Here is a 280,174-nt window from a genome sequence, read left to right on the forward strand (position 1 = left end):
ATCTCCCGCTTGATGCTGCGCCGGCGCCTAGCATTCAGAAACTGCTGTTGCGTCTCCCTCTCCCCGCCAAAGTCACTATCACTCTCAGGAATGTGTACCAGGAGGTGCTATCCCCCTGGCTGCTCCTCTGAACAGCGCACATCTGAACTCCCGCAGTTTCTATCTCTTCCTCAGAATCAGAAATGCTTTGGGGCTCTCTGGGGTCCGATCCAACCCTGACAAATTCCTCTCTGTAGCCAGAAGAATCACCAAGAAGGCTGAAAGCCAGGCAGCAAGGACAGTGTTGAGGTGGGTCAACTGGGGCAAGCTGAAGACCAGTGGAGGCTGCTGGCTCCAATGTCAGTGGGGCAGTAAATCCGCTCCAGGTTTCAGTCAGAACTAGTCCGAACCCTAAAGGAGGTGCTCCACACCTTGGATGGCTCCGTTAGAGTTCGTGCTGAAACCTGGAGCGGATTCAAAGGCCCACTGACATCGGAGCCACCAGCCTCCACAGCTTAACGCAGCATGTCATCCCAGGCCTGAGGGCTCTCCCAGCTGACCTTCCGCAGCATCACATTCAGGCTGTACCTCTAGACTCAGCCACAGCATCTGCCTGGAGATAGCCAGGGAAGGTCCATCCTGCCTTGAGCCCTGAGGTGAGAATCATCAGGTACTCAGCTCCACAGTGGCAGATGGGATGCTTCGGCGTGGCTGTGAGAGTTGGGCCTCAGCAGGGGCAACTGCCACCCCAAACAAAATCTCCCAGAAAGCGTTCTGGAATCCCTTGGATCCCATCGTCTTCAGGGGCGGAGCGTCCTGATAGGTCCTCCGCCTCTGCAGGATGTTACAACTGCAGGCAGAGCAATCATTTCATTTGCCAAGGCCTTACTGCCCAGCCCAGCACTGCTGCCGTCAGGTGCCAGCCCCTCCATTTCCCCCTCCATCCATCTAGGCTAGCGAACTAAGCCTGGGCTCCATCTTGGATTTCGGTGCTTAAATTTACACAGGGCAAAGGGCAGAACCTGACAACTCAAGGCAAGTCTAACTGGCCCACGAAGAAGCAAAGAGTGATGACAGCCTGTTTCTCTCCTTCCAAGGTGCAAAGGGAGCCCAGCACTCTGAGGCTGTGGTTCTCTCTCTAACCGGGGATTAGCAAAATGACAGTAATTCTGGAAGAATCCCCTGTGGATTTCTATCCAGCAAGTCAATAACAAAGAAATCCCGGAGAAAGCATGCTTAATATAAACGCATCCTGAGCCTAAGGTGGATGGGGGCCGGTGCGGTACCTGACCACTTGGTGTCTGTTCATTTCTTACTGACATCCGATTCCCATGCTGGGGCTTGTCAGGTCCGTTTTCCTTCAGGTTCTGTTTGGTCGCTGACTTACGAACCAATTTCTCTCTATGGCGGCGATGTTTGTGCTGCTGCTTCTGTTTTGGCTCCTGCCTCAGGCCACGCAGAGGATGCTGAGGACCACGTGCCGCAAGGCCAGGACTTTTGTCCAGCAAAGAGACTATTACAGACCGGGAGACCTCATTGTTGGTGGGAATTTACCATTCGGCAGTTATTTTTATACAAATACAACCAACTTTCGTGGTTCAGCCCCATTAGAAATGGCTACTGTTGCGTCGTAAGTTTCCAGAAGAGGGATATGGAGTAGATGCGGGCTTGCTTTGCTTTCAGGTTAGAGGGCCCCTTCCAGGGATGTGCTTCATGATGGTGCCGATGTTTAAACTTTCCTGATTTGTTATAGGAGCCTGAGAGGCTTGTCGGGAGTGGCTTCAACCCAGAATGACAGTTGGAGACTTGCGAGTTATTCAGTGGCTTCATTCTGGGGGGTTTTCTGCAAGGAGCAGAGGCAGAGCTGACCGAAATTTGGTTTCATGTAGACAATCTGCTAACGTCTAAGAAATGTCCTTCTGCCTCTGCCCAAGCAGACTCCTTCTAAGACAGGGGTGGGAAGGAAGTCTGGTTCTGCTGGAAGATCTCTGGGTGATCTGCGGTGGATCAATCAGCATTTGTGACTCCCAAGTGTGTAACAACCGCAGCAACAAATGACACCTTCCTGCACTACATTAAACGGAATAAAGAAAACTTGGGGGGAACCATAAGTGGGGTTGTGTCCAAGGCCTGTGTCCAAGGCTCCATTCAGTTCTACTACTCCAAAAAACCCGGAAAAACCTCCTGAGCTCAGAATACATTAATTCCATCTATGTGTTTGTCGTTTTCGCACCATGCTCCAGTTGGGGGATCTCTGGGTGCTAGTAAAAAAAAAGGAGATAGATCCTGCAAGCTTGAAGTCTGCCCACTCCTGCTCTGGTTCCCACCCTTGAATTCCTGGATGTTGTTTGGAGCACAACTCCTAATATTCATGGCCAAATGCCGGGGAAACTAAGGCTGGAAAGCACGGAACGCGTCCCTATGGCTGTTTGCTTTGGGCCTTTCTCAGATTCCGGATGAGATTCTGTAGTAAGCAATAGTTGTGTGGTTTCTGTAGCCCAGAAATAAGGACTCCAATAATCAAAGGCTGAAATCAGTCATAGTCAGTCAGTCGTATCTTGAGTGCAAAGAATAAGCCTTTGGCTAAAACAAAAGTTACAGGACTCCAGATTCCGGCTGAACATCAGGAAAAACTGCCTGACTGTGAGAGCCATACGGCAATGGGACTGATGACCTAGGGAGGAGGTGGGCTCTGCCACCATGGAGGTGTCCAAGAGGAGGCTGGACAGCCACCTGTCAGGGATGTCTCGACTGGGATTACCGCATTGAGCATGGGGTAGGACTCGATGGTCGTGTAGGCCCCTTCCAAGCCTACTGTTCTATGATTCTATGACTCAAGATGCCGGATCGTGAATGAAGGGCTGCTTTAAACAGACACACGGGAACTGCCTCATACTGAGTCAGACCTCTCTGCCTCAGTATCTAGCAGAGGCTCTCCAGGGTGCGTGAGACAGAGTCTGTCTCTCCCGGGCTTGTCTGTGTATGCCAAGGGTTGGTCCTGTGACCAGCTGCGTTCAAGGGATGCTCCCTATCACTGAACTATGGTCCTTCCTGTAAAATACAGCAGTTTCCCAGTCCTCGTGCTTCTGAATGAAGGGCTGATTTAAGTTATAAGCTGCTTTCCACCATGTAAGAGCTTTTGTGCAACGAGGACATTGCTGCCTGCACTGAGCGGGATCAGCCCCCAGGGTTTCAAAGAGGCTCTACCCGGAGCTGCTGGGGATTGAACCTGGGACCTCGTGTGCAAAGCAGGGGCTCTGCCGCTGAGCGACGGCCCTTCCCCTCAGCAGTTCTGAACCGCATGTGCAAAACGCTGCTTCACCATGGAGAGATTTTTGGAGATGTGGGGATGTCTACTGGGTTGCATTTGCTCTGAAAAGGATCAGGCAGATTCCTGGAGGACCGGTCTCTTGGCAGCTCTGCACCATGATAGCTGAACAGAGATCCCCTTATGAGAGGAAGTCTACCCTGAGTTGTTATGGATGAGGTTATTTAGTGACTAGCTGAAGTACCTGGCATTGCCCGGATTAATTTAATTAGAACATCCAGTTTGCAGTGGACACAACTCAGGCATCATGGCGGGACTGGGGTGGGGCGGGGGAGCAGGCAATTCAAATGCTCCGTTTCTTCCTGGAATTGTGCACCAAATGGTGAATTTGGTTTTAATGGAGATGGGCGTGGAATATCAAATATAAATATATTTTAAAAAGGATTATAACTTGAAGTGTGAGAGATGTTAGCTGTGTATTGTATTTATATTACTTTTCAGCCAATTTCATTTTTTGTTTACAAATTGCTATTGATTTGATAGTGCTTTTCTGTATGACCAGGCAATGCCACATATTCAGTCTATTGTAATCGATTACATTTAAGAATCTATTCCCTTTTTTGGATCCTGTAGCTTGCAGACGAGGTGGCAGTATTCCCAACAGTTATGTGAAGGAGAAGAGGAAAGGAGGCCTGTTGCCTTCATCTCCTTCTTGTGGGGCTCCCAGGAAGACTCTTGGCTGACCACTGCTGGAAACAGGATGCTGAGCTAGGAAGAACCAGCTTGGTCTGATCCAACAGGGTTCATCTGACGTTCTTCAGTTCTAAATATTTTCCTCTCTGAGAAATTAATGGGGGAGGCTGGTTCAATCAAAAGCTTCAGCCATTCTTAAGTCTTATACAGCTGCCCTGTGGGAAGGATCCTGGCATTTTTTAAAATGTCTTATTTTGATTTTCATATCGCACTTTGGTTCTACTTGTAACCCACATTGGGAACATTTCTATCCAAAAGGTGGAATTTTTAAAAAATGGAAATAGTAAAGTAATAAATTATAAATGTGCTGAATTAGATCGCTGATCTTCAGATGTCCTTATAAGATGCAGGACTTGGTCTCTCTGTGTGACAATGGGACATCTCAATTTCACTCTCCTTTGTGAAGATGTCTTTGGTCCAGAAGGTTCAAAGAGCCTCGAACCAGACTGACTGTTTAACCCTCCACTGCTCCTCAGTTCCATTGGGATCCTCAGCCACTTCCCCTTGTCTCTCTCATACTTTCAGGACATTACTGAACAACTACCAGCTCTTCCTGGCCTTGGTGTTCGCCATCACTGGACTCAACAAGGACCAAACTCTCCTTCCCAACACAACACTCGGCTTCCGCATCTATGAGCACAAGGACATTGTCCATTTCATGCATCTGAGCAGCCTGTCTCTGCTTTCCACCCGGGGGCAAAGTGTCGCCAACTATAAATGTGACAGGCAGGATAAACTGCTCTCCGTTATTGGGGGTCTCGACTCCAAATCCTCATGGGTGATCGCATCCTTAATGGGCCTCTACAAGATCCCACAGGTAAGCGGCTTCACGTGGGGATGGATGTGGGGGACCCGCTGAGCTCAGGAATGCTAAGAGGGAAAGGCCGATCTCTGAAGACGGAGTTGTCCATGCCACTTCATTGGTCACTCCTGGCTCACTAAACTAGGCTACACATCAGTGTGCGGGTGCCCTCCCTGATCACCTCCACCCGGTGCAGCACAACTTTGGGTAGGTGAGGCAGCTTGGCCCAAAAGGTAAACCATATCCTGTCTCGAGAGCCTCGAGAGCCTCACAGCCCCACAGCACAGGCTCCGGTCTTACCCATCACCAAGACGTCCATCTTATCCAGTGGCAGGTGGCTACATTGCCAAATCCAATCCGATACCAAGGCATGTCAGTGTGGGTAATGGGCCTTCAGGTTTTTCAGATGCGAGTTTAACCCCTGACTCCTTTGCTAAAGGCTCAAATGTCTCGTGAACTGGCCACACATAGATCGCAGATCACGAGCTATCGAATTACCCCGTGGTGTTCTGCTTGAGTTCCCTTCGTGAAAAGAGAAAACGCGGCAAGCAGAGGAGCAAGATCAATGACAGATAATGGAGGACTCAGATGCGGGGAGAAGGGGGGGAAGGGAGGGGGGAAGCGAAGCGGGTGGAAAAGGGAGCCGTCGTGATCCTGCATTTAGAACGGAAGCAGAAAGCCCCGTTTTAAATGCAGGATTTTAGGCTGGTGTAGCGATGCCCAGTGTCTAAATACGTGGTCAAGACTGCCCCTTTCTCTGGATGTTTTTGCTCGGTCAAACGCCTTGCCAATCTGCTGGTCCAGGTTTGTTCCACTTTTTCCCTCCCGATCTTTTCAGGCCCTCCGTCTCCCTCCTTCCCCTTCCCCCTCTGCTCTGGCTCTCCAAGGGGCACGGGAAACCTATCCACCTACTGCCCCTTCCCTATCTCCTCCTTCGCAGCTGGGACAGGGGGGCCCGATGGGCTGGCACTGCGCCACAGGGAATGGCGGCGTCCGTCGCAGATGCGTGAGGGTCGGGCGCGGGAACTGGCACTTCGGACAATGGAGTGGGCAGAATTGGTTGGGTGGAGACCACCGCCGGGACCTGGGTGGTCGCAGGTGTACCTACTGAAGGAGTAGCCGACCCAGGCGTGGCTGTAGCCCCCTTGCCCCTGAAGTGCCCACAGTTGGCTGACAGGCAGACAGGCTGGCCGGCAGATGCCGGGGATGCCTGTGGCAGCAAGCCCTCTCCTCTGAGTCCTCAGGACCCGCAGCTTGCGAAAATGGCCAGACGTGAGCCAGTCCCCAGGTTGCCAGGCTCCGAGGGGTGAAAGGAGGCCGGGTCGACCCGGGCTGCCTCTACCTGCTGCCTTGATTTGGCGTTAACATTTTCCTGCTCCGCCAAGCACCTCATGACCTGGCCCAGGTCAGGTCCCTCCTCGTCCAAGGCGGATGAGGGCTGTGGATGGAGGTGCCTGGCAGATAGGGGAGGCGCTTGGCTGATAGTGGAGGCGCTTTACCTTTCCCTTTCTTTCCCCCACACCCTTCTTTGGAGGCATACTGACTCCTAAACCCAGACTGGCGAGGAAGAAGAAGTCACTTTCAGGGTGCAGGAGCACAGCCCACCCCATAAATGGAGTTCTACCTCTGCACCAGATCACAGGCCTGGGCCCACCTTTAGGAAGCTAGGCAATGGGCCAGGCTGATGAGCCCGCAACATTAACACGTCCTACACACACACACACTCACCCCGCAACACAGAGTAAACCCTGTGGGGAAGGCAGCCCAGGCACAAAACACACTAGAATCACGGCCGCTGAAGGTAAAATGGGGCCCACTTGCCATGGTCCACCCTGCTTCCCCACTCTGGGATACAACACCCCCCCCCCGCCACCACACAGCTGGACGAATGCACACCAGCTGCTCCAATCAGCGGCCAGGAACGGGGCACATGCCTCGAGAGGCACGCACTGGCTCAGCTGTGCCACAGCCACAGGGGAAAGCAGGGGCCAGTTCAGGGCTGGGCCTGCTCAGCCTCACGCTCTGGCAAGGCCAGGCGCCTCCTCCCCCGTCGCACCAGCAAACGTGTCCGCTCAGCTCAGCAGCCTGGAAGAAGAGGCCGGGCTTGGGGCAGGGCAGGCGTTTCAGCCCTCCGCTTGCCCCTGCAAGGAACACGGCACGGCAGTGCCCACGCAGGCATGCTGGGCCCTCCTCCTGCCTGCCTGCAAGATCCACTCCCCGCCCAGCCAGCTGGCAGTGTGGGGATTGGGGCATGGCAGACCTGACTTTTGGGGAGATAACCACACTGGGGGGAGGGGGGAAGAAAAGTACTAAAGACATCACAGAGCATCACTTTATATTTAAATATCTATTTTTAAAATGGACATCTTCCTCCTGGAGAACACTTCATGCATCTAAAGTCAGGCGTAGGAGTCCATGGAAGCAGATGCCTTAAAAACAGGCTAGTCTTTAAAATGCCACAAAATCCTTGTGCAGCAGTCTAACAGGACATTCCTTCCTTCAGCTCGGTTACAGCTTTTTCAACCATGCTGAGGGAGAGAACAGGGAATTTCCTTCATTCTACCGGATTGATCCCAATGAGATTGCTCAGTATGTGGGCTTAGTCCGGCTGCTCCTGCATTTCCACTGGAACTGGATTGGGCTGATTGTTCACAGTGATGACAGCGGTGAACATTTCATCCAGACACTGACACCAATGCTCAAGCAGAAGGACATCTGTGTGGCCTTCACCGACACGTTCAAGACTATGGACTCAGGCTTTCATCTTCAAATACTGTCTGGCTCTATTCCTAGTTCTTGGTTTGAGCCGCAAGTGATTATCATCTTTGCAGACTACACTGCTATACGACAACTAACAATGTCGTTTTATATCCATGAAGAAAAGGACAAGACCCCATTTAGTAAGGTTTGGATCATGACATCCCTTTCGGATATCGCTGCGGCAGGATTCCCCTCCAGCATCATACATGGAAAACCCATCCACGGTGCTTTGCACTTCCGAGTCCACAGAAGGGATGTGCCAGGATTCAAGCATTTTCTCTGGGCCTTAGATCCACGCCGACCACAAGGAGACGTCTTTCTCCATAAATGGTGGGAAAGTGCGTTTCACTGTGAGTTTCTGAAATCAGGCCAAAACTCTCCAAGAGAAATGAGAAACTGTACCGGGAAGGAGAAGGTACAGGACCTAACAGAGACCAGATTCCCAGTGAGAATGTCCAGTCAAAGCTACAGCATCTACAACAGTGTTTTTTCTGTGGCACACGCTTTACATGCTGTATCTGGATCCAAACGTGGAGTGAGGGGGGAAGACAAGAGGCTTCTGAATATTCAGCCGTGGCAGGTAACGTCCTCCTTCAGATCTGGCAATCTTATAGAAGGTGCCTTGGTGATTTCTCAGTGGACTGATCCTGGAAGCAAAGAGGGAGAATGGGAGGAGTGTTAGAGCCGTTCTACGTGAGGCATGTATTGTGCGCTCATGGTTGCTCACTCCTGGTAGTTTGTGGGTACGTTACAGGTCATGGTCATCCTCCAAGGCCTCTCATGTTCCTTGCAACCATTATAGCATTTTCTCTAGTGAGGAAAATCTGGTATTTCTGTGACTGTTGGCATTAAACCCTGGTGTATTTGCACAATTCCGCTTTATCACAGTGCTACCTAGTGGTTGTGTAATAGAACATATGGAAAGGCCGAGAAAGCCCTGAAAAAACCTTGTGTAAAGCAGCTGTTCTTAATCCCACAAAGAATCCAGCAGCAGAAGCCTAGGTAAAGAGGAGGGTTAAAAGCCTCATGTAGAAAAGCCCTTAATCCATTCTAAGGCTGTTACGAAAGATATTCCCCATGGATCGTCTTTCATGGCCACCTTTCGCCTTAAAGAGAGTTAAGAAGTGAGTAAGAAGTAGTGCATTTCTGTAGTAGTTCTTAAAAAACAACAACACACATATGTGTCTACAGCTCTGGATATGGATTAGGGAGGAATCTGGCAAGTCTCTACCCCAGCCCAAGAGTTCGAGGATAGAAAGCAGTCTTGCTCCCTCCCAGCCCTGGAGGACACCACAGGCGGCTCCCTTCCACCACTGATCTCTTTGCTGCCATTGACAAACTCCCTGCAGCGCCACCTCCAAGTGGGTTGGCACACGTAGACACCAGCCCCCAAAGCCCAAGCCAGTGAGAAGGCAGAATCGAGCAGGTAGCGCCCACAGGTGGTGCATTTTATGCACTAAACTAGACAACAGAGGGGTGGTGGTGGTGAGGTGCTGTCTCCTGATGGCAGTCACAATATGTTAGAAGACACCAGGAGCCTTTCTACATGATGCCTTTATTGTGTGCTCATCTTTGTGGTTGCGAAAAGAAAACTCTCTGGAAAAGACCCTGATGCTGGGAAAGACTGAAGGCAAAAGGAGAAGGGGACGGCAGAGGATGAGATGGCTAGATAGCATCACCGATGCAATGAATATGGACTTGAGCATGCTCCGGGAGAGAGCGCAGGACAGGAGGGCCTGGCATGCTATGGTCCATGGGGTCACGAAGAGTCGGACACAACTGAACGACTGAACAACATCTTTGTGGTGCTGTGCGCTCATTTATTGCGTGGTATATCAGCCTAGGCTAAACCCTTATCTGGACGGAGAGAGCCCAGCTACAGTTGTCCATGCTCTGATAACCTCTCGTCTGGATTGCTGCAATGCGTTATATGTGGGCTGCCCTTGAAAACGGTCTGGAAACTGCAGCTAGTCCAAAATAGGGCAGCAAGACTGTTAACAGGGACTGGCCAACGAGATCACATTACGCCCGTACTTTCCTGCTGTACTGGCTGCCAGTCCGTTTCCAGGCCCGATTCAAAGTGCTGCTATTAACATTTAAAGGCCTACACGGCTTGGGGCCAGGTTATCTGAAGGATCGCCTCCTCCCATATGTGCCTTAATTTTTTTGAACTGCCCAGAGAGCTTCAGCTATTGGGCAGTATAGGAATGAAATCAATCAAACAATCATTCCCTATTTATTTCTTTTTATTTTTGTATTGATTATATATCTATACTGCCCAATAGACAAAAGTCTCTACTCACAGTTATTTGTAACTTCCTTAGAAAACATTGTTACCCTCCAGTTTGGCTTCTGGTTTTGAACAGCACTTTTTGGTGAGGGGTTTTTTTCAGAGCAGGGAAAATGCAGTATTATTATACAAAGCAAAATGAAATGTTATCGACTTCAGTATTTCCGTTATTCTGCTATACTGCAGTGCCACCTAGAGGTTATGTAGCAGAAAAGCAGAAAAGGAAAACTGCTTGTGTAGAGTTCGGATCTCAGTTCTGCAATGAAACTGAAAGTAGATAGACAACAGCCTCGTGCAGAAAAGCTCCAGAACTCGCTCACATTTACCCCCATTTCATTAGTGTCTCCTTCATTTCAGATTCTTGCCTCTTTGAGAAATGTGCGATTTAACAACAGTGCTGGAGATGAAGTCTCTCTCACTGAAAACAGGAAGCGATATGACATCCTGAACTGGATCTTCTTCCCAAATAAGTCCTTTTCTCCTGTGAAAGTTGGAGGGGTCGATCCTGGGGTTCCCCCAGGCCAAGACTTCACCATTCACTCGGATTCAATCATCTGGGCTACAGAGGTTGGTTCGAAGGGAATGGTCTGGGGGTCATGGGAAAATGAAAGAATGTTTCTGTTCTGTCTCTTGGGAACAGGAGTTGTCTTTCTAGATGAGGCCAAAGGCCTATTGAGTCCGGGGGGGGGGGGGGTGCTGTCCAGTGCTAAAGAACCATCATTGTGTTGAAATGACTCTGTTTTGGTTCCTGCCTGGCATCTCTAGGTAGGGCTGGAAAAGGCCCCTGCCTGAAACCCTGAAGAGCTGCTGCCAGTCCGTGCAAACAAGACTGGGCGAAATAGGCTGCCAGGTTTCCCGATCCCCCCAGTGTACACGCTCAGGCAATCTGACACTGGACACCCAAATCAGTGAGATTGCTTTATTGCAGGGAATCCCATGGCAAAAGCTTAATGGTTACAACTCTTCAGGAATCATATAGCGGAGGGTCAGTAGCTATAGGCTTGATGTAATTCCAAAACAGTCCAAAGCTAAACACTACTCCCGTGACTGAGATCCTCAGCGTGGTTTCCCCGTTGCCATTTCCATGGTTCTGAACACAAGGAAGGGACACTGGATTCCTGGGTACCTAACCCAGACAATCCTTTCATGGGGCTCTAACCCCGGTCATGGAAAGGGAATGATCCCTGGAATGAACCCATCAGGCAATCAGGGGATAACTTCTTGAAAGGCCTAACAACCCACACCCATAGAGAGCCCAACTTTGAATCTTTTGTCGATAACTCCAGGCTACATGGTCAAGGCCCACCAAGATCAAGGGAAGGGCTGACCCACACACGCAAGGAGTTCCAAGCCACCGCTTTCGCATCGGCAACTCCACACTGCAGGAGTTCTGGGAGAGGGAAGTCCAAAAGTCGTAGATCAAACCCAGCCTGCCGTACGCTGAGCTGACTACAAACACAGACACACAATCCACAGCAATGAGAGTTCAAGTCTATGAAAAGCCTCACAGTACTTTTCATGGCAAGTCCTTCACAATCCAATGTTCCAGTCCATGCGCAGAGTGCCTCCAAAAGCCCAGCCAATGATGGATCCAAACAGAGAAGACTTCAGGCAATGAAGATGAGATGTTCTTAGCAGAGGCTCTTTGCCTTTGCATCAGCTTAAAAGGGAAGGCGTGACTGTAGGACGCCCCCTCCGGATCCCTTGACAGACAAGGGCCTTTAGCCTTTCAGCAAGGCCCCTGTCTAAACAGGGCGGCACTGCTCAGCCCACCAGCAGTGACGCTACAACCTGGGCGACCCTGCTGCAAACCCCACCCCACCTCTGTCAGGTTCTCACGGACAGCTTCCAGCCTCCTTGCCTGCCAAGGCCAGACCAGCAGGCGGACAAGGAGTTGCGAGACTCCCCCTGGCTCTGCTCTGGGAACACTGACCGAGAGAAGCTCACACAGACTCTGACATTCCAGAAACTGGATAGGCCCAAGCCCTTCCAGGCTACTTCTAAGCAAATCCTGGCTATAACTTACATGGCCCACTGCAGTACCGAAGCTGCGCCCTGACATAAAAGGTGTCCCCAACCAGTCATGTCCGACTCTAGGGTGCGGTGGTCATCCCCGTTTCTAAGCCGAAGTGCCAGCGCTGTCCGAAGACGCTTCCGTGGCTGGCATGACTGTACACCGAGGTGCACGGAATGCTGTTGCCTTTCCCGCCGAAGCGGTACCTATTTATCTACTTGCAATTTCTTGCTTTCAAACTGCTAGGTTGGCAGGAGCTGGGACTGAAGACGGGAGCTCACTCCGTCACACGGCACTCGGGTCTCGAACTGCTGTCCTGCCGACCTTCCGGTCTGCAGTTCAGCGTCTTAACCAGAATCATAGAATAGTAGGGCAGGAAGGGGCCTACAACACCATCGAGTCCAACCCCCTGCTCAATGCAGGAATCCAAGTCGGAGCATCCCTGACAGATGGCTGTCCAGCCTCGTCTTGAATGACTCCAGTGTGGGAGAGCCCACCACCTCCCTGGGTCATTGGTTCCGTCGTCTATTACTCTAACAGTCACGACATTTTTCCTGATGTTCAGCCGGAATCTGGCTTCCTGTAACTTGAGCCCATTATTCCGTGTCCTGCATTCTGGGATGATCTAGAAGAGATCCTGGCCTTCCTCTCTGTGCCCTTTCAAGTATGTGAAGAGCACTATCATATCCCTCCTCAGTCTTCTCTTCTCAAGGCTAAACATGCCCAGTTCTTTCAGTCTCTCTTCACAGGGCTTTGTTTCCAGTCCCCTGATCATCTTTGTTGCCCTCCTCTGAACCCTCTCCAGTTTGTCTACATCCTTCTTACTTAAAGTGTGGTGCCCAGAACTGGACACAGTACTCCAGATGAGGCCTATGATCCACTCTAGTACCCCTCACTGTTCCTCAAACACATCAGCTTCTTCTGTTGTTTTCCACCATTTCATCTTGTTGGCATTGTTTGTAATTGTGCCTTGAGAATTTCCTTTTTTAAAAACTCCCATCTATTTTGGACCCCTTTTCTCGTTAGAGTCACTTGCCATGGGACCTTACTGATCACTGTTCTCAGTTTATTAAAACCAGCTTTCCTAAAATCCAGGGTACACGTTTGGCTACACTTGGCTTTTGCTTCCTTTAGAAACAAGAACTCAAGTACAACATGGTTGCTTTCCTCCAGAGTTCCTGTAACTGCTACTTGATCCAATAAGTCATCTCTGTTGGTTAGGATCAAGTCAAGGACAGCCGATCCTCTAGTTCCTTCCTCTACTTTCTGTAGGAGGAAGTTATCCGCCACACAAGTCAGGAATTTCCTGGAGGGGCCATGTTTTGCAGAATTTGTCTCCCAACAAATATCAGGGAAATTGAAGTCCCCCATTACTACTGCATCATGCTTCCTTGAAACAATGGCAATTTGCTTTTCAAAAGTTTCATCCTCGTCTTCTCCTTGATTGGGTGGCCGGTAGTAGACTCCGACCACCATGTTCCTTTTACTCTTTCCTCCATTTATTTTGATCCAGATGCTCTCGATGGGGCTGACTCAGAAGAAGGCAGCTTCCAAAGTTCGTGTTTCTCATCAGAATATATTTTACATCAGCCTCACAACCCAATTGGGACATGAGTGTGGCAGGAAGGAGGTACTCATGTGGGGGGGCGGTGTTGCAGGACCAGGTCAATTTCTCTGTGCAGAGAGAGGTAAGGAGCTCCATGCCCCTCTCTGCATGGAGTGGCGGGGGTGGGGGAGCTCCCTGATGTAATGGGAGGGGATTTGCAAGGGGAGGGTGGTCAGTCCCACTGACATCATCAGGATACAGCAGCTTTCAGTGTTACATTTTCTGTCTCCCATATGAGCCTCCTTTGTGACAGTTCAAAGAGACGTGTAGACATCCGGAATATATTTGGCCCTCCTAAGCTGGAGAACCCATCCATCATGTAGTGGGAAACTCTGTCGTGTAACTTTTTTTCATGTGACCGCTGTCCCTGGACATCCTCAGCTGTTTGTCTTTTCCCCTTTAGAAGGCGCCCTTTGCCAGGTGTGTGGAGAAGTGCTCTCCAGGGCACTGGAGAAAAGTTCCTGAGGGAAAGCCGGTTTGCTGCTACAGGTGTGATCGTTGTCCAGAAGGGACAATATCTAACTCAACAGGTACCTCAAACTTTCAGAGACATATAAAAGTGCAGAGCATAGTGGGGGCAGAGTGCCACAGGGACAAAGGGAAGATCATGGACAAGGAGAAGACTCTGCTGTTTCCCCCAGTAATATATTTTTTGTCATTTCTAGTTCGGATTGCATACCTGATACCTTTGTGGTTTCCAGAGTATTCAAAATTACTTGAACAAAACTTCTATTGAAATAATAAAATAATGGTTCCCAGTAAGTACAAGCAAATAATCTGCTGGGCTTTCTCCCGTATACATATTGGATAACATTCCCCTGCACAATTTCTCAAGGACCATGTTTCCAACCTCAGTTGTTTTGGCATCGGACCTGAAGCCATTTGGGCAAAACACTGGTCAGGGCAGGTGGTCGCTCGTCCTTGTGGAACCTGAAGCACGCATGGTACTCCAAGGCCAAAGAGGCTGCCCTTTTGTCTGTAGTGGTTTCTGTGACCTGCAACACAGCCTCCCCACCAACATATCTCCTCAGAGGACACTGCGTAATCTTTGGGAAATGACAGAATATAGATAGGATAGATAGACAGATAGTGTGTGTGTGTGATTGTGTATGTGTACGTGTGTATAGAGGCACAATAGCAAAGTAACCAGAAGACTCTTGTTCCGCAATGGATGCTGACAATCTGAAGTTAAAATATATAAGAGAGATAGGTTGACTCACAACAGTGTATTTTCAAAACAAATTTAGAGCTAGACGTTTTGCCTTCCACCTTCATCAGTAGCTGTGATGTGAAATGGATACCAAGAGTGGCAGTGTGGAATGCTGGGAAATGTCCATTCCCAAGGAGACCAAAATAGCTACCCTGCTTTATCTTATTGTTCTTGTGTAATGGAAGCCATTAATTCTCCACCATGTATCGCATTCAAAAACTACCCCATTTGGGTAAATTCTTAATTAAATCAGCAGTCAAACAAGATATTTGCAGCCCAGGAGCACACTAATGTCCCCTTCACGGATCACTGCCCTGGTGTGGCGAAGGGGCTTGCGTAACTCAGGGAAGCCATAAGCTATGCCGTGCAGGGCCACCCAAGACAGACAGGTCATGGCAGAGAGTTCCGACAAAATGCAGTCTACTGGAGAAGGAAATGGCAACCCACCCCAGTATTCTTGCCAAGAAAACCCCATGGAACGTATCACAAGGCTAAAAGAGATGACGCTGGAAGATGAGTCCCTCAGGACGGAAGGTGTCCAATATACTACTGGGGAAGAGCAGAGGGTATTTCCAAGCAGCGCCAGAAAGAGTGAAGTGGCTGGGCCAAAGCCGAAAGGACACTCAGCTGTGGATGTGTCTGGTGGTGAAAAGAAAATGTGATGCTGTAAAGAACAATATTGTTTAGGAACCTGGAATGTAAGGTCAATGAATCAAGGTAAGCTGGAGGTGGTCAAACATGAGATGGCAAGATTGAACATTGACATCTTGGGAATCAGCGAACTAAAATGGACAGGCATGGGCAAATTTAATCCAGGTGACCATCATATCTACTACTATGAGCAAGAATCCCTTAGAAGAAATGGAGTAGCACTCATAGTCAACAAAAGGGTGGGAAAAGCAGTACTGGGGTACAATCTCAAAAACGATAGAATGTTCTCAGTACGAATCCAAGGCAAACCATTCAACATCACAGTAATTCAAGTCTATGCCCCAACCACTGAGGCCGAAGAAGCTGAGGTTGATCAGTTCTATGAAGACCTGCAACACCTTCTAAAACTAACACCAAAACAAGATGTCCTCTTCATCATAAGGAATTAGAATGCCAAAGTAGGAAGTCAAGAAATCACCGGGATAACAGGCAAGCATGGCCTTGGTGTACAAAATGAAGCAGGACAAAGGCTAATAGAGTTTTGCCAAGAGAACACTCTGATCATAGCAAACACTCTTTTCCAACAGCACAAGAGGCGACTCAACACATGGACATCACCAGATGGTCAATATCGAAATCAGATTGATTATGTACGTTGCAGCCAAAGATGGAGAAGCTCTATACAGTCAGTAAAAACAAGACCTGGAGCTGACTGTGGCTCAGATCATGAGCTGCTTCTTGCAAAATTTCGGCTTAAATTGGCGAATGTAGGGAAAACCACTAAACCATTCAGGTATGACCTAAATCATACCCCTTGTGAATATACAGTGGAGGTGAGGAATAGATTTAAGGGTTTAGACCTGATAGACAAAGTGCCTGAGGAACTACAGACGGAGGTCCGTAACGTTGTTCAGGAGGCAGCAACGAAATCCATCCCAAAGAAAAAGAAATGCAAGAAAGCCAAGGGGCTGTCTGATGAGGCTTTACAAGTCGCTGAGGAAAGAGGGGAAGCGAAAAGCAAGGGAGGAAGGGGAAGATAGATCCAACTGAATGCAGAGTTCCAGAGAATAGCAAGGAGAGACAAGAAGGCCTTCTTAAATGAACAATGCCAAGAAATCGGGAAAACAATAGAATGGGAAAGACTAGAGATCTCTTCAAGAAAATCGGAGATCTCAAGGGAACGTTTTGTGCAAAGACGGGCATGATAAAGGACAAAGAAGGCAGGGACCTAACAGAAGCAGATGAGATCAAGAAGAGGTGGAAAGAATATACAGAAGACCTATACAGGAAAGATCTTAATGTCCCCGATAGCCATGATAGTGCGCTCACTGAACTTGAGCCGGACATCCTAGAGAGTGAAGTCAAGTGGGCCTTAGGAAGCATTACTAACCACAAAGCTAGCGGAGATGACAGTCTTCCAGCTGAGCTATTTAAAATCCTAAAAGATGATGCTGTTAAAGTGCTGCACTCAATATGCCAACAACTTTGGAACACTCAACAGTGGCCACAAGACTGGAAAAGGTCAGTTTACATTCCAATCCCAAAGAAGGGCAATGCCAAAGAGTGTTCAAACTACCGTAGAATTGCGCTCATTTCACATGCCAGCAAGGTGATGCTCAAAATCCTACAAGCTAGGCTTCAGCAGTATGTGAACCGAGAACTACCAGAAGTACAAGCAGGGTTTGAAGAGGCAGAGGAACTAGATATCAAATCGCCAACTTTCACTGGATCATGGATAAAGCAAGAGAATTCCAGAAAAACGTCTATTTCTGCTTCATTGACTACGCTAAAGCCTTTGATTGTGTGGATCACAACAAACTGTGGCAAATTCTTAAAGAGATGGGAGTACCAGACCACCTTACCTGTCTCCTGAGAAACCTGTATGAGGGTCAAGAAGCAACAGTAAGAACTGGACATGGAACAACCAATTGGTTCAAAATTGGTAAAGGAGTACGACAAGGCTGCATATTGTCGCCCTGCTTATTTAACTTATATGCAGAGTACATCATGAGAAACACCGGGTTGGATGAATCACAGGTCGGAATTAAGATTGCCGGGAGAATTATCAACAACCTCCGATATGCAGACGATACCACCCTAATGGCAGAAAGCGAAGAGGATCTCAAGAGCCTCTTGTTGAGGGTGAAAGAGGAGAGTGCAAAAGCTGGTCTGAAACTCAACATTAAAAAAACGAAGATCATGGCATCTGGCCCCATCACTTCCTGGAGTATAGAAGGGGAAGAAATGGAAGCAGTGACAGATTTTATTTTCTTGGGCTCCAAGATCACGGCAGACGGTGACTGTAGCCATGAAATTAAAAGACGCTTGATCCTGGGGAGGAAAGCTATGGCAAACCTAGACAGCATAGTAAGAAGCAGAGACATCACCTTGCCGACAAAGGTTCGTATAATCAAAGCTATGGTTTTCCCAGTAGTAACGTATGGCTGTGAGAGCTGGACTATAAGGCAGGCTGAGCGCTGAAGAATTGATGCTTTCGAACTGTGGTGCTGGAGAAGACTCTTACGAGTCCCCTGGACTGCAAGGAGGTCAAATCAGTCCATCCTAAAGGAAATCAACCCTGACTGCTCATTGGAAGGACAGATACTGAAGCTGAAGCTCAAATATTTTAGACACCTAATGCGAAGAGAAAAGTCACTGGAAAAGACCCTGATGCTGGGAAAGATTGAAGGCAAAAGGGGAAGGGGACGGCAGAGGATGAGATGGCTAGATAGCATCACCAATGCAATGAATATGGTCTTAAGCACACTCCAGGAGAGAGCGGAGGACAAGAAGGCCTGGCGTGCTGTGGTCCATGGGGTCACAAAGAGTCGGACACGACTTAACGACTGAACAACAAGAACAAGCACACTGATGTAAAGCAGCTTGTTGCATTCCATGCAGTTACCTCCAAGAAGCCACATCTTTCAGAAGCGCCGTTATTAATCAAACTTACTGCATTAGACAATCAGTAACTTGCACTTCCACTAATGTGCTTTATTTAATTGAATGTAAAAGACAGGGTGTCGTATTCAATCTGTAGGAAAAACTACAGTGGACCTAAGAATAAGATTCTGAAACTACAAATCTGTGATTCTTACCAAAAAACTAGAGCAGGCTGTTGCAAGACATGTTAACTCACCTGCACCTAGTCTCTCTGATTGACAATTACTTCCAATAAAACAAACACAGGACAGTGCCCTGCTTGACAGAAAGCAAAACCTCTGGAACATCACAGCTACTGATGAGGGCTGAAGCTGAAACACTTAGCTCTAAATACATTTTGAAATTACTCTGTGGTTAGTCTACTTATCTTTCTCATGTAGTTTAACTTAAGACTGACTGCATCCTTAGCGGATCCAGACTCCCCTTGTTGCTCTGTTGTAGTGGCACTTGACACCTCTCTCTCTCTCTCTCTCTCTCCTTCCCTCTCTCTCTCTCTCTCTCTATATATATATATATATATATATATATGCTAATTCAGAGGGCACTGCAGGTGATAGACTGTGATTTGGTTATTACAGTTCCCTGATTTTCATGTCTGGGTGCGGAATGTTCTTCCTTGCAGAATATTGAACCCGGGTCTTGTACAGGGGGCCTTAATATTAGGAGAGAAGCATTTGGTACTTTTCTGACTCAGGTCTTACGATTGCTGAGGCTTACACAGAAAATAAGCAAAGGTGTGAAATAAGCTTCAGAACGGATATTTCCATCACCTTCTGTGATGTCTGAACTGGCACTACAAAAAGAGCATCTATGTCCTATTTGAGATACTTCAGTAGTTGTTGCTCATTCCAGATGCAGATAGCTGTGCCCCATGCCCAGAAGATCATCACCCAAACATGAACCATGACCAGTGTATTCCCAAGAAGATCCATTTCCTTTCCTATCAAGAGACATTGGGCTGCTTGCTAGCTTCTTTAGCTCTTTTGCTGTCTCTGGTCACATCTTTCGTGCTGGCAATCTTCATTAAACACCGGGACACACCCATTGTGAAAGCCAACAACCGAGACCTCACCTACATCCTCCTCCTCTCCCTCCTGCTCTGCTTCCTCTGCTCCTTTCTGTTCCTTGGCCGACCGAAGAAAGTCATTTGTCTTCTCCGACAAGCTGCTTTTGGCATTACCTTCTCTGTTGCTGTTTCTTCTGTGCTGGCCAAAACTGTCACAGTGGTTCTGGCCTTCGTGGCCACCAAGCCAGGAAACATGGCCAGAAGACTCTTGGGGAGACAACTGACAAACTCCGTTGTCCTGGCTTGCCCCTTCATCCAAGCTGTAATCTGTGCTGTCTGGCTGGTGACCTCTTCGCCATTCCCAGACTTGGACTTCCATTCCTTGCCTGGAGAGATCATAGTGCAATGTAATGAAGGCTCAGTCACCATGTTTTACACTGTCTTGGGTTACATGGGTTTCCTGGCATTCCTCAGCTTCACGGTGGCTTTCCTAGCAAGGAGATTACCTGACAGCTTTAATGAAGCCAAGTTCATTACCTTCAGCATGCTGGTGTTTTGCAGTGTTTGGGTCTCTTTTATACCAACCTACTTGAGCACCAAGGGGAAATCCATGGTGGCTGTGGAGATCTTCTCCATATTGACCTCTGGTGCTGGTCTCCTGGGTTGCATCTTCCTCCCCAAAGGCTACATCATTGTGCTGAGGCCAGATCTCAACTGCAGAGATCACCTCATGAGGAAAACAAATTAAGGAGTCTCTCATTTTGGAACATGCCTCCTAGGCTGCTTCTCTGTCAAGTATGTCTCTTTAGGAACACTGATAGAATTACTCAAAAATCAATGTGATGAACTATTTGATAAACAATGGGGTCCTTTCCAAATCAGGGCCTTTGTCCATTGCTGAGGCATTTGATGACTTCACAGCATCTGTCTCCTTTTCTTCACAGTATGAAAAACTTGTCAGGGTCCAAAAGAGTTGGTTTACCTTAAATCATAATTTAAGCAAGTACCTATACTGTGTGAGACCCTTGGTCCACCTTGCTCAGTATCATCTCCTCCACCTTTCCCCAATCTTGTTCCGCTCAGGTGTTTTAGAGTGAAACTCCCATCAGCCACCGCTAACAAGGCCAAAGGTCAGGAATGCTGGGAGCAGAACCATGGCAGAACGAAGCCCCCCGCCCCCCACCCCATGAAATGGGCCCGGAACGGAGCACCTACCTGCTGCTGTCCGTGCTGCATTGCGAACGCGGCTGCCATTCGCTTCTTCCATATAGCCGTGATAGGCTACGTAAATACTTACGTAGCCTATCACGGCTAATGCAGGGATGCCATTTGCATCCCTGCCATTTGCGTTTCTGTGCAGGCTGCCCAGCGGCCAGATGTCCAGCTGCGGGCGGCTCCAGCTGGTGGCTCCGCAGAATCTCCGTGGAGCGGAGCCAGCTGGAGAGAATTTTGGGGGGAGGGACGGAGCGAATGTCCCCCACCGCAAATGTCACCCTTCAAAAAAGTAAGTGACTTTCGTACATCCCTAGAGAATAGGAGGGTTGGAAGGGACCTACAAGACCATCGATTCCACCCCCATGCTCAATGCAGGAATCCAAGTCAGAGTATCCCTGACAGATGGCTGTCCAGCACTCTTTGAGTCCGATTCTGTAGCCAACTGTGGATCGACCGGATCGTTGTTTCCTCTAGCCCACTTTGAGCTAGTTTGCTCATCAGGATAAAATGGGGTACTTTGTCGAAAGCTTTGCTGAAGTCGAGGTACATTATGTCCACAGCATTCCCACAGTCCACAAGGGAGGTGGCTTGATCCAAAAATGAGATCAGATTTGTCTGGCAGGATTTGTTCTTGACAAATCCAGTTGGCTTCGAGTCAGCAGTGCATTGTTTTCAAGGTGCTTACAGATGGATTGCTTGATCATCTGCTCCAGAATTTTCCCAGGGATTGGTGTCGGACTGACTGGTCTGTAGTTCTCAGGTTCCTCCTTTTTTACCCTTTTTGAAGATAGGGACAACATTAGCTCTCCTCCAGTCATCTGGTACTTCACCCGTCCTCCATGATTTCTCAAAGATAACAGACAGTGGTTCTGAGAGTTCTTCTGCCAGTTCCTTTATTACTCTAGGGTGCAGTTCATCTGGCCCTGGAGATGTGAACTCATTCAAAGTAGTGAGGTGTTCCTTGATCTCAAGGCTATCGAACTCAAGGCTCCAACCATGTTGGGGAAAGCATGTCCACGCTGATGGCAGGGGTTCGCCAGGGTTTCAGACAGACGTCTTTCCCATTCCTACCTGCTGATGCAGACCCAGGACCTTCCGCAGGCAAAGCGTGTGCTCCGCCACAGAGTTACATCCCTTCCAAGCCCAACTGCCTCCCTGTCCTCCTAACTCCTCTGTCCTCTCCTCCTAGGATATGCACAGGTTCGTATCAGAGTAAATGAGGAGGGATAATAAAGGTCTGTTGGAGGAGTGTGTTCAGGTGGACCATGTAGGGTACGTAGGTGTGCTGGGAGACCATTCAGGGCCACAGCCACTCCCTCTCCCATCCCTTGGCTTTGCTCTCTGTAGCCTGAGGATCTCCAAGGAGACTGGCTCCCAGGTGTCATTGATGGCGTAGACGTGGGTCATCTGAGACAGCGTTAGGGGTCCAAGCATGGAGGATAAGATGCCACCTGGGTTTGCACCTTAGACAGGGGCAGCTGAGATCCATGGAACTGATGCCACGCGCTCTCTATGGATGAAGGGGGTGGAGTTGCAACCTAGGCTAGGACTGGATATCTTGTAATTCACAAGGCATCCCATGCTGTGCTTGGGGGAAACAGGATCCCTGCCGGATCCTTTGCAGAGATTTTGTACGAGATGGTAGCAAGATAAGGACCTCATCTCCTGGGGAGAAGCCATGCTCGTGAGCTTCCCGGATGTACTGGGCAGTCTTTTGGAGCTGTGCACTGTACGCGTGTATTCTGATAACATCGGGGTTGGTCTCGATGGTCTTGTAGGCCCCTTCCAACCCTACCATTCTATGATATAGATCATTGCTTATGGAAGTGAAGCAGGGCTACACTTGCATGAAGGCAGGTCGTGAAAGATCAGAGATCAACTCATTAAATTTGGATTAAACATATATATTTGCAAGTGTCTTTCTGAAGTGTCCATTATAAGGTCTGATCCAGTTCTGATTAGAGGCTGGCATGTTGGGAGAGGTCCCTTTTGGTTAAAATCCTATTCGGGAAATCTTGAGAGCTAAAGGCAGCCACAGGTTTTCACTAATCCATGAAGGCCTTTGGTTGTGCTGCCACCGGCTAAATCGTTCATCCGAATACCAGCTATAGATGCTGAACTCAGCCTCAGTTGTACAAATCTGGAATTTTCATCCAATTTATGTTAGATTCAATTCAACTTTAAAGGAATGACCTCCTAGTGGTGCCCCGAATTACTGGATATTTACAGTTTTGGGGGATGTGGAAAATTTCTTGCTAGTGAAACATCAGTGTAGCCAATGGGTCAAACAATTAAGCATAGATTAAACATTGGAAAGTGCATTTTCAAATTGATTGCTACAAATGAGGATCCCGCTCTGACGAGAGTGTGGCATGTTCTGAGGGTCTCGCTTGCAGGGCCGGCCACCTCATGAAGCGGGGGGCTCTGGAGGTGGATCGGGAAGGGCAGCGGATCCCACGAGCCTGCCTCCGGGAGTCCCAGTGCCACCACCCCGTCTGCCTCTCCAAGTGAGGCCCAGGAAGGCGGGAGCAAGGGGGAGCCCCGCTGGTCTCCATCCAGAGAGTGGCTGTTGTGGCTGTCTGGAGGAGCAGCTGCCCCCACCGGCACTCCGTTGCAAAGCACTCTGGGTAAGGCATAGGTGGGCGGCTGTCCTGTAGGAGGAGAGTATCCAGCACGATTCCCCAGAGCCCACCCAGCCCACATTCCGCGCTCTGTGGGGTCCATGAAGGTGGTGCTGGCATCTCCCTATGAGGGAAGGTTACAACATTTGGGATTGTTTAGCTTGGGAAGAAGGAGGCTAAGGGGAGACAGGATAGAGGTGTACCAAATTATGCTTGGTGTGGGGAATGTGTGGGGAATGAAAGGGAGACATTTTTCTCCCTCCCTCAAAATACTAGCACGTCGGGTCATCCTATGAAACTGATTGGTGGGAGATTCAGGACAGATCCAAGGCAGGACTTCTTCACTCAGCGCAGAGTCAAACTATGGAATTCGCTACCACAGGATGTAGTGATGGCCGCCAATTAGGACGGCCTTAAAAGGAGGTTGAACAAATTTGTGGGGGAAAAGGCTATCAATGGCTACTAGTTCTGGCCACTGTGTGAACAGAATGCTGGGCTCGGTGGACCCTTGGTCTGACCCAGCCGGGCTCCCCTTAGGTTCTTAAGTTCTAATGCCCAGCCCTGCCACAGGAGAGGCGCTGCAATCCAGCGCCTCAGGAACCGCCTGGTTGGGGATGGATGCCCTGGAGTGCCCCGGTGGCCGAACCCTGCACTGGGGACTGGCGTACAAGCCTGTCTCCCGTCCACCCCTCTCTCGCCTTGCTCACCCACAAGTACATTCTGTCCTTGTCCACATTAACCTGCTATATTTTAAAAGAAGTCAATAGTGACGTTCACAAGGGATCCGTAGTCCAGCACTGAACTACTGGTTCAAGTCCCCCTGCTTGCTATCATCGGAAGACCTGAGTGGGATTTGATGGATGGATCGCTATTTTGTAATAACGTTATAGCATCACCCAGTTTGCCTTCTGTTTACAGATCCAAGAGTTAAGTGTAGCAAACATATAGAACAACTCCTTTGGGTATTTTAAATATTTTAAGAAATGTATTGAATCTTTTCATAAATCAGCAGGAACTTTCATGGGTTACAACAACCCACTTCATCAGAGGCCATAAGTGGAGCTCGAAGCTTTGAGTCGGGAAAAAGCAGTTAAGCAGGTAGCAGGGAATGTCTGTCTCGTACCAGAAAGGTTGTGGCCGTCCAGAAGACCCCGACGGCAAAGGAGACAGCAAGGACTATGGGCAGCTCCAAGGGCATTTCACCCCACATCGTGTCCATCAGCAACAGGAAAGGGGGCTGGCTGTTGACCCAGAGTGCCAACTGCCAACTGCCCTGGCAGTTCCTGGGCCCAGGCTGGACGCCCCTCCTGACGTCACTCCCACATCACAAAGGCCTTTGGCAACCGGGAGGCGGGGGGGGGGGAGCTGCCTGGACCTCACAGTGGGGCAGATGAGGGCTAATACACAGACGCTCAATCCAGACAGGACCAAGATGGTGTTAGTGGAAGGGGCCTCTGACTGGGTGGGGGGCGTTCAACCTGTCTGGATGGGGTTGCCCTGACCCTGATGGAGCAGGTCCAGTGCTTGGGGGGTTTTCCTGGAGCCATCATTGTCACTTGGGGCTCAGGAGCCCCAATGGCAGAGTGCCTTCTACCAACCTCAGGTGGCGGGCCAGCTATGCCCCTATCTGGACAGAGATACCCCGGTTTCCCCAGTCTATGATGAAGTAAGCTCCAGGTTAGATTACCGCAACACACTCTTCATGGGGCTGCCTTGAAGATGGTTGGGAAGCTGCAGCTTGTGCGAAATGCGGCAGACGGATCGATAGACGGGATCGTAAGGTCTTAACATATAACATCAATTCTGGCCCAATTGCACTGGCTGCCTGTACATTTCTCAGCCCGATTCAAGGTGCTGGTTTGGACCCATAGAGCTTTGCCACATATAAAGCCCCTAATCATAAAAACACCGCCATGCAAAGAAATTGAAAGCTGAAACCTGGGCTTCCGTTATAATCGGTTCAAACGGTCTGGCACAATGGCAAAAACGATTTGTACTTTTCATTCATCAAGACTTGCAGAAAAAAACAACTTTTAGATCAAGGGAAATGGGGTGAGCCAAATATTCAGAACTATTATGAGGCAAATCAATCAAGCACAATGGTTTTAAGCTTTCATCTTTTATATTGTTTTATGTTGTACTTTGTGGTTTTAATTTTGGGGAGCTGCCCAAAGAGCTTTAGCTGTAGGGCGGTATAGAAACAAACAAACAAATATAGATCTCTTGGGTGCAGAGACTGTGTTCTGGGCCATGATCCACTCTAGCACCCCTCACTGTTCTTCAAACTGCGGGAAACTCATGACCACCAAAAGTCAATCAGACTGAGGTGGGGGGTTAATTTCTGTACTAGGGATGTACGAAAGTCACCTTTTGCGGATTATGTTGATGGTGGGGGGAGGCCCTCCCCCCGGAATCCTCCACGGCCAGCTGTGCTCCGCGGCAGCCATAGCCACCGCCATTTGCGTACGCCTTTTTTTTTTTTTTTTTACCCAGACGTTTTAGACTATGTAAAAACTTACGTAGCCTATCACGTCTCTGTAAAAAAAAAAAAAAAAACTGCAAATGGCGGCGGTGGCAGCCAGTCGGAAGAGCAGCCGCCGCAGCCGCCACGGGAGCTGCTGCCGCCCAGAAGATCCGCCCCAGGTAAGTCTCGTCCCGGGGGGGGATCCGTGGGGGGGTGGCAGGCCGTTTCGCCACAGATTTCGGGGGCCCGAATGCACTGGCATTCGGCCTCACCCAGATCCGTGGCAGAATTCTCTGCCATCCCTATTCTGTACATGCCTGAAAAAACAGTGCAAACACGGCGAGTTCCAGCTTGTCCCTGCAACATTCAAGATGGCAGTGATAGAAACAGTTCAGACACAGAATGATAGCCACAGATTGGATACACTTAGGGGCAAACTTAGAAGCCGCCATGTTAGGGAAAGATGTCACAAGATTCTGGAATGTGTTAGCGCACAGGACTGATACATGTTCTGAAGGATTAGAGGCCCAAATTATGAGAGTTAGGTGTGAAGTACATTTCACACCTGCTTTCACTATAAAGAAGGCCTGGAGCCCAAAATTTTTCCAGAGCGAACAGTCCCTCAGCTAGATGAAACGGACACTTAGGCAGCTGCTCCCGCTGAGATAAAAAGGAAGCTGCCTCGCACCGAGTTAGACCACTGGTATGTCAAGTTCAGTCCTGTCTATACCAGGAATAGGCAAAGTATTTGGGCCCGTGAAGAACATCTGGCAGGACATCTATCCAGCGGTGCCAGGGGAAGGTCCGTGCTGCCTCGACTGCTGGGCTGTGAAACTTGGATGTAGGTGCTCAGCTTCACACAGGCCCAAGGGCAGATCCTGGCACCTGAAGTCTAATCCATCTACCCGAGGGGGCAACGGTGCCCAAGATGTGGGCCTCACTCGCTGCCACAACCGCCACGTGGTGGGCATGGCATTGTGCTCTCGACTGCGTTCAGTCATGTTTGTTCTGATCCTGGCGCCACTGATGCTGCAGCCGTTGCCTGGCCTGCTTCGTAGCCCAAAGCTCCCCTGAAATCCAGGGAGCCATCTGAGCTCCGGAACACCGGGGAGGATCTTGGACATGGCAGTGAGACTCGGGCCTCAGCGGAGATGACTGCCAGGCCAGTCAGAAACTCCCTCAAAGCAGCCAGGAATCCCCCGTGAGGGAGTTTCCCCATTCACACACACACGTGCGACGCGACCAGTAGACCTGAATCCTGCCAGGTCGGACTTGCTGTGCCGATATTTGCAGTATTTGCCCATACCGTCGCTTCTGCCTAACCAGGGATGTTGTTGCGAAGGTGCCAAGGGCGCTGGCTGTAAAAGCCCCCACGCACGCTCGCATTTGGCAGCGTTTAACCCATCGGGTTCTTATGCATCACCCCCTCCTCCTTGTTGAGTCATACCTACCTGTCAGTATAAACGATGTTCAGGCCTGTTGTTCGAGGTCCAGTCTAGCGCCGTTCTGACGGTACCCCGCCTTGGTGTTCTGCGGGGGCTGCGCCACAGTGAACAGACATCCGTTCGAACCCTGCTCGCCTCTGAGGGAGAAAGCATTTTCTGCAACCGTAGCTATACACTCCTTTTAATCCCCCCACACCGCCACCGCTCCCTCCCTTTTCTCTAAACGTTTGGCCCATACTGCTATAAAGCTGAAAGCGTCGAACGCAGCATTGAACTAGTTTGGGCCGGTGGATGTTTAAGTCGAGCCAGAGAACAATTCAAAGTGCTGCTGGGCCTGCTTGGGCCTACGAACATTGTTTTGGGCCCACGAACACTGGGCCCACTGACACTGCTTTTTTAATGGGCAGGAGTTAAACTGTAGAGCATTCTGCAGAGTGTACACATGCGTTTGCTTTTTAATCACGGCATGTTTCACATTTTACTTCTGTTAGAAAAAGACTGTCCTCTTATTCTTTGGCTGTCAGCTCTTTGCTAGACCTTTGAGCTATTAGTCATAATTAGGAGCCCACCGGACACATGTCCAGTGGCAGTGTACATCTGTTAAAAAGGGGAAGTCTGGTGAGACAGTCACATAAGCATAATCAGAAATAAACATGTTGACCCAGTCATGCTCTAAGGAGTCAGCTAACGGCTCAGTCAGTTGACATGTCTTGTGGCTAACAGAAAATTGTAAAGGGGAGGGGGTATAAAAAGACTTATGCTTGCTTAGCTCGGGGTCCAGACTGCTGGCTGCTCTGCACCCGTTTTGCAAAACGTTCAATAAAATAGTGTTGGATCCACTGCTGCCTGTCTGGCATCCTTTCTTTCAACCAGAAGCAAGAACTTTTTATCTAACAATTTGGTGCCGTGACTTGGATCCTGCTTTGGGGCGCGTCCCCTTTGCGCTGAACCGAGGGGCCGCGGAGGAGAAGTGGCCACAGGCGGTTGTTTACACTGCCTTCTCCTCACGATGGCGGCGGCGAAAGCGCTTGGGGACCAACGCCAGAGGAAGAGGGAGACGTGATCACTCCTTTTAGGCACCAGCAGTGGATCAATAAAGCAGCTGGACGCAGCTGCGGGCAGGACAGAAAAGGCTTTTGGGGTAAGTGAAACAGCTTACATTAGGGGCTAAACGCGGGACGGTGGTGTGTTTGTGATTGTGTGAGACACCTACGGGCGAAGCGAGTGAGGAGCCCCGATCTGCATTTCCCTACCCCGGAGACGGGCTGGGTCAGAGGAGGGCGAAGCGCGAGAATTGTTGATTGAAATCCCCACCGTCATGGGCGGGTCCCAATCCAGGCCTACAGGAGAGTCCCATATGCCCTTGGAGTGTTGTTTGTGCAACTGGTCACATTTTAAGCAAGATTATAGAACTAAGATGACAAAGGATCGCCTTGTCCTTCTTTGTGCCCGGGAATGGCCGGTAGTAGAACCCAAATGGCCACCCGAGGGGTCTTTTGACCCAACCCTGGTATCTGCTGTGCGTATAATAGTAACACAGAGGGGAAGTTGAGACCAGTTCCCCTATATCGATTCATGGGCGACCTGCGTACCCCTTGGCGGCAAGACCGCTCCGTGGGTTGTCAAATGCATGTCTCTGGCCCCTCCTGTGATGGTCAATAAGAAACCAACCATCCTTGCGGGGGCACGGGCCAGGTTTAGAGGGGAACACCCCCAGGCAACTGAGGATGAGACAGCAGCAGCTCTGCCCACAGGACAGCCCAATTGGGGGGTAGCCATGGCAGCACAGAGACAGCTACATGCTGAGTATTTTCGGTTCATTTTAGCGGGCATGAAGCAAGCCACGCGGGGGGCCCCCAATTTGCAAAAAGTCCTGACTTTAAAACAAGACAAAAATGAACCTCCTGCCGTGTTCCTCCAAAGGCTAAGGGAAGCCTTCGCCAAGTATACTGATATTGACTTGAAGGACCCATGTCATCATCCATGTGGGAACAAATGATACCGCCAAGCGGAGCTACGAAGAGATCACGTCAGACTTTGAAGCTTTGGGAAGGAAACTCAAGAACTTTGGGGCCCAGATAGTTTTCTCATCCATCCTTCCAGTAGTTAGAAGAGGGATAGAAAGGGAACGAAAAATACTCCGGGTGAATGACTGGCTACGAAGGTGGTGCCGACGAGAGAGATTTGGATTCTGGGACCACGGGCTATACTTCCTGGAAGATGGGCTGTTGGCTAGGGATGGGTTGCACCTCACAAAGGCTGGGAAGAATGTGTTTGGCCACAGCATGAAGAACTTCATCAGGAGGGCTTTAAACTGAATCCTACGGGGAAGGGAGATGTAATGTTGGGGGTAACAATGGACGTAGGCGCATGCACTGCAATGGAGAGAACAGCTCTGATAGCGCCCAATAATAGTCTTCAGACACATGTAGGAAGAAAGCCAGACTATGAAGCACATGGTCTTCGATGTCTATATACTAATGCCCAGAGTATGGGAAACAAACAGAACGAACTTGAACTCTTAATACAGGAGGGAAATTATGACTTGATAGGTATAACTGAGACTTGGTGGGATGACTCTCATGACTGGAATACAGCAGTTGAAGGATATAACTTGTTCAAAAAGAACAGGAGGAACAGAAAGGGAGGCGGGGTTGCACTGTATGTGAAAAATACATATCTCTGCACAGAAATACAGGAGGAGGAGCTTGGTAGCCCCATCGAGAGCATCTGGGTTGAAATAAATGGAGCAAAGAATAAAAGGAACCTGGTGGTCGGAGTCTACTACCGGCCACCCAATCAAGGAGAAGACAAGGATGAAACTTTTGAAAAGCAAATAGCCAATGTTTTAAGGAAGCATGATGTAGTAGTAATGGGGGACTTCAATTTCCCCGATATTTGTTGGGAGACAAATTCTGCAAAACATGGCCCCTCCAGGAAATTCCTGACTTGTGTGGCGGATAACTTCCTCCTACAGAAAGTAGAGGAAGGAACTAGAGGATCGGCTATCCTTGACTTGATCCTAATCAACAGAGATGACTTAGTGGATAAAGTAGCAGTTACAGGAACTCTGGGGGAAAGCGACCATGTTGTACTTGAGTTCTTGGTTCTAAGGGAAGCAAAAGCCGAGTGTACTCAAACGCGTACCCTGGATTTTCGGAAAGCTGATTTTAATAAACTCAGAACAATGATCAGTAAGGTCCCATGGCAAGCAATGCTAGCGAGAAAAGGAGTCCAAGATGGGTGGGAACTTTTAAAAAAGGAAATTCTCAAGGCACAATCACAAACAATTCCAACAAGAAGAAAAGGAGGAAGACAACAGAAGAAGCCAATGTGGCTTCACAAAAAGCTTAGGGATGACCTGAAAACAAAAAGGGACACATATAGGAAGTGGAAAGAAGGCCAAGTAACAAAGGAAGAGTACAGGCAGGTAGCACAGAATTGCAGGGATGGCGTCAGGAAGGCTAAAGCGGAGAACGAGGTGAGGTTAGCGAGGGATGCTAAAAACAACAAAAAGGCTTTCTTCAGCTACGTGCATAGTAAAAGGCAGAGGAAAGAAATGGTTGTTCAGCTATTAAATAAGGATGGCAAAATGATAACAGATGACAAAGAAAAGGCAGAGGTGCTCAATTCCTACTTTGGCTCAGTCTTCTCCCAAAAGAGGGTCTATGACCCCCCTGGCAAAGGCGAAGTACAGGCTGAAGGGGCAGGATTGCAGCTTGAGATCAACAGGCATATGGTCAAGGAACACCTCATTACTTTGAATGAGTTCAAATCTCCAGGGCCAGATGAACTGCATCCTAGAGTCATAAAGGAACTGGCAGAAGAACTCTCAGAACCGCTGTCTATTCTCTTTGAGAAATCATGGAGGACCGGGGAAGTGCCAGATGACTGGAGGAGGGCTAACGTTGTCCCTATCTTCAAAAAGGGTAAAAAGGAGGAACCTGGGAACTACAGACCAGTCAGTCTGACATCAATCCCTGGGAACATTCTGGAGCAGATGATAAAGCAATCCATCTGGAAGCACCTTGACAACAATGCCGTGATTACTCGAAGCCAACATGGATTTGTCAAAAACAAGTCCTGCCAGACAAATCTGATCTCATTTTTTGATCAAGTCACCTCCCTTGTAGACCGTGGGAATGCTGTAGACATCATATACCTCGACTTCAGCAAAGCTTTCGACAAAGTGCCCCATAATATCCTGATGAGCAAACTAGCTCAAAGTGGGCTGGATGAAACAACGATCCGGTGGATCCACAGTTGGCTACAGAATTGGACTCAAAGAGTGCTTCTCAATGGGACCTTCTCAAGCTGGGGAGAGGTAACGAGTGGGGTACCGCAGGGCTCAGTCCTGGGCCCAGTGCTCTTCAATATTTTTATTAATGACTTGGAGGAGGAGGTGCAGGGAATGCTAATCAAATTTGCAGATGACACAAAATTGGGAGGGATAGCTAATACTTTGGAAGACAGAAACAAAATTCAAAGTGATCTGGATAGACTGGAGTGCTGGGCAGAAAACAACAGAATGGCATTTAATAGGGACAAATGCCAAGTTCTGCACCTAGGAAAAAGAAACCAAATGCACAGTTACAAGATGGGGGATACGTGGCTCAACCACACTACGAGTGAGAAGGATCTTGGAATTGTTGTCGATCACAAGCTGAATATGAGCCAACAATGTGATATGGCTGCAAAAAAGGCAAATGCTATTTTGGGCTGCATTCATAGAAGCATCGCTTCCAAATCCCGGGAAGTACTAGTTCCCCTCTACTCAGCACTGGTTAGGCCTCATCTGGAGTACTGTGTCCAGTTCTGGGCACCACACTTTAAGAAGGATGCAGACAAGCTGGAGAGGGTTCAAAGGAGGGCAACAAAGATGATCAGGGGACTGGAAACAAAGCCCTATGAAGAGAGACTGAAAGAACTGGGCATGTTTAGCCTTGAGAAGAGAAGACTGAGGGGAGATATGATAGCACTCTTCAAGTACTTGAAAGGTTGTCACAGAGAAGAAGGCCAGGATCTCTTCTTGATCATCCCAGAGTGCAGGACACGGAATAATGGGCTCAAGTTACAGGAAGCCAGATTCCGGCTGAACATCAGGAAAAACTTCCTGAGTGTCAGAGCAATACGGCAATGGAACCAATTACCTGGGGAGGTGGTGGGCTCTCCCACACTGGAGGCCTTCAAGACGAGGCTGGACAGCCATTTGTCAGGGATGCTCTGACTTGGATTCCTGCATTGAGCAGGGGGTTGGACTCGATGGCCTTGTAGGCCCCTTCCAACCCTACTATTCTATGATTCTATGATTCTAGAACATCAAGTTTACAGTGGACACAACTCAGGCATCATGGCAGGACTAGGGTGGGGCGGGGGAGCAGGCGATTCAAATGCTCCGTTTCTTCCTGGAATTGTGCACCAAATGGTGAATTTGGTTTTGATGGGGATGGGGATGGGTGTGGAATATAAAATATATATTTAAAAAAGGATTAAAACTTGAAGTGAGAGAAGTTAGCTGTGTTTATATTACTTTTCAGCCAATTTCATTTTTTGTTTACAAATTGCTATTGAATTTATAGTTCTTTTCTGTATGACCAGGCAATGCCACATATTTAGCCCACTGTAATTGATTACATTTAAGAATCTATTCCCTTTTTTGGATCCTGTAGCTTGCAGACGAGGTGGCAGTATTCCCAACAGTTATGTGAAGGAGGAGAAGGAAGGAGGCCTGCTGCCATCATCTCCTTCTTGTGGGGCTCCCAGGAAGACTCTTGGCTGACCACTGCTGGAAACAGGATGCTGAGCTAGAAAGAACCAGCTTGGTCTGATCCAACAGGTTTCATCTGACGTTCTTCAGTTCCAAATATTTTCCTCTCTGAGAAATTAATGGGAGAGGCTGGTTCAATCAAAAGCTTCAGCCATTCTTAAGTCGTAAGATCAGTTGGATCAGGGATTGAACCCTGATCCAACAGGGTTCATCTGACGTTCTTCAGTTCTAAATATTTTCCTCTCTGAGAAATTAATGGGAGAGGCTGGTTCAATCAAAAGCTTCAGCCATTCTTAAGTCTTATACAGCTGCCCTGTGGGAAGGATCCTGGCACTTTTTTAAATGTCTTATTTTCATTTTCGTATTGCACTTTAGTTTTACTTGTAACCCACATTGGGAACATTTCTATCCAAAAGGTGGAACTTAAAAAAATGGAAATAGTTAGTAAAGTAATAAATTATAAATGTGCTGAATTAGATCGCTGATCTAGCCGGACTCTTCAGATGCTCTGACTTGGATTCCTGCATTGAGCAGGGGGTTGGACTCGATGGCCTTGTAGGCCCCTTCCAACCCTACTATTCTATGATTCTATGACCCAAATAATTTAAGGATTCTCACGACTCAGTTTGTGGGAAATAGTTGCCAAGACATCAGAAAGAAGTTGCAGAAAGTTAAGAGAAGATTGGTGGCTGACCTAAGTGTTTTAGTAGAGCTCAGAAAGTTTATGAAAGACAAGAGGCAAGCGAAGCTCCTCGCTGCGGTTCTCAGACCCAACAAAGGAGGAGCTAAGAAGAGAGGAAAAGGAGGGAGGAAGGGGTCCTCCCTGAGAAGAGACCAGTGTGCCTTCTGTAAGAAAATTAGGCACTGGAAGTGTGACTGTGAAGCCTTGAAGCAAAAAGAGAGAGAGGAGGGTGTGGAGGGGGGGGGAGAAAGGATTTTGCATGAACAAGAAAGAGACTAAGACAGACCGGGGCCCAGCCCCCTCTGAGCCGTCTCTGAGGCAAGACGGGACCCCATAGTCAAAATTAAAGCTGGGGGCTGCTCCTACGATGCCCTTGTAGATACAGGGGCCGCCCAGTCCATCCTCCCCCCTTAGCCAACCACCAACGGGAAGTGGGGGATCTACCACCATAATGGGGGTCGAGGGAAGGGCAACCCGAGTGCCCCTTTCTCGTCCCTTGCTCACCAAGGTTGGGAAAACTCACCTAGCACATGCATTTGTCTGTACCCCCTCCTGTCCGGTGGCATTGTTAAGAAGGGACTTATTGACTAAGCTCCAAATTGAGATTGCTTTCACTTCTGACGGAAGGATAGAAGTACAGCTCCCCAAGCAAGAGAGCAGTAACTATCAAATGGCCCTTTCAAAGGTCGCAGAGGAGCCCGCCCCAGAGGCAGATGAGGACTGGTGCTTAATAGAATACAGAGTCAATCCCCTAGTTTGGGCCGGGGTCGGAAGGGCCTCTCATGCCAAGTTGGCAACACTGTCAGCTGAAGTCCCTACAAGATAAGGTCTCCACGAAGGAGTTCATCCGCTTGGCACAGACCCTCAAGTATTACAGCTATCTCAAATTTGACCCCTGCATCACAGACTTCCCCGAGAAGGGCTGCCACGTCATTGTGGGGGCTGAGAATAGTAAGCTGAACTTCCAGGTCAATCTGCCCAATGACCAGATCAAGGAGGGAAGTTTCAAGGTGACCCAAATGCGCTGCTGGCGGGTCACTTCCTCGGTCCCTGTGCACAACGAGACATCAGGCCCTACCGCTGGCAAGTCAGAGGTGAAGCTAGAACTTGCCTTTAAGTACCTGATAAATAAAGACTGCCTACAGTGGGTCACAATCACCAGCCTGCAGGCCATAATGCTGAGCATCTGCCTGCAGTCTATGGTGGATAAACTGATGATGAAAAAAATCAAGAGGCAGCATTCGCAAGATGTTCCGCAGGCGAGTCAATGGAGCCCTGCAGCAGCCAGGCAGCCAGCAAGCAGTAAAGGCTCCCCCTCTTTTGGATTCTCCTGATGCAAGCAGGGAGTCTATTGCAAAAGTCTCAAGCAAGTTGGGCTCCGTCAGTCTGCGTGCCATTAGCCGTTCCAGCTCTTCTGCTGACATTGGGGCCAACTACACCTTTAAAAGCATTGGTGATAGAGACCTCTAGGGGCCCTGCCCTGACGCAACTCTGTGGGATATAAAATCTCCTCCTGGGTAGATCTCCAAGTGCCTCAACCCCAGCCAGCTGCCCACCCTCTTGTCTACATGGATGGGGAGACGGTGCGACCGCTGTATGAGGCACTGCAAAAAGATAAATTAGATAAATGGAAATGGACTAAAAAGATAAACAAGTCTTTCCTCAGTCTCAAAGCTGCCCTTGTGTCGCCACCTGCCCTAGCCATACCAAATCCCAGTCGACCATTTAGACTCTATGTGCATAAAAATAAAGGCGTAGCCTGGAGAGTACTTTGCCAGCAAAAGGGCCCCTCCTGGAGGCCGGTGGGATATTACTCCAAGGTCCTTGATGTCGTGGCAAGAGGCTGGCCGAGTTGCTTAAGGACAAATGAGGCCGCAAAGAGGGCAGCCAAGGAAAGAATCCAAGAGACATTTCTCGTCTTACCCAGAAGAGAGCAGCCCCCACATACTCCCCTTCCGAGTTACAGATGGCGCAAGAACACAGAGTAAGTCCCCGTGGCGACGGATGGATCCAGATGACAGATGGGAGACTGCTCCTACCGCAGACCCTGCAGGGAGCTATCTTAGAACAAGTGCATCACTCTCTTGGACATCCTGGGGCATCAGCTATGATTGACTATTGCAAGAGGCTGTTCGTCTCTCCTGGCCTAACTGTACGCGCCCATCGATTAGCAGCAACATGTGAGGTTTGCCAGAAAATTAATTCCCCCAGGGCACCCCCTCCACCAAAGGGAGGGCGACCATGGGCGTATTATCCCTTCCAGAGGGTGCAGATTGATTTTGCTGAAATGCCACCGTGTAGGGGTTGCAGATACTTGCTTGTAATAGTGTGTCAAGTGACAGGGTGAGTAAAAGCATTCCCATGCAGAAACTGTCAAGCAAAAACTGTAGTTGCTAAGTTGTTACAGGAGGTGATGCCCCGGTTCTCCCTGCCTGAGGTTGTAGAGTCCGACCAGGGCTCACATTTCACCTCAGCTGTTACGCAAGGGTTGGCGCGAGCTCTGGGGGTAGAGTGGCACTCGCACTGCCCTTAGAGACCCCAGGCGAGTAGGCAGGTTGAAAGAACCAATCGGAGTCTCAAGGAGACCCTAACCAAGCTCCAGCAAGGGGTAAAGCTTACTTGGATTGAGGCTTTGCCAATAGCTCTAACAAAGCTTCAAAGAATGCCAAGAAAAGACATAAAGCTGTCCCCCTTTGAGCTAATGTTTAGGTTCCCGCCTCGGGTACACTGCAGAAGGAGGAAGTCAAGTGGGAGATGGGTGATCAGATGCTAAGAGATCAGTTGACTTCTCTACAGTCTGTTCTTTCACAGCTACGAGCTTATTCCGTTCCATTCTAGAGACTGCCGTTAGATGCACCTATCCATCTCTTCCAGACAGGAGACGAGGTGTTGCTGAAAAAGTGGAATAAAGAAGCTTTAAAGGAAGGGTGGGAGGGGCCTTATTTGGTGGGACCAACCAGCCACTCGTGTGTAAAGCTTGTGGGTTCTAGCAAATGGACACATTGCAGCCGGATAAAGCCATTTAGGCGACCCTTGCTTCCTTCTGTCACCCAGAAAGAACAGGAGGACACGGGCAACGGTCCTCTGCTCCTTGGCACCCCACCGGAAGCTGCCAGGGACACAGGCGAAGAAACCATCCAAGAGCCACAATCGCCTCTTGTTTATAAATCCCAGCAGTTAATTGAAACTGCTCTGTCAAAACAGATGCTCTTGCTTTATTGTGCTGATAGAGAAACCCCGTTTTAAAACGCTTTAAGACATGAGTAAAGACTTAAAGGAGGGAATTGTTAGAAAAAGACTGTCCTCTTATTCTTTGGCTGTCAGCTCTTTGCTAGACCTTTGAGCTATTAGTCATAATTAGGAGCCCACCGGACACATGTCCAGTGGCAGTGTACATCTGTTAAAAAGGGGAAGTCTGGTAAGACAGTCACATAAGCATAATCAGAAATAAACATGTTGACCCAGTCGTGCTCTAAGGAGTCAGCTAACGGCTCAGTCAGTTGACATGTCTTGTGGCTAACAGAAAATTGTAAAGGGGAGGGGGTATAAAAAGACTTATGCTTGCTTAGCTCGGGGTCCAGACTGCTGACTGCTCTGCACCCGTTTTGCAAAACGTTCAATAAAATAGTGTTGGATCCACTGCTGCCTGTCTGGCATCCTTTCTTTCAACCAGAAGCAAGAACTTTTTATCTAACACTTCTGTAGGTGATGTTCTTTTGCATTTACTTTTCTTTATCAAGCATTCATATGATAGGACCTCCTGTGTGGCGTGTTTTGATTTGTTTGCCAAGTTAACAGGGTGTTCACTGTTTTCCTGCTTAAGGTTTAAGATATATTTTCAAACATACTGAACGTTTAGATAGCTCAAGTCAGCTCTAGTGACCCTCTCGCCCAGTGGGCAAAGCAAGAACCTCCCGCACAGTATAGGTGTGCTCCGGGCAGCCTCTAACTTTTCTTAAGTAGTAAAGCATTAAATTGAAATAGCACTTTTGCCCAGCAATACCTACACCGCCATCTCACTATCCACTATTGCACGATAGTTTTCCTCTAAGGAACTCAAGGCGGCGTACGTAATTCTCCTCGTCTCCATTTTATGCTTACAACAACAACCCTGTGAGGTAGGTTGGGCTGAGAGTCTGTGACTGGCCCAAAGTCACCCAGTGAGCTTCCATGGCCGAGTGGGGACTAGAACCCGGATCCCCCAGCTGCCAGCCCAGCGCTCTAGCCACTATGCCACACGGCTCTCTCTCCAGTTCTGCTTGCCTTTGACCAAGGAGGTATTGCACAAGGGGCAGTTCGGCTTCCCTTGGAGGCAGTCAATTTCCCCAAGAAAACGAGTCACGCTCAGGCTGGGTCCAACACAGTTTCATTGTTTGCAAACAGTCCAGCAAACCTAATGCCGAAAACAAAGCTGGCCCCGGGCACCGCCCGAGGCAATATATTTAGAACCTATAGAGACAAAGCCCCTTCCTCTGATTGGCTAATGCACTTCATGGTATATTGCTTCTCTTATGTACAAATCAGGCAATAGGTGACTCACTCAAAACTTTGCTCCTTCCCCTTAGCAACCAAATGTAAGCATGTGCTAGAATGAGTAAAAGCAGTTCCTTGTGACCAAGGGTCTAAGAATATGCTAGGATAAACAAAAGCGATTCTTGCTGTCTAGAACTGTGCTAGCAAAACAATCTTTGCTGACCAACTCAGTTGATATATTTAATTCCCAGCTCAGCTAATGCACCAGTTCCCCCTTCAAGATGCTTTCTTGCTCAACCTCCTCAGTATCCTTCACCTGCTCCAACAACTGATACTGGGCACGCATCTCGCGGTGCACCACCCCCTCTGTTACATTTCTTATCAAGGCCATAAGGCAAGGAAGTAAGCATGGAAGCAGACAAAGAATCAAGATTACAAGACATAAAATCATAAAACCCCTTTCAGCCAGCAGAAGTTAGGCGGCCAGGAAGTAAGCCAGTTACCCACATCTCACCCTGACCATTTTTGCACCGGAACATGGGCTATTTTTACCATGTGATCTGCCAGGTCGACAATCGCCTGGCTGTTATCGTCGATTTCTATGCAGCAATCTGTCCAATTAAATTTTTGACAAACCCCTTCTCCTGCTCCCAAGAGGTAATCTAAAGCTGCTCCATTTTGCAAGACCTTTTGGCAAAGTTGCTTTAACTGACCTGCTCCCAGTTTCACGGCGTTGGAGGTGCCGTTTGCCATTATTTCTACTACTGCCTGCAATTGAATTAAACGATTTGTAAGATAAGTGGGCTCACGGCCCACGACATTGGGCTCTCAGGTAGCCGGGCCATAATACTGGATTATGCGTTAGGCTGGCCATTCCTCTCCTCCCCATTTTTGAGTAGATAGCAGGTCTTTTGCAGACAAGCTACGTTTCTCTCTCTGCTTTACATTCAATGGGCGGGTGTCTCTTGCTTGTTGGCCTCTTCCTCTGAGGGAAGGTCAGCTTCTGGGGCGACCTTCTCCTGGGAGCTGTTGAACTTCTTTACTCGGGAGCAATGTATCCACTTCTCGATTTTAGCGACCTTAACAGCAGTGTGGATAGTTAACAGTGTATTAAATGGGCCACTCCACTTTTTCGTTAGTGGGGCCTTTTTCCACTTTTGGATCAACACTCGGTCTCCTGGTTGGAAGTCGTGGATCGGAGCATCCAATCATATGGCAGGCTCTGGAAGGAGGCAGCAGATCTGTGGAGGGACGACAGAACGGACTGCAGGGCAATAATGTGCTCTTTAATTTGCGTTTTTCCTAATTCTACAGTGACGTGTTCTCTCCACCCAGCTGGAAGGACTCTCGGAGGCATGCCAAACATCAGCTCAAAGGGTGTCAATTTTAATCCCTTGCGTGGTGTATTTTTGACTCAAGTTAGGACCAGGGGAAGTGTCTGAGGCCATTTCAAATGAGTCTCTGCACAAATTTGAGTCAGGGATTCCTTTAGAGTCCTATTCATTTGCTCCACCTGGCCCGAACTTTGAGGGCACCATGCAGGCACCACTTTGTATTTAGAGCTTTTGACACCTCTTCGGTGACTTTTCCCACAAGGTGACTCCCCTGATCCGATGCTATAGTCTCAGGTAAACAAAACTGTGGGATTATTTTTTTGAAGCAAAACCCGAGCCATGGTAGAAGCTGTGGCGGCCTTAGCCGGGAAGGCCTCTACCCAGCCTGTCAGTTGGTCTACCAGCACCAGAAGATATTTATATCTTGCACTCTTTGGTAACTCAGCAAAGTCGATCTGCCATGCCTGGCCAGGGAACTGGGCCCATGGTCTCTTTGTGATATCTCATACCCCAAGAAAGTCACCTTGGCCTGACAAATCTGAGCCTTTTCGCGCGACACCTTATATCCCTTTGCGCCCAACACGTTCAGAAGGGATATTGTGGTGCGTTTTTCAGCCTCAAGGTTAGGGCTGGCCACAAGTAAATTATCCACATATTGCAAGAAGGCAACTTCAGGGTTGGCTCCCCTCCACTCGTCTAAGTCCTTTTGAAGGGCAGACCCAAAAATATGGGGAGTGGAGACGAACCCCTGGGGCAAGACAGTCCAAAGGAGCTGGGTCTTGTAGTGGGTATCAGGGTCTTCCCCCTCGAAGGCAAACAACTTTTGACTATCCTCATGCAGGGGAATTGAGAAGAAAGCATCTTTTAAATCTAGCACCGTAAATATAGCAGCTTCCCCAGGTACTTGTGTGAGGATTGTGTGCGGATTTGGCACTGTAGGATGTTCAGTTAGGACCTTTTGGTTTATGGCCCGTAAGTCTTGGACCAGACAAAAAGAGGTCCCAGTTGCCTTCAGAATTTCGATTATGGGGGTGTTGAAGGGGGATGATCCTTCTATTAGCCAGCCATACGCCTTAAATTTCTCAATCAAAGGCTTCGAACCTCGGCGGGTGGAGAGTTTGAGGGGATATTGCCGAACACGCACGGGTATCTCGCCTTCTTTCAACTTGATCTGCACAGGTTCCACTTCCTTTGCTCTGGCAGGCGTCCCGTTTGCCCAAACTACTGAATCCACGCCTTCTAGGCACAGCTGGGTCTTGTTGGGGTGACTCTTTTCCCCCTGTAATGCCATTTGATAGTTGGACCCTTGCTTCGCTGGCAATTTCACAACAATCGGATCTCTTTGAAAATGAATTTTAGCTTGGAGCTTGGTTAACAAGTCATGTCCAATCAAGGCAATGGGGCAAGATGGCGAGGCAACAAAGGGGTGTTCCAAATAATTTCCTTCAACCTTTGTGAGGAGAGGCTTACACACTGGCAGTTTGACCTCTTTTCCCTCTATTCCTTCTATAGTCACATGCTTTCCGCTACTTGTAACAGAAGGAGATGTTTTGGGGGTCATGGAAAATGTAGCTCTAGTGTCCACCAGAGCTTCATAGTCCCTGCCACCAACTCTTATTTTAACCACAGGATCCTTCTGGGCGTTTACCCATAGGGCAGTGGCCTTAGATCTCGGTCTCCTTTAGCTAGAATCTTCTCTAGAGGTTTTCGCCCTCATCTGGCGTCCTCTTGAGCTTTCCTTTAGCTTGGGGCAATCCTTCTTCTAATGTCCTTTTTCTCTGCAATAGGCACATTCATCTATTTGGGGCCGCCCCTTCTTCCTTCTCTCATCTTTCTTTTGATCAAGTCTTCTTCCCTCTAAGGCAGCTGCCAAGAGAGCCATTTGTTTCGCCCCCCTCTTTTCTTCCCTTTTCTCTAGGCGCTTCTCCTGGGCTCTTTTTCGACTGTTGTAGACCTTGTAAGCATTCTCAACCAGCTCAGACAGGGGGTTTCTCTGGACGCCATCAATCTTCTGGAGCTTGCGATGGAGATCCTCACTTGATTGGCCAATAAACATCACATTCACCATTGGATGATTCTCTACCGCCTCAGGATTCATATCGCTAAACTCCTTAAAGGCTTCAAACAATCTTTCCAAAAACGCAGAGGGGCTTTATTCCTTCTCTTGCTTCACATCATACAATTTGGACAGATTATGGGTACGAGGTACTGCCTTACCCTTGGCTTCTTTGATGATATTTAAATACTCTCTGTGTCGGTCTCTTCTTGGGTCTGACTGGGGGTCCCACAATCTTGATGGCCTCACTGGATCTTCCCTTGGACCAGATCTTCCGCCCCTTGTCTCTGCCCAACCCACTCCTCTGCAATCGTACTGGCCGCTCCAACTACCAGGCGTCTTTCTTCGGCTGTCAAAAAGGTGTGTAGCATCATCTGGACATCTGCCCAAGTGCGGCGGTGGGTCTGGCCAATGGTTCTAAAAAGATTCTGCATCTTTTCAAGGCCATCTCTAAAGGAGGGATTCTGGTTCTTCCAATTAAACATATCTGAAGTGGTGAAGGGGCATATACAAACATAGTTCCTCCTTCAGAATTGGGAGCCTCTCTCATGGGGCACTGATAATTCGGATCTGGGTTTCTGGTGGTCCAAGGTGCCATCCTCACGGGCTCCTTTTATGCAAAGACGGGAGGCTCTAAGTCTGAGCCAGGTCGTAGTGGGGCATATGGCGGTGGACCCACTTGGGGGCTAAGTTGGGGAGGTGACGACGGGACTGAGGCAGTGGACTCCATCTTGGATTTTGGTGCTTAAATTTACACAGGGCAAAGGGCAGAACCTGACAACTCAAGGCAAGTTTAACTGGCCCATGAAGAAGCAAAGAGTGACGCCAGCCTGTTTCTCTCCTTCCAAGGTGCAAAGGGAGCCCAGCACTCCGGGGCTGTGGTTCTTTCTCTAACCAGGAATTAGCAAAATGACAGTAATTCTGGAAGAATCCCCTGTGGATTTCCATCCAGCAAGTCAATAACAAAGACATCCTGGAGAAAACATGCTTAATATAAACACATCCTGAGCCTAAGGTGGATGGCGGCCGGTGTGGTATCTGACCACTTGGTGTCTGTTCATTTCTTACTGACATCCGATTCCCATGCTGGGGCTTGTCAGGTCAGTTTTCCTTGAGGTTCTGTTTGGTCGCTGACTTACGAACCAATTTCTCTCCATGGCAGTAATGTTTGTGCTGCTGCTTCTGGCTTGGCTCCTGCCTCAGGCCACGCAGAGGATGCTGAAGACCACGTGCCCCAAGGCCAGGACTTTTGTCCAGCAAAGAGACTATTACAGGCCGGGAGACCTCATTGTTGGTGGGAATTTACCATTCGGCAGTTATTTTTATACAAATACAACCGACTTTCGTAGTTCAGCCCCATTAGAGATGGCCACTGTTGCGTCGTAAGTTTCCAGAAGAGGGATATGGAGTAGATGCATGCCTGCTTTGCTCTCAGGTTAGAGGGGTCCTTCCAGGGATGTGCTTTGTGATGGTGCCGATGTTCAAACATTCCTGATTTGTTATAGGAGCCTGAGAGGCTTGTCAGGATCGGCTTCAACCCAGAATGACGGTTGGAGACTTGTGGGTTATTCAGTGGCTTCATTCTGAGAGCTTTTCTGGAAGGAAGGAGCAGAGGCAGAGCTGATCGAAATTTGGTTTCATGTTGACAATCTGCTAAAGTCTAAGAAATGTCCTCCTGCCTCTGCCCAAGCAGACTCCTTCTAATTCAGGGGTGGGAAAGAAGTCTGGTTCTACTGGAAGATCTCTGGTTGATCTAAGATCTCTGGGTGATCTACTGGAAGATCTCTGGGTGATCTTCTAAGATGGGTGGGAAGGAAGTCTTGCTCTACTGGAAAATCTCTCGTTGATCTAAGATCTCTGGGGGACCTACTGGAAGACCTCTGGGTAATCTTCTAAGACAGGGTGGAAAGGAAGACTGATTCTACTGGAAGATCTCTGGGTGATCTGCAGTGGATCCATAAGCATTTGTGACTCCCAAGTGTGTAACAACAGCAGCAACAAATGACACCTTCCCGCGCTACATTAAACGAAATAAAGAAAACTTGGGGGGAACCAGGAGTGGGGTTGTGTCCAAGGCCTGTGAGCTCCATTTAGTTCTAGTACTCCAAAAAACCGGGGAAAACCTCCTGAGCTCAGAATACATTTATTCCATCTATGTGTTTGTCGTTTTCGCACCAGGCTCCAGTTGGGGGATCTCTGGGTGCTAGTAAAAAAAAGGCAGTAGATCCTGCAAGTTTGAAGTCTGCCCACTCCTGCTCTGGTTCCCCCCTTGAATTCCTGGATGTTGTTGGGAGCACAACTCCTAATATTCATGGCCAAATTCCGGGGTAAAGAAGAGCAGTGGTGGGGAAACTAAGGCTGGAACGCACGGAACACATCCCTATGGCTGTTTGCTTCGGGCCTTTCTCAGGGTCCGGATGAGATTCTGTAGTAAGCAATAGTTGTGTGGTTTCTATAGCTCAGAAATAAGGACTCCAATAATCAAAGGCTGAAATCAGTCATGGTCAGTCAGTCGTATCTTGAGTGCAAAGAATAAGCTTCTGGCTAAAACTGAAGTTACAGGACACCAGATTCCGGCTGAACATCAGGAAAAACTGCCTGACTGTGAGAGCAATACGGCAATGGGACCGATGACCTAGGGAGGAGGTGGGCTCTCCTCTCCCAACCTGGAGAGGAGATCTGATCCCGCTCAGATCCAAGAGGAGGCTGGACAGCCACCTGTCAGGGATGTCTCGACTGAGATTCCCCCATTGCGCAGGGGGTAGGACTCGATGCTCGTGTAGGCCCCTTCCAAGCCTACTGTTCTATGATTCCATGAGTCAAGATGCCGGATCTTGAATGAAGGGCTGCTTTAAACAGACACACGGGAACTGCCTCATACTGAGTCACCACTGATCCTCTCTGCCTCAGTATCTAGCAGGGGCTCTCCAGGGTGCGTGAGACAGAGTCTGTCTCTCCCGGGCTTGTCTGTGTAGGCCAAGGGTGGGTCTGTGACCAGCTGCGTTCAAAGGATGCTCCCTATCACTGAACTACGGTCCTTCCTGTAAAGTACAGCAATTTCCCAGTCCTCGTGCTTCTGAATGAAGGGCTGATTTAAGTTATAAGCTGCTTTCCACCATGTAAGGGCTTTTGTGCAATGAGGACATTACTGCCTGCCCTGAGCGGGATCAGCCCCCAGGGATTCAAAGAGGCTCTACCCGGAGCTGCTGGGGATTGAACCTGGGACCTTGTGTGCAAAGCAGGGGCTCTGCCACTGAGCGACGGCCCTTCCCCTCAGCGGTTCCGAACCGCTTGTGCAAAACGCTGCTTCACCATGGAGAGACTTTTGAAGATGTGGGGTGTCTACTGGGTGACGTGTGCTCTGAGAAGGGTCAGGCAGATTCCCAGAGGACCGGTCTCTTGGCAGCTCTGCACCATGATAGCTGAACACACATTCCCTTATGAGAGGCAGTCTACCCTGGGTTGTTATGGATGAGGTCATTTGGTGACTAGCTGAAGTACCTGGCGTTGCCCGGATTAATTTAATTAGAGCATCCAGTTTGCAGTGGACACAACTCAGGCATCATGGTGGGACTGGGGTGGGGCAGGGGAGCAGGCGATTCAAATGCTTATTATTATAACTTTATAATAATAAGGATTATAACTTGAAGTAAGATAATTTAGCTGTGTATTGTATTTATATTACTTTTCTTTTACTACTTTTATTACTTTATAAGACTCTTGGCTGACCACTGCTGGAAACAGGATGCTGAGCTAGAAAGAACCAGCTTGGTCTGATCCAGCAGGGTTCATCTGACGTTCTTCAGTACTTAATATTTTCCTCAATCAGAAATTAATGGGGGAGGCTGGTTCAATCAAAAGCTTCAGCCATTCTTAAGTCTTATACAGCTGCCCTGTGGGAAGGATCCTGGCACTTTTAAAAAATGTCTTATTTTGATTTTCATATCGCACTTTGGTTCTACTTGTAACCCACATTGGGAACATTTCTATCCAAAAGGTGGAATTTTTAAAAAATGGATATAGTAAAGTAATAAATTATAAATGTGCTGAATTAGATCGCTGATCTTCAGATGTCCTTATAAGATGCAGGACTTGGTCTCTCTGTGTGACAATGGGACATCTCAATTTCACTCTCCTTTGTGAAGATGTCTTTGGTCCAGAAGGTTCAAAGAGCCTCGAACCAGACTGACTGTTTAACCCTCCACTGCTCCTCAGTTCCATTGGGATCCTCAGCCACTTCCCCTTGTCTCTCTCATACTTTCAGGACATTACTGAACAACTACCAGCTCTTCCTGGCCTTGGTGTTCGCCATCACTGGACTCAACAAGGACCAAACTCTCCTTCCCAACACAACACTCGGCTTCCGCATCTATGAGCACAAGGACATTGTCCATTTCATGCATCTGAGCAGCCTCTCTCTGCTTTCCACCCGGGGGCAAAGTGTCGCCAACTATAAATGTGACAGGCAGGATAAACTGCTCTCCGTTATTGGGGGTCTCGACTCCAAATCCTCATGGGTGATCGCATCCTTAATGGGCCTCTACAAGATCCCACAGGTAAGCGGCTTCACGTGGGGATGGATGTGGGGGACCCGCTGAGCTCAGGAATGCTAAGAGGGAAAGGCCGATCTCTGAAGACGGAGTTGTCCATTGCACTTCACTGGCCACTCCTGGCTCCAGATCATTAATGAAGGAAGTGAGGAACAAACAGACAGACACCATAGCTTGGGTTAAACTTGGGTCTCTTTATTAAACATGGGAAATAACATCTCCCCCCTCAGGATCTGCACATATGACGTGCGGGAATCTAACGTAATTTTCCTATGCAGGCATCTACCCCTGCATTGTGGGCGAGCCACTGTGCCCAAGTCAAGAGGTGGATTCCTTGCCTAGGCTACACATTAGTGTACGGGCGCCCTCCCTGATCACCTCCACCCGGTGCTGCACAACTCCGGGTAGGTGAGGCAGCTTGGCCCCAAAGGTAAACCATATCCCGTCCCGAGAGCCTCACAGCCCCCAGGGCACAGGCCTCCGGTCTTACCCATCACCAAGACGTCCATCTTATCCAGGGGCAGGTGCCTACACTGAAGAGCCAAATCCAATCCAATACCAAGGCATGTCAGTGTGGGTAATGGGCCCTCAGGTTTCTCAGATGCGAGTTTAACCCCTGACTCCTTTGCTAAAGGCTCAAATGCCTCGTGAACTGGCCACACATAGATCGCAGATCACGAGCTATCGAATTACCCTGTGGTGTTCCGCTTGAGTTCCCTCCATGAGAAGAGAAAACGCTGCAAGCAGAGGAGCAAGATCAATGACAGATAATGGAGGACTCAGATGTGGGGAGAAGGAGGGGGAAGGGGAGGGGGGAAGCGAAGCGGGTGGAAAAGGGAGCCGTTGTGATCCTGCGTTTAGAACGGAAGCAGAAAGCCCCGTTTTAAATGTAGGATTTTAGGCTGGTGTAGCGATGCCCAATGTCTAAATACGTGGTCAAGACTGCCCCTTTCTCTGGATGTTTTTGCTCGGTCAAACGCCTTGCCAATCTGCTGGTCCAGGTTCGTTCCACTTTTTCCCTCCCGATCTTTTCAGACCCTCCGTCTCCCTCCTTCCCCTTCCCCCTCTGCTCTGGCTCTCCAAGGGGCACGGGAAACCTATCCACCTACTGCCCCTTCCCTATCTCCTCCTTCGCAGCTGGGACAGGGGGGCCCGATGGGCTGACACTGCGCCACAGGGAATGGCAGCGTCCGTCGCAGATGCGTGAGGGTCGGGCGTGGGAACTGGCACTTCGGACAATGGAGTGGGCAGAATTGGTTGGGTGGAGACCACCGCCGGGACCTGGGTGGTCGCAGGTGTACCTACCGAAGGAGTAGCTGACCCAGGCGTGGCTGTAGCCCCCTTGCCCCTGAAGTGCCCACAGTTGGCTGACAGGCAGACAGGCTGGCCGGCAGATGCCGGGGATGACTGTGGTGGCAAGCCCTCTCCTCTGAGTCCTAGGACCCGCAGCTTGCGAAAATCCCCAGGTTGCCAGGCTCCGAGGGGTGAAAGGAGGCCGGGTCATCCCTGCCATGGTCCATGGTCTGCACTTATCATGGTCCACCCTGCTCCCCCACTCTGGGATACAACACACACACCCTGCCACCACACAGCTGGACGAATCCGCACCAGCTGCTCCAATCAGCGGCCAGGAACGGGGCACATGCCTCGAGAGACAGCCGCTGGCTCAGCTGCGCCGCAGCCACAGGGGAAAGCAGGGGCCAGTTCAGGGCTGGGCCTGCTCAGCCTCACGCTCTGGCAAGGCTAGGCGCCTCCTCCCCCGTCGCACCAGCAAACGCGTCCGCTCAGCTCAGCAGCTGGGAAGAAGAGGCCGAGTTTGGGGCAGGGCAGGCATTTCAGCCCTCTGCTTGCCCCTGCACGGAACACGGCACGGCAGTGCCCACAGAGGCATGCTGGGCCCTCCTCCTTCCTGTCTGCAAGATCCGCTCCCCGCCCAGCTAGCCGGCAGTGTGGGGATCGGGGCATGGCAGACCTGACTTTTGGGGAGATATCCACACTGGGGCGGGGGGTGGAAGAAAAGTACTAAAGACATCACAGAGCATCACTTTATATTTAAATATCTATTTTTAAAATGGACATCTTCCTCCTGGAGAACACTTCATGCATCTAAAGTCAGGCGTAGGAGTCCATGGAAGCAGATGCCTTAAAAACAGGCCAGTCTTTAAAATGCCACAAAATCCTTGTGCAGCAGTCTAACAGGACGTTCCTTCCTTCAGCTCGGTTACAGCTTTTTCAACCATGCTGAGGGAGAGAACAGGGAATTTCCTTCATTCTACCGGATTGATCCCAATGAGATTGCTCAGTATGTGGGCTTAGTCCGGCTGCTCCTGCATTTCCACTGGAACTGGATTGGGCTGGTTGTTCACAGTGATGACAGCGGTGAACATTTCATCCAGACACTGACACCAATGCTCAAGCAGAAGGACATCTGTGTGGCCTTCACCGACACGTTCAAGGCTATGGACTCAGGCTTTCATCTTCAAATACTGTCTGGCTCTATTCCTAGTTCTTGGTTTGAGCCGCAAGTGATTATCGTCTTTGCAGACTACAGCGCTATAGGACAACTAGCGCTGTTGTTTTATATCCATGAAGAAAAGGGCAAGACCCCGTTTAGGAAGGTTTGGATCATGACATCCCTTTCGGATATCGCTGCGGCAGGATTCCCCTCCAGCATCATACATGGAAAACCCATCCACGGTGCTTTGCACTTCCGAGTCCACAGAAGGGATGTGCCAGGATTCAAGCATTTTCTCTGGGCCTTAGATCCACGCCGACCACAAGGAGACGTCTTTCTCCATAAATGGTGGGAAACTGTGTTTCACTGTGAGTTTCTGAAATCAGAACAAAACTCTCCAAGAGAAATGAGAAACTGTACCGGGAAGGAGAAGGTACAGGACCTAACAGAGACCAGATTCCCAGTGAGAATGTCCAGTCAAAGCTACAGCATCTACAACAGTGTTTTTTCTGTGGCACACGCTTTACATGCTGTATCTGGATCCAAACGTGGAGTGAGGGGGGAAGACAAGAGGCTTCTGAATATTCAGCCGTGGCAGGTAACGTCCTCCTTCAGATCTGGCAATCTTATAGAAGGTGCCTTGGTGATTTCTCAGTGGACTGATCCTGGAAGCAAAGAGGGAGAATGGGAGGAGTGTTAGAGCCGTTCTACGTGAGGCATGTATTGTGCGCTCATGGTTGCTCACTCCTGGTAGTTTGTGGGTACGTTACAGGTCATGATCATCCTCCAAGGCCTCTCACGTTCCTTGCAACCATTATAGCATTTTTTTCTCTCTAATGAGGAAAATCTGGTATTTCTGTGACTGTTGGCATTAAACCTTGGTGTATTTGCACAATTCCGCTTTATCACAGTGCTACCTAGTGGTTGTGTAATAGAACATATGGAAAGGCCGAGAAAGCCCTGAAAAAACCTTGTGTAAAGCAGCTGTTCTTAATCCCACAAAGAATCCAGCAGCAGAAGCCTAGGTAAAGAGGAGGGTTAAAAGCCTCATGTAGAAGAGCCCTTAATCCATTCTAAGGCTGTTACGAAAGATATTCCCCATGGATCGTCTTTCATGGCCACCTTTCACCTTAAAGAGCATTAAGAAGTGAGTAAGGAGTAGTGCATTTCTGTAGTAGTTCTTAAAAAACAACACACGTAAGTGTCTACAGCTCTGGATATGGATTAGGGAGGAATCAGGCAAGTCTCTACCCCAACCCAAGAGTTTGAGGATAGAAAGCAGTCATGCTCCCTCCCAGCCCTGGAGGACACCGCAGGCGGCTCCCTTCCACCACTGATCTCTTTGCTGCCGTGGACAATCTCCCTGCAGCGCCTCCTGCAAGGTATGAGGCTGGGTTGGCGCAAGTAGACACCAGCCCCCAAAGCCCAAGCCAGTCAGAAGGCAGAATCGAGCAGGTAGCGCCCACAGGTGGTGCATTTTAAGCACTAAACTAAACAACAGAGCGGGGGGGGGTGAGGTGCTGTCTCCTGAACTGATGGCAGTCGCAGTATGTTAGAAGACACCAGGAGCCTTTCTACATGACGCCTTTATTGTGTGCTCATCTTTGTGCTACTGTGTGCTCATTTATTGCATGGTATATCAGCCTAGGCTACACCCTTATCTGGACGGAGAGAGCCTAGCTACAGTTGTCCATGCTCTGATCACCTCTCATCTGGATTGCTGTGGGCTGCCTTTGAAAACGGTCCAGAAACTTCAGCTAGTCCAAAATAGGGCAGCAAGACTGTTAACAGGGACTGGCCAACGAGATCACATTACGCCCGTACTTTCCAGCTGTACTGGCTGCCAGTCCGTTTCCAGGCCCGATTCAAAGTGCTGCTATTAACATTTAAAGGCCTACACGGCTTGGGGCCAGGTTATCTGAAGGATCGCCTCCTCCCATATGTGCCTTAATTTTTTTGAACTGCCCAGAGAGCTTCGGCTATTGGGCAGTATAGGAATGAAATCAATCAATCAATCAATCACTCCCTATTTATTTCTTTTTATTTATGTATTGATTACATATCTATACTGCCCAATAGACAAAAGTCTCTACTCACAGTTATTTGTAACTTCCTTAGAAAACATTGTTACCCTCCAGTTTGGCTTCTGGTTTTGAACAGCACTTTTGGTAAGGTTTTTTTTTCTTTCAGAGGAGGGAAAATGCAGTATTGCTTAAAGGATGCAAAAGAAAATGCTTTTGACTTCAGTATTTCCATTATTCTGCTATACTGCAGTGCCACCTAGAGGTTATGTAGCAGAAAAGCAGAAAAGGAAAACTGCTTGTGTAGAGTTCGGATCTCAGTTCTGCGATGAAACTCAAAGTAGATAGACAACAGCCTTGTGCAGAAAAGCTCCAGAGCTCACTCACGTTTACCCCATTTTATTGGTGTCTCTTTCATTTCAGATTCTTGCCTCTTTGAGAAACGTGCGATTTAACAACAGTGCTGGAGATGAAGTCTCTCTCACTGAAAACAGGAAGCGATATGACATCCTGAACTGGATCTTCTTCCCAAATGAGTCCTTTTCTCCTGTGAAAGTTGGAGGGGTCGATCCTGGGGTTCCCCCAGGCCAAGACTTCACCATTCACTCGGATTCAATCATCTGGGCTACAGAGGTTGGTTCGAAGGGAATGGTCTGGGGGTCATGGGAAAATGAAAGAATGTTTCTGTTCTGTCTCTTGGGAACAGGAGTTGTCTTTCTAGATGAGGCCAAAGGCCTATTGAGTCCGGGGGGGGGGGGGGGTTGCTGTCCAGTGCTAAAGAACCATCATTGTGTTGAAATGACTCCATTTTGGTTCCTGCCTGGCATCTCTAGGTAGGGCTGGAAAAGGCCCCTGCCTGAAACCCTGAAGAGCTGCTGCCAGTCCGTGCAAACAAGACTGGGTGAAGTAGGCTGCCAGGTTTCCCGATCCCCCCAGTGTACACGCTCAGGCAATCTGACACTGGACACCCAAATTAGTGAGATTGCTTTATTGCAGGGAATCCCACGGCAAAAGCTTAATGGTTACACTCTTCAGGAATCATATAGCGGAGGGTCAGTAGCTATAGGCCCTATGTAATTCCAGAACAGTCCAAAGCTAAACACTACTCCCGTGACTGAGATCCTCAGCGTGGTTTCTCCATTGCCATCTCCACGGTTCTGAACACAAGGAGGGGACACTGGATTCCTGGGTACCTAACCCAGACAATCCTTTCACGGGGCTCCAACCCCGGTCATGGAAAGGGAATGATCGCTGGAATGAACCCATCAGGCAATCAGGGGATAACTTCTTGAAAGGCCTAACAACCCACACCCATAGAGAGGCCAACTTTGAATCTTTTGTCGATAACTCCAGGCTACATGGTCAAGGCCCACCAAGATCAAGGGAAGGGCTGACCCACACACGCAAGGAGTTCCAGGCCAGTGTTTTCACACTGGCAACTCCACGCTGCAGGAGTTCTGGCACAGGGAAGTCCAAAAGTTGTAGATCAAACCCAGCCTGCTGTACACTGAGCTGACTACAAACACAGACACACAATCCACAGCAACAACAGTTCAAGTCTATGAAAAGCCTCACAGTACTTTTCATGGCAAGTCCTTCACAATCCAATGTTCCAGTCCATGCGCAGAGTGCCTCCAAAAGCCCAGCCGATGATGGAGCCAAACAGAGAAGACTTCGGGCAATGAAGACGAGATGTTCCTAGCAAAGGCTCTTTGCCTTTGCATCAGCTTAAAAGGGAAGGCGGGACTGTAGGACACCCCCTCTGAATCCCTTGACAGACAAGGGCCTCTAGCCTTTCAGCAAGGCCCCTGTCTAAACAGGGCGGCACTGCTCAGCCCACCAGCAGTGACGCTACAACCTGGGCGACCCTTCTGCAAACCCCACCCCACCTCTGTCAGGTTCTCACGGACAGCTTCCAGGCTCCTTGCCTGCAAAGGCCAGACCAGCAGGCGGACCAGGAGTTGGGGGACTCCCCCTGGCTCTGCTGTGGGAACACTGACAGAGAGAAGCTCACACAGACTTTGACATTCCAGAAACTGGATAGGCCCAAGCCCTTCCAGGTTACTTCTAAGCAAATCCTGGCTATAACTTATATGGCCCACTGCAGTACCGAAGCTGGGCCCTGACATAGAATCATAGAATAGTAGGGCTGGAAGGGGCCTACAAGACCATCGAGTCCAACGCCTGCTCAATGCAGGAATCTACGTCACAGCATCCCTGACAGGTGGCTGTCCAGCCTCGTCTTGAATGCCTCCAGTGTGGGAAAACCCACCACCTCCCTGAGTCATGGGTTCCGTCGTCATATTGCTCTAACAGTCAGGACGTTTTTCCTGATGTTCAGCCGGAATCTGGCTTCCTGTAACTTGAGCCCATTATTCCGTGTCCTGCATTCTGGGATGATCGAGAAGAGATCCTGGCCTTCCTCTCTGTGCCCTTTCAAGTATGTGAAGAGCACTATCATATCCCTCCTCAGTCTTCTCTTCTCAAGGCTAAACATGCCCAGTTCTTTCAATCTATCTTCACAGGGCTTTGTTTCCAGTCCCCTGATCATCTTCGCTGCCTTCCTCTGAACTCTCTCCAGCTTGTCTGCATCCTTCTTAAAGTGCGGTGCCCAGAACTGGACACAGTACTCCAGATGAGGCCTCACCAGTGCTGAGTAGAGGGGAACTAGTACTTCCCAGGATTTGGAAGCTATGCTTCTATTAATGCAGCCCAAAAGAGCATTTGCCTTTTTTGCAGCCACATCACATTGTTGGCTCATATTCAGCTTGTGATGGACAACAATTCCAAGATCCTTGTCGCTTGTAGTGTTGTTGAGCCATGTATCCCCCATCTTGTAACTGTGCATTTGGTTTCTTTTTCCTAGGTGCCATGATCAACTCTAGTACCTCTCACTGTTCCTCAAACACATCAGCTTCTTCTGTTGTCTTCCACCTTTTCTTCTTGTTGGCATTGTTTGTAATTGTGCCTTGAGAATTTCCTTTTTTAAAAACTCCCACCTATCTTGGGCCCCTTTTCTCGTTAGAGTCACTTGCCATGGGACCTTACAGATCACTGTTCTGAGTTTATTAAAACCAGCTTTCCTAAAATCCAGGGTACACGTTTGGCTATACTCAGCTTTTGCTTCCTTTAGAACCAAGAACTTAAGTATAACATGGTCGCTTTCCCCCAGAGTTCCTGTAACTGCTACTTGATCCACTAAGTCATTTCTGTTGGTTAGGATCAAGTCAAGGACAGCCGATCCTCTAGTTCCTTCCTCTACTTTCTGTAGGAAGAAGTTATCCACCACACAAGTCAGGAACTTCCTGGAGGGGCCATGTTTTGCAGAATTTGTCTCCCAACAAATATCAGGGAAATTGAAGTCCCCCATTACTACTGCATCATGCTTCCTTGAAACAATGGCTATTTGCTTTTCAAAAGTTTCATCCTCGTCTTCTCCTTGATTGGGTGGCCAGTAGTAGACTCCGACCACCATGTTCCTTTTACTCTTTGCTCCATTTATTTTGATCCAGATGCTCTCGATGGGGCTGACTCAGAAGAAGGCAGCTTCCAAAGTTCATGTTTCTCATCAGAATATATTTTAGATTAGCCTCATGACCCAATTGGGACATGGGTGTGGCAGGAAGGAGGTACCTCACGCTGGGGGGGGGGGGTGTTGCAAGACCAGGTCAATTTCTCTGTGCAGAGAGAGGTAAGGAGCTCCATGCCCCTCTCTGCATGGAGTGGCGGGCGGGCGGGGGAGCTCCCTGATGTAATGGGAGGGGATTTGCAAGGGGAGGGTGGTCAGTCCCACTGACATCATCAGGATACAGCAGCTTTCAGTGTTACATTTTCTGTCTCCCATATGAGCCTCCTTTGTGACAGTTCAAAGTGACGTGTAGACATCCAGAATATATTTGGCCCTCCTAAGCTGGAGAACCCATCCATCGTGTAGTGGGAAACTCTGTCGTGTAACTTTTTTTCATGTGACCGCTGTCCCTGGACATCCTCAGCTGTTTGTCTTTTCCCCTTTAGAAGGCGCCCTTTGCCAGGTGTGTGGAGAGGTGCTCTCCAGGGCACCGGAGAAAAGTTCCTGAGGGAAAGCCGGTTTGCTGCTACAGGTGTGATCGTTGTCCAGAAGGGACAATATCTAACTCAACAGGTACCTCAAACTTTGAGAGACATATAAAAGTGCAGAGCACAGTGAGGGCAGAGTGCTGCAGGGACAAAGGGAAGATCACAGACAAGGAGAAGACTCTGCTGTTTCCCCCAGGAATATATTTTTTGTCATTTCCAGTTCGGATTGCATACCTCTGCGGTTTCCAGAGTATTCAAAATTACTTGAACAAAACTTCTATTGAAATAATAAAATAATGACTCCCAGTAAGTACAAGCAAATAATCTGCTGGGTTTTCTCCCGTATACATATTGGATAACATTCCCCTGCACAATTTCTCAAGGACCGTGTTTCCAACCTCAGTTGTTTTGGCATCAGACCTGAAGCCATTTGGACAAAACACTGGTCAGGGCAGGTGGTCGCTCATCCTTGTGGAACCTGAAGCACATATGGTACTCCAAGGCCAAAGAGGCTGCCCTTTCGTCTGTAGTGGTTTCTGTGACATGTACCACAGCCTCCCCACCAACATATCTCCTCAGAGGACACTGCGTAATCTTTGGGAAATGACGGAATATATATAGGATAGATAGACAGATAGATTGTGTGTGTGTGTGTGTGTGTGTGTGTGTGAGATTGTGTATGTGTACGTGTGTATAGAGGCACAATAGCAAAGTAACAAGAAGACTCTTGTTCCGCAATGGATGCTGACAATCTGAAGTTAAAATATATAAGAGAGATAGGTTGACTCACAACAGTGTATTTTCAAAACAAATTTAGAGCTAGACGTTTTGCCTCCCACCTTCATCAGTAGCTGTGATGTGAAATGGATACCAAGAGTGGCAGTTTGGAATGCTGGGAAATGACCATTCCCAAGGAGACCAAAATAGCTACCCTGCTTTATCTTATTGTTCTTGTTTAATGGAAGCCATTAATTCTCCACCATGCATCGCATTCAAAAACTACCACATTTGGGTAAATTCTTAATTAAATCAGTAGTCAAACAAGATATTTGCAGCCCAGGAGCACACTAATGTCCCCTTCATGGATCACTGCCTTGTTGTGGCAAAGGGGCTTGCGTAACTCAGTGAAGCCATAAGCTATGCCGTGCAGGGCCACCCAAGACGGACAGGTCATGGCAGAGAGTTCTGACAAAATGTGGTCCACTGGAGAAGGAAATGGCAACCCACTCCAGTATTCTTGCCAAGAAAACCCCATGGAACGTATCACAAGGCTAAAAGAGATGACGCTGGAAGATGAGCCCCTCAGGTCGGAAGGTGTCCAATATACTCCTGGGGAAGAGCAGAGGGTATTTCCAAGTAGCGCCAGAAAGAGTGAAGCAGCTGGGCCAAAGCCGAAAGGCCACTCAGCTGTGGATGTGTGTGGTCGTGAAAAGAAAATCCGATGCTGTAAAGAACAATATTGTTTAGGAACCTGGAATGTAAGGTCAATGAATCAAGGTAAGCTGGAGGTGGTCAAACATGAGATGGCAAGACTGAACATCGACATCTTGGGAATCAGCGAACTAAAATGGACAAGCATGGGTAAATTTAATTCAGGTGACCATCATATCTACTACTGTGGGCAAGAATCCCTTAGAAGAAATGGAGTAGCACTCATAGTCAACAAAAAGGTGGGAAAAGCAGTACTGGGGTACAATCTCAAAAATGATAGAATGATCTCAGTATGAATCCAAGGCAAACCATTCAACATCACAGTAATTCAAGTCTATGCCCCAACCACTGAGGCCAAAGAAGCTGAGGTTGATCGGTTCTATGAAGATCTACAACGCCTTCTAAAACTAACACCAAAACAAGATGTCCTCTTCATCATAGGGAATTGGAACACCAAAGTAGAAAGTCAAGAAATCACCGGGATAACAGGCAAGCATGGCCTTGGTGTACAAAATGAAGCAGGACAAAGGCTAATAGAGTTTTGCCAATCATAGCAAACACTCTTTTCCAACAGCACAAGAGGCAACTCTACACATGGACATCACCAGATGGTCAATATCGAAATCAGATGGATTATGTCCTTTGCAGCCAAAGATGGAGAAGCTCTATACAGTCAGTAAAAACAAGACCTGGAGCTGACTGTGGCTCAGATCATGAGCTTCTTGTTGCAAAATTTCGGCTGAAATTGAAGAACGTAGGGAAAACCACTAAACCATTCAGGTATGACCAAAATCATATTCCTTATGAATATACAGTGGAGGTGAGGAATAGATTTAAGGGATTAGACCTGATAGACAGAGTGCCTGAGGAACTATGGACGGAGGTCCGTAACATTGTTCAGGAGGCAGCAACAAAATCCATCCCAAAGAAAAAGAAATGCAAGAAAGCCAAGTGGCTGTCTGATAAGGCTTTACAAGTCGCTGAGGAAAGAGGGGAAGCAAAAAGCAAGGGAGGAAGGGGAAGATAGATCCAACTGAATGCAGAGTTCCAGAGAATAGCAAGGAGAGACAAGAAGGCCTTCTTAAATGAACAATGCCAAGACATCGAGGAAAACAATAGAATGGGAAAGACTAGAGATCTCTTCAAGAAAATCGGAGATCTCAAGGGAACGTTTTGTGCAAAGACGGGCATGATAAAGGACAAAGAAGGCAGGGACCTAACAGAAGCAGATGAGATCAAGAAGAGGTGGAAAGAATACACAGAAGAGCTATACAGGAAAGATCTTAATGTCCCTGATAGCCATGATAGTGCAGTCACTGAACTTGAGCCGGACATCCTAGAGAGTGAAGTGGGCCTTAGGAAGCATTACTAACCACAAAGCTAGCAGAGATGACAGTATTCCAGCTGAGCTATTTAAAATCCTAAAGCTATGGTTTTCCCAGTAGTAATGTATGGCTGTGAGAGCTGGACTATAAGGAAGGCTGAGCGCTGAAGAATTGATGCTTTCAAACTGTGGTGCTGGAGAAGACTCTTACAAGTCCCCTGGACTGCAAGGAGGTCAAATCAGTCCATCCTAAAGGAAATCAACCCTGACTGCTCATTGGAAGGACAGATACTGAAGCTGGCCACCTAGCTGCGAAGAGAAAAGTCACTGGAAAAGACCCTGATGCTGGGAAACATTGAAGGCAAAAGGAGAAGGGGACGGCAGAGGATGAGATGGCTAGATAGCATCACCGATGCAATGAATATGGTCTTGAGCACACTCCAGGAGAGAGCGGAGGACAAGAAGGCCTGGTGTGCTATGGTCCATGGGGTCACGAAGAGCCGGACACGACTTAACGACTGAACAACAAGAACAAGCACACTAATGTAAAGCAGCATGTTGCATTCCATGCAGTTACCTCCAAGAAACCACATCTTTTAGGAGTGCCGTTATTAACCAAACGTACTGCATTAGACAATCAGTAACTTGCACTTCCACTAATGTGCTTTATTTAATTGAATGTAAAAGACAGGGTGTCATCTTTGATCTGTAGGAAAAACTACAGTGGACCTAAGAACAAGATTCTGAAACTACAAATCTGTGATTCTTACCAAAAAAACTAGAGCAGGCTGTTGCAAGACATGTTAACTCACCTGCACCTAGTCTCTCTGATTGACAATTACTTCCAATAAAACAAACACAGGACAGTGCCCTGCTTGACAGAAAGCAAAACCTCTGGAACATCACAGCTACTGATGAGGGTTGAAGCTGAAACACATAGCTCTAAATACATTTTGAAATTGCTCTGTGGTTAGTCTACTTATCTTTCTCATGTAGTTTAACTTAAGACTGACTGCATCCTTAGCGGATCCAGACTCCCCTTGTTGCTCTGTTGTAGTGGCACTTGACACCTCTCTCTCTCTCTCTCTCTCTCTCTCTCTATATATATATATATATATATATATATATATGCTAATTCAGAGGGCACTGCAGGTGATAGACTGTGATTTGGTTATTACAGTTCCCTGATTTTCATGTCTGGGTACGGAATGTTCTTCCTTGCAGAATATTGAACCCGGGTCTTGTACAGGGGGCCTTAATATTAGGAGAGAAGCATTTGGTACTTTTCTGACTCAGGTCTTACGATTGCTGAAGCTTACACAGAAAATAAGCAAAGGTGTGAAATAAGCTTCAGAACGGATATTTCCATCACCTTTATGTGATGTCTGAACTGGCACTACAAAAAGAGCATCTGTGTCCTATTTGAGATACTTCAGTAGTTGTTGCTCATTCCAGATGCAGATAGCTGTGCCCCGTGCCCAGAAGATCATCACCCAAACACGAACCATGACCAGTGTATTCCCAAGAAGATCCATTTCCTTTCCTATCAAGAGACATTGGGCTGCTTGCTAGCTTCTTTAGCTCTTTTGCTGTCTCTGGTCACATCTTTCGTGCTGGCAATCTTCATTAAATACCGGGACACACCCATTGTGAAAGCCAACAACCGAGACCTCACCTACATCCTCCTCCTCTCCCTCCTGCTCTGCTTCCTCTGCTCCTTTCTGTTCCTTGGCCGACCGAAGAAAGTCATTTGTCTTCTCCGACAAGCTGCTTTTGGCATTACCTTCTCTGTTGCTGTTTCTTCTGTGCTGGCCAAAACTGTCACAGTGGTTCTGGCCTTCGTGGCCACCAAGCCAGGAAACATGGCCAGAAGACTCTTGGGGAGACAACTGACAAACTCCGTTGTCCTGGCTTGCCCCTTCATCCAAGCTGTAATCTGTGCTGTCTGGCTGGTGACCTCTCCGCCATTCCCAGACTTGGACTTCCATTCCTTGCCTGGAGAGATCATAGTGCAATGTAATGAAGGCTCAGTCACCATGTTTTACACTGTCTTGGGTTACATGGGTTTCCTGGCATTCCTCAGCTTCACGGTGGCTTTCCTAGCAAGGAGATTACCTGACAGCTTTAATGAAGCCAAGTTCATTACCTTCAGCATGCTGGTGTTTTGCAGTGTTTGGGTCTCTTTTATACCAACCTACTTGAGCACCAAGGGGAAATCCATGGTGGCTGTGGAGATCTTCTCCATATTGACCTCTGGTGCTGGTCTCCTGGGTTGCATCTTCCTCCCCAAAGGCTACATCATTGTGCTGAGGCCAGATCTCAACTGCAGAGATCACCTCATGAGGAAAACAAATTAAGGAGTCTCTCATTTTGGAACATGCCTCCTAGGCTGCTTCTCTGTCAAGTATGTGCCTTTAGGAATACTGATAGAATTACTCAAAAATCAATGTGATGAACTATTTGATAAACAATGGGGTCCTTTCCAAATCAGGGCCTTTGTCCACTGCTGAGGCATTTGATGACTTCACAGCATCTGTCTCCTTTTCTTTACTCACAGTCTGAAAAACTCGTCAGGGTCCAAAAGGATTGAAATACCTTAAATCGGAATTTATGTAACTACCTATATTGTGTCAGACCCTTGGTCCACCTTGCTCAGTATCATCTCCTCCACCTTTCCCCAACCTTGTTCCCCTCAGGTGTTTTAGAGTGAAACTCCCATCAGCCACTGCTAACAAGGCCAAAGGTCAGGAATGGTGGGAGCTGACATCTGGAGGGCACCAGAGAATCAGAGAATCAGAGAATAGTTGGGTTGGAAGGGACCTACAAGACCATCGATTCCACTCCCCTGCTCAATGCAGGAATCCAAGTCAGAGCATCCCTGACAGATGGCTGTCCAGCCTCAAATATTTGCATAGCCTATCACGTCAAAAAACAGGGACACAAATGGCGTAGTGGACGCCATTTGCACCCGTAAAGCTGGTAGATTAGCCCAAATGCAGGAGTAAATGGCTGCATTTAGCCTAATCTAACACCTTTACAGCCACGAATGACGCCCACTACACCATTTGTGTCCGGAGACTTAGCGCAGCAATACGGCACAGCAATGGCTGCTGGCCATATTGCCAGCGATGCGGAGCAGGCAGCTGGCTCCACAGGATCAACGCACAGAGGGAGTCGACCCGGACGAATTCCACAGGGAGGCGGAGGTGAGTGCTTCATTCCACCATGGGCCCCAGTGGGGCTGGATTCTTGGAATCCACCTCATTGGGGTCCGTGGCGGAATTCTCCCCCATACCTACTTGTGATTGACAACAATTCCAAGATCCTTTTCGCTTGTAGTGTTGTTGAGCCACGTATCCCCCATCTTGTAACTGGGCATTTGGTTTCTTTTTCCTAGGTGCAGAACTTGGCATTTATCCCTATTAAATTCCATTCTGTTGTTTTCTGCCCAGTGTGCCAGTCTATCAAGATCACTTTGAATTTTGTTTCTGTCTTCCAGGGTATTAGCTATCCTGCCCAATTTTGTTTCAACTGCAAATTTGATCAGCATTCCCTGCACCTCCTCCTCCAAGTCATTAATACAAATGTTGAAGGGCACTGGGCCCAGGACTGAGTCCTGTGGTACCCTGCTCATTACCTCTCCCCAGTTTGAGAAGATCCCATTGAGAAGCCCTCTTTGAGTACGATTCTGTAGCCAACTGTGGATCGACCGGATCGTTGTTTCCTCTAGCCCACTTTGAGCTAGTTTGCTCATCAGGATAAAATAGGGCGCTTTGTCGAAAGCTTTGCTGAAGTCAAGGTATATTATGTCCACAGAATTCCCACAGTCCACAAGGAGGGTTACTTGATCCAAAAATGAGATCAGATTTGTCTTGCAGGATTTGTTCTTGACAAATCCAGTTGGCTTTGAGTCATCCCTGCATTGTTTTCAAGGTGCTTACAGATGGATTGCTTGATCATCTGCTCCAGAATTTTCCCAGGGATTGGTGTCAGACTGACTGGTCTGTAGTTCCCAGGTTCCTCCTTTTTACCCTTTTTGAAGATAGGGACAACATTAGCTGTCCTCCAGTCATCTGGTACTTCACCAGTCCTCCATGATTTCTCAAAGATAACAGACAGTGGTTCTGAGAGTTCTTCTGCCAGTTCCTTTATTACTCTAGGGTGCACTTCATCTGGCCCTGGAGATGTGAACTCATTCAAGGTAATGAGCTGTTTCTTGACCATATGCCTATTGAACTCAAGGCTCCAACCAGGGTGGGGAGAGCATGTCCACGCTGATGGCAGGGGTTCGCCAGGGTTTCCCATCCCTACCGGCAGATGCGGACCCAGGACCTTCCGCAGGCAAAGCGTGTGCTCCGCCATGGAGCTACATCCCTTCCCAGCCCACCTGCCTCCCCGTCCTCCTAACTCCTCTGTCCTCCCATCCTAGGATATGCACAGATTCGTATCAGAGTAAATGAGGAGGGATAATAAAGGTCTGTTGGTGGAGTGTGTTCAGGGGGACCATGTAGGGCACATAGGTGTGCTGGTAGACCATTCAGGGCCACAGCCACTCCCTCTCCCATCCCTGCCCTGCCCACTGAATACACAGGCCGCTCTGTGCCAGGCTTTGGCACCTGCTGAATTGGATTTCTCCATTTCCTTTCTGAAGACTCAATAATCTCCAGTCATCTCACGTCTTGCACCTCTTCTTGCACAGGGCCCTGGACCTTTCGGCAGAGGGCAGAAAACACAGTGGTACTTGGCCCCGAGGTGGGGTCCATCTCTCCAGCGTGAGTGGTGTTGGCTTTGCTCTCTGTAGCCTGAGGATCTCCAAGGAGACTGGCTCCCAGGTGTCACTGATGGCGTAGAAGTGGGTCATCTGAGACAGCGTTAGGGGTCCAAGCATGGAGGATAAGATGCCACCTGGGCTTGCAGCTTAGGCAGGGGAAGCTGAGATCCATGGAACTGATGCCACGCACTCTCTATGGATGAAGGGGGTGGAGTTGCAACCTAGGCTAGGACCGGATATCTTGTAATTCACAAGGCATCCCATGCTGTGCTTGGGTGAAACAGGATCCCTGCCGGATCCTTTGCAGAGATTTTGCACGGGATGGTAGCAAGATAAGGACCTCATCTCCTGGGGAGAAGCCATGCTCATGAGCTTCCCGGATGTACTGGGCAGTCTTTTGGAGCTGTGCACTGTACGCGTGTATTCTGATAACATCAGGGTTGGACTCGATGGTCTTGTAGGCCTCTTCCAACCCTACTATTCTATGGTGTAGATCATTGCTTATGGAAGTGAAGCAGGGCTACACTTGCATGAAGGCAGGTCATGAAAGATCAGAGATCAACTCATTAAACTTGGGCCTTAGGAAGCATTAGTAACAACAAAGCTAGCGGAGATGACAGTATTCCAGCCGAGCTATTTAAAATCCTAAAAGATGATGCTGTTAAAGTGCTGCATTCAATATGTCAACAAATCTGGAACACTCAACAGTGGCCACAAGACTGGAAAAGGTCAGTTTACATTCCAATTCCAAAGAAGGGCAACGCCAAAGAGTGTTCAAACTACCGCACAATTGCGCTCATTTCACATGCCAGCAAGGTGATGCTCAAAATCCTACAAGCTAGGCTTCAGCAGTATGCGAACCGAGAACTACCGGAAGTACAAGCTGGGTTTCGAAGAGGCAGAGGAACTAGAGATCAAATCGCCAACATTCGCTGCATCATGGAGAAAGCAAGAGAATTCCAGAAAAACGTCTATTTCTGCTTCATTGACTACGCTAAAGCCTTTGATTGTGTGGATCACAACAAACTGTGGCAAATTCTTAAAGTGATGGGAGTACCAGACCACCTTACCTGTCTCCTGAGAAACCTGTACGAGGGTCAAGAAGCAACAGTAAGAACCAGACATGGAACAACCGATTGGTTCAAAATTGGGAAAGGAGTACGACAAGGCTGCATATTGTCACCCTGCTTATTTAACTTATATGCAGAGTACATCATGAGAAATGCCGGGTTGGATGAATCAGAGGTCGGAATTAAGATTGCCGGGAGAATTATCAACAACCTCCGATATGCAGACGATACCACCCTAATGGCAGAAAGCGAAGAGGATCTAAAGAGCCTCTTGTTGAGGGTGAAAGAGGAGAGTGCAAAAGCTGGTTTGAAACTCAACATTAAAAAAACGAAGATCATGGCATCTGGCCCCATCACTTCCTGGCATATAGAAGGGGAAGAAATGGAAGCAGTGACAGATTTTACTTTCTTGGGCTCCAAGATCACCGCAGACGGTGACTGTAGCCCTGAAATTAAAAGACGCTTGCTCCTTGGGAGGAAAGCTGTGGCAAACCTAGACAGCATAGTAAGAAGCAGAGACATCACTTTGCCGACAAAGGTCCACATAATCAAAGCTATGGTTTTCCCAGTAGTAATGTATGGCTGTGAGAGCTGGACTATAAGGAAGGCTGAGTGCTGAAGAATTGATGCTTTCGAACTGTGGTGCTGGAGAAGACTCTTACGAGTCCCCTGGACTGCAAGGAGGTCAAATCAGTCCATCCTAAAGGAAATCAACCCTGAGTGCTCATTGGAAGGACAGATAATGAAGCTGAAGCTCCAATATTTTGGCCACCTAATGCGAAGAGAAAACTCCCTGGAAAAGACCCTGATGCTGGGAAAGACTGAAGGCAAAAGGAGAAGGGGACGGCAGAGGATGAGATGGCTAGATAGCATCACGGATGCAATGAATATGAACTTGAGCACGCTCCGGGAGAGAGCGCAGGACAGGAAGGCCTGGCGTGCTATGGTCCATGGGGTCACGAAGAGTCGGACACGACTGAACGACTGAACAATTTGCAAGTGTCTTTCTAAAGTGCCCATTATAAGGTCTCATCCAGTTCTGATTGTTGGCTGGCATGCTGGGAGAGGTCCCTTTGGGCTAAAATCCTATTCGGGAAATCTTGAGAGCCGAAGGCAGCCACAGGTTTTAATTCAACTTTAAAGGCATGACCTCTGCGTGGTGCCCCAAAATACTGGATATTTATTGGATATTTACATTGTTGGGGGATGTGGAACATTTCTTGCTAGTGAAACATCAGTGTAGCCAATGGGTCAAACAATTAAGCATAGATTAAACATTGGAAAGTGCATTTTCAAATTGATTGCCACAAATGAGGATCCCGCTCTGACGAGAGTGTGGCATGTTCCGAGGGTCTCGCTTGCAGGGCCGGCCACCTCATGAAGCGGGGGGCTCTGGAGGTGGGTCGGGAAGGGCAGCGGACCCCACGAGCCTGCCTCCGGGAGTCCCAGTGCCACCACCCCGTCTGCCTCTCCAAGTGAGGCCCAGGGAGGCGGGAGCAAGGAGAGCCCCGCTGGTCTCCATCCAGAGAGTGGCTGTTCTGGCTGTCTGGAGGAGCAGCTGCCCCCCATTCTATAGGAGGAGAGTATCCAGCACAATTCCCCAGCACCCGCCCAGCCCACATTCCATGCCCTGAGGGTCCGTGGATGTGACCCTGGTATCTCCCCTACGAGGGAAGGTTACAACAGCTGGGGTTTAGCATGGGAAAAAGGAGGGTAAGGGGAGACAGGATAGAGGCGTACCAATGGGAGTTGGACTCGATGGCCTTGTAGGCCCCTTCCAACCCTACTATTCTATGATTTTATGAAATTATGCTTGGTGTGGGGAATGTGGGTAGCGAGACATTTTTCTCCCTCCCTCAAAATACTAGAACCTCGGGTGATCCTACGAAACTGATTGGTGGGAGATTCTGGACAGATCCAAGGCAGGACTTCTTCACTCAGCGCGGAGTCAAACTATGGAATTTGCTACCACAGGATGTAGTGATGGCCGCCAATTTGGATGGCTTTAAAAGGAGGTTGAACAAATTCGTGGGGGAAAAGGCTATCGATGGCTACTAGTCCTGATGGCTCTACGCCACCTCCAGAAGTTGCTGGGGAACATGGGAGGGAGCGTGCTGTTGCGCTCATGCCCTGCTCGTGGGCTCCCGGTCGACAGCTGGTTGGCCGCTGTGTGAACAGAATGCTGGGCTCGGTGGACCCTTGGTCTGACCCAGCAGGGCTCCCCTTAGGTTCTTACGTTCTAATGCCCAGCGCTGCCACAGGAGAGGCGCTGCAGTCCAGGACCTCAGGCCCCGCCAGGTTGAGGATGGATGCCCTGGAGTGCCCTGGCGGCCAAACCCTGCACTGGGGACTGGTGTACAAGCCTGTCTCCCGTCCACCCCTCTCTCGCCTTGCTCACCCACAAGTACATTCTGTCCTTGTCCACATTAACCTGCTATATTTTAAAAGAAGCCAATAGCACAAACATTTGCCTTTACATGTGTGTTTAAATACATGCTTTGGGATCTATGTTCTCTCAACCTTTGGATTTCTCGGTGTCTTTTGAGATGCTTAAAGGGCCAAGAACCGCATCACAAATGTGCAGAATCTGGCGGGGAGTTGTTCTGTTCTGATCCGCAGAATGGCCTGTGGGGTGGAGATCGGATCCGTTTGTCTCAGCATTGGCAACCAGCCAACGCCCAAGCATCCCGAGATGGCACAGAGCCTCAGATACAACTCATTTATTTCTATGGTTCTAACCAGCAATCTCGGCATATATTACCCCTTGCTCTGCGACAAGCACGTGAGCTCTAGGGGGTCGTCTGATGCATGCCAGCAAAGGGGTGGATTGATGAGGAACAACCGCTTACTTGCTGGTGAGAAAGCCCACTCTCCTAGGGGCCTCTGAAGAAGAGGTTTAGGCTAATGATAAGTTCTGGCTTTGAAGGGCCACGAGAGGCGGAGTTGGGGGGCAGCTAGGCAGAGGTGAGGGGACACGCCAAGGCCCACAGCTGGGTGGGCTGGGGGCCGGAACAGAGTCGTTTGGAGCACCGACCCCCGTTAGAACTGGCAATCCCGCAAGATGGAATTTCTGGACGCTTTGGTCCAGACAGGCTGTTGCGACGTTCAGGAGGGATCTGTGGTCCAGCGCTGAGCTACTGGTTCAAGTCCCCCTGCTTGCTATCATCCCTGAGTGGGATTTGTTCAATGGATCGCTATTTTGTAATAACGTTATAGCATCACCTAGTTTGCCTTCCATTTACAGATCCAAGAGTTAAGTGTAGCAAACATATAGAACAACTCCTTTGGGTATTTTAAATATTTTAAGAAATGTATTGAATCTTTTCATAAATCAGCAGGAACTTTCATGGGTTACAACAACCCACTTCATCAGAGGCCATAAGTGGAGCTCGAAGCTTTGAGTCGGGAAAAAGCAGTTAAGCAGGTAGCAGGGAATGTCTGTCTCGTACCAGAAAGGTTGTGGCCGTCCAGAAGACCCTGACGGCAAAGGAGACAGCAAGGACTATGGGCAGCTCCAAGGGCATTTCACCCCACATCGTGTCCATCAGCAACAGGAAAGGGGGCTGGCTGTTGACCCAGAGTGCCAACTGCCAACTGCCCTGGCAGTTCCTGGGCCCAGGCTGGACGCCCCTCCTGACGTCACTCCCACATCACAAAGGCCTTTGGCAACCGGGAGGCGGGGGGGGGGGGGAGCTGCCTGGACCTCACAGTGGGGCAGATGAGGGCTAATACACAGACGCTCAATCCAGACAGGACCAAGATGGTGTGAGTGGAAGGGGCCTCTGACTGGGTGGGGGGTGTTCAACCTGCCTGGATGGGGTTGCCCTGACCTTGATGGAGCAGGTCCAGCGCTTGGGGGGTTTCCTGGAGCCATCATTGTCACTTGGGGCTCAGGAGCCCCAAGGCACAGAGTGCCTTCTACAAACCTCAGGTGGTGGGCCAGCTATGCCCCTATCTGGACAGAGATACCCCGGTTTCCCCAGTCTATGCTGAAGTAACCTCCAGGTTAGATTACTACAACACACTCTTCATGAGGCTGCCTTTGAAGATGGTTGGGAAGCTGCAGCTTGTGCGAAATGCGGCAGACGGATCGATAGACGGGATCAGAAGGTCTTAACATATAACATCAATTCTGGCCCAATTGCACTGGCTGCCTGTACATTTCTCAGCCCGATTCAAGGTGCTGGTTTGGACCCATAGAGCTTTGCCACATTTGTTGTTGTTTTTCAGTCGTTAAGTCGTGTCCAACTCTCCGTGACCCCGTGGACCATAGAACGCCAGGCTTTCCCGGCCTCCACTGTCTCCCGGAGCATGCTCAAGTTCATATTCATTGCATTGGTGATGCTATCCAGCCATCTCATCCTCTGCCGTCCCCTTCTCCTTTTGCCTTCAATCTTTCCAAGCATCAGGGTCTTTTCCAGTGACTTTTCGCATTAGATGGCCAGAATATTTGAGCTTCAGCTTCAGTATCTGTCCTTCCAAAGAGCAGTCAGGGTTGATTGCCACATATAAAGGCTTTAATCATAAAAACACCGCCACGCAAAAAAAGTGAAAGCTGAAACCTGGGCTTCTGTTTTAATCGGTTCAAATGATCTGGCACAATGGCAGAAACGATTTGTACTTTTCATTCATCAAGACTTCCAGAAAAAAACAACTTTTAGATCAAGGGAAATGGGGTCAGCCACATATTCAGAACTATTATGAGGCAAATCAATCAAGCACAATGGTTTTAAGCTTTCTCCTTTTATATTGTTTTATGTTGTACTTTGTGGTTTTAATTTTGGGGAGCTGCCCAGAGAGCTTTAGCTTTCAGGCAGTATAGAAACAAACAAACAAATATAGATCTCTTGGGTGCAGAGGCTGTGTTCTGGGCCATGATCCACTCTAGCACCCCTCGCTGTTCTTCAAACTGGGGGAAACTCATGGCCACCAAAAGTCAATCACACTGAGGTAGAGGGTTAATTTCTGTACACGCCTGAAAAAACAGTACAAACACAGCGGGTTCCAGCTTGTCCCTGCAACATTCAAGATGGCAGTGATAGAAACAGTTCAGACACAGAATGATAGCCACAGATTGGATACACTTAGGGGCAAACTTAGAAGCCGCCATGTTAGAGAAAGATGTTACAAGATTCTGGAATGTGTTAGCGCACAGGACTAATACATGTTCTGAAGGATTAGAGGCCCAAATTATGAGAGTTAGGTGTGAAGTACATTTCACACCTGCTTTCATTTTAAAAAAGGACTGGAGCCCAAAATATTTCCAGAGCGAACAGTCCCTCAGCTAGATGAAACGGACACTTAGGCAGTTGCTCCCTCTGAGATAAAAAGGAAGCTGCCTCGCACCAAGTTAGACCACTGGTATGTCAAGTTCCCCCTTCATGGATCACTGCCTTGTTGTGGCAAAGGGGCTTGCGTAACTCAGTGAAGCCATAAGCTATGCCGTGCAGGGCCACCCAAGACGGACAGGTCATGGCAGAGAGTTCTGACAAAATGTGGTCCACTGGAGAAGGAAATGGCAACCCACTCCAGTATTCCTGCCAAGAAAACCCCATGGAACGTATCACAAGGCTAAAAGAGATGACGCCGGAAGATGAGCCCCTCAGGTCAGAAGGTGTCCAATATACTACTGGGGAAGAGCAGAGGGTATTTCCAAGTAGCGCCAGAAAGAGTGAAGCGGCTGGGCCAAAGCCAAAAGGACACTCAGCTGTGGATGTGTCTGGTGGTGAAAAGAAAATCCGATGCTGTAAAGAACAATATTGTTTAGGAACCTGGAATGTCAGATAAGTGAATCAAGGTAAGCTGGAGGTGGTCAAACATGAGATGGCAAGATTGAACATCGACAGCTTGGGAATCAGCGAACTAAAATGGACAAGCATGGGTGAATTTAATCCAGGTGACCATCATATCTACTACTGTGGGCAAGAATCCCTTAGAAGAAATGGAGTAGCACTCATAGTCAACAAAAGGGTGGAAAAAGCAGTACTGGGGTACAATCTCAAAAACGATAGAATGATCTCAGTACGAATCCAAGGCAAACCATTCAGCATCACAGTAATTCAAGTCTATGCCCCAACCACTGATGCCGAAGAAGCTGAGGTTGATCGGTTCTATGAAGACCTACAACACCTTCTAGAACTAACACCAAAAAAAGATGTCCTTTTCATCATAGGGGATTGGAATGCCAAAGTAGAAAGTCAAGAAATAACGGGGATAACAGGCAAGCATGGCCTTGGTGTACAAAATGAAGCAGGACAAAGGCTAATAGAGTTTTGCCAAGAGAACACGCTGATCATAGCAAACACTCTTTTCCAACAGCACAAGAGGCGACTCTACACATGGACATCACCAGATGGTCAATATCGAAATCAGATTGATTATGTACTTTGCAGCCAAAGATGGAGAAGCTCTATACAGTCAGTAAAAACAAGACCTGGAGCTGACTGTGGCTCAGATCATGAGCTTCTTGTTGCAAAATTTCGGCTGAAATTGAAGAACGTAGGGAAAACCACTAAACCATTCAGGTATGACCTAAATCATATCCCTGATGAATATACAGTGGAGGTGAGGAATAGATTTAAGGGATTAGACCTGATAGACAGAGTGCCTGAGGAACTATGGATGGAGGTCCGTAACATTGTTCAGGAGGCAGCAACGAAATCCATCCCAAAGAAAAAGAAATGCAAGAAACCCAAGTGGCTGTCTGATGAGGCTTTACAAGTCGCTGAGGAAAGAAGGGAAGTGAAAAGCAAGGGAGAAAGGGGAAGATATACCCAACTGAATGCAGAGTTCCAGAGAATAGCAAGGAGAGACAAGAAGGCCTTCTTAAATGAACAGTGCCAAGAAATCGAGGAAAACAATAGAATGGGAAAGACTAGAGATCTTTTCACGAAAATCGGAGATATCAAGGGAACGTTTTGTGCAAAGACGGGCAAGGTAAAGGACAAAGAAGGCAGGGACCTAACAGAAGCAGATGAGATTAAGAAGTGGTGGAAAGAATACACAGAAGAGCTATACAGGAAAGATCTTAATGTCCCTGATAGCCATGATAGTGCTTAAGTCACTGAACTTAAGCCGGACATCCTAGAGAGTGAAGTCAAGTGGACCTTAGGAAGCATTACTAACCACAAAGCTAGCAGAGATGACAGAATTCAAGCTGAGCTATTTAAAATCCTAAAAGATGATGCTGCTGCACTCAATATGCCAACACATTTGGAACACTCAACAGTGGCCACAAGACTGGAAAAGGTCAGTTTATATTCCAGTTCCAAAGAAGGGCAATGCCAAAGGGTGTTCCAACTACTGTATAATTGCGCTCATTTCACATGCCAGCAAGGTGATGCTCAAAATCCTACAAGCTAGGCTTCAGCAGCATGTGAACCGAGAACTACCAGAAGTACAAGCTGGGTTTCGAAGAGGCAGAGGAACTAGAGATCAGATCGCCAACATTCGCTGCATCATGGAGAAAGCAAGAGAATTCCAGAAAAACGTCTATTTCTGCTTCATTGACTACGCTAAAGCCTTTGATTATGTGGATCGCAACAAACTGTGGCAAATTCTTAAAGAGATGGGAGTACCAGACCACCTTACTGTCTCCTGAGAAACCTGTACGAGGGTCAAGAAGCAATAGTAAGAACCAGACATGGAACAACCGATTGGTTCAAAATTGGGAAAGGAGTACGACAAGGCTGCATATTGTCGCCCTGCTTATTTAACTGATATGCAGAGTATATCATGAGAAACGCTGGGTTGGATGAATCACAGGTCGGAATTAAGATTGCTGGGAGAATTATCAACAACCTCAGATACGCAGACGATACCACCCTAATGGCAGTAAGCGAAGAGGATCTAAAGAGCCTCTTGTTGAGGGTGAAAGAGGAGAGTGCAAAAGCTGGTCTGAAACTCAACATTAAAAAAACGAAGATCATGGCATCTGGCCCCATCACTTCCTGGCATATAGAAGGGGAAGAAATGGAAGCAGTGACAGATTTTATTTTCTTGGGCTCCAAGATCACGGCAGACGGTGACTGTAGCCATGAAATTAAAAGACGCTTGCTCCTTGGGAGGAAAGCTATGGCAAACCTAGACAGCATAGTAAGAAGCAGAGACATCACTTTGCCGACAAAGGTCCGTTTAATCAAAGCTATGGTTTTCTCAGTAGCAACATATGGCTGTGAGAGCTGGACTATAAGGAAGGCTGAGCGCCAAAGAATTGATGCGTTCAAACTGTGGTGCTGGAGAAGACTCTTACGAGACCCCTGGACTGCAAGGAGGTCAAATCAGTCCATACTAAAGGAAATCAACCCTGACTGCTCATTGGAAGGACAGAGACTGAAACAGAAGCTCAAATATTTTGGCCACCTAATGCAAAGAGAAAAGTCACTGGAAAAGACCCTGATGCTGGGAAAGACTGAAAGCAAAAGGAGAAGGGGATGGCACAGGATGAGATGGCTAGATAGTATTACCGATGCAATGAATATGAACTTGAGCACACTCGGGGAGAGAGCAGAGGACAGGAAGGCCTGGCGTGTTATGGTCCATGGGGTCACGAAGAGTCGGACACGACTGAACGACTGAACAACAAATGTCAAGTTCAGTCCTGTCTACACCAGGAGTAGGCAAAGTATTTGGGCCCGTGAAGAACATCTGGCAGGACATCTATCCAGCGGTGCCAGGGGAAGGTCTGTGCTGCCTCGACTGCTGGGCTGTGAAACTTGGATGTAGGTGCTCAGCTTCACACAGGCCCAAGGGCAGATCCTGGCACCTGAAGTCTAATCCATCTACCCGAGGGGCCTTACTCGCTTCCACAACCGCCACGTGGTGGGCATGGCGTTGTGCTCTCGACTGCGTTCAGTCATGTTTGTTCTGATCCTGGCGCCACTGATGCTGCAGCCGTTGCCTGGCCTGCTTCGTAGCCCAAAGCTCCCCTGAAATCCAGGGAGCCATCTGAGCTCCGGAGCACCGGGGAGGATCTTGGACATGGCAGTGAGACTCGGGCCTCAGCGGAGGTGACTGCCAGGCCAGTCAGAAACTCCCTCAAAGCAGCCAGGAATCCCCCGTGAGGGAGTTTCCCCATTCACACACACACGTGCGACGCGACCAGTAGACCTGAATCCTGCCGGGTCGGACTTGCTGTGCCGATATTTGCAGTATTTGCCCATACCGTCGCTTCTGCCTAACCAGGGATGTTGTTGCGAAGGTGCCAAGGGCGCTGGCTGTAAAAGCCCCCACGCACGCTCGCATTTGGCAGCGTTTAACCCATCGGGTTCTTATGCATCACCCCCTCCTCCTTGTTGAGTCATACCTACCTGTCAGTATAAACGATGTTCAGGCCTGTTGTTCGAGGTCCAGTCTAGCGCCGTTCTGACGGTACCACGCCTTGGTGTTCTGCGGGGGCTGCGCCACAGTGAACAGACATCCGTTCGAACCCTGCTCGCCTCTGAGGGAGAAAGCATTTTCTGCAACCATAGCTATACACTCCTTTTAATCCCCCCACACCGCCACCGCTCCCTCCTGATAGAACCAAAGAGGCACCATCTTAAAGTATTGGCAGACATCTGAGGCAGCCTCCTACAGTGGAAAGTCCCAGGGGAAGATAGTCCTATCAACTGCCTTGCTGACACCAACAGCCACGGTCTGTTTCATATCAGGTACAGCCAGAGGAGCCCCCCCCACCCCACCCCTCGAGTAGCCGCCACTCCTGCCGCTGGTTAGGACCAGTTCCAGCTGGATCGCTTCCTGCCCAGCTTGCAAGGACAGGTCAGCTGCAGAGACACGTCAACTACGCATGCTTAATGAAGTTCATGAATATTATGTGCCCCTCCCCCGCACAGCTAATGAGGTCATTATACTGAATGCATATAAGCTGTACCAAAAGCATCTAGGGTGTGGTTCTCCTTTGTGGCGTTAGCCCTGAGAATCCACCCAAGCAGCGGTTTGTCTCCTGCCAGATAAAACGGCGTTGGACTGAATCTCAGAGTTCTGTGTGTCTCTCAGGGGATATTGGCATACCCCTCCTAGAGGGAACGAACTTAAGCATAATTTGTGCAACACTCCCTTTTCTCTGTGCAACGTTTGGCCCATACTGCTATAAAGCTGAAAGCATCGAACGCAGCATTTAACTAGTTTGGGCTGGTGGACGTTTAAGTCGAGCCAGATAACAATTCAAATTGCTGCTGGGCCCTCTTGGGCCTACCAACATTGTTTTGGGCCCATGAACACTGGGCCCACTGACACTGCTTTTTTAATGGGCCTTAGCAGGGGTTAAACTGTAGAGCATTCTGCAGAGTGTACACATGCGTTTGCTTTTTAATCACGGCATGTTTCACATTTTACTTCTGTAGGTAATGTTCTTTTGCATTTACTTTTCTTTATCAAGCATTCATATGGTAGGACCTCCTGTGTGGTGTGTTTTCATTTGTTTGCCAAATTAACAGGGTGTTCACTGTTTTCCTGCTTAAGGTTTAAGATATATTTTCAAACATATTGAACTTTCAGATAGCTCAAGTCAGCTCTTGTGACCCACTCGCCCAGTGGGGCAAAGCGAGAACCGCCCGCACAGTATAGGTGTGCTCCGGGCAGCCTCTAACTTTTCTTAAGTAGTAAAGCATTAAGTCGAAATAGCGCTTTTGCCCAGCAATACCTATACCCCCTAGGAGCCTCGTGTGGCGCAGAGTGGTAGGTGGCAGTATTGCAACCGAAACTCTCCCCATGTCCTGAGTTCAATCCCAGCAGAAGCCGGGTCTCGGGTAGCCGGCTGAGGTCGACTCAGCCCTCCATCCTTCCGAGGTCGGTAAAATGAGTACCCAGCTTGCTGGGGGAAAGGTAGTCACGCCCGGGGAAGGCAATGGCAAACCACCCCGCTACAGTCTGCCATGAAAACGCCAGTGCAAAGCGGCGTCCCTCTAGGGGTCAGTAATGACCCGGTGCTTGCACAGGAGGAACCTTTCCTTTCTACCTATACCCCCTATCCTACTATCGCCCATTTGCTGAGCCTATCTCACTATTCACTATTGCACGATAGTGAGAAAGGAGGTTTAAGTATTGCTGGACAAATGTGAGATAGTGAGATGGGGGTAGTGCTTGCCAATGCGGTTTCAGAGGGAAAGATTTTTTTTTTAAATGGCAGAATCGGGCATAGGTTGGGGAAGCAGGTGTCTCCTCAGAAGTAACTCCCATTGTGGTCAATGAGGCTTGTTCCCCAAATGCTGTGTTTCTTTATTGCATTTCTTTATAATGCCTCACATTAATGCATTATGGGAGCTTTGCATTATGGGAGCTTTAGGGGAAGGAGGGGGGGAGAGCCTGGATGTGGGGGGCAGCCTCTCTTAATGGTTGGGTACCCCCTGCCAGTCTCATGATGTTTACTTCAACCCCCCCACCCCACTCGGAAGTATGTTCCTGTGAAGCGACTTAGTGGTGCAGTGCGCTCATTCGTGGAGCCCTGCGTGGGCCAAAGCTGATTCCTTGAAAAATCCGGGTAAGCCACCCTTCGCTTCTCCTTCCGTTGTTGTGGAGACACACACACACACCCCCCGAAGGGAAGGCCTCTCTGTGCCGCTGCCGCTTTGGTGGCTGCTGCTGCTTCGGCTCCTACCTTCGGCCGCCCAGAGGATGCTGGGAGCCAAGCACCCATGTGAACAGGTCAGAAGGCCTTTAGCTACAGAGAAGAACTGGAGCCTGCAATATTGCCCCAGATAACACTCTGTGAACCAGGTGAAACTGTGAAACTCAGGCGGTTGATCCCTCTGAGAGGTAAAGACTTTGGAAGATGTTGCCTCAAAACAAGACGGACCATTGGTCTCTCAAGCTCTGTGTTCTCTGCACCAGGGGTAGATGACGTTCTGGGGCTCAAGAACATATTTGACCAATTGAGAAGCTATCCTGGGCACCACCACAACATGGGCGCCCTGCAGACAGAGGCATCGGCCCGCAGCCACCCGCCGTCTCCACCTTCCAGGAATGTCTCTGAGCCCCACGTCTGGGGCATGGGGAGCAGACAGAGGCCCCACGTTACTTTGAAGGGATCCCAGTGGTCACTAAGAGGTTTTGCAATTAGAATAAACAAAAGAAGTAGGAGGACTACGACACCGGGGGGGGGGGCGGGGGCAGAAAGGTGTCCAACGGCACAGAAGGGGCTCAGGGTGCTACATTTCCTGCCTGACCCTGGTTTGCCCAGATTGGCAGTCCTCCCATGTGGGGCTGGGGCAGTGTCTGATGGCTTGGTGGCTGTCCGTTTCTGGCTAAGATCCGATTCCCTGCCAGGGCCTGTCAAGCCCACTCTCTTCACTATTTATTTATTTATTACATTTATATCCTGCCGTTTTTCCTCCAAGGAACTCAAGGCGGCGTACGTAATCCTCCTCTCCTCCGTTTTATCCTCACAACAACAACCCTGTGAGGTGGGTCGGGCTGAGAGTCTGTGACTGGCCCAAAGTCACCCAGTGAGCTTCCATGGCCGAGTGGGGACCAGAACCCGGATCCCCCGGCTGCCAGCCCAGCGCTCTAGCCACTACGCCACACCGGCTCCCTCTCCGGTTCTGCTTGCCTTTGACCGAGGAGGGAAGGTCTGTCTGCGCCACGGATGATTTCGCTGCGGCTGCTTTGGCCCCTCCCTCAGGCCCCCCGGGGGATGCTGAAGCCCCAAGTGCCTCTGGGTCAAGAATTGCGAACGGAAAGAAGATGATTACAGGGTGGTTTTTTCCAGGTGCACAGATGCCAGAAGAGTCAGATCCGGTCACAGGTATGGGAGAGCCAGTGTAGCTACACATCAGGAAGTCCCTAGTTCAAATCTCGCCTCTGCCAGGAACTCACCTAGTGGCCTTCGGCAAGTGCCCCATTCCCCCCCCCACCAATCTCTCAACCTCAGTTTCCCCACCCCGCCCCACCCCATCTGCAATATGGGTGAGAATAATACTGACTTTACAGGGTTGTAATTTATTCATTGTATTATTATTATTATTATTATTATTATTATTATTGCATTCATATCCCGCCATTTATTTCCTCTTGCTAGGAACGCAAGGCGGCTCACACGATCTTTCTCCTCTCCATTTTATCTTCACAACAACCCTGTGAGGTCGCTTAGGCTGAGAGTCGGTGACTGGCCCAAAGTCACCCAGTGAGCTTCATGCCAAGTGAGGACTAGAACCTGGATTTCCTGACTCTCAGGCCATGACTCTACCCACTGCACCACACCAGCTCTCTTATGCTTGTGAAACACTTTGAAGACCAGAACGATAATTATCACTATCCCCAGAATCCATTTAAAATCTAGCAGGAAGCCATCTGAGGGAATGCTTTCCATAAACTGTTGCTACTACCAAAAAGGCCCTGTCCCATCTTACCGAATGGCGGAGTGAGGCGGCTGCCTCAGGCTGCTAATTTGGGGTGTCAGGAAAGGGCAGCAAATGGTTCCTTTCCAGTGTATTGTTACTCTTGTGTTGTTACTCCCAGGAAGAGGCATTTGTGGGATTTTCTGCCACAGGTGCCCAAATAAATTGGAACGGACTGTTCTGCGCACGTGTGTTGGGGTGTGAGTTTGCGTGTGCCCTTTGGTGATCTCTCTCAGGCAGCAAATCTTCTTGGGACGACTCTGTGTCACTCAACTAACAGGGCTTCAGAAGGCAAAGCGATGCGGAGCCCCCAGTGCCCTGAAGCTGCGATTAGAGTCACTGCTGGTGGTGCGGCACGGAAAACACATTAACGGTGCCTTCGTTTGATTTTCCAGCTGGGCTAATAACAACTCTTGGGGTGGGAATTTAGATCATTAGAACGGCAGCCGGGAAAAGGCTTAAAACACCTTTACTCACAATGCCTCTGCACTGTTCACAACTGGAGCTCCTCCCTCGCCATTCCGGGGCTGCTTTAAAGGTCCCCCGCCAAGAACACATTCCTCTGAAGTCAGAAGGTCACAGATCTTCTGCATCAGGACAGGAGCCTGATCTGAATGCAAGGAGTTCCTAGCCCAAGGGACTGACTGGCCAAAGCCTGGTATCTAGTGGCCGCTTGGTGTAATTACTGGGATGAAAACCCCATTTGTCCAGTAGGGCCAGGTTGATTTGTCTCCGGGTCTAGTTCTAGGTGTTGGACATACTTTTAAAGTCCGAAATGTTTCAGGCCCCAAACACCTGAAGGATGCAGATCGTTTAGACAGATAAATGAATCGCCAAAGATGCTCTTGGGCAGGGCCAGCCCTAGGATAAGTAGCGCCCTGGGTGAGACGTGCCGTCGGTCCCCCAGCCCCGCAGCCAGCTTTGCAGAGCCACCCAGATGGCTTACAGGACCTGGGGCAGGCGCGATGTTGGGGGCCCTGCTGCTGCCCCCCACGAGGACCCAAGCACGTCTACGCAAAGCTGGGGGATGCATGCAAGAAGTCTTGCACTCACGGACTGCACCGGGGCCTTCTCTCCTCCAGCGCCTTCTTGCCCTGGGAAGGAGCGGAAGGAGCGACGTGCTTCTTCTGAGTGCCTCCTCCAAATTCTGGCACAGCTTCTTTCTGCTTCCAGGTCTCCGTCTCACAGGTCTTCTGCTGCCCTTCCCCACTCCTCCCTTGGGAAGGATTCCTCCTTTGCGGCCTGGCCTCTCGCCACTCCTAGGCCTTTCCCTGTGCTAACAGCCACAGAAAATGACTCTCCAGGGGCACCTGCCTGGAAAGCTTCGGTGGCCTTCGCTCCCTCCCTCCTTGAACTTTTTTCCCACTGGGCCTGGAGTTCTGCCTGGGACCAGAATAGGCCTCCTGCTCTGCCACAGAATCCTACTGAAAGCCTTCCTGGTTCCTCCTCTCCTGGCACCTAACTTTGCAACGGGGCTACTTGGCCTGCCTGGCCAAGGTTATCCCTCTTGCTGCCCTGGCCTAAAGAAAGGTTTTCCTGTGCCGTGAAGGCTTTAAACCCCCTTACAGCTTGGCTGCAGGCCGTGCTAATGAGCAACCCCCTCCCTCCCAGCCTCCCAAGGATACGTTTCGCAGCCAGCTTCAGCCTCAAAGGAGCATCTATCCCATCTCATACATGTGAAATGTTTCCTTCCTCATGGCCGAGGAGGGGTCCCATGATGTCACAACAACAGGCAGAGATTCAGTGCCCTCTTATGTTCCAATAGACCATTTCCTCTTTTTAGGAAAACTTGAACCCAAAGACCAAGAATTCCGGTGTGCAATGTGGCTGGGTCAGGGCAGGGGCCTGTGGTACGCCCAGGAGCTGAGGGGCCGGGGGGGTCACTTTGGGCTCCTTCACACCGGGCTTTTATGCTGCTATGGAGATTGCTTACTCACAGAAGTTTGTGGGTCCTGTACACGACGCGGCCCTCCTCCAGGGAACCTCCCACTCTTTCTGAGGTCTACTGCGTTGTTTTCCATGACGATGAAGTCCGGCATTATCCCTCCCCCCACCATGGAGTCGATATAAATGAGGGTGTACAGTTTAAAGTCGCTTTTCTTGCAAATAAAACAACTGCACCACCTAGTGGCTTTGTAATGAAACACATAGAAGTTTAGTCTTTTTTTCAGCCACGTGGAAAGGACCTGATCTAATCCCACAAAGATTCCGGAAGCAGAAGCCCCAGTGAGTTGCAGGGTTTTTAGCCTCCTGTGATGAAGCCCCTTGTCGGGGCCTTGGGCAAATTGTCCCGGTCTCCCACCCCCACCCCCACCCCAGCTCGGAAGCCCTCCAGCTTTGCAGTGTTACCAAGTTGTATGGCTTCTGCAGACTTCTAAAGCACAGCAGTGTAACAGAGTACCCATCATTTTTCTCGTTAGAAGAAAGAAAAGTTATAAATAAAAAGGGTATGGCCAGCTCCACTTACAGCCTACAGCTTCTTTTCATTATTATTTATATAGTGCTTATGCTGTCTGCAGTACTGGAAGCGCTGAGGGGCGGGCGACGTTGCCTCCAAGTCACGCTGCCTTCCACCGGTTGGTGTTTGGTGGTTTCCTGGCTCTGGTGCAGTTTTTTTCCCCAGCCAAAAAGGTTGTGATGCCTCTCCTGACCTTGGTTTCTGGCAGTAAGCATTTCGAGCTTCAATATGCTGGTATTGTTTGCCCTCCCCTCCCCTCCCCTCCCACCCCCCACACACGCACACACCGCCAGCACCTCCGGAATGTGGCCCCAAGAGCTGATCTGAAACTGAATTGCATCCTGGGCCGAAAGAGGCTTTCGTCAGCTTCCAAAGGATCACTTCTGGGGTGCGGTTCTAATCCTCCACCCATCTGTGGGTGGAAAGGGGGCATTTTGTACCCACAGCAGGAGGACGGTGCGGCTGTGATGTCAAGGCCATTCATGGGGAAAACTCCTCAGGCAGAAAGCTGGGGGAGCTTTAAAGAATGGCTGCTGTGACTCACTGGGGGGGGGGCCCCCTCACGATTTCTTGTGGCATCATTTCCCCCACTGAATGGTAGGTTGTATAGTTCTGGGACAAGGCAGGGATGGGTCCCACGGGATGTCCAAACCTAGTCCCCGCCAAAGGTGACTATCTCCCCCCCACCACCCAATATCAGGGTGGAAGCGACCAGTTCATCCTGGGGGCAGGACCGGCCTGAAGAAGCTGGGGCCATATAACACCCTCCTGGTCCACTTGATGTCTTCTCCCTGCCGAGGGGCCCAGCCCAGCAGCGGCCGCCTCCAAGATGGTGCCTTGGTAACTCGCAGGTTCAGGGATTCCATTCCGGGGGCTGGGCCATGGTCCACACCAGCACCCCCCCCGCTCCTCCAGTGGGGGAATCCTTGTGGCCCACCATTAGTAGGGATGTACGAAAGTGACTTACCTTTCGCGGATTATGTTGATGGGGGGGGAGGCGTTCCGTCCCTCCCGCCGGAATCCTGGCCGGAGGGGGAGGCGCTCCGTCCTTCCCCCGGAATCCTCGAACGGCCGGCTGTGCTCCGCGGCAGGTCCGCGGAGCAGCCAGCCAGGCCCAGCCCGGCCAGGCCAGAGCCGTCCGCAGCCGGATTTCCGGTCGCAGAGGGCTCTGGGTAAAAAAACACCAAAAAAACAACAATGCGTACGCAAATGGCGGCAGCTACGGTGAAAGATTTACGTAGGCTAAAACGGTGAATGAAAAAAGGACGCAAATAGCGCCTGCTATGCTATTTACGTTCCCCTTGATTTTCGCTGTCATAGTCTATGTAAATATTTACGTGGATTAAGACGGCCAAAAAGAAGGAACGCAAATGGCGGCGGCCGTAGCTGCCGCCATTTGCGTACGCGTTTTTTTTTTTTTAAACCCACCCCCAACCATGATAGGCTAAGTAAAGATTTACATAGCCTATCACGTCTTTTTTTTCTTTTCTTTTTTTAAACCTAGCCATGATAGGTTACGTAAATCTTTTTTTTTTTTCCCCACAAGCCTGGAAATGGCGGTGGTGGCAGCCGGCCGGAAGCCGGCCGGAAGATCCGCCCCAGGTAAGTCTCGTCCCGGGGGGGATCCACGGGGGGGCAGGGGGGTGGCAGGCCGTTCCGCCACAGATTTCGGGGGGCCAAATGCACTGGCATTCGGCCTCACCGAGATCCGTGGCGGAATTCTCTGACATCCCTAATCCATTAGCACCCTGGCAGCACATCAGAGTGAGATGGATGATGGTTAATCGCCGCTGGCAGGAGACGATCCCTGTTGCAACGGCCTTGGTGGTGATCAAGACAAGCCGGATCAGCTGGAAGGAGGAAGCCACGGCCTTCCCTGAGATCTACTGCAAGACTCTTGCCTGGTCAAGGAGCAACCAAAAAAGGATCCTTGCGGCTGTCTTTGTCCCTGGACAGCCCCCCACTCCCCGCCCCCAGCGATCAAGCACTTTGGTTCCCGGAAACGAACCTCAGGAAAGGGCAATAACAGCAAAGTCAGGGCAAGAATAAGCCCTGCGCGACAAGGGACAGAAGTGCAAACAGACCAGGGATGCGCTCATTGTTCTGCACGATCATAACCAATCATGCCTCTGCCGCAGACACGTCCTCCTCCCTAACTCCATAACTTCCGGAGGCACCAGGTTGAGGAAGGCTGGAACAGAAACTCCTCTCTGTAGCCGGAAGAATCACCATGAAGGCTGAATGCCAGGCAGCAAGGACAGTGTTGAGGTGGGACAACTGAGACAAGCTGAAGACCAGTGGAGGCTGCTGGCTCCGATGTTAGTGGGGCGGTGAATCCGCTTCAGGTTTCAGTCAGAACTAGTCCTTACTCTAAAGGAGCTATCTAAGGTGCTTCACACCTTGGATTGCTCCTTTAGAGTTTGTGCTGAAACCTGGAGCGGATTCAAAAGCCCACTGACATCGGAGCCACCAGCCTCCACAGCTTAACGCAGCATGTCATCCCAGGCCTGAGGGCTCTCCCAGCTGACCTTCCGCAGGTTAACCTTCCACTTCGGCGTGGCTGTGAGAGTTGGGCCTCAGCAGGGGTGACCGCCACCCCAAACAAAATCTCCCAGAAAGCGTTCTGGAATCCCTTGGATCCCATCGTCTTCGGGGGCGGAGCATCCTGATAGGTCCTCCGCCCCTGCAGGATGTTACAACTGCAGACAGAGCAGTCATTTCATCTGGCAAGGCCTTACTGCCCAGCCCATCACTGCTGCCATCAGTGGCCAGCCCCTCCATTTCCCCCTCCATCCATCTAGGCTAGCGAACTAAGCCTGGGCTCCATCTTGGATTTCGGTGCTTAAATTTACACAGGGCAAAGGGCAGAACCTGACAACTCAAGGCAAGTCTAACTGGCCCACGAAGAAGCAAAGAGTGACGCCAGCCTGTTTCTCTCCTTCCAAAGTGCAAAGGGAGCCCAGCACTCTGACCGGGAATTAGCAAAATGACAGTAATTCTGGAAGAATCCCCCCTGGATTTCCATCCAGCAAGTCAATAACAAAGAAATCCTGGAGAAAACATGCTTAATATAAACGCATCCTGAGCCTAAGGTGGATGGGGGCTGGTGCGGTACCTGACCACTTGGTGTCCGTTCATTTCTTACTGACATCCGATTCCCATGCTGGGGCTTGTCAGGTCAGTTTTCCCTCAGGTTCTGTTTGGTCGTTGACTTACGAAGCAATTTCTCTCTACGGCGGCGATGTTTGTGCTGCTGCTGCTGCTTGGGCTCCTGCCTCAGGCCACGCAGAGGATGCTGAGGACCACGTGCCCCAAGGCCAGGCCTTTTGTCCAGCAAAGAGACTATTACAGGCCGGGAGACCTCATTGTTGGTGGGAATTTACCACTCGGCAGTTATTCTTATACAAATACAACCGACTTTCGTAGTTCAGCCCCATTAGAGATGGCCGCTGTTCCGTCGTAAGTTTCCAGAAGAGGGATGGAGACTTGTGGATTATTCAGTGGCTTCATTCTGAGAGGTTTTCTGCAAGGAGCAGAGGCAGAGCTGACCGAAATTTGGTTTCATGTTGACAGTCTGCTAATGACTAAAAAATGTCCTGCCTCTGCCCAAGCAGACTCCTTCTAAGATGGGTGGGAAGGAAGTCTGGTTCTGCTGGAAGATCTCTGGTTGATCTAAGATCTCTGGGTGACCTACTGGAAGATCTCTGGGTGATCTTCTAAGATGGGTGGGAAGGAAGTCTGGTTCTACTGGAAGATCTCTGGGTAATCTGCGGTGGATCCATAAGCATTTGTGACTCCCAAGTGTGTAACAACAGCAGCAACAAATGACACCTTCCTGCGCTACTTTAAACGGAATAAAGAAAACTTGGGGGGAACCAGGAGTGGGGTTATGTCCAAGGCCTGTGAGCTCCATTCAGTTCTACTACTCCAAAAAACCCAGAAAAACCTCCTGAGCTCAGAATACATTAATTCAATCTATGTGTTTGTCATTTTCGCACCATGCTCCATTTGGGGGATCTCTGGGTGCTAGTAAAAAAAAGGTGGTAGATCCTGCAAGCTTGAAGTCTGCCCACTCCTGCTCTGGTTCCCACCCTTGAATTCCTGGATGTTGTTGGGAGCACAACTCCTAATATTCATGGCCAAATGCCGGGGAAACTAAGGCTGGAAAGCACAGAACGCATCCCTATGGCTGTTTGCTTCAGGCCTTTCTCAGGGTCCGGATGAGATTCTGTAGTAAGCAATAGTTGTGTGGTTTCTGTAGCCCAGAAATAAGGACTCCAATAATCAAAGGCTGAAATCATTCATGGTCAGTCAGTCGTATCTTGAGTGCAAAGAATAAGCCTTTGGCTAAAACGAAAGTTACAGGACTCCAGATTCTGGCTGAACATCAGGATAAACTGCCTGACTGTCAGAGCAATACGGCAGTGGGACCGATGGCCTAGGGAGGAGGTGGGCTCTCCTCTCCCACCCTGGAGGCATCCAAGAGGAGGCTGGACAGCCACCTGTCAGGGATGTCTCGACTGGGATTCCCTCATTGAGCAGGGGGTAGGACTCGATGGTCATGTAGGCCCCTTCCAAGCCTACTGTTCTATGATTCTATGACTCAAAATGCCAGACTTCATGGCTCTGCATGAAGGGCTGCTTAAAAAAGACACACGGGAACTGTCTCTTACTGAGTCAAACCATTGATCCTCTCTGCCTCAGTATCTAGCAGAGGCTCTCCAGGGTGTGTGAGACAGAGTCTGTCTCTCCCGGGTTTGTCTGTGTGTGCCACTGGTTGGTCCTGTGACCAGTTGCATTCAAAGGATGCGCTCTATCCCTGAATTATGATCCTTCCTGTAAAAATAAAACAATTTTCCAGTCCTCATGCTTCTGAATGAAGGGCTGATTTAAGTCAGAAGCTGCTTTCTACCATATAAGAGCTTTTGTGCAATTAGGTCATTACTGTCAGGGTGGAAACTGAGCCCATAGAGCCCCAGAGCAGTTCTGATTCTGAGGAGGAACAGCAATCCGTGGGAGAGGAGCGCGCTCATCCCTCACAGACACAGCAGCTGGCAGAGATTCCTCCTGCCAGCATTCCTGGGATAGATAGTGACCCTGGCTGCGAGACAGCGCTGGAGGGGGGCTTGCTGGAGTCTCGACGCAGACGCAGGGAGCGACGACAGATGGAGGGCCCTGAAAGGAGGTGCTCCGCTCGTTTGGCGCTCAAGCAATCCTGAGGACCCAAGGGAAAGAGGGAGGATCTCTCCCTAGCCCATAAGTTCAGGGTCTTCCTGTGGTTCCCCTTCAAACGGGGACCAACTGCCTTGCCTGGAGCTTAGGCTACTCTGATATCTTTCCCCAGTGCTGTTCCTTGCTTTGTTGCTAGTGATTAGTATATGAAAGAGTCATAAAGGAATAAAACCTTGGAAAGAATCCTCGTCGTCTGAGTCCTGAGTTGGCTATTGGAGGGGACTGCAAGAGGCAGCTAGGGCACTCCTGACAATTACTGCCTGCACTGAGCGGGATCAGCCCTCCAGGGTTTCAAAGAGGGCTCTACCTGGAGCTGCTGGGGATTGAACCTGGGACCTTGTGTGCAAAGCAGGGGCTCTGCCACTGAGCGATGGCCCTTCCCCTCAGCAGTTCTGAACCGCTTGTGCAAAACGCTGCTTCACCATGGAGAGACTTTTGAAGATTTGGGGTGTCTACTGGGTGACGTGTGCTCTGAGAAGGGTCAGGCAGATTCCTGGAGGGCCAGTCTCTTGGCAGCTCTGCACCATGATAGCTGAACACAGATTCCCTTATGAGAGGCAGTCTACCCTGGGTTGTTATGGATGAGGTCATTTAGTGACTAGCTGAAGTACCTGGCGTTGCCCAGATTAATTTAATTAGAACATCCAGTTTACAATGGACACAACTCAGGCATCATGGCGGGACTGGGGTGGGGCGGGGGAGTAGGCAATTCAAATGCTCCGTTTCTTCCTGGAATTGTGCACCAAATGGTAAACTTGGTTTTGATGGAGATAGGTGTGGAATATAAAATATAAATAAATTTTTAAAAGGATTAAAATTTGAAGTGAGAGAAGTTACCTGTGGATTGTATTTATATTACTTTTCAGCCAATTTCATTTTTTGTTTTGATAGTGCTTTTCTGTATGATCAGCCAATGCCACATATTTAGTCCATTGTAATCAGTTACATTTAACAATCTATTCCTTTTTTTGGATCCCTACAAGCAAAAGCTTCTTTGTACACTATGTTGTCTATTCTTCCATTGGGTGCTAAAAGAAACAAATGGTGAGGTGAACTTACACGGGAGCATGCAGTGTAAAACTCCATGAGAAAAGCACTCAGTCCGCAAGTCTAAACTGGCAAATGTCCATGTCTGTCCCTGTGATTTGTTAATAGTCATGGCAAAGCAGGGTTTCACTGGAAACTGTATTTGTTTGAAATCAAATGGATAATCTGAAGGCATCAGCATGCCAGGCATGAATGCAGCTTCACTCACAGCACCCCCAGTTGAAACAGTGGTTGCAGTCACATAGGGCCTTGGGCTCTTTCCCTGAAGGAACGTCCCAGTGCACAACGATGGGGGACTTAAACTGTGCAAAAGCATTATCGATGTTCCCACCTTTAAACGTAATTTGTGCTGAGGCCACGCAGGCGGATTCTGGGAGAATAGGAACTCTACAGGATAGCAGGCAGTTTCGTCCGTATCCATTACCGCATCTACAGAGTAATAAATTATTTTGTCAGCATCGAGCTTGTCCAGGACGAGCTCATTAACCATTGCAGCCATATCATTTTGGAAACTAAAATAGCTCTTTCCCATAACCACAACATGGGTTCAGTTGCCGATTGCTCGATTCCAGGGTAAACATTGGACACTAACTCTTCAACGGAGTTAAGTAAAATCCCCCAGTTTTCAGTGACTGTAATTTCCCCTCTTTTCTGTTAAATTCCCTTTGCCAATCTGAAGTAGCCAATGAGCAAAGTCACCTGAATTAAGGTCAGCCCTGAGATGCACTCGCATATTTGTTGACAGACACAGAATATTACTGGAAGGCGACAAACCTGATGATTTAAGACATATGTTTACTCCATCCGGCCGAGTGCCTCTGGAAATCATGGCCCATGTCTGTGGAAAATCTCTAGCTAGTACGACGGTCGCTCCAACCATAAAGGCCTTGTTCCCTTGGATGCCTTTCAATGTGAGGTCAAGCGCTTCGATGGATAGTTTGGTCACCATTGTACATTCACCCAGCTATCCATTCACACCTCTGCAAAAGCTTCGCCAGAGAGCTCCATTTATGTTGCACAGTGAAGACACTGACATTGAGTGGAAACGTAAACACAGAGTGTGCGGTTTTCCCACCTTGCACCAACGTAGGAGCAATGCCACAGCAAGTGCTATTTTCCTCTGAGACCTCCCTTTTGATCATAAGAAATGGATTAAATAGTTTTGCCTCCAGGGGTGCCCCCTCAAAATAATTTACCTAAATTGAAGTGTATGCTCTTCATAATTTCGTGAAATGCAGCCTTCTGATGGTTAATCCATTGTGTTAATCCATGGGTGCTAATGAGTTGTAATAACTGGTTTATATCATACCTTGTTTCCCTGACATATTCCCTGTCTATACATAGCTGAGGATTGCGAACGGGTGACAGTGAACCATAATCTTTAAGATGTTTCTCATCGATCAGAGGTAATATATCCTCTATTAATATTAAAGCCACATTATACATTTCCTTCTTATAGTCTATCTCATTATCTGGCATCCCTCTTTGAAGATGTTGAGGGACGTCCTCAGAAAGGCTTTTCCTGTGGTTGTGCCACAGTGTCAGCGGTTCAGAAATCTGACAGATTGTCGGCAGGACTGGAAACAAATGTCTTAATTTTGCTGGCGCATCGGTCAATGCTGCTTCTCTTAGAGTGGTCTCCCAGTGGCCATCGCCATGTACTAAGCCAAGAGCTCTGCAGGCTGACTGGTGGGTCTCGTGAACCATCCGCCTATCCTTTTGAGGCTGGCAAATGCTGTAGAACCCGGACGGTGTGGAAGAGAAGATGGAGGAAGCAGTACTCAGAGTTATCAGGATGGACCATGTACCCTCTACCAAGCACAGTGTCCTTTCGAACACCCAGATAGCCGTCAACTAATTTACCCTGTTTTCATCGGGAAAATTTCTCTCCATTCCAGGTGTAGTAGGCAGAGACTTCCTTGTAAAGCAAAGTTTTAGCTATGGGATTCTTCGCACGGAGCTTTTACCCTGCGATTGAGATGGCTCTCCCTCTTGGAAGTTTGCGGGCTCTTCACATGACGCCATGAACCTCCAAGGCATCACCTGCACTAAATGCTCTTTGTTCCGTTTTTAAATAGATCGCAGATCGTGAGCTCTCAAATTACCCTGTTGTGTTCCGCTTGAGTTCCCTCCATGAGAAGAGGAAAAGTCACAAGAAGAAGAGGGAGATAAATGACAGATAACGGAAGACTCAGATATGGGGAGAAGGAGGGGGAAAGGGGTGGGGGGAAAGGAAGCGTGTGAAAAAGGGTGTTGTGATCCTGCATTTAAAACGGAAGCAGAAAGCCCCATTTATCATTATCTGTGATCTATTTAAAAACAGAACACAGGCCATTTAGTGCAGGAGACACCTCGGAGGTTCCCGGCGTCATGAAAAGAGCCCGCAAACTTCCATGAAGGCGCAATCTCAATCGCAGGATAAAAACTCTGCGTGAAGAAAGCCAGAGTCCTCTGTCAGCATGTGCTTTCAAAACACATGGCTTCCTCTAACTGGGAGTCCTGCCAGCACAGATGCTTCAAAGTTGCTGGTAGTGATGAACAGTGATTAGGTGCGGAGCCAAGAAGCAGCTCGTGAGGCAGTTCAAAAAATCCAAGCAACAGGGATGCAGAGGCAAAGTCAGAATCAGTCGGAAGTCATTCATGACGTCCAGTTCAGGTGAGGAGTTCAGGATACACAAAGCATGCATGGATAGCGACAGCAGGTAAAGAGCGACCGGCCTTGCTGCATTTTACAGAGGCCCTAGCCTGGAGACGTCCGGCTCTGAGCTGCAACTCATCAGCAAGCTTTCCAGCAAAGCTGGCTAAATAAAGAAGGACTCACGGAGTCAAACTCCTTGCCTGCAATCTGGCACTTTTCCTAAGAGGCTGGGGCGGTTCTCTGCTTTTCATACATCGTTGTTCATGAGGTTTGGGTGGCCTCTGGCTCGGAATCCAGTCTGTCTTGGGAAGGAGGCGGCAAAGGAGGGAGGCCCCCCTGGACATTCCAGAGGGGGCTGCCGCTCTTCAGCTGCCTGTCCAAGACCCTCCTGAGACACTGCCCCAGATCACTCTCGAGGAAAGAGGAGGCCTTGAGCACGATAGGCAGTGCGTTGTTGAAAGTTTGATTGGCTGCCATTTTGTTTCAAGATGGCGGATGCAATTCTTTGTGTGGTTAGAATTTGCTCGCTGCAGTGCTGAATCATGATGTGAAGTTTGGCTGAATTAATCAAATGGTTTTGAAGCCGTAAATCTGTAAAAATTTCAATTGGCCACCATTTTGTTTCAAGTTGGCAGTCGAAATGTTCACTGTGCCTAAAACAATCCCAGATAGAGGCATAATATCTCCTGAAAGTGTCATAACAATCAGACGTATGGTTTTCGAGTCCACAGAGAACATTCAAACAAACACTTCCATTTATGTATATAGATATATATAAGATATAAGAAGACGTGCCTCCTCTTAGGGAATTCGTAGAGAAAAAACAACGCAAAACCGAATGTGTTTATCAGTCCCACATGCACACAGGCTATATTAGGACAATAAAGGAAACGACACCCTTCTTCAGAGAAAGAAAGGAAGAAAGAAAGAAAGTTTAACTCACAAATATTCTTACATATGCAATATGCAGGTACAGCGTGCAGAGTTTCAGAAGAGTCTGTTCAATCCATTTTGTGTTCTGTTACACTGGCAGGAATGAGAGAGCAAACACATTTGCTCCCAGCAATGGTGGCAGACAGAGGGAGAGAGAGAGAAGGGAGGGGAGGGGAGGAGCAAAAGGAAGAAATCACAGGAAAAGGCTAGTTGTGGTCAGATTTCCTATGAATTACCTACGTAACTGTGACACAGCCCCCTTCCAGTAACTTGCAGACGAGGTGGCAGAATTCCCAACAGTTATGTGAAGGAGGAGAAGAAAGGAGGCCTGCTGCCTTCATCTCCTTCTTGCGGGGCTCCCAGGAAGACTCTTGGCTGATTACTGCTGGAAACAGGATGCTGAGCTAGAAAGAACCAGCTTGGTCTGATCCAACAGGGTTCATCTGACGTTCTTCAGTTCTAAATATTTTCCTCTCTGAGAAATTAATGGGAGAGGCTGGTTCAATCAAAAGCTTCAGCCATTCTTAAGTTTTATACAGCTGCCCTGTGGGAAGGATCCTGGCATTTTTTAAAATGTCTTATTTTGATTTTCGTATTGCACTTTGGTTTTACTTGTAACCCACGCTGGAAACATTTCTATCCAAAAGGTGGAACTTAAAAAAATGGAAATAGTTAATAAATTATGATGCACTGAATTAGATCGCTGATCTACCAGACTCTTCAGATGTCCTTATAAAATGCAGCTAACAGGACTTGGTCTCTCTGTGTGACAATGGGACAATCTCAATTTCACTCTGAATCCTTTGTGAAGATGTCTTTGGTCCAGAAGGTTCAAAGAGCCTTGAACCAGACTGACAGTTTAACCCTCCACTGCTCCTCTGTTCCGTTGGGATCCTCAGCCACTTCCCCATGTCTCTCTCATTCAGGACATTACTGAACAACTACCAGCCCTTCCTGGCCTTGGCGTTCGCCATCATTGAGCTCAACAAGGACCCAGCTCTCCTTCCCAACACAACACTTGGCTTCCGCATCTATGAGCACAAGGACATTGTCCATTTCATGCATCTGAGCAGCCTCTCTCTGCTTTCCACCCGGGGGCAAAGTGTCGCCAACTATAAATGTGACAGGCAGGATAAACTGCTCTCCGTTATTGGGGGTCTCGACTCCAAATCCTCATGGGTGATCGCATCCTTAATGGGCCTCTACAAGATCCCACAGGTAAGGGGCTTCACGTGGGGATGGATGTGGGGGACCCGCTGAGCTCAGGAATGCTAAGAGGGAAAGGCCGATCTCTGAAGATGGAGCTGTCCATGCCTCAGTTCTGGGTGGCAGGTGTGTCGCCTCGATTCTGGGTGGCAGGAAAATGGGGCCTCCTGACACTGGCTACACTAACCTGCCACAGGATAACCTTGGTGGGAGCGAGGAATCTCACGTGGCCATTGTGTGACTAATCCCAGCCAACAATGGGTCTGTTATGTAGCGAAACGACTGACATTCGGAGAAATAACACGGAGACTTCTGACCACTTCAAGACTCAGAAATGAATGAGTTGCCGCGAGACCCCTTGTTGATCCTGCTGCTATCAAGCAACGCATTTGCCCTCTGGAGGCTGGGGGAAGCCCTCCCCATTTGTCAGTCTTTCATGTATTGGGCTTTCAATATTGCCTTGGGGAGGAGCCCTATAGCTAGAAAGCCCCCAATATGCACAAAAGGAATCATCGATGTTGAATGTAGACACACGGGTCTATTCACTGCGATAGTTAGAAACTATGTCAAGGTTACCTCTTTGCGGACGGAGAAGGAACATAAGAACATGAGAACAGCCCTGCTGGATCAGACCAAGGGTCCATCTAGCCCAGCATTCTGTTCACGCAGTGGCCGACCAGCTGTTGACTGGGAACTCTACCTCACAGGGTTGTTGTGGGGATAAAATAGAGACGAGGAGGGCTGTGTAAGCCCCCTTGGGTGCCTTGCAAGAGGAAAAAAGGGTGGAATATAAATGTAATAATAAATGAACTAACTAAATAAAAACCCTCAAGGAGGACAGAAGTGCAATAGCACCCTCCTGCCCATTTTCCCCAGCAACTGGTGTACACAGGCACACTGCCTCTGGTACTGGAGGGAGCACATGGCCATCAGGACTAGCAGCCATTGACAGCTTTCTTCTCCAGGAATTTGTCCAGCCCCCTTCTAAAACGATCCGAATTGGTGGCCATCGCTATGTCTTGTGGTAGCGAATTCCATATTTCACTCTGCGATGTGTGAAGATGTCCTTGGATCTTCCACCAATCAGCTTCATGGGCTGACCCCAGGTTCCAGTATTATGAGAGAGGGAGAAAAATGTCTCCCTATCCACATTCTCCGCATCATTCATAGTTTTGTACACCTCTGTCCTGCCTCCCCTTACTTGCCTCTTTTCTAAGCTAAATAGTCTCAGCTGTTGCAACCTTCCCGCATAGGGGAGATGTTCCAGCCCCTTGATCATTTTAGATTCCCTTTTCTGCACTTTTCCCAGCTCTACAATATCTTTTTTTAGGTGTGGTGACGAGAACGGTACACAATATTCTATGTGTGGTCGCACCATAAATTTGTATAAAGGCAGCATGATATTGGCAGTTTTATTCTCAATTCCTTTTCTAAGTATGTCTAACATGGTGTTTGCCCCTCGCCTAGGCTACACATCAGTGTATGGGCGACCTCCCTGGTCACCTCCACCCAGTACTGCACAACTCCAGGTAGGTGAGGCAGGTTGGCCCCAAAGGTAAACCATATCCCGTCTCGAGAGCCTCACAGCCCCCAGGGCACAGGCCTCCGGTCTTACCCATCACCAAGACGTCCATCTTATCCAGGGGCAGGTGGCTACACTGAAGAGCCAAATCCAATGCGATACCAAGGCATGTCAGTGTGGGTAATGGGCCCTCAGGTTTTTCGGATACAAGTTTAACCCCTAACTCCTTTGCTAAAGGCTCAAATGTCTCGTGAACGTGGCCATACTGGCTCAACTGGGCTTTTCCCACCAAAAGCAAGTCGCCCAAGGAATGTAGTGTTGCTGGAACCTGCCCTCTGCCTCCATGCCCCCCCCCCCGAATGTGATGAAGCACTCGAATACAGAGAGAGAAACTGAGCAACCCATTGGAAGAGACCTGTCGACACAGAAGCGTCCTGGAAATGAAAACCCCAGGAGGTCAAAGTCCTCTGTGTTCACTGGTAATAAGCAAAAAACAGACTGGATGTTGCATTTCCCCACCAATGCCCCTTCCCCACAGCGCCGGATAACGTCCACGGCGCTGTCAAGGACGCATAATGAGCTCAGGTGGAACGGCCTCATTCACAGATCCCCCCTGAGGAGAAGACAAATTGTGAATCAGCCTAACTTGCCCCGGTGTCTTCTTGGCAACTATACTCAAGAGGGGAAACCCACAAGGGTGGCAATGGGGGGGGGGCTGGAAAAGGGGTCCTGGACGCAGCCAGCCCTCACTTCCTTCTTGATCGTATCAAGAACCACCTGCTCCATTCTGAGAAGCCTGATGCTTTGCGAAATGAGGCAGGCAGGGACCAAGATAAGGACTACAAAAAACTCCTTTTTGTCAAACAAAGAGGAGGCATCCTGTCTGTTGGGGTATCCTTGTCAGAGACATGCCAGCGTGTCTGATCTAACTGTACTGGGGCCTTTTTGCCGCAGGCCCTGCTGTGTTAGGCTTCCTGCCTGCCTGCCTCCTGAAGCCCTGGTGCTAGGCCAGATAGAGAATGGATGGGTGCCCGCTGATGGAGCACTCAGGGCTGAGCTTATGTGGGCTCTGGGGCACTGTCCCCGGGAGGTGAACTCCCAGCACAGCAGGCGGAGTTGAACCCCCGACCTGTGACACCACGGGATGCTGTCGGAGCCACCGGACAGGAGAGAATATGTCCCCTATCAGCTCTGTCCCCTTGGACTGGCCAAGCAGGAGTCATGACCTGGAGCCATAATTCTGGCTCCTTAACGTCCCATTCAAATTGGCATTAAAGGCGGCTTTTAATCTAAAAGCTTCACCCTATCCCAGGCAGGCCGACCCAAGGTACTCAGTATAGCATCAGCATATAATGGCTTTCTTCACCGGAGCTTTTATCCTGCGACTCAGATTACTCCTTCACAGACATTTGCAGGCTCTTCACATGACGCTGTGATCCTCCAAGGCGTCTCCTGAACTAAATGCCCTGTGTTCCATTTTTAAATAGATCGCAGATCACGAGCTATCGAATTACCCAGTGGTGTTCTGCTTGAGTTCCCTCCGTGAAAAGAGGAAAAGCGGCAAAAAGAGAAGAGAGATCAATGACAGATAATGGAGGACTCAGATGCAGGGAGAAGGAGGGGGAAGGGGAGGGGGGAAAGGAAGCAGGTGGAAAAGGGAGCCGTCGTGATCCTGCATTTAGAACAGAAGCAGAAAGCCCCGTTTTAAATGAAGGATTTTAGGCTGGTGTAGCGATGCCCAATGTCTAAATACGTGGTCAAGACTGCCCCTTTCTCTGGCTGTTTTTGCTCGGTCACTCCCATGAACATCAAATGCCTTTCCAATCTTCTGGTCCAGGTTCGTTCCACTTTTTCCCTCCCGATCTTTTCAGACCCTCCGTCTCCCTCCTTCCCCTTCCCACTCTGCTCTGGCTCTCCAAAGGGCACGGGAAACTTATCCACCTACTGCCCCTTCCCTATCTCCTCCTTCGCAGCTGGGACAGGGGGGCCCGATGGGCTGGCACTGCGCCACAGGGAATGGCAGTGTCCGTCGCAGATGCGTGAGGGTCAGGCGTGGGAACTGGCACTTCGGACACTGGAGTTGGCAGAACTGGTTGGGTGGAGACCACCACCGGGACCTGGGTGGTCGCAGGCGTGCCTACCAAAGGAGTAGCCAACCCAGGCGTGGCTGTAGCCCCCTTGCCCCTGAAGTGCCCACAGTTGGCTGACAGGCAGACAGGCTGGCCGGCAGATGCCGGGGATGCCTGTGGCGGGAAGCCCTCTCCTCTGAGTCCTAGGACCCGCAGCTTGCGAAAATGGCCAGACGTGAGCCAGTCCCCAGGTTGCCAGGCTCCGAGGGGTGAAAGGAGAGCGGGTCGACCCGGGCTGCCTCTACCTGCTGCCTTGATTTGGCGTTAACTTTTTCCAGCTCCGCCAAGCGCCTCATGACCTGGCCCAGGTCAGGTCCATCCTCCTCCAAGGACGAATGCGCACCAGCTGCTCCAATCAGCGGCCAGGAACAGGGCACATGCTGTGCCGCAGCCACAGGGGAAAGCAGGGGTCAGTTCAGAGCTGGGCCTGCTCAGCCTCACGCTCCGGCAAGGCCAGGCGCCTCCTCCCCCGTCGCACCAGCAAACGCGTCCGCTCAGCTCAGCTCAGCAGCCGGGAAGAAGAGGCCGAGTTTGGGGCAGGGCAGGCATTTCAGCCCTCCGCTTGCCCCTGCACGGATCATGGCACAGCAGTGCCCACAGAGGCATGCTGGGCCCTCCTTCCTGCCTGCAAGATCCGCTCCCTGCCCAGCCAGCTGGCAGTGTGGGGATCAGGGCATGGCAGACCTGACTTTTGGGGAGATATCCACACTGGGATGGGGGGTGGAAGAAAAGTACTAAAGACATCACAGAGCGTCACTTTATATTTAAATATCTATTTTTAAAAGGGACGTCTTCCTTCTGGAGAACACTTCATGCATCTAAAGTCAGGCATAGGAGTCCATGGAAGCAGATGCCTTAAAAACAGGCTAGTCTTTAAAATGCCACAAAATCCTTGTGCAGCAGTCTAACAGGACATTCCTTCCTTCAGCTCGGTTACAGCTTTTTCAACCATGCTGAGGGAGAGAACAGGGAATTTCCTTCCTTCTACCAGATCGATCCCAATAAAGGTCCTCAGTATGTGGGCTTAGTCCGGCTTCTCCTGCATTTCCACTGGAACTGGATTGGGCTGATTGTTCACAGTGATGACAGCAGTGAACATTTCATCCAGACACTGACACCAATGCTCAAGCAGAAGGACATCTGTCTGGCCTTCACCGACACGTTCAAGTCTACAGACCCGCTCCATCTGTTTCAAATGCTGTCTGGCTCTATTCCTAGCACTTGGTTTGAGCCGCAAGTGATTATCGTCTTTGCAGACTACACTGCTGTACGACAGCTAGCAATGTCAATTTATATCCATGAAGGAAAGAGCAAGACCCCATTTAGGAAGGTTTGGATCATGACATCCCTTTCAGATATCGCTGTGTCAGGATTCCCCTTCAGCATGCTACGTGGAAAACCCATCCACGGTGCTTTGCACTTCCGAGTCCACAGAAGGGATGTGCCAGGATTCAAGCATTTTCTCTGGGCCTTAGATCCACGCCGACCACAAGGAGACGTCTTTCTCCATAAATGGTGGGAAATTGCATTTGAGTGTGAGTTTCTGAAATCAGGCCAAAGCTCTCCAAGAGGAAACTGTACGGGGAAGGAGAAGGTACAGGACCTGACAGGGAACAGCTTCGCGGTGAGCATGTCCAGTCACAGCTACGGCATCTACAATGGTGTTTTTTCTGTGGCACACGCTTTACATGCAGTATCTGGATCCAAACGTGGAGTGAGGGGAGAAGACAAGAGGCTTCTGAATATTCAGCCGTGGCAGGTAACGTCCTCCTTCAGATCTGGCAATCTTATAGAAGGTGCCTTGGTGATTTCTCAGTGGACTGATCCTGGAAGCAAAGAGGGAGAATGGGAGGAGTGTTAGAGCCGTTCTACGTGAGACATGTATTGTGCGCTCATGGTTGCTCACTCCTGGTAGTTTGTGGGTACGTTACAGGTCATGATCATCCTCCAAGGCCTCTCACGTTCCTTGCAACCATTCAGAATGCTGGACACGGAATAATGGGCTCAAGTTACAGGAAGCCAGATTCCGGCTGAACATCAGGAAAACCTTCCTGACTGTTAGGGCAATACGACAATGGAACCAATTTACCTGGGGAGGTGGTGGGCTCTCCCACACTGGAGGCCTTCAAGACGAGGCTGGACAGCCATCTGTCAGGGATGCTCTGACTTGGATACCTGCATTGAGCAGGGGGTTGGACTCGATGGCCTTGTAGGCCCCTTCCAACCCTACTATACTATTCTATGATTCTATGATTAAACCCTGGTATATTTGCACAATTCTGCTGTATCACAGTGCTACCTGGTGGTTGTGTAATAGAACATATGGAAAGGCTGAGAAAGCATAAGCCATGGGGGAAAAAACCATGGGAAAAGCAGCTGTTCTTAATCCCACAAAGAATCCAGCAGGCAGCAGCAGAAGCCTAGGTAAAGAGGAGGGTTAAAAGCCTCATGTAGAAAAGCCCTTAATCCATTCTAAGGCTGTTACGAAAGATATTCCCCATGGATCGTCTTTATTTTTTTTTTCTTATTTTGCATACCCAAGAAAGACAAGACTTTATTATTAGGGATAGATTATATATGTGTATGTATGTATGTATATATATGTATGTATGTATGTGTATATATATATATATATATATATATATAAAATTTTATTTTTAAAAAGAAACCAACAACAACAACAACATAAACACACAATACACATACACTAAAATATCTCTTAAGATTGTAAGATATCTACCTTTGGCTCCCCTTACACAACAAATGCTTATTATTATTCTCTACTTCTTATCTTAGTTGTATATCATACATTGAGTTCACAGACATTATCTCATTTCTCTCCTAATTTTTAACAACAACAACAACAACCAACCATCTCAAAGTTCAAAATCCACATACATAGATATCATTTTTCTCTATTTCTTTTCAAATTCTATAAAAGGTTTCCAATCTAACATACATTTAGTTGTTCATCCTTCTTTAATTCTATTAGTAAGTTTTGCCATCTCTGCCAGCTCCATCTTTTTCATGATCCACCCGCTCACAGTTGGTATTGTTTCATGCTTCCACTTTTGTGCATATAATAACCTTGCAGCCGTTGTCATGTAGAGAAAGAGGGTTCCCCCCTTCTCTTTTACGTGTTTATCTGTTAGTCCCAATAAAAAAGTTTCTGGCTTTAATCCTACAGTAGTCTTTAATATTCTTTGAGCTAAAGATTGTATTCGTTTCCAAAATGTTTTAGCTTTTTTACAAGTCCACCATAAATGATAAAATGCTCCCTCTTGATCTTCACATTTCCAACATTTTCCAGAAACACCCTTATACATTTTAGACAGTTTAAATGGTGACACATACCATCTATACATCATCTTATAAAAATTCTCTTTAAGACTTGTACATAAAGTAAATTTTAGATCTTTCCCCCACATACTTTCCCACTCTTCCATTGATATATTATGACTAACATTTTGTGCCCATTTTATCATACAATCTTTTACTTGTTCATCCTCTGTCTCATACCTTAACAGTAATTTATACAGTAAATTTAGCATAACATGTTCATCATTTGTACACAGTGCTGTTTCAAACTCAGATTCTGTTTGTTCAAATCCACCATTTTTCTCATCTATTTTAAACCTTTCTTTAAGTTGCAAATATGAAAACCACTGGCAGACATGACCTTCTTCCAATAAGTTTTCCCTTGATTTTAATTTATATTCCCCTTGTGACAATTCCAGTAAATCATTATATCTTATCCATTTATGCGTGCTATCAAATTATCTTCTATGCATTGCTTCTTGTGAAGATGTCCAACGTGGTGTTTTTTGATAAAACCTTAATTTATATTTATTCCAAATTCTTAATACAGCCCGTCTTATATAATGATTATTAAAATCTACATGTACTTTTGTTTTATCATACCACAAATAACCATGCCACCCATATCTCAATTCATGTCCTTCTAGTTCTAAAAGTCTTCTATTTTTCACCGTCACCCATTCCTTCACCACATCAAGCAGCAGGCAGAAAAATAGGTTTTAAAATCTGGTAATCCCAAGCCACCTCTTTCCTTTGCAACTTGTAAAATTTTTATTTTAACTCTTGGTTTTTTTGCTTGCCATATAAACTTCATTATATCTCTCTGCCACTGCTTAAAAGGTAAATCCGATGTAATAATGGGTATCATCTGAAACAAAAATAACATTCTAGGTAATACATTCATTTTAATTATTGCAATTCTTCCCAAAAGTGATAGCTGTAATTTTTCCCATTTTAATAAGTCTTGTTTAATTTCATTCCACACTTTAAGATAGTTATTTTGAAAAAGCATACAATTCATATTTGTCAAAAAGTCTGCCAAATATTTTACTTTCTTTTCAATTTGGAAGCCAGTCTTATCCATCAAATTTTTTTTCTTGAACATTCATATTCTTTGTTAAGATTTTTGTTTTCTGTTTATTAACTTTGAACCCTGCCACTGCTCCAAATTATTTTAATTTTTTCATTCAAATTTCAATTCCCTTTAAAGGTTCCTCCAACATAAACACCAAGTCATCTGCAAAAGCCCTCATCTTATAGTTCTCCTTTTTAATCTATATTCTTGTAATTCGATCATCTTATCTTATATCTCTGTTCAATAATTCTAAAACCAATATAAATAGTAGCGGTGACAATGGGCAACCTTGCCTTGTTCCTCTTCGTATCTCACAAGGTTTAGTCAAGTCCCCATTTATAATTATTGTAGCCTTTTGATCGGTATATACCGATTTCACCCATTTTATAAAGTTTTCCCCAAAATCCAGTTCTTCTAAGGTCTTAATTTAAAATTTCCAGTTGATATTATCAAATGCTTTCTCTGCATCTAAAAAGATCAGAGCTGCTTGTTTTTCTGGGTGTTTTTCCAAATATTAAAGACCGTTCTTACATTATCTCTCATCTGTCTCCTTGATAGAAAACCACTTTGGTCCTCATATACAAACTCCTGCAATATTTTCTTGAGCCTTTCTGCCCAAATTGTTGCAAATATCTTATAATCATTGTTTAATAATGAGATTGGTCTGTAGTTTTTTGTCGAGGTTAAATCCTGTCCTTCTTTAGGTATTAATGTTATATATGCTGTTTTCCATGTTTCCGGTATCTCCCCCTTTTCTAAAATACTGTTCATCATATTTTTCAACAGTTGTAAAATTTCTTATTCACACTTCTTATAATATAATCCTGATATTCCATCTGGTCCTGGAGTTTTTCCCAGTTTAATTTTTTTTATTGCTTCCGCCATTTCATTTACTATTATTGGGCAAACATCATTTGTTTTTGTTCCTTAGTAATTTTTGGTAAATTTAGTTTATGAATATATTTATCCATTAATTCTGGGGAGATATCCTGTCCTTTATACAAATTCGAATAATATTGATGAAAGACTTTCTGAATGGCCACATTATCAGTTAATTTTAATCCACTTTCCCTTATTTTCACAATTGTTTTCTTTTCTTTTTCCTTTCTGAGTTTATAGGCCAACCATCTTCCTGGTTTATTAGCAAATTCAAAATTTCTTTGTTTTACAGAGTTTAAATTTTTTTGCATATCCTGGACTGTTAACATCGACAATTGTTGTTGGAGTAATTTAATCTGTCGGAGGACACTTGCCTTTCCCGGTTTTTTCTTTAGGAATTCTTCTTTCTCCTTTATCTGTTTCAGAATATTTTGTACCTTCTCTTCTCTTTTCTTTTTCAGTTGTGTGTTTTGTTGTATAAAATAACCTCTCACATAGGCCTTACTTGCATCCCATACTGTTCAGATATTTGTTCCCTTGTCCAGATTCAATTCAAAAAATTATCTCAATTTCTTTTTAGTGTCGTCCACAATACTTTTATTTTGAAATATCATTTCATTCAATCTCCATCTAAAAGTAGTACTTCTTTTCACATATGACATAGATATAGGGTTATGGTCTGAAAATGATCTTGGTACAACTTGTATTTTGCCAATGTTTGTAGCAAGCTCTTTAGTTGTCAAAATCATATCAATCCTTGAAAAAGGTTTATGTCTTTCTGAAAAATATGTATATTCATTTGAGTTTCCATTTTTATCTCTCCATACATCTACTAAAGCCAAATTGTCCATCAATTCAATAAAACTTTTAAGTAATTTCCTCGATTACTCTTTATTTTTTTCTCCGATATTCTATCAATTTGAGGTGCAATCACCCCATTCCAATCTCCCATTAAACACCAACTGTCAAAAGTTAGATCCACGAGTTTGAATAAGAGATCCTCATAAAATTCCACTTTGTGGTCATTAGGTGCATAAACCCCTACAATCAACGTCAATACACCATTCAGTGTGATTTTAACTCTCACAAAACGACCTTGTTCATCTGACAATACTAATTCTGGTCCCAAATGTGGCTTAATGTATAGAACTACTCCATTTTTCTTTTTTCAGCTTGCAGTTATAAACTCTTCTCCTAATTTTTATTAATTAAAAATTTGATATCTTCTTTCTTAATATGAGTTTTTTGTAAGCATATTATATCTTGTTTCAATTTTTGTAAATAATAAAATATTTTCTTTCTCTTTTGAGGAGCATTCACCCCACTAATGCTCCAAGCTAAAAATTTGTAATCCGTTTTTTAAGAAATATAAGATTAAGGTACATTCTTAATTTCCACCTGTTGCACCCTGAGTGTTGTCCTCTTCTTGTACATCAGATTGTAGGTCTGTCGAATCTTTTCCATAAGTTCAAAGGAACTCTCTTGCTTTATGAACTGAGTTCAACTTATATCTCTGTTCTCTGTAAGAAAAGACCACACCTTCTGGGAATCCCCATCTAAACATGATCTTTTTCTATTTCAGGATTGTTGTTAAAAATGCATAATCCCTCCTTTACCTCAAAAATCTTCCAGGAATTTCTTTAATTACGATAATCTCTTTGCCCACCATCTTCAGTTTAGTTTGATAGTGCTTCTGGAGAATTGAATCCCTTGTAGTTTTCTTTACAAAATGGAAAATAATATCTCTGGATAGACCTTTTGTTTTTGCATATGTCGAATTCAGTCTAAAAGCTTGATCTATTTCCATCTCCGTGATTTTCTCTTCTTTACTCAAAAAGGCTGCTATAGTCTTTACCAATTCCATTCTGAGGTCAGGTTCTGCGCTGCCATAACTTTCTGTGAAATGTAACAAGCATTCCTTGTCTTTAAGCTCAAACCAAGCTAAGGCATCCTGCTCATGTTCTAACTCCGTAGCTACAATTTCTGTGTTATTTTCCAGTACTTCCACTCTGTTTGTTCTTTCATTTAATGCATCATCTAATTTCTTAAATTCTTGTTTCAGTTCTTCCTTTGTATCTTTAATCTCCTCCTTCACTTCCAATACTTGCCTCTCCATCCATTTTTCTATACGTTGTTCAAAGGTGCCCATCCTTTGTTCTATGCTTAGTTCAAAAGCCTCCATCTTTTTGCTTATAGCATCTATAATATTCTGTGTCTGTTCGTCCAAGGTCATCTTTTGTATATCTTGCTTCTGCTCAGGTACCTCCTCCTTGTTTATAGATGTTACTTTCACCGATAATTTTGTGGCTCCCATCAGTATCTTTTAAAGAGCCTTTCCTGGATTTAGTATTTCTACTTAATTGTTCTGTAGGCATCTCCCAGGTATTCGCTCTGCTACGAGTTATTCTGATATCCTTTGCTGGTTTATCCAAATTCATAGCACTCATTCAATTATCTTTTTCATTACTTCCTTTATACATTAATTTATCAGGATATCCAGTAAGTTATTGATCCTCCAGTGCCAAAAAAGATCTCTCTCAGTATCAAAAGGAGAAAGAGATTTAAAAGAAACAGAACATGAAAAGAAGAAACATTTTTCATAAGCTGCTGATTTTTTAGCATCCAACAGGTGTCAGCAATACTCCTCCTTTAGTAAATTTCAATTAGTCAGCCCACAAGTTGATATTATTCCAGCCTATTCCAGGCTGCCAAAGATTTATTTATTTTGACTGTAGCTTTCTCAAGGTCATGCAGAAGAAAATAGCAACTGGACAAAAACATAGCTTTCAGCCATTTAAATTCAAACATTAAAACCTTCAAACAATGATTTAAAGAAATAGAAAGTTAAATAGGCTGTCATACTTATTCAAAAATGTGAACAATCTTAGTACTCTTTCTTTTTCTTTCTTTTTTTAAAGGGACCGCTTGAGCTAAATTCGCTTTGTAAAGGACTGCAACTCCTTGATTTTAATTCAGGTTAGATTTATACAACTGCCATACTTCCACTTTTTGCTGCGCAAGTGGTGCTTGCTGGTAGCTTAAGTTTCCAAATACTATCTAAGATTGGGGCTCATCTGTCCTTGCAGTCTCTTAATTAATTAAGGGTTTCAAAACAGCGTTTCAGTAGGTGATTAACTCCGGCGACTAACCTTAGTTTGAGCCCCTTTGCATCCTCCGCAAAGGCAGCTGTTCTTCTAAGATTTCATCTGGATTGGACTGCAGGCTTCCCTTTTATTTTCCGGGGGGGGGGGGAAGGTTTCTCAACCTTTTCACAGCTGTTTGAAAAAAACAACCTGCAGAACCCCGCAAGTCACTGCCAGGGCAGGGCGACATGGCTCCTTACCGGAGGTTCCCCCCATGGATCGTCTTTCATGGCCACCTTTCACCTTAAAGAGCATTAAGAAGTGTGTGAGGAGTAGTGGGTTTCTATAGTAGTTCTTAAAAAAAAAAAAAAAAAAAAGGGTCTACAGCTCTGGATATGGATTAGGGAGGAATCAGGCAAGTCTCTACCCCGACCCAAGAGTTCGAGGATAGAAAGCAGTCATGCTCCCTCCCAGCCCTGGAGGACACCGCAGGCGGCTCCCTTCCACCACTGATCTCTTTGCTGCCATTGACAAACTCCCTGCAGCGCCTCCTGCAAGGTATGAGGCTGGGCTGGCGCAAGTAGACACCAGCCCCCAAAGCCCAAGCCAGTGAGAAGGCAGAATCGAGCAGGTAGCGCCCACAGGTGGTGCATTTTAAGCACTAAACTAAACAACAGAGTGGGGGGGGTGAGGTGCTGTCTCCTGAACTAATGGCAGTCGCAGTATGTTAGAAGACACCAGGAGCCTTTCTACATGACGCCTTTATGGTGTGCTTATCTTTGTGGTATTGTGCGCTCATTTATTGCGTGGTATATCATCCTAGGCTGATATACCAGCTACACCTTTATCTGGACAGAGAGAGCCTAGCTACAGTTATCCACGTTCTGATAACCTCTCATCTGGATTGCTGCGGGCTGCCTTTGAAAATGGTCCGGAAACTTCAGCTGGTCCAAAATAGGGCAGCAAGACTGTTAACAGGGACTGGCCAATGAGATCACATTACACCAGTACTTTTCCAGCTGCACTGGCTGCCAGTCCATTTCCAGGCCCTATTCAAAGTGCTGGTATCAACATTTAAAGCCCTAAATGGCTTGGGACCAGGTTATCTGAAGAACTGACTCCTCCCATATGTGCCCGCCCAGACCCTACGATCATCCTCAGCGGTTCTTCTCTGGGAGCCCCTGCCAAAGGAAGTGAGGTGGGTGGCTACCAGGAAGAGGGCCTTTTCTGCTGTGGCACCCCAGCTGTGGAATGAGCTCCCTAGAGAGGTTTGCCTGGCGCCTACGTTGTACTCCTTCCAGCAGCAGGTGAAGACCTTTTTATTCTCCCAGTATTTTGGCATTTTAGCTTCCTAGTCTTTTAGCTCTGGTGTTTTCAATCTGTATTTTAAATCTCTTGCTCCTAGGTGTTATTCTGGTTGTACTGTTATATTGTGGTTTTAAGGTTTTCAGTTTTATATGGTTTTATGCTGTACTTTAATTGTGCTTTTAATTTTTTTTGAACCGCCCAGAGAGCTTCGGCTATTGGGCAGTATAGGAATGAAATAAATCAATCTCCATATATTTATTTCTATTTATGTATTGATTACATTTCTGTACTGCCCAATAGACAAAAGTCCCTATTCACAGTTATTTGTAACTTCCTTAGAAAACACTGATACCCGCCAGTTTGGCTTCTGGTTTTGAACAGCACTTGAGGTAAGGTGTTTTGTTTTGTTTTTCAGAGCAGGGAAAATGCAGTATTACTTAAAAGAAGCAAAAGAAAATTGTATTTTGACTTCAGTATTTCCCTTATTCTGCTATACTGCAGTGCCACCTACAGGTTATATAGCAGAAAAGCAAAACTGCTTGTGTAGAGTTCGGATCTCAGTTCTGCGATGAAACCGCCCCAGAACTTGCTCACATTTACCCCATTTCATTAGTGTCTCCTTCATTTCAGATTCTTGCCTCTTTGCGAAACATCCGGTTTAACAACAGTGCTGGAGATGAAGTCTCTGTCACCGAATATAGGAACAGATATGACATCCTGAACTGGATCTTCTTCCCAAATGAGTCCTTTTCTCCTGTGAAAGTTGGAGGGGTCGATCCTGGGGTTCCCCCAGGCCAAGACTTCACCATTCACTCGGATTCAATCATCTGGGCTACAGAGGTTGGTTTGAAGGGAATGGTCTGGGGTCATGGGAAAATGAAATAATGTTTCTGTTCTGTCTGTTGAGAACAGGAGTTGTCTTTCTAGATGAGGCCAAAGGCCTATTGAGTCCAGGGCGGGGGGGGGGGGTTGCTGTCCAGTGATAAAAGAACCATCTTTGTGTTGAAATGACTCCGTTTTGGTTCCTGGCATCTCTAGGTAGGGATGGAAAAGGCCCCTGCCTGAAACCCTGAAGAGCTTCTGCCAGTCCGTGCAAACAAGACTGGGCTAAGTAGACCATGGGTCTAACTCAGAAGAAGGCAGCTTCCAAAGTTCCTGTTTCTGCCTCAGATTATATTTTCGATCAGCCTCACAAACCAATGGGGACATGAGTGTGGCAGGAAGGAGGTACCTCACTCGGGGGGGTTGCAGGACCAGGTCATTTTCTCTGTGCAGAGAGAGGTAAGGAGCTCCATGCCCCTCTCTGCATGGAGTGGCGGGCGGGCGGGGGAGCTCCCTTATGTCATGGGAGGGGATTTGCAAGGGGAGGGTGGTCAGTCCCACTGACATCATCAGGATACAGCAGCTTTCGGTGTTACATTTTCTGTCTCCCATATGAGCCTCCTTTGTGACAGTTCAAAGTGACGTGTAGACATCCAGAATATATTTGGCCCTCCTAAGCTGGAGAACCCATCCATCATGTAGTGGGAAACTCTGTCGTGTAACTTTTTTTTCATGTGATTGCTGTCCCTGGACATCCTCAGCTGTTTGTCTTTTCCCCTTTAGAAGGCGCCCTTTGCCAGGTGTGTGGAGAGGTGCTCTCCAGGGCACCGGAGAAAAGTTCCTGAGGGAAAGCCGGTTTGCTGCTACAGGTGTGATCGTTGTCCAGAAGGGACAATGTCTAACTCAACAGGTACCTCAAACTTTGAGAGACATATAAAAGTGCAGAGCATAGTGCAGACAGAGTGCCGCAGGGACAAAGGGAAGATCATAGACAAGGAGAAGACTCTGCCATTTCCCCCAGGAATATATTTGTCTGTCAATTTTATTTTGGATTGCATAACTTTCTGGTTTACTGGTTGGCAAAGTATTCACAATTTCCTGAACAAAACTTCCAATTCAATAATGACTCCCAGTAAATTACTAATACTCACAAGTAAATAATCTGCTGGGTTTTCTTCCGTATACCCTTTGGATAATAATTCCATGAATATTTTTCAAAGACCATGTTTCCACCCTTAGTTGTTTTGGCATTGGACCTGAAGCCGTTTGGGCAGAACACTGATCAGGGCAGGTGGTTTGTCATCCTTGTGAAACCTGAAGCACGGTGCCCCGAGGTCAAACAGATTGCCCTTTCATCTATAGTGATTTCTGTAACCTGTTCCACAGGCTCTCCACCAACATATCTCCCTAGAAGACACTGCGTAATCTTAGGGAAATGACAGAGGATGGATGGATGGATGGATGGATGGTGTGTGTATGTGTGTGAAGGGGCACAATAGCAAAGTAACCAGAACGCTCTTGTTCCACTATATGGATGCAGTCAATCTGAAGTTAAAATATATAAGAAAGACAGGTAGACTAACAACAGTGTTTTGTCAAAATACATTTAGAGCTAGATGTTTTGCCTTCCACCCTCATCAGTAGCTGTGATGTGAAATGGATACCAAGAGTGGCAGTTTGGTATGCTGGGAAATGAAAATTCCTCAGGAGACAAAAATAGGTACCCTGTTATATCTTATTGTTCTTGTTTAATGGAAGCCATTAGTTCTCCACCATGCATTGCATTCAGAAAACCACCCGATTTGGGTAAATTCTTAGTTAAAGCAGCTGTCAAACAAGATATTTGCAACCCAGGACCACAAGAGTATATATCAGCATGTTGCATTACATGCAGTTACCTCCAAGAAATCATGTCTGTTAGGAGCACGCCAACAAACCTACTGCATTAGACAATCAATAAACTGTACTTCCACTAATGTGATTTATTTAATTGAATGCAAAATAAAGAGATGTTGTATGCAATCTGTAGGAAAAATGGCAGTGGACTAAGAACAAGATGTGGGCTCTCCCACCCTGGAGGCATCCAAAATGAAGCTGGACAGCCATGCTTTGACTTGGATCCCTGCACTGAGCTGGGGGCTGGACTCGATGGTCTTATAGGCTCCTCCCAAACCTACTATTCTATGATTCTATGATTCCGTAACCACAAATCTGTGATTCTTACCAAAAAAATTAAGAGCAGCCTGTTGCAAGACATGTTAACTCACCTACACCTTGTCTCTCTGATTTACAATTGCTTCCAATAAAACAAACACAGGACAGTGACATGCTTGACAGAAAGGAAAATCTCTGGATCTACTGACTCAGAACTCTTAGTCCATTTGGCCTTAACCTGGAGGACAATTCAGAAGTTTTCTATCACTCATACTTGGGGGGGGGGGGTTCTCAAGAGGAATTTTCACCCCCAGATTCCAAACTGCCAGTTTGGGTATCCAGCTAAGAGAACAGCTGCTGATGAGGGTTGAAGCCAAAATGTTTAGCTGTAAATACATTCTGAAGTTACTCTGTTGTTAGTCTATTCATCACTCTTATAGAATTTAACTTAATACTGACCACATCCATAATAGATCCAGATTGTCCTTGTTGCTTCGTTATAGTACTAGTTTACATCTCTCTCTCTCTCTCTCTCTCTCTCTCTTTTTTTTCTCTCTGTCTCTCTCTCTCTCCCTCTCTGTTCAGAGGGCACTGCCAGTAAGATTGTGGTTTGGTTCTTTGTTGTTGTTCAGTCGTTCAGACGTGTCCGACTCTTCGTGACCCCATGGACCATAGCACTCCAGGCCTTCCTGTCCTGTTTGGTTCTTACAGTTCCCTAATTTTCATGTCTGGGTACAGAATTTTCTTCCTTGCAGAATATTGAACATGGGTCTTGTACAGAGGGCATTAATATGAGGAGAAAATTATGTCATACTTTTCTGACTCAGGTCTTACGATTGCTGAAGCTTCCACAGAAAATAAGCAAAGGTGTGAAATAAGCTTCAGAATTGATATTTCCATAACCTTCTGTGAGGGCTGAACTGGCCCTACAAAAAGAACATCTGTGTCCTATTTAAGATACTTCAATAGCTGTTGCTCATTCCAGATGCAGATAGCTGTGTCCCGTGCCCAGAAGATCAACACCCAAACAAGAACCAAGACCAGTGCATCTCCAAGAAGATCCACTTCCTTTCTTATGACGAGACACTGGGATTCGTTCTAACTTCCCTGGCCCTTTTCCTCTTTCTGATCACATCTATAGTGCTGGCAACCTTCATTAAACACCGTGACACACCAATTGTGAAAGCCAACAACCGAGACCTCACCTACATCCTCCTCTTCTCTCTCCTGCTCTGCTTCCTCTGCTCCTTCCTGTTTATCGGTCAACCCACAAAGGTCACCTGCCTGCTGCAACAAACTGCTTTCAGCATCACCTTCTCTGTTGCTATTTCTTCCATTTTGGCAAAAACTATCATGGTGGTTCTGGCCTTCATGGCCACCAAGCCAGGAAACATTGCAAGAAAATTCTTGGGGAGACAAGTGACAAACTCCATTGTCCTGGCCTGTCCCCTCATCCAAGCTGTGATGTGTGTTGTCTGGCTGGGGACCTCTCCCCCATTCCCAAACTTGGATTTCCATTCTCTAGCTGGGGAAATCATAGTGGAATGTAATGAAGGTTCAGTGACCATGTTTTACACTGTCTTGGGTTACATGGGTTCCCTGGCTCTCATCAGCTTCACGGTGGCTTTCCTAGTGAGAAAATTGCCTGACAGCTTCAATGAAGCCAAATTTATCACCTTCAGCATGCTGGTGTTTTGCAGCGTTTGGGTCTCCTTTTTGCCCACCTACCTGAGCACCAAGGGGAAGTTCATGGTGGCTGTGGAGGTCTTCTCTATCTTGGCCTCTGGGGCTGGTCTCCTGGGCTGCATCTTTCTCCCCAAATGCTACATTATTATACTGAGGCCCAATCTCAATACCAGGGAACATCTCATAAGGAAAAAGAATTAACAAATCTATTATTTTGGAACATGCTCTGTTAATTTGGTAACCTGTCAAGTGTATCTTATTCAGGAAGGCCAATAAAATTACTCAAAATTTAATGTGCTGAGTTATTTCTTAAACAATGGGTTCCTTTGTCCACGGCTGAGGCATTTGTTCTTTCTCAGTCAACTTGAAGCAGACTTTAAACAGTTTTGTGTACAGCAGTATATTCCTCATAAACATCCTTCAATTGTAGAATTATTTTATAGTCATGCCAGTGCACTGTCTGGAAGTAGTGTTATATCTATAACCCATGAAACCCATGGTTTCAATGGAGTGTTGCAGTATATTCTGCACCCTAAGGCTTAAGTATTCCTGCCAGCCGGTCATGCTCTCTTCTGGGATATTAAAAATTGTATGGAGTCTAATTCCACAGCAAGGAGAACATTCCACTTTCCTCATGACAAACCGTTTTTTTTCTCTTCCAACCCACATAACATTCTGGGATATTGAGTATTCTCCATCCTTCTCCCTGGGGGGCTAGGTGTCTTTTCTTATATTAATTTTGTGGGATTCTTCTGCAAACATTCATGTTCCCCAGAGCATGCTGACACCTCGCTCATGTTTCTCAATAGTCCCATTTTGGCTTAATTTCTATTATTATTATTATTATTATTATTATTATTATTATTATTATTATTATTATTAACGTTTCTATATCACCCAATACCTGGAGCTCCCTGGGCGGTTTACAACGATTAAAAACATTAAAAATACAATATATAGAGATTAAAAACCATTTACATTAAAAAAAAAAACCGTGAACAGACAATATACACAAAAGAAACATATATCCAAAACAACTTCAAAGAAACTATCTCAAAAGCAAACAAGCATAGCCATAAGACATTCCAGGAGCAAATAAAACTTATCACATGCTGCCGAATGCCTGGGAGAAGAGAAAGGTCTTAACCTGGCGCCGAAAAGATAACAGTGTTGGCACCTGGCAGGCCTCATCAGGGAGATCATTCCAAAATTTGGGGGCCACCACCAAAAAGGTCCTCTCCTTTGTCAACGTCTTTTGAGCTTCCCTTTGTGTAGGCAGCCAGAGGAGGGCCTTAGATGTTGAGCATAGTATACGGGTAGGTTCGTGTCGGGAGAGACGCTCCCTCAGGTATTGTGGTCCCAAGCCATCTAAGGCTTTATAGGTTAAAATCAGCACCTTGTATCGGGCTCGGAAACATACAGGCAGCCAGTATAAGCGGGCCAGCATCGGTCTTATATGTTCGAACCTTCTGGTCCCCATTATCAATCTGGCCACATTTTGCACGAGCTGCAGTTTCTGAACCGTCTTCAAAGGCAGCCCCATGTACAGCGCATTGCAGTAATCTAACTTGGAGATTACCAGAGCATAGACAACTGAAGCAGGTTATCCCTGTCCAGGTAGGGGTGTAGCTGGGCCTCCAAATGAAGTTGGTAGAAGGCACTCCGTGCCACTGAGGCCACCTGAGCCTCAAGTGACAAAGTGGTTCAAGGAGAACCCCCAAGCTACGAACCTGCTCCTTCAGGGGGAGCACAACCCCATCCAGAATAGGTTGAGCACCCTCCATCCAGTCAGGAGAACCACCCTCCAGCAGCATCTCAGTCTTGTCTGGATAGAGTTTCAGTTTATTAGCCCTCACCCAGTCCGTTGTCACAGCCAGGCACCGATCTAGCACAAACACAGCCTCACCTGAAGAAGATGAGAAGGAGAAATAGAGCCGCGTGTCACCAGCACTATTAGCACTCACCACCTTAGCTCAGTATTGGAGGGAATTATTCTGGCTACCCACATATTTGCAGGGTGAGTACGTAAAATGTATGAACGTGGTATCATGACAAAACTGAAAAATTAGGTTGAGAGAAGGGACAACAGTAAAATAGATTCCTTCAAAATTGGGGTACTTTTGATTAGGAGGAGAGGAAAATGCAATCCTATATATGTCTACTCAGAAGTAAGTCCTATTGAGTTCCATGTGGCATGTGCCAGGGAAGTGGGTGCACGATTTCAGCTGAAGTCTCAGCCAGTCCATCATAGGGCTCATTGAAACATACACATAAAATCCTTGTGCACGACGAGGCAGCCTACGTCACCAAGGGTTTCCTCTCAACCACGGTACGCATGTCAAACTGCTGCTCCATGGTCTGGCAACGATGTTCACCAGCGGTATGGTGGTGATCATTGTGAAAGGGGGAGAGCCAGAATGAATTATTCAGTGCACTCAATTTCTACATGCAGTGAGACGTTACATGAGGACATTTCTACATGCAGTGAGACGTTACATGAGGACAATGCTTACCCAAGCATGGTTCCCTTCAGAAGAAGAGATTCACTGGGGGTTCTGGTGTTACTGTAATCCTTGAGGACTGCCTACATCAGGGGTGGGGGATCTTTTGCCCCCCAGGTGCTGCTGGATTAAAACTCCCATGATTGCTGATCATTAACTGTTCTGGCAGCATCTGATGGGAACTGAGGTTCCCATTACTGGCCTACACCATTCTGAGCACTTTGGTTACATGCCTAAGAAAAGCAAGTCACTTGTGATTTCACCCCATGACATCCAAAGTTGCAGTGACATCTCCTAGGGTCATGCACTGGATCCAGTCAAAACGTGACCTGCCAGCTGGATCTGTACCAGTTCAGGTGCTTTCTGAGGCGAAGTGGTCTAGGACCGGGGTTTCTGTAGGTAGGGCTGCCTGTCAAGGGTGCAGTGGTGAGGGGTCTCACCGGGTCAAAACTCCGGAACCTTTTTTGGAGCCGGGTCTCCACTGGGTCCCTCCCATTCCCAGCCTATCACTGCGGGGCAGGCAGCTAGAAAACTCTCCCGGAAGCTCCAGGCATGGGGCAGGAAGAACGGCGAATTCCCCCTTCCCCCGTCCGGAGGGCCTGCCGGGGCACAGGGTTTATTTACCCTCTCCTGCAGCCCGCCTTCCCTCCCTCCGAGGTGGAGAAGCTGCCTGCCTGCCTGCCGCGCCTGGGCCTGGGCCTGCGCCATTGCCATCCGGTTTCGGGGAAGGACGGAAGCGCCTGGGCCAAGCTAAGTTGCTTGCTGGAGACGCTGATCCTGATCGTCCATCCTGTGCCCCCAGCCAGGTGCGGAGCGGCGGCAACCCAGCACGCAGACACGACGCGCCCGGGAACACACCGGCCAACATCAGACTCAGATAGGTCAGCTCAGTCAGGGGTGGCAGCCAAAAAAGGTAGTGGGGTGAGTGTGGGAAGGGCAGGGAGAAGGGGGAAATCTATATGAGTGGGAAATAAATGCAATTGTAAAAATGTGATTAAAATGAGAAATACCTGGGAATAAGCCCTATTGAAATCTATATGCTTACTTCTGAGAAGACATGTAGGTAGGTAGATATTGGGAGCCCCGAACGCAGTGGCCGACGCACAGCCCGCACAGCTCTGAGCAGGAGCCACGGAAATTCTCTCACCCAGCCTTTCCCAAGCTTGTGCCCTCCAGACATGTTGGACTGCAAATCCTATCCGCCCAGATAGATAGCAAGCTTCGGCTATTGGGCAGTATAGAAATGAAATGAAATAAATACCCCCCCCCCCCGCCAGCATAGCCAATATGCTGCCTGAAGCCGATGGGAGTTGTCGTCCAGCAAATCTGGAGGGTGCCAGCCTGCTGTTTCTTCTTGCCTGTTCCTGCAGAGGGTGAGGGCCCAAAGTGCACATTACCAGCAACCCTAATTATTGACATTCATTGTAAGAGTTGGCTTGTGCCAGTTTTTAGGATTTATCACACAATCCTGTGCATGTTCACTCAGAAGTCAGCCCCACTATGTTCAGTTGCCAATTGGGCTTTCTCCCAGGTAAGTGTGCGTAGGACTGCAGCCTTAGCTGCCTTCCCAAGATCTCTGTAAATTTAATTCGAAATAAACACCCATTGGATTGCAGTGTTAATTCTTGAACATTCACTTCTACAGTAAGCAGAATTGTCAAATGCAACCTACATTTTTGGTACAAGGTTGGCATGTAGCTGGGCAAACAAACCCTGATGGAGGGAAGGGAAACAGGGAAAAAAATCAGTTGGAGAGAGGGGAGAAAAGTGTGTGTGTGTGGGGGGGGTGTATGTGTGGTTCAATCCAGCTGGGTGTGTGGATGTTTCTGTTGCAGGATGGGAGACGGCTAATGGGTAATGTTGGGGCGCTAAGGTAGTGTGCAAGGGGGCTGCTTAAATGCGAAGGGATCTGTCCATGAGGGCTGAGTTGAGGTGAAGCTTCCATAGAGTATCGTATTTTGAAAACCCAAAATGTTTGTGTGTGAATGGGTGAAAGAGATTTTAACACCCCTGCATTTTTTCTCAGACATCCAGTTGAAATGCCCCTGCCTTACTCTCAGCTGCACTGTTTTGGGATCCCAGTTGGTTGTATATCTTACAAGGTCATATAATCTTAGAAGGGGGCGTGGCTGTGACTGTCACGAAGGGGCCCTGCCCTTCTGAATTTGCCCCTACACTGCTGGATGGGATCTGAGCTAGCAATGACTGATCAAGAAAGAGATCTCCGGGTTGTGGTGGGCAGCTCGATGACAATATCCACCCAGTGTAAAAAGCAAATCCCATGTTAGGCCTAATTAGGAAAGGAATGGAAAATCAAATTCCCAAGATCATACTTCTTCTCTGCAGTGGCCCCACACCTTTGGAACAAGTTGCCATTGGAGGTCGGCACTGTGGGCTTTCAAGGCCTTGAAAAGGTATTATTTTACCATAGTCTTCTCATGATATGATTGCTGTTGTTGCTGATTTTATTGTCAGCTTTTATTGTTGATTTTATTGCTATTTTATTGCATTTGTTTTTAATGCTTTTAATATTTTAACTGTTTTTTTGTGTTTTGTTGCTGTGAGCCGCCTTGTGAGGGTTTCTGCCCTGAAGGGTAGCCAAGAAAATTTTAAAATAAATAAAAATTATACAAATCTATGGCAAGACCACACTTAGAATACTGTGTACAGTTCTGGTAACTGCACCTAAAAAAGGATATTGTACAGCTGGAAAAAGGGCAGAAAAGGGCAACTAAAATGATCACGGGGCTGGAGCAACTCCTCTATGAGGAAAGGTTAGAACATCTAGGATTGTTTAGCTTAGAAAAAAGGCCCAAAGTAGAGGCGCACAAAATTATGCATGGTGTGGAAAAACTGGGTAGGGAACATTTTTCTCCCTCTCTCATAATCCTAGAACCCAAAGGGGTCATCCTATGAACCTGATTGGTGAGAAATTCCGGACAGACAAAAAGGACTTCTTCAAGCAGTGCATAGTCAAACTATGGAATTCACTTCCACAAGATGTAGTGATGGCCACTGATGTGGATGGCTTTAAAGGGGGATTGGACAAACTGATGGAGGAAAAGGTTATCAGTGGCACCTAATCCTGATGGCTATAAGCTGCCTCCAGCATCAGAAGCAGTATGCCTATGTATACCAGTTGTTGGGGAACATAAGGCAGGAGGGTGCTGTGGCACTCCTGTCCTGCTTGTGGGTTTCCCGTGGGCAGCTGGTTGGCCCACAGAATGCTGGACTAGATGGAGCCTTGGTCTGATCCAGCAGGGCTCTTCTTATTTCTTACCTAGTCCAACACACCTGGAAGGGACCAGGTTGAGGAAAGCTAATTCACAGAATTACTATCGAGGCAGTGTGCCTACGTACACCAGTTGCTGGGAACACGGGCGGGAGGGGGCTGTGGCACTCCAGTCCTGCAGGTGGGTTTCCCATGGGCAGCTAGTTGGCCACTGTGCGAACAGAATGCTGGACTAGATGGACCCTTGGCCTGACCCAGCAGGGCTCTTATGAATGCACCAGGTTGAGGAAGGCTGGCACAGAACCTCAGATTCTGGATTGCACCCTGCCCAACCCATCATTGCTGCATAGGAGGCACTAAGGTGGTTTCTACGGAGAAATAATTCCCCATCCGCACAACTCCAATGTTCTTCTTATTGATCCTCCCCTGGACTGAGACCAAGTATTTACTGAGGTGGTAACTTCTGTTTGGGTTGTACCCCTGTAGACAGAGTAGCTCACAGATAAAAAGAATCCTCCATAAAGAAAAAAAAAATCCCTGCACATAGAAAACAAATGTGCCTGGGAAAAGGCAAGGTTTGCATCCTTCTCCCTAAAAAGTTGGGCCTCTCACGTTGGGTAGAGATTGATTAGTTGCTTTAAGTATGGATGAGTGTTCAAAATCCTATGGGATCCAAGCTGCAGTGTTCAAGCTCAGACACAGGTTTCCCGCCTCAGGGAGAGGGAGGACATATTCTGAAGAGTCCTTTGGAGCCATAGGTGGGCTTCTCTGCTTTGTGGGAGTTCTGAGATGTCAGAAGATTGACACTTGATCTAGAAAATTAGTTCAAACCTTCTTGCTTGACTGGGATGTACATTTTCTTTAACACTTTTTTAGATTGTAACATCAGAAAAGAGGCTAAAAGCAGTTAAATTATCAGTCCTAATTTCATTTTGAAAAAAATCAAAACACCTGCAAAAGGTTTTAAGGCAGTTTAACAAAACTATCAAATAATCAGAACACTTTTTAAAGGCGGCGAACATTTCAGGCTGTACGTGTTTGTCAACTGTAGGATTATGTCAGAAAGAAAGTTATAACACTGAGGCAACACCACCAATAAGGCCTTGCTCCCCACATCCAGACTGGGACAGTGGCCACATCTCATTCAAGACTTTATCCAAGTCAGGGAGACAGTCTCCTCAAAAGTTAGGCCTTCTACATTCAAAACATTGCTATGGATTCCCCACCATGTATATTTATTTGATGCAAAATAAGGGTTCTTCTGTGACCAAAGCTCTTTCCACACTCCAAGCACTGATATGGTTTCTCCCCTGTGTGAACTCTATGATGGGATGTGAGCTGTGCGTGCTTTCTGAAGCTCTTTCCACACTCCAGGCATTGATACGGTTTCTCCCCTGTGTGAATTCTAAGATGTGAAGTAAGATGGGCTCTGCGAGAAAAGTTAGTTCCACATTCCAAACATGGGTATGGTTTTTCACCTGTGTGCAGTCTTTGATGTAAATAAAGACTAGAACTATAAGGAAATGTCTTTCCACACTCTGAGCATTTATATGGCCTCTCACCTGTGTGTACTCTTTGATGTGAAATAAGGCTTTTTCTATAGCCGTAGCTCTTTCCACACTCAAAGCATTGGTGTGGTTTCTCCCCTGTATGCTTTCTTTGATGCAAAGTAAGAGCGTCACCCCTACAGAAGCTCTTTCCACACTCCAAGCATTGATACGGTTTCTCCCCTGTGTGAATTTTAAGGTGCAAAGTAAGATGGGGTCGGTGAGAAAAGTTCTTTCCACATTCCAAACACTGATATGGGTTTTCACCAGTGTGCAGTCTTTGATGTGACTGAAGAGTAGACCTGTGACGAAATGTCTCTTCACACTCTGAGCATTTATACGGTCTCTCACCTGTGTGTACTCTTTGATGTGAAATAAGGCTTGTTCTGTATCTGTAGCTCTTGCCACACTCAAAGCATTTGTGTTTCTCCCCTGCATGGACTCTTTGATGCAAAGTAAGAGAATCACCCCTACTGAAGCTCTTTCCACACTCCAAGCACTGATACGGTTTCTCCCCTGTGTGAATTCTTAGATGTAAACTAAGTCGGGCCTGGTGGGAAAAGTTCTTTCCGCATTCTGAACACTGATATGGTTTTTCACCTGTGTGCACTCTTTGATGTGAAGAAAGTCTTGACTTATAAGGAAATCTCTTTCCACACTCCAAGCATTTATACTCGTCATCCTCTCCGTGAATTCTTTGGTGTGAAGTAAGCTTTGTGCTCTTTCTGAAGCTCTTGCCACACTCCAAGCATTGATACGGTTTCTCCCCTGTGTGAATTCTAAAATGTGAAGTAAGATTGGCTCCGCAAGAAAAGCTCTTTCCGCATTCCAAACACGGATATGTTTTTTCACCTGTGTGCACTCTTTGATGTACATAAAGACTAGAACTATAAGAAAATGTCTTTCCGCACTCTGAGCATTTATATGGCCTCTCACCTGTGTGTACTCTTTGATGTGAAATTAGGCTTCTTCTGTAGCTGTAGCTCTTTCCACACTCAAAGCATTTGTGTGGCTTCTCCCCTGAATGTATTCTTTGATGCAAAGTAACAGAGTAACTCCTACTGAAGCTCTTTCCACACTCCAAGCACTGATACGGTTTCTCACCTGTGTGAATTTTAAGATGTGAAGCAAGATGGGCCCGGAGAGAAAAGTTCTTTCCACATGCCAAACACTGATACATTTTTTCACCTGTGTGTAGTTTTTGATGTGAATTAAGACTAGACTTATAAGGAAACGTCTTTCCACACTCTGAGCATGTATATGGCCTCTCCCCTGTGTGTACCCTTTGATGTGAAATAAGGCTGGCTCTACTGCTGTAGCTCTTTCCACACTCGAGGCATTGGTGTGGTTTCTCCCCTGTATGCATTCTTTGATGCAAAGTAAGAGAGTCACCCCTACAGAAGCTCTTTCCACACTCCAGGCATTGATATGGTTTCTCCTCCAAGTGAATCCTCTGATGTGAAATAAGGTATGCTTGGTGGGAAAACTTATTTCCGCATTCCCAGCACTGATATGGTTTTTCACCAGTGTGCAGTTTTTGATGTGAAGTAAGACTTGACTTATAAGGAAATCTCTTTCCACACTCCAGGCATTTATACTCATTGTCCTCTCCGTGAATTCTTTGGTGTGAAGTCAGCTGTGCGCTCATCCTGAAGCTCTTTCCACACTCCAGGCATTGATATGGTTTCTCCCCTGTGTGTATTCTTTGATGCAAATTAAGGGTTCGACTACAAGTGAAGCTTTTTCCACACTCTAAGCATTTATACAGTTTCTCACCTGAGTGAATCCTCTGATGTAAAGTAAAGCGTGATCGCTGGGAAAAGGTCTTTCCACATTCTAAACACCAATATGGTTTTTCACCCGTGTGCACTCTCTGATGTGAATTAAGCTTTGACTTATAAGGGAATCTCTTTCCACACTCTCTGCATTCATATTCTTTGTCCTCTCTGTGAACTCTTTGATGTGAAGTAAGGTATGCATTCAACCTGAAGCTCTTCCCGCACTCCAAGCATTGATATGGTTTCTCCCCTGTGTGAACTCTATGATGGGATGTAAGCTGTGAGCTCTTTCTGAAGCTCTTTCCACACTCCAAGCATTGATACGTTTTCTCTCCTGTGTGTATTCTTTGATGCATTTTAAGGCTTCGATTATGGGTGAAGCTCTTTCCACATTCCAAGCACTGAGTTGGTTTCTCCCCTGTGTGAATACCTTGATGTGAAATAAGGCTTTTTCTACAGCTGTAGCTCTTTCCACACTCCAAGCATTTGTGCGGCTTCTCCCCTGTATGGACTCTTTGATGAGAAGTAAGAGAGTCACCCCTACTGAAGCTCTTTCCACACTCCAAGCACTGATATGGTTTCTCCCCTGTGTGAATTCTAAGATGTGAAGCGAGATGGGCCTGGAGAGAAAAGTTCTTTCCACATTCCAAACATTGATATGGTTTTTCACCTGTGTGCACTCTTTGGTGTAAGCTAAGCTTTGACTTATAAGGAAATCTCTTTCCACACTCGGTGCACGTATACTCGTTGTCCTCTCTGTGAATTCTTTGGTGTGAAGTCAGCTGTGTGCTCATCCTGAAGCTCTTTCCGCACTCCAAGCATTGATATGGTTTCTCCCCTGTGTGTATTCTTTGATGCAAATTAAGGTTTCGACGACGAGCAAAGCTTTTCCCACACTCTAAGCATTTATATGGTTTGTCCCCTGCATGAATTCTTTGATGTAAAGTAAAGATGTAATGCTGACTGAAAATCTCACCACACTCCACACACATATACATCGGCTGCCCTGTGTGCATTCCTGGCTGGGAGGGAAGTCCTCCTCTCTGGCTGAAACTCGACTGTGCACTTCCGAGAGGCACCTGACTGGACACTGTTAAAACAAATTAGGGAGATTAGAGGGATACAAACCTAAACCAGCATTGCAGTTCTTCTTCTGCTCTAAAGGATATGATCCATCCACCTTTCAGCAGCTATGAACCCTGAGCACCAAGAATGGAACCTCCATTTACAAAGGCAGTATATCTTTGGCTATCAGGTGCTGGGGACAAACAACATGGCCTGTTTGGGCACTTCTTGAAAGTTTGTATCTTGCCTTTCCTCCAGTGAGCTCAAGGCAGCTTAGAAGGTTCCCCTCCCCCATTCTATCCGCACAACAGCCCTGTGAGGTAGGTTACACTGAGAGGGAGGGTGTGGCCCAAGGTCACCCAGTGAGTTTTATGGATGAGTGGGGATCTGAACCTGGATCTCCCTGGTCTTAGTCCTGCACAATAACGGCTAGGACACACTGACTTTACGGCTTAGGATGGAATTTGCAATTACTTTTATGGAGGTTGCTAACCGTACGCAGTTCACATGTGCTTTCTGGAGTTTAAGGAAGGCTGGCATTGACAGGGGGGTTTTCAGGGGCAATCCACGGCAGATTGGAATCTCAATGCACAATGGAATCTCAGCACATAGGGAGAGGAAAGACAGACACACGCAGATAGAAAGTCTGTCTTTAAGTGTGGGGAAATTACCTGGGGAGGTGGTGGGCTCTCCCACACTGGAGGCCTTCAAGATGAGGCTGGACAGCCATTTGTCAGGGATGCTCTGACTTGGATTCCTGCATTGAGCAGGGGGTTGGACTCGATGGCCTTGTAGGCTCCTTCCAACCCTACTATTCTATTCTATGAAAGTCTGTGTGAGTGAAGAGGAAAAGGGCCACAGGAGTCACTGGCACTGATCTCCAACCCACACATGGCCTTTGGTACCAAAAATGTTCCTCACGCCTGCCCTACTCTTTGGGCACAAGCGGCATGTGACTCTATGCACCACTGTAAATGTCACCTGTACAGTACTTTTATTTACCCAAATGGTCCCCATCTCCCCATCTGCAAGTTGTCGGTATTTGGTACTCACTCTCAATGCTAGACTCCGTTGGGAAGGAAATATTCTCTTGGCTCCTTCCTGCTAGAGTCTGAAGCTCTCTGTCTGCCGCCACTGGGCTTCCCAGTTGAAAACTCTCGGCCTTGATCTTCCCCAGAGTTCTGCCACCTTTCGGATCGAGGGAGAGGGAGCTCTGAAAACCAAGTCTGATTGCAAGAAACGTAGAAAAACTCCAGACAGGACGGAGGGTAAAAGGGGAACCAGTGGTGAGTGGACACAAGCTCCACTGAGGTCAAATGCCTGCAGTCCCAAACATCACATAAGGGACTACCTCAGCCTTCTTCTCCCATCGCAGCTATTAGGGGGGAAAGGAAATCTGAAGCATTCAGTTCGGTAGGGTGCCATGGTGATGACATTGAGCCAGAAAACAGTGGAGACTGGTGGCTCCAATGTCATTTGGGCAGTGAATCCACTCCAGGTTTCAGTCAGAACTCTAAAGGAGCTATCCAAGGTGCTTCACACCTTGGATAGCTCCTTTAGAGTTCTGACTGAAACTCGGAGTGGATTCACCACCCAAATGACATTGGAGCCACCGGCCTCCATTATCAGAAAATATGAAACATTCTGGGGAAAGAAACATGGACATGTTGAAAAACCAACTCCAGTTCTACAACTGTGCATCAGTTCCTACACACAGAGGGGTCCTCTTATATACTTAAGCATCTACCTGCTGATCTCACTTCCTCTGCAGAGTCCTGGCCAAAGAGGTCTTCTCCATCTTGTCCCACCGAGGAGATGAGGTCAGGTTTTGAACTCATATGTCCTTCTTGAAACAAAAATATATGAACATATGAATCTGGTTCATACCGAGTTGATCTGGGTAGAGCAGTTCCACTTTTGCCTCTGGCAACATTCTTTCAGTTCACATACTTTTTTAACCCTCAAATAACCCATGACACCTGGGTTTGCACAATGCGACAAGCCACGCCCTTCCCCCCACACACACACACACCCCTTGCATATTCAAAATGGTGGCTCGCAAGTGTCTTGGAGCCTGAGAGAAAAAAACTGTAGTTTTGTTCAGGCTGTAGCTGTAGATAGGCCTCTCTCTCCATGTGTTCTAAACTGCTGCCATTGGTGGGAAAGTGGAAATTGTAAGGAGATAAAGAGGATGTGCTGGGATGTTGTAAAAGTTGGGATGTTGTAAGGAGATAAGAAAACTTTGCTGGAAGGTTTTGTTCCTCTATGTATCTGCTTCAACTGCAGAAGCCCCCACTAGCATGTCAATATCTGATTGGCTGACAGCTGTGGTGCAGTAAGAAATTCATGAGTATATAAAGGTTTGTTGCTTTGCTTTTGTGGTCCTCCTGTGTGCGCACGACCCACCCATTCTAGTGTGCGCTGCTCAAAATCTGTTTAATAAAGGCTTATAGTGTCAGAAGACCCCCAGCCTGCTGTGGTCTTGGGAAGGTCTGAAAACATTCCTCCTCAAGCCCCACGGGTGAATTAACCCACGATGGCTTATCACGATGCGTGAACCGGCCCACACGCTCTGCAGGTCAAAAGCAGAGTGGCAAAATTCCTTTTACTTGTCCTTGAGAGCTCAGCACTGCTGCCGCTTCTCTACTCCACAACACATTCTCAGTCAGCGCTCTGAGAAACAGGAAATGGCCACGTTCATTTCCTGCGCCACTGCACATGCACAGAATGAAAACTTTCTAGTGTGACTAGCTCTGGGGGCCTCCTTAAATGACCCCTTTTGGTCATTTTCTCTGTCCTGATGCTTGGGGGGGGGGATTTATGCTCATATGTGGAACCCAGGTAGTCTGGTATTGGCACGCGTCCGTCTTGCCCTGCTACCCTCCTTACCCTTCTGCACTTGTGGCGGCTGGCTAAAGGACTACTGAGAGGGAGATCAGAAGAGTGGATACTGGGAGAAGCCGGTACTCATTGTGGTAGCCATGCGGTGAAAATAACACTGTGTTTTGTGAGGCTGGCAGGCTGGGAGTTTGACTTAGATGGCAGGAGGGGGACACAGGCAGGGCTCTGCTGTCTCTGTCCCAAATGGCAGTCTGCCTGTGCTGCCTGGCTAGAAGAAACAGGATGAGGGATAAACTGGCATGGCCAGTAAGTTCTGGGCATTTCTCGATCGATACCTTGGGTTTGCTTTGAGGAATCACTTTTCTGACAGGAAGGCACACCTTCCACTACCTATCGACTCAAGTCAAGGAGATCCTTACCAAGAGAGCCCACCATCCCATAATTTTCCAGCATGGCCTCATAACCTGGATCCAGCAGGGCACATTCGTCCTTGGTGACATACACGGCCACCTTCTCAAAGGTTGCTGTTCCCTGAAAAGAAGAAAACGATTTCCTCCCTCAGAAATGCTTCCTAAAGGTAGGGTGCAAAAATGGTCTCCTCTCCACTCAGAATCTGAAGGAAGATGCAGCAACCAGGGACTGGATCCAGATTTAAGTTGGATACTCCACTGGTGGAAGTTAACCTCCCCTCCTTCCCATGGCAGTTACTCCAGCCCCCCGAAAATGCTAGAGTTAAGAGACCCTTATGAATGGGGTAAGCTGTGGATTGTGTGGGGGGATCCCCCCCAAAATGACAGAGGGGCCTTCCATTGACCCCTTCCTCTTTAGAAAAGCAAATCCTGGATCCAACCTTGGGTGTGTGTGTGTTTTATTCTGCAGGGTTTAGAACTCCATGGAAGATGCTCCATGCAGCCCAGAACTTTCCTATGGGGCAGCCCCACATAAAAGAGGAGAGATAGGCCAGTTCCTGTGAAATCAGGAAGAAGCCACTCAAGCTGCACCCCCCCACCCCGAAGAACTTTCTCCTACCTGAACTGGCTGCATGGCAGCTGTTTCCACTTCTGGGCAAAAAGGAGGGGATTTAGAACATCTCTCTGATGTCATTCCACAGCCTGGGAGGAGTGAAAAGACGGTTCCATGATTTCCCTCATTCATACACATTTAGGCCTAATTCTCAAGCAGTCAACTCGTTATCAATCCAGACTGTTAAGGGCAAAGGTTCTAGTCTAACCATTTCCCTGACAGACTAGGTTTCTATGTGTAGGGAAAGGTTTATATGCAGGAGTATTCCAATGTGTGGATGTAAGACCTGGACTGGATTTATTTTTTGTTTTGTCCTGCAATACCTGGCAGGAAATAGATTTTGTCCTGCAATGTCTGGCAGGAAATGGATTGTTAGTAAACAGTTTGCAGTCACGTGTAATGTGTATTACACACTAGAAAAACTCTGCATCTAAGCAATACAGTCTTTGCAACTGGTAAAGCCAAGTTCTGCAACCTATATAAATTGTACTAATTTGCATTGCTTTCCATACTTTATCTTATTATTTTTGTACTATTTTCTTTTTAGCTATTCCAAATTGTTTTAAAGCTTTGCATGTTTCAATCTCTGTTAAGATGCCATGAGTCTTTTTTTGAGAAAGGCATCTAATAGATTTAACTAATAATAATAATAAATAATATTTTGGCTTTTGTAGTCACAGGGGAAGGGAGCAGCAAAATATACAACGCAAAGAAGGTCCTGGGCTCAGACATTCTATTGAGGTTCTGAGATTTCAACAGTCATTCCTATACACCTTTGAGCATATCCGCAAACACATAAGGACTAGCTCCGTGCTCAGAAAGGGATTCTCATGGCACATGCAGTGCCATCCTATCTATTTCTATTCGTAAGTAAGCACCATTGAGTTCAACTGTACTTATACCCAGATAAATTGAGTGCAGAGGGGGGACTGATTTAAAGCAAGGAGATTTAAATCATAGAATCATAGAATAGTAGGGTTGGAAGGGAGTCCAACCCCCTGCTCAATGCAGGACTCCAAGTCATGATTTCAACTGGCAAGAAAAAAAAGGTTGTTTTGAATCACAGACTGGGATCAAGTTTCCCACTGAAACCTCTTCATGTATTTCCTGAACAATGGTGCAAATCTGACCACTAATAATTAATCTACTAATAAATTTGCTATGTTAATTTACTACTAAATACTGTCCGTTTTGCATCTGTTACTACAGAAAAGCCTGCAACAAGAAAAAACATGTCGCACAACCCTAATTATGGGATGGATGCAGAGACTTAACAGGGGGCCAGGGGCGCATTTAAATAAAACACAGCCATTTCATCATGAGTCATTCAAGTAATAAGCCCCAATCAGGTCCCGCGGGGAGACCAGGGTTTGGGGGGGGGGAACCTGGCTCCCGATTGGCTCGCTCCTCTCAGCCCTGCCTCCCGATTGGCTGATCCTCTTGAATGTTTGACCGGACTACGCTAGCCAACTCTTTTCTCCTGGCTCGCTTCGGTGCTTTTTAAACCATTCACGTGACCCATAGGGATTAAGCATGGGACGTTTTTCCTCCCACCATTTTATTTTAATTTCAACAAAAACCTTCACTTGCATTTTTTTTTTTTTGTCCATCGGGCAGCTTTAAAAGGCCCGGGAACAGGGCCAATTTTTTTTTTTTTAATTGGCAACCTTAATTATGAGAGAGAAGGAAACAGGGAGGGGGAGCGGGAGTGTGTTTAAATAACTACCATATCATTATTTCCAGGCTGAACCACAAAATAATAATGCAAGTAACCATTGAGACTACGGGTTGGATCCCATTAGTTCTGCTTAGAGGACACTCGTTGAAATCCATGGGACAGAATCAGAACCAATTTAAGCCCCACTGATTTCAATGGCCCTACTCTGAGCCCGACTAACTATGGATCCAGCCCGGGGAAGCGCCAGCCGGGCTCTTTCTCTCCTCCTCGAACTGGCTCCTTCCACAGATGCAGGTAAACGCTCCAAAGAGAAAGTGCAGGAGCGTTCCCAAATACACGGTTTCGCTGGCTGTTTAGATCCAACTGCAGCCTTCCTCAACGTGGTGTCCTCCGGGTATTTCTGCACTACAAGCCTCATCGGCCCCAGGCAGCACGGCAATGGTCGGGGATGATGGGAGTTGCAGTAGAAAAGCATCTGCAGGGCACCACGTTTGGGGTCTGCGTGTCACATACAACCCACATTATAGTAATGACCTCGAAAAACGCAGCCCCCCTGGAGGACAGCATCATCGTAATTATTGTTATTAATTACATTTCTATACCACCCCATAGCCGAAGCTCTCTGGACGGTTTACAAAAGTTAATCCCATCTGGTTGGGCAGCGGGGAGATAGACGGGACGCAGCATTGCACCGGGCAGGATCGCATCTCTACGCGGGAGGAGGCTGCTGGGGGGCTTAAAGGGGTTCCCGCTTCCTCCAAACGCCTCCTCCTTCCCCATGGCCACAGATCTCCCCCACCCCTAATGGGGCGCCCCCTTTACCTTGCACCTGAGCTCCAGCCTTCCTGTCCCTCTACAGCCCAGCAGGAAACGCACCTGATCACTTCGCATTTTTCGGGGGGGGGGGTACACAGGAAGGACCACCACCCCATTTGCAATTTCCCTTCTGCTCTAGGAAATCAACAGACCTCTTGTTGGTTTCGGGGGTGCGGCTGGGTCATTTGAGACCCTGGACTGAACGGTCTCGAGTTTTCGGGATCCTTTAATATTCCTGTTTCCCCCACACCACCCCAGCCATTCTGTCCTTTAAAACGTCTTTTGCATCCCTGATAGAGCAAACAAACATTAAAAAGGTAAAGACGCCGTCTTTAAATCCTGATTAAAATAAATACGCTGAGCGTATGCAGTTTTGCACTTAAAACTTACTTAAATTATGGCACCATCAGGAATAAAACTGCTGCTGCTAAACTCATTTACTTGGGAATAAACACCATTTTGTTGTGGAAGAGGAAAATGTATTTTTAAAGAATAATATAGAAAAAGAGCCATGTATATGCAGCGCCCTGACTTTAAATTGTTTTTAAACCTAAGAAGAAAGGATGTTGCAGTGACGGGTGGTAGCCCCACATGCCCATGTTGGCCAGGTGTTGATGCTTGGTCTGTTGGCCACTGTGCCCATCATGTGCCACTCTTTGGGAGGTTATTTTGGAAAGTGGGGGCTGGGCTTTGGCCCCAAAATCCAGCTCGAGGTGCACTACCAGTGGCTTAAACTTTAACCATGCTGGGGATTGTAGGACTTCTTTCTGTCCAAAAGTGCATGGGATTGCGCCCTAAACTTCCAAACTAAACTTTAACCGGTAAGGAGTCCAGCACTGTAAGCTTCTTCTCTTGCCTGCTTCACAAATTGGAGAACTGAACGCCCGGGACAGCATGGATGCTGGTGTCAGTGAAATTTGGGGCCATAGGGGAAGAAATGGTTCCATTTAGAGGAGAAGGAAAAAGAAATAAAGCACAAGACACTTATAATTACCTGACTGGCAAAGGGAATCAGGAGAATCTCCTTTCTGGACTGGGTTGTCCAAAGTTGTCAAAATGCTGCGGACACAGATGGTCCTTACTTGTTTCAATTTTACTTCCCATTTAAAAGTGGATTTAGACGGAGGGCCTTGCCAATGGGGCTTCAGAATTAGATTAAAGCTGTAGCACTTCTTGAAACTATTTTGGCAGCCATTTCTCTATACCCCAAGCTACTACAGAGATCATATAACACCTTTGCAAGTTTAAAACAATCCAACGTTTAAAAAGAAAACAGAGTAAAATCAGCAGCAGTGTAAAAATCTTTAAAAACCAGTAACGTGTTTTAGAAACAAAACTGCACAAAGCATACAAAGACCAGATTGCTCATGTGCTGGATCCAGATTGGGTGGGGAAAAAAGGGGACAAAAGTTTGGTTTGGACTTCGGAATAGGAGTTGGAGGGCATCTCCCTGCCTCTTGATGACTTTTCCATTTAGCTTACTAATCAAGGTTGTTGTTGTTGAGTCGTGTCCGACTCTTGTGACCCATGGACCATAGCACGCCAGGCCTTCCTGTCCTGCGCTCTCTCCCGGAGCGTGCTCAAGTCCATATTCATTGCATCGGTGATGCTATCTAGCCATCTCATCCTCTGCCGTCCCCTTCTAAGGTAGCCTTGCCCAATATTTCAAACAAAGGGGGTCATTAAGGGTACTTAGATTAACTGATTACCTTGCTGACCTGATAATGAGGGGCACACACTTCATCAAGGAGTCATTTTCTCCTCCAGGGCATTTAATTACTGAGAGCCGGTGTGGCTTGGTGGCTAGAGTGTTAGGACTGGGAGCGGGAGATCTGGGTTCTGGTCCCCACTCAGCCATGGAAGCTCACTGGGTGACTTTGGGCCACTCACAGACTCTCAGCCCAACCTACCTCACAGGTTTGTTGTGGTGAGGATGAAATGGAGAGGAGGAGGATTATGTATGTCGCCTTGGGTTCCTTGCACGAGGGAAAAAGGTGGGATATAAATGCAATAAATAAATAAAATAAATAATTAACCAGGGCGAAGGTACCTGAAACATATTTGCTACAGGCTGGGAAAAATGTGTCTGGCCACAGCCTGAAGAACTTCATCAGGAGGGCTTTAAACTGAATCCTGTGGGGGAGGGAGACATAAAGTTGAGGGTAACAATGGACGAAGGCTCATGGACCGCAACGGAGAGAACAGCTCTAATAGCGCCCAATAATAGTCCTCAGAAACATGTAGGAAGAAAGCCAGACTATGAAGCACGTGGTCTTCAGTGTCTATATACTAATGCCCAGAGCATAGGAAACAAACAGAACGAACTTGTGGGTTTCCCATGGGCATCTGGTGGGCCCCTGTGTGAACAGAATGCTGGACTAGATGGACCCTTGGTCTGATCCAGCGGGGCTCTTCCTATGTTCTTATGTAGTCCAACACACCTGGATGGGACCAGGTTGGAGAAGGCTGGTTCATAGAACCTTGTTGGGTATCAGCGTCCCCATCCACACACCCCGTGCCCGCCATATGTTTTTGGCCAGCCAAAGGAAGGCATGGCTGAGACAAAGGAGCCAATCCAGAGGCAGAGCTTGAGAGCAGCGAGCCAATCAGGAGGCAGGTTCCCTAATGACTGGTCTCCGCACTCTGTAGGAACCTGAGCGGGGCTTCTAAGTCTCCATCATTATTTGAATGACTCATTCTGGGTCTTGATGAAAATAAGACAAGTTAAATAGCACACACTCCTGGCCCCTTCTTCAGTTTCTCTCTCCCATAATCAGGGTTGCCACATTTTTTTTGTCAGCTTGTTACTGGCTCTTCTGCAGAGACTAACTGCAGCTTGAACATAAATAGCTATGAGGTGAAGCTTTTCTTGGCCTGGAGATAAAGTGATGAGCAAAAACCTTCCCTTGTTTAATTTTCTGTGTGCCAGAGGAGCAGAACCACTTGAAAAAGAAAAGGTAGAACCCTAATTTGTAAGGTCCTCCTCAAAGTCCCTCATAGCTGTCTTGAATGCCATTTTTGGGGGTTGGGGTATAAATCAAAGAAATAAATTATAGTACTATATCATGTCACATCTTAAGTGAGGGAGGGAAACTGTCCCTTACTGCAGAGAAGCCACATGTCACTTAAATATATATTTTTTTGGGGGGATAGACAAATGCTGAGTACTGCCCTGTCTCTTTTTAAAAGGTACTGATAAATTTCTAGTCACATCCATCTTCTTCCTCTTAAATGGAATCTTAGTTCATGATTATAAACACCAGGATTTTATAAGATTTGGTTCTTTCCACCCCCCTGCTCCCATCCTTTTAAACTTTGTTCATGATTAAGGGTATGCTTCAATTCTGCAGGGGCTAAGGAAGAATTTACTTCTTTACTTGGGTGTAAGTCCTGTTGAACTCAATAGAGTTTCTTTCTGAGTAGAAATGTATAGGATTGTACTGCATGCTTTCTGGGAATCCCAATACAAATTGGTGCCATTCATATTGTTGCAGAATTCAGCGGGATGGTGGCCTCTCCTTCCTGAATGCAGAATCTGAAGGGAGATGCAAAACTCTGCACCCAAGCAATACAGTCTTTGCAGCTGGGAACGCTGAATTCTGTGACTATATGCTTTCCCCCAGAGTTCCTGTAACTGCTACTTGATCCACTAAGTCATCTCTGTTGGTTAGGATCAAGTCAAGGATAGTCGATTCTCTAGTTCCTTCCTCTACTTTCTGTAGGAGAAAGTTATCCGCCACACAAGTCAGGAATGGCGCCAATTTGTATAATTTTCCCAATTTGTATTATTTTTAATTATTTGTATATTTTTGGCTTTGCTGGTTATGGGGGAAGGGGGCAGCAAAATATACATGGCACAGTAAGTCCTGGGCTCTGAAATGTTGTTCTGCTTCTGAGATTTTGACACTCACTCCCAAACACTTTTGAGTGTGTCTTCAACCTCTTAAGGACTAGCTCCCTGCTAAGCAAGCAAGCTGGGATTCTCAGAAAGCATGCAGTACAATCCTATACATTTCTACGCAGAAAGAAACTCTATTGAGTTCAACAGGATTTACACTGAAGTAAAGAAGTAAATTCTTCCTTGGCCCCTGCAGAATTGAAGCATACCCTTAATCGTGAACAAAGTTTAAAAGGAAGGGAGCAGGTGGAAGGCAAAAGGAAGAGGGGCCGACCAAGGGCAAGATAGATGGATGATGTTCTGGAGGTGACGGACTCGACCTTGGGGGAGCTGGGGGTGGCGACAGCCGACAGGAAGCTCTGGTGTGGGCTGGTCCATGAAGTCACAAAGAGTTGGAAGCGACTGAATGAATAAACAACAACAAATGGATTGCTTTATAATCTGCTCCAGAATTTTCCCAGGGATTGATGTCAGGCTGGGTGGTCTGTAGTTCCCAGGTTCCTCCTTTTTACCCTTTTTGAAGATAGGGACAACATTAGCCCTCCTCCAGTCCTCTGGCGCTTCACCCATCCTCCATGATTTCTCAAAGATAATAGACGGTGGTTCTGAGAGAGCTCTTCTGCCAGTTCCTTTATTACTCTAGGATGGAGTTCATCTGGCCCTGGAGATTTGAACTCATTCAAAGTAATTAGGTGTTCCTTGACCATATGCCTATCAATCTCAAGCTGCAATCCTGCCCCTTTAGCCTGTACTTGGCCTTTGCCAGGGGGCTCATAGACCCTCTTTCGGGAGAAGACTGAGCCAAAGTAGGAATTCTTCCACTTCTGCTTTTTCTATGTCATCTGTTATTCTGCCATCCTTATTTAATAGTTGAACCACCATTTCTTTCCTATGTCTTTTACTATGCATGTATCTGAAGAAAGCCTTTTGGTTGCTTTTAGCATCCCTCGCTAACCTCAGCTCGTTCTCAGCTTTAGCCTTCCTGATGCCATCCCTGCAATTCTGTGCTACTCTTCCTTTGTTGCTTGTCCTTCCTTCCACATCTGATATGTGTGCTTTTTTGTTTTCAGGTCATCTCTAAGCTTTTTGTGAAGCCACATTGGCTTCTTCCGTTGTCTTCCACCCTTTTTTCTTGTTGGCATTGTTTGTAATTGTGCCTTGAGAATTTTTAAAAAAAAATTCCCACCCATCTTGGACTCCTTTTCTTGTTAGAGTCGCTTGCCATGGGACCTTACTTATTATTGTTCTGAGTTTATTAAAATCGACTTTCCTAAAATCCACAGTACGCATTTGGCTACACTCAGCTTTTGCTCCCTTTAGAACCAAGAACTCAAGTATAACATGGTTGCTTTCCCCCAGAGTTCCTGTAACTGCTACTTGAACAGAGTCATCTCTGTTGGTTAGGATCAAGTCAAGGATAGTTGATCCTCTAGTTCCTTCCTCTACTTTCTGTAGGAGGAAGTTATCCGCCGCACAAGTCAGGAATCTCTTGGAGGGGCCATGTTTTGCAGAATTTGTCTCCCAACAAATATTGGGGGAATTGAAGTCCCCCATTACTACTACATCATGTTTCCGTGAAACATTGGCTATTTGCTTTTCAAAAGTTTCATCCTCTTCTTCTCCTTGATTGGGTGGCTGTTAGTAGACTCCGACCACCATGTGCCTTTTATTCTTTGATCCATTTATTTTAACTCAGATGCTCTCGATGGGGCTACCAAGCTCATCCTCCTGTATTTCCGTGCAGAGAGATGTATTTTTCACATATAGTGCAATCCCACCCCCCTTTCTGTTCCTCTTGTTCTTTTTGAATGAGTTATATCCTTCAATTGCTATATTCCAGTCATGAGAGTCATCCTACCAAGTCTCAGTTACACCTATCAAGGCATAATTTCCCTCCTGCATTAAGAGTTCAAGCTCGTTCTGTTTGTTTCCCATTGTTTCTGGGTATTAGTATATAGACATCGAAGACCATGTGCTTCATAGTCTGGCTTTCTTCCTACATGTTTCTGAAGACTATTATTGGGCGCTATTAGAGCTGTTCTCTCTGTTGCGGTCCATTTTTACCCCCAACCTTATGTCTCCCTCCCCCACAGGATTCAGTTTAAAGCCCTCCTGATGAAGTTCGTCATGCTGTGGCCAAACACATTCTTCCCAGCCTTTGTGAGGTGCAGCCCATCCCTTGCCAACAGCCCATCTTCCAGGAAGTATAGCCCGTGGTCCCAGAATCCAAATCTCTCTCGTCGGCACCACCTTCATAGCCAGTCATTCACCCGGAGTATTTTTCTTTCCCTTTCTATCCCTCTTCTAACTAATGGAAGGATGGATGAGAAAACTATCTGGGCCCCAAAGTTCTTGAGTTTCCTTCCCAAAGCTTCACAGTCTGACGTGATTTTTTCATAGCTCCGCTTGGTGGTATCCTTTGTTCCCACATGGATGAGAAGAAAGGGCTTTATGAGTGCAGGCAACCCTTCAGTCACGTCTCTAATCAGTCCTCCCGGGAGACAGCATACCTGGCAAGTCCACAGGTCTTCGCGACATACTTGGGTCTCGATCCCACGCAGCAAGGAGTCTCCCACTACTACTACTCTTCTCTTCTTGTTTTTGTAGGCCTTGGTTTCATCACCTCTGCTTGACTGACCTTCAGCCTCTTGTTCACTCTCATGCTGGTTTCCCTGTAATTCTTCCTCTGCAGGCTGTCTTCCAGTCTCACCCTCAAGTACCTGGAAACAGTTCCACAGCTCCACTGCTTCCACTGGCGCAGAGTGGCATCTAGTTCTTCTGCTCCTAACTGTCACCCTTTCCCAAGGAGTATCCTCTACTGCATTTTTCCTCACCTCAGCGTTTTCCTCTTCTGCCTCAGCTTGCTGATGCTCTTCAAGCTTCTGTTCTTCACTTTGCTGCTATAGTTCCACCGTTCTGTCCAAGAACTCTTCGTGTTCTCTTATTCCCCGGAGGGTTGACAGTCGCCGCTCCAGTCCTCTTACTTTTTCTTCCAGCAGCATGATCAACTTGCACTTGTTGCAGGGGTAGGCCATGTTGTTCTCGGGCAAGAAAACAAACATGGCACACACCTTGCAGGTCACCACCACTGGAGAGTCTTGTCCTTCCATAGCCTCTTTTCCCTTTTTGTGTCTAGCTTTCTGATTGTAATAAGAGTAGCCTGTGCTTGGTTCTCTACTCACTGGAGGTTAAAAACAGGGGCTGAGTTGCTCTTTGGGAACCTGAAGCACAATTACGTTTTCTGCCTGCCTGTATATTTGGAAATAAACACATCTTACAAGTCATCTCTAGCCCTAAGGAAAGTAAGGGCGTAATCCTATGCACATTTAGACAGAAAAAAAAGTCTTACAACTCCCAGCATCCCCCAGGCATCCCCTTTGTTGGCTGGGGGATGCTGGGAGCTGTAGGACTTTTTTTTCTGTCTAAACATGCATAGGATTGCACCCTAAACTGATGGAAAAGAGAGAGCAAGTCCTGGGATGTAGGAAATTTAAGATTTATTCTTCAAAGTAGCCCAACACGTTTCGGCCCTGTGGCATATATTTCTGGGCCTTATTCAGGGGTTAAAATTTGTAATGTCACAGGATTTATTTAAAACATATTTTCACAGATCTTTGAAGGTTATTAATTTCTGCCTCCTGAGACTTGTTCTCTCTTTTCCATCAGGTTATTCTGGATGTTCTCGAGTTTTGTCTGATTAAGGGTGCAATCCTATGCATGTTTTTTTGTTGTTCAGTCGTTCAGTCGTGTCCGACTCTTCGTGACCCCATGGACCATAGCACGCCAGGCCTTCCTGTCCTGCGCTCTCTCCCGGAGCGTGCTCAAGTTCATATTCATTGCATCGGTGATACTATCTAGCCATCTCATCCTCTGCCGTCCCCTTCACCTTTTGCCTTCAGTCTTTCCCAGCATCAGGGTCTAAATCCCACAAGTCCCAGCATCCCCCAGACAGCATAACTGGCTGAGGGACAATAGAAGTTGTAGTATTTATTTCTGTCTAAACATGCATAGGATCGTGCCCTAAGGAAACCAAACCCTGCCATGTTAGTCCTAGACGTCCTAGGGCTGGTTTCCCTGCAGTAGGGCCAATATGTCTTCTTGGCAACAATTTAATGTTATCAGTTCCTAGAAACATGAGACTTAAACCTTATGAGAACAGACAGTAAAAAGCTGGTTAATACTTCCTTATGCAGCTGCTGGCAACATGGGGAAATGGATGCTAACTGCCCCACTCTGCACCGAATCTGAAAGAACCAACGAAATGCAGTGATAGGCCCCACCAACATGGAGTCCCTCTTGCTTACAAGGGACCTTCTAGGTAGGAAGAGGCATTACAAGAACTGCAGCATGATCCTAAGCATGTTTACTCATATGTTTACTCATAAGCAGGGATATTTGTGGAAGCATTCCTATGTGTGAATCACCACAGCAGTCTGAAAGTACTTCTTTACATAATGCATAATATGGCGATGGTTATTAAAAAGATGGCTTTAAAAAGAGATTGGAGTCCAGGGGCCCCTAACCTTTTTGGGTCAGTGGGCACATTTGGCATTTTGAGAGGCTGTCATGGGGGCTGTCACAAAATGGCTGCCATGGGGGGAGGGCTTGCTCATTCATAAACTGGCTGCCGTGGTGGGTGTGGCCAGTCACAAAACATTCATTTACCAGAAGGCAAACTGGAGAAACTAAAAGAAAAGTAACTTGGCCGAAAACCTAACTACTGCAGAGGTGGGCTCTGAGCAGCCAGTTTCTGAATGAGCAAGCCTTCCCCCCATGGCAGCCATTTTGTGACAGCCCCCATAACAGTCAAAATCCCCAAACCATTCTTTCTGAACCTGAATAAAGATGGTTCTGGAGGGTGACTTTGCTTTGCAGCACATCACCCTCCCGGTCAGGAGCGTTGCTAGGTTTTTAAAAGATCCAGGCCACAGGCCCATAACACAAATTTGCATACACACACGAGTCTAAGCGCATGTCCAGTATATATATGTGTGTGTGCGGTGTGTGCATGCAGTGTGCTTGCGTGTGGGTATAGATTACATACATAAATATATACATTAGAAGTGTGCACTGACCCCCTTCCCCACTTCAACTCAGACCCTGATTCAGCATTTTGGAAAACATCCCGCTTCTGCTCTGGCCAATTTGTAGTCGGACCACTTCAGCTCAGCACCAAACCAGAGTCAATGTCTGGAAAAATGAATCTTTATGCTTCCTGTGGACTACTATGGGAAATTAGAAAAAAAACTAACTTTTTTCTCTTGGTCAGAACTAGATGATAATTTCAGGCATAGTAGCCCCCTAGAAGGGAATTACACCTGCCCAATGTCAGAAAAATAGATGCAGGTTTTATACTTTGATTTTCTTTTAAGGGGAACTGCCAATAATATTTTCATTCCTTGGAAGAATTGGATAAAAGTTTCAGGATTCATTGCTCTATCAGATCAGATTGTGTCTGTCAAATTTCAGAATGATAGCCAGAAGGGTTTTGTGCAAGGGTGGTCTTGACATTCTTGTGAACAGAATGCTGGACTAGATGGACCTTGGTCTGATGCAGCATGGCACTTATGTTCTTAAACATAGAGTGCCTCTGAGCACGTGCAGAATGTTTTTCTTTCACCACTGGGCATTTAGATTCTCCCCCTACCAATTCTAATCCCCTCCATGCAAACATCCCCCTCATCCTACCACCCTCCAGCAACTCTTCATCAGAACAGATGTCTTGTTTCGTGCAACTCCTCTCTACCTTCTCCTTGTTATGCACAAGCTCTCATTGTATCTTCCTCCCCAGAACTTCATTTGTGCCAAGACTTCACCAGGATTCAGCCAATGAGTCTGTTTTCAAACCTAAGGCTAAGTTATGGAGAAACTCTGAGCACGTACTAAGTGCCTTTCCCTCACCGCTGAAGCTAGAGTTCATGCAAAAACACCCAAAGCCACAAATGACCAAACATGCATAGGACTGAGCTGAAAGGGCAGTCAGTTCATTAGATGGCATCGCGTAGGCACTGTGTTAAGCTTGCAGCGCCGTGCTCACAGCTCAGGACGCATTTCCGAGTAAACATGCAGAACATCAAGGTGCAAACCTCCCTGCAAAAGTAACTTGTGCTGGAATCCTATGCACGCTTTCCTGAGGGTAAGCCTCATTAAACATAAAGGGACTTCTCAGTAGGCCTACATAGGATTGCATAAATTAGCAATATTTCTCTCCCCTCCACTTAAAAAACAAACCAAAAACTCCTATTTTTTAAATTAAAGCTTTCTGTTCATAGGAACATAGGAAGCTGCCTTATCCTGAGTCAGACCCTGGGCCCATCTAGCGCAGACTTGTTGACACTGACTGGCAGCAGCGGCTCTCCAAAGTTTCAGGCAGGATTCTTTCGTAGCCCTACCTGGGGATGCTGGGGATCGAACCCGGGACCTTCTGCACACCAGGCATGTGCTCTGCCACTGAGCTGCAGCCCCTCCTATTGCTGGGTGATGGCAACGGACAAACAAAACAGCCCCAGAGTTGTTTCTCTGTGACCATGTGAACCCACTCTTCTCAAAGACTTGAGGGAGGAGGAGGAGAAAAACCAGCCCTCTTGCCTGTTTGCATAAAGTGAAATACAGGGCAGAAATTCTCTTGCACGCCAAAGAGAAGTTTCTTTGAGAATTCCCCAAGATATGCTCTGGGTGGAATACCGAAGAGAAAGAAATAATAGAGGAGGGAAGAAGAAAAGAAGAAAGGAGATTGGAAATGTGCTCGGGGTGGGGGATAGAGAGAATTCCCTAAGCCAAGTGGCTCCTTTCGGAGAGGTAGTACTTCAGAGGAATTTAGGAGGCTGTGGAGGGTTTGTGAGGTTTGCAAATGAACTTTATGAGGTGAAGTGGCTGAGGGTTTTTTCTAGCTTTTTTAAAACTGTAGAACCTATTTAAAAGCCCCAGCAGTTTCTCAATCATGACTCCACATAGTCCTAACCCTCCCTTTGGGATTATTTGAGTCCTACAGCTATTTAGGAGAAATTAAAGTGGAGGGGAGAAAGAAGTTTGTGGAGGCTGATTGGATCCTTCGCTGTACTGAAGCTACTAAACTTCTGCAGAGGCCAAAGGTTCCAGTTTGGGGCAGTAAAATCAGATGCTGTGTGAAATACCAGTATTTCACATGGAGCTCTTTCTTCCCTTCCTTCTCCCTCTTCAAAATTCCATTGCAGGCAAGCTCTCAACAGTGGGCATGTAAGAGCAGAAAAGTAGGGGGAGAGAGGCTTTTTGCACCTCAAAAAAAACCTACACCAGAGATTAGGGATAGTGACCTCCTAATGGTCACCTTAAACAACTTCTGATTAGGATCCCTAATCCCCTGGGTGGCTTAAACAGTTTTTACTTTTTGTTTTAGACTTGGAGAAACGGAAACTTTATGCATGGCTAGTGCAAAAGCCTCATGAGAAATGCCGGGTTGGATGAATCAGAGGTCGGAATTAAGATTGCCGGGAGAATTATCAACAACCTCCGATATGCAGACGATACCACCCTAATGGCAGAAAGCGAAGAGGATCTCAAGAGCCTCTTGTTGAGGGTGAAAGAGGAGAGTGCAAAAGCTGGTTTGAAACTCAACATTAAAAAAACTAAGATCATGTCATCCGGCCCTATCACTTCCTGACATATAGAAGGGGAAGAAATGGAAGCAGTGACAGATTTTACTTTCTTGGGCTCCAAGATCACCGCAGACGGTGACTGTAACCATGAAATTAAAAGACGCTTGCTCCTTGGGAGGAAAGCTATGGCAAACCTAGAAAGCATAGTAAGAAGCAGAGACATCACCTTGCCGACAAAGGTCCGTCTAATCAAAGCTATGGTTTTCCCAGTAGTAATGTATGGCTGTGAGAGCTGGACTATAAGGAAGGCTGAGCGCCGAAGAATTGATGCTTTCGAACTGTGGTGCTGGAGAAGACTCTTACGAGTCCCCTGGACTGCAAGGAGGTCAAATCAGTCCATCCTAAAGGAAATCAACCCTGACTGCTCATTGGAAGGACAGATAATGAAGCTGAAGCTCCAATATTTTGGCCACCTAATGCGAAGAGAAAACTCCCTGGAAAAGACCCTGATGCTGGGAAAGACTGAAGGCAAAAGGAGAAGGGGACGGCAGAGGATGAGATGGCTAGATAGCATCACGGATGCAATGAATATGAACTTGAGCACGCTCCGGGAGAGAGCGCAGGACAGGAAGGCCTGGCGTGCTATGGTCCATGGGGTCACGAAGAGTCGGACACGACTGAACAACAACAACAACAACAACAAAGTGCAAAAGCCACTGGACCTGTCTGAAATTTGGTAGGTTCAGTCAGCTTCATAGGGCCTGCCAGGTCCCCAGATTCTACGAATTTATGTGGAAGCACAAAAAAATTACAGCTCTTTACTTTGACAGATTTTCTTGGAAAAAGCCAATTTTAGCTATGGCTAACAGAAAAGACACTGGACCTAACAGTCTGAACTTTGGCAGGCTCAGTCATCTCTATGGGCTGCCAGGTTCCCAAATTCCATGCACATATTGTTGTTGTTGTTCAGTCGTTCAGTCGTGTCCGACTCTTCGTGACCCCATGGACCATAGCACGCCAGGCCTTCCTGTCCTGCGCTCTCTCCCGGAGCGTGCTCAAGTTCATATTCATCGCATCCGTGATGCTATCTAGCCATCTCATCCTCTGCCGTCCCCTTCTCCTTTTGCCTTCAGTCTTTCCCAGCATCAGGGTCTTTTCCAGGGAGTTTTCTCTTCGCATTAGGTGGCCAAAATATTGGAGCTTCAGCTTCATTATCTGTCCTTCCAATGAGCACTCAGGGTTGATTTCCTTTAGGATGGACTGATTTGACCTCCTTGCAGTCCAGGGGGCTCGTAAGAGTCTTCTCCAGCACCACAGTTCGAAAGCATCAATTCTTCGGCGCTCAGCCTTCCTTATAGTCCAGCTCTCACAGCCATACATTACTACTGGGAAAACCACAGCTTTGATTAGACGGACCTTTGTCGGCAAGGTGATGTCTCTGCTTCTTACTATGCTGTCTAGGTTGGCCATAGCTTTCCTCCCAAGGAGCAAGCGTCTTTTAATTTCATGGCTACAGTCACCGTCTGTGGTGATCTTGGAGCCCAAGAAAGTAAAATCTGTCACTGCTTCCATTTCTTCCCCTTCTCTATGCCAGGAAGTGATGGGGCCAGATGCCATGATCTTAGTTTTTTTAATGTTGAGTTTCAAACCAGCTTTTGCACTCTCCTCTTTCACCCTCAACAAGAGGCTCTTTAGATCCTCTTCGCTTTCTGCCATTAGGGTGGTATCATCTGCATATCGGAGGTTGTTGATAATTCTCCCAGCAATCTTAATTCCGACCTCTGATTCATCCAACCCGGCATTTCTCATGATGTACTCTGCATATAAGTTAAATAAGCAGGGTGACAATATGCAGCCTTGTCGTACTCCTTTCCCAATTTTGAACCAATCGGTTGTTCCATGTCGGGTTCTTACTGTTGCTTCTTGACCCTCGTACAGGTTTCTCAGGAGACAGGTAAGGTGGTCTGGTACTCCCATCACTTTAAGAATTTGCCACAGTTTGTTGTGATCCACACAATCAAAGGCTTTAGTGTAGTCAATGAAGCAGAAATAGACGTTTTTCTGGAATTCTCTTGCTTTCTCCATGATCCAGCGAATGTTGGCGATTTGATCTCTAGTTCCTCTGCCTCTTCGAAACCCAGCTTGTACTTCCGGTAGTTCTCGGTTCGCATACTGCTGAAGCCTAGCTTGTAGGATTTTGAGCATCACCTTGCTGGCATGTGAAATGAGCGCAATTGTGCGGTAGTTTGAACACTCTTTGGCGTTGCCCTTCTTTGGAATTGGAATGTAAACTGACCTTTTCCAGTCTTGTGGCCACTGTTGAGTGTTCCAGATTTGTTGGCATATTGAATGCAGCACTTTAACAGCATCATATTTTAGGATTTTAAATAGCTCGGCTGGAATACTGTCATCTCCGCTAGCTTTGTTGTTACTAATGCTTCCTAAGGCCCACTTGACTTCACTCTCTAGGATGTCCGGCTCAAGTTCAGTGACCGCACTATCATGGCTATCAGGGACATTCAGATCTTTCCTGTATAGTTCTTCTGTGTATTCTTGCCACCTCTTCTTAATCTCATCTGCTTCTGTTAGGTCCCTGCCTTCTTTGTCCTTTATCATGCCCGTCTTTGCACAAAACGTTCCCTTGAGATCTCCAATTTTCTTGAAGAGATCTCTAGTCTTTCCCATTCTGTTGTTTTCCTCGATTTCTTTGCATTGTTCATTTAAGAAGGCCTTCTTGTCTCTCCTTGCTATTCTCTGGAACTCTGCATTCAGTTGGGTATATCTTCCCCTTTCTCCCTTGCTTTTCGCTTCCCTTCTTTCGTGAGCTACTTGTAAAGCCTCATCAGACAGCCACTTGGCTTTCTTGCATTTCTTTTTCTTTGGGATGGATTTCGTTGCTGCCTCCTGAACAATGTTACGGACCTCCGTCCATAGTTCCTCAGGCACTCTGTCTATCAGGTCTAATCCCTGAAATCTATTCCTCACCTCCACTGTATATTCATCAGGGATATATATGATTTAGGTCATACCTGAACGGTTTAGTGGTTTTCCCAACGTTCTTCAATTTAAGCCGAAATTTTGCAAGAAGCAGCTCATGATCTGAGCCACAGTCAGCTCCAGATCTTGTTTTTACTGACTGTATGGAGCTTCTCCATCTTTGGCTGCAAAGGACATAATCAATCTGATTTTGATATTGACCATCTGGTGACGTCCATGTGTAGAGTCGCCTCTTGTGCTGTTGGAAAAGAGTGTTTGCTATGATCAGCATGTTCTCTTGGCAAAACTCTGTTAGCTTTTGTCCTGCTTCATTTTGTACACCAAGGCCATGCCTGCCTGTTATCCCGGTGATTTCTTGACTTCCTACTTTAGCATTCCAATCCCCTATGATGAAGAGGACATCTTTTTTTGGTGTTAGTTCTAGAAGGTGTTGTAGGTCTTCATAGAACCGATCAACCTCAGCTTCTTCGGCCTCAGTGGTTGGGGCATAGACTTGAATTACTGTGATGTTGAATGGTTTGCCTTGGATTCGTACTGAGATCATTCTATCATTTTTAAGATTGTACCCCAGTACTGCTTTTCCCACCCTTTTGTTGACTATGAGTGCTACTCCATTTCTTCTAAGGGATTCTTGCCCACAATAGTAGATATGATGGTCACCTGAATTAAATTCGCCCATGCCTGTCCATTTGAGTTCGCTGATTCCCAAGATGTCGATGTTCAATCTTGCCATCTCATGTTTGACCACCTCCAGCTTACCTTGATTCATTGATCTGACATTCCAGGTTCCTAAACAATATTGTTCTTTACAGCATCGCACTTTCTTTTCACCACCAGACACATCCACAGCTGAGTGTCCTTTCGGGTTTGGCCCAGCCGCTTCACTCTTTCTGGCGCTACTTGGAAATACCTTCTGCTCTTCCCCAGTAGCATATTGGACACCTTCTGACCTGAGGGGCTCATCTTCCAGCGTCATATCTTTTAGCCTTGTGATACGTTCCATGGGGTTTTCTTGGCAAGAATACTGGAGTGGGTTGCCATTTCCTTCTCCAGTGGACTACATTTTGTCAGAACTCTCTGCCATGACCTGTCCGTCTTGGGTGGCCCTGCACGGCATAGCTTATGGCTTCACTGAGTTACGCAAGCCCCTTCGCCACAACAAGGCAGTGATCCATGAAGGGGCCATGCACATATGTGCAAGTACAAAAAAAAAAAAAATTATAGCTTTTTTGACAGATTTTCTTGAAAATAGCAAATTTTACCTGTGACTAGCACAAAAGTCACTGGACCTAACTGCCTGAAATTTGGCATATTCAATCAGCTCCATGGGGGCTACCAAGCCTCCACATTTCAGGTACTAGTCATACACACAAAAAAAGTTATGGCCATTTTGTTTTCCAATGCAAGTCTATGGGCAAATGTAAAAAAAATGGCAATTAGGACAGCTCAAAAAATCTGGGGCACAGCTCTAGAAGCATCTGGAGCCCGTGCCCAGGTAGGCTCTCGTCTAACGACGCCTCTGCTCCCAGTCAATGTTTTTTAAATTTTAAAAAAATCCTAAGAAAATAAATGCCAGAACAGGCAGGGAGTCTGTGGGGAACCCAACATACCTTTCTCTTGTGTGTAGATGAAGCTGTTTGGCTCCATATGCGACGGCACTTCCCTCGAAATACTGGAAATAGAGGGAGCATTAATAACGCAAATTAGGGTGCAAATAACCCAATTTAGAGTACAATCCTATGCATGTTTAGACAGAGAAAAGGTCTACAAAGGCTGGCTGGGGAATGCTGGGAATTGTAGGCCTTTTCTCTGTCTAAACATGCATAGGATTGTGCCCTTAGTGCTTTTATTCTTTTACCTGATATTTGCCTTAGTTAAAGTTCATCTCGAAAGCTTCTCTTCCAAAATAAAAATACAATGACAAGACACAATTCAAATTATTTATTTTAAGTGGAATGTGTGATTACTTGATTGCTAATGGAAAGTGCATTTATCAGGTCACTATCGCATAGAAACAACTCCTTCTTACATATATAGAATGAAGATTGTACTTAAATTCTAACCATCATCCAACCAAGCTAGAACAACAATTTACAATTCATCTGAAGGCAACAATAGATAAAATCCGGGTAACTTTTTTTTTTGAGGTGGCAAATACCCCCCAAAGCAGGGGAGGCTGCTTGTCAGTAGGGCAGTGAATCCACCCCGGGTTTCAGTCAGAACTGTAATGGGGCTATCCAAGGTGTGAAGCTCTTTTAGAGTTCTGATTGGTTCTGACTGAAAGCTGGAGCGGATTCACTGCCCCACCAGCCTCCACTGCCCCAAAGAGAAAGAAACCTCTGCTGTTATAGAAGGATTGTTAAAACACAAGACTCACAGTGCATTTCAAATTACAAAGAGTTCTTCTTTAGGGGCCTGCAACAAAATGTTGCAGCGTGGAGTTCAGGACACTCCATTCCATCCTCTCCCCACCCCAACAGTCAGCATTCTGTGACCATGGAGCACTCTCAGTGCTCATTGGGATGTTATGGGGTCCCCACACACAAACTTCATGGGGTTTTTTTCATCAAGAGTTTTGTACTTTTGCAAACCTGGGGGTTCCTCCAAGCCTGCTATAACCTCCCTCTTCTTTATGGGTGGTGCCATTTTGGCAACGGCACTCATAGCCTGAACATTGGAAATAGAGGGAATAATAGAATTCCATGCACATTACTTCTGTTGTGGAAAATTTGGCTCGCCTCTTCATAGTTCAGCATGAATTCGAATCTTGTGCGTGAGAAACTCACATACATTTATTACTGTTCTGTATATTGGGATGTTAGCCTCTTGTTAATTCCCCCACCCCCACCCAATAATCAACATGATTCTGACCAGAACTGATAGGAGCCAATTTCAGTAAATGCAGATGAGGAAGATAATTTTGGATTTTCCAAAAATGGACAATACAGTCTCCAAAAAACCGGGAGGAGGGGATGATTAGAAAAACAGAACAACCCCCTACCCCTCAAAATTCACATGGGGGTACTTTCATTCTCAGCAAATACAAGATACAAAGGAATGTACTGGAATTTGCAAATCTGGGAGCATGCCTGCTCCATTGGTGTAAATCACCACTTTAAAAAATAATATAATTTTCACCCAAATTCATGTGAGGGGGTGCACCTCCAATGAAACAGAATGGAAACCGTCAGACATTTTTCAAAACTTCCCAAAGAGTTGAGGATGTATAACCTTCCAACACTTCATACATTAAAAAATATATTGGATTAAGACCATATTGTTTCTGAACTGGAGAAGCAAGGTTACTTGTGGTCTGTGCACACAACTGGGAAGAATGTGATCCTTCCCGTCGCTCCAGTGGGTAAGACCCAAACTGAGACTTCCTGAGGGTACACACTGTTTTGAAAGTGGATTGGATTGTCTTGGGAAGCGGTGGACTCTCCTTCCTTAGGATATAATCCTACGCATGTTTAGACAGAAAAAAAGTCCTACAATTCCCAGCATTCCCCAGCCAGCCAAGCTTGCTGGGGAATGCTGGGAGTTGTAGGACTTTTTTCTGTCTAAACATGCATAGGATCACGCCCCTAGAGGTTTCTAAGCAGCAGTTGGATGACCATCTATCAGGGGCTGTAGCAGTGGGTTTCCTGCATCGGCAGGGGGTGGACTAGACTACCTTTGGGAACACCTTCCAGCTCTAGGGTTGTGAACATGAAACTAGAAAGAGACAGATCCCTGCGGGAGATGAATTCCCGGGGAACGTTCGCAAATCCAGGTTGGACGTTCTGTGTGTTTGAATGGCAGAGGTGGGAAAAACCTGGAAGCAAAGAACGGCAACTGAGAAAACCAACATATGCCCAGGAACAATGAGGCATGGGGAGAGAAATGACAAAGCGCAATAAGAAAGAACATCTGTCAGAGCATCGGAGAAATTCCCAGATCCCAGCACTGAGGCTGAGAGACTGAAACTGATTCAGAACAGACAAAAGAAGACTTCTTCACATGACGTATAATTCGCTTAAGGCAGCATCTGGGAGTTGTGGTGCAAGACATCTGGAGGGTCCCAGGTTGCGGAAGGCTGGCTTAAGGAATTCATTGCCACCAGATGTGGAGATGGTCACTAACTTAGGCCTGGTGGATATGATAGAATGAGCTGGAGATACAGTGGTAGAGCCCTGAAGCGAGGTGAGTGGATCGTACCACTCCAGACTGCAGGGAGGGGGGAATCATGTTTTTAAATCTTCCCCCATGTAGAGAACTCTCTGCAAGTGGGATGCAAACACAAGGAGGAGTGGGCAGGATTTGAACCTTTCTCTTTGCTTTCCTACTTCTTGCTGTTGTTTTTACTGGCAAGGAGTTGCTTACCTGGGGGTGTCCAAAAGTGGCAAAACCTCACCTGCAATCTAAAGTGGTACAGCCCACCCTACAGCCTCAATATCCTACCTCCTCATCTGCCACATGGGTAGATCAGACCTATGATGGCTTTAAAAGAGGGTTGGACAAAATTCATGGAGGTGGATAGGTCTATCAATGGCTGTTAGCCATTGGTTGGGTTGAACCTCCATGTTCAGATGCAGGATGCTTTTGCTGCAGCCCTTGCCCCCTGGAAACCCTGCTGATTCCCCTTTGGGCTTCAGAGATTTCACCAGGCACTGCTCAACCTCCTTAAAGCACATCACCTTTGCTGTCATAAGGGCAAGAGACTCGACTTAAACAAAAATCAAAGCAGGGATCCAATACCTGCAGTCCTGATTTATAGCCTCTCCCCTGTGTGAACTATCTGATGTCTTATAAGATGCTGGCTCTGACTGAAGCTTTTCCCACAGTCTGAACAGGTATACGGTTTCTCGCCTGTGTGGATCCTCTGATGTTTAATGAGGCTCGATTTATCAAGGAAACTTTTGCTACAGTCTGAGCACTGATGCGGCTTCTCACCTGTGTGATTCCTCTGATGTCGAATGAGATGCTGGATCAGATTAAAGCTTTTCGTGCAATCTGAACATTTGTACGGTTTCTCTGTGTCGTGGATTCTCTGATGTCTAACCAGGGTGTGGCTCCGGTTGAAGCTTTTCCCACACTCTAAACACTGATACGATTTCTCCCCCGTGTGAATCGTCTGATGGCTAATCAGGCTTGATTTGGCACCAAAGCTTTTGCTACAGTCTGAGCATTCAAAAGGTTTCTCCCCTGTGTGGGTCCTCTGGTGCCGAATCACACCCGAGCTATTAAGAAAGCTTTTGCTACAAACTGAGCATTTATAGGGCCTCTCTCCGGTGTGGATTCTCTTGTGGTTCTTGAGGTGTGAGCTCCAACTGAAGGTTTTCCCACACTCCAAGCACTTATACGGTCTTTCTCCTGTGTGGGTTCTCCGATGTCTGTCAAGCTGTGAGATCCAGCAAAAGATTTTCCCACAGTCTGCACATGTGTAGGGTTTTTCTCCCGGATGGGTTCTCCAATGTCTAATAAGGTTTGATTCATCCCTGAAACTTTTCCCACACACACTGCATCGGTTCCTCCTTTTCCCTTTGTGTAGTCTTTGTTGCACGGCAATTTCATGATAGCTAGTGTCTTGGCAAGCACTGGGTTTATCCCTCCATTTCTCCATTTGGTTTCCCTCCCGCATCACTAGGTCACCTCGATCCCTCAAGTTCTCTTCTGCTTCTTGATCGCTTGTTCTATCCAGTGACACATCGCATGGTTTCCCATCATTCTCGCTCTCCCAGCCATCACTTGCTGCAATAAAGAGGGAAGCATTATAAGGCCATGATGGAGCATCAGACAAGAAACGAAGTGAAAGGGGCTTAACCTTACATCTGCCATGAACGCACCTAGCAAGCCGTTCTCTCTCAGCCTCAACCTCCGCATCTGCAATAAATGGATAATAATACTGACTTACCTTACAGCCTGGTGTTGTCCAGATGCTTTGGACTACAACCCCCGTCATGACTGTCTACTGGCCATACTGGCTCAGGCTAACGCGGACTGTAGTCCAAAACATCTGGAGGAGACCAGGTTGAGGAACGCTGCCTTACAGGTAATGCAAGGGTGGGGCACTTGTGGCTGTCCTCATCCTTGATAGCCGTGCTGGCTGGGGGCTGATGGGAGTCATAGTCTAAAACATCTGGAGAGCACCAGGTTTGGGAAGGCTGCAGAATAAGCTTTTGAGGACTAGGATCCACTTCATCAGATGTATGAAGTGTTATCCTAACTTCTAACTTGATAGGTATATGTATGTGAATATATATAAGTAAGTGTGTGTGTGTGTGTGTGTGTGTGTGTATACACGCCCACACAACAGGCATAGGGAGAAGAAGAAATATGTTATCACTGAGGTCAGAGGGAAATGAAATGCAAGAAATACAGACAGTGATAATTATGCGAACACTTCAACATATGTAAAATCGTTACAGTGACCATTCACAAAACAGTGTTGAGGAGAACGTAAACGTCCTAGCACTGAAAAGCTAATTCGCACCCTTAGTGCGATAAAAATCCATTATCTCTTATCTCAATTCAAGCCACGTTTGGAGGCCGTGCCCTGGTTCGCACAATCAGCGCAGCCCAGCGTGGCTTATTTAAGCTACGGAGGGTTGTGGCACGTGCCAGTGACCATTGTGCATATTCAAGCTACAGCAGGTGGCCGCTGAGGCTTATTGTGACATCCAAACCTGGTGCAGGGTGGGTTGTTGGCATGGTTAACAAACCACCCCCAACCCCAAAACAACCCTCGCTGGGTTCATATGTCATGAAAAGCCATGGTGGGCTGCACTGATCGTGCAAACTAGCTCAGTATGTATTCCTCTGGTTACTATCTATTCCCACAGTCACTGAAAAGTCCACCAGCCCTCCTGCTGTTGTTCCCCAGTGACTCTGATCCTGGAGGTAGCATATAGCCATTATCTGATTTTAAAGATTTTAATTCTGTATTTTTGTTTCTCCCCTTTTATGGTTCACCGTTCAAATATTTTATTGGATGTACAGGAGAGTGCAAAAGCTGGTTTGAAACTCAACATTAAAAAAACTAAGATCATGGCATCTGGCCCCATCACTTCCTGGCATATAGCAGGGGAAGAAATGGAAGCAGTGACAGATTTTACTTTCTTGGGCTCCAAGATCACCGCAGACGGTGACTGTAGCCATGAAATTAAAAGACGCTTGCTCCTTGGGAGGAAAGCTATGGCCAACCTAGACAGCATAGTAAGAAGCAGAGACATCACCTTGCCGACAAAGGTCCGTCTAATCAAAGCTATGGTTCTCCCAGTAGTAATGTATGGCTGTGAGAGCTGGACTATAAGGAAGGCTGAGCGCCGAAGAATTGATGCTTTCGAACTGTGGTGCTGGAGAAGACTCTTACGAGTCCCCTGGACTGCAAGGAGGTCAAATCAGTCCATCCTAAAGGAAATCAACCCTGACTGCTCACTGGAAGGACAGATACTGAAGCTGAAGCTCCAATATTTTGGCCACCTAATGCGAAGAGAAAACTCCCTGGAAAAGACCCTGATGCTGGGAAAGACTGAAGGCAAAAGGAGAAGGGGACGGCAGAGGATGAGATGGCTAGATAGCATCACCGATGCAATGAATATGAACTTGAGCACGCTCCGGGAGAGAGCGCAGGACAGGAAGGCCTGGCGTGCTATGGTCCATGGGGTCACGAAGAGTCGGACACGACTGAACGACTGAACAACAACAACAACAGTATGTCCATCTTGTAAGTAAGTACGTAAGTAAATAAATCATGACTAGTAGCCATCGATAACCTCATTCTCCATGAATTTGTCAATCCCCCTTTAAAACCATTCAATTCTGCTGAGTCCATACCGATTGAGTTGGCACCCTTGTTGTCCTCCTCCTCCTTGACCTCCCGGCCAGGATGCCCCTGGGTATTTTCAGACGAAACCGGCTCAGCGTCGAAGAAATTCATGGTCACCACACGGAAGAGCCCCGGCATCTGAAACAGCAGCGAGAATCTTTTCCAAGGTGGAGTGAATCAATGAGTAGGTGAAAGGATTTACCTGTCCTGTCAATGAGGCCAAGTTGGATCTGGACTGCACAGGTGGAAGAATGAGGTGTTAGACTGCAGGTGGTGGATACCTGCTTAAATGTTTTTTTAAACTCACTGTAAATAAAATAAAATTAAAAAACTAACACATTGGGGAGACTTTTAGCTAGACCTTTTCTGTTAGTTTTCTACCTGCAGTACTTTTCTACTTTTTTTGTTTTTTTAGGAGAGCATTTAAAATGCAATCTCCCCCTCCATAGACTAAAGTGGTACAGTCCATTCTACCTCCTCAGGACTCTCCCACCTCAATCCTGCTGTGTGTATAGACCAGGTTGGAATCTTGACATGCAGAATTGGAATTATGACATATTCTTTCCCTGTTTACCCCTGCCTGTCGAATTTTAGATTGTATGTTCCTTGGGGCAGGGGCCTAGCTTCTTATACTCTGTAAAGTGCCATGCCCAATGAGAGCGCTAAATGAATAATAAATAATAACTGGGAAGGTTGCCACGTGGAGTGCTGCTGATTGGAATTCCAGCCACTCCATTCCATTCCATCCCTCCACGCTAGTTTTCTGTTTCCTGCTCCCAGTCGGCATTCCATAGCCACTGAGCTTCCTCAGAACTGAATGGGCTGTTTCAGTGTGTACCTCTGCAAACCTCCCCCAAGCCTGCTAATCCCTCCCTTTTGTGAGTGGGTGGTGCAGTTTTGCCTGCATAGATAATGGCACTCCCAACCTGGACATGTAAATAGAGCAGGGGTGGGGAACGTCCGGTCTGTGGGCCAAATCCAACCTTCCCGGGTCCCAATGGGGCCCTCCGGGGTTCCCCAGATGGCCACACCCCCTTTTCCTGGCCACAGCCCATTTCCCCTGACTGCTAATCGTTTGGTCCTTTCCCAGTTTTTGTAGTTTTTTCCCATTCTGAAAGGTTGAAATGCCTCTCCCAAAGCTTAGTTACTGGCAGGAACAGCTTTAGGCTAAAATATGCTGGTATTTGGGGTACAATAGCTCCACCCCTTTTGCCTTTGGCCCCACCCACCACTGGAATGCGGCCCCCGAGAGCTGCTCCAAAACTGAATTCAGCCCTTGGGCTGGAAGAGGTTCAACACCCCTGAGACGGAGGGAATGAAAAAAATTATAATATGTAGGTGGACACACAGGCAAAAAAAGCACTCACCTGCTCTTCCCGTCTCTCACCCTCTTGCTGCTTCTCCAGGAAACCTTCTGCCAGGGCCACCACCTGGGCACAGGTCCCGGCACCCCCCTCCTTCACCCAGCTCTGCATTTCCTGGGGCAGGATGGTCAGGAACTGCTCCAGGATCAAAAGGTCCAGGATCTGCTCCTTGGTACGTCTCTCCGGCTGCAGCCACCAGTGGCAAAGCTCCCAGAGACGGCTGCAGGCCTCCTGGGGCCCCTCGGCCTCCTGGTAGCGGAACTGCCGGAAGCGCCGACGGTGCTCATCTGAGCCGACGCTGGCCTCGTTCTCCGTCTCCTCCTTCACTGCCCTGCCGTCTCCCCTTTCTCTGGAGTCTCTACAGGCCAGCTGCGTCGTTCCACCGAGGCCTGCCAGGGATTGGGTCCACCGCTGTTCTCCAGGTTGGTAGCTAGCGGCAGCCATTTCCTCAAAGGGATCCAGATGCGTCGTCCCTGGCAGCTGCCTGTTTCCTCGCTCCAAGTGGGGGGATTCCACTACCCCTAGGAACTCCGGCCAGGGGGTATCCCAGCCCTGAGACAACAGCCCTTCTTCAGGTTCCTGTTTTATGTGTGGGGGCACTTTCCAGCTCAGACACGGCCCAAGGGTCCCCACTCGGACAACGCATGGGGCCTCCCCTGTCCTTGTTGAGATTGTCTCCGAGTTGAGACCCGCTGACTCCAGCTCCTCCATTTCCGTACATGGACTTACCCTCTGCTTTAGCAAGGCCTGGAGCTGGAGGCTCAAGGCTGAGGCCTTTCCATGTTCAGCGGCCATTTCCTTTTGCCCGTGTGCGATTCTGGTGCAGTTCGACCCTGTGTAGCAAATGTAGGCCAGAGGCCTGACCTGGCAGCTTTGGGCCGCCACTGTTAAAATGGGGCTATTGCGCAGCTCTCATATTATCAGAAACTCTTAGCAGAGCAGATGGATTTCACATGTTGTCACTCTAAACTGAAGACAGTCCTGGAAGAGACAATGTGCAATTAGGCAGTAATGACATATTTATTATTGGGTTACGGTTTTATTGTTTTAAATTGTTGTTTACCGCCTTGATGGCTTTTTATTTTTTTTTTTAGCAAATTAGGCAGTATAAATAATATATAATTAAGGCAGCGTCAATAATTTCCAAGACACTTTTAACTAGAAGTGCATAGTAAATGGACACTCAAAAAGAACAATCTGAGGAAAATCCAATCCTTCAAAATGTGGATATACCAACGCATGCTGAAAATACCATGGACTGATCGAGTAACACATGAGAACGTACTATGCAGAGTAAGTTACCAAACAGAATTGGTAAAGACCATCAAGAGAAGAAAGTTACAATGCCTTGGTCTTATTATCTGAGGCAAAAAAATACGCTATACTCCAACTTATTTATTATACAAGGGAAAATGGAAGGAAAAAGATCAATAGGAAGAAGACGAACATCATGGTTAAAGAATCTGAGGGAATGGTTCAGCTGTACTTCTGTACAACTATTCAGAGCAGCGGCATCAAAAACAAAAATAGCTATAATGATAGCTAACCTCTGATGGGAGATGGCACCTTAAGAAGAAAAAGAAGCAGAGTAAATGTATTCCAGCCTTTCTCCACAGACCCCAGGGAAATGTTCGTGAACCTCCCGTCCTCCATTTTATCCTCACAATCCTATGAGGTAGGTAGGTTCCACTGAGAGACAGTGTCCAATGTCCAATGTCACCCAGACAGTGTCCAATGTCACCCAGTAAACTTAATGGCTGTGGGGGGGATTTGAACGCCCAGGTTCTCTAGTGACTAGAGTGATTCTCTAACCACCACCACATTTATTCTCAAAATAGTGGGTGGCTGTCGCCATCGTAGAAGAGGCATGCCGCATGCCTGCCTCATGTATATGAGAGTAGGAGTCCATTTGTAATGGTTGACAGTGCAGCGATTAATGGAAGCTAGCATGGATTGGTCAAGAATAAATCCGGCCAGACGAACTGGGGGGTTGGACTCGATGGTCTTATAGGCCCCTTCCAACCCTACTATTCCATGATTCTATGAACCTTCTCTCTTGCCAGATGTATTTATTATTTATTGAAAATATTTCTATACTGCTTGTCACATACACCATATCCAGGCGGTGTAGAACAATAAAATGACAATATAAATATAAATTATAGCTAAGACAACTATATAACAAATCAGTAGGCCGTAAACTAACAATCATAACAACAGGCGTTTACTCGGTTTACGTATGGTATGAACAGGAGACATGTTTCTAAAATGAAATCCTGTTTAGCTACCCCTCTTTTTAGCCTAGTTTGATGCAAGAAGTCATGACAACCAGCTGAATTGTGTATCCCGGGGTGGCAGAAGGTTGGGCGCAATATAAATCTTTGGGTGCTTTGCGGTAGATAGGCAAGGAATTCTGGCTCCCAATTGTTTAACAATAGGTGCAATATGACAACTCCCCCCCACCCCGGCCTCAGGGGTGCGCCACCTTTTTTCTAGTATGAGTCCCCTTCCTCCACAGGTAATCTGCTGGGGGCAGCAAGATAGCAGTGAGCAGGGCCAAAGCCAGAGATGGGAAGCCCAGAGCCAAATGTGAGTGGTTCACCTCTTCTATGTCACTCTGGCCATAGGTTAGAACTGATTGCGCACAGAGAGCTTTTGAAATTAGACTCAGGGCTGAATGTGACCCTAGGGCTGCAGGTTGCCAACCCCTGCCCTAGGCCAACATCCATAGTGGTGTATAGGAATCCATTAGCACCACCTTGTAGGTCTGAATCTCCAGGAAGGGACTGACCCGCTCACTATCAAAACGGTACTGGTGAAACGAAGAAAACTGAGGTAACCGGGAGTGGACTTTTGTGTGGAAGGACTGTGATCCCCATTCAGTTCTGGTACTCAACTAGTTTTTACTTCTTGTGCTCAGTATGCTTTGATTCTAAATGTATGACTTTTACACCAGGCTTGGGTTGGTGGTTTGGGGGGGATCAAATACAAAACCAAAGTAAATCTGAAGTCCCTGATATATTCCATGGCATTTTTCTAATTTTTTGCCATTTCTGGTTTGGCTGCTACAGCCAGGAACTAAGTTTCTTATGGTGTATTTTTTCCTACAAGTCATGGAGAATAGAGAGAATTGCCAGTGAGGGATTCAACTGGACTGGTTGAATCAAATCTTGATTCACTGCGGCAAATCTTTGACGCAGCGTCAAAAACAAATATCCAGAACATCTATACATGTGCACATGCCTTAGTTACATCCCCTCTGGACTACTGTAATGTGCTTCACGTGGGGCTGCCTTTGAAAACTGTTCAGAAACCCCAGTGGGTTGAGAATGCTGCAGCCAGACTGTTGACTGGGGCCAGTTACAGTGAGCATGTGACTCCTTTATTACAGCATCTTCTCTGGCTACCAGTCTGTTTCTGGGCAGAATTCAAAGTACTGGTTATGACCTATAAAGCCCTATAAGGCTTGGGACCAGGCTACATGAAAGACCGCCTTCTCCCATACGAGCCTCCCCAGTTCTTAAGATCTTCTGGAGAGGCCCTTCTTTTGAGACCAGCGCCTTCAGAGGCACGTTTGGTGGTGACGTCAAAGAGGGCCTTTTTCGTGGCTGCTCCCAGGCTGTGGAATTCCCTCCTCAGGGAAGCTAGGTTCACTCCCTCTCTGCTATAATTCCTACAGCAGGCAAAGACTGCTTTATTCAAGAAGGCCTTTGGCATGTAAGTGGGTCTATTGGGTTGGGTGCTGTTTTTATTCTGAACTTGTTATGTTTTTATTGCATTTTAACGTGTTTTATTGTTTTAATCTATTTTAAATGGTTTAGTAAGGTGCCTTACTACCATTTTTTGGTAGAAAAGTGGGGTATAAATAATAAATAAATAAATATGTGGTAAGACAGTTATGCTTTCTCCCCCCCTGCCCCCCCCCAGCATAGTTTTACCCTAAAGAACAAATGCCTTCTTGGCTTTTTAAATCACTGGAGGAGAGAAGCTTCTGCAGAACAAATGAATGCTACTTACAGTGGACAAAGAAGAGCTTTTCGCAATGTGTAGTTATTTGAATGGGGAGGGGCTTTGGTATTTTATTTATTTATTTGCATAATTTCTACCCCACAACTTCAGCGATGATTTTTTTGTTACCAGTACAATGAACAAATTCATATTAAAAACATACAAAATAAGAAAACCACGAGACGCAATGATCCAAGAAATAGAACTATAAAACAAGTTGTAAGTTTAAAATTAATTGTTTTTAAAAGCAATTAAAAAAGAAAAGAAAAATATTTTTGCCTGGCAGGCCTAAACAATGTCCCAGACAGAATGGAAAACTGGGCTGATGCTAACAAAATGGAATTCAGTGGAGACTAAGGGAAAGTTCTGCATTTAGGCAAAAACCAAATCAAATGTACAGGCCTGGGCTCTTGAAAAGGATCTTGGGATTGCAGTAAATCACAAGGTGAACTTGAGTTAGTGATGTGATGCAGCTGCAAAAAAGGCAAATGCAATTTTAGACTGCATTAATCAGTATGTTCTGAGTTTTGACAGCTATGTATCCAAAACAGGCCCCTGAGAAACAAAAGGGAGAGAGAAAGAGGAATCAGAAAACTTGGGGCTGAGGAATCCCATGGTTTGAGGAAGTAAAATACATATTTTAGGAGGGGGGACTAGGAAGAGCCGCCCCCAACAGTCGAATGTGATCTGTTGTGGGGAGGCAGAAAAGAGGAAAGGGGCAATGGAATTGAGTACCCTAAAAGAAGGCATGGTTGCCACACTGCAACTTTTTGTTGAAGGTTGCACTCGTAGAGATCCATTGTTTCCCAGTCACAAGGGGTCCTGGTTGCTCTACATTTTGCACCAGACAGACCTCCTCCTGTGTCCAGTGTTGGAAACCTCACTTTAAGAAGGGGGTCAACAAATTGGAACAGGTTCCAAGGAGGGCAACGGAGATGGACGGGGTTACAGGAAACAAAGCCCTAGGAGGAAAGGTGGAAGGAACTGGAAATGTTTAGCTTGGAGAAGAGAAAACAGAAGGGTGTGTACAGAGAGCTTCGGCTATTGGGCGGTATAGAAATAAATAAATAAATAAATAAATGTGAGCACTCTTCAAATACCTGAAGGGCTGTCGCACAAAAGAGAGCAAAGATTTGTTCTCTGCTGCTGCCCCAGAGGGCAGATCTAACGGGCTTAAGTTTACAGGAGGGTAGATTTCGGCTGAACATTAGGAAAAACATCTCGCCAGCAAGAGCAGCTCAGCAGTAGAACCCATGACCTCTTAGAGGGGCCGTGGGCTCTGCCTCACTGACGTCCCCCCAGCTGAAAGCTTCTGCTATTGGGCAGTATAAAAATGTGATAAATTAATGAGTAAACAAGGGTGCAATCCTATGCGTGTTTAGACAGAAAAAAAATTCCTACAATTCCCAGCATTCCCCAGCCAGCTCTGCTGGCTGGGGAATGCTGGGAATTGTAGGAGTTTTTTTCTGTCTAAACACGCATAGGATTGTGCCCTAAATACATCTATTGGGATTTCGCTAGCTCTTGGATTCCTTGGGATGAGATCAGCCGTTCCCCGACCCGGTGCTCTCTTGATACGTTGGGCTGGAACTGCCATCACCCCCCAGCTGGGGATAATGGGAGTTGCAATCCAACGAATTTGGAGGGCGACCGGTTGGGCTAGATGGTTTACAAGCCAGCCCTCACCCCAACTCTACGACGCTATACCACAGTGTAGAGATATTTGGTGCTTGCGTTTGTTTGTTTTTCCAAAATATGGGGTGATTTCTTCATCTCTCTTTTCCCACCCACTCCCCGGATTGCCATCCATTGACCCTCTCCCGAGAACGCCATCCCCCCCTCACCCCCAACGCATCCCCCCCCCCAATGCACCTTGAACGCAGCTGGTCCCAGCGCAAGGCGTCTGCAGCTGGCCCGCGCGGGAATGCAAAAGCTTGCAGCTTGCACAGGGAGAAGAGACGGGGATAGGAAAGTGCCTCGCCTGCTGACAGCCCCAGGCGCGCCCCCTCCCCAATTCGGTTTCACCCTTCCTCTCTAGGAAGGAGACCTCCGTGGGTTTAACCACCGCAGGACCAAGGAGGCTGTGTAGACGGGTGTTTGAAGGAGACACCGAGATCCGGCTCCTAGAGAGGAAGAGGAATAAAAGCAAAGAAATTGTGGGAGGGGGGAGTGCCTGGTGGGCGTCCATACGAGTGAGGAGCTTCTTCCTGTCCCGCCCCCTGGGAAAGTGTAGAAGCAAACTGAGCCTGGCTTTGGAGAGGAGCCGGGCAGTATGTGCAAGGTGGGAAATTGAGGAGGGGGCGGGGTGAGAAAGAAGACCGTGGAAATAAATCTGGGTTCATGTTGGGGGAGCAATGGGGATGTCCCCTAGGGAGCTCGCCCTTGTTGAGAAGCCATCGGGGCCATTATCGGGGTGTGTGTGTGTGTGTGTGTGTGTAATGCGTGCAAGTGTATTATAGCATGGGACCGGGTGCGGGAATAAGCATCTTGAGAAAACTCTTTTAAAAAGCAAAGAAAAAAGGCTCTAGTCCTTATGGATATGAAGATCAGTTGGAAAGCGTGCGTGCAGTGCTCGGTGAGATCTCTGAAGCTGATAAGGTGGAGTGTGTGTATATATAGGGAGAGAGGTGCAGGAATAAGCATCTTGAGAAAACTTTTAAAAGCAAAGAAAAAAGGCGCTTGTCCTTACGGATATGAAGATCAGTTGGAAAGCGTGCGTGCAGTGCTTGGTGAGATCTCTGAAGCTGATAAGGTGGAGTGTGTGTATATATAGGGAGAGAGGTGCAGGAATAAGCATCTTGAGAAAACTCTTTTAAAAGCAAAGAAAAAAGGCGCTTGCCCTTACGGATATGAAGATCAGTTGGAAAGCGTGCGTGCAGTGCTCTGTGTGATCTCTGAAGCTGATAAGGTGGAGTGTGTGTATATATAGGGAGAGAGGTGCAGGAATAAGCATCTTGAGAAAACTCTTTTAAAAAGCAAAGAAAAAGCGCTAGTCCTTATGGCTATGAAGATCAGTTGGAAAGCCTGGGTGCAGTGCTTAGTGAGATTTCTGAAGCTGATAAGGTGGAGTGTGTGTAGGGAGAGAGGTAAGGTAGAGGCTGGTGTAAAGCGGCACAACAGCAAAGCAACAAGGAGGCTCTGGATCTACTGTGGATGCAGTCAGTCTTAAGGTAAAATTATAAGAAAGGTGCCTAGGAACTAAAATATATAAGGAAGATAGAAAGACTAGAAAGTTAAAATATATAAGGAACATAGAAAGACTAGCAACAGAGTATTTTAAGAAATATATTTTAAGCTAAATGTTAAGGCTTCCATCCTCATCAGTACCTGTACTGTTAAAGCGCAGCTACTGATGAGCATGGAAGCCGAAATGTTTTGCTTAAAATATATATTTTAGAATAGTCTGTTGTTAGTCTATCTTTTTTTGGTAAATATATAGTGGTTGTGTGTGTGTTTGGGATGTTCAGTAGACATGTAACATACATTAAGTTTTTGCCAGAGATGTGCATATCTTGTATTTTTTAGATAGCTTCCGTTAGCATGTACAATTTATACAGGTCATATCCTTGCTGCAAATTTAGGCTACTTTGGGGCAAAATTCTAGTGTGCATGTGTGTGTGTTTCAAACACACCCAGAGGCCTAGCCATAATCCAGCCAAAGCTACATCACTTTTAAATCCCACTGAGTTAAGCATCCGCTTATATTTCCCATCGTGATAAACAGGATTTAATGTGACTGGCTAGATTATGTCCTTTCCTTCTTTGAGTAGCCTTGCCAGTCCTGGTGCCCTCCAGATATGTTGGACTGCATCTCCAAGCATCCCTTAGCCAGGATGGTTAGTTGGGGATGCTGGGAGTTGTAGTTGAGCACATATGGAGAGCACCAGGTTGGGGAAGGCTGCCTTAGAGCATGAGAGGACCTTCAGTGTACTGGTGGTTACTAGTTTAAATGGACAGGGGAGATTCAGTTTTATTTAGGATGCAATCCAATGCATGTTTAGACAGAAAAAAGCCCTACAACTCCCAGCACTCCCCATCCAGTATGGCTGACTGGAGAATGCTGGGAGTTGTAGAACTTTTTTCTGTCTAAACATGCATAGGATTGCACCCTTAAAGTATTTTTATCCTGCTCCTCAGCCAAAAAGGCTCCCGGAACAGCTTACATGCACTTTGTAAAAAGGGTCTTTGCAGAGACATGGCACACAGGGAAAAGGGGATGGGAAGAGGAAAAAATAAAGTAGTCTTTCAGCAGGGCTGGTGGAATGTCCCCGCTTCTCCTCTCCTCTCCTCCTCATACAAGTGGAACCTGCAACAAAACATTGTAGTGTATTCTCCTTCCAAACAGGAATGCTTCTGTTCAGGATTTCCACCAGCCATTCCAATTACGCTCTTATGTCCATTTTCTTTTCTAAGTGACAATCAATTCTGTGGCTACTGAGCAGGCTTGGGCCCCAATGGACTGGGTTTTAAAAATTTGTTTGTTTCCTTAGGTCTTTGCTTTTAAAGATTTTTTAAAAATATCTGCAAACCTCAGGGTTCTCCCTCTTGACCCTCTCGCTGGCCCAACCAAACACATGTCAGATGTTGGCAGGATGTACTAGAGGGCCTCCACTGGAGATCTTAATGTGCAGGGAGGCTCGTACAAGGGAATGTGGCCCTTCAGGTATCTTTGGTCCCAGACCTTTACAGAAGTTTGTTTCTCTTTTCCCCAGATAGAAATGCCTCTTGAAGGATGGGGAAAGACGTTGGTTTCTGCGCTACTCGTGTTCCTCCAGAGATAAAAGGTGCTAAGAGAGCTCCGTCGATCCTCTAGGACAAACCTTTTCTGGCAACGTTTCTGTTAGTCTAAAAGTTGTTGCCTGGACACTTCTCCTCCATTTGTAAAAAGGGCCGAACTTTGCTGGAATAATCCCCCTGTGAGGGAAAATGGCTGCTGAGCAGGGAGAGACAACTGCCCCGGGTCAGGTGCCTCGGCCTGCACTAGAGCAAGGGATGAAGACAATAATAAAAATGGAGACGCAAGAGCCAGCTGGATCCCAAGTGGTGGCGGGATCGGGGCGGACAGGCGATGCCCCTCGAGTCGTTCAGGTGGGAACCATCGGGGAGTATCTAAAATGGCCGACACAACAGAAGAAACAGGAACTGGACAAGGGTTTGTCAGAGCACTGGGAAGCCCAGTGGCAGGAGTTCCTCAAGACAGTGCAGTCGTCCCACTCTGGGTGGGGAAATTCGCAGCTGCTCGAGACCGTGCCACAAGGTGAGACTCAGGCCTTCCTTCCCCTCACTGAGGGGGCCAGGGAGGAGCCAGTCAAAGGGCAGGTGACCAAACCCTTGCCTGATCTTGGTAGGGAAGCCCAAGAGGCCTGTAGCAGGGAAGGTGGTGGAGACCAGGGCGACTTTGGCAAAGAGAAAGAAGACACTGCGGAGGAGGAGGTGGAGAGTGCAGAGACGCAGCGCCAGCGCTTCAGGCAATTCTGCTACCAGGAGGCCGAGAGCCCCCGTGAGGCCTTCTGCCGCCTCTGGTACCTTTGCCACCAGTGGCTGAAGCCGGAGAGGCACAGCAAGGAGCAGATCCTGGACCTTCTGATCTTGGAGCACTTCCTCACCATCCTGCCCCAAGAGATGCGGAGCTGGGTGAAGGGAAGCCATCCCGAGACCTGTTCCCAAGCCGTGGCCCTGGCGGAAGATTTCTTACTGAGGCAGCGGGAAGCCGAGAGGCAGGCCAGGCCGGTAAGGGAGGCGCTTCCATTTGCGGTAGATGTGGGAGAGGTGCCAGGCTGGCTAACGTGGTACCTCCTTAGCTTTGGGTGTTGGACTCCTTTCTTCGTGGTAGTGCATCCTGTGCATTTATGACAGGGGTGGGCCATGCATGTGGACTACTTGGCCTTTTTTGCAGCCGCTGCTGTGCCACCAAATTCCCCATTGAATTCAGCAAAAAAGGCACTATTTCCCTTTAAGGCAAGGCATGCAGGGAGACTGAAGCAGAATTGTGCTCCCAAAAACCTTTGGTGGCAAATACGTCAGCGTGGTGGCAGGGGCAATTCCAGGGAGGGCCCCCCAGCTGTTGCCCACTCCCTGTTTATGTGCTCTGGTTGTGACTAAAATGATCCTTTCTGTTCTTCAGGTACCTGTGATCTTCCACATTGTGACTGTGAATTCCCCTGCCACTGAGGGGGATTCTTCTGGAAACCCCCAGAGGAACCCAGGCGAGGACTTCAAGCTGGAGGGGGACGGGCCTGTCGATAATTCTCAGAGTAAGAACCCTGGTCTTTCTAATCCTTCCTATTTGTTTGCTTGTTTCATTTTTATCCAGTCCTTCCTCCAAGGGGCTCAGAATGCCATATATGGTTCTCCCTGCCTACCCCTCACAACAAGCCTATGAAGTATGTGACTCTGAGAAGAAGAGAGTGTGAGATTGGCCCAGCGTCACCCACAGAACTGAAAACAAAACTGCCAATATCAATGTTATACAGATCTATGCGTTGCAAACACACTTGAAATACTGTGGACAGTTCTGGTCACTGCAACTGAGAAATTATATTGTAGAATTAGAAAAAGGGCGGAAAAGGGCAACCGAAATGATCAAGGGGCTGGAGCATCTCCCCTATGAGGGAAAGTTACAACAGTGGGGGCTGTTTAGCTTAGAGAAAACCCAAATGAGGGGGAGGTGTACAAAATTATGCATGGCGTGGAGAACATGGATAGGGAGACGTTTTTCTCCCTCTCTCAAAATACTAGAACCCAGTGGGGTCATCCCATGAAGCTGATTGGTGGGAGATTCAGGACAGATGAAAGGAAGGACGTCTTCACACAGCACATAGCTAAACTATGGAATTCACTTCCACAAGATGTAGTGATGGCCACATGGCTTTAAAAGGGGGTTAGACAAATTCCTGGAAGAGAAGGCTATCAATGGCTACGAGTCCGGATGGCTACGTGCTACCTCCCAGAGGTAGCTGGACAGCCATCTGTCAGGGATGCTTTGACTTGGACTCCTGCATTGAGCAAGGGATTGGACTCGATGTTCTTATAGGCCCCTTCCAACCCTACTATTCTATGATTCTAGGGGCAGTATGCCTATGTACACCAGTTGCTGGGGAACATGGGCGGGCGGGTGCTGTTGCGCTACTGTCCTTTTTGTGGGTTTCCCATGGGCAGCCATTGTGTGAACAGAAAGCTGGACTTTCTGGTTGGACGCTTGGTGTGATCCAGCACAGCTTTTCTCATGTATTTAAGCTTCAAGACTGAGTGGGGGTTGAACCTGAGTCTCAATGCTCTTAGTCCAGTACTTTTTAGGGGGGCACATGCCCGCAAAAGGCATGGCAAGAGCCAGAAGTGTGTGGCTTTGCCCCTTCTCTCTTTCTCTCTAACAGAAGAACTCAAATACAAAGAGCCCTGCTGGATCAGTCTGAAGTCCCATCTAGTCCCAGCATTCTGTTCTCACAGTGGCCAACCAGATGTCTGTGGGAAGTCCACCAGCAGAATCTGGGGCCAGTGGCACCCACCTGCTTGTGTTCGCTAGGAAATGGCAACCATAGGTGTACTGCGTCTGATACGGGAGGTTACATGGAGCCATCATGACTAGCAGCCAATGTCCATTATGAATTATGGGAACTGCAGTCCCATCACATCTGAAGGGTGCTAGGTTGAAGAAGGCTGCTGGAAACCCACCTAGCAGGTTCATGGCGGAAGTGAGACTTGGAACAGAGATTTCACAGCTCAGCGTGTAAGCTATTATCATCATCAACATTTATAGACCACCTTATCTGCTAAAATTGTGCAACAGTTGTTTAAAACCTTAAAGCAAGAAAAACAAGAAGATTAAACATTAAAGCATTAAAAGTTATTCATTTTAAAAGGCCCAATTGAAAAGATTTGCACCCTTTCTAAAGGCCAAGAGAATGGGGGCCAATCATAGTTCTTGGGGGAGCACTCCTTAGTTTGGAGGGGACACAGGACAAAGCCCTTTCATGTATGCCCGACAAACGGGCCTCCGCAGGTAATGGTGCCCTTAAAAGGGCCTCTCCTGCAGGTCTTAATAACCTGGCAGGCTCATAGCAAGACAGGCCAGTTGTTTCAGGCTTTGAAGGTTAAAACCAGTACCTTGAATTGAGCCCAGAATGCAATTGGTTACCAGGGCAGGTCTTTCAGGGCAGCTGTAATAAGGTCCCGATGCCATGTATGGTTAGCAGCCTAGCCGCCACCTTTTGCACCAATGGAAGCTTCCAGACACGCTTCAAGACCAGCCCCACGCAGAGCACGTTGTGACAGTCTGAATGTGATGTGACCGAGGCAACTGTTGCCAAGTTGGACCGATTCAGTTGGCACACCGAGTGTAATTGTGCAAACGCATTCCTTGCCGCCGCCGCCACCTGAAAGCCCAAGGACGGTGGTCAGCAGGGCCCCCAAATCTGCCCACTAGAGCCCTGTTGTCGCCCCACAACTAAGTCCCACTGCCTGCCTGCCTGCCACATTCAGTAGCGATGAAGCAGGAAGTCGGAAGATGGGGAGACGTAGTGCCTGGTCTGCCAACTTCCTTCTTCTTCGGTGCTGGTGGCAGAACTGGTGGGGTGGGTGAGTGGGATGGAACAACGGGGGTGAGACGGTAACCAGGCGGGGTGGGTGGGAGAGAAGCAGCAGGGGCGGGAAAGAAACCCCTAGTGGGAAGGACGGGGGGAGGAGGAAAAAGAAAGGCAAGAAAAGTGGGAATCTTGGAAGCGGGAGGACAAGGAAATGTGCGTGCAGCCCTGAAAACAATATAAAATGTGCCCCCACAAATAGTCACATGTGCCCATGGCTCCCCCAAAATGGTCATATGTGCCTGCAGGCTCAGAAAAGTTGCCTACCCCTGGCGTAGGATCAAGGGGCACTTCCGGCCTACGGACCTGATCCTTCAGGCGGAGTGTAACCCCTTCCAGAACAGGTTGAATCACAGCCCCCAAGTCAGATGACAACACTACATGAACAGTCTCGGCTCGTTTTCCTTTTTTACTCCAGGAGCGGCGGATATGGTGGAAACTGCGCCGTCGGAAAGAGCCAAGCACCGGGAGCCGATCCTGAATCTCGTGAGCCAAGACGGGCTGAATTGCAGAGAGGCAAATCCCACAGGGAACTTGCAGGAGGGATCCGCCGCCGGCCAAGAAGGCGAGCACCCTGGAATCGCAGGCCCACAGAGGACGTGGAAGGCCAAAAGCAGGAAGATTTGCAACATGTGCGGGAAAAGCTTCAGCTACAACTCAAACCTGAAGAGGCACTGGAGAACCCACACGGGGGAGAAGCCGTACGCTTGCTCGTACTGTGGGGAAAGGTTCAACCAGGCCACGAACCTCTTTAGGCATCAACGGATCCACACGGGGGAGAAGCCGTACAAGTGCTCGGACTGTGGGAAAAGCTTCAACCAGAGCCTGCAGCTGATCCGGCATCGGAAGACCCGCTTCAGTTGCAGCTAACACCGTTTCTCGCCATCCAGAAACATACGCAGAAGGGAGATGGCCCTTCTAGGCAGGGCCATGCCTAGGCCACAATACCACAAGGAGTGCAGAACGAGATCCGTGATGCAGAATTCGGATTCTGGGCGATCTCGGCTTTCTCTGCATAACTGCATGTTTCCAGCCCTTACTGGCTGCCAAAATATACTTGGAAAGCCTGTGCATGAAATTGCAGAAAAGTTTCATGGTTGAATAAGACTGACAGCTGTTAGGGTAAAGTGAGGGTTTAGGGCTCTGCATTTGCTCCTTTCCTCTGCGGATGATCAGCAGAACAAGAATACCAATATGCAAAGTTAGGCATGATGCAATTGACGTCATGCAGAGATTTTGCAGGATGTGATGTTTCTTCTTCTTCTTGGGCATTCAGATTTCTGTGCCTGCGTACAGAATTTAACTTAGTGTGGAGTGCGAACGGTCCTGGTTAGAAATATTTGGACTATGAAGAAATCTTTTGGTTTCCTTTATACATAACATCAGACTTGCCGTGCCATAACTGTTTGGAACGAGGAAAAAGCTGAAGGGAAGGGGCTCAGCTTGGCGGCAGAGCACACACCTTGCATCTGGAAGATCTTGGCTTCAAGCCCTGGTATCTCCATTTAAGCAGCTTAAAGGCGCAATCCTATGCATGTTCAGACAGAAAAAAAAATCCTCCGACTCCCAACATGTCCCAGCCTGCATGGAAAAAAGTCCCACAATTCCCAGAAAAAAAGTCCCACAACTCCCAGCATGCCCCAGCCAGCATGGCTCGCTGGAGCATGCTGGGAGTTGTAGGACTTTATTTTCTGTCTGAACATGCATGGGATTGCGCCCTATAAGGTTTAGAGAAATTCCTGGAGGAGAGGTCTGTCAGTGGGTATAATTCCCTTCATGTTAGGGCTGTGAATGCTGTTGTGTATGTAGCCAAAACAGAATCATCCACTCACAAGAGGAGGCTCAGCAGGCTTGCAGAAACCCCGGGGTTTGCAGACTTGGAGATAAGACAGTTTCCCTGCTCCCCTAAGCACACTGCCTTTAGGCTTTTTGAAAGGCTCCACTGGTGCCCATGGAGGCTTTTAAAGAAAGGCTAATTGCAGTGAAAGGGGGCCTTTTTGAGACGAGGGGGCCACCGGGGTGGGAATTTATTTATTTATTTATTTGAAATACTTCTAGGCCACCTTTCAGGGCTGGAGCCCTCCCGAGGCGAAGCTTCACCTCCCCAACTCCGTGACCCCACGTGAAAAATCACACCTTCCCGCACTGCAGGAAGGGTTTTGTAAAAAGCCTCCATTAGTACCTGGAGGCCTTTTAAAACCCTGATTGCTGGGGGTGGGGGCAGTGTATGTGTGAATGGGGTCTGGGCAATCATGTCGCAGGGCCACATGCTGGCAGTGGCTTGGCTCCGCCCACGTTGGGATGTGGCCCTGCCCACTCTTGGCACACAGACCCAATGGGTATGCCCAGAACCAGTGCAGCCCTCAGGCCAAAAAAGGTTCCCCATCCCTGTCTTAATGGGACCATCATATATGTAGCCTGTATACCAAGGGTGGGTGACCTTTTGGTCCCCAGAGGGCCACATGGGGTGATAGGTTGGGAGATGCATGCACACACTCTCTCTCTCTTCACCTGCCCATGCTGGTTGGGGATGATGGGTGTTACAGTCCAACACATCTGGAGTGTACCAGATAGGGGAAGAATGGTTTAACTTCAAATCGTTTTTTCATTTGAATGTTTGTTTTGCTTCCTCCCCCCGTTTTCCCTTCCCTGTTGAATAAATCCTAGTTCTTGTTTTTTTTTCAGATATCTCAGTAAGTTGCTCAGTAAGGTTTTTCCCACATCCCCTTTCAGGAAACTGGGGTCCTGGGGGGGCTGAACTAGTTTTGGGGTCAGCATTTTTCTCCCTTACCTGTCCTACTACTGTATGAACCCAGGCCCCATGGTTTCTAGCACCCCACAGGGTTGCTGGTAGGGAAAGTGGGGTTACATTTACCTCAACCTCCATGAGTCTGTCTAATTTTCTCTGCTTTTTACTTCTTAACTGCAACAACAACAATAATAATAGAAACATTTTTCCAAGGGGACATGTTTATCTCCCTGTGGAAAGTATTCTAAAGATCAGGGTATGGGGAGAGACAGAGAAGACTCCCTCTTGCTTTAAAGAAACCCTGTATTTATTTCATGCACGCACACAAAAACTCAATACATTGCTTAGATCAGGGGTGGGCCACTTGGGGCCCTCCAGTTGATTTGGGCCTACAACTCCCAGTATGCCTCACCATTGGCTATGCTGGCTAGGACCTATGAGAGATGTGGGCCAAAACATCTGGAGGGTCACAACTGGCCCACCCCTGGCCTATATCAAAGCAATCCGTACATTCACTAGGAAGTATAGAGACAGTGAGAATTACATATACTAAGTATTTTAGGATGCAATCCTATGTATAGACAGAAAAAAGTCCTACAACTCCCAGCATGTATAGGATTGGGTCCTTAATAGCTATAGTCACCATAATTACAGACGTTGGTGCTGTGGTTTTAAAAAGTTACAACAGAGTGCAGAAAAAATGAAGTGAGCAAGGAAATGCATGGTGAACAAAATTATACATAGTGTGGAAAATGTGGAGACATTTTTCTCTCCCATAATCCTAGAACCCAAAGGGATCATCCGATGAAGCTGATTGGTGGGAGATTCAGGACTAATACAAGGAAGGGCTTCTTCACGCAGCGTAGAGTTAAACTATGGAATTCACTACCACAAGAGGTAATGATGACCACCAACTTGGATGGCTTTAAAAGGGGGTTGGACAAATTCCTGGAGGAAAAGGCTATCAATGGATATTTATTATTAAATTTCTTAATCGCCCATCTGGCCGGTTACCCAGCCACTCTGGGCAATGTACAGCAGTACAAACAGTCTAAAACAGTAAAATTAAACATTAAAACATCATATTTCTAAAAATGCCCTAACCCACCCCAAATGCCTGACTGAACAACCAAGTTTTCAATGCGTGGCGGAAGCTCATTAAAGAGGGGGCATGGTGGAGTTCCCTAGGGAGGGAGTTCCACAGAGTGGGGGCCACCACAGAGAGGGCCCTCTGTCGTCCTCACCAGCCTAGCTGTCCTGGGTGATGGGACAGAGAGAAGGCCATCTGAGGCTGATCTTGTTGAGCAGCCTGTCTGGTGTTCCTGGAGGCGCTCCTTCAGATAGGCTGGGCGGAACCATATAGGGCTTTAAAGGTCAAAACCAACACCTTGAATTTGGCCCGGAAAACAACTGGTAACCAGTGCAACTCCTTCAGCACCGGCGTGATGTGATCACACAGGTAACTGCCTTTAATCAGGTGAGCCACCATGTTCTGCATCAGCTGCAGCTTCAGAACCATCTTCAAGGGTAACCCCTTTACCTGGCTCCATGCAGGGGCATCCGTGGTGGGGGGGAGGCGCTCCGTCCCTCTCCCCGGAATCCTCAACGGGGGGGGGGAGGCGTTCCGTTCCTCCCCCCGGAATCCTGCCTGGCCGGCTCCGCTCCATGGCCAAGCCGCGGAGCCGCCGGCCAGCTCCGACCGCCCGCAGCCAGACATCCGGCCACTGGGCAGCCCTGCAGGGACGCAAATGGCAGCTGTCGTAGCCACCGCCATTTGCGTCCCTGTATTGAGCCATGATAGGCTACGTAAATATTTACGTAGCCTATCATGGCAGGGGGAAAAACCCCAGCATACGCAAATGGTGGTAGCCGCCGCCATTTGCGTACGCTGGGTTTTTTCCCCCCTGCCATGATAGGCTACATAAATACTTGCGTAGCCTATCACCGGGGGGGGGGGGGGGGGGGACCAGCGTAAGCAAATGGTGGTAGCTGCCGCCATTTGCGTACGCTGGAGTTTTCCGCCCCCCTGCCGTGATAGCCTACGTAAATACGTAGCCTATCACAGCCTCTGCAGGGATGCAAATGGCGTCCCTGCGTTAGCTGTGATAGGCCACGTAAGTATTTACGTAGCCTATTACGGCTATGAAGAGGAGGAAGCGAATGGCTGTCGCAGGACGGCCTTTCAGGGGGTGGGGGCGGCGGGGACTTCGTCCCACGCGCCTTTCGTGAGGGGGGCTTCGTTCCGCGACGTATTTCGGGGGGCCGATTGCACTGGCATTCGGCCTCACCGAGATCCGTCGTGGAATTCTCTGACATCCCTAAACCCCACGTAGAGCGCATTACAGTAATCTAAACGAGAGGACACCAGGTCATGTACTACAATGGGAGAAGATGGTCAGCAAGGTAGGGGCGCAGCTGCCGTATTAGATGGAGTTGGTACAGCGCTGTCCAGCTCACAGCTGACACCTGAGCCTCCATGGACAGCTGGGAGTCTAAAATGACCCCCAGTCTGCGGACCTGGTCTTTCAAGGGTAGCCGTACCCCATTCAACATCAGGTCAACATCCCTCAACCTCCTCTTGTCTCCCACCAAAAGTACCTCGGTCTTGTCAGGGTTCAGCTTCAGCTTATTCCTTCCCATCCAGCCACTTACCATCTCCAGACATTTGGACAGGGATTCTACGGCCAACCTTGGTGAAGATTTGAACGAGAGGTAGAGCTGCGTGTCATCCACATATTGATGACACCGCACCCCAAACCTCCCGATGATAGCACCCAGCAGTTTCACATAGGTGTTAAATAGCATCGAAGAGAGGATGGAACCCTGTGGCACCCCACAAGTGAGTGGCCACAGGTCCGAAACCTCCTCTCCCAGCGCTATCCTCTGGAACCTGCCGAAGAGAAAGGACCGGAACCATCGTAATAGTGTCTCCAATACCCAACTCCTCCAGGCGGTCCAGGAGGATACCATGGTCAACGGTATCAAAAGCCACTGAGAGGTCACGGAGAACAAGGAAGGAGCATTCGCCCCTATCCAGAGCCTCCTCATATCATCCACCAAGGTGACCAAGGCCATTTCTGTCCCATGCCCAGGCCTGAAGCCCGACTGAAATGGATCTAGATAATCTGCTTCTTCCAAGTGTGCTTTCAACTGCATCACCACCACCCGCTCAATTATCTTGCCCCAAAATGGCAGATTCGAGACTGGGTGAAAGTTGTTCAAGACTTGGGGATCCAAGGAGGGCTTCTTTAAGAGCGGTCTTATCACTGCCTCCTTGAGGGCTGATGGCATCACTCCCTCCTCAAGGGAGGTGTTCACCACCGCCCTGATCCCCTCACCCAGCCTCTCTCTGCAGCCCATAATGAGCAACGATGGGCAAGGATCACGTACGCAGGTGGTCGGCTTTACAGATTAAAGCACCTTGTCCACTTCATCAGAAGGAAGAAGCTGGAACCAATCCTGCAAAACCGGTTTGCCACAGGCCGCCTCTTGCTTGCTAACTGTATCCACGGTGCATGGAATAAAACTCCTGATCCGATCTGCAAAGTGCCTTGCCAAGGCCTCAGAGGAGGCCTTAGAATGCTCCAGCAGTTCCAGAGCAACTGGACTGACCTGGCTCCGGACCACTTGGAACAGCCTTCTGGGACAGCACTCTGCGGACGTGATACAGGCAGCATAATATTCCTTTTTTGCTGCCTTCACCGCCACGTGATAGACTGAAGATACAGCTCTAGCCTGTGTCCGATCATCTTCGGAGCGAGACTTCCACCACCAGCGCTCTAACCATCTTACCTCCTGTTTCAGAGCTCGCAACCACGGATTCAACCATGGTTCATTTCAAACCCTGTTCAGGGCAAGAGGGCGTTTTGGAGCCACCCAATCTAACGCCCCAGTGATTGCGGCATTCCACCCACCCACCAGAGTCTCAACTGACTCTGAAAGTGGTCGTTTGCATGCTCCAGAGAATCCCCAAGCTTGTTCAGGAATCCATTCGGATCCATAAGACACCTGGGGCGGCCCATTTTAATGGGTCCTCCACCCCTGCAGAGGAGTTGTGGAACCAAGAAGTCCAACGTCACTAGATAGTGATCTGACCATGACAAGGGGGTGGTGGATATACCCCCAACTTCCAGATCACTCCCCGCTTCTCCAGAAACAAACACAAGGTCTAGCTAGGGGTGTATGAAACGCCCTTACCTGGAGTCCGCTGGAGGCTCTGGGGTGGGGGAGGTGATCCAGTCCACCCCCCTAGAATCCTCCTTGGCCGGCTCCGCTCCGCGGCAACTCTGCGGAGCTGCCGGCCGCAGCCGGACTTCTGGCTGCAGCCAGTCTTCGGACGCAAATGGCGTCCAGCCTAGCAGACGCCATTTGCGTCTCTGGTCTTTACCGTGATAGGCTACGTAAAGATTTATGTAGCTTATTAGGGGAAGGGGAAGGGACGCAAATGGCGTCCACTAGGCAGGACGCCATTCGCTTCCGAAGACCGGCCGCGGATGGACCCAGCGGGACCCGGCGGTGCCAGGTAGGATCCGGCCGGGTTGGACTTCACGGGGTGGTGGGGTGGGGTGGTCCGTTCCGCCATGGACTCTGCAGGGGCCAGGTTCTAAGAATCCCCCCCCTGGAGTCCGTGGCGGAATTCTCCACCATCCCCAGGTCTAGCGCATGACTGGCTACATGGGTGGCCCAGCTGGAATAGGGTGCAGCTCCCAGGAAGCCATGGTCTCCATGAAGTCCTGAGGTGCGCCCGTGAGGACAGCCTCTGAATGTACATTGAAGTCCCCCAACACCAATAAGTTAGGGGATTGCACACGCAACATCAGAGACCACCTCAAGCACCTCGGCCAGGGAGTCGGTCGTGCAGCAGGGTGGGCAGTACACAAGCAGAATCCCCAGTACATGCACTCAGCAACCTTGGTCTCCCGGAGAGGGAGTCTAGTGAAGACCAAAGACTCCCGGTACATAACAGCCACTCCCCCTCCCCGATTCCCAGGCCTCGGCTGCTGTGTGTACGAAAATCCGGCTGGGCACATGGCTGCAAGAGTGGGAGCAGCAGCCTCAGCCAACCAGGTCTCCATAATACAACCCTCTGAGCCCTGGCGCCACTACACCGCTGCAAACAGAGCAATCCATCCCTCCTCCACCAGCTTGCTGCATTTCAGTGCTTATCATGGGGGATAGGGTTTGCCTTCCTCCATGGCTAGCTAATGGGCTTCATTGCCCATTCAAGGTCAAGCCAACCCAGATTACGTTGCATTATCATTGGGAACAATGGAGCGTGGCTGGGAAAATTAACACACACACACGCTACTGTGAGGATTGTAGCTAAGCTCAGAGGGAACAAGGAAGCCTGAGGGGAGAGGGGTGGGGTGGGGTGGGGTGGGGTGGGGTGGGGGTGGCAGGTGAAGTCAGGGTCCCTGCTAATAAAAAAAGTGCCAGGGCCACCTCCCTGTGAGCCCTGGCCCCAATACCTCGCTGCCAGCCCCCTGCACATGTTCCATTAGCTGGCTGAAAGGGTGTCTGACCAAAGCTTCTCCTGGTTTGACCATGGAGAACCTGCGGCAGTCTTGGATGGTGCTTTGACTTTTGGTTTTGCTTCTGTGTGTCGGGAGATACTTGCAAGAAACCCCATTGGTTTTCCCAGTGCCGGCTCCAGGTTTTTGAGGGCCCTTGGCCAATGGTCCAAGGTGACCAAGGGTCACTGAGCCCTGGCCCTCAGTGAGTCCACCTTCTCACCAGCTGCCATTGCTCTGGATCTTCTTTCTCCTCATGCCACCTACTTGCTGCTTGGCAGGCAGAGAGCCATGGAGCAAGTAGGCCGTGGCATTTCTGCTCCTCCTCCTCACCACCACCATTGTCTAGGCCAGAGCTAGAGGCAGGTGAACAAGCTGGTTGCCATGGTGAAGAGGAGGAGGATCAACTCCAGGGGGCTCTTGTCAGTGGGCCCCTGCTGGGCTGTGGGCCCCTGGCAGGTGCCCAACCAGGCCTACCCTTGGCGTCAGCCTGGCCATGGGTTTTTCCTCCATGACGGCATTCCAACTGAGTTTTCAAGCCCAAATGAGCAGGGAGCTCTGTGACAAATGTGCAGGTATTACCTGCTTGTGTGCGTGAGTTCACTGATCTTGTCTTTATTTCACATCAAAGAAACCCACACAGGGGAGAAACCATATAAATGCTTAGTGTGCAGGAAAAGCTTAACTTATAGCAGCAGCCTTATTTTGCACTGGAGAAACCACATATAAAAGTGTGGGGTGTGGAAGGAGCTTTAATCTGAGCAGCAGCCTCACTTTACATTAAAGAACTCACAAAGGGGATAACCTATAGATATGTTCCCACTGTAGCACCAGCTTTTGTGGTCAATCAAGTCTTAGAAACATGAGAGGAAGCACTGTGGGAACTAACCAATAAAATACTTTGAAAGAATTCGCCACTAACGACTAAACAGTAAAACTCTTTGAAAGAATGGTCGAAGTTGAGTATCTTACTTCACATCAGAACAGATATGTTTGCCAGCTCCTTGGTTCAGCTGAAATGTATGACAGTATTGGTTGTTCTTGGTTCTTTTTAAAGAATAAAATACAAAAAGGGTTGTCAGGCTGCCCTTCTTTAAGATCTTGTACAGCAGGAATGGGAAATGAGTGGGCCTCCGAGTGTTGTTGAATTGCAAATCCCATCCTCACTCACCATTGGCCATGCTGGCTAAGGCTGTTGGGTTTGGACAACACGACAAGCCATGGCTGGGGCTTCCATAGGCAACCTGGTGGCTGGGGAGGGGAGGGATGTGATCGTCTCAATGCACTGGGGGACAAAGAGGTTACCATTGTGTATTTTATATCATTCACTTCATTTGTATACGACTTTTCCATACCATATGTTCAAAGCGGTTCACAACAAAGCATTATGGGGAAAAAAAATTCCTATCCATATAAAGAAAAGTCAGAGCAATTTCATAAGTACATTATAAAACATCAGTATCAAACAATTAATTAATAATTCCATTACCAGCAAAAACACACTCTGACCTTGCTAGTTAGAAGGCTAGAAATAGATATTCAGAGTGGCCAAGCGACTGTAATGTTTCTTCTTTTAGCATTCCCATGTGAAGTGACTTCTGATAGAAACTCAAAGGACTGGTTATTTCAAACCAGTATGTGAACATCAGCCTTCTTCACCACTCTACCTCCCGTCCATGTGCTGCTCTCCTCTCTCCCCATTTTGTATCTCAGGTTTTTCTCCCCACTCCTGTCTCTGGCCTTCTCCTCTGACCGTTATTCCTCTAGAGCCCTCGTGGCAAATCTCCTTCCTAGTTCCCCATGTTTCCTTTGGCTTTCTTAGGTCTGTACTTCTCCTCTTCCTCCTCCTCCTCCTCCTCCTCCAGGCCCTACTTCCTGCCTTCACCTCCCGCCCCCAGGATCTGAGCAGCTCAGCCAGTAAGCAACCAGAGATGCTTCCTAATTGCTCCACCCATCTACGACACGACTGCTCCTCAGCCAATCATAGAATTAGGGAGAGCTTCAAAATGGAGGCCCTCCTTCCTCAGCTTCAAAATGGAGGCTTTCCCACTTTATTGCGAGTTCTCTCCCGCATGGATTCTTTTACGTCTCCATAGAGCTTGAAGGGAGACAGTTCCCCCAATAGGAATGTTTATATGGCTTCACTCCTTTACAAGTTCCTTCAGGCGCAGCAATGCGGGAGCGACCATCAAAGCTCTTCCGCTTCTCCCCCGAGTGGCTTCGCTCGTGTTCTGTCCGGTTGTAGCTTTGGCTGAAACTCCTCCAGCAGTACGAACACCTGTACGGCTTCTCGCCGGTGTGGAGTCTCTGGTGCCGCGCGAGCTTCGACTTGCTGAGGAATTTCTTGGCGCACTCAGAACATTCGTACAGCTTCTCCCCGGTGTGGAGTCTCTGGTGGGTGTGGAGGCTTCTCTGGTGAATGAAGCTTTTCCCGCACTCAGCGCACTGATAGGGCACCTCCCCTGGGTGCGGCCTCTCCTGTCTGCACCAGCCTGAGCTGAGCTTGATGGCTTTCTCAGATGCAGGGAATGCTTTGTGTTTCTGTCCCAGTAGTGCTTCACTGAGCAGATTCTCCTCTGCCCCACAGGAAATAGATATACCCGTCCTTGTCCTTGGGGTGCGACTTTCCTGCCACTTTCTCCACTGATTCCTGGAGGTTTCTCCTCCCCGTTTGTCATCCTGAGGAAAGTTGTCTGTTGCCGCTCCTGGAATGATTCGGACTGATTCTAATGGCTCAGAAACGTCCCCGTGATTCTCGGCTGTTTTGTTCTCGCCCTCCTGCCAGTAACCTGTTAGGAACAAGGAGCACAGTCAAGTTTGTGCTGCTAGGCAAAGGAACGCAAGAATGTAAGGAGAGCGCTACTGGATCAGACCAAAGGTCCATTCAGTCCAGCACCCTGTTTCCCACTGTGGCCAACCAGACGCTTCTTAGGAAGCTCCAGAGTAGAACATGAGGACCAACTCTCCGTTCTTTGCCCACAAGAGAGATACACCAGGAGCTCTTTCTCCCATATCACTAAATTTTATTTTATTTCGAAATAAGATTAGCAAGGCAACAAAATAGCAATAGCAAGGCAACAAAAAGAAGAACATACATAATAATAAAGCAAAATCACTAAAGAACCAAAGGAATTCACTACATCTAAATCTTGGTCTATAACTGATGTGTTTATCGAATATCTACAGTAAAATGGCCTAAGTAGGAGCTCAATACCTAATGAAAGTAAAAAATACAAGTTGTGCAACATATGAAAAGAACTTGTTTGAGTGTATGTCATTTTGTGTGTGTGTGTGTATTAATCAGAAAAAATATAGGCAACTGAACTTGGTTGGAATTTTATCAAAAGTTTCAGCACAGGAAATAAATGGAAACCATGGGCCATGTCATTCTTTGAGTTAGAATTCCTTGCTCACGGCACTTGTTGAGTAAGGTTGTACACACTCATAGTCTCCCACATTTTATCAATCCACTGCTCTTTAGTTGGTTGCTTTGGAAACTTCAGTTACACGCTATACATGACCTTGCAGCTGTATACAATTGCTTAAGAAGGTTGTTATGTGGGAATCCAGGATCTCCCAGATCTAGAGATCAGGGCCTCCTTTTTGTTCCATCACCGGTACGTGTACATTTGATGGCAACCAGGGGACAGGGCCTTTTCAGTTGTGGCACCCCACCTTTGGAACACTCCACCCCACTGCAGTACTAAAGGCACCACCCCGGATGGTGTTTTGGTGCCTGCTAAAAATGTACTTGCTTAAACAAGCTTCTGCTGATTTCAGTGCATAGCTCAGTGAGACTTTTTGTGGTCTATCGTGGATGATGAATTCAGTTACATTTGACAGCAACCAGGGTAGAGGGCCTTTTTGGTTGTGGCACCCTGCCTTTGGAACTCTCCACCCCGCTGCAGTACAGCAAGTTCTGCCAAGGATGGTGTTTCAGTGCCTGCTAAAGATGTACTTGGCTAAGCAATCCTTTGCTGGTTTCAATAGCTAGCTTTCATCTTTGGTGCCCCACTGTTGTTCGGATTCACTGGTGGAGGAATTGTCAGAGCATCTGGTGCTGTTGAGATGGTGTCAGCCTCTGCTCTCGCCCACAGTGGAGGCGTCCCAGTGAGCTGTGTGGTGACAACAGTGCTCCAATCTGCCAGTGCAGCAGGATTCTCAGCCAGTGGGGCCTCCAAGAAGCACACCCCTTCCAACAGCAAAGAGCTGCTGACAAGACCCTGCTCCAGAATCCATTGGGGGGGGGTGGCTATTAGCCTCCACTTGGCATGGGGCCAGTAACCCCAATACTAACAAAACTCCTTTCCTAGGGAAATCCAATCCTTATGCAGCTTGGGACCGCAATACCTGACGGAGCGCCTCTCCCGACACGAACCTACCCATACACTACGCTCAACATCGAATGCCCTCCTCTGGCAGCCTACTCCAAGGGAAGCTCGGAAGATGGCAACAAGGGAGAGGGCCTTCTCGGTGGTGGCCCCCCAATTCTCTGACAAGGCCCACTTGGCTCCAACATTGTTATCTTTTCAGCGCCAGGTTAAGACCTTTCTCTTCTCCCAGGCATTTGGCAGCATATGATAAGTTTTAATCGATCCTGGATTGTCTTAGGGTTATGGTTGTTTGCTTGTGATTGCTTGTTTTAAGTTGCTTTAGATATATGTTCTCTTGTGTGTATTGTCGGTTCATGTGTTTTTTTTTGTAAATGGCTTTTAATCTCTGTATACTGTTTTTTTTTTTAATGTTTTTAATCTTTGTAAACCACCCAGAGAGCTTTGGCTATTAGGCATTATAGAAATGTAATTAATAATAATAATCCATACAGCCACCTCGCTGCTTTCCAGACAAGTAAAAAGCTGCTGTTGTTGCTATGCAAATGGGAGCTGAGCATGAGACGAGCAGCAAGACGATGCTTGCAGAATCCTAGAGATCTCGAGCATTGCTCATTCACCCATCCCTAGCACCCTGGGTCGCCCATCCCTATGTCCCTACCCCCTGGCACCTGCAAATTCCGCTTAACCCCACTCCTCCCTGGCTTCTGAAATTTCACCAGGACTTACCCACCAAATTTCGACACAGAGACAACTAGAAGAATAATGAAAATACCAATATGCTGCAAGCTTCACTATAGCCTTTAGTTCTGGGATTATTATGATTCATTATGAGAGCCAGTGTGGTGTAGTGGCGAGAGTGCTGGACTGGGAGCCGGGAGATCCGGGTTCTAGTCCCCAGTCGGCCATGGAAGCTCACTGGGTGACTTTGGGCCAGTCGCAGACTCTCAGCCCAACCCACCTCACAGGGTTGTTGTTGTGAGGATAAAATGGATGAGGAGGATTATGTACGCCGCCTTGAGTTCCTTGGAGGACAGAAGGCAGGATATAAATGTAATAAATAATAACAAATGATTTAATGCCAAGGACAGCTACATGTAGTGACAGAGCATTGAAGTTTATTGGTTTATTGGATACAGTTCTCGTCACCTTTCCACCACAAATTTTACAGTACAGGGGCCACTTTATGCACTACAAACTTCGTGGCTGAAGTGCCGGGCACACCACAGCATACCCCCCTGAGCAGCTTGTTCCTCGTCCCAGTATCTTCCGTTCAGAGGCACACTGGCTCTTAATATGGAGGTTCCGTCAAGCTGCCTTGTCCCTGGCTGACGGTCACTGACTGCCCCCTCCATGAATACGTCTATTACTTTAAAAAAATTAAACGCCCTCTATTCTAGCGGCCGTCATCATATTTTGCAGCAATGAATTCCATATTGCAGTGCAGAAAAGGTATGTTTTGCTTTTATCTACCCTGAACCTTCATTGGAGAGGGGCCATGGCATGGGGAGAGGCCGTGGCTCAATGGCAGAGGCATGCAGAAAGTCCCTGGTTCGATCCCCAGGCAGGGCAGGAAAAACTCCTGCCTGGAACCCCAGAGAGGCGCTGCCAGTCGGTTTCAACAATACTGGGTTAGGCGGACGAATGTTCTGATTTGGTATAAGGCAGCATCTGATGCTCCTCTGATTCCAGATTCTGGCTGACCAGAGAAAGCTGGCTGGGGGATGCTGGGAGTGGTAGTCCAACAAATCTGGAGACCACCAGGTTGGGAAAGGCTATCTTAGGAACACAGTGAGGTGGAAAAGTGGAAGGCTATTGTGTTTCGAGGAGTTAGTGGTGCATCAGTTCTCTTGCCCACGCCTAGAGGGCAGTTGTGCCTGTTTGTTGAGCTGATGCAGGCAGGTGGGTGGGGTGGAGACAGCCATGCTAGTTCCCAGGGTTAAGCTGGTAGATAAAGACTTTGGGTAGTATCCAACGTTAGTCCTACCTAGAGTAGACCCATTCAGATGAAAGGGGCTTAGGGTAGTAGCAACTCACTTAAAACCCATTCATTTCGATGGATCTACTCTAGGTAGGACTAACACTGGATCCTACCCTTTGGCAGAATGTCAAGGCCAACCGAGAGTGGAGATGGGAGCTATCCGTGTTGGGCGGGCTGCCTGCTAATTGTTGAAGCTGGTGGTTTTCCAGTCTACAAGAACGTAGAATGTATGAAGTCGTGGGACCCTGCCCCGAATGGGAGGGGCCAAGCGGCTAGTATATGATTCCCTGGGGCCGCAACCCCGCTGAGATAGTCAGCAGCCTCCAACATTAGAGGCTGCCGAGTATCCAAGGCTGGCGGCCGATTTTGGCTGTCCAGCCGCAGCTTCGGGGAGGAGGAGGGAAGGAGGCTGTGGGAAGCGTCAGAAGCCTGGTCAAGTGGCTGCCGCGGGCTCCTCCCCTCCCCTTTTCCCTGTCTCCGCACTCCGTTTCCGAGCGTGGATGTGTAGCCAGCCCAGAGAGAACTGCATCGGCTATGAGGGGGCAGGGGGCACGGTTTCCGGGAACCACATTCATAGCCCTGGCTCTGACCTTGGTTCCCAGAAACTGAAGAATCCTATGGCCCTCTAGACCGTGGCTAGCGGCCACAGGATTGCTCCCCTGGACCCTCCCAGTTCAGAACCTCTCTACAGGCCAATCCTGAACAGGTGTTGTGGGCCAGGCTGTCACGGGGTTATGTTTGCTGCTGATCTTATCCCGAGAAGATGTCAGGGTTCCCAGTAGATGAAGGAACGTATGCTTTATGCTCTGAATGTTTTTCTTGCTTTATTAGCCTACTTTAGCTAAATAAACGTCTTTCCTTCGCTCACTGGTGTGTTCATGGTCTCTGAATATCCAGAAAGAACCATCGCCTGTTGCCAAACCCACAGCCAAAACACACAGGAAGCTGCCTTATAGCAGGTCAGAGAGTTTGTCCATTCAGCCTGGTGTTGCTTACTCTGATTAGCATCAGCCATCCAGGATCTCAGGAAGAGAGAGGTCTGCCCCCTCCCCTCCCATTATCAGATCCTTTTCCTAAAAACTGGGGTTGCCAAGGATTGAACCTAGGCCCTTCTGCATGCAAAACGGGTGCTCTGCGACTGAGCTCTAGCCCAGTTACCACATCCATTCCCCTGCACTCGTATTTAAATGCATCAGAAATTTTCCATCCATTCATTTACATCAGGGTTCAGAACCTTAGCCCCAGCGGCCAAATCCGGCCCACCTGGGGTTCCCCAGGTGGGGACCCTTTCCTCCTGGCCCCATCCCCTTTCCTCCAGCCATGAATCATTTGGTTTCCTAGATTTTGTGCAGTTTTCCCTAAGAACATAAGAAGAGTCCTGCTGGACCACAGCAAGGGCCCATCTGGTCCAGCATTCTGTTCACCCAGTGGCCAACCACATGCCCGAGGGAAACCCACAAGCAGGACACGATCGCAACAGCACCCTCCCACCCATGTTCCCCAGCAATGTTCTCTCCATTCTAAAAGGTTGAAATGCTTCTCCTAAGACTGAGTTACTGGCAGTAACAGGGTTAAGCTAAAATATGCTGGCATTTTGACCACACCCCTTTGCCTTTGGCCCCACCCCATTTGCTTTTAGCCACCCCCACCACTGGAAAGCACCCCCACCCCCTGGAGAGCTTCTCTGGAATGGAATTTGGCCCTCAGGCTGAAATAGATCCAACACCCCGGTGTACTGTTCCCTCTTCCTCAAGTGCATTTTGTCCCATCACTGCGTTTTCAGCTCACAGCAGGTCTTTTTTGCACAGATGTTCCACTTTCATGGATGGCACAGTGTTTAACAAGGTGAGACTTCTGAATGAACTTTTTCCCACAGTCCAAGCACTCGTGGGGTTTCTCCCCAGTGTGGATTCTCTGGTGACGGTTAAGATTTGAGCCGCAGCTAAATCTCTGCCCGCAATAGAAACAGCTGAATGGTTTTTCTCCTGTGTGGATTCTCTTATGTTTAATGAGGTTTGACCCTTGACGGAAGAGCCTCCCACAGATATCGCAGGTGTTTTGTGTCTTACCAGTGCGCACGGTTTGGTGGCTGACCTCCATGTATTCTCCCACACATGAAATGGATCCATCCCCTCTCTTTCCAAGGAGGGTTTCCTGACGCCACTCTGGTCTGAACTGAATTTCCGAGGTGTTTTCTTCCTCATTAAACTGAGAAACCTTCTCTTCAGGTCTCCCAGTGGACGTCCCACCTGATCCCACTCTTTCCGAGTCTTCCAGCACATATTTCGCCATCTTGTTAACACACATCCCCCTTTCACCTATAGAAAAATAAGAAAATTCAAAATAGAATCTCATTCATTGAGCCCCCCCCAAAAGTGCCTTTGCTGAGTTGTATTTTGCCCCTCCCCACATGTTTTCTACCACGACCCTAAGATCTCTTTCCTAGATAGCCACAGCCATTTTGGAAGAAGGAAACAATGCACAGATATAGGATGGGGGAAACCAGGCTTGGCAAAAGGATATGTGGAAAGGATCTCCAAACTGTAGTCAATCACAAGCTGAACTTGAGTCAGCCGTGTGATGTGGCTGCAAAAATGGCTAATGCAATTTTTGGATGTATTGATAGAACCATCATTTCCAAGCACTAGTCAAGCCTCAGCTGGAGTATGTGTACCACTCTGAGTGCCACAGTTTAAACAGGATGTAGATAAATTAGGACGGGTTCAGAGGAGGGCAATGAAGATGGCCAGGGATATGGAAAACAAGACAAATGAGAAAAGGCTAAAGGAATGGGGGATGTTTAGCCTGGAGAAGACATGGACCATGATAGCCCTTTTCAAAGACCTTAAGGAGTGTTATCACACAGAAGAGGGCAGAGACTTATTCTGCTGATCCACAGGGGAGGATTAGATCTTAATGTGGAGGTGTTGAACCTCTTTCAGCCCTGAGGGTGACTTCAATTGTGGAGAAGCTGTCAGGGGCCTATTCCAGTGGTAGATGGGGCTGAAGGTAAAAAAGGGCGGTGCCAAAGGAAAAGAGGCGGGAAATGGAATTAATGGAAATGGAATTAAGCCTTCGGGCTGAAAGAGGTTCCACACCTTTGGTATACAGTGTCAGGGCTCGACACACCTCCTCAGGGACAGCATAGCACAGAGTTGGTGCCACCACTAGGAAGGCCATGCTCCTGGCAGCCTCAGGAGAAATGTCAGTCAGTGAGAGCTTCATAGCCTGGATGCAGCATGCAATGAGGGCAGTGTGGGCTGGTGGCTCCGATTTCAGTGGGGCTGTGATCCACTCTCGGTTTCAGTCAGAACCAGCCAGGATTCTAAAGGAGCTATCCAAGGTGCTGAACCCATTTGGGAAGTGGGGTTGAGCACCTTGGATAACTCCTTTAGAGTCCTGGCTGGTTCTGACTGAAACCCCAAATGGATTCGCCGCCCTACCAAAATTGGGTTCAGCACCTTGGATAGCTCCTTTAGCGTCCTGGCTGGTTCTGACTGAAACCCAGAATTTCAGAAATCAGAGCCACCGGCCTCCACCGAATGAGGATACATGAGGATGGGAAGAATCACAGAATCATAGACTAGTAGGGTTGGAAGGGGCCTACAAGGCCATCGAGTCCAACACCCTGCTCAATGCAGGAGTCCAAGTCAGAGCATCCCTGACAAATGGCTGTCCAGCCTCGTCTTGAAGGCCTCCAGTGTGGGAGAGCCCACCACCTCCCTGGGTCATTGGCTCCATTGCCGTATTGCTCTAACAGTCAGGAGGATTTTCCTGATGTTCAGCCGGGATCTGGCTTCCTGTAACTTGAGCCCATTATTCTATGTCCCGGCCCGCACTCTGAGATGATGGAGAAGAGATCCTGGCCTTCCTCTCTGTGACAACCTTTTAAGTATGTGAAGAGCGCTATCGTATCTCCCCTCGGTCTTCTCTTCTCAAGGCTAAACATGCCCAGTTCTTTCAGTCTCTCCTCATAGGGCTATGTTTCCAGTCCCCTGATCATCGCTGCCCTCCTCTGAACCCCTTCCAGTTTGTCTGCGTCCTTCTTAAATTGTGGTGCCCAGAAGTCGACACAGTACTCAAGATGAGGCCTAACCAGTGCCAAGTAGAGGGGAACTAGTACTTCAGTGTACAAAACATCTTTTCTTAAATCTAACTTTAAGAGCTTGGGGAAAAAATGGAGTAAGAGAGTGACTCCTTCATAGGGTTGGAAGGGGCCTACAAGACCATCGAGTCCAACCCCCTGCTCAGTGCAGGAATCCAAGTCAGAGCATCCCTGACAGATGGCTGTCCAGCCTCGTCTTGAAGGCCTCCAGTGTGGGAGAGCCCACCACCTCCCCGGGTCATTGGCTCCATTGTCGTATTGCTCTAACAGTCAGGAAGATTTTCCTGATGTTCAGCCGGAATCTGGCTTCCTGTCACTTGAGCCCATTATTCCGTGTCCTGCACTCTGGGATGATTGAGGAGAGATTCTGGCCTTCCTCTCTGTGACAGCCTTTCAAGTACTTGAAGAGCCACAGTTAGAAAGCCAACGGAGGGAATGTCAGAGCATCCAAACACCAAGTCGCCAGGACCTGCGCCTGTCCATGCAGGATTTCACTCACGCAGTGAGCCAACGTCTCCACCGTCCCGCTTGTGCTCGGCCTTCCTGCATGGCTGCTTCTTCCCGTTGCCCGAAGGATCTTGCTCAGCCTCGGAGAGAGGGGCGGCCACTGCCTGCTCAAACAGTAGCGGCACCTGGGAACAGCAGAGAATGCCCCTTTCAAGATGGAGGCGATGGGAAAGGGGGGACATCAAAGGAAGAACACGCCTCCACTAATCCATTCTCTAGGGCAGGGGTCCCCAACCTTTTTCGACCCGTGGGCACACGTTTGAGAATTTGAGGAAGTACCATGGGCACTGCCACAAAATGGCTCCCATGGAGGATGTGCCTGGTCACATAATGGCTGTCATGGGGCCCTGGTAGTCAAAGGAGGTGGAGGGAGAGAAAAAGGCGAGGCGAGAGGCTGGGAGGAAGGGGAAAACAGGAAGCAAAGGGGTAGAGAAAGAGCAAGGCTAGAGGCTAGGAGGGGAGAAACAGCTAAACAGGTGGGTGGGAAGTGCAAGGCTAGAGGCTGGGAGGGAGAAACAGCAAGGCAACAAACTAGAGGGAAGAGAAAGTGCAAGGCTAGAGGCTGGGAGGGAGAGAAAGAAGACTGCCCTATCATTTTCCAAGGTTTTTATTAAAAACAATTTTTTTGAAGGTGGCAGGGATGGAGGTGCCCATGGGTGCTGTGTTGGGGAACCCTGCTCAAGGGACCTCAAAGATCCTCAGAGGAGGCCTTGCTGGTCATTCTTTGACCAGCAGAATGTTGCCATGTAATAACTCAAAAGCAGAGCCTTCTCAGCAGTGGCACCCACCCTCTGGAACACCCTCCCCCACGCCATTTGGGGGACAGGAAATTTGGTGTGGTTTAAACGTCTCCTTGCTCACACAAGCTTTCCCTGGCTTATAACTGATCGTCCTTTCGCTTTTTATTCTTCTTTTTATCTTACCTTTGTTGTTGCAAGCTGACATTTTTGGGTGTTATATTGTATTATGTATGTATTTTACCTGAGATTTTAAATATTTTTGGAGGTAAACAGCTTAGAGATATTATATTAAGCAGTATATTATATGCTATTAAACAGTCTTCATCTGCCCGGTGGGAAGGAAGGTAGAACGAGGGAGGCTGGAGCAGGCAAAGAGAACATCAGGGCCTACTCCAGTTGGACTGTTTCCCCAGGGAGATGAGGGGGTGAGCAGGCACCACTGAAATGGGATGAAACAACCTCACCTGCTGCTCCTGCCTCTGAGCCTCCTCCTGCAGATGCAGGAAGTCCTCGGCCAGGGCCACCGCTTGGGAGCAGGTCTCTGGGCTGTTTTCCCTGACCCAGCTCTGGATCTCCGGTGGCAGGACAGTCAGGAATTGCTCCAGGACCAGCGCTTCCAGGATCTGCTCCTTCGTGTGCCTCTCAACCTTCAGCCACCCCTGGCAAAGTTCTTGGAGCCGGCTGTAAGCCCCCCTGGGCCCCTCAGCCTCCTGGTAACAGAAATGCCTGAAGTGTTGACGCTTCTGCTCTCTGCGGAGGGCATCCTCTTCCAAGATGGCCACCTTCACTTTCCCATAATCCTCTCTGTCTCCAGCTTCCAGCCTGCTAAAGGCCTGCTCGGCTTCCCCTTGGAGGGCAGGCCGGAGCCGGGCCACCCACTCTTCCTTGGGCCACCGGCAGGCTTTGGCCACTTGCTCAAAGGAGGCGAGGAAGGCCTTGGCGTCGTCCCATGGCGAGGGCTCCTCCAGCAACTGTGGCGTTCCCCATTTGGACTGCTGGGACTCCACCATCTTCAAGAACTCCTGCCACTGAGTTTCCCACTGTTGAAGTAACACTTCACCCGATTCCTGTTTAACCTGCTGTGCCACTGTCCTTTGACTCAGTCCCCTCAGCCTCACAGTTTGGCATGTCCGTGAGGGCTTTCCTTCTCCCCCCAGTTCCCCCCCTGGTTTGGGAGGCTCCGGGCCTTGCTCCTGAATTTTGAGCCCCGGCTGCATCCACTTCTCCAAGGCTGCCTGGAACTGGAGGCCAAATCCAGCTTTGGGCGTCTGTTCGGCCGCCATTTTGTTTCTGGCAAAAAACAGTCGTATCCAAGCACTGAGAAGGGGCCCTCCCAGTTCCTGCAGCAAATGATGACGCCTGGATTGTTAAACAACTTTCTTGTCTCCTGTGAGTCCCTAGAGGAGGCTGACGTGACAACGGCAGGGCATGGTGTTTTGAGACTGGTGTAGCAGGATCCTCCTTGTAGAGTAAAAAAAACAAGAGACATTTCAGGAACAGAGGCTAAAAATACACAGATGTACAGGGCCAGCCCTACCATTAGACAGAGCGAATCGTTGTCTCCCTCAGGCAGCAGTCATGTTTATATAATATAATATAGTTTATTATTCTTGTATTGTTACTGGCTGGGGCAGGGGGGAGAGAGGACTCACTTGTAGGATTTTCTCCCTTAGCTGCATCATAATCATCATCATTCACATTTATATACTGCCATTTTTTCTGTCAAAACATGCATAGGATTGTGCCCTAAGGGACGGGAATGTAGGGAAGGAACTAACTATGTTTGGAAAAACGATCAGCCAAGGATACAAAACTAAGGAATTGTTATCTCATATTTATCAGATATTAATTGCAGCTGATGACAGCAAAGGAAATTATTCTAAGTTAAAATGGGAAAAGCTGTTGGGCACGGACATTTCTTTTTTTCTCATGAAATTTGATTTTATTTTGAAATAAGGTTAACAAACTAAAGGCAACGAAAAGAAGAATGCACATAATAATAAGTCGAAATCACTAAAGAAACAAAGGAATTCGCTAATTAGAAATCTTAGGGTGCAATCCTTTGCATGTTTAGACAGAGGAAAAGGCCTACAACTCCCAGCATGCCCCAGCCAGCAATGCTGGCTGGGGCATGCTGGGAGTTGTAGGCCTTTTCCTCTGTCTAAACATGCATAGGATTGCACCCTTCGTCTATAACAGAAACGTTTATGGAACATCTACAATAAAACGACCGAAATAGGAGCCCAATGTCTAACAAAGTAAATATACAAGTTCTACAACATATAAAAGGGGCGTGCGTAAGCGCATGTCATTCTGTGGGTTTGTGCGTTCAAACTTCTACCCCTTGGAGAGGCCGAATCAAGCGGTGAGTGGGCGAAAAAAATCTCTCTCTCTCCTTTGCCCACCCCACACATAACTTTATAAACCTTTCTTATTAATGCCCCCTTCCCTGCACATACAGCACAATCCTAAGCAGGTTTAAAAAGGTAAAGGTGTCCCCAGCCAGTCGTGTCCGACTCTAGGGTGCGGTGCTCATCCCCGTTTCTAAGCCGAAGAGCCAGCGCGGTCCGAAGACGCTTCCGTGGCCATGTGGCCGGCATGACTGAACACCGAGGTGCACGGAACGCTGTTACCTTTCCCACCGAGGCGGTACCTATTTATCTACTTGCAATTTCGTGCTTTCGAACTGCTAGGTTGGCAGAAGCTGGGACTGAAGACGGGAGCTCACTCCATCACGCGGGTCTCGAACTGCTGACCTGCCGACCTTCCAGTCTGCAGTTCAGCGTCTTAACCACTAAGCCAGGTTTACTCAGAGGTAAGAGCACCCAACAGCAGCAGCACTTACCCCCAAGTAACAGTCCTTAGCCTTGCGGCTCGACCCCGCTCCGCATGTTTACTGAGGCTGCAGCCCCATACACCGGAGTGAGCACTTTGCCGCCTTCCAAATGTTGTTGGACTGCAACTCCCACCAGCCCCAGCCAACGCAGACAATGGTGAGGGATGATGGGAGTTGCAGTCCAACAAAATCTGCAGGCCCGGCAATTGCCCACCAGCGCAGCGCACGCTTCCTTGGGAGAAAGTCCCTCGTCCCTCCCCGTGCCTTTCGCCTTGCGTGCCGTATATTTTTAGACTGCAAGCCTGCGGGCAGGACTGTCTTCTTCGATGGATTCTGCGAAAGCCGGTCTGGGAGGCTTTTTTGGCTGAAGAGCAGGATAAAAATACTTCATATAAATAAATAAAGGACAGGCTTGCAGGGACCCACCCTCCACGCCCTGCCCCCAAATCTGTCACTCACCCGGGCTATTCTGGCTCTTGGCTCTTCCGCGGCCGCGGAACGTCCGCTGTACCCCAGTGCAAATGACAGATTAAATCATAATTTTTTAAAAAGCTGTTTCCGTGGGAGGGATCAGAACAGGAAGGGGTTTGCCTAAAATATTTGCACACAGACATTTATAAAACACACCCCCAAATCTAGGATTATCCGTGCTCCTTTTTAGGAATCCAGGCTCTGGTTATTAGAAATCCCGCCTTTCCCCCCCTCAAACCCCCCAGGTTCAGATCCAACTGTGCAAATAAAGCGTTTGCTCTTCTTTGTGCACCACGACCCCCGTTTCTAGGTTTGCTTCTTTTCTGTCTTGGAGTTTGCTCATACAGAGGGAGAGAGAGAGCGCGAGCGAGCGGAGGTTTAAGGGCTTATTGGCAGTGCAAGGGCTCCTGGGAAATGTTGTTCTCTGCCAACAAGAAACTCCCTGGTAGGAAAAACTGTTTTTAAAAATAAAATGAGAATGACAAAGTTGTGATCTGCTTTCCCCTTTCACATCTTACAGGCTGAGAAATATTTCTTAAGGGGTGGAACCCCTTTAGTTCAGGGGTGGGGAATGTGTGGCCCACCAGAAGTTACTGGCCTGCAATTCCCATCTTCCCTCACCAGTAGCCATGCTGGCTAGGACTCATGGGTGTTGCAGTCCCAAAAACCTCTGGGGTGCCAGAAGTTGCCCACCCCTGTTTAAGTTATTCTTTTAAGAATGATTTTAACTGTTCAAATCACTTCACATATATTAATTTGTAGTAATCCATTTTACAAATGTCTGAGACACAGAATGACTGGGACTCAGTTCACATGTAATGACAACCTTGAGTATGGGTTATCACTGAATCGTGCTGTGTTGTTGAATTGTGGGCTGTTGTTACATGTGAACCCTGTGCTATGGTTTAACTATGAGTTGTTAACCACAGACAGCCCAGAAGGAGAACCCATGGTTTGTTGTTGGGCTGTGAACTTCATGTTTAACAACTCAAAGTTAAACCATAGTGCAGGGTTCAGACGTAACGGCAACCAGTGATTCATCAACAACCCATACTTAACCCATACTCTGGGTTATCATGTGTGGGCACCCACAATTTTTTAAAAGATTTTAAAAAATATATGTACATGGATTTGTATGAAATACATACAACTTTCTAGCAATTATACACAGGGTTCAACAAAAGTGGTCCAAATATCCAAGTAAATAACCATTTGAAGGTCACGTCTATATGCCACCCATTCAAAGACTGAAAGTGTTATAAGGTCCCCAGTCCATTCCATTAGAGGTGAGTGTTTATCCTTCTCATGTTGTGATATCAGTCTTCTAGCTGTCAAAATGTCACGGAGAATCCATTTACGCAGACCGTTTGTTAATTTCCATGAAGCAGGCAAATTATTTAAGGGCGCAATCCTATCCAGATAGGCGGCCGCCTCCGAACTCAGAGGTGGCTGCCTATCCAATGCAGGGCAGGAGAAGCACGGAGGGGATCGTTCCCCGTGCGCTTCAGCTGCCTAGCATTTTCTGCTAGACAGCCGATTTCAGCTGTCTAGCCGGGGGGGGGGGGGCAAGCGGGGGAGGAGGCTGCTGTATGACACATTGGATGTGTCGTACAGACATTTCCGCCGTCCCCGCCCCGGAACGCCCCCAGACACGCTCCTTTTCGGCTGCTCCGTGCTCCTCTTGTGAGCGCGGAGGACGGGTCTGTTCCATGCTGCCTCCGAGGCAATGCGGAAGTGTGGGAAGGTCAGTTCTCCAGGAACCAACCTCAGAGCGCGGGCTCCAAGGTCAGTTCCTGGGAAGCAACATATCCTATGGCAGTCTAGCCGCTGTCTAGCGGCCATAGGATTGCTCCCTAAATGAGTGTGCACATCAATAAATATAACAGACCATTCTAGTACAAAATGTATCTGTTTAATAACCTCCCCAAAAGAACTACTGCACATTGTCAAAACGTATGTTTAAAAGAAGTATTTAAGTAAGTAAGAAGTAAGTAAAAGAAGATGTTGCAGATTCTGAGAGACATGAAACAAACGTTTTTGCTGAATAAGACGCTGCCTGAGAGCCATAGACGTGACTGGTAGACGCCAAGGCGGTGATCCGCTGATTAGGCATTTTGTGGTGGTGCCCACAGCTGTTTCTCAAATTCCCAAATGTGCCCACGGGTCCAAAAAGGCTGGCGACCCCGGGCTTGTCATTATGCGCGAATCAGGTCATATCTGGGTTGTTATTATGCAAGAACCATGGCAGAGTGTCGTCTAAGCCCGCCAGGGTTCATGGGAGATTTGAACTATGGTTTCCTGGATTTGTAGCTCAAGCAGCATCCCTCTGCACACACTTACCTGGAAGTACAGTAAGTCCCACTGAACCTAGTAGGACTTAATAGTAGACATGCATAGGATTGCGCTGTCGGCCTCTATGCTTCTCCAACTGCTATATATATATTTGCTTAAATGTATACAAAATAATAGTAATGTTTATATTTAAATTTGTTATTCCTCCAATATTATTGGCAAACATTGGCATAAATGGCCAGAGTCGCTGTTCAGTGCTGCAAAGGCACACATGCCTTCGGTATATGCATTGTGTGTTTCTAAAACGACTGGACAAATTCAAGGTGAAAAGGGCCATCAACAGTTATTAGCCATGATGGTGAAATGGAGCCTCCATATTGAAGGGCAGTATACCTCTGAAAACCTGAGGCTGGGGACAAACAACCGGGAGAGGCCTGTTGTCTTCATGGCCTGCTTGTGGGCTGCCTTCGCTGACCACTGTTCGAGACAGAATGCGTCTAGACAGCCAAAATCGGCTATCTAGCAGAAAATGCAGGGCAGCTGAAGAGCACAGGGAACGATCCCCTCCGTGCTTCTCCTGCCCTGCATTGGATAGGTGGTCGCCTCAGAGTTCGGAGGTGGCCACCTATCTGAACAGGATTGTGCCCTAGTTCATTTTAATTACTTTAAATGTGTCCATTTAAAAGCCTGCAGTAACTGCACTGCTGAGGGTAATTATGCTAACACCCCCCCACCCCCGGTTCTTTCCCCAGCTGTGATCGTGTGAACAGGCCCAGCGAGTCTTAGAAATGCTTAACTTTGGCAGGATCAGGCTTCTGTCTTCCTTGTTCATTTTAAAGAAAAGTGAACGTGTGATCGCTAGTGAGCCATTCATTTAAACACAAATCCTGTGTTTCCATTGTTCCATTTTTATTTCACCTCTAAACGAAAGTGCTGGTTTTTTCCTTGTCACAAATTTTATATAGAAACGAAATCATTTCGTTAAGTAAAACAACAACATTTTGAATGAATTGTTCCAAAAGGACGTAGAGAAAAATGAGCTCTGTATGAAATAACATTTTTCCCACAGGGCTCGGCCTAGGGCAGGGCCATTCAGATTTTTTTTGGCCTACAACTCCCATGAGTCCTTGCCAGCAAGGCCAATGGTGAGGGATGCTGGGAGTTGTAGGCCAGAGCATCTGGAGGGCCACAAATTGCCCATCCCTGAACTTGGGGAAAGGAAGGGCATACAGTGGTGCAGCTAGGTAATTTTAGACCTTGGATGTAATGGTTTTGGGGGGCTTTAGGCAGCCATTTTGTATTACCTCTGTTGTGAAGCACACAGTTACCGTTTGTCTTCTCCGCCCCCACCCTCACCATTTCACGTTTTGCAACGGCTTCCACATTCCTGATATGTTAGAACACCAACAGCAAAACTGTTTTGCCAAACCGGATTTAAAAAAAAATACTCTGAGCCTGTGTAGTTTTGCATCTTAAACTCACTTAAATCAGAGCACCACCATGATTACGGGAATAAAATGGAGTTTGCTTCTGATGCCCTCATCCTGTGATGCTCTCTGGGTGGTCATTGGGGGGGTGGGGGGCTGGACTTCGGCCCCCAGTCTAGCCTTAGCTGCACACCGAGGCCAATCCATTTGTAACGTCATGCGAACCACAGACAACTCATATCTAGAATCAGTGGAGGCTGGAGGCTCTGATTTTGGTGGGGCTGTGCTCCATTCTGGGTTTCAATCGGAGCCAGCTGGAACTCTAAAGGAGCTATCCAAGGTGCTGGATCCTGGGACCAGCGCCTTGGATAGCTCCTTAGAGAGTTCTGACTGGTTCTGACTAGAACCCAGAATGGATTCAGAGCCCCACGGAAATCAGAGCCACCAGCCTCCACTCACTAGAATTCAGAATGAATTCAAACAACATAAAAAGAATTGGATTCTTACACCGATGGAGAAAGAAGGATCCCTGAGGTAAGTAAATCTTCGAAGAGCACATGCTCTGCATGTATAAGGTGACAGGTTCAATCCTGGCATTGCTACAAAAGATGTCTCTGCCAGATTTCATTCCCCCTCCCTTGCCCACCGCTCACGAAGTTATGTCCTCACACAGTTCAGAATTAACACAGAATTCATGGCCATGAGGGGCGATACCTTCACTGTGTCTGTTGTCTGTGGGTTTTTTTTAAAAACGACTGGACAAATGCAAGGGAAAGAGGCCAACAGCTATTAGCTGTGACAGTGAAATGGAGCCTCCATACTGAGGGGCAGTATACCTCGAAATACTTGTTGCTGGGGGCAAAAAACTGGGGAGAGGAAAAACGGGAAACTCTTGGCTTCATAGCCTGTTTGTGGGCTGCCTTGGCTGACCACTGTTGGAGACAGAAGGTTAGGCCAGACATGCTTTTGAACTGATCCAGCAAAGCAATTCTAAATTGCCCATCATTCTGGCAATGTACCTGCCATTCTGTTTGGATATCATATTCTATGCCCCCCTCCCCGAGTTTCCATGGCATTGTGGCCCGTCCACACAGACCTGCTTGTAGCTTAAGAGCAAAAGAAGAGCCTTGCTGAATCAGAGCAAAGGCGTATCTTTGCCAGCATTCTGTTCCCACTGTGGCCAACAAGATGACACAATGGGAAGTATTTGAACATTGCCAGCTGCAGGTTTTGGGGGGCCCTTGGGCAAGACACTCCCAATGGGCCTCCTCCCTCAGTGAGTCCACCCTCTCACCGCCGTTGTCACCAGCTGCTCTTGCTTCTCCTCCTCTTTCTCCTCACGGCTCCCACTTGCTTGCTTGACAAGTAGAGAGCCAGTAGGCCATGGCATCTCCTGAACTTGAGCCGGACATCCTAGAGAGTGAAGTCAAGTGGGCCTTAGGAAGCATTAGTAACAACAGAGCTAGCGGAGGTGATAGTATTCCAGCTGAGCTATTTAAAATCCTAAAAGATGATGCTGTTAAAGTGCTGCACTCAATATGCCAACACATTTGGAACACTCAACAGTGGCCACAAGACTGGAAAAGGTCAGTTTACATTCCAATTCCAAAGAAGGGCAATGCCAAAGAGTGTTCAAACTACCGCACAATTGCGCTCATTTCACATGCCAGCAAGGTGATGCTCAAAATCCTACAAGCTAGGCTTCAGCAGTATGCGAACCGAGAACTACCGGAAGTACAAGCTGGGTTTCGAAAAGGCAGAGGAACTAGAGATCAAATCGCCAACATTCGCTGGATCATGGAGAAAACAAGAGAAGTCCAGAAAAACGTCTATTTCTGCTTCATTGACTACGCTAAAGCCTTTGATTGTGTGGATCACAACAAACTGTGGCAAATTCTTAAAGAGATGGGAGTATCAGACCACCTTACCTGTCTCCTGAGAAACCTGTACGAGGGTCAAGAAGCAACAGTAAGAACCAGACATGGAACAACCGATTGGTTCAAAATTGGGAAAGGATATGACAAGGCTGCATATTGTCACCCTGCTTATTTAACTTATATGCAGAGTACATCATGAGAAACGCCGGGTTGGATGAATCACAGGTCGGAATTAAGATTGCCGGGAGAATTATCAGCAACCTCTGATACGCAGACGATACCACCCTAATGGCAGAAAGTGAAGAGGATCTAAAGAGCCTCTTGTTGAGGGTGAAAGAGGAGAGTGCAGAAGCTGGTTTGAAACTCAACATTAAAAGAACTAAGATCATGGCACCTGGCCCCATCACTTCCTGGCATATAGAAGGGGAAGAAATGGAAGCCTTGACAGATTTTATTTTCTTGGGCTCCAAGATCACTGCAGACGGTGACTGTAGCCATGAAATTAAAAGACGCTTGCTCCTTGGGAGGAAAGCTATGGCCAACCTAGACAGCATAGTAAGAAGCAGAGACATCACCTTGCTGACAAAGGTCCGTCTATTCAAAGCTATGGTTTTCCCAGTAGTAATGTATGGCTGTGAGAGCTGGACTATAAGGAAGGCTGAGCGCCGAAGAATTGATGCTTTCGAACTGTGGTGCTGGAGAAGACTCTTATGAGTCCCCTGGACTGCAAGGAGGTCAAATCAGTCCATCCTAAAGGAAATCAACCCTGAGTGCTCACTGGAAGGACAGATACTGAAGCTGAAGCTCAAATATTTTGGCCACCTAATGTGAAGAGAAATGTCACTGGAAAAGACCCTGATGCTGGGAAAGATCAAAGGCAAAAGGAGAAGGGGACGGCAGAGGATGAGATGGCTAGATAGCAACACTGATGGCAATGAATATGGACTTGAGCATGCTCCAGGAGAGAGCGGAGGACAGGAAGGCCTGGCGTGCTATGGTCCATGGGGTCACGAAGAGTCGGACACGACTGAACGACTGAACAACAACAAGGCCATGGCATCTCCTGCTCCTCCTTCTCATCCCCACTGTTGTCTGGACCAAAGCGAGAGGCAGGGGAACAAACAGGTTGCTAGGGTGAACAGGAGGAGCAACTCCACGAGGCTCTTGACAGTGGGCCCCTGCTGGGATGGGTGGGCCCTTGGCAGGAAACCGACCAGGCCTACCCTTGACGCCAGCCCTGTATTTGAACTTCCCATTTGAACTTCCATAGTGGGGCTACTCACACAACACACTGCCCCACACTCAGTGGTTGAGGGTGGGTTGTTGTCGAACCATGGGTTAGCATGTTGTCTGAACTCAGGACATTTTCCGCAGGGTGGCTTGTTAACCACCCTGAAAAACGGAACAACCTATGGGTTCGCAAGGTGGCTTGTTCGAGAAAAATGAGTCGCTGCATGGTTAACAAGCCACTCTGTGGAAAACGTCCTGTGTTCAGACAACCTGCTAACAAACAACCCATGTTTCAACAACAATGTCAAGCAAGCAACATTAGAATGTTGTGCGAGCCCAGTCAATATGTCCCTCTTCTGTACACTTCTGGGAACAAAAAAAGGAGTCCAATGGAATTCAAGCTTTTCTATACTGGCTACTGTTTATCTCTGGTGTGGATGCTCCTTTGCCCGAGCTGGTGTGCGCCTTGACTGAAGCTTTCACCAGCGTCTGCGTATCTGTCTGGTCCTGCTTGTTCATGAGCGTTCTGATGCTTTTTACCATTTGATTTTTCAAGAAAGCTTTCCCTAGGGTCCAAGCATATTTGCAATACCTCCCCCATGTGTATTCGCCGATGCCTAATGAGGGTCGAGCTCTGACTAAAACTTTCCCCACAGTCTAGGCATTTATAGGGCTTCTCCCCTGTGTGGATTCTCTGATGTCTGATGCGGCTCGATTTGTCACGAAAGCTCACACCACAGTCTGAACATTTATACGGTTTCTCACCTGTGTGGATTCTCTGGTGCCTGATGTGGCTCGACTTATCGCGAAAGCTTTCGCCGCAGTCTGAGCACCGATAGGGTTTCTCCCCTGTATGGATGCGCTGGTGCGAAATCAGGATCGTGCGCTGATTGAAACTTTCTCCGCAGTCAAAGCATTGATACGGCTTCTCTCCCGTGTGGATCCTTTGGTGCCTAATCAGGGTCGAGTTCACACTGAAGCTTTTCCCACATGTAAAACATTTATATGGTTTTTCCCCCGTGTGGATTCTCTGATGGACAATAAGACTTGCCCTCCTGGTGAATTTTTCCCCACAGTGCAAGCATTTATGTGGGTTCTCTCCTGTGTGGGTTATTTGATGTCTAGTAAGGCTAGATTTGCAAGTGAAGTTTTTCCCACACACGCTGCACATATACCTTCTCTTTCCTTCATGTATTCTCTGCTTTACTTTAAATTCAGGAAGTTGCCCTCCAGGACACACAGTGGATTTCTCCTTCCACTTCTCCGTGTTGATCCTTTGTTGCTTCTTTGATCCCTCTGGGTTCTTGATATTTTCTTCCATATCTTGTTGCTCAACTCTTTCCAGCAACACCCCACATGTTTCCCCATCATTTTCTATCTCCCAGCCAACACCTAAGGGGATAAAGAGAAAAATCTTGATTCGAGCACAAGGGACAAAGGAAAAAAGAACCGCAAACAAAGAAGAAAGCAAACTAACTGTCATAGAGAACAGAACATGTGTGACCTAGGATTCCAGGACTTCGGAGGCCCTGGGAAAGTGCCCCCAAGTGACCCACCTTAATTTTATTAATTCACAATATTTTTACTACCACCTTTCAATACATATTGCCAAAGGTGGTAAACATCCAAAATAAATGCAATCCGCCAAACCACAACACATCATAAGCAATCTCAAAACAGTTATGAACCAGGCAATATAAGTGTCCGCCTTGGATAATGATATAAAACAGCACAGGATATATATTCTTTAATATTAATAAACAGACACTGCAGATTTAAAAAATAAAAATAAACTTAGCTTCCGCAGGCACAACGGACAAGAAAGATCTCAACTCCCATCAGCCCCAACTGGTATAGCCAATAAATAAAATGGTCTAACTTGGTATTTCATAAAGAAGAGAAACGGGTTCTCAGGATGCAAAAATAAATTTATTGTAGGGAGCCCAACGCATTTTGGCCTTTTTTTGTATCTTTAGGCCTTCTTCAGGGGGTAAAGAAGAAAGTCTGCAGGTTTTTTTCAGCAAAAGATTGTCTCCTGTGTCAATCTACTGGTGGCACAGTAGATTGACACAGGAATAGCCAGTAGTTTGGCACAGGAGACAATCTTTTGCTGAAAAAATTCTGCCGACTTTTTTCTTTACCCCCCCGAAGGCGGCCTAAAAATAAGAAAAAACCAGAAATGCGTTGGGCTCCCTACAATAAATTTATGTCTGCATCCTGAGAACCCGTTTCTCTTCTTTGTGATCTACTTTGGATGCTCACCTCCTTCTGTTTTCTAACTGGGTATTTCGCAGCTTCCTGTATTCCTGCCTGACCTAGAAGTCACCAAATCATGAAAGATGAGGGTTTGGTCTTTCATCCTCCAGCAAGGCCAGCCCTACCATAAGGCAGAGAGAGGTGGTCACCTCAGGCGGCAGATGCTGGGTGGTGTGGAGGGGGCAGCAGTGATGGTTCCCTGACTGTTCTCTCTGCTGCAGGACAGTGCTGTGTGGGCCATACGCCCCCAAGCTACCCTGCTGCCCTCAGATGAGGCGGAGGATGCTGTCCCATCACTGGTGTTGACATAAGACTCAACTGCCAGTCCAGTCGCCTTCTGTCGGTGGAATGGGGCAGGGAGGCGCCATCTTGTCCTTTGCCTCAGGCAGCCAAATGTTTTGGGCCTGCCCCGTCTTCCAGTAACAGCGATAGCAGTCATATCAGCCAAAGCAGACAGCCGCCACCTGGGACACCAGGAGCAATGCCTAGTACAGAAATACCCCTCACCTAACTATGAACCTGAACCCTTTAGGGAGAGCACAACCCCATCCAAAAGAGGTATTTCCCCAGCTCGCTGGCTCACTGAACAATCTGAAGCTGGAAGAGGCTGGGCGTCCAATCCGAGAATGTTCTTACACCATCTCCTGACTTTCTTAGGTGCTTTATAACAGGGGTTCCGAACCTCAAGCCCACGGGCCTAAACTAGCCTGGTTGCGGTCCCAATCTGGCCCTCCAGGGTGCCTTTATTGCGCTCACCCCCTTCCCCATGCCTCCTCAACCAGCAATCATTTGTGATTTGACGGCTCCCCCCCCCCCCCCCGTTCTAAGAGCTTGAAATGCCTCTCCTAAAGCTTAGCTACTGGTTGTAAGAGCGTGAAGCTAAAATTGGCCGGCACTTTTGATATTTTGGCATTGTCCCTTTTGCTTTTGAGCCTCGTGTGGTGCAGAGTGGTAGGCAGCAGTATTGCAAGCGAAACTCTCCCCATGAGTTCGATCCCAGCGGAAGCTGGGTCCCAGGTAGCTGGCTCAGGTCGACTCAGCCTTCCATCCTTCCGCAGTCGGTAAAATGAGTACCCAGCCTGCTGCAGGAAAGGTAGTCACGACTGGGGAAGGAAATGGCAAACCACCCCGCTATAGTCTGCCATGAAAACGCCAGTGAAAACGGCGTCCCTCTAGGAGTCAGCAATGACTTGGTGCTTGCACAAGAGGAACCTTTCCCTTTTTTCTTTCCCTTTTGCTTTTAGCCCTGCCCCCTTCGCCTTAGGCTCCGCCTACCACTGGAATGCAGCCCCTGAGAGCTTCTCTGAAATGGAATTCAGCCCTCGGGCTGAAAGAGGTTCAACACCCCTGCTTTATTCAAAACTAAGAAAAGTGTTGCTGTTGGGGCAGTGTGCGGCCTTGGATCTAGAAGTAAATGCCTCGTTGCCCTGGCCCCATCTCCCCAAAGGAGCCAACCCTGTTGATGCGTAAAGGATTCAACGACACGGAATAAAAAGAAACTTACCCAGCAAAGGGGCCACCCCGTCACTCTCCTCCTTGATTTCCCTGCAGGGCTGCCTCTCCCTGGCATCCAGCAGAAGCTGATCTGATTCGGAGAAAGTTGTGGTGACCTCGTCCAGCGTTCCCAGCACCTGGAACAGTAACAAGGGGGGGGGGTCCCAATGAGGAAGTAAGCCACCCAGTTTATTCTAATGTGTAGAATATTTTTTATTATATTCTAATAAAAAATACATTTTATACAGGAGTGCATGTGGAATTTTTAATAACAAGCCAGGCTATTTTTGAAAAAGAAGTAATGGAGGAGAAAAAGATTTTTAAAAAGAACAAAATAGAAAATACAGATGACATGTTGTTTCCTTTCAACCTTCATAATCATTCCCTCTATTTCCAACATTCAGGCTAGGCGTGCCAATGCATACATTATGTAGCCAAAACTGCACCACCCATGCTCAAGAGAGAGGTATCAGCAGGCTTATGGGGGAAGCCCAACGTTTTCAGAAGTACAAAAACGTTTAGAGGAAAAAAAAAATGCAACACTCACACACAATCTCTAGATATTTAGGACTTCAACTCCCAATGGGAGCTGAATGTTGGGAGCTGAAGTCCAAAACACCTGCAGGTTTACTTTCCGCCCACCCCTGATGTAGCTGTAGGCATCGAGGGACACGTTCAATCTCTCTAAATGTGGTTTTCACTTACAATTACCTAGAGAGTTAACGTGGGATTTGAGGAACAACTAAAACAAATTCACAGTAAACTGAAGCCTGGGATGGATGTGATAGAGCGTTTCCCTCCAGATGAGTTCCCTCTCACCCCCAGACAGCATGTCACTCTCCATGGTGGCTAAGTATGATGGTATTTGTAGTCCAGCACATCTGCAGGGTGCCAGTTTGGAGGGGGGGCAAAGTCTGGATTAGGATGAATCATTTCCTCAACCTATTCGCATGCAGCTAATACCACTCACTCCCTATTCCAGCTGTCACTCCATACTCCCTTCTGTTGGAAACTCTGATATGACTTACAGCACAGTTGTTTTATACAGAGAAAGCATGGCAACACAGCATTTAATATTGGAGGCAATAAACACAGGGAAGAGCCAGTTTAGAACAAGTTCAAATCAACTCACTTTATTAGTGCTTTTATACACACAGTCAGAGAAGGCTATTTAACACTGTTTAACTACAAGAACTCCCTAAGTAAAGGCATGAAATATGGTAACTTGCTTCCTTCAGGGAGAGAGTAGAATGTTGCTTGTTCCAGAGGCAAGAGGAGAAGAAAGAAGAAAGATGAGGAAGGGGAGGGAGCAGGAGAAAGGACCTAATCGAGTTACAGGACACCAAAGGGGGTTGAACAAGACAAGCGGCTGTTGATGCACCACGTTCTCCATCGCCCCCTAGTGTCTGGAAGCATGCGGAGTCGTTCCTATCATCCAACACCTTCAACTCCCCCCACCCACTTACTGGAACAATCTCCTCCTCTTCCCATCGCCAAACACAAACCCCAGACACGGTTCGTGGGCCTGCTCTGCACAACGCATCTCTCTCTGCACTTGGCTGGAATGGCAGGCATTCCACTCACAATCAGAGTAAGGAGGAAAAACGCTCTCTTACCTGTTGCTCAGGCTTCCCGGCCTCCCGCTGCCTCAGCAGGAAATCCTCCACCAGGGCCACCGCTTGGGTGCAGGTCTCCGGCCCAACTTCCCTGACCCACTTCTGGATCTCCGAGGGCAGGACGGCCAGGAACTGCTCCAGAGTCACCAGCTCCAGGATCTGCTCCTTGGTGTGACTCTCTGGCTTCAGCCACCGGTGGCAAAGATACCACAGCCGGCTGCAGATCTCCCGGGGTCCTTTGGCCTCCAGGTAGCGGAACTGCCTGAAGCGCTGGCGTTGCGCCTCGGTGCCGAAACCTGTGTCGCCAAGGGTCTCGCCCTTTGCCTCCCTGCACAGTCGTGCCTCGGGAGACCCAGAGTCTCGGAGGCCTCTGTTCTTCAGGCTGGGCAGGAGGAACCCAGTCACCGTCTGCCCTCTCGGCCACTTGCAGGCCTCTGGCGGTATTTCATGCTCGGCCCCGTCCCCTTGCAGAGCCTCCGATAACTTCGACTTTGCCCAGTCTGAGTGTGGTGACCGCACAGCCTTCAGGAAGTCCTGCCACTGGGTCTCCCAGGCTACCTCACCCGGCTCCTGTTTCACACACTCCTGGGCCGCCCAGCTCGGAAAGGCTCCCAGAGTCCCCGCCTTGGGCAACGTAGCCCCAACCCAAGAGCCCCAACCACAGACAAGATGGAGGCCCTTTCTGGAACTTTCAGTCCCTTCATCATCTGGTATGGGGCCTGTCGGTTCCTGCTCCTCCATTTTGATTACCAGATGTGTACCGTTGTCGACCGTGGCCTCAAACTGGAGACCCCCGGCCACCACTGCACCCTGGTCAGTAGTCATGCCCTCTCGTAACTCAGCCTAGTAAAGACAACACCTCCACCCTTCAACCAATGGGGGGGGGGTTCAATGTTACCTAGGCAAACCAGAGACTATTCAGAAGTTGGGGGACATTCTCTGTACTCCAGGAAGTCCTTCCTGCTGCAAGAGAGAGACACACACGATATAATACAGATCAGCAAATCTCTCGCACTTCAGCCTTCATCTCCCTGCTCTGGTGGACGGAAACATCCATCCTGCCAGAATTAATGCTTACAAGAAATCTCACCCAGAACACACAACAGCAATCACAAGGCCAGTGGAATGTAATGCCAGTGGAATAGTAATGTAATGTAATGCCAGTGGAATAGTACAAGCGCTCTTGTTCTGACACTTTCTTATTATTACATCATCGTCGTCATCATTACATTTATAGCCTGCCTTTTTTCCTCTTGCCAGGAACCCAGGGCAGCTTACACGGCCCTCTTCCTCCTCTCCATTTTATCCTCACAACAACCCTGTAAAGTAGGTGAGGCTGAGCATCAGCAACTGGCCCAAAGTCACCCAGTGAGCTTCATGGCCAAGGGGGGACTAGAACCTGGTCTCCCGAGTCCCAGTCTAACACTCTCACTGCTACACCACACTGGCTCTTAGCCCCACACCTGATTCAATCGCCCTCGCATCTCGTCTTAGAGGAGGGAAAGCCTCGCCTGCGGATTAGTTCGATGGATCAGGCTGACTCCATGTAGACCAGCACACTTGTCTGCAGCAGTGGTCAGCCAGACTGCCCCATCAGGGAAGCTGGCAAACAGAAAACGACGGAAGGCATCCCCCACTCACCCCAGCACCTGGCATGCCTAACCTGTGGGACCTGTGACAAAATGTTGCAGCGTGGAGTGCTCTTGTTCAGAATTCCAGCCTGCCAGCCTGTCAACCATGCCCTTTACAGGTTACTCCATTCCATTCCCGCCCCTCCCAAGACACTCAACACTCTGTGGCCACTGAGCATGCTCAGTCCTCCACTAGGCTGCTGCGGGGTGCCTCCTTAAATGTCCCCCTGCCCACCACATATTTTTTGTGTGTATTTCTGCAAACCAATACCTCCCTCTCATTCCTCAGTGACCACATTTTGGCTGTAATGATGCTGGCACAAATTGACTGAGTTTGCTTATAAGAGGGAATGATCGTTACTGATCGAGCGAATCCCTTAAATTATACGGGCTTATAAGATTGGCCCACCACATGGGTCTGGATGCACAAGTGTGTTGCATCCCTAACTTGAAGTGGGTCACACCGGTGGAGTCACCAACATTTATTTGTGGTGCGCTTTAAGGTTTCTTTTTTTCCTTTTAAGAGAAAGGGAAACAGAATGAGAGATGCAAAGAGGGACACACACAGCAGGGCTCTTGTATCTTTAACAGCTTTGCAGGAAAGGAAGAGGATGGGGAAAAGAGATGGAGCGCACACCACCCCTGTCATTTTGCCTCCAGCATCTGGAAACCAGACATAGAATGCCTCTGAAAATGGGAGTTTCTCTTTTTAAATAAGAACACAAGAAGAGCCGTGCTGGATCAGACCAAGGGTCCATCTAGTCCAGCATTCTATTCATACAGTGCCCAACCAGCTGCCCACAGGAAACCCACAAGCAGGACATGAGTGCAACAGCACCCCCCCACCCATGTTCCCCATCAACTGGTGTACATAGGTACACTGCCTTTGACACTGGAGGTAGCACATAGCCATCAGGACCACTAGCCCTTGATAGCCTTTTCCTCCAGGAATTTGTCTAACCCCCTTTTAAAGCCATCGAAATTGGTGGCCATCACTATGTGTTGTGGTAGCAAATTCCGTAGTTTAACTCTGCGCTCTGTGAAGAAGCCCTTCATTTTCTCTGTCCTGAATCTCCCACCAATCATCTTCATGGGGTGACCCCTTGGGGTCTAGTATCATGAGAGAGGGAGAAAAATGCCTCCCTATCCACATTCTCCATACCATGTTATGGATCAGTTTATTGATATGGCATTAATACCTTGCTGGATTACACCAGTCCAACCATTCTAGCTTGGGGAGTAGCTCAATAGTGAAGCACCTGCTTTGCATACCAAAGCTTGGAGTAGCAGTAGAAATTGTTTGAGTAACACAGATATTTAGTTGATTTCATATGCATTGCACTGAGAATACTGACACTCTGGTATAAATATTGTAAAATGCATACAGAAGTTTATTTAATGAGGGTTTAATGAATTTAGGGTGCAATCCTATGCATGTTTACAAAGAAAAAAAGTCTTACAACTTCCAGCATTCCCCAGCCAGCATAGTGAGCTGGGAATGCTGGGACTTGTAGGACTTTTTTCTGTCTAAACATGCATAGGATTGTGCCCAGTTAGATGACAGATTATCAAAACTCCTTAAGTGCAGTGTTGACCCCTCATTTGCCAGCTGGTGGATGAATGGAGACTTTGCAACTGACGTCTCTCCTGAGGATTTGATGATCTTCATGTTATTTAATTCAATATGAGAACACCTCTGTCCTTTCTTGTCCTGGCCCCCAACCCCTCGAAAAATCAGGAGGTAGAGTATTTCTGAAAATGGAGTCTCTCTTTTTTTAAACATAGACATTTGGCTCTTACGCCTTGTAAAGCCCTTGCCCTTGCTGGAGCAGGGCTTAGCCCCTCTGCAGCCAGGTGGCCCATCCCCGAAGCACAGAAATCGGGGCATATTTTACGGGGGGGGGGCATATTGGGGGAGGGACACTCACCCAGATCTCCCTGCTGTTCTCCTGCTCCCAGCAAGTTCCCCCTCTCCAGTTCCCTCTGCTTCCCCCGCCCTCCACTTCTTGCAGAAATGCCACCCACCTTTAATTTAATTTTTCTTAACTTACTACTTCCACGTGCAGCCTCCATCAGCCCATAACGCAAGTTAAAACCTTCAAGAGGGAAGGAACCACTTTCTCCTCCTCTTCCTCCTCCTCCTCCTCCTCCTCCTCCTCCAAATTCATTCATTCCCAGCCCTTTCCAGGAATCATGGCTCTGTAGACTTAACCCCTTAGATGACCAACAGGCATTAGCTCTTGCTCTCTCTCCCCCCCCCCCCCCTTAAATTCGCCTCAACGGCGGTGGGGAAAAAGACAAGTTCGCAGAGGTGCAATCCCAAGGCGCGTCTGTTCGGAAGCAAGTGCCATTGAATTCAATGGGGAATAAGAACATCAGGACATAAGCAGAGCCCTGCTGGATCAGACCAAAGGTCCATCTGGTCCAGCATTCTGCTCACACAGTGGCCAACCTGCTGCCCACAGGAAACCCACAAGCAGGGCATGAGCGCAACAGCACCCTCCCACCCATGTTCCCCAGCAATAAGCACACTGCCACTGGTCCTGGAGGAAGAACATAGTCATGAGGACTAGTAGCTTTTCCCTTTTTTAAGAACGTAAGAAGAACCCTGCTGGATCAGACCAAGGGTCCATCTAGTCCACAGTGGCCAACCAGCTGCCCACGGGAAACCCACAAGCAGGACAGGAGTGCAACAGCACACTTCTACCCATGTTCCCTAGCAACTGGTGTACATAGGCACACTTCCTCTGATACTGGAGATAGCATATGGCCATCAGGACTAGGGAAGCTGGAGAAATTCAAGACAGACTAAAATAAGCTCGGATTTCTAAGAATCTGACCTGTGGAATCCGCTGCAGACAGACCTCCTCAGGCTGCGTGGAGTTCATGGATTTTTGGATCTTTTTCTTTTTCAAAATGTACGCATATTTATTCGTAGGGAGAAACGCACATTTCTGCTGAGTGGTAAATATACACAGGGGAAAGTGGAGTGGAATGGAATGGGGGACAATTTGCTAAATGTTACATACTAAGGTAAATTATGAAAATTGTTGTGAACCCTCTTACGGACTTATTTGCGTATTTTTCCGCATCACAAAAAACAATCGAATCTGTCTGTGAACGGAAGACAGAACAAAAAGCTCCCGAAAATCCACGAAACACAGATGGAGCAGATTTTACACAATCTGTACATCCCTAATTTCAGGACTAGTAGCCACGGATAGCCTCCTCCTCCTTGAATTTGTCCAGTCCCCTTTTAAAGCCATCCAAATGGGTGGCCATCACTACATCACACGCATCTGTGGCTACCGTGGCCACACGCAGGTCCCCCAAAGAAGAAATGTATCACCATCATAAACGAGGACAAAAGAGAACACATTTGCATAGAAATGCAAATGTATCTGTACAGGTGCAAATTTGGAAAGAATAGCAATTATTTAAATATAAATGCAAGACATTTTATTTATGTATTTATTTATTATATTTATATATTAAATATTAAATTATCTATCTATCTAATCTATCTATATCTGTATATTCTTTTGCAAAGAACCCAAAGTGGCTTACATGGTCCTCCTCCTCTCCATTTTTTAATCCTCACAACAACCCTGTGAGGTAGGTTAGGATGAGCGTCAGTGATAGGCCCAAACTCACCTAGCGAACTACATGGCTAAGGGGATCTCCCGAATCCCAGTCCCACACATTCACCACTACACCACACTGATCCAGGTGTCAGCTATAATGAGACCACATTTCACCTTAGGGGGAGAAAAGTGACCAGGGGACCAGGCTCAGCGTACTGCCCAGGAGAAGCCTGATCAGGTGATCTGTGTATTTGCCCAGTCTACTGTCCAGGCAACACTAACTCTTGGTGGGCAACTTCAAGGCCTGTGCTCCTTTCCCTCCAATATGGTTCCTTCCCCTTAGACTGGGCAGCCCATCAAATACAGGAGCTGCCCTCTGCCACCTCTCCAGAATACAATCCTCCATAAAGTAGGACATCTGGCCACCCCACCTGTGGCCTGCCAGAATGTGTTGCACTCCAACTCCCATCAGCCTCAGCCAGCATGGCCAATGGCTAGGGCTGACTGGGCGTTGGGGTGCAACAACGTCTAGAGAGTCACAGATCCCCCACCCCTGGAGTATAGGACTGCTGCTGAATGCTGCCAGCGTTTGAACCAGCCTCCGCCGGGGCAGTTGGGACTGTCACAATTAGTAGCTATACACTGCAAGCATCCTACAGCATGTGCCTTGCAGGTCCTGGGCAGGGGTGTCAAACTCCTTTCACCCTGAGGGCCACATTCCATTTGGGAGATGCTCTCGGGGGCCACATTCCCGTGGTGGGCGGGACCGAAGGCGAAAAGGGCAGGGTCAAAATACCAACAATATTTTAGCTTAACGTTTTTACTGCAGGTAAGTAAGCCTTAGGGGAGGCAGTTCAACCTTTCAGAATGGGGGAAAAACTGCACAAAAGCCGGGAAACCACCCAACGATCGGGGGGCAGCGGAAGGGAGTATGACCTTCTGGGGAACCCTCGAGGGCCACATTGGGTCTCCCTGAGGGCCGGAGTTTCGGCACCCCTGAAATACAGTCTCAGTTGTCACTGTCGCTGGCTGGCCGTCCTCTCATTAGGCAGAGTGCTGATTAAAGTCCAGGGCAGCCAGTTAAGGGCCCTGTTCGCACGTAACGCTAAGCCACCATGGTGAGCGTTGTTAAGGGAACCATGGTGGCTTAGCATGTCATGTGGTGGGAGCAAATCCCGACAACGATGGTTAGTAAACCACCCCAAGTAACCACCTCCCTGCAGCAGGGTGGCTTGCTGTAACATGGGATGGGCTCTCCTGTGAATAAAACAGGCACTGGGTGGTTTCTAGGCTGCAACCATAGAGATGGCGATCTAGAGTGTCCCGCACTTCCAGTGATGCTCTAGGCATCACGGCCGGACTCTATGGTTGCCGTCGCATAGCGACGGATGGAGTGGTTGGTGCATGCGGTTTCCTGGTGCGATGGCTGCTGGGATAACTGGCAGCGGTGGTACGCCTGTTGGGGATGGGTAAGTAAACCACGGCGAACCACGTGGTTCCTGGTCGTGTGATGGGTGCACACGACATGGTTTTCCTAACCCCCCTTATCCTAGTGCCCTACACCACCCTTCCTCCCAGTCGCAACTGAACAGGCCCAATGTGTCATCAATAGGGGTTCTAGGAAAGGTCTCCACATAGTCAGGAATCTCTCTGTGTTCCGCAGCTGTGCCTTCAAACAGCTGCTTGAACAGCAGTCTCCAGCTGCTTAATCCTCTTTAGCTCCCTCAGGGCCATAGATAGCTTCGCAGGGTGGTTTCTGTTGGGAACATTGCAGCCTCATCTGCAAATTACTGGAAGGGGGCAGTGTTGCAGTTAGTTAACTCATGGACAGTTTGGCCATAGCTAGCCTTAGGAACTCTATAGCCTACAATGTGGTTTCCTGTGATCTCTTCCTTTTGTTCCTCCTTCCCCTTCTCTCTCTCTGACTTCCACCACTGCTGGGAGCATGTGTGTTTGCTCTCTTGCTGCTGCCGGTGTTACTGAACACAAGCCGGTCTGAACAAACTCTTTCTTTTTTTTTTTTTAAACTCTACACTGTACCTGCATTGTATATGCAAGAATATTGTGAGTGAACCATTTTACCTTTTCTTCACTGAAGAAGAGCGTGGTCTCCTTCATTATTCTAAGATAGCCTTGTGTGCATGTGGGACTGGTAAACCCTCATTCTGTTTTGCCTTTTTGTTTTTCTCTGCTAATTGCCTTTCTAAAAGGAGGCATCACTGCTAAATAATCCCATCAGTTTCTTCTGCAGATCACGCTTCTCTCAAGAGTAGGCCAGGCCAATTTGGTGCTGATCCGTTGCCGACCCTGCCTTCCTCTGACTGGCATATTTCCCCAAACCGAATCCCCTAACCCAGGGGCCTACTCAATCTAGGCCTACACCAACATCCCCCCCCCCCCCCCGCAAATGACCACTCAGAAAGCTAAATATGACGGGAGCAGGCAGCAAACAGGTCTGATGCTGCTTGTCACAACATCTTCTCACATATGTATATAATCATCATGGGGAGGCCAGCCAAGCACGTACATAGCTCTCATTTTACTTTTTCACTTTAAATACGTATTATCCCTTTTTACAACAAAATGGGGCTTATTACCAAGTAATAAATGTGCTTAGCGCTAAGCAGGAGTAAACTCCGGTGGTCATGCTGTAGATCAGCCTTCCCCAACCTGGTGCCCTCCAGTTGTATTGGACCACAACTCCCAGCATTCCAATGGCTATGCTGGTTGGGGATGCTTGGCATTGCAGTCCCATCTCTTTGGGAGGGCACCAGGTTGGGGAAGGCCAATGTAGACTTATTCCTGGAGTCATGATTTTGTTAGATAATAGGAACTCCACATGCTTCCAGCCACTAAGGGGCAATAGAGAATGTGTTGTCAACAGCCACTCCTCTTGTTCACTCCCTTGTAGCCTGACCAGTTCCTTTATTCCTGCTCCCCTTCTCTACCTCTGCAACAGGCACTGTGCTCTCTCCCTGAAGGAAGCAAGTAAGCCTATCTCATGCCTTTGCTTGCTTACATTCACACACCCAGCTTTACGGGGTGCTTGTAGCTAAACAGCATCAGATAGTCTTCTCTGAGGATATGTATAAATGCACTAATAAAGTTAGTTGATTTGAACTTCTTTTAAACAGCTCTAGCCTGCATTTATTGTCTCCAATACCCGATGCCTTGTTACCACACTTTCTCTGTATAAGGCAACTCTGCTGCAAATCACACCAGATTTTCCAACATTTTTATGTTGAGTCTGGAGCCAATAGCAAGGAGAGTGTTAGCACCTCTCCTGGTATGAACCTACCCATATATTATGAACTTCATCTGAAGGCGTCCTCCAAGTCCCTCCTCTGAGGAAGGTTTGGAGGATGGCAACAAAGGAGAGGGCCTTCTCAGTGTTGGCCTCCCCAGGTCTCATTCCCCACTGAGTTCCGCTTGGCGACAGCATTGTCATGTTTCTGGTGCCAGGTTAAGACTTTCTACTACTCCCACGGATTTGACAGCATATAAGATTCTTAGTAGGTCCTGGGATTTTTATTGTTGACTGTGCAAAGTTGTTTTATACGTTGATATGTAAATTACTTTATACTATGTTATTATATTCTATTTTTAGGGCTCTAAAACTCTTGGTAAACCGCCCAGAGAGCTTTGGCTTTGGGGCGGTATAGAAATGTAATAAATGAAATGAAATGTCATGGACAGAAGCAATCATATTCTTATGAAAGAGCAATTTATTTAAATATATGTATATCACAATACATTCCAGAAACATGCTGGTTATTGAATCAGTCCCTGAGGGGGCTATCTGCATTCCCCATTTGGTAACCCTTACATGGTACCAATTCATTTTTTTACAGTTTTATCACCACCCTCCCTTCCCCGCCACACTCCATTTGTGACATTCAGGATGCGAGTGTTCTTTTGCAACCTTCATAATCCTTCTATTTCTGATGTTCAGAGGCGAGTGCCGTTGCTTATGTAGCCAACAGGGCGCGCCACTCAGGCACAAGAGGGAGCCGTATCAGCAGTCTGGGGAGAACCCCAAAGTTTGCAGAAGTAGGGGGGAAAAGGAGGGAAAATCACCCATGAGTGGGCACTCCACCATGTTAGGGCTATGATGGAAGATCAAAATGAGCCTGAAGCAGGGGGCTCCCTTGGAGACCTTAACTGCTGAGGTTTGTAAGCAGTGGTGTAGCGGAGGCAGGGCTCACAGGGACAAAGCCCCAGCATTTTTTTTATTAGCAGGGACGCTGACATCACCTGCCACCCCCATCAGACTTCCCTCCCCCCTCTGAGCTTAGCTGCAATCCTCACAGTAGCTGGAGGGAAATGAATTTTCCCAGCAACAACATATTGTTCCTTGTTGTAATGCAAATTATTTAGGAGTGGCTTGGTCTTGAATGGCCAATCAAGCTTTACAGAATACCTGCTCCTAGTGGAGGTGAAAACCAGTGCAGGCTGCTGGCTCCGATGTCAGTGGGTCGGTGAATCTATTCCAGGTTTCAGTCAGAACTCTGACTGGTTCTGACTGAAACCTGGAGCAGATTCACCGCCCCACTGACATCGGAGCCACCAGCCTCCACTGGTGAAAATGGCTACAAGTGGTTCGTTGATACGGGTCAATGCAGCTACCTGCAATTTTTGGACTCTCCACCATTTGTACAGGAGGGCCCACTCCCTCAGATAACCAGGACTCGAGTTGTTGAGGCCTGCGAAAGTCAAAACCAGCAGCCTGAGTTGGGCTCCGATTTGGTCACCCAACACAGCTCTTTCAAAGGCGTCGATGCAGGTACCTTCCCCGGAGGGGCATTCGGCACGGGTGCTCGAAAGGCACTGAAAATAAAACTGCCCATATTGTAATTGCCTTATACAAATTTATGGTGCAACTGCACTTGAAATACTGTGTACCGTTCCGGGGGAAATCTACACGGCACCACTTTCAACCTTCACTCCGTCATAACTGTGCAGCATCGCAGCTGTGAATTAGCTTCTGCTGCGGTACATGAGCGATTTATTGCAGGCTTCTCCAACAGGAAAATCTGCAGTGCCCTTTTTTTTTAACCATTATATTTAAATGCGCAGCTGAGCAGGCACGTGAGGGTGGCGGTGCAACACTTTGGGATTTAGTGGCGGTTTTGTATTTTAGCGGTTCTTTTGGGTCTGTCCATTCCTCCTAGGTAAAATGTGGATGGTCTACTCCTTTGTTACCATGCCAACTGTTTGGTAGTTCTCCAGCCTGAGATTCTCGCGATGGTTCGCACGTGCCAAAGCGTGTGCCCATGAGAGGTACGTGCCTACCCATCATTCCAAACTGGTGGCTGGAGCGAAGTTGGTCCTGAACCTTCTGCTCCCCCGAGACCCTCCGGCCATTGGGCACTGACTCCAAAGCAGCCATTGCAAAGATACGAAGCTGCGCAGGTGTGCAAAAGTGTGGTTGAATAAATTAGCACGCCTCTCTGTGCCTCTGTAACTGCACAGCAGCAGAGGAACGGGGAGGGGTGAAGGGGTGTCACAGAATGACACAAGCACTAGGCATGCCTAACACACACCCATCACAAAATGCGAAGTCGGTTCGGGGAAGGGACAGACAGCTTGCAACTGTGGGAAACCCGCAGCAAACCAAAAACATCATCTTTGGAAATCCACATTTTCCAGGTGAAAACCACGGTTGGCTGCGAAGTGGCAACTGCGTCGTATGTCCTGAAGGGCCTCACACCGCAGCCGCCCCAGAGTAAATGGCTCGTGTAGATGGGGCCCTGGTCACAGGACCTTGAACCTGATATTGTAGAGTTGGACAAAAAGTGCAGAAAAGGGCAACTAAAATGATCAAGGGGCTGGAGCATCTCCCCTATGAGGGAAGGCTGCAACACCGGGGACTGTTTAGAGAAAAGGCTAGTGAGCGGGAGGTGTACAAAATTATGAATGGCTGGAGAAAGCAGATAGCGAGACATTTTTCTCCCTCTCTCATAATACTAGAGCCCAAAGGGGTCATCCCATGAAGCTGATTGGTGGGAGATTCAGGACAGATCAAAGGAGGACATCCTCACACAGAACAGAGTCAAACTATGTTATTCACTTCCACAAGATGTAGTGATAGCCACCAGCGTGGATGGCTTTAAAAGGGAATTACACAGATTCATGGAGAAGGCGGCTATCAGTGGCTATTAATCCTGATGGCTATGTGCTCCCTCCAGTATGTACACCACTTGCTGGGGTTGCTGGGGAACATGGTGGGAGGGTGCTGTTGCACTCATGTCCTGCTTGTGGGCTTCCCGTGGGCAGCTGGTTGACCAGTGTGTGTACAGAATGCTGGATTGGACGGACCCTTGGTCTGATCCAGCACGGCTCTTCTTACACTGCAATCTCATTCTGCATGGAGCAGGGAGTTGGACTAGGAACCGCCAAGGTCTTTCCCCAAATCTCAAATTTGATGAGTTCTGCTACCTCGAGCTCGTCAAGAGGAGAGCAGCAGCAACATATACCTTCTGAAGTTTTAGAACTGTTTTCGAAAGCAGGTCATCTTTTTATTTTCTAAAAATGCGTACCTTGTTTCTCCTGATACAGCAAGGCCTCTAAACCCTCTGAAAGAAAATTTCCCCTGAATCATTGCTCTCATTTTCCCGGTGGCCATTCAGGCCTAGGCTAAACTTACCAATAAGTCCATGCATGTTAGCAGTCCACAAACATAACCCACTCCCATGCAGAGTTAGTTTCACTGACTCCCATGCCCCCTTGAAATAATGGATTTATGCTTCCAGTGCCCCACTCAATAACAGAACAAAGGAGAGAAATGGAGCTTGCGAAGAGATGAAACACCCAATTCATGATTAGGAAGAAGTGAAAGCCTGCGAAGAGACCCCAAATTCAGCTCAAACTAATAACATCCTAACTGAAGTCAGCGGACTTAAGTGTGATTAACTCCGCACGGAATTGAGCTGAAAACATTTTACCTGCCTTCCCTCAAACACCCAGATTGGTCATTTTTGGCACACAGGCATCCTGAAATGGGAGGGGAGAGAATAAAATAGCTTTTTAAAAAGTTGTTTCCTAATCGCCAGTATGTTTTTCTCCTGCACCATAGGCGAGTAGTCCCTTAACATCCTAGGTGGCCACTTCATGCATCTGATGATGGGTTCATATGGACCATGAAATCGTATAACCCTCCTCCCGCCAACACACACCCTAAAAATGATTAGTCTTTAACTTGCAATGGGACTTTCTGAAAAAACTAGGAGGCCTACGGGTGAGTCTGCTCTGCTCCTACTGGCCATGACTCTCTATAGCATGGGTGGGCAACCCCAGCCTTTGGGTCTGCTTCCAGCCTGCATCAGTTGCCCATCCAGCCCACAGAGACTTGGGCTCCCTCCGCAGAGCCCGCCCACTCCCTTCCCCAGGCAGAAGGAAGTATTTCTCATCACCAGCTACCCTAAATCCTTTTAGCTCGAGGTATCCCACATCGAACCTATGATTTTCTGCAGACAAAGCTGGGGGGTATGGGGCATTATAGTCCAACACATGTTGACAGTGCCAGGATAGGGAAGGCCGACACGGAATATGTGTGTGCATCTCTCTTTCCGCCATGCATCTGTTGACATCTAAATAAGATTGAAATAAGATTGAAGTTTTCTCCTGCATCATCTTCACCAGACAAATTGCGCCTGATTCCCATGCGTCCTCTGATGCTTAACAAGATGTGCGGTCTGGCGGAAGCTCTTCCCACAGGCCAGGCATATATATGGTTTCTCTCCCGTGTGGATTCTCTGGTGTCTAAGAAGGTGCGAGCGGCAGCCGAAGCTTTGTTCACAGTCCAAACACTTGAACCGTTTCTTCCCTTTGTAGATTCTCTTGCGGCTATTAAGACTCGGGTTTAGATTACTTTTCTCCTGGCATTTGACACACTGATGTAAATCCTTCTTTCCTCCATGGCTCACTGCCTCATGTATTCTATGTTCCGAAGGTGCCTGGCTGAAGCTTTTCCCGCAATCTGAACACGTATACAAGTTTTCTCCTGTGTGCACTATTCTCTGATGTCTATTAAGAGTTGATTTGCGAGTGAAGCTTTTCCCACAAACAGAACATGTATTCCTCTTTGCCCCTTGGCAGACCGTTTGGGGGATTGTGATTTCGAAGCAGGCACCCTCCTCATCTTCCAGGGATTTATCCCTCCAACTCCCTGTTTGGTGCGTCTCCTCCCTCTTTTGGCCATCTTGGTTCTCTAGCTCAGCCGCTTCCGTTCCCTCCAACAGCAACTGAAGTTGCCCCTTCTCTTTCTGAATCATCCATCCCTGACCTGCTAGAATAAAGAGAGGCATGTCAGTGACAGGATTATTTAGTAATGATACCTCCGGTTGGACAGGCAACGAGCAGAGAGAAAAACAAAAGGTAAAACAGAATGAGCATTTACCAGTCCCACATGCACAGAAGACTATCTTAGTACAAAAGGAGACCACACTCTTTCTTTAGTGAAGGAAAGAAAACAGCTTTACTCATACATATTCTTGCACATACAAAGGCAGGCACAGCGTAGGGTTTCAAGAGTTTGTTCAGTCCATTTCTTTGCTCCATTACAAAGGTAGGAGGGAGAGAGCAAACACGTGTGCTCCCAGCAATGGTGGAGGTCAGAGAGAGGGGGGGGGTGGAGAAGGAAGCAAAAGGAGGAAGTCACAGGAAACCACACTGTAGGCTATAGAGATTCTGAGGCTAGCTGTGGTCAAAATTCCCATGAACTAGCTAACTGCAACACTGCCCCCTTCCAGTCATGTACAGACGAGGTGGCAGTATTCCCAACAGTAAGGAACCATGCTCCACAGTCACACCACAGGGGAGCAGAATTGTGCCCACTAGCCTTTCTCCACTGCAGGGGTATTGAAATTCTTTCAATCTGAAGGCCAAATTCCATTTTGGAGAAGCCCTTAGGGGCCGCATTCCAGTGCTGGGCAGGGCCAAAGGCAAAGGAAATAAAAATTCATATCAAGCTACTGGTTGCCAACCATTACACATTTTCTGATACTCCTTATCTGATTTTGAGGAAACAGTTAACTCATATAAGGTTTGGGCCTTCATTAAATTAGTTATCTCTCCGTGCAGTTTCTGTAGGCCTTGTTCCTTCACAAACATAATCCTCGCTGTAGTGGTCATATACAAAAGAGGGTAATGACATACACTGACATGATGTCCTGATCAAAATTTATCCAGTGAAGCAGGAGGTTAGAATCATAGAATAATAGGGTTCGAAGGGGCCTACAAGGCCATCGAGTCCAACCCCCTGCTCAATGTGGGAATCCAAGTCAGAGCATCCCTGACAGGTGGCTGTCCAGCCTCGTCTTGAATGCCTCCAGTGTGGGAGAGCCCACCACCTCCCTGGATCACTGGTTCCATTGTCGTATTGCTCTAACAGTCAGGACGTTTTTCCTGATGTTCAGCCGGAATCTGGCTTCCTCTAACTTGCGCCCATTATTCGGTGTCCTGCACTCTGGGATGATCAAGAAGAGATCCTGGCCTTCCTCTCTGGGACAACCTTTCAAGTACTTGAAGAGTGCTATCATATCTCCCCTCAGTCTTCTCTTCTCAGGGCTAAACATGCCCAGTTCTTTCAGTCTCTCCTCATAGGGCTTTGTTTCCAGTCCCGATCATCTTTGTTGCCCTTCTCTGAACCCTCTTCAGCTTGTCTGCATCCTTCTTAAAGTGTGGTGCCCAGAACTGGACACAGTACTCCAGATGAGGCCTAACCAGTGCTGAGTAGAGGGGAACTAGTACTTCCCGGGATTTGGAAGCTATGCTTCTATTAATGCAGCCCAAAAGAGCATTGGCCTTTCTTGCAGCCACATCACATCGTTGGCTCATATTCAGCACGTGATTGACAACAATTCCAAGATCCTTCTCGCTTGTAGTCTTGTTGAGCCATGTATCCCCCATCTTGTAACTGTGCATTTGGTTTCTTTTTCCAAGGTGCAGAACTTGGCATTTATCACTATTAGATGTCATTCTGTTTTTTTCTGCCCAGCGCTCCAGTCTATCAAGATCACTTTGAATTTGGTTTCTGTCTTCCAGGGTATTAGCTATTCCGCCCAATTTTGCGTCATCTGCAAATGTGATCAGCATTCCCTGCACCTCCTCCTCCAAGTCATTAATACAAATGTTGAAGAGCACTGGGCCCAGGACTGAGCCCTGCGGTACCCCACTCGTTACCTCTCCCCAGTTTGAGAAGATCCCATTGAGAAGCACTCTTTGAGTCCGATTCTGTAGCCAACTGTGGATCCACCAGATCGTTGTTTCATCTAGCCCACTTCGAGCTAGTTTGCTCATCAGGATATCATGGGGCACTTTGTCGAAAGCCTTCCTGTAGTCGAGGTATATGATGTCTACAGCATTCCCACAGTCCACAAGGGAGGTTACTTGATCCAAAAATGAGATCAGATTTGTCTGGCAGGATTTGTTCTTGACAAATCCATGTTGGCTTCAAGTAATCACTGCATTATTTTCAAGGTGCTTACAGATGGATTGCTTTATAATCTGCTCCAGATTTTTAGGAGGTATCTGTAGTTAGAACAGGGGTGAGGAACCTCTTTCAGCCAGGGGGCTGAATCCAATTTTGGAGCTCTCGGGGGCTGCAGTCCAGTGGTCCAGAGCCAAAATACCAGCACATTGTAGCTTAAAGCTCTTACTGTCAATAACTAGGCCTTGGAAGAGGCATATCTGAGACAGCACCTTCTCCCTTCTCAGCGAACGCAGTCACTGAGGTCGTTGGACAAGGAACTCCTAGTGGTTCTGCATGGACCTGAGGTCCATTTAGAGTCCACTTGGACGACTGCTTTTAGTGCACTGGCTCCCTCTCTGCAGAATCCCCTCCCAGTTCCTGTCAGGCAGGCCCCAACATCTCTTTGTTTCCAGCACCTGCCAAATACATTTTTATTTGAACAAGCTTTTCCTGAATGAGCAATTTCATTTAATTTCATTTATGATATTTCTGTGCCGCCCCATACCCGAAGCTCTCTGGGCAGTTCACACAATTTTATTGTATATCTTGATTTTAAATAGGACTTTTTTTGGTATTTTGATCTGCTTTATTGCTCATTGCTCAGGAATCTTTTTTTTTTTGGATGTAGTGTGGTTTATACATTCTGTAAATAAATAAATAATAAAGTGCGGCCTTTTAGAATGGGGGACACACACAAAAGCTGGGAAACTACTAAACAAATTGGGGGAGGGGAGCAGAACCACCTGGTGATGTAGGAAAGGGGGTGCGGCCATCTGTGGAACACTGTAGGGCCAGAGTGGGAACCCAGGATGGTCAGATTTGCCCCTGGGCACAGGCATTCCACTGTGTTCAGTTCCTAGCATCACTGGCTTCAGACAACATGATAACCCATGCTCAAGGCAGCCAGCAGAAGGACAACAGAAAGGGAGCCAACCTAGCCTTCTTCGGCAGGGAGCAGTTACGGAGAAGGCCCTCTCTCGTGTCCCCACCGAACATGCCTCCATTGGTGGTGGTGGTGGTGAGAGAACGGCCACTCCCAAAGGTCCTAAAACCTGGGCAGGCTCATATGGGAAGAGTTAGGCCTGGTCTACCCATGAAGCAGAATGAGATGGTAGAATCCTGACCAAGTAGAGTGGACTGTACCACTTCAGGCTGCGTCAAATCTTTGAATACTCACCCATAAAACCCGGGCAGGCTCATATGGGAAGAGTTAGGCCTGGTCTGCCCATGAAGCAGAATGAGATGGTAGAGTCCTGACCAAGTAGAGTGGACTGTACCACTTCAGGCTGCGTCAAATCTTTGAATGCTCGCCCATAAAACCCGGGCAGGCTCATATGGGAAGAGTTAGGCCTGGTCTGCCCATGAAGCAGAATGAGATGGTAGAATCCTGACCAAGTAGAGTGGACTGTACCACTTCAGGCTGCGTCAAATCTTTGAATGCTCGCCCATAAAACCCGGGCAGGCTCATATGGGAAGAGTTAGGCCTGGTCTGCCCATGAAGCAGAATAAGATGGTAGAGTCCTGACCAAGTAGAGTGGACTGTACCACTTCAGGCTACGTCAAATCTTTGAATGCTCGCCCATAAAACCCGGGCAGGCTCATATGGGAAGAGTTAGGCCTGGTCTGCCCATGAAGCAGAATGAGATGGTAGAATCCTGACCAAGTAGAGTGGACTGTACCACTTCAGGCTGCAAGCGGGAGGGTCAAATCTTCGAATGCTCACCCATAGGAAGCTGCCATATAGTCAGACTATTGGTCCATCTAGCTTGGCGTGAGTGGCACCAACTCAGCCCTACCTAGAGATGTCGGGGGTTGAACCGGGAACCTTCTGCATGTGAAGCATGTGCTCTACCACTGAGCTGTGGTTCTTTAACACAAGATCCATTAACAAAAGCGGAAAAGCTGGGGACTGAGCCTGGGGCCTTCTTGCAAGCAAAGGAGGCGCTCGGTCACGGTGTCACGGGCCCTCCCAGCGGCTTCGCTCTGAATAGCTCAGGAATGGCTGTGCATCAACCTGGTAACTTCCAGATGGTTTAGGCAACAACTCCTGGCATTCCTGACCACTGGCCATGCTGGCTGGGGCTGATGGGAGTTAAAGTCTAGAACATCTGGAGGGCACCAAGTTGGGGAAAGCTGCTGCACATCAACTTTTCCATAGCGCAGCTGATTTTTTGGTCCCACAATGTCTTCTTTCCTTAGAGCAGGAGTGGGCCACTTCTGGCCCTCCAGATGTTTGGGCTTACAACTCCCTGGTCAGCATAGCCAATGGTGTGGGATCATGGGAGTTATGGGCCAAAACATCTGGAGGACTAGAACACCTGGAGGGTGACAAGATGCTAAGGCAGGGGGTGGGCATGTTCATGTAGTGCTCCCCCCTCCCTGCTTTTGCTCACCTGTGTGGATTCTCAGGTGTCTGATCAGGTTTTCTCTCCGCGTGAAGCTTCGCCCGCAGATTGTGCACAGATGCGACCTCTGCCCGGTGTGGAGCTGCTGGTGCCGAAAGAGGTTGGCTCTCCGCGTGAAGCTCTGCCCACATTCTGTGCAGATGTGCAGCTTCGACCCTGTGTGGGTTCTCTGATGTCTCTTAAGGTCTAGTTTCTGGGCCCGGCTTTTCCTGAAGGTGGCGAATGTATTCTTCTTTCTCATCCCCAGTTGCGGGATTGTGATTTCAGGAAGGTCACCCCAAGAACCAGCAACTGATTGATGCTCCCAGTTTTCTTTTGGACTTTCTGCCTCATTCTGTAAGTTTACTTCCAGTTCTGTTCTTGCCACATCATGCTCACTCATGAGCTCCTTGCCTCCTAGAGCAGAGAGGGAATGTGGTAAGGGAGACTGAGAGAAAAGAAACACACAAAAAGGAGAACGTTGCCCAGCAGCTGGACTGAAAATGGGCTCCCGTTAAACTTTAATACAAGGCCTCGAACCGCCTTTCCCAACCTGGTGCCCACCAGAGGTCGTCGCATTGGAGAAAGCTGCACTAAAAACATATTTGTCTCTGGAACAGGGGCGCAGAACTTCAGGGCTGGGGTCCTAATTCAGCTCTCCAGTGTTTCACAGATGGCCACGCCCCCTTTCCCTGGCCTTGCCCCTGTCCCTCAACCACTGATCACTTGGTGGTTTCCTGGCTTTTGTGCAGTTTTCTCCCCATTTTAAAAGGCTGAAATGCCTCTCCTAAGGCTTAGTTACTGGCAGGAACAGCTTGAACCTGAAATATGTGAGTATTTCTGCCCCCCCCGCTTTGGCCCCGCCCACCAATGGAATGTGGCCCCGAGAGCCTGTCCGAAATGGAATTTGGCCCTCAGCCAGAAGAGGTTCGACAACCTTGGTCTAGAAGATTCAGGGGAAACACGAGAGCTGTGTTCAAATCTCTCAAGCACCGTCACATGTAGACAATGGAGATTTCTTCTCCGTTGCTTTACAGGGCAGGGCTTGAACCATGTGTGGAAACTACAGGGACACAGATTTCGGCTAAGCGTTAGGAGAAACCTCCGAACTGTAAGAGCTGTTTGACACTGGAGGCATGGCCTTGGGAGGCGGTGGGCTCTCCTTCACTGGAGATTCTTAAGTAGAAGCTGGAGTGGAGGGGTGGATCTGTCAGGGAAGCTGTGGTTGCATCCAGCGTTGCTGATCCTGCATTGTTTGGGGGGTGGACTAGATGACCTCCACAGTCCCAAGAAGATCTGTGATTCTAGATGAAGATGCAAAGAAGCCTTGGTGTGTGGGATGTAAGAATATATCCAGACATAGAATGCCTCTGAAAATGGGAGTTTCTCTTTTTAAATAAGAACACAAGCCCTGCTGGATCAGACCAAGGGTACGTCCAGTCCAGCATTCTGTTCACCCAGTGGCCAACCAGCTGCCCACAGGAAACCCACAAGCAGGACATGAGTGCAACAGCACTCTCCCGCCCATATTCCCCAGCAAATGGTTTCCCTAGGCTTACTGCCTCTGAGACTATGGCCATGAGGACTAGTAGCCTTCTCCTCCATGCATTTGTCTAACCCCCTTTTAAAGCCAGCTAAATTGGTGGCCATCACCACATCTCGTGGTAGCAAATTCCACAGTTTGACTCTGCACTGTGTGAAGAAGTCCTTCCTTTGATCCGTCCTGAATCTCCCACCAATCAGCTGCATGGGGTGACCCCTTTGGGTTCCAGTATTATGGGACAGGGAGAAAAATGTCTCCCTAACCACTTTTTCCACACCATGCGTAATTTAGCTAAAATTAGCTTCCAGCTAACCCTTAGGAGAAACGTCCTAACAGTAAGAGCTGTTTGACTCTGGAACGACAGCCTCGGGAGGCAGCGGGCCCTCCATCACTGGAGATACTTAAGCAGAAGTGGGAAGGAGTGTGTGGATCTCTCAGGAAGGCTGTGGTTGCATCCTGCGTTGCTGATCCAGCAACACAAGGGGGGGTTGGACTAGATGACTTCCATGGTCCCAACAGGATCTGTGATTCTAGAGGAAGATGCTAAGCAGCCTTGGTGTGTGGGATATAAGAATGTAAGGGCCCTACTGGATCACACCAAAGGTCCATCTCACCCGGCACGCTGTTCCCAGCAGCGGACAGCCAAATACTTCTGGGAAGCCAACAAACAAGGCGAAAAGGGAACAGTGCCCCTCCCATTATTTACTGGTATTCAGAGGTACACCGCCTCTGATCTTGGAGATTTCCCTTAGCTATCATGGACTATAGCTCTCATAGACTTCGGATGGGCTCTGACACAGGGCAAGAGTCCCTTCCAAGGGGAACAGATTGAAGGAGTGGGGGAAGAAATGTTACTCCCCAAAAAGGAAGATAGCCACACTAGTCCATGTGGGGGGGAAAAAATCCAATCGGGCAACACCTCTATTAGAGGGATGCAGACCCTCATCAGGCCCACAGAGGCTCCGCATCCGGCCCACAGAAGCTTGTGCCACCTCCATAGGCCCCGCCCCCTCGGCAATGCAAGCCCTGCCCCCATTGCAAGCCCCGCCCCAACCAGATGTTAAGGAGGAGGCAGGGAGAGGAATCCCCACTGTTATCTCCGAATAGAGACTGGAGATAACGACAGGAATGCCGCTGTGCTGCATGGGCTTTCCTGGTAAGGGAAGTCCCGTGTGCAGCGAAGCTGAGCCAAATCCCATTTGCTCCTCCAATTTGGCTTCACCTGTGGGAGAAGAAGGCAGGATGGGTGAACCCTGGACAGAGTCGGATGAGGACCCTTCGCTTGTCCGCTGGAGGAGGGGAGGGAACTCATCCGGCTTGGCTTCGCTGCTCATGGTGCTTCCCGAATTGGGAAAGCCATGCACAGTGAAGCAAGCACCAGATGGAGGATCCACCAGGCACTTCTGCTGCGGAGCAAATGCCATCGGGGAGCGTGGCCATGCCTGCCATCAGCCCCCTGAAGTCATATGGCCCACAGAGGGCTGGGTGGGAGGGGCCCTCCGGCCTCCCACACTATTTTGGTTATGCACCCTTGCTTTATTAGGACCAAGCAAAACTGTGCAAAGTTCCGGGTTCTCCAGGACTCTTCATCACTCAAGGTGAAGCAGGGGGTGGGGGAAGAAATCACACCTGCCACTTTATCTCTGGCATCAGGGAAAAAAGGGCTCTGGACTGAAGTTACGTCATCCCCCCAGCCCCCTATGCACACCGCAAAGTTCAGAGAATCCAAATAAGAGCCAGTCTACAAATTTCTCCGAATGGGGTAGTGGAATCCTGGACCATACCATTTCAAACTATTATGGGGGGTGAGGGGAGGAAAGAATTTTGTGTTTATTAATGCTCTTCCACGCAATAACCTCCTTGCATGCAGTACAGTAGTAGGGGCCTATGCTGAAGATTTCTCTCTGATGTACATAGTTTACTACATGCAGGGAGCTTTTTACAGGAGTGGGGAGCATTCCAAAATACAACCCCTTCCCCCATCTGCTGCCTGAAATAGTACTGTCTGACTGTGGTTCCCAACCTTGGGTCCCCAGATGCTGGACTACAACTCCCACAATCCCTGACAATGTTGGCAGGGGATGATGGGGTTGTAGTCCAACAACATCTGAGGACCCAATGTTGGGAACCACTGGCCAGACTTTACTTATTTATTTGATAAATGCCCCCATCTTTCTTCCAACATTCTTCTCCCTACCTGGTTTTATTCTCAGTCACAACAAGCGTGTGAGGTAGGGCGTGAGGGGAGGGCATTTTGAATGCTCCCCTAAGCTCGAAAGAATCCCATCTGGGCATTAGAGAAATGGAAGGAGCTGGGCTAGACATTTTCTCCCTGATATGCTTGTTTTCTCCTAGTAGCGATTTTAAAAAAAAGGGGGGGAGGAAACATTCAAAGGTGACCTCCTCCCCCGCACCCCCCATAGTCTGAAGTGGTACAGTCCTTCTCAAGATTCTACCACTGTATCCTCTTAGACAGGACAAGTGGGACTGCAACAAAATGTTGCAGTATGGAGTCCTGTTGCTCAGGATTGCAGCCGTTCCATTCCCCATCTCCCTGCTTTGTATTTCCCCCGTCAGCATTTCATGGCTGTCGAGCACATTCAGTCTTCGCTGGCCTGTTTTGAGTTTTCTTATTTTGCCCCCTTGGTGTTTCCCCCCCTAAAGGTTTATTGTACTTGTGCAAACCCTGGGGTTCCACCAAGACAGCCAATACCTCTCCCTAGTGCACAGCTGTTGCTGTGTTGGCTACATAAGAATCGGCACGCACTGCGTGAACGCTGGAAATGGAAGGAACGATGATGATTCTGTACCTAGCAAGCTGGTGTCCCTGCTGCTCTCCTGCTTGACCATCCTATAGAGCTCTGAAGATGCCTGGTCTTCTTCGGAAAAGCTCACAGTCACTTCTGCAGACGTCCCGAGCACCTATGACAGCAAAAGAGGGTGTCGTTAGGGGCAGGCTGGAGCCGAGAAGGACCCACTGAAGGAGCTCCTACTCATTTCCACCCTTCTTTATTTGTATTTATTTACTTGAAATGATTTTTAGGCTGCCTTTCAGGCAGTAAAACCTCACAAGGCGGCAGTCTTCATCACGGCCTTGGCAGCCTTCCAAATGATTTCGTTAGGGCGCTCAGCTCACCTGTCCTTCCCATTCCTCGGCTTCTTGCTGTCTCAGCAGGAAATCCTCGGCCAGGGCCACTGCTTGGAAACAGGACTCTGGAACAGCTTCCCTGACCCAGCTCTGCATCTCCGGGGGCAGGACAGCCAGAAACTGCTCCAGGATCAGCAACTCCAGGATCTGCTCCTTCGTGTGGCTCTCGGGCGTCAGCCACTGACAGCAAAGATCATGGAGTCGGTCAAAAACCTCTCGGGGGCCCTCGGCCTCTTGGTAACGGAACAGCCGGAAGCACTGGCGTCGGGCTTCCATGTCGACCTTGCTCAGGATCTCCATCACTTCTCTGCTGTCTCCTGTCTCATGGTTGCGAGAGACCTTCAGGGCTCCACCTCTGAGGCCTGGCAAGAGTCCGGTTGCTACCTCCCCTTGCGGCCCAGTGCCGAAATTGGCCGCCATTTCGGAAGGAACCAGGGAGGACTTGGTGACTTCCCACCGCATGGTCTTCGGCAACCTGGGGTTCTCCCAGTGAGGGGTGTGCACCACCTTCAGGAACTCCTGCCATTGGACTTCCCAGCTCTGGGCCAATCCCTGCTCAGCTTCCAATCCCACCTGCCCTGGTGTGGCCCAACTCGCAAACTCTCCAATTGCCCCGACCTGGGCAAGGCACAGGGTCTTTCCTCCATTTTTGACCCCTTCCTCCTCCATGGACCCGATACACAGGAGACTCACATCGGCTGCTCCCTCCAGCTCCGCCGACATCTCCTCCCACCACAGACAGTCCTAAGCCGATTCGGACCACATGTTTAATAAAACTGCGTTGGCTTTCTGCACGCAAACAACACAGAAGAGCAGGCAGTCCCCAAATCTTGTACCGGGATTAGTTCATTTCAGCCAGCTGAAGGGAATGAGTGTTTCTGCAGGGCATAGGCCTACATCAAGAAGCCAGGGACTGCACAGGGGCTAGTAAGAGCTCACCTCTTCCATCCAACAGAAAGATCCCTGGAAGAAACCCAAAAACAGTCGGTTAGGTTGGCAAGCATGGCAGAGCAGGCCTTCTCAGTGGTACCTCTGGAAAGGTACTTTAGGAAAGCTCTCAAGATCCAGCTGCCTTCGCTCGCCTTCCTGGAGTGTTGCTTGGGCTGCTGGTTTTATCAGGAATTTCTGTTTTTATGGGGTTTTATTGGGAACCTCTGTTTTTATGGGTTTTTATTGAGTATGTTCCTAGGGCACAATCCTATTGTTTCTGCCCTCGATTATTATAAGCCTCCGAACTCGGTAGGCTTTCGAACCTCCTGTCCAGAGCAGGAGGTGTGGTGGAGGGGTTCGTCGCCTCCCCACATCCCGCTCAGCATTTTTTGACAGACAGGCAAAAAAGCCCGTCTAGCTGGGGCATTTTGGAGTGGAAGAGAAGCAGGCTGAAGAGGCCTTGGGATAATTCGTATTCTGCCCTCTCCAGTCTCCTCCTCTCCCCGCCCACTGACACACCCCCTTTCCCCCTTCTTCCAGGTTGTGTCTCCGACCTCGGAGACACAGCCGGCGTGTTTCTTTCCACGCCGGCTGCAAGGGGAAGAGTGCTCAGAGTGCATTGCCTCCTCCGAGGTCAGAGCGCTGTCTCCAGCCTCAGATCTGGGGATCCAAACTATACTATGGCTGCTCAGACGCTGTCTAGGGGCCAGAGAATTACTCCCCCTGTGAAATAAAAACCGGTTGGTTCCCCACAAACACTGTTTGCAGAGAAAAATCAAATCCAACAAAAGGTTTAACTTAACTAACTGCATTTACTGAAACAGTCAATGTGTAGGTGTCTGTTAATCCCTTCATGATTTGTTTACAGGCCGTAGGTTAGCGGCATATCACTGTACTTTGGCCTGCACCTGTGTTTATAAAGGTGTACACAGACCTTTTGTGTGTTCATATTTCATTTTGCTCCAATTTGTAATTATTTATGTTTGTTTAATTATACTTGACATTTGTTATTAAAAATCAAATGTTACAGTACATTGTTTGTTTATTTGTTTATTTATTTTTATTACATTTATATCCCGCCTTTTTTCCTCCAAGGAACTCAAGGTGGCGTACCTAATCCTCCGTCTCCACCATTTTATCCCCACAACAGCAACCCTGTGAGGTAGGCCGGGCTGGGAGTTTGTGAATGGCCCAAAGAGTTTGTTATAGAAGATAACCTAATTCTTAAAAAAAAAAAAAAAAGCTTCATGGACATAAATAACCCCCCGGCTTGGAATTATAGTGAAAACCATTGTTATTTGTGGAATCTGCATGTCAAGAGCTTTCCAGTGAAGCGTGTTTCATGAGAATTGGTCAATGGGAAGGCGGTCAAAAAGGGATGACCAACTAACTCCCAACATTGAATGGTGTATATAAGATACATTTTTAAAAAACGGCAGTGAACCTTCTTACCTGCAGCCTCTTCTTGTATGGAATCCCCAGAGGTAGGTTCATTTATTACACCAGGCTTCCCCAACCTGGGACCTGCCAGATGTTTAGGACTACAACTTCCTTCATCCCTGGCCCCTGGCCACGCAGGTTGCTGCTGATGGGAGCTGTAGTCCAATACATCTCGAGGGCGCCAGGTTGGAGAAGGCTATAATACGCTTCCTGGCCCGCCTTAGGAAGGGGCCATAACTCAGTGGTAAAGCCCTTGCTTTGCATGCAGAAGGTCCCGGGTTCAATCCCCGGCAGCATCTCCAGGTAAGGCGAGGAAAAAATCCTGCCTGAAACCCTGGAGAGCCGCTGCTGCCAGTCAGTGTCGGCAATACTGGGCTAGATGGACCCAGGGTCTGACTCTGGATAAGGCAGCTTCCTATTTAATTCAGCCCTTTATTCAGAACCATGAGGACTGGAACCTTACTTTATTTTTAAGTGCAAAAGACAATAGCTCAGAGCACCAGAGGTAGTGAGCCTGCATACACCAGTTGCTGGGGAACATGGGCAGGAAGGTGCCGTTACATTAATGTCCTACTTGTGGGTTTCCCGTGGGCAGCTGATTGGTCACTGTGTGAACAGACTGGTGGACTAGATGGACCCTCGGTCTGATCCAGCAGGGCTCCTCTTATGTTCTTATGATACAGGAATACATACCACTGTCTGATGCCACAATTTTTCCGCGGAAAGGAAACTTTTAGTTAGTTGGGTGTTTTGGGAAGAATGGCTGTCCATTCTGCATTCAGCTGGGAGTTGGACTTGATAACCTGTTCTTCAGTCTTCCTCCCTCTGTCATCACTAGTGATGGGTGAACTGACCCCATTACGATCGGTAATTTGAGACCCAAGTTACATTTCTTTTATACTGTGTTTTATTGTCTTGTATTTTATGGTGTTAATTGTGGTCTTTAATTATGGTTTTTATTAGGCAGTAGAAATATGTAATAAATAAATAAACCCAACGTTATAAATTCGGACAAAAGCTCTCCCAAGTTACAAATTTCCACAACGTCTCCAGATTTTTCCACACGCATGCCACCTTGTGGAATAGGTCGTTCTTTTTCCACCCTGTGTATTGTGATGTCATGTGTCAGATTCTTCCAGCGTGAAGTGATTGGATATTCTTTGGTTTTGTCAGGGTGGACACTGAGCCCATAGAATCCCAGAGTAGTTCTGATTCTGAGGAAGAGCAGTCGCTCCTGGGAGGGGAGCACGCTCCTCTTTCCCAGGGCCAACAGCTGACGGAGATTCCTCCCACCAACATTCCTAGCTTAGATAGCAGTCCAGGGAGTAACGGAGCGCAGATAGCAGACTTGGTGGACGCGAGACGCAGACGCAGAGAGCGGCGCCAGATGGAGGGTGTGGAAAGGAGGCGTAGTGCCCGGTTGGCGGGCAAACAACTGCTGCGCCCAGAGGATCCAAGGGAAAAGGGGAGGGACTCTCCCTAGTCCTTAGGTTCAGGGGTCTGCCAGTAATTCCCTTTCAAACGGGGACCAACTGTTCCAACTTAGGGCATAGGTACTGTGCTGCTCAGATCTAGTTGCAAACGGTATAGTTGTTAAGTTGTAAAAGAAGAATAAAGCTTTGAAAGGAATCCCTTTGTCTGTGTCTGGACTTGGCTACTAGATTAGACTGAGAGAGGCCTCCAAGGAGCCCTTGACAGGTTTCAGGACTGAAGTTTTAAATTGATTGGTTCCTTTGGCAAAGAGAAACTAAGAGAGCAATCCTATGGCCACTAGACAGCAGCTAGATGGCCATAGGATATCTGATTTTCCAGGAACTAACCTCGGAGTCCACACTCCAAGGTCAGTTCCCAGAGAACCGATCTCCCCGCACTTCTGCACTGCCTCCGAGGCAGTGTGGAACAGCTCCATGCTCCGCGCTCGCAAGAGGAGTGCGGAGCGGCTGAAAAGGGGTGTTCCCAGAGGGCACTCCAGGGAGGAAATGCCTGTACGACATATCCAATGTGTCATACAGCAGCCTGTCTAGCCGAAAATGCAGGGCAGGAAAAGCGCAGAGCGAATGATCCACTCCGTGCTTCTCCTGACCTGCATTGGATAGGCGGTCGCCTCTGAGTTTGGAGGCAGCTGCCTATCTGAGTAGGATTGTGCCCTAAAGGGTTAATGTAAAATCATCCTGACCGTGTGCAAGTGGGACATTTTCATTTCCTTCGGTAACTAAGGTATGACAGGAAGCAACACCTGAGCCTGTGCAACCATGGTGGAGTTGGCCTCTTAGTCACGCCAACCACACAGGCACAAAACTAATTTATAAGAAATTCGGCTATAATTATGAAAATGATGCCATTTCATTGGATCAAAGTCAGGGCTCATTATACATATGGGGTTAGATCCAGATTTAATCAGGTTTAGGGGAGTCCCAATGAAATCACTGACAAGTTAGTCATCACTAAATTAAGTCCATGGATTTTGAGTCTGACAGGTCTACTCTAGGCATGACCAAATCTGGATCCAACCCTTGGGGATTATAAACATACTAGATTCAATTTACATGCTGATTAACTTTGAGTTTTGGAGATACCCATGAGAACTGAGAGCCAGTAAATTAAACTGAGCCAAGGTAGATTCAGTTAGGAATTTCAAAGACAGATATCATGTGGAATTGCTGAAGAACAATTTATCCAAAAAAATCAGTTCTATTTCCACTGGTTTGAATAAGGACAAAGGTGTTTTTTTTAAAAAAAAACTCATACTACTTATGTTAATCGGCTCACCAGTGCCATGATGTCTGTGTTAACACCCAACAATATTTTGTGAATGACAGCCATTAAAGTAATAATCACTGTCTGTACTTTTTGCATTTCAATTCCCTCTGACAAAAACAGATTACACCCCCCACCCCCACCCAGCACGTGTATATAAATCTGCCAATTCATGGTTAACACTTCATGCGTCTGAGGAAGCGGCCAGCGTCTACAAAAGCTTGTGCTGAATAAACGAGTTAGTGCAGAATAAACGAGTTAGTGCCACAAGACCCTTTGTCCTTTTTGTGACAAAAAGCACTCTCTCGTGCAACGCAGATTAAATTTATGGAAGCCACTGCCAGAAGGTGTGATGCATTCCGATGGCGATGAGATAGATGGCTACTATCTTTTATTTATTTCGTATCCAGATCAAACTTTGCTCTGCCAAAATGTAGCCACCGCCACAGCTTTGTAATTAGCTTATCTACTATACTGCGGCTACATTTAAAAGGGGATTGGGCAATCTCACCGAGGATATATCTAGATATTCACGCCTAGCATCAACGTAGTGAGTTCATGGTTGTGCCGAAATTCGAACTGGTGACTTCCCAATCCTATGCATGTCTTCTCAGAGATCAGTCCCATTGCGTTCAATGGCTTTTACTCCCAGGAAAGTGTTCATAGGGTTGCAGCGCCCTAGCTGCACAACCCTACGCAGGTTTACTGAGAAGAAAGCCCTACTGTATGCAGTCTCGGGTAAACATGTATAGGATTGCAATTCAGCTCTGCTGTTATTCTGAGTCTCAAGACACCCTTGTTCTCAGAGCAAATCTAAAAACAACAAAGCAGAAGGAGGGAAAAACGCACCATACTGCAGAAATTGCAAAGCCAGCAGCTGGTGCGTTTGGCTGTCGCAGAAGGCAGGATAAAAATAAAACAATCAAAGGGGCGGGGGGAGGATAAATCACATGCACTTTTCCCTTTCTCCTTTTTTGCCCTGTCCCTGATAGAGCTTGGGTGAGGGGGAAACAGCTGCATGGATTTTGGGAGCACCCATTTCCCACCCCCCAGATATTCCTTCTCCTGCTTTTTTCTCTCCACGCTTCCTTGTAATCTCACCTCCCTGCTTCAAAAAAAAAAGAAAAAAAAGAGCTTGTTTTTAACTTACCGATCCGCACGTGGATGCCAGAAAAAGTCCCTGGGTTAAGAGATTCAAAATCCAGTTTCTGGGGAAGGGGAGGAGCCTTTATGCGCTGTGGATAACAGGAGGACCATCTTGTTGCAAAGATGGAATTGGCCTCCAATGCCAGGCCTCTCTAGGAGTCAAGGCTCCACCACTTTAACTCTTGGGTGCCCAAAGGGTAGCTCCACTGTCAGAGTAATTGGCTTAGGGCGCAATCCTATGCATGGGGGATGCTGGGACTTGTCGGCCTTTTTTTCTGTCTAAACATGCATAGGATTGAGCCCTTAGAAAATGAATAACTTTGGGTGATCTAGTAAGTATAAGAGGAACAAGAAAGTCTTTGTGGTTTCAGTCTCTTCAGTTAAAGGGTATTTTTGTCTAAACATCTAAGAGATGGAAACCTAGGGAAAGAATTAACCATATTCGGAAAGATGATGGGCCAAGGGTACAAAACTAAGACATTGTTATCTCATCTTTATCAGATTTCAGTTGCAGCCAATGAGGGTAAAGGAAATTATTCTAAGTTAACATGGGGGAAGGTGTCAGCCACAGAAATTTCGGTGGCTCAGTAAAGATACATCTTTTATAAAATATACAATAAGATGTAAAGATACATCTTTTTGTGAACCGCCCAGAGAGCTTCGGCTATTGGGCGGTATAGAAATGAAATGAAATAAATAAATAAATAAATTATAATGGTGCTAAAATCTCCCCATGTGTTCCTTTAAAACAGGGGTGGGCAACTGGTGGGCCCTCCAGGTGTTGTTGGACTTCAACTCCCATGATCCCTCGTCATTGGCTATGTTGTCTGGAGCTGAGGAAAGGTGCAGCCCAACATCTGGTGGACCCCTGGTTTAAAGTAACCTTTCTATAAATACTGTTGGTATATGACAGCGCAAAACCTCACAAAGACATTCCCTACCCAGGGGTCCCCACCCTTTTTGGCCCCGTGGGCACATTTGAGAATTTTAGAATCTGCTGTGGGCACCACCACAAAATGCCTAATCATTGGATCCCCGCTTTGGTGTCTGCCTGTCACTTCTATGGATCTTAGGGTGTGTCTTATTCAGCAAAAACTTCTGTTTTGTGTCTACTGAACAGCGCAACGTCTCTTTAATAAGGGATTGTCTAACTCGGCTAATTTCTGGCAGTGCAATATAGCTAATGCTTCTTTTAAAAGTATGTTTTGGCAATGTCCAGTAGTTGCTTCTTTTTGTGAGGAGGTTATTACACAGAAAAATGTTGCGACGGAACAGTCTTTAATATTCACCCATGTCCACACTCTTTTAAATTATTTATCTCCTTCATGGAAATTAACAAATGGTCAGCAAAAATGGATTCTGTGTTAAAAGACTGATATTACAGTAGGATAAACACTCAGCTCCTATCATGCAGTGGATTGAGGACCTTACAATGTTTCCAATATATGAACAGGTGACACATAGATATTTGATCCGCTTTTGTTGAAGCCTATGTATAATTGCTAGAAAGTTGTATGCATTTCATATGTGTTCATTGCTATGGATATATACAAATCCATGTACGTACGTTTTGGGTTTTTTTTAATGATTTTTAAAAATTAAAACGTTTTGCGGGTGCCCACGGGCCCCACATTGAGAACCCCTGACCTAGCTGTAGTGGTACTTTTGGGAAAAATGGGGAAACCAATGCAAGTTTCCATCACACATGGTGGACTTGTAAAAAAAACCCAAAACTCAGAAAGCATTGAGAAGACGTTTTTGCCTATTTGAACAGAATGATTGGATATCCTCTACCTATCAATACTATGCACATCTCACTTGGGAATCTTACAGTGCAGTCCTATGTGTGTCTACTCAGAGGGAAGTCCTACTGAGTTCAATTGGACCTTCCCCCAACCACCAACTGTTTGGCGGTCTCCTGGCTTTTGTGCAGATGTTTCCCCATTCTGAAAGGTAGAAATGCCTCTCCTAAGGCTGTGTTACTCATAGTAAGCTCTGTAAGCAACAACATGCTGGTATGTTCACTTTTTTTTTGTAATGTTGGCCCCAATCCTTTTGCTTTTGGCCCTTTTCAGACATAGAAAGCTTGGTGCATCCCTAGTTATTTAGAATTACTTGAGTATTCATGTCTATTTTATTTTGTATTTGTGACTTTTTTGTAACATGGATGACTTTTGCAGCTTTGTATATTTCTAATACTAATTCTCTAAAGGTGGGCCCTTATTTAGCCAAAACAAAACTTTCCATGCACAAAAGGGAAATATCAGTAGGCTCGGAGGAAACCCAAGTGTTACAAAAATTGTGTTCTTTTCCCTGGTAGACTTTCCAATTTGTTTACCAAGAACGAGAGGAGGCAGAGATCTGGTCCAACACAATTTTATTCTGCAGAATAAAGCAACCCTTGGGGCTAACGCTCCAACAAAGGTCACAATTAAGTGATGTGATCCAAAAGTTTATATAGGCAAGACTTTTGGGGGCTGTCTTACGCTTGCACTGTACTAATCTCTTTGTTTAGCTGAGAGGGAAACAAAAAAATAGGCAGCACCTTTTACATATCTAGGCATGCGCAGAGAGGTATCCTTGTACTCTAATAAACACATTCTTGGCATTCCTGAGTCTCTGATAAGGTGCTGTGTCTTTGTTTAGCATGGCAATCTCACACAGAGGTAAAATAGACATAGCCTAGCTTATAAAATCATGGGATAACAGACATATTACGAATTTCTATAACACAAGCTTTGCAAGCAATCTTTAGGGAAGGGGGGAACTATCCAAGGGAAAACTCCCTAAAACAATCAAATGTGGGCTCAGGATGTTGACTGACTGTTCGAGGGGGGTGCAGAAAATAGGGGGTGGGGTGGGAATGGAATGGAATGGAGTACCCTAGAAGAGGGCATGGCTGGCTGGAACCTGAACAGGAGTGCTCCATGCTGCAACACTTTGTTGCAGGCCCCACTTACATAACATAATATGCTTTGTGCTGACTCAGACCGCAGGCCTATCCGCTAGGAAGTAAGTCCCACTTGTTCTGTGGGTCTTACTCCAAGATAAGTACATATTGGATTTACAGCCTTACACATCCTTCTCCTGACCCAAACCATTGCTGCCCCAACTCTCCTGCTAAGTTCCACATACATTGATGTTGTTGTTGTTGTTGTTCAGTCGTTAAGTCGTGTCCGACTCTTCGTGACCGCATGGACCATAGCACGCCAGGCCTTCCTGTCCTGCGCTCTCTCCCGGAGTGTGCTCAAGTACAAGGGGACTAAAACACCTCCTTGCCTGCAATGAAAAGCTAAAGTATTTAGGGCTCCTTGTTTTTACCTTGGGATGTGTATATAACAGCCTCTTCCCATGCATGCGTTGACTCAGACATAAATTTCACTGTGTTCAATGGGACTTACTCAGGATTGCAGCCTACTGGGGGGGTCCAGTATTCTTGCCAAGAAAACCGCATGGAACGTATCACAAGGCTAAAAGATATGACGCTGGAAGATGAGCCCCTCAGGTCAGAAGGTGTCCAATATACTACTGGGGAAGAGCAGAGGGAATTTCCAAGTAGTGCCAGAAAGAGTGAAGCAGCTGGGCCAAAGTCGAAAGGACACTCAGCTGTGGATGTGTCTGGTGGTGAAAAGAAAGTCCGATGCTGTAAAGAACAATATTGTTTAGGAACCTGGAATGTAAGGTCAGTGAATCAAGGTAAGCTGGAGGTGGTCAAACATGAGATGGCAAGACTGAACATCGACATCTTGGGAATCAGCGAACTAAAATGGACAGGCATGGGCGAATTTAATTCAGGTGACCATTCTATCTACTACTGTGGGCAAGAATCCCTTAGAAGAAATGGAGTAGCACTCATAGTCAACAAAAGGGTGGGAAAAGCAGTACTGGGGTACAATCTCAAAAATGATAGAATGATCTCAGTACGAATCCAAGGCAAACCATTCAACATCACAGTAATTCAAGTCTATGCCCCAACCACTGATGCTGAAGAAGCTGAGGTTGATCGGTTCTATGAAGACCTACAACACCTTCTAGAACTAACACCAAAAAAAGATGTCCTCTTCATCATAGGGGATTGGAATGCTAAAGTAGGAAGTCAAGAAATCACCGGGATAACAGGCAAGCATGGCCTTGGTGTACAAAATGAAGCAGGACAAAGGCTAATAGAGTTTTGCCAAGAGAACACGCTGATAATAGCAAACACTCTTTTCCAACAGCACAAGAGGTGACTCTACATATAGACATCACCAGATGGTCAATATCGAAATCAGATGGATTATGTCCTTTGCAGCCAAAGATGGAGAAGCTCTATACAGTCAGTAAAAAAAAGACCTGGAGATGACTGTGGCTCAGATCATGAGCTGCTTCTTGCAAAATTTTGGCTTAAATTGAAGAATGTAGGGAAAACCACTAAACCATTCAGGTATGACCTAAATCATATCCCTAATGAATATAGAGCCAGCGTGGTGTAGTGGCTAGAGTGTTGGACTGGGAGCTGGGAGATCCGGGTTCTAGTCCCCACTTGGCCATGGAAGCTCACTGGGTGACTTTGAGCCAGTCACACACTCTCAGCCCAACCCACCTCACAGGGTTGTTGTTGTGAGGATAAAATGGAGAGGAGGAGGATAATGTAAGCCGCCTTGGGTTCCTTGCAAGAGGAAGAAAGGCGGGGTATAAATGCAATCAATCAATATACAGTGGAGGTGACGAACAGATTTAAGGGATTAGACTTGATAGACAGAGTGCCTGAGGAACTATGGACGGAGGTCCGTAACGGAGGCAGCAACGAAATCCATCCCAAAGAAAAAGAAATGCAAGAAAGCAAAGTGGCTGTCTGATGAGGCTTTACAAGTAGCTGAGGAAAGAAGGGAAGTGAAAAGCAAGGGAGAAAGGGGAAGATATATCCAACTGAATGCAGAGTTCCAGAGAATAGCAAGGAGAGACAAGAAGGCCTTCTTAAATGAACAATGCAAAGAAATCAAGGAAAACAATAGAATGGGAATGACTAGAGACCTTTTCAAGAAAATCAGAGATCTCAAGGGAACGTTTTGTACAAAGATGGGCATGATAAAGGACAAAGAAGGCAGGGACCTAACAGAAGCAGATGAGATTAAAAAGAGGTGGAAAGAATACCCAGAAGAACTATACAGGAAAGATCTTAATGTCCCTTATAGCCATGACAGTGTGGTCACTGAACTTGAGCCGGACATCCTAGAGAGTGAAGTCAAGTGGGCCTTAGGAAGCATTACTAACAACAAAGCTAGCAGAGATGACAGTATTCCAGCGGAGCTATTTAAAATCCTAAAAGATGATGCTGTTAAAGTGCTGCACTCAATATGCCAACACATTTGGAACACTCAACAGTGGCCACAAGACTGGAAAAGGTCAGTTTACATTCCAATCCCAAAGAAGGGCAACGCCAAAGAGTGTTCAAACTACCGCACAATTGCGCTCATTTCACATGCCAGCAGGGTTATGCTCAAAATCCTACAAGCTAGGCTTCAGCAGCATGTGAACTGAGAACTACCAGAAGTACAAGCTGGGTTTCGAAAAGGCAGAGGAACTAGAGATCAAATCGCCAACATTTGCTGGATCATGGAGAAAGCAAGAGAATTCCAGAAAAACGTCTATTTCTGCTTCATTGACTACGCTAAAGCCTTTGATTGTGTGGATCACAACAAACTGTGGCAAATTCTTAAAGAGATGGGAGTACCAGACCACCTTACCTGTCTCCTGAGAAACCTGTACGAGGGTCAAGAAGCAACAGTAAGAACCAGACATGGAACAACCGAAAGGAGTACAACAAGGCTGTATATTGTCGCCCTGTTTATTTAATGTATATGCAGAGTACATCATGAGAAACGCCGGGTTGGATGAATCACAGGTCGGAATTAAGATTGCCGGGAGAATTATCAGCAACCTCCGATACGCAGACGATACCACCTAATGGCAGAAAGTGAAGAGGATCTAAACAGCCTCTTGTTGAGGGTGAAAGAGGAGAGTGCAAAAGCTGGTCTGAAACTCAACATTAAAAAAACGAAGATCATGGCATCTGGCCCCATCACTTCCTGGCATATAGAAGGGGAAGAAATGGAAGCAGTGACAGATTTTACTTTCTTGGGCTCCAAGATCACCGCAGACGGTGACTGTAGCCATGAAATTAAAAGACGCTTGCTCCTTGGGAGGAAAGCTAAGGCAAACAGCATAGTAAGAAGCAGAGACATCACCTTGCCAACAAAGATTCGTATAATCAAAGCTATGGTTTTCCTAGTAGAAACGTATGGCTGTGAGAGCTGGACTATAAGGAAGGCAGAGAGCCGAAGAATTGATGCCTTCGAACTGCGGTGCTGGAGAAGACTCTTACGAGTCCCCTGGAATGCAAGGAGGTCAAATCAGTCCATCCAAAAGGAAATCAACCCTGACTGCTCATTGGAAGGACAGATACTGAAGCTGAAGCTCCAATATTTTGGCCACCTAATGCGAAGAGAAAAGTCACTGGAAAAGACCCTGATGCTGGGAAAGATTGAAGGCAAAAGGAGAAAGGGACGGCAGAGGATGAGATGGCTAGATAGCATCACCGATGCAATGAATATGAATTTGAGCACACTCCGGGAGAGAGCGGAGGACAGGAAGGCCTGGCGTGCTATGGTCCATGGGGTCACGAAGAGTCGGACATGACTTAATGACTGAACAACAGATCACATGATAGAAAATGATAATTGGGGGTGGGGTGGGGGGGTGGCCTGAGTACTCCCAGCAGCTGAGTGGGCGGGAAGCTTCAGTCTGTTTCCCGCCTCCCAGCTGAGCAGAGCAGAGCAGAGCAGAGCAAGCTGCTCCAGCTGGTCCAGGGACTACAGAAGCAAGCAAGCTCCCAGACAGCGAGCGACCAGAGTGAGCGAACAAGGGGAGCAAACAGGAGTTGGCCAGGGGAGTTCAGCAGGGGAGTTCAAGGGGGAGGCCCCTAACATTTTTTTTTCATTTTTCATTTTATTTTATTTTTAACTAACTTTTTTCCATTTATTTGTCTTATAACACACACTTTCACACAAGTGGGACTCTGCTTTTAACCTCTACTGAGTAGAGGAACAGGCACAAGCTAGTCTAGAACAATCACAAAGCTAGACACAAAAAGGGAAAAGAGGCTATGGAAGGACAAGACTCTCCAGTGGTGGTGACCTGCAAGGTGTGTGCAATGTTTGTTTTCTTGCCTGAGAACAACATGGCCTACACCTGCAACAAGTGCAAGTTGATCACGCTGCTGGAAGAAAAAGTAAGAGGACTAGAGCGGCAACTGTCGACTCTCCGGGGAATAAGAGAACACGAAGAGTGGAGAACGGTGGAGCTATAGCAGCAAAGGGAAGACCAGAAGCTTGAAGAGCAACAGCAAGATGAGGCAGTGGGAAATGCTGAGGTGAAGAAAAATGGAGTAGAGGATACTCCTTGGAAAAGGGTGACAGTTAGGAGAAGAACTAGACGCCACTCTGCACCAGTGGAACCAGTGGAGCTGTGGAACCAATTCCTGGTACTTGCGGATGAGACTGGAGGACGGCCTGCAGAGGAAGAATCACAGGGGAACCTACATGAGAGTGAGCAAGAGGCTGAAGGTCAGTCAAACAGAGGTGATGAAACCCAGGCCTACAAGAAGAAGAAGAGAAGAGTGGTAGTAGTGGGAGACTCCTTGCTGTGTGGGATCAAGACCCAGGTATGTCGTGAAGACCCGTGGACTCACCAGGTATGTTGTCTCCCGGGAGGACGAATTAGAGATGTGACTGAAAGGCTGCCTGCACTCATAAAGCCCACTGACAGGAACTTCCACTTCTTGCTGAAATATGCCTCAGCCGTCTGGTCAGTTGCTTGATCCAACTTTTAACACAGTCCTAAGCAAACTACAGCTGAGATGAAATTTCCCAGAAGGAATTTTGGAAGAGGTTTTCTGAGGTTTTCCTGTCTCTCACTCCCCTAGAAAAGGGAGGCCACTTTGCAGAATGGTCTCTGAATATTCTCCACTATTTTTTAGGAAAAATGAAAGAAGCTGTGCTGTTGCCACTTGAGGGAGCTCCAGTCCCCAAGAAACCGAAGGGGGATTCTCTTACCCCAGGAGAAATTTAGTGCCCCCACCACCACCACACACACATTTCTCTGCTCGCAAGTAGGATGGAGAATTTTGAGAGACAATTTCCAAGTCCAGCACTCGAGTCACTACAGCATGCTGGCTCTTGACACAGAAGCCACCTTAGTGAGTCAGGCTTAGGCTGGCCATATAGGCATCACCAAAAAAATAAAAGAAAAAAAGGAAATGCATCAACCAAAAGAAAAAAGCACACAAGAGGATCCCAACATGCATAACAGTTGCATATGCAGATTTATATGTATAGGTACAAGTTTAGAAATAACTATTATTTTAATTAAAATCTTAGGGTTCTTTGATTGGATAGCCCATCCAATAGACGATACCTTCTAATTGAGGACTGTCCTCTGTAAAGTAGGACTCCTGGCCACCCTAGTCATGCCACAGATCCATCTAGCTCAGTTTTCTGACTGGCAGCAGGAGCTCTTTGGGATTCTCCCCAGCTAGTTATCAAAACTTTTGGCAAGTCTGTGACTCTGGCAATCAGCCACACTAATAGTTCTCCTCATAGGAATCGGAGAGGGAATCCACAACCAAGGAAGGCCCAAGGAGAAAGTGGGGTTGGGAGAAAGCATAACATAGGACCAAAGTGCAGGCGGTGTGTCGGGTCACCTGCCAAAACCAGCAGGCCAGGGTGCTTCGGAGGCAAACAGGGCTCGGTTGAAGTCGTCCAGTTTAAAATAGCTTTACAGGATACACAGGAGGGAGAGTTCCGACAGGTACGCTTTCTCCCATGACGATGCTGTGCCAAGAGGAGAGCCAAAAGGCAAGTGAGGTGGGGTTAGCTGTAATGCGGGAAGAAGTAGTTTATTTTAAAAATGTGATAACAAAGCTCCCAGGGCAAATGGCACGAAGAATAAAAACAAACTAAGCTACAGAGGTATAAAACACACACACCTGTACCATAATAAAACGTAGGGAACACAGGAATGCAGCATAAGATGCTGAAGTTTCTAGCCAGCCCATTCCGGGTTTTGGGCTTCCAGTACAATACTGAGGGTCCTTCTTGCATCACTAGAACCCGGGTTCATCCCCTGAAGCTGATTGGGGGGAGATTCAGGACAGATCAAAGGAAGGGCTTCTTCACACAGCGCAGAGCCAAACTATGAAATTCGCTACCACAAGACTTAGTGATGGCCACCACTTTGGATGGCTTTAAAAGGGGCTTGGACAAGTGCATGGAGGAGAAGGTTAGCAATGGCTACTAGTCCTCATGGCCATATGCTGCCTCCAGGATCAGAGGCAGTATGCCTCTGTACACCAGTTGCTGGGAAACATGGGTGGGAGGGTGCTGTTGCGCTCATGCCTTGCTTGTGGGTTCCTGGTCGACAGCTGGTTGGCCACTGTGTGATGGGCCCTTGGTCTGATCCAGCAGGGCTCTTCTTGTGTTCTTATGCACTAAACCATTACAGTTACTGGCTTTCAAACCACTAAGAACTGGTGGATGGCAGAGGTGTACTACTCGCTTCCACCACTCTTGTTTTGAGGGCCCGTGACAGAATTTTTGCACTGGTTGCTGTTACAAATGAAGCTTGCTTCCATACTAGCCCTGGTCTCTGGAATTTGAATTGTAGAATTTTAGACTTGGAGTGCACTTGGAGGTCATCTAGTCCCACCCCCAGCTCAGTTCAGGAAAAATGGCGCAACAGCGGCACTCCTGACTCATGGCTGTTCAGCATCTGCTTAAACAGAGAATTCCCAACCTGTCTTGATGCACTTTTTGCACCGCATTGAGAGGGCACCACTCTCAGCCACTTGCAGCCCAGGTTCCTGTCCTCACAACTTTTTTTTCAGAGTTGACCTGCCGTGATTTTGTAAAGGTTTTGTGAATAAAATGCAATCACAGTAACTGCCTGTCTAGCGTGGAAAAGGGAAAATACCGTTGGGCTTTTCACAGCTCCTGTGCCTTTAAATGGTATGTTTCCTCTTTGTGGGTTGAGATTGTTATATCTGGCTTCATCCCAGCTGGACACACAGAGATGAAGGTCCTATGCATTGCCTGCATCTTGGCTGCTCTCAATGGCCCAAACATCGGTTTCTGTTCCATGAGATGGTGAGACTTTAATCCGGAGTGGGCAGACTTCAGGACCGCGGGATCCACTTAATTTTTAACAAGAACCCTGAGATCCCCCAGGCACAGCCTAGTATAAAGGCATATGCTCAGAATGAAAGAATTCTGAGACCAGGAACTTGTTTTGAGTACCAGAACCGAATGCAGCTCACTGTCCTTCCATACAAAAATCCATCCCTGGTTTCATCAAGCTTTCTTCATTTCACCAATGTAATTTAGAATGGGTTAGGGGAGTAATCAGGGCCGGCCCTTCCATTGGGCAGAGTGAGCAGCTGCCTCAGATGAAGCCTATGAGACTTAAGCGAGGAGAGGACAATTCCCATTTCTCCTCAAATCCCCTCGCCCCGTCCTCTTCTCCCTGTCCCCTTTTTGCTCCGGCCCAGCAGAACACTTCTCACAATGGAACGGCTGGGACGGATACCATGGGCCTCCTTCCGAACCATGGGTTTCTAAGAACCCCTTCTCCTGGGCTGGGCTGTCCCCCTCAGCCACGGGATTGAGACAGAACTGCCCCTCAGTGCTTTGAGAAGCCCATCTTGAGCCGTAGTGAAGCACCCCGTCAACCTCTCTCACCCAGACAGCCCGAGGCAAGCACACTGGCCAAGGTGGGTGCCGGCTGGACAAAGCCCGCTTACCGCATGCGTGTTTGCCTTCCGCTTTGAACCTGGCAAGCTTTTCTCAAGGTGAGCCCCAAATGCCACAAAGCTTCCCATTCCCTTTTTGCTCTGGCCAAGCAGAACACTGTTAATCCACTCTGAGCCACTTGGAATTCATAGCCATTCCACTTGTCTCCCCGAGATGAAGAGTGATTGTGCCACCAGATGGACGAGGCACACCGGTGGATGGAATCAGGCAACGTGGTCGAGGGAAAGAGGGCGTGCTGTGCGCAGCTGAGAAGGCCAGGTCACTCGTGAAAGCGGGTGGGCTTGCGGACGAATGTGGGAGGCACGATTGCAGTTCGTCCTTTTGTAGACTGTGGTAGAACTGCCACAAAGTTCTTTCATACGCCCGTTTATCATCACTGAAGCGGGATGCCTTCCAGCTGTCTCTTTTAGGCAGAGAACAGGAGATAAAGGTGCTGGTACAGGTTCCACTCTTGTGAGGCCTGCATTGCTGATCCCATGGCCATCTGTTACTTTTTTTTGTATAACTTTTATATCCAGTTGTTCTTTCATGACAAAACAGAAAACTGTTTCTATTTGTTGGTCTGGGGCATCTCCAATTCAGGCCCTGATCCCAGCTAGATGTGTGTCAGTTTCTGTGTTATCTAAATTCCCCATTTTGAGGCCCCTCCCATCCCTACCTCCTCCGTCTGTATTTTCTTGGTTACGTCATCCTTTCTTGTGCTTTGATTACTTAAATAAAAAATACGTGTTGCATTGCTCTATCAAACCCCTCTCTCTCTTTTATCATAAGTATAATAGTTACAATTTGTATAATACTTTTTATTGTACGTATAATAATTATTATAATACGTTGCCTTTATATAGCACTTGCAGTTGTTCAGACACTGCACGTACATTATCTTGGTGCAATCCTCACAGCAACCCTGTACTGTAGGCCAATATTATTGTTGTCAGCCACCATTGCTGGAGTCAGCAGATGGCTGGCTCCTTTCGGAGCAAGTCAATCGATCCCTCCGATGAAGCGCTCTCTGTTGCACTTTGTGCAACTGGGATTATTTTTTCTCCCAGCAGATTAGGGGGGTTTCTACGTTCTCTTCTCCCAACCCGCCCCTCTCTTTTTTCCCTGGGTTTTCATCAGATACAGATTGGGAATCGGGAAATTCAATCCACTTCTCTTACTTCTTGATCCTTCTTCCACCTTTTATAATTATACTTTTGCATGCATTTTAACGATCAGCCAACAGTGGTGTAGGGGTAAATTCTGAGGTGCAGGAACTCATCATGACAGTCGCCATAGCCATGCCCCAAAGGAGAGGCCAAAAATTCAGGCCGCTGTGTGGATCTGTTGATCGATATCAAGAAACCCCAGTTCTAGCAGTTTTTGTCACCACCAGGAGTAGGTCTTTGGTGAAGTGAATGGGTCTTCATTGCCCCTTCAAGAGCAAGCCGCCCAGAATGCTTTTCATTACAACAGGGAACAAAATGTTGTTGCTGGGAAAATCCATCCCCCCCGCCCTACGCTACTGTGGGGATTGCAGCTAAGTTCAGAGGGAACAGAGCGATCCGGGGGGTTGGCAGATAATGTTGGTGTCCTGCTAATCACAAAGTGCCAGGCTGCATCTTGAAACAATTTTGGCTGAAAGGCACCGTATAAATATCACAAATAAACAAAGTGTGTAAAGACCTGGAGCCAATTAGGAGTTTGATGTTAAAAAATAAAATGTATGTCATTAAGGCTGCAGTCCTATGCATATTTAGATGGAGAACACTCCTACAACTCCCAGCATTCCCCAGCTGAAACAGCTGGTTGGGGAATACTGGGAGTTGTAGGAGTTTTCTCCATCTAAACATGCATAGGATTGCAGCCTAAAAGTCACAAGTCTGTCTCCTTTCTCTAAATTCTCAAGCTATTTGCCCATTTGCCTTTCCCATGCAGAAAGAACACCCAACAAATATTGCAACAGAAAATTCCTAATAAAATCAAGCCAATTGGTCAATATGTTGGAGAAGGGTTTTTTTTCCTAAAATATATATTCCCCATATTTGTATGACTGTCTCAGAAACAAGTAGATTTTACTTTGAGCTGCAGTCCTGTATACACTTAGGAGTCAGCTCTATTGAACTCAGTGGGACTTACTTTTGAGTAGACATGTAAAGGACTGCACTGCAAGTTGTATATCTCATTGTTCAAAAGTGCGATGCAGATTTCAACTGCCTATTCCCACCATTGACACAGATTTGTAATTGCTCCAATGGGACAGTATCTACTTATATTTTTGAAAGTTGCCCTAAACTTATATGTTTAAAGCATTTTTTTTATCCTGCCCTTCAGCCAAAAAGGGTCCTAGAGCGACTTATATGCAATCAGTAAATGCTCTGACGTGGATTCCTGCATTGAGCAAGGGGTTGGACTCGATGGCCTTGTAGGCCCCTTCCAACCCTACTATTCTATGATTCTATGATCTATGAAATCAAGACAGTCCCTGCCTGCAGGTTTACATCCTAAAAAGACACGATACACAAGGAAAAAAGGTTGGGGGTGGAAAAGGAAAAAATTAAGTAGCAGGTGGAATGGCCCTGCTTCCCCCTCTCATCTCCCTTTGTACAACCTGCTGGAATGGCTACTAGTCATAAATTGTCCTTCAACGCCTTCTTCGTGGTGGTGCCACAACTGTGGAATTATCTGCTAGTAAAAATTTGCTAGGCTCCCTTGCTTTCAGTCTTCAGACATTCCAGCTGGCTTTCAATCTGTCATTTGCTATGTCTTACCTTTAACAGCTGGACGTTTGAGTATGGCTGCCTTTCTTACGTTTTAAAAGGGTTAGCTGTTTTAAAGGTGTGTTGTTTTGTTTTAATTGCTTTGTTTCACTATGTTCTATTTTTATACTAATTGTAAACTAAGCTTAGCTGATGATGATGATTGAAAAGTGAGAAACAAATAATGACCTAAACTATTTTTTTGCTATAAAATACTATTTAAAAATGGAAAGGTTTATTATTCCACTCAAATTCCTTTTTCATGTGGGGATTGAACCTGGGGCTTTCAGCATACATATTACACATGGGTGGCTTAGCAAAAATACTGTACTTCCCACCCCCAAAAACTAAGATTGAAATTCTCCTACCCACTTACCTGGGAGTAAGCCCCATTGAACTCAGTGGGACTTACTCCTGCATAAACATGTATACAATTGCACTGTAAGTTACCAAAAAGTACAGTAGAGACTTATTTTATCATGCCACTAAAAACACACAAAGATATGGTCAGGGCCAGCGTCAGAGTAGGCCTGGTCAGGCACCTGCCAAGGGCCACACCCCAGCAGGGGCCCACAGACAAGAGCCCCCTGGAGTTGCTCCTCCTCCTCTTCACCACTGTGACCTGCTTGTTCGCCTGCCTCTCGCTCCGGCCCGGACAACGGTGGGGGTGAAGAGGAGGCGCAGGAGGCGCCATGGCCTGCCTGCTCCCTGGCTCTCTGCCTGCCAAGCCAGCAAGCGGGAGCCAGGAGGAGGAAGACGAGGAGAAGTAAGAGCAGCCGGGGACAATAGGTGTGAGAAGGTGGACTCACTACAGGAGGGGGCCCATTGGGGGTGTCTTGTGCACGGGTCCTCCAAAACCTGGTGTTGGCACTGTTCCACATAGTCCAAATCTCTCCCTCATCTCTCTTCTTCTGTGGAGTATCTGTGCATGCCAATCAACCAATCCTTCTTTGCACAGCAAAGGATTACACAGGATTACAATATACATTTTTGCACAGGATTACAATATACATCTACCGAAGGGAACGTTTCCCTCTGAGCAGGAGGATACCTGTGGCAGTCCTTCCCATGCTGGGCACCAGAGTGCGCTGGTGTGCAGTGCGAGGAACCCTCAGGCGCCGCGGGAACATACAAGAGCCCGCCCACGGGGGAGTCGGCCTACTCAATCTCCAACGGGATTTGCTGCTGTTTTTACCCCCTTCCAATCAGCCTCCAGGAAGAGCGATCCATTTGGCTCTGTCTCTGCAGTGGGTGTCATGGCTGAAATCGCTAACTGTGAACCAGGGGTGTGGAAGCTCTTTCAGCCCGAGGGCCGAATTCAGTTTCACAGAACCTTCCAGTGGTGGGCGGGCCCAAAGGCAAAGGAGGCAGGGCTGAAAGAGCAACATACTGTAACTTAAAGCACTTTCTGCCAGTAAGTCATCCCCAGGAGAGGCATTTCAGCCTTTGAGAATGAGTGTCACAGTCCTTCCTCCTCTCCCTTCGGCAACACACTCCCGGGGAAACAAAGCTTCAGGCCAACTAGCTTCTTTACAAATGCAGATTCTTGGAATCTCTCAGACTGAATCAAACCAGCTAATCCACACATCTACGAATATCAATAGAGAAGACCAAGTGGAAGTTAGAGAAGCTGCCTGCAGTCTGGGCATGAACTTCTCGGCCAGGCTTGCTTGGCAGGGATGCCCCTCCCTTAGGGTGACTCCCTCCTACGTTGGCTTCCACGAGTGGCCAGCCTGGTGGAGCGTCTGAACCCTGCCCCTAACGTTTCCTGCTTCGCTCTGCAACGGACCCTAGCATCCCGCAAGTCACACCCCTCGCCCTCCTCCTCCGAAACCGGGGTTCTCATGGGGGAGCAACGGGGGAGCCGTTCAGGCTGGGCCATCTGTGTGTCAAGGTCTTGGGAAGAAAGTCTCGCCACATCTGGGCTCACTAGGTAGGCTCCCTCCCTGTTCTGGCTGTTCCCATTCTGATTCCGAATCTGAGCTGCCAGACATCTCCACACGCTCAGATTCATTCCTGACAATTGGGGGGGGGGGGGAGGCACAAATGCCAGGCAGCCACCAAATGATCCGGGGAAAGGGGGAAGGCTAGTGGAAGGGGTGTGGCCCTCAGGGGCACCCTGGAGGGCTGGACTGGGATCCCAGTCAGTGGAGGCTGGTGGCTCCTTTTATTTATTTATTTAGCTCCGTCGATGCACGGGGCACTGTACAGAATAAAACAGGAAATCCCTGCCACGAAGGCGTACATTCTAATAAAATCACAAAATAAGACCAAAGGGAAGGGAAGGGAATACAGCAGACAGGCACAGGAAAACACTACAAAACCAAATAATCAATGTTACCAGCAATAATACAATTCAATCAAAGTTCCGAATGCTTTGGAAAAGGGAAAGGTTTTTAACTGAGATTTAAAATACAGTTAATTGAATCAAGAGTCTACAAATACTCTGGAAGAGAATTCCAAGCGTCAGGAGCAGCAAGAGAGGATGCATGGAGCCAGGCAAGGGACGTAGAAACCCTTGGAGGACAGGTAGGAAGCAAAGCATGAGAAGAGCAAAGAATGTGAGCAGGGCTGTGATGCGAAATAAGGGCTGAAACATAAGGAGGCGCTAAATCACGATAGGTTTTAAAAGTCAGAAGCAGCAGCTTACACTGAATCCTAGACTGAATAGGGAGCCAGTGACGAGATTTCAGAACTGGTGTCATGGGATCAAAGCGGCAGCCCACGGAAATAATTTTAGCAGCAGAATGGGGCAGTGAATCCGCTCTGGGTTTCAGCCAGAACTCTAAAGGAGCTATCCAAGATGCTGAACCCTAGCCCCAAAATAGGTTCAATGCCTTGGATAACTCCTTGAGAGTTCTGGCTGGTTCTGACTGGAACCCAGAGCAGATTTACCGCCCCACCGACAGAGGAACCACCAGCCTCCACTGATCCCAGTTTCAATACTCCTGGCGGAGATCCACAGTATAAGAAGTTGCCTTCAGGGGTTTTCTCTCTCTGATCAAGCGCTCTGGACTCTTCATGTCCAGTACAACGACTTGTGCAGAAACACAGAAGAGCACCCTGTATGGATGGCTAATTCCTACACTTACACACACCGAAAATAAACGTTTTCAAATGTAAGATTCAAGTGTACAGTCACATTTTCGTTTGGCGGGGCGAAGGGTGCCTCAGCCATCGGGAGCTTGAGCGAGGCGGGCCAGTGGTCTCTCCCTCGCGTGCTTCCTCACGATGTGTTTGATCACATGCGCCCGCTGACTGAAGCTCTTCCGACAGATGGAGCAATTGTGCGGCTTCTCCCCCGTGTGCATTCTCTGGTGCACCAGGAGGCCTGACGAATGCCGGAAGCTTTTCCCGCACTCGGAGCATCGGTGTGGCCTCTGTTCGGTGTGGATGACCATGTGGGTCAGGAGGCTCGTCTTCTGATTAAAGCTTTTCCCGCAGTTGGAGCATTTGTGCGGCTTCTCTCCCGTGTGGATTCTCTGGTGTCTATTAACGCTCGACTGAGTGGCAAAAATTTTCCCGCACACAGGGCAGGGACTCCTTCTCTTTCCTTTATATAGTTTCGGCGGGGCTTTAGTTTTGCCAGAGTCGCTACCCGGACCTATAACAGGCTTATTCTCCCTCTCTGACGTTTCACTGTCCAGCTGCCTGTCCAGTTCATCTCGATGGCCGGATCCGTCTTCCTCCTCCTCGCGCTCTGTTTTTTCCAGGGGCAGCCCTGGTGCTTCCTTCCGCAGCTTGCTCAGCATTCTGCGTCTCGTTGCATTCGCTCTCTGCCTGGAGCTCTTCTTGCAGGCCGAGCATTTGGACACCTTCTCCCCGGTGTGATCCGTCTGGTATGCGGTAATGCCCCATTTCGGCTTGAAAGCTCTCCCGCAGTCTGCGCACTGGTACGACTTCTCTACCGCGTGGACCGCCTCATGGGCGACGAGGTTGGTTTTCCGATTGAAGCTTTTCCCGCAGTCGGGACACTGGTAAGGCTTCTCTCCTGTGTGAATAATCAGATGTCTATTCAGGCTTGATTTGCGAGTGAAGGCTCTACCGCAAACGGGGCACGTGTTCCTCCCCACCCCTTTATGTGATCTTCGGGAGGCGGGAATTCTGCAAAGGTCGCCACCACCCAGCCCCGGAAGGGATTTTTTCTTCCATGTCTGTGGTCCACTTTCCACCCATCTCTCTGATCCATCTGGACTGCCAAAGATTGCACCTTCAGACTCAGACATAATCCCTTGTGGGTCCTTACCATGCTCCTTCGCCAGCCGGTCGCCTACTGGAAAAGAGAAGAAATGTGGTCAAAGCAGTGGTGTCGTGGTCAGTTAAGTCCAGGCCCTCATCACTCGGCTCAACAATACTACAAGCGAGAAGGATCTTGGAATTGTGGTAGATCACAAGCTGACTATGAGCCAACAATGTGATGTGGCTGCAAATAAGGCAAATGCTATTTTGGGCTGCATTAATAGAAGTACAGCTTCCAAATCCTGGGAAGTACTAGTTCCCCTCTACTCAGCACTGGTGAGGCCTCATCTGGAGTACTGTGTCCAGTTCTGGGGTCCACACTTTAAGAAGGAAGCAGACAAACTGGAAGGGGTTCAGAGGTGGGCAACAAAGATGATCAGAGGACTGGAAACAAAGCCCTATGAAGAGAGACTGAAAGAACTGGGCATGTTTAGCCTTGAGAAGAGAAGACTGAGGGGAGATAGGATCGCGCTCTTCAAGTACTTGAAAGGTTGTCACAGAGAGGAAGGCCAGGATCTCTTCTTGATCATCCCAGAGTGCAGGACACCGAATAATGGGCGCAAGTTAGAGGAAGCCAGATTCCGGCTGAACATCAGGAAAAACGTCCTGACTGTTACAGCAATACGACAATGGAACCAATGACCCAGGGAGGTGGTGGGCTCTCCCACACTGGAGGCATCCAAGACGAAGCTGGACAGCCATCTGTCAGGGATGCTCTGACTTGGATTCCTGTATTGAGCAGGGGGTTGGACTCGATGGCCTTGTAGGCCCCTTCTAACCATACTATTCTGATTCTATGAATTCACTTCCACAAGAGGTAGTGATGGCCACCACTTTAGATGGCTTTAAAATGGGATTGGACAAATTCATGGAGGATAAGGCCATCAATGGCTACTAGTCCTCATGACCATTTGCTACCTTCAGTACCAGAGGCAGTATGCCTATGTACACTAGTTGCTGGGGAACATGGGCGGGAGGGTGCTGTTGCACTCCTGTCCTGCTTGTGAGTTTCCCATGGGTAGCTGTTTGGCCACTGTGTGAACAGAATGCTGGATCCAGCAGGGCTCTTCTGATCTTCTTACCACCATTGTTCCTAGATACATTTGGCCTATTATTATACCAAGGAGCTGGGGGAGATCTCACAGACTGTGTTAGCCAGATGAAAGGGGCATATATTTGGAGGTCGTTATCAGAAAGCACCGCCATAACTCATGGTGATAACAACTGAAAGGGCTGGTCAAATTGATATAGGATAGGTCCATGCTTAATAAAAGAGAACTGCCATATTCGGAGGCAGTGTATCTCTGACTACCAAATGCTTGGGTGCAAACAAGAGGGGAAAGGCAGTCACCTTCATACTCTGCTTGGACTCTGGCTGTCCACTGTTGGAAACAGGACACTGGGCTGGATAGAATTTTGCTCAGATCCTGCAAAGAAGTTCTTTCTTTTGCTTTTAGCTGGATGTAGATGCTTGGGGAATGGGGGAAGCCATTCCAGTGTGTGTGTGTATGTGTTACACACAGACAAATCATAAACCAAAGCTGTCTCTTGAGAAGCTCAGATGGGATCTAATAAAGAGATACGGTAAACCTTACCTAGAACGATGGCATCACTCGTGCTCTCCTGTTTAATCTCTCTGCTGGGATGCTTCTTCCCCATCTCCAGAGAAGTCTGGCCTGCTCCAGAGAAACCCACAGCCGGTTCATCAAATGTACCCAGCACCTAAAACAGCAGAAGGGGGTCCCATTAGATACAACACACTGCGGAGTACAGCTTCTGACCAATGGCGTTTGCAATCACAATTGTCAGCTATTATCCATGTTCTTGAGCACGGTCTGTGCCAACCCATTTTAATGGAGATTGTTTATAGGTTGGCAAAGAACCCTACCTGAGACCATGGAGAAATGTCAGTATTTGTGAGTGAGTGTGTGTCTGTGTCTGACTGGATGGGATGTCAGGAGGTGAGAAAGAAAGAAAGAAAGAAAGAAAGAAAGAAAGAAAGAAAGAAAGAAAAGAGGAAGAGAGAGAAAATGCGGGTGGCAGAATGAAAAGGGCTGTCCCGCTTTTGCTGCTCTTTGCTCCTATTTTGGGGCTTTAGCTCTGCCTATGTATGTTTTAGCCACACCTGGCTCCGACCCACCAACACTTTCCTGGGGGAATATTTAACAAGAAGTTTCCCATCCCTGGTTGAATTGGTGATGTCAGGGCCGGGCCAGCGTCAAGGGGAGGCCTGGTTGGGCTCCTGCCGAGGGCCCACACCCAGCGGGGGCCCACTGACCAGAGCGCCCTGGAGTTGCTCCTCCTCCTCCTCGCCATGGCAACCTGCTTGTTCCCCTGCCTCTCGCTCCGGCCCGGACAATGGGGGTGATGGGAAGGAGGAGCAGCAAAGGTCACGGCCTCCTTGCTCCCTGGCTCTCTGCCTGCCAAGCCAGCAAGTGGGAGCAATCATGACCACAGAGCAGCTGGTGACAATGGCGGTGAGAAGGCAGACCTACGGAAGGGGGGGGGACCCCTGAGGTTTCCTTGCGCTCTAAAAGCTGGAGCTGGCACTTTGTCAGGGACTGGATCTGGGAGCCCACCCACCGTATGCAAACTGGGTGCTCTGCCCACTCCTCAGATCAAATGAAGGCCCTAAGCCAGCTTTCCTCGGCGTGGTGCCCTCCAGATAGTTTGGACTACAACTCCCAGCATTCCTGACTATTGGCCATGCTGGCTGGGGCGGGTGGGAGTTGAAGCCCCATACATCTGGAGGGCGCCAGGTTGGGGAAGGCTGCCTTTAAGCTGTGTTACGGGGAGTCACGAGGCCACCTAGCCCAGAACTGTCTATTCTGGTACCTCAGAGATCCTGTTTTAACTGGGGAGGCCAAGGGTCGGTCGGACCTGGGAGCCTCTGCATGCAAAGCTCACGTCCTAATTCTGAGCTATGGAACGTAAGCGAGGAAGAGAGAAACGAGACAAGGCAGGAGAGAGGAGAAGACTAAAGGAGGCAATATAGCGGTCTTCAAAGATCCGAAGGACTAGAACTGATGGGGTGGAAATCGAAGTATGCAGATTTTGGCCAAACACTGGGGCTGTTTGCACAACACAACAGCCCACCACAGGTTATTTAGCACACAGCAAGGCCGTGGGGTGTCTGCGGCCGCCATTTTGAACATGTAGCCCCCGCTTGGGGGTGTCGTGTGAACCCGTTGAGCGTGGTTTATGCGAGGGTTAAACAACCCGTGGTCTGTGTTGGGGTTATTTATGCAAGGGTTGTTTAACCCTCGCTTAACCCACGCTCGCTGGGCTCGCATCGCACGACAACCCCCAAGCGGGGGTTGGATATGCAGCATGGCACCGGGGGCGGCGTAGCTTGTCATGAATGCTCACGTAACGGGAAGAGCTGCCCCAGACAGTGAAACAGGCTGCTTTGGGAGGTGGTGGGTTTTCTTCGTTGGAGGTGTTCTAAGCAGAGGCTGGGCAGCCATTGCTCAGGGAGGCCAAAGTTGTAAGATTCCTGCACTGCAGATCCTGAGCTAGATCAGGGATGTGGGACCTCCGCTCTGCAAGCCAAACGTGGCCCACAGAGCTTCTGCCTCCCTGCAGGGCCTCCTTGGGTTCCTCGGGGGGGGGGGGGCTTGGCTGCTAAATGACCTGCACGATCCCTTGCAACTCTATGATTTTGGAGCCAGGAGCGTCTGTCCATCTTCACTGCCACCTTTAGAAAGAACGTTGCCTTGTACTGGGTCAGAGGATTTGTCATCCCAGCCCAGTATTACCTACGCTGACTGGCAGCAGTTTTCCAGGGTGTCTGGCACTTCCAGGGTTTCCACCACCAGCTACCTGAGATCCCTTTTTTAATTGGAAACGCAGGGGATTGAACCTGGGGCTTTCCGCATGCAAAGCCTGAGCTCTACCTGTTGAGCTATGGGCCTCTCAGGATGATGTAGGATGAAACATCCTTACCTGCCCATCCACTCTCTCTGACTCTCGCTGCCGGAGCAGGAAATCCTCGGCCAGGGCCACCGCCAGGGAGCAGCTCTCAGTTCCGTGCCTCCTGACCCAGTTCTGGATCTCTGTGGGCAGGACAGCCAGGAACTGCTCCAGGAGCACCAGCTCCACGATCTGCTCTTTGGTGCGGTTTTCCGGCTTCAGCCACCCCCGGCAGAGTCCCTGGAGTCGACTGCACGCCATCCTGGGCCCCTCGGCCTCCCGATAGCAGAACGCCCTGAAACATTGGCGCTGGACTTCCGCCTCTGAGGTCCCATTGCTCTCCTTCGCCTTTTGATCTCCCGCTTCTAGGGTCCTAGAAGTTGCCTGTTCTCCCTCTCCGAAAGCCAGCAGGCCCCTCGACACCCCTTCCGTGCCAGGCCCCTGGGGCACGTCGGAGAGAGCGGGAGTGGTCTTGTCCTCTGATGGCTGCGTGTTTCCCCACACGGAGTGTGAGGACTCTGCGACCTTCAGGAAGTCCTGCCACTGGGCCTCCCAGAGCTGCAGCTGCCCTTCCTCCGGCTCCCATTTAATCCGATGTGGCATCGCCTGATGCAAACTCTCTCTGGCCACCCCAGCCTCGATGACACGGAGGGCACTTCCAGACTCTTCCAGGGGCCCATCCGACTCCGGACCTGCTGCAGCCTCCTTTTTCATTTTCATCCTTGGATGGGTATCAGACTTCCTGGTGCCTATGCAACAAGGCGAGAGGTGGGATTCAAAGTTAAGTGTAACATGATATACATCGGGGTAGCCCACCCACTCCTCTCACACACACGCACCCACGCACACAACATTTCCAGTATATGCTAGTGGGCTCAGGTAAACACACTTGATTACTGCAATGCGTTATACGTGGGGCTGCCTTCAAAAACGGTCCGGAAACTTCAGCTGGTCCAAAATAGGGCAGCAAGATTGTTAACAGGGACTGGCCAACGAGATCATATCACGCCCGTACTTTTCAAGCTGTACTGGCTGCCAGTCCATTTCCAGGCCGGATTCAAAGTGCTGGTATTAACATTCAAAGCCCTTAACAGCTTGGGGCCAGGTTATCTGAAGGATCGCCTCCTCCCATATGTGCCTGCCCAGACCCTAAGATCATCCTCAGCGGTCCTTCTCCGTGAGCCCCTCCAAAGGAAGTGAGGTGGATGGCTACCAGGAAGAGGGCCTTTTGTGCTGTGGCACCCCGGCTGTGGAATGAGCTCCATAGAGAGGTTTGCCTGGCACCTATGTTGTACTCCTTCCAGCACCAGGTGAAGACCTTTTTATTTTCCCAGTATGTTAGCATTTTAGCTTCCTAGTCTTTTAGCTTTGGTGTTTTAAATCTCTGTTTTAAATATCTGCATTGCTGCTAGGTATTATTCTGGTTGTATTGTTATATTGTGGTTTTAATGCTTTCATATTTTATATTGCTGTATCCTGCGCTTTTTGGTTTTAATTTTTGTGAACCACCCAAAGAGCTTCAGCTATTGAGTGGTATAGAAATGAAAAATAAATAGATAAATCTATGATGTAGCCACATTTGGAATATGACATCCCCTTTTGGTTGTCCACATCACACAGTGGAAGGACTGAAAACTTTAGGGCACCCTTTCCCCAACCTGATGCCTCCAGATGTTTGGATTCAACTCCCATCAGCCCCAGCAAAATGGCCGATGCTCAGGAATTCTGGGAGTTGTAGCTCAAACCCTCTGGAGGGCACCAGATTGAGGAAGGCTGATTTAGGGCTTTTTTGTTTAGGAAAAAAGACAACTCGGGGGGCGGGGAGGGATGCAGGATGGCAGTTTATAAAATTAAAACTACAAAAAATGATGCCATGTACCCTCCCCCGCCCCCCAAGCAGGAGTGGTCCAAAGAGTTCAGGGTTCCAGCTAAGTATACTCTCCTCTGGAATACTGTGATTTATTTATTTGAAAGATTTTTGCCCCGCACTTCAGCCAAACGTTCAAGCATATAAGATGGTCTCTGCCCATGGAGGCTTACCATCTAAAAGACATGACACAAAAGGAAAAGGGATAGGGAGGGAGGATGGAAAAAAGCAAACTTTGTTTTGTTTTTAGTTACGAACCTCTTATGACTTTGATGCTCTGACTTGGACTCCCGCAATGAGCAGGGAGTTGGACTCAATGGCCTTGTAGGCTCCCTCCAACCCTACTATTCTATGATTCTATGACAACCGCCGGAATGGAAGACAATTCAAGCACAGGAGGGGCCAAAAGTTACTGGTGACTCAGGGGTTGGCTAGATGAACCCAAGGATACATTCAGCCCTGCACTCTGTTTCCAACCGTGATCAGTCAAATTCCACCAGCACCCCAAATTCCACCAGCTGAACTGATGGAGGACAGCTTCCCTTCACTCCTGGAACAGCTCCTGCCAGGTCAGAAAGTATGGATTTTATTTAATCTGTTCCGTCTATGTTTTGCGAATTGTCAGGCGTCTCTCATTCCATGCTCTCATTGATGGAATCAGATTTCCCCCTCCATCAGAAAAGTACACCAAAAAGACACCTGCAATTTACATGGCGTTTGCTGGCATGTAATATTTTGCGTAGTTTTCTTAGCTCGGTGGTGTACAATCAATGAGCAGAGCGCACACACAAAAAGAGTGCTATACGGCGGAGGCTGAAGAGAGAGGTATAAAACTGTGTGTATGTTATAGGTATATATATTAGTGTATTTTCAGTAACTTTTGTACGGCTAAATTTGTGTACAATTCCAGAAAGTAAAAAAAAAAAAGGTCCACAAGCCTACGTGACTCGAAAGATGCCATTCCACCGTGGGCTCCACAGAAACCGGTCATTTGAACCTGTTTTGGATTTCTCCAACACCCCTACTGCCAGGTGACAGGTGATGGTGGGAGGAGCTGGAGGGAGCTGGTGACCCTGCTCCCTATCTCTCACCCCTCCCGAGTTTTTAACCCCTCCCCCAACTGACAATATTCCATGGCAACCAAGCATCCTTAGACCTCAGAGGCCATTTTTCGGATTGTTGTTATTTGCCCCCTTAGGTGTTTTTTTTTTTATTGTACTTCTGAAAACTTTTGGGGTTCCTCCCAAAGCATGTTGATAAGTCTCTCTTGTTTCTTAGTGGTCCCATTTGAGCTACAATCTTATCGCCACTCAGCACCTGTGTTCACTATTAGAGGGAATGCAGGAAAAAAGAAGAAGGGGGGAATCCTCATTCTCTGATAACATGAGAATTTTTTGGCCGTTGCATTACATTTATGAGGAAAAGAGTCAGGATAGAGAAAATACTTCTTTACATGACACACAATTCACTTATGGAACTTGCTGCTGAAAGATGCGATGAGAGCCAGGTGCTTAGACAGCTTTAGAAGATGGCACACTTTTACAGAAGCTGGAACAATCGAGGGCCACTGAACCAGTGGTGAAATGTACCCTCCATATTCAGAATATCAGTTGCTGAGGAACAGGATCATTGTTGGTCCTGGGTCCATGGGGCCCTGGCCCCGAATCGATTTCCCAGACCCCTTGCATGCTGCAACACACAACCACACAAATTCTTCCTTAGTATGGCGATAAAAACATAAGAATAGCCCTGCTGGATCAGACCAAGGGTCCATCTAGCCCAGCATTCTGTTCACACAGTGGCCGACCAGCTGCTGAGCAGGAACCCACCAGCAGACATGAGTGCAACAGCACCCTCCTGCCCATGTTCCCCAGCAAATGGTGTACATAGGCTCACTGCCTCTGAGCCTGGAGGTAGCATATAACCATGAGGACTAGTAGCCACTGATAACCTTTTCCTCCAGGAATTTGTCCAACCCCCTTTTAAAGCCATCCAAAGTGGTGGCCATCACTACTTCCTGAGGTAGCGAATTCCATAGTTTAACTGCGCTGTGTGAAGACGTCCTTCCTTTTATCTGTCTTGATCTCCCAGCAATCAGCTTCATGTGGTGACCCCTTTGGGTTCTAGTATTATGAGGAGAAAAAATGTCTCCCTACCCACATTCTCCACACCATGCATAATTTTGTACCCCTCTATCATGTCTCCCCTTACCCTCCTTTTTTCCAAGCTAAAGAATCCCAGCCGTTGTAACCTTCCCTCCTAGGGGAGATGCTCCAGCCCCTTGATCATTTTAGTTGCCCTTTCTGCTGTTTTTCCAGCTCTACAATATCTTTTTTTAGGTGTGATGACCAGAACTGTACACAGTATTCCAAGCGTGGTGATAAAGCTTAGGAAGAAAAAAAACCCTTTCCCCATTGGTTTGGGATGACCTGGGCCAGGGTACAAATTAAGTGAAGACAGGCACAATCCTAGTGGGATGTCCATCAGCCTCTGAACTCAGAGGCTGACCGACATCCTATGCAGAGCGGGAGGAGTGTAGAGGTGGGAGTGCAGAGGCTTTTTCACCCATCCAGCTGGGGCTCTACAGAGCGGGAGGGAAGGAGGCTGAAGAGGCCAAGGATTCTTTGTGAGCCGGCCTCCCAAGGCGCCTCCCTGCGCACTGAACCCCACCTTTCCCTTCTCTCTGAGGTCACTTGCAAGCGTGGAGAGGCAGCATGCGCAGTGCCAGCTGCGAGGGGAGCGCAGACTCCTGGGCTTGTTGTCAGAGCGCTGTCCCTGACCTCGGATCCAGGAATCTGAACTATCCGACACTGTCTAGGGGCTATAGGATTGCTCTCAAATTCATTTTATTTGAGATGATTTTGAAGATAAATTAATCCACAGGTTTCACCTACTCTGAAATTTAAATAAATCCTAGTTATTATTTCTAAATGTGCATACAGAGATTAAAAAAAGCATTTGCAGATTTTATGCAGGCTTGTGTCCTGTGGGCCTTGGGCCCCAAATCTTTTAAGCGCCCAGCAGTGCCCTTGCCGAGGAGCAACAGACGAGAAGGAGCCGCTTGGGGATAGGAACTTGGAGATGCTGGAACCAGGAAATTGGGCTAGATGGACATTTGGTCTGATCTGGCAGGGCATTTTTATGTTGGCCACCACAAACTCCCTCCATCTCTACAACCCTCGTCTCTGACATTATTCTCAGACACCCTCCCCAAAACAACAAAAGAAGGAGAACCGTACTGCAGAAATCGTGAAAATAACCCCCCACAAAAACAAAAAACAAGACAGTCTTGTGGCACCTCGAAGATGAACAAATGTATTATGGAATCTGTTTCCCCACTATCACCACCTTTCGAGTGCTGTCCTCCAGGCTGTAAACCTGTTTTTGTTTTTAATCTGTGTAACAGCTCTTAATACATGTTAGTGAAGTATAGTATGCTGAAGTTAGTTAGTTAGTGAAGCTAGTATAAGTGAATAACAGCAACAACAAAAACAGATTTATTCGAGCACCCTTCCCCGACCTGGTGACCTCCAGATACATTGGGCTACAACTCCTATCAGCCCTAGCTAGCATGGCCATTGGCTGGGGGTGATGGTTGTTGTAGTCTAACACATCTGGAAGGCTTGGCAAAGGCTGTACTAGAGCATACAATTGATGGCGACCCCACATGTGTGGATCACCTTTCCCACGGGATATACATGTTGGCCCCTTTCCTGTACATTGTCAGGGGAGCCCTTAAGAATATTTTATTTCTGGCTACCTTTGGCCAAGTAGCTATTTTTAGCCTTTCTTGTGGAGGTTTTATCTTTCTACTGTTTACCTGGCTGGCTTGAATGCATATTTTAATGTTTGAAATGTCAACTGTTACTGTCATTGCGGCTTTTAAAGTTTAAATATGTGCTCTGTTTTGTAAGCTGCTTTTTTGCACGGGGGGGTGAGGGAAGGACCCCCATTATTTTGCAGGACCCCCATTATTTGGAAGGGCCCCCATTTTGGGGGCGGGGTGGGGGGTGAGGGGAAGGACCCCCATTATTCTGAAAAGCAGCCTAGTAGTATGAGTGAGAAAGAGATCAATTGTTTAAAAAATGGAAATCATCCTTCCCCTGACAAAATCTGTCCAGATGCAGAGAGAATTGGCCCATTAATGCTTTTATATTTTATATTGTTTTATTGCATGCTTTTTGGTTTTAATTTTTGTGAACCGCCCAGACAGCTTCAGCTACTGGTCGGTATAGAAATGAAATAAATACAATAAATAAAGCCTACGATCAATCCGGCAAGTCTTCAAGGCATGGCCGCTTAGAGGACATGCATCACCGAAAAAAGAAAAAAAAGAAAACAAGAGAGGACACTGCTTTGCATAACAATTGGATATGCTGGTTTGTACGTCTAGAAGCAAATGTAGAAATAAATCCTGTAATTGAAATAGAACTATGATACATCTGACCATAGTGGGCATGACCGTGACCAGGTACTAAACACTGAGGGTTAATCTCAAAGTCCCTGTTGCTCTCGCTTCTTATAGTTCTGTATCTTTAAACCAGATTTGGACTGGACAACACTCCAAATAGAGGATAACCTGAGATAGAGGACTGTCCTCTGTAAAGTAGGACACCTGGCCATTGTCCCTGCTGTGACAGATTTACACAGCAGCCACTCTGGAAATTGTTCAGCTTGTTTTGCAAAGGAAGACTAAAGGTGACTAAAGGTTTTCTCTCTTTCTCCCCTGTCCCTGGTCTGTGCGGACACAGCTGCGTGAATAACGGACCCCTATACCCAGTCTTGAACCCCTTCCCACCCAGCCCCCACGGCCCGCCCGCCCCCAAATCTCCCTTCTCCCTCTTCTCTTCTCCTTTCTGAGAGCCTCCTTCATACAAAAAAATAAGCCTTTAAAACTCACTGCTTCTACATGGATGCAATCCCCCCTGTGCTGAGAAATTCAAAATCCAGCTTCTGAGGAAGGGGAGGAGCCTGTGAGCAGTGCAGATTGTGTGCGCATGCATGCACGCCTGCATACACACACACACACACACACACACGTGTGCACGCTCAGGGGCACACAGGCCCAGTTCCCACGCCTCTCTAGGAATCAGCGCTCTACAGGTTTAACTCTGAGGCGCCTGACCCTCTGCTTTGCAGAGGAGAACATGCAATACCCTTCTACAACAGCAAAGCTCGACAGCAGCCCCCCGCACCCCCTGCACCAACCTGGCACCCCCCCCAGGTGTGTAGGATTGTCACGCCCATCATCCCCGACTACTGGCCATGCTGGCTGACGGGGCTTCTAGTCGAGCCACACCTGGAGGGTGGCAGGTTGTGGGGGAAGGGTGTTCTACACCTCTGAAGCTGACTTTGTATACCCTGCTACCACCTTTGGCTCTGTTCCGGTGTAATTTCACAGCAGCCTCAACCAGGCCGGCCCTACCGTTAGGGCAGAGGGAAGGAGCTGCCTCTGGCGGCAGATGCTGGGGGTGGCAGTCCTTCGACTGTCCCTCCTGAACAGTACCAGGTCCAGGTTTTTGATGGCCCTTGGGCAAGACACCCTCAATGGGCCCCCTCCCAGGGTGAGTCGGCCTTCACCACTGTCACCAGCTGCTCCTCCTCCTCCTCGCTACCGCTTGCTTGGCAGGCAGAGAGCTGGGCAGCAAGGAGGCCGTGGCATCTCCTGCTTTTCTTTCTCACCATCAGCATTGTGTGAGCCAGAGCGAGAGGCAGGTGAACGAGCAGGTTACAATGTTGAAGAGGCGGAGCAACTCGGGGAGGGGGTCATATCAATGGGCCTCTGCTGGGGTGTGGGCCTTTGGCAGGTGCCGGACCATGCTAACCCTTGACACTGGCCCTGCTCCTGAGTCCCCGGTCTACACAGCCTGTCCTGGGCCCCCAAAACTAGCCTCCTGCCTCAGGTGTGGTGGAGGAAACTAACCTGCTACCTGTGTGGACAGCTGGGTGGGGGGTTCTAGGAGGTGCAGTTCAACACATCTGGAGGGTACCTGCTTGGGAAAGGTTGACATACAGTAGTAGTAGTAGTAGTAGTAGTAGTAGTAGTTGTTATTATTATTAATAATAATAATCAAACGCTTGTGTTTGAGGTGTAGTGCTCATTTCTCACCCTCTTGAAAGTGGACACAAGGCTCGAACTAGATTCACTGGATGAACCCAAGGATACATTCAGCCCTGCATTCTGTTTCTAACTGTGATCAGTCAAATTCCACCAGCACCCCAAAGGTGACAAAGAGGAAATGAAGATGATGGCTTTCTCCCGTTGTTTGTCCCCAGTACCTGATATCGAGCTTTTTTAAATGTATCGATTCATTCTTAGACATGACTCAAATTGGTTTACGAAGGAGGTTCCATCTGGGTTTCAACTGCTCTGTTTCCAGTCTTCGGGAATAGGGGACAGTGCCATTGCTTAGGTGGCCGAGCAGGCACCGTCCACAAGAAAGAGGTGTCAGCAGGCTAAGGATTGCATAAACACAAAAAAGTAAATACATTAAAAATCTCTCTGCATACTTTCTTCATACCATGCATAATTTTATATACTTTGTTCCCCCTTCCTCGCCTTTTCTCTAAGCTAAAAAGCCTCAGTCGTCACCTTTCCTCATAGGGGAGTTGTTCTTGCCCCTTTCTGCCCCTTTTACAACTCTACAACATCCTTTTTGAGCTGCAGTTACCAGAACTGTACACACAGTATTCCACATCTGGTTGTCCCACATAGATTTGCATGAAGCAGGCTTCCTCAAGGCTCTCCAGATGTTTTAGACTACAACTCATAAGAACACAAGAAGAGCCCTGCTGGATCAGACCAAGTGTCCATCTCATCCAGTAGTCTGTTCACACAGTGGCCAACCAGCTGCCCCAACAGGAAATCCACAAGCAGGACAGGAGTGCAGCAGCACCCACCCACCCATGTTCCCCAGCAACTGGTGCACAGAGGCATACTGCTTCTGATACTAGAGGTATCATATAGCCATCAGGACCAGTAGCCACCGATTGCCTTCTCCTCCATGAATTTGTCCAAGCCCCTTTTAAAGCCATCCAAAGTGGTGGCCATCACTATGTCTTGTGGTAGCGAATTCCATAGTTTGACTCTGCGTTGTATGAAGAAATCCGTCCTTTTACCTGTCCTGAATCTCCCACCAATCAGCTTCATGGGGTAACCCTGTTGGGTTCTAGTATTATGAGACAGGGAGAAAAATGTCTCCCTATCCACTTTCTTCACAGCATGCATTACCCCCATCATCCCTGACCATTGGCTATGTTGGCTGGGGCAGAGGGGGATGGTAGTCCAAAGCACCTGAAGGGCATTACTTTGGGGAAAGCTGATAAAAAGGCATTATGGTATTTATTTATTTTATTTAAAACATTTGTATCCCACCCTACATCGTTAAGATCTCAGGGCAGTGTACAGATAAAATCAATTTAAGCAGTATAAAACAATAAATAATTTTAACACCTAAAAACATCTTAAAACATTAAGCAAGCTAATACCAATTAAAATCTAAAACAATCAATTAAAAGTGTGCTACATTAGGGAATGCATTTAGCCCTCTAAGGCTTTGGTAAAAAGTCACGTTTTTACTTGGCACTGAAATGAGACTAATGCCTGCGCCAATTGGGCCTCCAAGGGGAGGGCATTCCACAACTGGGGTGCCACAGCAGAGAAAGCCCTCTCTTATGTCCCACCATAGTGTATGTATCACACTGGTGGGACGCAGAGGAGGGCACCTCCAACAGATCTCAGTCCTTGGGCAGGCATATATAGGGAGAGGCACTCCCTCAAATATCGAGCTCCCAGGCCGCTTAGGGACCTTGATATTAGTATTATGATGTTGTTGTTCAGTTGTTAAGCCATGTCCGACTCTTCGTGACCCCATGGACCATAGCACGCCAGGCCTTCCTGTCCTCTGCTCTCTCCCGGAGTGTGCTCAAGTTCACAGTATTATGATACTGGCAGCTTTATTTCTGACTCCTTTCCTAATTATGCCTAACATGGGATTTGCCTTTTGCACATTGGGCCAACGTTTTCCTCAAGCACCACAACCCCAAGATTTTTTCTTCCTGGTTTTTTTAAATCCCATCAGCATCTATGAAGTTAGGATGTTATGTCCCACTCTGCATGACTTTACCCTTGCTTAGACTGAATTGCATTTGCCATTTTAAGTTTCTCCCCTACACGCCCCCCCCTGCCAATTGAGGATCACACTTCATACCTTTGATGAAGCTGAACCTAGATGTTTGGGACTTCAGCTCCCACCATCCTTTACCATTGGCCATGCTGGCTACTAGGGCTGATGGGAGTTGCAGTCCAACAAGATCTGGGAAGCTTCAAGTTGCCCGCCCCTGCCCTATGCCATAAGAAATGTGCTACAGGTGCCATGAGACAGGTCCTTGTTTCTCCCAGTACAGGTGTAAAAATAGCTGGGAAGAGCTTGACAGATTGTATGGTCACTGGAGGTTACTGTGATGAATAAACCGCTTATTCTGATCTTGCATACCTTTGGGGTCTGCAGAAGAAAGTGTCACAGGCTCTACTTCTTCAATGTCATGGCTTTCTGGAATCACTGGGCAGGATCCAATGTTAGTCCTATGTAGAGCAGACCCATTGAAATGAATGAAACTTCAGTTAGTCATGACTAACATACGTCTCATTCATTTCAATGGGTCTATTCTACATAGGACTAACGTTGGATACTAGCCACTCTTTACAGATTTTTAAAAATCTCTGAATTCCTCCTGCCCACTTTATCCCCACAACAGCCCTGTGAGGTAGGGTAGGTTGAGACAGGGTGACTGGCACAGGTTTAATTCCTCCCCTGCCTATTGTATCCACACAACAGCCCTGTCAAGTAGGTTAAGCTGAGGGAGGAGCGAAAGGCCCAGATCCAATCCCCCCCATTTTATCCCCACAACAGCCCTGCGAGGTAGGTTAGGCTGAAAGAGGCTGATTGGCCCAGATCCTATTCCTCCCCCGCCCACTTTATCCCACAACACCCCTGTGAGGGAGGCTAGGCTGAGAGGGGGTGACCTGGCTAACATCCCCCGGCCAGATTCATGGCTATCTGAACCTGGCTCTCCCCGCTCCTAGCCTGACCCCCTGGCCGCTACGCCCGTTGAATCAGTGCCTGCCTTTGGCCCGCTGCGCCGGGGCCAAAAGAAGCGGCCCGGCAGGCTTCTCCGCAGCTCCGGGCATCGAGTGCCTGACGCGGGTTTGGGACCCCGTAACGTGTGGAACGGCGAGCCGCCCCTTGGCGCCGGGGGGCGCCCGCGCCGGCCGGGCAAGGGTTAAAGCCAGCGAGCCACGGCTCCTAGAGGGGCGTGGGAATTTGTGGGGGGAGGGGCATCTGAGGGGGAAGGAAGCGGCTTCCTCTTCCTCCTGACAGCCGCCGCCGCCGCAGCACTTTGAAAACTCCCAGCAGGGGACGTCGGGATGGCGGCAGCGCCTTCAGGGGTGGGGCAGCAGGAAAGTGAGTTCAGAGACGGGGGCATTTGGGTTGCGGGGGGAGAGAAAGGCGTGGTCTGAAGAAAAGCGGGGGGAGGAAGAAATGCGGAGGAGGAGGAGGAGGAAGGCACTACTTGGCAGTCTGAGGCATGTCTCCTCGGAAGTAAGACTCGCGGGGCTTTACTCCCGGGTGGGCCTGAGTAGGGCGGCGCCCTTAGTCAGGTGCAAAGGAAGGCCCGCTCTCTCGTCCCGTTCGTAGGCTCTAAGCCACCCTTCCCGAAACCAGCCCCTCTCCAGATGTGTTGGGCTACAATTCCCAGTAGTCCAGCACTTCTGGAGGGGCACCGGGTTCAGGAAGGCTGATCTAGGGTGCTTGCTGCCTTATGCAAAGCCAGATCATAATGGGTCCGTCCAGCACAAGACTGCGTGCAAACTGCTCCAGATATTTTGGACTTCAGCTCCCAACATTCCCCCAGCCAGCGTAGACGATGGTCAGGGGTGATGGAGTTGTAGCCGAAAACCTCTGGAGGGCAACCCTACTTGGAGAAGCCAGGGATCGAACCTGGGACCTTCTGCCGTGTGCTCTAGCAGTGAGCTACAGCGCTTCCCCAAAGGCCTCGGAACGTGGTCAGACCAACAGCCCATCTGGTTCACTATAGTTTACACCGCCTGGCAGCGGCTCTCCTGGGTTTCAGTTTGGGTCTACATGTGTGTTGTACCCAGTCTTCTTCATTGAGAGCTGAACCTGGCTTTGCGTTCTGTTACAGTTGCCTACTGTGTACAATTCTCCACTGATCTGAAAGTGGTTCCAGACGTGGGATTTGTGAGGTGCGTGGTTTTTCTTTTTAAAGAAAAGCTCTCAAACTTGGTGTTGCGTCTCTCTTTCTCCCTGAAGGACACATCTCCTTAAGTCAGGCGGGGACATTACCGGCTCCTGTGTAGCCAAGGGACCCTGAGCCCCATCTCCGTTCAGTCGACCGCTTCACATCGCACAAGGCTTGTGGTCTAACATTTTTTCACGTATGCAGAAAAAGGCGGAAACTGGGATCTGAAGAGGAGCAGGTTGAACTGAGACGAGGACAAGATGGCCACCGAGCGAGAGGCGGTGGCCTCTTCAGGCCGGCTTCCTTTCGAAGCTGTGGTAGACAAGGGAGTGAAAACAGAAGAGCTGGACTCCACAGGCCTTGCGCCATTGGAGGGTCCAAAACGGTCCAGAAAGGCCCCTCACTTCACCCAAGCCGGAACCGTTGGAGAATGTCTAAGCTGGGCAGTGGCAAAACAAGCAGAGCGTGACCTGGACGATGGGCTGCTCTCCCACTGCTGGGAAGCCCAGTGGCAAGAGTTCTTAAGGACTGTGCAGTCTCCTTCTTCTGGGTGGAGCAACCCACAGCTCTTGGGGGGCCCTCTTCCGGCCCCCTCTGCCACACCAGCTGGTGTTTACCAGGGACCTGCCATGCAAGAGGCGGCGAGCGGGCTCCTGCTAGGCCCGAGGGAGGGGTCCCCCAAGGCCACCCTGACTGCAGACCCTGGAGAGGAAGCGGACGATGGAGACGACATCAAGGGAGAGGTCCTGCCCGAGGAGGCGCTCAGCGCCGAGATGCAGCGGCAGCGCTTCCGGTGGTTCTGCTACCAAGAGGCCGAGGGGCCCCAGGAGGTCTGCGCCCAGCTCCGGGAACTCTGCCTCAAATGGCTGCGGCCCGAGCTGAACCCCAAGGAGCAGATAGTGGAGCTGATCGTCCTGGAGCAGTTCTTGGCCATCTTGCCGGAGGAACTCCAGAACTGGGTTGGGGAAGGCGGGCCGGAGACCTGCGCCCAGGCGGTGGCCCTGGTGGAAGACTTCCTGCTCAGGCAGCAAGAGACTGAGAGGTGGAAGCAGGAGGTGAGCGTGTTTCCCTACCTTGTGATGGTGCAGAACCTCTTTCAGCCTGAGGGTCAGAATTCCATTCCAGAGAAGCCCTCCGGGGCTGCGTTCCAGTGGTGGGCAGGGCCAAAGGCAAAGGGGGCGGGGCCAAGAAGACCAGCATATTGCCGCTTGAAGCTCTTCCTGCCTGGAACTTGGGAGAAGCATTTCAACCTTTTAGAATGGGGAGAAAACTGCACAAAAGTCGGGGAACTTCTGCATGATGGGTGGTCGGGGAAAAAGGAGGTGGGGCCGGGGAAGGGGCATAGTCTTTGGGGGGCTGCTGGAGGGTCAGACACGGCCCCCGGGCTTCAGGTTCTGCTCCCCCCCATTGTAACCTGAAGGAGTCTAAAGGTGGGAATGAGCCCTTCAGTCCTTGCTTTTCTTGCAGCCTGCCCCACCTTGGTGCCATCCAGATGTTTGGGACTAGAACTCCCAGCCTACCTGACCATTGCCCATACTGGCTGGGTCCAGTACATCTGGTGGGCACTCACTTGGTCTGAATTTGATTCAAACGAATTTGATCGCTGGAATCAGTGGACAGCCAAGGCAGGAGAAGCAACAGGAAGAGGGTGGAGATTGGGAGTATGTATGTATTTATCTAGGGTTAGTTCTACTTGGAGTACACCCATTGAAATAAATGGGACTTAAGTGAGTCTGGAGTAATTTAAGTCCCATCCATTTCAATAGGTCTACTCTAAGTAGCAGCAATGTTGGATTCAGCCTTTAATTATCTTGCCTTTCCGCTTCAGTATGGCACTCCAAGGAGGCTAATCATACAGTCCAGATTAAAAAGAAAACCTGAATTAAAACATAACATAAAAACAAATCAATTATAAACAGAATTGAAAATGTGACAATAACAGAAATAAACAGCACCAACCAATTAGCTGTGACGACGTTGGTTGCTGAGCTGGTGAGGCCGTGATTTTGGGCACTTAGCTTGAAAGATATGAGCAAGCAAACCCAGAGTTTACAAGCCATCCTGTTCCTCGGAAAAGCCTTTGGGACTATGCTGCTCCACACACAGACCCCAAACTCTTCTTTGCATGTGGGGTTTAGTGCTTTAGCTCTTCTACAGTTCACAGTCCCTGAGCCAGGGGAGGGCAGCCTCTGGCCCACGGGCCTGATTTGGCCTGCGGAGGGTTGAGCACCGTCTGTGGGACCCACCCCCTGCCCTACCCAAGCCCCTCCCCCTCCCAAAACGACAGCACAAAGGAGAATCCTCACCTTATCTCCGATCTCAGAGAATGGAGGTACGCCGGGGTTTTCCCTGCACCAGTTTCCACACTGCTCACACCCGGCTCAGTCCCTTTCTCCATGCAGAGAGCCACAGAGCTCCAGGCCTCTCTCCGCTTGGAGAAAAAACAGTACTTTTTTTAAGTGGGCAGGGTAGGGCAGATGATGTCATGGGGCTTCAGGTATGAGGCCCTGGCCCTTCCGCCAGCTTGGTTAGTCCGACCCTTGGTCGAAAAGTGGTTGCCCACCCCTGCCGTAAGAGATCCCAGGGCTGGGCCTTGGTCGGTATGCTAATAGCAAACTCATTCTCCAAGTGTGGGTCTTTATGTAGTCAAAACAGCACCATCCATGCACAAGAAGGGGCATTAGTCAGACTGCGTTGTACTCAGTCTTTGGGGCGGGTGGCTTGTCCTTTGCCCCACCTCCCATGGCAGCCATGTTGTGGTGGTGCCCAGGACAGTTTCTCAAATTGCCCAATGGGCCCACTGACTCAGCAAAAGGTTAGCTACCCCTGGAATAGGGTATCCTGGAGGAGGGCATGGCTGGCCGGCTGCAACCCTGAACAGGAGCACTCTGCAATGCAACATTTGGATGCAGGGCCCACTTGTCGCCTTCTTCTCTCCCAGCGTCTTGCTTCTCGCATTTCAGGTGCTGGGAGAATTCGAGGAGGTGGCAATGAGTTTCTCGAGAGAAGACGATGCTGAAGAAAGGCAGCCTTTCAGGGGGATCAAACAGGAGGGCGCCAGTCTGCTGGGTAAGGACGCTCCCCTGCGCCTGTGTACTTGGCTGTAGTGGTTTTTGCGGCAGCAGGCTCATCTTGCAAAAGAGGGCAGCCTTCAGCCTTCCAGAATCCACTTCTGATTTTTAGCAGAACCCCGGGATCCACCAACCAAAGCCAGGTGCCAAATGGAGGTTCAGGGGCACAGGCATACACTTCAAATAACGGAGCAAGGGCACCCCTGAGCACGTGCACGGTGCAGGACTTTTTCAGGTAATCTGTCGAGGCGGGGGGGCGGGGACATGCCTGCAGAGGGCAGGGTCAAAGAGATTTAGTTTTTCAATTTGGGAGGCTGGTTTTTTTTACATCTTTATATTTCTCTATTCTTGGGCTGTTTGTCGTCTTGTATCGCACTTTATTCTTTTCGCTATTTTGTTCTTTTTGCTGTTTGTAATCTGGCCAGAGAACGCTTGTCATTGGGTTAAAATAAATAAATAAAATGAGCCAGTGTGGCGTAGTGGTTACAGTGCTGGACTGGGATTCAGGAGACCCAGGTTCAAGTCCCCCCTTGGCCATGAAGCTCCCTGGGTGACTTTGGGCCATTCACTGACTCTCAGCCCAACCTACCTCACAGGGTTGTTGTGAGGGTAAAATGGAGAGGAGGAGGACCATGTGAGCTGCTATGGGCTCCTTGGGGGAATAGGCGGAATGTACACGTAACAAATAAAATAAAGTAATAAAGAAATGGATAGGATAGATGGGGTAAGGATAGATGGGGTAAGGATAGATGGGGTAAGGATAGATGGGGTAAGGATAGATGGGGTAAGGATAGATGGGGTAAGGATAGATGGGATAGATGGGGTAAGGATAGATGGGATAGATGGGGTAAGGATAGATGGGATAGATGGGGTAAGGATAGATGGGATAGATGGGGTAAGGATAGATGGGATGGATAGATGGGGTAAGGATAGATGGGATGGATAGATGGGGTAAGGATAGATGGGATGGATAGATGGGGTAAGGATAGATGGGATGGATAGATGGGGTAAGGATAGATGGGATGGATAGATGGGGTAAGGATAGATGGGATGGATAGATGGGGTAAGGATAGATGGGATGGATAGATGGGGTAAGGATAGATGGGATGGATAGATGGGGTAAGGATAGATGGGATAGATGGGGTAAGGATAGATTAGATTAGATTAGATTAGATAGATAAAGTTGATAGACGGACTAGAAAGACAAACCAGGCAGCCAGATAGTTAAATAAAACCAATGGTGGGCTGGGCCACAACTCAATATGGGTAGAGCCATGCTTGCCTGCCTGCCTTCCTTTCATCCTCTTCCTCCCTGCCCAGTGGGCTGTTGGGGAGGGGCAGATCACTCTTGCCAAAGGTCTGAACTGCCAGTGGCTTTGAAATTGGGCTGATCCCAGTGTATGGTGCGGATGCTGCAGGCCAGAACCTACTAGAGATTTTAGCAGCTCACTTCAGGTTTCCTCAGAAAAGCTTACCCTCAACAGAACGTGAGAGAACTCTAGCCTAGAGATGTGAAGGCCTTTGGGGGAGCGGGGGTATATATTTAAAACTAGCAACCAGACCTGGCTTCACACCGGTTGGAATAGCCCTTGGTTTGATATAGCAAATGTATGCAGCTGTCAGAGTTGGACATGCTGTGGCTGCCCTGCCTGAGTGAAGCCACGCCCACTGGTGCCCCTAGGCATGGCCCCTGTCATGGTGCACCCCTATAGCCCCCTGATGGAGGGGTCTCCTCACTTCACTCCTGTGAGAGGGGCCTGCCCCACAGCAAAGGAGAGGGGGCAGTCATATACCTCTGCCCCTCGGCCTACTCTTCTGCCCTGGCTTCACACTGTATGGACTGCAAAGATATGCACTGGTTAGGGAAGTCTGCCACCTAATGGTGGAAGGCGTTACTGTTGGCTTCAACCACATGGACACATTGAAATTCATTAAAATAATTGGATGCATTTTTAAAACAATATAACCCAAAGGTGCTCACCCCTAGGGTCCCCTTAGTTTGCATGCCAAAGTTCAGGTGTCTAGCTTTTACGGTATTGGTGCTACAGTGCTGATGGACGGACAGACACGAATCCTCTTTTATTATTTTGGATGGTTTTCGGGGCACCTTTATGGGTAGGCCCTTCTTTCAACTTCGCTTTCCTGGCCCTTCGCATTTCTCCATCTAGTCTGATCTGCTCCTGATTCTACACGATGGTCAGTGTGGTGTTTCCCTTGTTTTCAGGTTCCCTTTCTAACAAGGTCCTCTTCTTATTCCAGCAGCTGATGCTTGGGACAGCGAGGATGAAGGAGCATCGTTTGAGGCGCCGTTGGAAGGAATTGAGCCTCGGGACCCGGAAGAAGGCCTTGGGGAGCAGACGGACAAGAGAGAGAATAAATCTACCGTTTCCCAGAATGGCAACTCCAGCGAAAGTGCAGTCCAGCACAGACTATACACAGGAAAGAGAAGGCATGTGTGCAATATTTGTGGGAAAGCCTTTACTCAAAAATCAAACCTCAACAGGCACCAGAGAACCCACATGGGAGAAAAAAAGTTTCACTGTTTTAAATGTGGGAAAAGCTTTAATTGGGAAACAAGCTTTATTAGACACCAGAGATTTCATACTGGTGAGAAGCCTTACCCGTGCTTAGACTGTGGGAAGAGCTTTAGTCGGAGTGCAAATCTTATCATCCATCAGAGGATTCACACGGGAGAGAAACCGCATCGTTGCGCAGACTGTGGGCAAAGCTTTAGTCAGATCTCCAATCTTGTTAGACACCATAGAGTCCACACAGGAGAAAAGCCTTATAAATGCTTGGAGTGCGAGAAGAGCTTCACTCAAAAATCGAACCTTATCAAACATCAAAGTGTCCACTCGGGTGACAAGCCCCGTAGACGCTCAAATTATGGGAAAAGATTTAACCAGAGGCCGAATTGCAATAGAATAGAGAGGATTCCCCTTGCTGAAAACCCATGTAAATGCTTCAAGTGTGGGAAAGTCTTTTCCCGAAGAGGGAACCTCCTTAGACATCAGAGCATCCACACAAAAGATAAACCACATAAATGTACAGAATGTGGGAAACGGTTCAACCAGAGGACAAACCTTAATGCTCATCAGAGAATCCACACTGGGGAGAAACCTTACAGATGTCCAGACTGCGGGAAAAGCTTCCGGTGGAGGGCCCACCTCATCATACACAAGAGGTTGCACACTGGAGAGAAACCACACAAGTGTTCGGACTGTGGACAGAGCTTTAGTCAGAGGTCTAACCTTGTCAGACATCACAGAATCCACACTGGAGAGAAGCCGTATAAGTGCTCAGACTGTGAGAAGAGCTTTGGTCAGAAATCAAACCTCATGAAGCATCAAAGGATTCACACAGGAGAGAATACATTCAATCCAAGGCCAAACCGCATTGGACGGGACAGGATCTTTATACGAGAGGACCCGTATAAATGTTTCCGATGTGGGAAAATATTTTCCCGGAGAGGGAATCTTCTTAGACATCAGAGCATCCACACCAGAGAGAAACCACACAAATGCTCCGATTGCGGGAAAAGGTTCAATCAGAGAACTAACCTCATCAGCCATCAGAGGATTCACACGGGTGAAAAGCCTTTCAAATGTCTAGATTGTGGGAAAAGCTTTCGTCAGAGCCCACACCTTATTAAACATCAGAAAGTCCATACAGAAAAGGCATTGTACAGAAGTTCAGATTATGGGGAAAGTGTCAATCAGGAGGCAAATGGTGGTACACAGGAGAGAATCTATATGGGAGAAAACCCATATGAGTGTCTGAAGTGTGGGAAAATCTTTAATTGGCAATCAAACTTTATTAGACATCAGAAAATTCATGCTGGTGAAGAGCCTCATAAATGCTCTGACTGTGGGAAAAAATTCAATCGGAGGAAAAACCTCATTGCCCATCAGAGACTCCACATGCGAGAGAAGCCCTACAAATGTCCAGACTGCGGGCAAAGCTTCACATGGGAAGCGCACCTTGTCATCCATCAAAGAATCCACACGGGAGAGAAGCCTCATACATGCATAGAGTGTGGGCAGAGCTTCAGTCAGAGGTCCAACCTTATCCGACATCAGAGAGTCCACACAGGGGAGAAGCCGTACAAATGCTCAGTCTGCGGTCAGAGTTTCAGTCAAAGAACACACCTTGTTGTACACCAGAGAATCCACACAGGGGAGAAACCGCATAAATGCTTGGAGTGCGGGCAAGGCTTCAGTCAGAGGGCACACCTGATTGTGCATCAGCGAATCCACACGGGAGAGAAGCCACATAGGTGCACAGACTGTGGGCAAGGCTTCTGCCAAAGGTCCAATCTTATCCGACACCAGAGGTCCCATGCCTGCGAGAAGAAGTAGAGGTGCTGATACTGCAGGAAAGCTCGTGCTGTCTTGGTCAGCCAAAGATGCATGGCGGGGAGAATTCTGAGTGCTTGGATGGCGGAGAAAGCTTGGGTGGAGGCGACGTTTCCTCTCTGCGAACAAACCCACCGAAGATGGGGCCCAAACCGTTACATGCACAGGCTGAGCAAGACACTTCCACGAAAATGCCAGTCTCACTGGGCATCATGGCATCCTGCAAGGAGAGGAACCAGGAGGCGACAAGGGTGCCTGGCACCTCTTTCTCCTAAGCCTTGCGAAGTACCAGGAGCAGCCAGAGACTGCCACGGGCCAGTTGTGCTGCCTGTGGAGACAGCAGCGGAGGCGGGGGGCTCCAGTGTCAGTGCGGCGGCGAATCTGCTCAGGGTCAGAACCAGACTGGTTCTGACTGAAACCCAAAGCCTCCCCCTTTCTCCTCCACGGGGACAAAGGGGACTCTGTGATGTAACACCACTGCTCCGGCAAATCTTTCCGTCGTAGGCTTGGTTTGGGGGTGGGGGTAGCAGTTGGAGAGTGTGCCCTTGTGCTCAGCCTAGGCCATGGAGAAGGCAACCTGGGCCCCTCCAGATGTTTTGGACTACAACTCCCATTGTCCCTGACCACTGGCCCTGCTGGCTGGGGACGATGGGAGTTGCCTCCCCCTGCCCTAAGCAAACTTGGGAATGCGCCTCGTTTTGGATCCTTCATCCGATGATCTCCATTGCCTTCCTCTGTCTTCTCAGCTTCACTTCAAGGTTCTAGTACTTAGTCCCGACCCTGCTAGCACTAAACTCCTAGCAAAGCCTAAAATCTACATCTGTCTCCCATCGTCTGTGCTTCTTGTCGCTGGAATGCCCTGCTGCTTCCCTTCCAACTCTCGCTCGCTCTCTCTCACCGCCGCCTTCCAGCTTCTCCACTCTCCAGTGCTCTCTTCCCCAGGTTAAACCCTCCGTTCCCTCTTTCCCCACCTCCTTGTCCCGTCCTAACACGTCCTTTTACTAGACTGTGAGCCTGCGGGCAGGGACCAACTTCTCTTTGCGCCACGGTTCAGCACCTAGTGCACATAGGCGCGTTGTGAAATAACACCAATAACAATAAATGAATCTTAAAATACTGAGCAGGCTGGACAGTGTTCAGCTAGAGAAGGGGTGAGGAATCTGCACCCCCCCCATGTTGGACTACAACTCCCATTATCCCTGAACATGCTGGCTGGGCTGTGGTGACTTGGAGCCTAGCAACATTTGGAGAGCTACCCTTCCTGGACTAGAGAGTAGAAGGTCAAATGAGATCTAACAAGCAGATGTGGGTTTGCCACCGAAAAGGGCAACATATAACGAACAACGGCATTTTGTTCCTGAAATGTGATGTGTGTGACATCATCACAACATGCCCAGGGTCCGCTAGTGATGTGGAGCAGGGACAGCGAGCCACATGCTGAGATTTTAGAGTACTGCTTTTATTCTTTTCATTCCTTTGTGTTCAAGCTCCTGGCCTGGTCTCATTTTTCACTTGATTCATATATCTGAACCCCCCTCGTTCCTGCCTGCAAGGAACACCAAGGTTTTAGTACATTTTCTTATTATTTTCCGCATTGGTTATTGTAGACTTTTTGTTTTCCTTCCTGCTTTGACTCTTAACCCTGTCTGCTCTGCCCTAAATTTTATGTTTTCTATATGCTTTGATCATATTACTGTTCTGTCCTGTTTTCATTTATTTGTTTGTTTGTAACATTTATATACCGCTCCACATCTAAACAGATTCCGGAGCAGTGAACAATAAGAGATAAAAATGATTAAAAGATTAAGGGAGCAATCCTAAGGCTGCTAGTCAGTGGCTAGACAGCCGTAGGATATGTGGTTTTCCAGGTACTGACCTCAGAGCCCATGCTTCGAGGTCGGTTCCTGGAGAACCGACCTTCCTCCGCGTGGAAATGCCCCATGCTACCTGCTCGGAAGAGGAGCACAAAGTGGTGAAAACGGGGCGTTCCAGGGCGGAGAGGGCGGAAATGCCAGTACAACACATCCTATGTGTCATCTGGCAGCCTCCTTCCCTGCTCCGCTGTCCCGTGGCTAGACAGCTGAAATCAGGTGTCATCAATATGCGGATGACACGCAGCTCTACCTCTCATTCAAATCTTCACCAAGGTTGGCCGTAGAATCCCTGTCCAAATGTCTGAGACGGTGAGTGGCTGGATGGGGAGGAATAAGCTGAAACTGAACCCTGACAAGACCGAGGTACTTTTGGTGGGAGACAAGAGGAGGCTGGGGGATGTTGACCTGGTGTTGAATGGGGTACGGCTACCCTTGAAAGACCAGGTCCGCAGCCTGGGTGTCATTTTGGACTCCCAGCTGTCCATGGAGGCTCAGGTGTCAGCTGTGAGCCGGACAGCGCTGTATCAACTCCATCTGATACGGCGGCTGCGCCCCTTCCTTCCTGACCATCTGCTCCCATCGGTAGTACATGCCCTGGTCTCCTCTCGTTTAGACTACTGTAATGCGCTCTACGTGGGGTTACCCTTGAAGACGGTTCGGAAGCTGCAGCTGGTACAGAACGCGGCGGCTCGCTTGATTAAAGGCAGCCACCGGCGAGATCACATCACTCCAGTGCTGAAGGAGTTGCACTGGTTACCAGTTGTTTTCCGGGCCAAATTCAAGGTGTTGGTTTTGACCTTTAAAACCCTATATGGTTCCGGCCCAGCCTATCTTAAGGAGCGCCTCCAGCAGCACCAGACAGGCCACTCAACAAGATCAGCCTCGGATGGCCTTCTCTCTGTCCCATCAGCCAGAACAGCTAGACTGGTGGGGACGAGGGAGAGGGCCTTTTCTGTGGTGGCCCCCACTCTGTGGAACTCCCTCCCTAGGGAACTCCGCCATGCCCCCTCTTTAATGAGCTTCCGCCGTGCATTAAAAACGTGGTTGTTCAGGCAGACATTTGGGGTGGGTTAGGGTATTTTAGAAAATGTTTTTACTGTAGAGTTTTATTGTTTTAAACTGTTTTATTGTGTGTTGTACATCGCCCAGAGTGGCTGGGTGACCAGCCAGATGGGCGATTAATAAATTTAATAATAAATAAATAAATAGCTGCAAATGCAGGGTGGCTGAAGTGCGGAGGGGATGATCCCCTCCATGCTTCTCCTGCCCTGCATTGGATAGGCGGCCATCTCAGAGTTTGGAGGATTGCGCCCTAAAAGAATAAAACACCATATTAAACTCCGTGGCTGGTCAGTCAAGGAAGGCTTCCTGGAATACAGCTGTTTTCAGGAGACGTCAGAAACAACACAGTGCTGGCGCCTGCCTGACCTCCAGAGGCAGGGAGTTCCACAGAAAAGGGGCCACCACACTGAAGACTCTTCTCTGGGTGGACTCCAATTGGGCCATAGGTCCATGTAGAACTACCAGGAGCATGCCCTCTGATGACCTCAGTGACCGGGCAGGTTGATGGTGCAGAAGGGGCTTTCTCAGGTATTTTGGTCCCAGGTTGCTTAGGGCTTTATGCACTGGTACCAAAACCTGAAACCTGGCCTGGCAGCAAACAGGCAGTCAGTGTAGTTCCCTCAGCAAAGGAGCTGGTTTCTCTTCTTCTCCCCTCTTTGAACTTTCAAATGTCTCAGAGGCTTTGCTTCTCTACATCTTATCTTTCTCTTTATTTTTCCCTCTATTTCCAATGTTCAGGCTGTGCTTGCCATTATATGGCTAAAACCCACACACAGGGAGAGGTCAGGGAGGTATTGGCTGGTTTGGGAGAACCCCTAGGTTTGTGGAAGTACAAAACCCCCTAAGTTGGGCGGACCTCAAAAAAAGCCGAATGAGGACTGAGTGCTCATTGGAAGTGGCCACAGAATGCTGATGGCTGGAGGATAAATGGAAAATTGGTGGGGTGTGTGGCTGGGATCCTGAGCAGCACTCCATACTGCAACTTTTTGCTGCAGTATTTTGATCCTCCCTCCTCAGCCAAAAAAGGCTTACAATTAATCAGTAAAATAAGACCGTCTTTGCCCGCAGGCTTACAATCTAAAAAGACACTACACACAAGGTAGAGGATGGGGAGGGAAAAGGGGGAAAAATAGATAATTCTCAGCAGGGCTAGTGAAATGGCCTACTTTGCCTTTCATCTCCTGGGTGTGGGGCGGGGCAGTCCAAAAGGAGCAAGCCCTGATGTTCCTCAGCCTGCTTCTGTCTCCCTTGCTCCTTCTTCCGCACAGGGCAGCTTCCACACCTTCCCTCTTAGGTGACCAGTCTTCCAATTAGAACTAAGATTTTCCTTTTCCCTTGCAGCTTCAGCCTACTGGGACTATCTAGTTTCTACCTGACATCCCTCTTCTGTTACAACATTCACTGTATGATCCCATGCATGTCTACTGCGAAATAGATCTCAGTGATTTAGTGGGGCTCACGCCCTGATAAATGTCCATGGGACTGCGGCCTTGGTAGCCTTCCTAAACCCTCAGAGGAGGGCTACGAAGATTATCAGGGGACTGGAAACAAAGCCCTATGAGGAGAGTCTGAAAGAACTGGGTATGTTTAGCCTTGAGCACGGAAGACCGAGGGGAGATATGATAGCGCTCTTCAAGTACTTGAAAGGCTGTCACAGAGAGGAAGGCCAAGATCTCTCCTCAATCATCCCAGAGTGCAGGACACGGAATAATGGGCTCAAGTGACAGGAAGCCAGATTCCGGCTGAACATCAGGGAAAACTTCCTGTTCGAGCAATACGACAATGGAACCAATGACCCAGGGAGGTGGTGAGCTCTCCCACACTGGAGGCATTCAAGAGGAAGCTGGACAGCCACCTGTCAAGGATGCTTTTACTTGGACTCCTCCCCTGAGCAGGGGGTTGGACTCGATGGTCTTATAGGCCCCTTCCAACCCTACTATTTTATGATTCTATGACCACATCCATTCATCCTGTTGTGTTTTTTCCAGTTAACCCTTCTTTTCTTTTACTGTGTCTTTACCTTTTAGATCAGGGATGCCAAACCTCTCTCAGCCCAAAGGCAGAATTAAATTTTGGAGAAGTTCTGCAGGGTTGCATTCCATAGCATCACCGGCTGACCAAACATACCAGCATATTGTAGCTCAAAGTTCTTACTGCCAGTAACTAAGTCTTAGGAGAGGCATTTCAACCTATAAAGAGGGAAAAACACACAGAGGCGGGAACCCACCAATTGATTGGTGGTTGGGAGAAGAGTGTGTGGCTCAGGAAAGGGGGTGGGGCCATCTGGGGAACCTGAACGTCGACACCCTTGTTTTAGGTTTTAAGCCTGCAGGGCCTGTCCTATTTTTATTTTTTTTGTACAGCGCCTAGGGCTTTTAGATGTTTAACACTGTTGTTATTAGGAGTAGACATGTACATTTCAGGAACAATATGAAATTCCAGTCAGGCAATACTTTTATTAAGACGTCACAAAATAGTGAGCAAGCTTTTGAGTTCTTCAGAACTCTTCATCAGGCTGGGTGTTAGGAATGGGGAATGGGTAGGTGGAAACGAGGCCTGATGATGTTCTTAGGTCTGCAGTTGATAGCAGACTTACCTTGATTAGGCATCCCAGGATACATGACAGATTGCAGAAGGCAGCCAGAGTTACTGGGACAAAGAAGAAATCGTGGTCTGTTTCATCCGCATATTGCTGACACCTCAGCCCACGCCTCTGGATAACCTCCCCCAGCAGTTTCATGTAGATGTTAAACAGCAGGGACGAAAAAGCTGTGGAACCCCGTTGCCTACCCAAGGCACAGAGCAATAATCCCCCAGCATCACCTTCTGGAATCAGCCATCCAAGCAGGAGCTGAACCACTGCAGTTTAGTGCCTCCGAACTCGCAGCCCACACAACCTACCCAGGATACCATGGTCGATGGTATCGAAAGCCGCTGAGAGGTCCAGGAGAATCAACAGGGTCGCACTCCCCCTGTCCCTCTCCCGGCAGAGGTCATCCCACAGGGTGACCAAGACCATTTCCGTTCCAAAACCAGGCCTGAAGCCCAACTGAAATGGATGTAGGTAACCAGTTTCATTCAAGAGTACCTGGAGGGAGGGGCCATAGGTCAGTGTGATAGAGCAATGCTTGGCATGCAGGAGGTCCCGGGTTCGATCCCCGGCTTCTCCAGGTAGGGCAAGGAAAGAATCCTGCCTGAAACCCTGGAGAGCTGCTGCCAGTCAGTGTTGACAGTACTAGGCTAGATGGGCCAAGGGGCTGATTCAGTAGTTGTCTGGCAATCACCCGCTCAAGCACCTTGCCCAGGAAGGGGATTTTGGCTCCAGGCTGTAGTTGTTAACATAATTTAATTGGTGGACTAATCCAAATTCTGTTCCAGCTAGATTTTTTGTTTGCCCAAGTCTTTTTCCCAAGCTACTCTAACACCTTCAGAGGATCCATATTTAATATCCATTAGCATGTTATATTTTTGAAACTAGCCCTTTAGTGTCTAATTTTATTTGTGCAATGATAGATTCAAAGTTAGTTAGTAGGCAGAGTACTTCTGCTTTCACCTGAGGCTTTCTTACAAAGGAGGAAATCTAATAAATTTGTAACCAATTTATGTTTCTGTCCTGGAGCATGGATCTGAATTGTTGACCAGAGCTAGGGCAAAGGTAGGTGGAGAGTGGAAGCCAGATGTTTCTACATTGAAAGTTTAGGTATCTGTTGACCAATAATTGTTAGATTATCATCTGGAACGACACATTTGAAGATGATGTATGCCCTTACTCATTGTTTAAGTTAGTAGAAGGAATCAATCTACTTTAAGAACATAAGAAGAGCCCTGCTGGATCAGACCAAAGGTCCATCTAGTCCAACATTCTGTTCACACAGTGGCCAACCAGCTGTCGACCAGGAATCTGCAAGCAGGAGACGAGGGCAACAGCACCCTCCCACCTATGTTTCCCAGCAACTGGTGTAGATAGGCTCACCACCTCTGGTACTGGAGGTAGGACATAGCCATCAAGACTAGTAGCCATTGATAGCCCTCTCCTCCAGGAATTTGTCCAACCCGCTTTTAAAGCCATCCAAATTGGTGGCCATCACTACATCCTGTGGTAGCAGAGTCCATAGTTTAACTATGCACTGTGTGAAGTCGTCCTTCATTTGATCTGTCCTGAATCTCCCACCAATCAGCTTCATAGGATGATCCCAGGATGATTCTAGTATTTTGAGAGAGGGAGGAAAAAGCATCCTCCCTCTCTCAAAATACTAGAATTTTGTATTCTAGTATTCCTACCCACGGGTATCCCTATTCAGGCATCCCTACCCATGTTCTCCACAGCATGCATAATTTTGTACACCTCCAGGGACTCTGCCGAGGGTGGCTGAAGCCTGGAAGACACACCAAGGAGCAGATCAAGGAGCTGGTGGTGCTGGAGCAGTTCGTAGCCATCCTGCCCTTGGAAATCCAGAACTGAGTCAGGGAACATGGCCCCGAGACCTGCTCACAGGCGGTGGCCCTGACTGAGGATTTCCTGCTCAGGCAGCAAGAGATGGAGAAATGGGAAGGGCAGGTGAGAACGGTTCAGCCTAAGCCATTTTGAGGGCTCCAACCTTGGTGATGAAGCTGGAGAGCATGTGGCCCCTTCCTCCTTGCTCTGCCTCTACTTAGAATCATAGAACAGTAGGGTTGGAAGGGGCCTACAAGGCCATCGAGTCCAACCGCCTGCTCAATACAGGAATCCAAGTCAGAGAATCCCTGACAGATGGCTGTCCAGCCTCATCTTGAACGCCTCCAGTGTGGGAGAGCCCACCACCTCCCTAGGTAATTGGTTCCATTGTCGTATTGCTCTAACAGTCAGGATTTTTTTCCTGATGATCAGCTGGAATCTGGCTTCCTGTAACTTGAGCCCATTCTTCCGTGTCCTGCACTCTGGGATGATCGAGAAGAGATCCTGGCCTTCCTCTCTGTGACAACTTTTCAAGTACTTGAAGAGTGCTATCATATCTCCCCTCAGTCTTCTCTTGTCAAGGCTAAACATGCCCAGTTCTTTCAGTCTCTCCTCATAGGGCTTTGTTCCCAGTCCCCTGATCATCTTTGTTGCCCTCCTCTGAACCCTCTCCAGTTTATCTGCATCCTTCTTCAAGTGTGGTGCCCAGAACTGGACACAGTACTCCAGATGAGGCCTAACCAGTGCTGAGTAGAGGGGAACTAGTACTTCCTGGGATTTGGAAGCTATGCTTCTATTAATGCAGCCCAAAATAGCATTGGCCTTTTTTGCAGCCATATCACATTTGAGAAGGTCCCATTGATAAGCACTCTTTGAGTCCGATTCGGTAGCCAACTGTGGATCCACCGGATCGTTGTTTCATCCAGCCCACTTTGAGCTAGTTTGCTCATCAGGATATCATGGGGCACTTTGTCGAAAGCTTTGCTGAAGTCGAGGTATATGATGTCTACAGCATTCCCACGGTCCACAAGGGAGGTTACTTGATCAAAAAATGAGATCAGATTCGTCTGGCAGGACTTGTTCTTGACAAATCCATGTTGGCTTTGAGTAATCACTGCATTGTTTTCAAGGTGCTTACAGATGGATTGCTTTATCATCTGCTCCAGAATTTTCCCAGGGATTGATGTCAGACTGACTGGTCTGTAGTTCCCAGGTTCCTCCTTTTTACCCTTTTTGAAGATAGGGACAACGTTAGCCCTCCTCCAGTCATCTGGCATTTCCCCCGTCCTCCATGATTTCTCAAAGAGAATAGACAGCGGTTCTGAGAGTTCTTCTGCCAGTTCCTTTATTACTCTAGGATGCAGTTCATCTGCCCTGGATATTTGAACTCATTGAAAGTAATTAGGTGTTCCTTGACCATATGCCTATCGAAATCAAGCTGCAATCCTGCCCCTTCAGCCTGGACTTCGCCTTTGCCAGGGGGGGGGTCACAGACTCTGTTTTGGGAGAAGACTGAGCCAAAGTAGGAATTGAGCACCGTTGCCTTTTCTTTGTCATCTGTTATCGTTTTGCCATCCTTATTTAATAGATGAATAACCATTTCTTTCCTCTGCCTTTTACTATGCATGTAGCTGAAGAAAGCCTTTTTGTTGTTTTTAGCATCCCTCGCTAACCTCAGTTCGTTCTCAGCTTTAGCCTTCCTGACGCCATCCCTGCAATTCTGTGCTACCTGCCTGTACTCTTCCTTTGTTACTTGGCCTTCTTTCCACTTCCTATATGTCATCTCTAAGCTTTTTGTGAAGCCACATTGGCTTCTTCTGTTGTCTTCCACCTTTTCTTCTTGTTGGAATTGTTTGTAATTGTGCCTTGAGAATTTCCTTTTTTTAAAAGCTCCCACCCATCTTGGACTCCTTTTCTCGTTAGTGTCGCTTGCCATGGGACCTTACTGATCATTGTTCTGAGTTTATTAAAATCAGCTTTCCTAAAATCCAGGGTACGCGTTTGACTACACTTGGCTTTTGCTTCCCTTAGAAGCAAGAACTCAAGTACAACATGGTCGCTTTCCCCCAGAGTTCCTGTAACTGCTACTTTATCCACTAAGTCATCTCTATTGGTTAGGATCAAGTCAAGGATAGTCGATCCTCTAGTTCCTTCCTCTACTTTCTGTAGGAGGAAGTTATCAGCCACGCAATTTGTCTCCCAACAAATATTGGGGAAATTGAGGTCCTCCATTACTACTACATCATGCTTCCTTAAAACATTGGCTATTTGCTTTTCAAAAGTTTCATCCTCGTCTTCTCCATGGTTGGGTGGCCGGTAGTAGACTCCGACCACCAGGTTCCTTTTATTCTTTCCTCCATTTATTTTGATCTAGATGCTCTCAATGGGGCTACCAAGCTCATCCTCCTGTATTTCTGTGCAGAGATATGTATTTTTCACATATAGTGCAATCCCACCCCCCTTTCTGTTCCTCTTGTTCTTTTTGAATGAGTTATATCCTTCAATTGCTGTATTCCAGTCATGAGAGTCATCCCACCAAGTCTCAGTTACACCTATCAGGTCATAATTTCCCTCTTGTATTAAGAGTTCAAGTTCGTTCTGTTTGTTTCCCATACTCTGGGCATTAGTATATAGACATCGAAGACCATGTGCTTCATAGTCTGTCTTTCTTCCTACATGTGTCTGAAGACTATTATTGGGCACTATCCGTTGCAGTGCATGCGCCTACGTCCATTGTTACCCCCAACTTTACATCTCCCTTCCCCGTAGGATTCAGTTTAAAGCCCTCCTGATGAAGTTCTTCATGCTGTGGCTAAACACATTCTTCCCAGCCTTTGTGAGGTGCAGCCCATCCCTTGCCAACAGCCCATCTTCCAGGAAGTATAGCCCATGGTCCCAGAATCCAAATCTCTCTCGTCAGCACCACCTTCGTAGCCAGTCATTCACCCAGAGTATTTTTCGTTCCCTTTCTATCCCTCTTCTAACTACTGGAAGTATGGATGAGAAAACTATCTGGGCCCCAAAGTTCTTGAGTTTCCTTCCCAAAGCTTCAAAATCTGACGTGATTGTATCATTTGTTCCCACATGGATGAGAAGAAAGGGATACCTTCTCAGTGGGCTTTATGAGTGCAGGCAACCCTTCAGTCACGTCTCTAATCAGTCCTTCCGGGAGACAGCATACCTGGCGAGTCCACAGGTCTCCGCGACATACTTGGGTCTCGATCCCACGCCGCAAGGAGTCTCCCACTACCACCACTCTTCTTGTTGTAGGCAAGACTTCCCACTTCCTTCTGGGTCCATACTCCAGCCTCCCTCGCTCAGCGCTCCAGTATGAGCTGAGGCTCCCTTGCTCAATCCTGGCATCTCCAGTGAAAGTAAGCATGCTGAACCTTCTGCATGAGGGCCAGATCCAATTTCAGAGAAGCTCTCCGAGGCCACATTCCAGTGGTGGGCGGGGCAAAAATGCCAGCATATTCTAGGTTAAAGCTCTTCCTGCCAGTCAGTAAGTCTTAGGGAGACATTTATAACATAAGAAGAGCCCTGCTGGATTAGACCAAGGGTCCATCTAGTCCAGCTTTCTGTTCACACAGTGGCCAACCAGCTTTCTTACAAAGGAGGGAACATCAATTTGTATCCTATTTATGTTTCTGTCCTGAAGCATGTATCTGAATTGTTGACCAGATTTAGGGAAAAGATAAGTGGAGAGTAGAAGCCAAATGCTTTTTCATTCTTTTTTTTAAGGTTTTCTAATGTTTTCGGTTCGTTTTGTGTTGTAAAAATTCACAATAAAAGATTAATTTTAAAAAATTATTGCATTTATATCCCGCCTTTTTTCCTCTTGCACGGAACCCAAGGAAGCTTACATTATCCTCCTCTCTGTTTTATCCTCACAACAACAGCCCTGCGAGGTAGGTTGGGCTGAGAGTCTGTGACTGGCCCAAAGTCACCCAGTAAGCTTCCATGGCCGAGTGGGGAATAAAACCCAGATGTCCCAGCTCCCAGTCCCAACACTCTCGCCATTTCTCCAGGTGTCAAAAATATTTTTAAAAACTTTTAGTACTAATTTAAAGAGTTATTTGGATATTTTCTGGATTTCCTCTTCCCTGCCCCTCTGGGACTATCAGTCACCAACTGCTATGCAAGAAGGTGCCTGATGACTTCTCCTGATGGGTTGACACTGTGACTTTTTTAAGGAATGTTTGCTATCATTCTATATCATTCTTGAAAGTTGGGATATAAATAATACATACATAAAACGTCAAAAAAAATCTGTTTAAACAACTTTTGTACCATTGAGCGCCATGCAGTCTGTGCCCACTAGTGGTTTTTAGGGGGGCCTTGGGGAAGAAACCTTCAGTGGGGCCCCTTCCCTCCGTGAGCCCAACGCCCTCACTGCCATGGTCACCATTTGCTAGTGCTCCTCATCATTTCTACCGCTTGCTTGCTTGCCAAACAAAGAGCCAGTGGGCAAGCAGGCCACGGCAGCACCTCCTCCTCCTCACCATTGCTGTTTCCTGGTTTGTTCTCTCCCTCCAGACCAGAGCGAGAGGCAGGTGAACAAGCTGGTTGCCATGGTGAAGAGGAAGACCAGGTCCAGGGACCCTTGTCCGTGGGCCTCTTGAAGGTGTGGGCCTCCAGCAGGTGCCCAACCATGCCGACTCTTGCCGCCAGCCCTGGCTACGATTCCAAGTAAATCCCAGGTGCGTGGGATCTGGATCAGCAGTGGTGAGAGCGTTGGACTGGGAGCCGGGAGGTCCGGGTTCTAGTCCCCACTTGGCCATGGAAGCTCACTGGGTGACCTTGGGCCAGTCACTGACTCTCAGCCCAACCTACCTCACAGGGTTGTTGTTGTGAGGATAAAACGGAGAGGAGGAGGATAATGTAAGCCGCCTTGGGTTCCTTGCAAGAGGAAAGAAGGCGGGGTATGAATGCAATAAATAAGTAAAATAAAATAGGGGAGGCTTTAACTCTTGCCCCTGACACGTGCGCACACTTTGGTCCTGCTAAAGAAAGGAGGAGGAAACAAGCTGGCCTCCAAGTCGTAGAATTTCCCTGTGAGAAAAAAAGAAAATAATTTCAAATCATTTGTCTGAGCACATCTACCATGCAGGACATCCAAGAATTAAACTTGCAGAGCCCTGGTTCCTAGAGAGGCATAGGAAGGAGGAGTTCCAAAAGGAGGCTTGGTGGTTTTAGCCCCAGGATGTTTCCTTCCTATGATCCATATGTAAGCTCCGCCCCTTTCCCCCCAAAGGTGGTTTTGGATTTCTCAGTACAGGGAGGCTTGAGTGCATCCATGTGGGAGCAGTGGGTTTATTGGCAGAGGAGGGGAGAAATTCCAAGGGAAAGGAAGCTGGTGTGGGCGGGAGAAGGAGAGGTATTATATACCTACATACATAACACACCTACACACACACACACACACACACACACACACAGAGGATAATCTCCTCCCATATACACCTGCCCAGACCCTAAGATTGTGTTCAGCAGTCCTTCTCTGGGACACCCTGTGGAAGGAAGCGAAGTGGGTGGCTACTAAGAAGAGGGTCTTTTCTGTTGTGGCACCCTGGCTGTGGAATGAGCTTCCCAGAGAGGCTCGCCTGGCCTCTACGCTGGGCTCTTTTCATTGCCAGGTGAAGACCTGCATATTTTCCCAAGCATTTTGGTTTTCCGGTTTCTGTATTAAATCTGGTACTGTATTTTAAATCTTTGCACTGCTGCTAGGTTTGATTTGGTTATTTTTATTTTATATGTATTTTAAAACTTCTATATTGTTTTTTTTATCATGATGTATTTTATGGTTTTAATCGTTCTGATCCACTCAGAGAGCTTCAGATACTGGGTGGTATAGAAATGCAAATAAAATATTATGGGTTGCATGGATGGGAACTGGAGTTCCTGGTTGATGCAGCTGTTAATTCCTCTTCCTTGCTCACATAAGGGTCAAGGCAAAAGAGAGAGAAGAAAAATATTGGTTAATTTCTTTTGTGGGGCAAGGGGACTTCACCAGTGTTTCAGTTCCTGCGGTATGTTGTCATTGTCGTTACTTCTGATTTTCCTTTTCTATTTTTGATCTGGGATAACAAGAAGGCAGTGGTGTTGTGGTAAGTTCTGAAGTGTGGGTGCTCATCTCAGGGGTCGCCAAGGAGACTCCAAAAAGGCAGGCAGCTCTGTGTGTGGGTGTTTGTGAAGTACACACAACACCAAAGATACATAGGTACATAGCATAACAAAGATACACAAAGGTACACAGCATAATACCTTATTTATTAGGATCAGCTGACAGACTTAGAATAGTGAGCTGGCAAAGGGCCGTGTAGCGGTTAGCGGGTTGGACTTTGGCTCTTTTTTTGGAATGGCTCTGTGAGGTGGGAGTTTGAGTCATGGTGTTACAGTAGCTTCTCCTAGCTGCAGGGTCAGTTCCAGAAAGAGGCATAGTGGTGCGGATTTCTCTTCAGCCCCATTGCTGTGAAGGGGTGGGGTGCTGCAGGATTCCATCCTGTCCC

At 48.0% G+C, this 280,174-nt stretch overlaps 8 protein-coding genes across 15 annotated transcripts; 4 read left to right on the forward strand and 4 right to left on the reverse strand.

Moving 5' to 3' along the window:
- Positions 1–49,628: 49,628 nt before the first annotated feature.
- LOC146356068 (vomeronasal type-2 receptor 26-like) lies at positions 49,629–59,533 on the forward strand. The gene is made up of 6 exons (XM_084836893.1): positions 49,629–49,799; positions 50,789–50,998; positions 52,264–52,325; positions 54,380–54,506; positions 58,401–58,512; positions 58,632–59,533. The coding sequence occupies exons 1-6, from the start codon at positions 49,629–49,631 to the stop codon at positions 59,531–59,533; spliced, it is 1,584 nt and encodes a 527-aa protein (XP_084693019.1).
- Positions 59,534–94,636: 35,103 nt separating this feature from the next.
- LOC146356069 (vomeronasal type-2 receptor 26-like) lies at positions 94,637–108,042 on the forward strand. The gene is made up of 4 exons (XM_084830010.1): positions 94,637–95,275; positions 103,810–104,019; positions 104,785–104,911; positions 107,141–108,042. The coding sequence occupies exons 1-4, from the start codon at positions 94,637–94,639 to the stop codon at positions 108,040–108,042; spliced, it is 1,878 nt and encodes a 625-aa protein (XP_084686136.1).
- A 6,447-nt stretch (positions 108,043–114,489) lies between these two features.
- On the reverse strand, positions 114,490–183,829 carry LOC146356070 (uncharacterized). Its single transcript, XM_084830011.1, has 19 exons — positions 183,768–183,829; positions 180,937–181,933; positions 179,725–179,857; positions 177,190–177,438; positions 170,895–171,597; positions 169,286–169,334; positions 168,767–168,964; positions 161,213–161,298; positions 160,817–161,123; positions 160,175–160,342; positions 159,476–159,519; positions 158,099–158,190; positions 157,306–157,600; positions 153,996–154,093; positions 153,071–153,170; positions 147,966–148,860; positions 146,607–146,736; positions 143,574–144,521; positions 114,490–117,839 (listed from the first exon to the last, which is right to left on the reverse strand). Exons 2-19 carry the CDS (start codon positions 181,753–181,755, stop codon positions 114,775–114,777), a joined length of 8,379 nt encoding a protein of 2,792 aa, XP_084686137.1. The 5' UTR covers positions 181,756–181,933; positions 183,768–183,829; the 3' UTR covers positions 114,490–114,774.
- Positions 154,138–163,235, forward strand: LOC146356071 (zinc finger protein 213-like). The gene is made up of 4 exons (XM_084831729.1): positions 154,138–154,251; positions 156,683–157,700; positions 158,095–158,224; positions 160,968–163,235. Exons 2-4 carry the CDS (start codon positions 156,897–156,899, stop codon positions 161,417–161,419), a joined length of 1,386 nt encoding a protein of 461 aa, XP_084687855.1. The 5' UTR covers positions 154,138–154,251; positions 156,683–156,896; the 3' UTR covers positions 161,420–163,235.
- Positions 183,830–191,012: 7,183 nt separating the features above from the next.
- Positions 191,013–199,740, reverse strand: LOC146356072 (uncharacterized). The gene is made up of 4 exons (XM_084831576.1): positions 199,654–199,740; positions 195,972–196,934; positions 194,366–194,492; positions 191,013–191,997 (listed from the first exon to the last, which is right to left on the reverse strand). Exons 2-4 carry the CDS (start codon positions 196,794–196,796, stop codon positions 191,021–191,023), a joined length of 1,929 nt encoding a protein of 642 aa, XP_084687702.1. The 5' UTR covers positions 196,797–196,934; positions 199,654–199,740; the 3' UTR covers positions 191,013–191,020.
- Positions 199,741–204,904: 5,164 nt separating this feature from the next.
- LOC146356073 (uncharacterized) lies at positions 204,905–225,062 on the reverse strand. Of its 2 annotated transcripts, none has more exons than XM_084831594.1 (5): positions 225,010–225,062; positions 218,721–219,695; positions 218,395–218,506; positions 214,051–214,458; positions 204,905–209,470 (listed from the first exon to the last, which is right to left on the reverse strand). In XM_084831594.1, exons 2-5 carry the CDS (start codon positions 219,453–219,455, stop codon positions 208,821–208,823), a joined length of 1,905 nt encoding a protein of 634 aa, XP_084687720.1. In that variant the 5' UTR covers positions 219,456–219,695; positions 225,010–225,062; the 3' UTR covers positions 204,905–208,820. The 2 variants fall into 2 exon arrangements, with proteins under 2 accessions (XP_084687720.1, XP_084687719.1); XM_084831593.1 differs by having other exon boundaries at positions 204,905–209,473.
- A 15,696-nt stretch (positions 225,063–240,758) lies between these two features.
- On the reverse strand, positions 240,759–257,187 carry LOC146356074 (uncharacterized). Of its 4 annotated transcripts, XM_084831584.1 has the most exons (6): positions 257,101–257,187; positions 254,885–255,061; positions 246,772–247,487; positions 244,422–244,548; positions 242,834–242,860; positions 240,759–242,578 (listed from the first exon to the last, which is right to left on the reverse strand). In XM_084831584.1, exons 3-6 carry the CDS (start codon positions 247,456–247,458, stop codon positions 241,758–241,760), a joined length of 1,662 nt encoding a protein of 553 aa, XP_084687710.1. In that variant the 5' UTR covers positions 247,459–247,487; positions 254,885–255,061; positions 257,101–257,187; the 3' UTR covers positions 240,759–241,757. The 4 variants fall into 4 exon arrangements, with proteins under 4 accessions (XP_084687710.1, XP_084687709.1, XP_084687707.1 ...); XM_084831583.1 differs by having other exon boundaries at positions 240,759–242,857; XM_084831581.1 differs by having other exon boundaries at positions 240,759–242,860.
- Positions 257,188–257,939: 752 nt separating this feature from the next.
- LOC146356075 (uncharacterized) lies at positions 257,940–273,935 on the forward strand. 4 transcript variants are annotated; one of them, XR_014787259.1, is made up of 5 exons: positions 257,972–258,069; positions 258,940–259,923; positions 261,832–261,937; positions 264,199–267,052; positions 270,572–273,935. XR_014787259.1 is itself a non-coding variant. In XM_084831255.1 (4 exons), the coding sequence occupies exons 2-4, from the start codon at positions 259,129–259,131 to the stop codon at positions 266,295–266,297; spliced, it is 3,000 nt and encodes a 999-aa protein (XP_084687381.1). In that variant the 5' UTR covers positions 257,940–258,069; positions 258,812–259,128; the 3' UTR covers positions 266,298–268,591. The 4 variants fall into 4 exon arrangements, 3 of the variants coding, with proteins under 3 accessions (XP_084687381.1, XP_084687380.1, XP_084687382.1); XM_084831255.1 differs by lacking the exon at positions 270,572–273,935 and having other exon boundaries at positions 257,940–258,069; positions 258,812–259,923; positions 264,199–268,591; XM_084831254.1 differs by lacking the exon at positions 270,572–273,935 and having other exon boundaries at positions 264,199–268,591.
- Positions 273,936–280,174: the final 6,239 nt, after the last annotated feature.

The sequence above is a fragment of the Heloderma suspectum genome, chromosome 2 (assembly GCF_057233095.1).
Source record: "Heloderma suspectum isolate Gila_16-S chromosome 2, 16-S_ref, whole genome shotgun sequence".
NCBI classification, from domain to species: Eukaryota; Metazoa; Chordata; class Lepidosauria; order Squamata; family Helodermatidae; genus Heloderma; species Heloderma suspectum.

Bases quoted from the DNA above. Each gene is read 5' to 3' on its own strand.
- LOC146356068 (XM_084836893.1), top strand. From the start codon at position 49,629: ATGCTCCCTCCCAGCCCTGGAGGACACCGCAGGCGGCTCCCTTCCACC. The intron at 49,800-50,788 runs GTAGCGCCCACA...CTTTCATTTCAG, and splicing joins CAGAAGGCAGAATCGAGCAG to ATTCTTGCCTCTTTGAGAAA. The intron at 54,507-58,400 runs GTACCTCAAACT...TCTTCCTTGCAG, and splicing joins GACAATATCTAACTCAACAG to AATATTGAACCCGGGTCTTG.
- LOC146356069 (XM_084830010.1), top strand. From the start codon at position 94,637: ATGCTCAAGCAGAAGGACATCTGTCTGGCCTTCACCGACACGTTCAAG. The intron at 104,020-104,784 runs GTTGGTTTGAAG...TTTCCCCTTTAG, and splicing joins CAATCATCTGGGCTACAGAG to AAGGCGCCCTTTGCCAGGTG. The intron at 104,912-107,140 runs GTACCTCAAACT...TGCTCATTCCAG, and splicing joins GACAATGTCTAACTCAACAG to ATGCAGATAGCTGTGTCCCG.
- LOC146356071 (XM_084831729.1), top strand. From the start codon at position 156,897: ATGGCTGCTGAGCAGGGAGAGACAACTGCCCCGGGTCAGGTGCCTCGG. The intron at 157,701-158,094 runs GTAAGGGAGGCG...TCTGTTCTTCAG, and splicing joins CCGAGAGGCAGGCCAGGCCG to GTACCTGTGATCTTCCACAT. The intron at 158,225-160,967 runs GTAAGAACCCTG...TTTTTACTCCAG, and splicing joins GCCTGTCGATAATTCTCAGA to GAGCGGCGGATATGGTGGAA.
- LOC146356070 (XM_084830011.1), bottom strand. From the start codon at position 181,755: ATGGCGGCCGAACAGACGCCCAAAGCTGGATTTGGCCTCCAGTTCCAG. The intron at 148,861-153,070 runs GTATTTGAAGAG...GCTGCGCAATAG, and splicing joins TTTGTGCGACAGCCCTTCAG to CCCCATTTTAACAGTGGCGG. The intron at 146,737-147,965 runs GTGAGTGCTTTT...CTGCTGTTTCAG, and splicing joins GTGAGAGACGGGAAGAGCAG to ATGCCGGGGCTCTTCCGTGT.
- LOC146356072 (XM_084831576.1), bottom strand. From the start codon at position 196,796: ATGACTACTGACCAGGGTGCAGTGGTGGCCGGGGGTCTCCAGTTTGAG. The intron at 194,493-195,971 runs GTAAGAGAGCGT...TTACTGTTCCAG, and splicing joins CCGGGAAGCCTGAGCAACAG to GTGCTGGGAACGCTGGACGA. The intron at 191,998-194,365 runs GTAAGTTTCTTT...TTATCCCCTTAG, and splicing joins CGGGGTGGCCCCTTTGCTGG to GTGTTGGCTGGGAGATAGAA.
- LOC146356073 (XM_084831593.1), bottom strand. From the start codon at position 219,455: ATGTCGGCGGAGCTGGAGGGAGCAGCCGATGTGAGTCTCCTGTGTATC. The intron at 218,507-218,720 runs GTGAGCTGAGCG...TTGCTGTCATAG, and splicing joins CCGAGGAATGGGAAGGACAG to GTGCTCGGGACGTCTGCAGA. The intron at 209,474-214,050 runs GTGAGCAAAAGC...TCTTTATTCTAG, and splicing joins ACACCTGAGAATCCACACAG to CAGGTCAGGGATGGATGATT.
- LOC146356074 (XM_084831581.1), bottom strand. From the start codon at position 247,458: ATGAAAATGAAAAAGGAGGCTGCAGCAGGTCCGGAGTCGGATGGGCCC. The intron at 244,549-246,771 runs GTAAGGATGTTT...CTGCTGTTTTAG, and splicing joins CAGAGAGAGTGGATGGGCAG to GTGCTGGGTACATTTGATGA. The intron at 242,861-244,421 runs GTAAGGTTTACC...TCTCTTTTCCAG, and splicing joins GAGTGATGCCATCGTTCTAG to TAGGCGACCGGCTGGCGAAG.
- LOC146356075 (XM_084831255.1), top strand. From the start codon at position 259,129: ATGGCCACCGAGCGAGAGGCGGTGGCCTCTTCAGGCCGGCTTCCTTTC. The intron at 259,924-261,831 runs GTGAGCGTGTTT...CTCGCATTTCAG, and splicing joins CTGAGAGGTGGAAGCAGGAG to GTGCTGGGAGAATTCGAGGA. The intron at 261,938-264,198 runs GTAAGGACGCTC...TTCTTATTCCAG, and splicing joins GGAGGGCGCCAGTCTGCTGG to CAGCTGATGCTTGGGACAGC.